General features: G+C 34.4%; 2 protein-coding genes across 2 annotated transcripts; one reads left to right on the top strand and one right to left on the bottom strand.

Annotated features, from left to right (window-relative positions):
* Positions 1–164,635: 164,635 nt before the first annotated feature.
* Positions 164,636–165,049, bottom strand: LOC139849066 (uncharacterized). Its single transcript, XM_071838761.1, has one exon. It carries the CDS (start codon positions 165,047–165,049, stop codon positions 164,636–164,638), a length of 414 nt encoding a protein of 137 aa, XP_071694862.1.
* A 55,062-nt stretch (positions 165,050–220,111) lies between these two features.
* On the top strand, positions 220,112–223,653 carry LOC139848956 (two-component response regulator ARR12-like). The gene is made up of 6 exons (XM_071838656.1): positions 220,112–220,208; positions 222,505–222,654; positions 222,969–223,271; positions 223,406–223,482; positions 223,537–223,566; positions 223,633–223,653. Exons 1-6 carry the CDS (start codon positions 220,112–220,114, stop codon positions 223,651–223,653), a joined length of 678 nt encoding a protein of 225 aa, XP_071694757.1.
* The last annotated feature ends 64,705 nt before the right edge of the window (positions 223,654–288,358 follow it).

Below are 288,358 nucleotides of genomic sequence, written 5' to 3'. Positions count from 1 at the left end.
TGACAATTATCGTTATAAGATGCGGATAAGTATATGATAGGGTTTTAATGAACAAATATAATGATTCTTCGGAGAGACTTAAGTCAATGAGTAATGAAGTTGCTGCTAAGTTTTCTGCTAATGCGATGGGGTGTAAACGGTTCCCCGGTAACGATGACGAAAGGCAAACTTATAAATCAAGGTTATAATAAGGCTAACCCGGATGAAAGTCGAAGTTGGTTTGCTGGAGCTGTGACAAAATTGGCTAATTTGGAAAGAGAGTGCAAAGTTATTTTGGGTAATAATAACACTAAGAAATTAGCATAGCTATGTTTTAAACGTTTTCTCAGTTGCCGAGAGTTTCTCAGGTGGATAGCTATATGCATCAATCTTTTCTTCCATAAATGAAGTGCGGTTAGTTCATCCTCTCGATTGAGGTGTTTTCAAGAATCATGAAAAATTTGAATGCAGATTGTAATCGTCAAGATATAATGAGGTTTAAGATGAAATCAAGTGGCAAGCTTGAAGGATTGTTTAGTTTCATAGGTTATAATCAATATTTTAATTCATTTTAATTGTCCACTGTTGGTAGTCCTCAGTTGATTAGTCCACAGTTAGCTAGGAACAGTTAGCTAGGATTTTGTTAGCGTGGATTCTTAACAAAATTTCTCATAGTTAATTTGTTTGTTTCTAACAAATTTTATTCCGTCAAATGTTTTCTTCGTTATGCCACTTGTTGGATTCTGATAGTTCAAAATCCAAATATGAAATTTGAATGAAAATGGTTATTCTGTGGTGAACGAATTCGTATATCTGTGGATGTAAGTAGGATAGTAAACGACTGCTGAATCAGCTTCGAAAAATATACAGTGTAACTTATTAATGTGAAATTTAAATATTCCTCGGGTATTACCTACCCGTTAAAATATTTTCACAATTATCACTTTGTACGAAAGAAATTTTTTTTTTATTACAATCTTTATGAAAACATATATACATATATATTTTCTTCAGATGTAATCATGGATTCATTGAGTTAATATGATATTAAACTCATTTGGTTTACCGTTAGAACTAGAATACATAATCTCTAAAACATTTAGAGATTACTTAATCGTCATGAAGAATGAAGATAATCGATGTAGAACGATACGTAGAACGATGATTATACTCAAGGTACAGAATGAGATGTTGAGGCATAGATTTTTGATGGTACTGGTGCTGTTACTGATGGTACTGTTGGTGCCGGTGATGTTACTAAAGCTGGTACATTTTGCACCATATTCTCCAAATTTATTTTTCGAGCGCGAAGTTTGTTGACTTCTTCTATTATTCTGGGATGATTGTCGGTAAGAACGAGCGAATGAATAAGACACAGAATTTGAGATAGTATATAATCATGACGAGATACTCTGGAAATGAGAGTGAAAAATGGTGTTTCGGACTAGTTCGCCGGTAAGTGTGTCAGGTTCTTCGCCAAGAGGGGAATGTGCGGGGTGGAAGGGATCACCTTCTTCGCGTCTCCATTGCTTAAGTCGACTACTAACTCATCAGATAAATTAGGGATGAATGATTGGTCGATTCATTTTAGTGACGCATGCTTTTGGAGCTCAGGTGGATATCTATGTTGAAATAGTTGTCGGAATAACTATCGGAATAGTTATCGGAATCTGAGGGACTCGAACTGGTTGAGGGATTCATCTCGTACGATCAGATGAAGGATTTTCAATAAGAAATAGATTATAGGATGTAGATTAGTACCCTGCAATACATAATTTACATATGCATATATAATACTAAAATCCCATAAATTACGGAGGAATCTACGGAAATACGACAGGAAAAGTTTACAGTAACAGGTACGCTAAGATATGGATTAGCAGATACGCTAAGATATGAATTTATCTATACACTGTCTACGCAATAGAGGCAGTAAGACGTGTCTAGACTTTAAGGATGATAAGCAATTAATTTTTGACACTAAATGATAAGCAAAACTTTTGACATGCAGACACGGTCGAAGTCCAGACTCACTAATGCATCCTAACGACTATCAGTTAGACTCACTAATGCAAGACCTGGTTCGCTACGACCACTGCTCTGATACCACATGTCATACCCCGTCCGTAAACCTCCGAACGAATACAATAACATATGGTACCATCGAGATGAACGGACCTCTATATGCCTTGAACGACTCCATGTAATGTCTTTAAAATGAGTAAATGCACAGCGGAAGATTTCTTTCATACCTGAGAATAAACATGCTTTCAAGTGTCAACCAAAAGGTTGGTGAGTTCATAGGTTTATCATAAAACAATAAAATTCATCATTTGGACAGACCACAAGATTTAAATCCTGCATGGTACAAATGGGCCCGAATCCTATACCCACCTGTAATGTACATGCTATATCTTTTAAATACAGTACATCTTTCTCATGTACGAAACCATTTTCATAAATCATAGTAACCGTACACATATTTTGTACACAAAAATAACATACACATAACCTGTGTATAAAATCATTCTCTCGATATATAACATTCACATCAACTGATGGCAATTATCATGTCCACATAATTCAATGGTGGCAATTATCATGTCCATATAATTTAATGGTGGCAATTATCATGTCCACATAATTCAATGGTGGCAATTATCATGTCCACATAATTCAATAATAATCCGCAGAACTTCTGTCTGCATAATAATTCATTCGAGGAATGTTTTGCTTGTGTCTATCTCGTCAAACATTTATAAAAGCATTTCATGTATTTTCAGTTCAAAATATATCTCAAAAGCATTTAATAAAGCAGTTGTAAAAACAGCGCATGTATTCTCAGTCCCAAAAATGTAAAGAGTAAAAGGGAGCAAATGAACTCACCATACTGTATTTTGTAGTAAAAATACATATAATGACATTGAACAACTGAACGATGCAGGGTTGGCCTCGGATTCACGAACCTATAGCATTTATGTATATATTAACACAAATAATTGTAGTCGAACAAATTTATATATTATAGCTTAAATTATATATCTTATATTTTTTTGTTTGGTATATTCATTTAAAATAATTTATATTTAGATAGTTTTATATATATATATTTGATTAGTTTTATGTTGAAAATCAATAATTTTTTTATATGTAAATATTTATATAATTAGTGTTAATACGTTTATTTTATAATTTTATGTAATACTAATATATTATGTATCAAATATATTTTTATGTATCTAATATTTCTTAGATAATAATAATAATAATAATAATAATAATAATAATAATAATAATAATAATAATAATAATAATAATTTAGTAACTACCTCAACGAATAAGTTCCAAAAATAAATGCCCTTGCCGAGCTCGAACCTTTGACCTCTCAATTAAACCAAACACCTCTAACCAGTTGAGCTGATCTATTTTATGTTCTAATTTACCAATCAAAACTTTATAACCCGTTTTTCCTTTTCCCTTCTTCTTCTTCATTAAATTAAACAAAAAAATAAAAAAAACGTCACAGATCAGGATTGAACCTGTGACCTCCTGTTAACCTCACAACACCCCTTAACCATCTGATCCTTCACTTTACCGTTATTACTCATCTCAAAACTTTATTTAACCCAAATCAGGTTTCTTTTTTTTTTTTTTTTGTTTAAGATTAATGGCCCAAAAAAAAAAAACCTAAGTTCATCAACCCAATTAGAAATTGAAGCCCAGCTAGCGACTTGATAGTTCAAGTGTCACGGCCCTATCATCATAATTGAAATTCTCGGCCAAACGACATATTAGTAACTTAATTAAATCCAACACCTTGTCTTGTATATAAATGTCGATTTAATATCCAAACTGGGACCCGACTGTAGCAGTCATACGATCGTCGGTCAAAGAGTGAAAACTCTCGGCCCAAATAAATATTTGATTTGATCATAAAAGGAAGTTTCAAAGTTTTGATAACATGTATCAATTAAACATGAGTGGTGGGGTTGCTTGATTACTTCTTGTTGGCCACAAGAGCAAAAGGAAGAACAAGTAAAAGTTGCCAAATGAAATCCTACGTGCTCGGCCAAAGAAATTTCGTGGCCCCCTTTGTTCGGCAATTACTCAAATCACTCCACTGATTGTTTAACCGAAGTCTATACAGAAGCTTAACACAATTATTTTTGGTGCCCACTTTCTTGCACATGTCACCCTTATTTGTGTAAAATAATCAAGTGAGTTAATGGATAAAAAGGGTGTCGACCATGAATACAAAGTATAAGATAATCACACTAACTTTTACTTTCATGCTTTTGGGTGTCGACATCAGAAAAAAAATAATAAAACACGTAAGTAGTTTACAACCGAAATTAATCTCATCCTCCTTTATATGAGTATGAGGATTAGTGGGATATATGTTGCCTTAAAGGTGTCGGCCAAACATTGAATGTAACATCATCACGGCCCTATTCGAAAAGAAGCATGGCAATCCAATTAAACATTTAATCAAGTCCATAATGACGTCTCACTACCTGATTTGGTTTGTGAAGTAGATAGAAGGGACAACACAACCCGTATATCATGATCAATTCGAGTATCTTTTTCTATCTCCACCTTTTTGACCCAAAACGTATATGCTGGATCTTGTTCTAAGGGAAACGTGGCCAACTTTATCTTTTCATGAGATAAAATTTAAGTGGGCCGTAAATTGATAATGCTTGTCGGCCAACAAAGGAAAAAAATGGAACACATACTAGCAATAGTTTAATGATCAAGCATGCATTAATATAAATCGAATGCATTTGGTGTTTGGGTCCGGTTGTAACAGAAAACTTAATAGCAGGAGCAACAAAACCTGTTGAAGGTTGGTGATGATGTAGCATGGTGGTTGTGGGTTGTTTGGGTCGTTCATGACTGAAAAGAAACGGATTGTATTGTTGGCTTCAAGGTATTCGGTGGTGATGGTTTGATGGGTATGTGTTCTTTTAAGTTTGTTTTTCTTTGTATCAATAAGTGTATATGTAATTGTATAGATAGTGATAGATAGATATTGATGGCTAACAGAAAGTGGATTTCATCCTGTAGATTGGTTGTTTGATTCGTAGTAAATGAAGGGTGTCAACAGCTAATATTCTAGCCAAGAAGAAGAAGACACAATAATATACAGCAGAAAGATATTGGAGTACAATTTTGATTTTTATATCTGACACATTTTGTTTTGTATATCTGAATGGAGATCGAATTGAATATGATATAGTACACTCTTGCAGGAGATAAAGAATTTTGTAAAAGTTGATTGTGATAGGAAACAGAATAAACGAAAGTTGATTGTGATCCCAACAAGTTTTTGTTTTGATACGTAATTAAAGTCGACCCATAACAATATGCAGACAGTAACAAAATTCATGATGTAGAGAATGGAGAAAAAAATAAATAAATAAAGTAAATGGAGAAATAATCGAATTCTGTTATCAGTCACTTTAATTCTTATATTTACTTATTATTAATATTATTAATAGTAATACTAATTAATAATAATTATATAAATATACTACTACTAATAATAATAGCATTAATAATAATATTAATAATAATGATAATATCAAAATAATATTTAATAATAATAAATATAATGATCAAGGTAATACAAATAATAATAATGATATTGGTAAAGATAATAATAGTGATATGAAAATATTGTTAATAACAATAATGACAATAATAATTATAATAATACCATTAGTAATAATTTTATAACAGATTTCATATAACAATCTCATATTATATTTTTAATAAAATTGTTCATACAAATATTCATATTTATAATTATAAATATAACTATAATTAAGCTTGCATTTATATTTAACATATTAATGTTACATTTTTATTAATTATGTAATTTTTATTAATTTTATCTTGATTACATTTATTGAATATTTAATATTTATATATTTTACATATATTACAATATAATTATCTTGTGTTTTATTCTACATATTTGATATTTGATTCTAGAGTTTCAATTATAGTTTAATATTCCTAAGTATTTTATATACCTACATGTACATATATAGATACACATTTATTTACACACAATGTTCGTGAATCGTCGAGCGCAGGCAAAGGTTATTTGATTGTATGAATATAGTTTCAAAAGTTTTGAGACTCAACATTACAGGTTTTTTTTGCTTATCGTGTCGGAATTATATAAAGATTAAAGTTTAAATTTGGTCAGAAATTCCCGGGTCATCACATACCAAATCGAACAACGCCTTTCTAAGATGAAACCTTAAGCATAACCATTTCTCCAATCTCAAATTCTATATCTTTTCTTTTACTATCCGCGTAGCTCTTTTGTCGACTCTGGGCAATTTTCAATCGTTGTTGAATTTAGATGAATTTCTCGGTAGTTTCTTGTATTATCTCCGGACCCGTAATCTGTCTATCCCCCACTTCACTTTAACAAATCAGAGACCTGCACTTTCTACCATAAAGTGCTTCAAACGGTGCCATCTCAATACTTGAATGGTAACTGTTATTGTAGAAAAATTCTGCTAATGGTAGATGTCGATCCCAACTGTTTCCGAAATCGATAACACATGCTCGTAGCATGTCTTCAAGGGTTTGTATCGTCCTTTCACTTTGCCCATCAGTTTTTGAATGATAAGCAGTACTCATGTCTAGACGAGTCCCCAATGCTTGTTGCAGTGTCTGCCAAAACCTTGAAACAAATCTGCCATCCCTATCAGAGATAATAGAGATTGGTATTCCATGTCTGGAGACAACTTCCTTTAAATATAATTGCGCCAACTTCTCCATTTTATCATCTTCTTTCATTGGCAGAAAGTGTGCTGATTTGGTAAGACGATCGACTATTACCCAAATAGTATCATAACAACTTGCAGTCCTTGGCAATTTAGTAATGAAATCCATGGTAATGTTTTCCCATTTCCATTCTGGGATTTCAGGTTGCTGAAGTAGACATGACGGTTTCTGATGTTCAGCTTTGACCTTAGAACACGTCAAACATTCTCTTACGTATTTAGCAATATCAGCTTTCATACCCGGCCACCAAAAATGTTTCTTGAGGTCCTTGTACATCTTTCCCGCTCCGGGATGTATTGAGTATCTGGTTTTATGTGCTTCCCCAAGTACCATTTCTCTCACATCTCCAAACTTTGGTACCCAAATTCTTTCAGCTCTATATCGAGTTCCGTCTTCCCGAATATTAAGGTGTTTCTCCGACCCTTTGGGTATTTCATTTTTTCAAATTCCCTTCTTTTACAACTCCCTGTTGCGCCTCCTTTATTTAAGTAGTAAGGTTAGTACGAATAATTATATTCATAGCTTCTACCCGTATAGGTTCTCTGTCCTTTCTACACAAAGCGTCTGCTACCACATTTGCCTTCCCCGGATGGTAACGAATATCGAAATCCTAATCATTCAATAACTCAATCCACCTACGCTGCCTCATATTTAGTTGTTTCTGATTAAATATGTGTTGGAGACTTTTATGATCGGTATATATATTACTTTTGACCCCATATAACTAGTGTCTCCAAGTCTTTAATGCAAAAACAACCGCGCCCAATTCCAAATCATGTGTCGTATAATTCTGCTCGTGAATCTTCAATTGTCTAGACGCATTAATATGACAACCGAGGCCTTGCTTTGAGGCATCACAATATATCACAAAATCACCATTCCCTTCAGGCAATGACAATATAGGTGCCGTAGTTAACTTTTTCTTCAACAATTGAAATGCTTTTTCTTGTTCATCCTTCCATTCAAATTTCTTCCCTTTATGCGTTAATGTAGTCAAGGGTTTTGCTATTTTGGAAAAATCTTGGATGAATCTTCTGTAGTAACCAGCTAATCCTAAAAATTGGCGTATGTGTTTCGGAGTTTTCAGGGTTTCCCACTTTTCAACGGTTTCAATCTTTGCCGGATCCACCTGAATACCTTCTTTGTTCACTATGTGACCGAGAAATTGAACTTCTTCCAACCAAAATGCACACTTTGAAAACTTAGCGTACAGTTTTTCTTTCCTTAACTACTCTAGCACTTTTCTCAAATGTTCTTCGTGCTCTTGATCATTCTTTGAGTAGATAAGTATGTCATCGATGAAGACAATGACAAACTTGTCAAGATATGGCCCACACACTAGGTTCATGAGGTCCATGAACGCAGCTGGTGCGTTAGTTAAACTAAACGGCATAACCATAAACTCGTAATGCCGTAACGCGTCCTAAAAGCAGTCTTCAGAATATCATCCTCCTTCACCCGTATTTGATGATATTCGGAACGTAAATTAATCTTCGAATAAACTGACGAACCTTGTAATTGATCAAATAAGTCGTCGATTTTCGGTAGTGGGTAACGGTTCTTGATGGTAAGTTTGTTCAACTCTCGGTAGTTGATACACAACCTGAATGTACCATCTTTCTTCTTGACAAACAAAACAGGGGCTCCCCACGGTGACGTGCTTGGTCGAATGAAACCTCGCTCTAAAAGTTCCTGTAATTGGCTCTAGAGTTCCTTCATTTCACTGGGTGCAAGTCTATATGGAGCACGGGCTATTGGTGCAGCTCCTGGTACCAAGTCTATTTGAAATTCAACAGATCGGTGTGGAGGTAGTCCCGGTAATTCTTTCGGAAATTCATCGGGAAATTCTTTTGCGACAGGAACATCATTGATGTTATTTTCTGCGAGTTTGACTTCTTCGATGTGTGCTAGAATGGCATAGCAACCTTTTCTTATTAGTTTTTACGCCTTCAAATTACTAATAAGATTTAACTTCGCGTTGCTCTTTTCTCCGTACACCATTAAGGGTTTTTCTTTTTCTCGTACAATGCGAATCGCATTTTTGTAACATACGATTTCCGCTCTCTCCTTTTCCAACCAGTCCATGCCGATTATTACATCAAAACTTCCTAACTCTACTGGTATCAAATCAATCTTAAACATTTCGCTAACCAGTTTAATTTCTCGATTCTGACATATCTTATCTGCTGTAATTAATTTACCGTTTGCTAATTCGAGTAAAAATTTATTATTCAAAGGCGCCAATGGACAACTTATTTTAGCACAGAAATCCTTACTCATATAGCTTCTATCTGCACCCGAATCAAATAAAACATAAGCAGATGTATTGTCAATAAGAAACGTACCCGTAACAAGCTCCGGGTCTTCCTGCGCTTTAACCGCATTAATGTTGAAGACTCTTCATCGGCCTTGCCCATTATTATCCCCCTGATTTGGACACGCATTTTTGTAATGGTCCTTCTTCCCGCATCCGAAACAGGTAATGTCGGCATAACTTGTTCCGGCATTATTTGTTCCCTTAGCCATTGATCCGTAGATTTCGCACTTTTTCGTACCATGGCCCTTTCTTTTACACTTAGTACACACTGTCGTACAGAGCCCAGTCGGATGGTATCCTTCACACCTCTGACATGGTTTCTGCCTCTTGTTGTTATTGTTGGGATTGTTGTTGTTGCGGTTGTTATTGTTGTTGAAACGGTTGTTGTAGTTGTTATTGTTGTTGGGATAGTTGTTGTAGTTGTTATTGTTGTTGGGATGGTTGTTGTAGTTGTTGTTGGGACGGTTGTTGTTGTGTTTGTTGTTGCGATAATTGGTGCGATTGAAGTTGTGATTGATGTGTTGATTGTTAAAATTGTGACCCTTGTCACTAGTCTCTTCCCACTTTCTTTTGATTTGTTTCGTGTTGGCTTCTTCGGCCACCTGCTCTTTAACTCTTTCCTCAATCTGATTTATGAGTTTATGAGCCATTCGACTCGCCTTTTGTATGGAGGCGGGCTCGTGTAAACTTATATCTTCTTGGATCCTTTCTGGTAACCCTTTTACAAATGCGTCAATTTTCTCCTCTTCATCTTCGAACGCTCTTGGGCACAATAAACACAACTTCGTGAATTGTCGTTCGTATGTGGTAATATCGAATCCTTGTGTTCGTAATCCCTTAAGCTCTACTTTTAGCTTATTGACCTCGCTTCTGGGACGATACTGCTCAGTCATCAGATGTTTGAATGCTGACCACGGTTGTGCGTAAGCAGCATCTTGTCCCACCTGCTCGAGATAGGTGTTCCACCATGTTAACGCAGCACCTGTGAAAGTATGCGTAGCGTACTTTACTTTGTCTTCTTCAGTGCACTTACTTATGGCAAACACCGATTCGACCTTTTTGGTCCACCGTTTTAATCCGATTGGACCCTCGGTTCCATCAAATTCTAGAGGTTTACAGGCAATGAATTCTTTGTAGGAGCATCCTACACAATTTCTTGTGGCGTTATTTGCATTGCTAGATTCAGAGTTATTGTTGTTGTTTTGCATTGCATCCTGTACTGCGGCTACGTTTGCTACAAGGAAAACACGGAAGTTTTCCTCGCTCATGTTCAAATTCTGACGAGTCGTCGGTGCCATTTCCTTCAAAAATAGCCCAAAAGAATTAAGTTAATCATATAGAATATTAAGAGTAGTCAATAGTATTTCGTAGCATAATATGAACTCATTTATAAAAGCTTTTTCTTCATATTAGCGTTTTATAGTTTTAATTCGGGTAGTACCTACCCGTTAAGTTCATACTTAGTAGCTAATATACCATTCAACTACTACAATTCTATATGAAAAACTGATTATAATAATATTTCGCGTTCAAACTTTTATACAATATTTTACAAACTTACAATATCGCTATTATACATATAACATGAAATATAGCACACAATAACTTTGATACAAAATAGTTGTGACAACAATTTCTAGTTTAACGCAAGTCGTTCAGCAAAGGCAATAAAGACACGTAATTCATAGGTCCAGAAACAAGTCATGCATTCTGGTTTTACTAAGACTACTTTCCATCCTTGTTCTGGTGGAACATAACCGTTGTGGCCGTTGACAAGACAGCATGTTGTAACGTCGTCAAAGGGACGAGGGTTTCGTAATGCCCAACAGCCCCGTAATAATCTAAAAACCTTGTTTCTCACCCCAACTACTGAATCCTACACTTGTGGGAAGGTTTTATTTAAAAGTTGAAATCCGATGTTCTTTTTCTCACTTTGGTGAGAAGCGAACATCACTAACCCGTAAGCATAACATGCTTCTTTATGTTGCATGTTAGCATCTCTTTCTAAAGCTCGAAGTCCTATGTTGGGATATGTTGAGTCAAAATAGGTATTAACACGTAGCGTAAAATTGCATTTGAGTTCCCCGTATTTAACGCTTTAAAGAAAACACGGCGTAACTTACGGTCTCTCCAATGTGATATACCCCATCTTTCAAATGAAAGCCTTTTATAAACTAAGACATGCCTAGAACGTTCATCAAATGTTCTACACACGTAAATAATTGTGCCGACGAATTCTGACCGACTTTAGACAAGATTTCATCAATCATGTCCCCGGGTAGGTCTTCTAAAATTTTTGGTTGTCTATCCTTAACATCCATTTTTGGTTTTATACTGTAAAAAATAGACGAGGGTTAGATTCGTAAAAGATAATTATCAAATAATACAAGCAATTTTCACATACAACAAGAAAAGTACAAGCACACTTATTTTACATTTTTACACCTCATGATTACAATTCTTTATTCCGACTCACTAGTTTCTTCTTCTTCGGACCTGTTTCGTTTTGCAAATTTTCTAGGGATATATGATGTTCCTCTAATACGAGCCGTTGTCTTCACAAATGGTTTAGAAAAACCTGGTGGCTTAGAGGTTCCCGGGTTATTGTTACAACTTAAGAAATACGGGTGTTGACGATACATATAAAGTTCATCGGGGTTGGAATCAGGTTTCTCTATTTTGATGCCCTTTCCCTTATTATTTTCTTTTGCTTTTTCAAATTGGGTCGAGGTAATTTCTATAACATCATCGGAATCCTCATCGGGATTCAATTCATCGGAAAATTGGTAATCTTCCCAATATTTAACTTCCTCGGCGGAAACACCATTGACCATTATTAACTTTGGTCCATTGGTTGAGGATTTTATTTTATTTATCTATTTTTCTGTGGTTCCTAATATTTCCTCCTCCGGAACCTCTTCTTCTGGTTCCTCTTCTTCCGGTTCCTCCTCTTCCGGTTCCTCTTCTTCCGGTTCCTCTTCGGGAATTTGTGAATCTTCCCAAAATATATTCGACTCTTCATTATTATTAGATGAGTCGATGGGATTTGTACTAGAGGTATATGATAAGGCTAAAAAGGAACATATATTTCATAGCAATATCCCTCCTAAATAATAGGTTTTCATATGTAATTGTATTATATTTTCATTGTAATTGTTTAAATAAATAAGTGCGAAGACAAAAGGCGAAAACGAAGAATTGAAGACACAAACATCCAAAAAGCTCAAATATACAAGATACAATTCAAAAGGTTCAATTTATTGATGAAAAACGTCTCAAAATGACAAGAGTACAAGTTACAAAACGCAAAGTACAAGATATTAAATTATACGAAAGGACGTTCGAAAATCCGGAACCGGGACCTGAGCCAACTATCAACGCCCGACGCAATGGACCAAAAATTAGGAGTCAACTATGCACAAGAATAAAATATAATATATAAATAATTATATAAATTATTTATATATTATAAATATATATATAATCATGTCGACAAGCTATGAGACAAAGGATCCTGAGCTGGATTTTCAAACTCCACGACTCGCGGAGTTTGAAGGCCAAAAACTCCACGACTCGCGGAGCTGTCAGAAATCAAAATGCCTATAAAAGGCCATGCATTCTGCCGAGTAAAAATATAAATAAATAAATAATAATAATAATACTCCGTAGTATAATAAAAATAAATAAATAAATATATATATATATATATATATATATATATATATATATATATATATATATATATATATATAGTATAGATTAGTGTTATATTAGATTAGTTTGGGTTATGTAAAGGTTATTTTACGGGTTTTTGAAGTCGAAATTCTGTCCGTGTAACACTACGCGATAAATACTCAATGTAAGTTATGTTCTCCTTTTTAAATTAATGTCTCGTACTTAAGTTATTATTATGCTTATTTGAGCCAAAGTAATCATGATGTTGGACTAAATATTAAAGACGGGGTAATTGGGTTTTGTACCATAATTGGGGTTTGGACAAAAGAACGACACTTGTGGAAATTAGACTATGAGCTATTAATGGGCTTTATATTTGTTTAACTAAATGATAGTTTGTTAATTTTAATATATAGATTTACAATAGGACGTCCCTATAAATAACCATATACACTCGATCGGACACGATGGGCGGGGTATTTATATGTACGAATAATCGTTCATTTAACCGGACACGGGAATGGATTAATAGTCTATGGAATTATTAAAACAGGGGTGAAATTATGTACAAGAACACTTGGCATAATTGATAACAAAGTATTAAAACCTTGGGTTACACGCAGTCGATATCCTGGTGTAATTATTAAACAAAGTATTAAAACCTTGTTACAGTTTAAGTCCCCAATTAGTTGGAATATTTAACTTCGGGTATAAGGATAATTTGAAGAGGACACTCGCACTTTATATTTATGACTGATGGACTGTTATGGACAAAAACCAGACGGACATATTAAATAATCCAGGACAAAGGACAATTAACCCATGGGCATAAAACTTAAAATCAACACGTCAAACATCATGGTTACGGAAGCTTAAATAAGCATAATATATTTTATTTCATATTTCCTCGTACTTTTATTTATTGTCATTTTAATTATTGTTATTTAAATATCATCATTTACTATACGCTTCGCTTAAAATATAAATCGACAAACCGGTCATTAAACGGTAAACCCCCTTTTATGTATTATTATATATAATTATATATATTTTGTACAAATATAGTTATTTAAAAATATAGTGTGCAATAAGCCCGCTCCCTGTGGAACGAACCGGACTTACTAAAAACTATACTACTCTACGATTAGGTACACTGCCTATAGTGTTGTAGCAAGGTTTAGGTATATCCCATTTGTAAATAAATAATTAAAACTTGTGTAATTTGTAACGTATTTCGTAGTAAAATATAGTACTATCACGTACCCCCACGCTACCACATCAGTATACATCTATCACACAATATCAAACACGTTAAGAGATTAATATATCACATAATATTTACATGTTAATAATATATAGTTTCCAACAAAAAGTGTTAAGCAATCGTTTTTCAAGTAAACACGATCGAAGTCCAGACTCACTAATGCATCCTAACGAACTTGATAAGACACACTAATACAAATTTCTGGTTCTCTAAGACCAACGCTCGGATACCAACTGAAATGTCCCGTTCATATTGTAGTGACCCGAACTTTTCCACGTTTACATATATTAAATGAAATTGTTATTTACATGATTAAGTGTTTCCAACATGTTAAGCAATCAAACTTGTTAAGACTTGATTAATTGAAATAGGTTTCATATAGTCAATTGACCACCCAAGTTGACCGGTGATTCACGAACGTTAAAACTTGTAAAAACTATATGATGACATATATATGGATATATATATATATAGTTAACATGATATTATGATAAGTAAGTATCTCATTAGGTATTTTAATAATGAGTTATATACATAAAAATGAGACGATTGAATCAATAAACTTGAAAACGATATATATAACGATTATCGTTATAACAATGTTTTACTAATTACATATGAATCATTTTAAGATATTGTTACACTATATATAAACATGATAACGATAAGTAAACATATCATTAAGTATATTAACAATGAACTACATATGTAAAAACAAGACTACTAACTTAATGATTTCGAAACGAGACATATATGTAACGATTATCGTTGTAACAACATTTAACTGTATATATATCATACTAAGATATATTAATATATAATAATATCATGATAATGTAATAATTTAATATCTCATTTGATATAATAAACATTGGGTTAACAACATTTAACATGATCGTTAACTTAAAGGTTTCAAATCAACATTTACATGTAACGACTAACGATGACTTAACGACTCAGTTAAAATGTATATACATGTAGTGTTTTAATATGTATTAATACACTTTTAAAAGACTTCAACACACATATCAAAATAATTCTACTTAACAAAAATGCTTACAATTACATCCTCGTTCAGTTTCATCAACAATTCTACTCGTATGCACCCGTATTCGTACTCGTACAATACACAGATTTTAGATGTATGTACTATTGGTATATACACTCCAATGATTAGCTCTTAGCAGCCCATGTGAGTCACCTAACACATGTGAGAACCATCATTTGGCAACTAGCATGAAATATCTCATAAAATTACAAAAATGTTAGTAATCATTCATGACTTATTTACATGTAAACAAAATTACACATCCTTAATATCTAATCCATATACCAAAGACCAAAAACACCTACAAACACTTTCATTCTTCAATTTTATTCATCTAATTTATCTCTCTCAAGTTCTATCTTCAAGTTCTAAGTGTTCTTCATAAATTCTATAAGTTCTAGTTTCATAAAATCAAGAATACTTCCAAGTTTGCTAGCTTACTTCCAATCTTGTAAAGTGATCATCCAACCTCAAGAAATCTTTCTTATTTACAGTAAGATATCTTTCTAATACAAGGTAATACTCATATTCAAACTTTGATTCAATTTCTATAACTATAACAATCTTATTTCGAGTGGATTGTTTTCGTGTCATGATTCTGCTTCAAGAACTATCAAGCCATCCAAGGATCCTTTGAAGCTAGATCTATTTGTCTCTTTTACAGTAGGTTTATCCACAAAACTTGAGGTAGTAATGATGTTCATAACATCATTCAATTCATACATATAAAGATATCTTATTCGAAGGTTTAAACTTGAAATCACTAGAACATAGTTTAGTTAATTCTAAACTTGTTCGCAAACAAACGTTAATCCTTCTAACTTGACTTTTAAAATTAACTAAACACATGTACTATATCTATATGATATGCTAACTTAATGATCTAAAACCTGAAAACACGAAAAACACCGTAAATCCGGACATACGCCGTGGTAGTAACACCGCGGGTTGTTTTGGGTTTGATAATTAAAAACTATGATAAACTTTGATTTAAAAGTTGTTCTTCTGGAAAATTATTTTTTTATTAACATGAAACTATATCCAAAAATCATGGTTAAACTCAAAGTGGAAGTATGTTTTTCAAAATGGTTATCAAAACGTCGTTCTTTCGACTGAAATGACTACCTCTTACAAAAACGACTTGTAACTTATATTTCCGATTATAAAATATACTTTTTCTGTTTAGATTCATAAAATAGAGTTCAATATGAAACCATATCAATTTGATTCACTCAAAACGGATTTAAAACGAAGAAGCTATGGGTAAAACAAGATTGGATATTTTTTTGATTGCTGTAGCTACGGGAAATATTGTAATAATTCTATATAAATCATATCCTAGCTAAATTATATTGTATTATACATGTATTCTAATATATTATGTGTGACGACCCGGAAATTTCCGATCAAATTTAAATTTATCATTATATGATTCCGACACGATAAGCAAAGTCTGTTAAGTTGAATCTCAAAAATTTTGAATTATATTCATGTAATCAATTACCCTTTAACCATTCCCGATGATTCATGAACAACTGTTTGTAAATAGATATGGGATTTTTATCGAGACTTTTAACCATCACTGTTTAACAACGGAGCACGAAATATTCCGTGTGAAAACTGTCGGTAGATAATATCAAATGCGTGACTGTTTTTCTTTAATTGCACACTTTTTTAACTTTTCATTATATGATCATCATATTGATTATTATATCATTATTATATATATATATATATATATATATATATATATATATATATATATATATGTTCTTGGATTCCAACTTGTTACTGTTGTCCTTTTGACAAACTTGATCACATGCATACACATTTATATATTACGTACATGCATATATATAAATATATATATATATATATATATATATATATATATATATATATATATATATATATATATATATATATATATATATATATATATATATATATATATATATATATATATATATAGATAGCTAGTTAATGGAACCCACTTGTTCGTTTATTACAAAAATATTTAACTTTATATATTACATACATGCATCCACCCTCACCATCTTCATCGCTTACCATCACTTGTATTTCTGTTTTAACTATCAACGAAGACCAACACTTGCCTTTTTTTTTCTTTTCTTTCTTGCCCACGTGACCATACCAACACAACTTTTCTTCTTGTTTATTTTTGCAACCAATTAAAATTTTTTTTAGTGATCATATTAATTTATATATTATAAATTTTTTTATAACTGTATGCAATTTTTTTTGGGTTTACTTAAATGTTTACTTAGACCACATGATATTTTTAAGTGATAGATTATATTAATATGTTACAGAATATATATATTTTTTAAAAAGCTATGTTACGAAGTATATATTATTATGTAGGTGAATGTTTAAATAAAAAGACATACTCCATAATTATTAACGCGGGGGGTAATTTGATGAACTCAATTTAACTTCTAGTTAACTTTTAGCCACTTGCTATGGACTTTTAAACACATCGAGCCAACTAATTAAACTTTATTTCTCAATAATTAGGCCATAAAAACAAAAGTATGGCTTCAAATCCTTTTCTTGGCACGTGAACATCGTTATCTATGTTTTTGTGTTCGGTCGACTGTAGACACTTTAACACTCTATATATATTTTTCACTTTAAATGCTGAGACTCACACTCATACATATGTTATATTCCGTAATATTTTTTTTCGTTGTCTAACATACACATGAAAATATATATCTATATTACTCCATATAAATTCTAGTTAGTAGTAATATATGGAAACAAAGTGATACCGGGGTATTTTAAATCGGGTTTCATATTGATTTAAACTAAGAAAATATTGGGTATTGTTCGTGAATCCAAGGCCAACCATACAATCATCTACTATCATTACGTCTACGCATTTTGCCTACAATATTGAATCTCAATTTGAACCGTGAGTTTATAGATCTCTTTTTAAATACTTTAAATATTTTTAGGCCGAGAATACATGTACTTTATTTTATACGCAATGGACACAAGTACATACTTAATTCTACACTGAGTTAAACCAAAAATCCCTAGCTTTGGTAATTAGTAGCTGCCAGTACATAGGATGTGGACTGGTGGGCGCAAATAATTGTATATGGATCCATAGGGCTTGACATCCCCGTCCGAGCTAGTAGCGCTAGCCTTTTAACGGACGTATGTTATTTGAGTTTATGACACGTTGGTTTGCGTGTATTAAAACAACAAGGGTTATTATTATTATAACGTTAAAGTTTAGTTACCAGGGTGCTCTCTTACGTAGAATCTATTGACAAAATTTTGATAAACATTTCGGATGAAACAACTGAAATCTTGTGGTCCACCTTTATATACAGATTATGCGCAATATTAAAACTATGAACTCACCAACCTTTGTGTTGACACTTTCAAGCATGTTTATTCTCAGGTCCCTAGAAGTCTTCCACTGTTTGCTTATACGTTATATAAGCTATGTGCATGGAGTCATACATGCTTTATTCGAGAAAACTTTGCATTCACAAAATCATCACCATGTATCTTATTTTGACTGCATTTTCAACGAATGTATTGTTAAAAACTATTATTTACGGTGATTGTCTATATGTAGAAATCATCAGATGCCGAGAACCTTGGAATTTGATATTCATTTATGGTGTACCTTTTTAAAAGAATGCAATGTTTACAAAACGTATCATGTAGAGGTCAGTACCTCACTATGGAATCGATGAATGATGTAATCGTCCAAATGAATTTGGACGGGTATCACAGTTGGCATCAGAGCTTGAGGTCATAGGGAACCAGAATTTGCATTAGTGTGTTTAACTGGTAATTGTTAGGATGCATTAGTGAGTCTGGACTATGACCGTATTTGTTTTTACCAAGTTTTGCTTATCATTTCTTGTCGAAAATTACCTGCTTATCATTCTTAAGTCTAGACGCATTTTCCTGCATTTATTGCATGGATAGTGTACAGATGAATTCATATCTTAGCATATCTGTTACTGTAAACTTTGCCTGACATCTTCCGAAAATTCCTCCTTGATTTATGGGATTTTGGTATTATATATACATATGTAAATTATGTGTTGAAGAATACCAATCTAAATCATATAATCTATTTCATATCAAAAATCATTTCCCTGAGTATACAAGATGGATCCCGCATCTAGCTCAAATTCCTCGGATTCCGACAGCTATTCCGATATGAAATTCGATCTGAGCTCCGATGGCAGCATAACCGGAATGAACCAACCAATTAGTCATCATCTTTTCTGGATGAATTGGCGATGGGTTCTGTAACGACCCGCACTTTTTCGATCGTTCTATACTTATAAGATTAATATTTACATAAATTAAACCTTACCAACATGATAAGCAATCCAAATTGTTGAGACTTATGTTTTCGAAAAGAGATTTACACAACGTTTGACCGTCTAGTTTGACCGATGATATCACGAACTATACAATATATGATAATTATACGTTTGTGTATATATATGTATATATACATATTTAACATGATTAATGAATGTTTTAATATCTCATTTTGTATTAATAACAATAAGTTATAAGTATATTTTGAAACTACTAACTTAAGTTTTCAAAACGATAACCATACGTAACGTTATTTGACATAAATACTTATAACCTATAATGTTTATACATATATCGTATATGTAATGTATTTAATCACTTTTAAGGACTTAAATACATAAAATCATATAAGTGTATTCACAAAAGATAGCTATATTTGAATCCTCATTCCATTTTTCACAAAATTTCTATACGTATATCTAGAGTACATGTACTCGTATCATACCTAGCTTCTATACGTATTTACTATTGGTATATACACATCAAATCACCACCAACCAGCCCTTGTTCAATGCCTTATGTATAAGGTAATTGCTTTTGTATGATTGTTTGACAAATACACAAGATTACAAGCTAAAAATTTTGTCTTCATACCCCCCTTTGTCACGTTTTTAAAGGGTCTTCATGGATCCTCATTTTGATTCATTTTAACTTCAATTATCTTAGCTAAAACACACACTCTTTCTTAACCTTTAAACTCCATAATCATTCAGCAAGAAACCATGAAGATCTAGCCATAGAAACAAGCCTTAAACACCATAAGAAAACCTTTACAAAAACACTTCAAGAATCCTTTCCAAGAACACAAACTTACTTCCAATCTTTCATCCAATTCCATCACCCTTTTGGTTCTAGGTTTTTACTCCTCTTTTACAGCAACCTTGTCCAAGGAACTTGAGGTAGTAACTATGTTCATAACCTTATTCGATTCATATATATATAGCTATCTTATTTTGTGGTATAAAATTTTAACAACAAGAACATAGTTTGAATGTTTTCAAACTTGTTTGCAAACTAAATAGATCCTTCTAACTTAACTTTTAAAATACTTCAAGACCTGTAATATATCTTAAATATATGCTAATTTAACAAGGTTTAACTTGGTTTTTCAAAGAACACCTTAAAAACTGTTTTTACGACGTCGGAGTGTAACCGGGGGCTGTTTTGGGTTGGATAATTAAAAACCATCTTAAACTTTGAATTGGAGGTTTATTTTCTGGAAAAATGATTTTTACTATGAATATGTTAACACATAAAAATTTTATGATTTAACTCAAAGTATAAGTATTTTTAGAAAAATAATCATTTAAGGTTGTTTACATGATGGAAAATGATTAACTTCATAAGTTTCACCAAAGTTTGACCTATGACCTATGATTTCGAATACAAACTAAGGTATTTACAGTTCAAATTCTTAAAGAGGGACTCGATCCAAGGAAGTGGCAAGTTGAACCAACGAAAACGGAGTTGTAACGAAGAAACTATGACCAAAACGAAATCGGATATCCAAGACTAATTTAGCTACGTGATTAATTGGAAAAAAATTAAATAAATCACATCTTTCTAAAATAACATGATATTTTATATATATGTACTCATAATTTAATTTTATATGGTTCAGGATCACCCGTAAACAATACGAGAAGATTAATCATAAGATCCCATGATTGTACGCAACACGTCATTTGACAACACCGGTACTTTATGTACGCAACACGTCATTTGACAACACCGGTACCGTGGGTCAAGATTAATCTCGACCAATACATATACGATGGGGTTTTTATTTATTTCATTGGGGGTTTATTAATCACCTAAAAATGAACCATTAAAATTGAATTACTAACATCAGACTGCTAACTACGGACTAAGGAATTATTAAAAGTATTAAAAGTATAATATGTATATATATGTGGCGATTGTTTAAAAATGAAAATATATTGATATATTATATATGGATAGGTTCGTGATATCAATCGGAGACCGAGTCGAAATTTCATATCTTCAAGACAACAGTGAGTATATAGTCCCACTTTTAAACTCTAAATATTTCGGGATGAGAATACATGTATTTTATGTTTTACGATATGGACACAAGTAATTGAAAAATATATTCTACGTTGAGTTGTACCACTGGCATACTTCCCTGTAGCTTGGTAACTATTATTTACAGCGGTATTGTAAACGCGAATCCTGTTGATAGATCTATCGGGCCTGACAACCCCAACCGGACTGGACGACCAGTATTCAACGGTTGCACAGTACTTCGTTTCGTGACTACACTTGGTACGGTGTAGTAAGATTTCATAATAAAGGGCATATGCGACGTGATTAAATGTTAAGTATGGTTATCAAGTGCTCAACCACTTAGAATATTTTTATTAAAATGTTTATATATGAAATCTTGTGGTCTTTATATTTATATCGCTGCCGGCATTAAACCTATATCTCACCAACTTTATGTTGACGTTTTAAACATGTCTATTCTCAGGTGATAATTAGAAGCTTCCGCTGCAACATGTTGAATTTAAGCAAGATCTTGAGTATGCATATTTGTGTCAAAAATAAAACTGCATATCCGAGGAATTGTAATGTAAAATATGCTAGAAATCGTATTGTTATCATCACATGTAAAGTTTGTAAGTCTAAGATTATCGCTAAATGATAATCATCTTTTTATTGTCTAAAGCTTGTATTAAAATAAGAGTTATGGTTTGTAATGTAAAATAAATGCAGTTGTTCTTTTAAAAATGTCGCATATAGAGGTCAATACCTCGCAATGAAATCATACGTTATCTAACTCGTTCTTATGGTTAAGGATGGGTTATGACATGTGGTATCAGAGCGGTGGTCTTAGCGAACCAGGTTTGCATTAGTGTGTCTAACCGAGAAGTCGTTAGGATACATTAGTAAGTCTGGACTTTGACCGGGTCTGATTTTAAAAACCATTGCTTATCATTGTTGGTTAAAATTTATATGTAAATATTATGTAGTACTAATGGGTTAGTTGTTGTGTGATAGATGTCGGGCTCAAAACTTATTATCACATTCAGCGACTCCGAATCAGAATCTTCAGATGGTGTTTCAGTCATTAACCTATCCGATGACGAAAATAATATCTTTGGGGAAGACTCACAAATTCCGGATGAACCAACTATAAAGAACCCGGAAAGTGAACCCGAGGAGGAAAGTGAACCCGAGGAGGAAAGTGAACCCGAGGAGGAAAGTGAACCCGAGGAGGAAAGTGAACCCGAGGAAGAAATACAGGAAATTACAAAAGACAAGTTCGAACTAGGAAAGAAACGAAAGGCTAATGAATTAGAAAATTTAAATCTTGAGTTTAATAAGAATGATGTGGCACCAACTCCACTAGACACTACCACCCCTATTCCCGCTATTCCTATTCGTTCTATCCCGGCATCCAGTTCTTCAGTCCCACAGCCAAAATATAGGCAGACAGCCAGGATAAGCGTTAAGCGATTCTTTGAACCTAAACGTCCTAGAAAATAGACCAAACGATGCGCTGCCGTATTAAACCATGGGATCATATAATGTTTTGTATAATATTATTAGTGTGGTTTGCTTAATGTTCGATGTAAGATAAGCATATGTAAAATAGTGAAGTGTGAAATGCAATAATTTTCCATGGTTAAGTATTATTTAGATGGTAGTAATTGATTCTGTACTAAGCTATTAAGTATGGACATTAACGGGTAGGTACTACCCTAGATATAATTATAAAACGCTAATAAGAAGAAAAGGCTTTTATAATAATACCTGGTTCATATTATTAATAAGCTATAATGTACTGTAAATATACACTACATCTATAATATTCCATGTGAATAATTATTTTCTTTTCATTCTTATAGAAGAATATGGCGCGATTGAACCGAATGACGGAACAAGAAATCCAGGAACTCATCAATCAGCGAGTGAACGACAGAATGTTATGGGTCGAGGCTGCAAGAGGTGCTGCAGTTAACCCAAATCCTCGTGTGGGGTGCACTTACAAAACTTTTCAAGCTTGCAAGCCCTCATCATTCAGTAGAACAGAAGGACCGATCGGTTTAACCCGGTGGATAGAAAAGATGGAGACTGTGTTTAAAATAAGTGGTTGTGTTGAAAAGGACATGACCAAGTATGCATCGTCCACTTTACAAGATAGTGCACTCACGTGGTGGAAAAATTATGTGAAGGCTGTAGGAGGAGATGTAGCTTATGATACTCCTTGGGAAGAATTCAAAACAATGTTAATCAACGAGTATTGTCCAAGGAACGAGGTTAGGAAGTTGGAAGATGAATTACGAAGTCTGAAGGTTATTGGTACTGAAATCACCAACTACAATCAGCGATTCATGGAATTAGTTTTGCTATGTCCTGAATTGGTTCCAACCGAAGAACGGAAAATTGAAATGTACAAAGATGGTTTGCCCAAAAAGGTCAAGGCAAATGTTACAGCATCGAAACCTAAGATAATTCATGAAGCTATAACCATGGCAAACGAGCTAATGGATCAGGTCATCATGGATAAGAAAGTATCCAATACTGATGTCAAAAATAAAACTGCATATCCGAGGAATTGTAATGTAAAATATGCTAGAAATCGTATTATTATCATCACATGTAAAGTTTGTAAGTCTAAGATTATCGCTAAACGATAATCATCTTTTTATTGTCTAAAGCTTGTATTAAAATAAGAGTTATGGTTTGTAATGTAAAATAAATGCAGTTGTTCTTTTAAAAATGTCGCATATAGAGGTCAATACCTCGCAATGAAATCATACGTTATCTAACTCGTTCTTATGGTTAAGGATGGGTTATGACAGGTTCGTAGTCGACTTGATCAATGGAGACAAGAAGAAGGTGATCCCTTTCATCCACCAAATTGCCCTATTGGCGAAGAACCCGAAGCGCTTACCGGCGAACCAGTCCGAAACACCATTTTCTCTCTTATTTCCAGGATATCTCGCCACGATTATATAATATCTAGAATTCTAGATCTTATTCGTCCCCTTGTTCCAACCGCCAATCATCCCTGAGTAATGGAAGAAGTCAACGAGCTTCGCGCTAGAGTGGTGGCTTTGGAGAATATGATGCAGAACTTACAAGCATCACAAGACCCACAAACACCAACTGCACCACCCACATCAACACCAATAGTATCATTACCACCATCAACAACGTCCGCATCACATGCCTCAACATCACAATATGTACCTCGAGCATCAATGTCATACGCACCGTAGATACCAAGGAGTACCAACAACAATAAACGATGAAGTCTTGATTCATAATTTCATTGGAGAAATATTCTACGGTGATTATGTAATATCTAAAGTTTTAGAGATTATTCATTTCTAACCGAAAATCAAATGAGTTTAATAGTATATTAACTCATTAAATCAGTATTACATTCGAAGAAAATATACATACATATATTTTCATAAAGACTGTAATAAAAATTCTTTTGTACAAAATATTACTTGTGAAATTTTGTAACGAGTAGGTAATACCCGGGAAAGATATAAGTTCACAATTGATATGTTACGCTGTACATTTTCAATTTTGATTCAAAAATCATTAACGGTACTCACTACCTTCACAACGATATACATTCCTTCATAGAAATCTGAGCAACCATACTCATTCAAATCCAATTACATATTCTGATTTTAACAGATCAGAATCCAAGTCGAGATATAACCGATATTCACTCTTAGATTTTTACATCTTTCAAAGCTATACTTTGACTTCAAAACTGTGTTAGAACAATCACTTCTATTCACAAAACCCAGAAAAAAAATATTCGTATCGTTCAAAACTCTAGAACATCATATATTGATGATTACAATCTACGTTCAAACCCTTCATGATTCTTGAGAATCCCTCAATTAAGAAACATCGAGCTGATGATCCAACCACACATTATCTGCGAAAAGAAAGATTTGTGCATATAGTTACGCACCTGAAAATTCTCGAAACCTAAGTAAAGATTTAACATAAAATATGTGATTGATTGGCATTGTTTCTACCGAAAATAACCTTGCAATTCCTTTTCAAGGTATCCAGTGTTATCACCCTTGCAACCAGTCAATTTCAACCTTTCAGATTTGTAACATTTACATGCGTTCTTGTTATCGGGGAACCTTTTATGTTCCACCATATTAACAGTAAAAGTACCAACAACTTCAGTAACCATTGACTTAAGCCTCTCCGAAAGTCACTATATTTATTCATTGAAACCTTATCATGTACTCATCCGCATCTTGTAACGGTATTTACCATACCAAAAGGCTTGAATCATTATTCTCTAACTCCATGCTTGATTTTAAAACCCATGAAAACTCGCTCCTACCATTTTCATGGCGTCTCGATTTTATTATTTTTTATTTATTTATTTATCTCTATTTATTTAAATTATTTACTTTTTTTTCCTACTTCTTTTTGGGCCGGAGGTCCTTTTGGAAGCAATCTCTTTATCCGTCGAACAGATAGAGGGAGGACTTTGTCTACTCTTGTGAGTGTTTCACTCGAGGTTGAGAAATGATTTCTCTTTTTTTCTAGGATAGAGGAAGGGTTGTCTGCACCTCACCTCCCCCATATCTCACGCATGTGAGATTGGGCATGTTGTTGTTGTATACATATAACGTCTATCTCCTAGACTTACATAATTCGAATGTGAAGTTTCTGAAAAACACCCAAACTGCGAACTAGTTCTCCGAATTTTGGAAAAATGCTGATGAAGCAGCAAAAACTGTAAACGACCTTAACAGTTGAAAGTTTGATGATAAAGAGTAGTGTGTTGAAAAAGCTCAGAAAATAAGAAAATTTGGTACTGAAAAGCGAATTGAGCAAACTAAGAAGGAGGCTGTGGATAAATCACAAAGACTAAACCTGCCTTCAAAGAATCTAAATGATTCAGTGTCTGCTGAAGTCTTTAGCGAACACCTTACTCCTTATTCTAAACCTTCACAGACAAATTTTCTTCATCATCCTTTGATATTAGAAATTCTAAGATATCATCGTATCTTTCATTATAAATATCCTCGATATTTCTGAAGATATTTTCTTAGTTATTCTTATCTGAAATCATTTATCTCTTCACGTTATCTGTATTACATCATAAAGAAAACTGTTTAGTTTCTATATTCTGTAAACCTTTGAGTTTAAACTATGAATGTTTTTGAAGTAATGTTGAGGACTGAAGCATGAGTTAGTATAATATAATGACACATGATTAACATGATTATATTACAGTAAGTCATGCTGAGTTTCTAAATGGAACGTGATGATTCACAGACCATAACGTCATCATGTGCCATGTTACATGACTCTTACATTCTACCTAATCTCCGAACATATCAAGAACATATCTTCCTGATAGTTCTATCTTTCTCTTGAATTATGGTAATTTAACCAATCAAGATCATGCTATTATAATTTCTCTCATAGAACATTAGTCATGATCATTCGAAACTTCATACCTACGAATTCTGGACCATTACTTGTTGTGCTTAATAGAAAGAAAAGAAAACAAAAGCATGAAGCTCCGAAATAAAAATGGGAGTATAAATCGTAGCAAATAGGAAAGAGCATTAACTGTGGATGTCAATGATTATAAAAGACAGAAACAGGGACTTCGAAATATAAGGAAAGATATAAAATCCAACAACAACTCAGAAATTACAAACCGTGTATATCAATGCATATAGCAATATAAAGACACGGAAGAACTAAAAACACTATAAAACCAAGAGTATAGTTGAAGTAAATAGATTCCTCCGACGGCAGATGAAAAAGAAGAATGACAGATATGAAAGTTAGGAGTATATCAAGAACCAGAACTGGATGGAGCATATTGACGAATATTTTAAAGTATGAATTGAGGGATAAAGAATAGAATGTATGAGCTGTGGAAATAGGGAAACGAAGAGGGTGGATTTATAGTGAAGTATCAGACAGAGCAATTGAGACATATTATCGCATTTTACCAAAGAGGATCCTAATTTCCTTAATTACCGGAGAATCAAATCTTTAGATTTCAAAGATTATCTTTAAATTCCTTGAAATCCGAAAATCAACCGTGACTACGTCAAAAGTTAAGACGGATCTTTATTTCTCATTTCACTCTTTTGTGATAACTTCATTAGTACTCCTTGCATGATTGAATTGTTTTATCTATATTACTCAATAGTGAAAAAACTCTACTTTTCAACTCGTATTCGTCATGAAAACATTCTTATTGTCAACTATGACGATCTCTGTCAAATTTCGGGATGAAATTTCTTTAACGGGTGGGTACTGTGACGACCCGGAAATTTCCGATCAAATTTAAACTTAATCATTATATGATTCCGACACGATAAGCAAAGTCTGTTAAGTTGAATCTCAAAAATTTTGAATTATATTCATGTAATCAATTACCCTTTGACCATTCCTGATGATTCATGAACAACTGTTTGTAAATAGATATGGGATTTTTATCGAGACTTTTAACCATCACTGTTTAACAACGGAGCACGAAATATTCTTTGTGAAAACTGTCGGTAGATAATATCAAATGTGTGACTGTTTTTCTTTAATTGCACACGTTTTTAACTTTTCATTATATGATTATCATATTGATTATTATATCATTATTATTTATATATATATATATATATATATATATATATATATATATATGTTCTTGGATTCCAACTTGTTACTGTTGTCCTTTTGACAAACTTGATCACATGCATACACATTTATATATTACGTACATGCATATATATAAAATATATATATATATATATATATATATATATATATATATATATATATATATATATATATATATATATATATATATATAGATAGCTAGTTAATGGAACCCACTTGTTTGTTTATTACAAAAATATTTAACTTTATATATTACATACATGCATCCACCCTCACCATCTTCATCGCTTACCATCACTTGTATTTCTGTTTTAACTATCAACGAAGACCAACACTTGCCTTTTTTTTCTTTTCTTTCTTGCCCACGTGACCATACCAACACAACTTTTCTTCTTGTTTATTTTTGCAACCAATCAAATTTTTTTTTAGTGATCATATTAATTTATATATTATAATTTTTTTTATAACTGTATGCAATTTCTTTTGGGTTTACTTAAATGTTTACTTAGACCACATGATATTTTTAAGTGATAGATTATATTAATATGTTACAGAATATATATATTTTTTAAAAAGCTATGTTACGAAGTATATATTATTATGTAGGTGAATGTTTAAATAAAAAGACATACTCCATAATTATTAACGCGGGGGGTAATTTGATCAACTCATTTTAACTTCTAGTTAACTTTTAGCCACTTGCTATGGACTTTTAAACACATCGAGCCAGCTAATTAAACTTTATTTCTCAATAATTAGGCCATAAAGACAAAAGTATGGCTTCAAATCCTTTTCTTGGCACGTGAACATCATTATCTATGTTTTTGTGTTCGGTCGACTGTAGACACTTTAACACTCTATATATATTTTTCACTTTAAATGCTGAGACTCACACTCATACATATGTTATATTCCGTAATATTTTTTTTCGTTGTCTAACATACACATGAAAATATATATCTATATTACTCCATATAAATTCTATTTAGTAGTAATATATGGAAACAAAGTGATACCGGGGTATTTTAAATCGGGTTTCATATTGATTTAAACTAAGAAAATATTGGGTATTGTTCATGAATCCAAGGCCAACCATACAATCATCTACTATCATTACGTCTACGCATTTTTCCTACAATATTGAATCTCAATTTGAACCATGAGTTTATAGATCTCTTTTTAAATATTTTAAATATTTTTGGGCTGAGAATACATGTACTTTATTTTATATGCAATGGACACAAGTACATACTTAATTCTACACTGAGTTAAATCGAAAATCCCTAGCTTTGGTAATTAGTAGCTGCCAGTACATAGGATGTGGACTGGTGGGCGCAAATAATTGTATATGGATCCATAGGGCTTGACATCCCCGTCCGAGCTTGTAGCGCTAGCCTTTTAACGGACGTATGTTATTTGAGTTTATGACACGTTGGTTTGCGTGTATTAAAACAACAAGGGTTATTATTATTATAACGTTAAGGTTTAGTTACCAGGGTGCTCTCTTACGTAGAATCTATTGACAAAATTTTGATAAACATTTCGGATGAAACAACTGAAATCTTGTGGTCCACCTTTATATACAGATTATGCGCAATATTAAAACTATGAACTCACCAACCTTTGTGTTGACACTTTCAAGCATGTTTATTCTCAGGTCCCTAGAAGTCTTCCACTGTTTGCTTATACGTTATATAAGCTATGTGCATGGAGTCAAACATGCTTTATTCGAGAAAACTTTGCATTCACAAAATCATCACCATGTATCTTATTTTGACTGCATTTTCAACGAATATATTGTTAAAAACTATTATTTACGGTGATTGTCTATATGTAGAAATCATCAGATGCCGAGAACCTTGGAATTTGATATTCATTTATGGTGTACCTTTTTAAAAGAATACAATGTTTACAAAACGTATCATGTAGAGGTCAGTAACTCACTATGGAATCGATGAATGTTGTATTCGTCCAAATGAATTTGGACGGGTCATCACATTATGTAATCTTGGGATACCATAGACACGTATGCAAATGTTTTGACATATCATATCGACCCATGTATATATATTATTTGAAACAACCATAGACACTCTATATGCAGTAATGTTGGAGTCAGCTATACAGGGTTGAGGTTGATTCCAAAAATACATATACTTTGAGTTGTGATCTTGCCTGAGACGTGTATACACTGGGTCGTGGATTGATTCAAGATAATATATATCGATTTATTTCTGTACATCTAACTGTGGACAACTAGTTGTAGGTTACTAACGTTGACAGCTGACTTAATAAATTTAAAACAGTAAAACGTATTAAAAATGTTGTAAATATATTTTGAACATACTTTGATATATATGTACATATTTGTTATAGGTTCGTGAATCGACCAGTGGCCAAGTCTTACTTCCCGACGAAGTAAAAATCTGTGAAAGTGAGTTATAGTCCCACTTTTAAAATCTAATATTTTGGGATGAGAATACATGTAGTTTTATAAATATTTTACGAAATAGACACAAGTAAATGAAACTACATTATATAGGTGAATGATCGAAACCGAATATGCCCCTTTTGCTTGGTAGCCTAAGAATTAGTAAACCGATCTACTAATTGACGCGAATCCTAAAGATAGATCTATTGGGCCTAACGAACCCCATCCAAAGTACCGGATGCTTTAGTACTTCGAATTCGTTTGTATCATGTCCGAAGGATTTCCCGAAATGATAGGGGATATTCTTATATGCATCTTATTAATGTCGGTTACCAGGTGTTCATCATATGAATGATTTTTATCTCTATGCATGGGATGTATACTGAAATATGAAATCTTGTGGTCTATTATTATGATTTGATAATACATAGGTTAAACCTATAACTCACCAACATTTTTGTTGACGTTTTAAGCATGTTTATTCTCAGGTGATTATTAAGAGCTTTCGCTGTTGCATACTAAAATAAGGACAAGATTTGGAGTCCATGCTTGTATGATATTATGTAAAAACTGCATTCAAGAAACTTATTTTTGATGTAATATATTCTTATTGTAAACCATTATGTAATGGTCGTGTGTAAACGGTATATTTTAGATTATCATTATTTGATAATCTACGTAATTCTTTTTAAACCTTTATTGATAAAATAAAGGTTATGATTATTTTAAAAATGAATGCAGTCTTTGAAAAATGTCTCATATAGAGGTCAAAACCTCGTGACGAAATCAATTAATATGGAACGTTTATAATCAATATGAACGGGACATTTCAGTTGGTATCCGAGCGTTGGTCTTAGAGAACCAGAAAATCGCATTAGTGTGTCTTACCGAGTTTGTTAGGACGCATTAGTGAGTCTGGACTTCGACCGTGTTTTTCTTCAAAAACGATTGCTTAACATTTTTGTTGGAAACTATATATTATTAACATGTAAATATTATGTGATATATTAATCTCTTAACGTGTTTGATATTGTGTGATAGATATCTACCTCTAGTACAAATCCCATTGATTCACCTAATAATAATGAAGAGTCGAATATATTTTGGGAAGATTCACAAATTCCCGAAGAGGAACCGGGAGAGGAGGAACCAGAAGAGGAGGAACCGGAAGAAGAGGAACCAGAAGAGGAGGAATCGGAAGAGGAGGAACCAGAAGAAGAGGTTCCAGAGGAAGAAATATTGATACCTATAGTAAATCGATTAAATAAAAGAAAATCCTCAACCAACGGACCAAAGTTAATAATGGTCAATGGTGTTTCCGTCGAGGAAGCAAAATATTAGGAAGATTACCAATTTTTCGATGAATCGGATCCCGATGAGGATTCCGATGATGTTATAGAAATTACCTCGACCCAATTTAATAAAGCGAAAGAAAATAATAAGGGAAAAGGTATAAAAATAGAGAAACCCGATTCCAACCCCGATGAACTTTATATGTATCGACAACATACGTATTTCCTAAAATGTAACAATGACCCGGGAACCTCTAAACCACCAGGTTTTTCTAAACCATTATGGAAAACGACGGCTCGTATTAGAGGAACACCATATATTCCTAGAAAATTAGGAAAACGAACAAAGACCGAAGAAGAAGAAACCAGTGATTCAGATTAGAGGGTTGTAATCATGTTGTGTATTATATGTATTGTAGTGTGCTTGTATTTTTATGTTCTATGTAAAAATTGCTTGTATTGTTTGTTAATTATCTTTTACGAATCTAATCCTTGTCTATTTTACAGTATAAAAACAAAATGGACGTTAAGGGTAGACAACTGAATATTTTAGAAGACCTACCAGAGGATATGATTGAGAAAATCTTGTCTAGAGTCGGTCAGAATTCATCAGCACATTTAGTTATGGCGAAATTAACTTGTCAAATATTTGAAAGACTTTCCAGAAATGCCTTAGTTTATAAAAGGCTTTTCTTTGATAGGTGGGGTATATCACATTAGGGAGACTGTAAGTTACGCCGTGTTTTCTTTAAAGCATTAAATGCGGGGAACCCAAATGCAATTTTACGCTACGGGTTAAGAACTTATTTTGACTCAACATATCCCAACATAGGATTTCATGAATTAGAAAGAGCTTCTAACATGTAACATAAAGAAGCATGTTATGCTTACGGGTTAGTGTGTTCGCTTCTTACCAATGTGAGAAAAAGAACATCGGATTGCAGCTTTTAAATAAGACCTTCCCACAAGTGACGGATTCAGTAGTTGGGGGAGAAACAAGGTTTTTAGATTATTACGGGGCTGTTGGACATTACGAAATCCTCGACCTTTTGACGACATTACAACATGCTGCCTAGCCAATGGTCATAACGGTTATTTTCCACAAGACCAAGGATGGGAAATCGTCTTAGTAAAACCAGAATGCATGACTTGTTTTTGGACTTATGAATTACGTGTCTTTATTTCCTTTGCTGAACAACTTGCGTATTAACTAGATTTATCTTCAAAACTGTCCTGTATCATAGTGTACTATATTTCATGTTATATGTAATATAGCGAAGTTGTAAGTTTGAAAAATATTTGTATGTGATATATTATTATAATCAGTTTGTCATATGGAATTGTAGTAGTTGAATTGTATATTAGCTACTAAGCATGAACTTAACGGGTAGGTAGTACCCGAATTTAAACTTATAAAACGCTAATATGAAGAAAAAGCTTTTATAAATGAGTTCATATTATGCTACAAAATACTATTGACTACTCTTAATATTCTGTATGATTAACTAGATTCAGTTGGCTATTTTGAAGGAAATGGCACCGACTACTCGACACACCATGAATATGAGCGAAGAGGAATTTCGTACCTTTCTTGCTGCAAACATAGCCGTAGTACAGGCTGCGCTACATACCAACAATAACTCTGAATCTAGCAATGCAGCTAACGGTGCAAGAAATCGTGTAGGATGCTCCTACAAAGAATTCACTGCCTGCAAACCTTTGGAATTTGATGGAACCGAAGGACCAATTGGATTGAAGAGGTGGACCGAGAAAGTCGAATCGGTGTTTGCCATAAGTAAGTGTACTGAAGAGGACAAAGTTAAGTACGCTACGCATACCTTCACAGGTACAGCGTTAACGTGGTGGAACACCTATCTTGAACAGGTAGGACAAAATGCTGCTTACGCACTACCGTGGTCGGCATTCAAGCAATTGATGAACGAGCAGTACCGTCCTAGAAACGAAGTCAATAAACTCAAGGCAGAACTTAGAGAGTTACGAACACAAGGGTTCGACGTTACCACATATGAACAACGATTTACCGAGTTGTGCCTATTGTGTCCGGGAGCATTCGAAGATGAAGAAGAGAAGATCGACGCATTTGTAAAAGGGTTACCAGTAAGGATTCAAGAAGATGTGAGTTCACACGAGCCCGCTTCTATACAGAAGGCAAGTCGAATGGCTCATAAACTCATAAATCAGATTGAGGGAAGAATTAAAGAGCAGACGGCCGAAGAAGCCAACACGAAACAACTCAAGAGAAAATAGGAGGAAAACGGTGACAAGAGTCACCAGTACAACAACAACAACAATTACAACCACAATCGCAACAACCGTCCCAACAACCGCAACAACAACCGCAATCCTAACAATAACTACAACAAACATCCCAACAACAACAACAACTACAACAACCGTTTCAACAACAATAACAATCCCAACAACAACCTCAATAACAACAACGGCAACAAAAACCAAAAACAGCCATGTCATAGGTGTGAAGAAAATCATCAGGGGTTTTGCACGACATTTTACAACAGGTGTAAAATAAATGGTCATAGCGCGACAAAGTGTGAGGTCTACGGACCAAAGTTTAATAGAACTAAAGGAACAAATAATGTCGGAACAAGTAATGCCGAAACGAATAGTGTCGGAGCAAGTAATACCAACGCTGTTTGTTAAAAATGTGGAAAACCGGGCCACATTATTAGAAATTGCCCGAATCAGGGAAACACTAATGGGCAGGGTCGTGGAAGAGTTTTCAATATTAATGCGGCAGAAGCACAGGAAGACCCGGAGCTTGTTACGGGTACATTTCTTATTGACGATAAATCTGCTTATGTATTATTTGATTCGGGTGCGGATAGAAGCTATATGAGTAGAGAATTTTGTGCTAAATTAAGTTGCCCATTGACACCTTTGGATAATAAATTTTTACTCGAATTAGCAAACGGTAAATTAATTTCAGCAGATAATATATGTCGGGAGAGAGAAATTAAACTGGGGGATGAAACGTTTAAAATTGATTTAATACCAGTCGAGTTAGGGAGTTTTGATGGAATAATTGGCATGGACTGGTTGAAAAAGGTGAGAGCAGAGGTCGTTTGTTACAAAAATGCGATTCGCATTATGCGTGAAAAAGGAAAACCTTTAATGGTGTACGGAGAAAAGAACAACGCGAAATTAAATCTTATTAGTAGTTTGAAGGCGCAAAAACTAATAAGAAATGTTGTTACGTCATTCTAGCACACATCGAGGAAGTTAAACCTGAAGAAAAGAACATCAGTGATGTTCCCGTCGCAAAAGAATTTCCCAATGTATTTCCGTAAGAATTACCGAGATTACCCCCACATCGATCTGTTGAATTTCAAATAGACCTTGTACCAGGAGCTGCACCAATAGCTCGTGCTCCATACTGTAACGACCCGGATTTTTTCGCTAATATATTGAAGATTAATATTTACATAATAAATGTTTCCAACATATTAAGCAATCAAACTCATTAAGAATTGGTTATTTGCAATGAATTTTATACAAACGTTTGGCCACCCAGTTTGTCTGACGATTTACGAACGTCATAAATTGAAATAATTATATAATGATGTATATATATATATATATATATATATATATATATATATATATATATATATATATATATATATATATATATACTTATGATTTGTTAAAATGATATTTAAGTATCTCATTATATATAATAACAATTGGTTATATACATAAAATGAGATTACTAACTTAAAGACTTCAAGACTATATACATATATATAACGATTAACGTTGTAATAACTTCTAAATTAAAATGTATGTATATGTATTGTATTAATATATATTAATACACTTTTGAAAGACTTAATAATATATATCAATATATTTATACTCAATAAAGATAGCTATACCCATTTTCTCATTCAATTTTATCAAGAATCCTATTCGTATTCATACGGTATTTATACCCGTATCATACCCAGCTTCTATACGTATTTACTATGAGTATATACATACCAAATCATTGATCTTAGCAGCCCTCAATCAGTTTTGAGACATGTATAAACATGATGTAGACTTGTGGGAACCATGGCTTGGAAACTAGTATGACTAAATGCATAAAATTACAAACCATGGAGTCATGTTGTTGCCCCCATTTTGATGCCAACATGTAGGATAAATAACCATATATTTCATTCCAATTAACTACATCATTTTACTCTCTAAACACATACTCAAACACTCTCTCAAACCTCCATTCAATTCAGCAAGTATTGGTCTCATAATCCAAGTTATAATCATCATAACAAAGCTTGATCAAGAACACTTCAAGAATTCCAAGCCATCAAGGGTATCTTTGAACTCAAGATATTCTCCTTATTTCTCCAGCAACTTTACTCATTTGATTTGAGGTAGTAACCTTATTCATAATCTTATTCGATTCATATTCATATAGCTATCTTATTTTGAGTTAAAACTAATAACAACAAGAACATAGTTTAGATTATTTATAAACTTGTTGCAAATAAACTTAATCCTTCTAACTTGACTTTTAAAACACTTTAACACATGTATTATAACAGTATGTCAAGCTAACATAAGGATATAAAACTTGTAAACACGAAGAACACCTTAAAATCGAATATACGCCGTCTTAGTCGAACGGGGGCTGTTTTGGGTTTGATTTTAAAAACCTATCTTAAACTTTGAATTAAAAGATTTCCTTTGGTGAAAAATCTTAATTTATATGGATATGAAATATATCCAAAATCCATGGTTAAACTCTAATTGGAAGTATGTTTTTCAAAAGAGTCATCAAGATGTTGTTCTTACGACGGATATGACTATCTTCTTGTATTTGACACCTAAGCTGTATTTTCGACTATAAACATATACTTTTTCGGTTTAGATTAATAAATAATGGTTCGATACAAAACCATGGCAAGTCGGATCACTCAAAACGGATTTGTAACGAAGAAATTATGGGTAAAACAAAATTGGATATTTTTGTTTGTTTTTAGCTACGGTTTTGATTAATAAAAATGGATGCTAACCTTATCCTAGCTAACTTACCTTGTATCCTACATGTATTTATACATGTCTTGTTCCCGAACTTATGGAAATACAATTTATAATAGTCGTGATTAAGTTCTACGACAATATATTATAGTCTTAATAAAGATCGTAAGGCACCATATATATATATATATATATATATATATATATATATATATATATATATATATATATATATATATATATATATATATGACTTGATCACCGTGGATTCGTATACAAAGTTTTGACATATCATTTTGACTTCTTCTATATATATTATTGAAACGAACTATTAGACACCATTGGCAGTAATCTCGAGTTAGCTGTGGGTCGAAGTGGATTCCAAAATATTATATACTTTGAGTTGTGATCGAGCCTGAGACATGTATACAATGGGTCGCGGATTACTTCAGACAATATACATATTATGTGTCTTATTATATTAAGATAATGTATTATAGTGTTAGTGAATTCTAACACAATATACGAATTTATATTTATATATATATTTATACTGTTGGACTATTGGACTATTGGACTACGAACGTTAGACTACTAACAATGGACAATTAAAATTATCACAAGTATCATAAGTATGGAATATTAATTATATATATATATATATATATATATATATATATATATATATATATCTTGACACAAGAATATTATTATTAGGTTCGTGAATTTGTCAAAAGGCCAAGTCTTATCACCATCTATTCGGAAATCATCACAAGTGAATTATAGTCCCATTTTTACTATCTAAATTATTTTGGGATGAGAATACATGCAAAATTTATAAATGTTTTACAAAATAAGCACAAGTTCATGGAACTACATTCTACGATTGTTTTGTTATACCGGATATCTGTACTTATAATTACTTGTCATACGTTTGAATAGTGGAATGTATGATGCCAGATATCTTAAGCGCTCTATGTTAAGGTCGGTTACCAGGCGACTCATCGTATGAATGATTTTTGCAGTTGTAATGATCCTGCGCATTTAATTAAATGAAATCTCGTGGCTTATTAAATGTTATGATTATTATATAGAAATTAAACTATGACTCACCAACATTTTGTTGACGTTTTAAGCATGTTTATTCTCAGGTGAATATTAAAAACGCTTCCGCTGTCGTATGCCAACCCAAGGTCAAGATTTAGAGTCGGCATAATTGTTTATATTGTTTAAACTTGCATTCGGAGTATTTGTTGTAATATATTTGATCATATTGTAATGGGTTGTGTAAAAACTTATTTATTTGAGGAGATTGTCTTTGATAGACAATCTAAATTATGTCATTAAGACCTTTATTCAATAATAAAGGTTATGGTTGTTTTTTTAAAAATGAATGCAAGATTTGAAAAACGTCTCATATAGAGGTCAAAACCTCGCAAAGAAACCAATTAATATGAAACGTTTATAATTAATATGAACGGGGCATTTCAGTTGGTATCCGAGCGTTGGTCTTAGAGAATCAAAAAATTTTTCATTAGTGTGTCTAACTAATTTTTGATGCATTAGTGAGTCTGGACTTCGACCGTAATTGTTTTAAAAATGATTGCTTAATATAATTGTTGGAAACAGAAGATTATTAACATATAAATATTATAAGATATATCATTCTCTTAACGTGCCTGCTATTATGTGATAGATGACTTCATCCAATCATATAAGCATCTCTAGTGATTCAGATTTCATTTACTTTTCAAGTGATTCGGAGGCTGAGTCAAAGCATACGACTTATGAACCAACAGAAAAGTTAACTTTTGGTGCTACCATTAAAGTGGAAAATTGTTGGGAAAATTGGGAAGATTCACAATTGCTAGAAGAGGTTCTGGAAGAGGATCTAGAAGAAGATCCAGAGGAGGAACCCGAAGAAAAGGATCCTGAAGAAGTTGTGGAAATTACCGAACCACAACGTGATTTGGAAAAATCTTTGGCTGTTATACCCGATCCCAAACCCGATGAACCTATTATGACCCAAAATGTTTGTGATCATCCACCTGAACCACCTAAGAGACCAGTTTATAAAATGACCGCTCGTATAACGACTGTTGGTTTTGCTCCCAAACAATTAGCCGAAAGAACCAATTGGGAGGAATTGGAAAAAGAACTATCCAAACGAAAATCCAAACGTTTGGCTAGAAAGGAACAACGTTAACATCTAAGAAATCTCGCCATTTTGAACCATCGGCAGCTATCCTGTATTCCATGCATTGTATAATATGTATTATATTGTGTGTTTAAGTTTGTAAGAAAATCCGCAATGTAATTTTCCTTATGATTGTATAATAATAAGAATAAGCATGTAAGGTTTATTATTATTACAACTTATTATTACGTAGTAACGTAATAACTTACCATAGTTTTTCATATTAGAATTTTAGTAGTTAATTTGTGTGTTAGCTGCTAAGTATGAACATTATTATAGTTATAAAACGCTAATATGAAGAAAAGGCTTTTATAATAATAAGTTCATATTAAGCTACAAAATACTTTTTGGCTACTTCTAAAAATTCTATATGATTAACTCATTCGGCTATTTTTGAAGGAAATGGCTCCTCCAGCTACTAGACAACAACAATTGAACACAGAAGAACTTCAAGCTTTCGCTGCAAATATGGCTGCAGTGGTGAATGCAATGAACAACAATAACCAATCGGGTTCCAGCAGTGGAGGAAACAATGGCAATCGGGTAGGATGTTCCTACAAAGCTTTTATGGCTTGCAAACCCAATGAGTTTGAAGGAACTGAAGGACCCGTTGGACTAAAGCGGTGGACAGAGAAGGTTGAAGCCGTGTTCGCAATCAGCAACTGCGCAGAAGAGGATAAAGTTAAGTATGCCACACATACTTTCAGGGGTACTGCTTTGACATGGTGGAATACCTACATGGATTACGTAGGACAGAATACCGCCTACGCACTTCAATGGTCCGCTTTCAAGCACATGATGACGGAAGAGTACCGCCCCAGAACCGAAATCAACAAGCTCAAGGAAGAGCTTAAAGCATTGACAACCCAAGGGTTAGACGTCATTACCTACGAGCGACGTTTCAACGAACTGGTTTTAATGTGTCCTGGAGTATTTGAGGATGAAGAGGCAAAAATTGAAGCGTTCATAAAAGGGTTGCCGGAACGAATCCAAGAGCATGTAGGTGCTAACGACCCTGCAACAATGCAGAAAGCGAGTCGTATAGCCCACAAATTGATAGGCTAAATTACAGGAAGGATAAAGAAAGAGGCGGCCGAGGAGGCCATAATGAAATAGGGGAAAAGAAAGTGGGAGGAAAGCGGTGATCAGGGTCACCAGTACAACAACAACAATCAAAACAACGATTACAACAACAATCGCAACCACCCCAACAACAACAATAATCGCAACAACAACCGCAACAATAACCGCAACAACCATCCCAATAATAATAACAACAACAACAATCCCAATCACAACAATAACAACAACAAACGTCTCAACAACAATAACCCTAACAACAACAACAATGACAACAAAAAGCAAAGGACTATATGCCCAAGGTGTGATACGTTTCATCCGGAATGATTTTGTAGAGAATTATGTACCAAGTACAATAGGAATGGCCATATTGCGGCAAAATGTGAAGTCTACGGACCAAATAGAAACAGAGGAGCAAATAATGCCGAAACAAATAATAACGGCATTGTTTGCTATGGATGTAGAAAACCGGGCCATACCATAAACCAGTGCCGGAATGGAAATAGGCAAGGCCGTGGGAGAGCATTCAACATTAATGGGGAGAAAGCACAGGAAGACCCGGAACTTGTTACGGGTACATTTCTTATCAACAATACACCTGCTTATGTTTTATTTGATTCGGGTGCCGATAGAAGTTATATGAGTAGAGCATTTTGTGCCAAATTAAATTGCCCGTTAACGCCTTTGGATAAAAAGTGTATAGTTGAAGTAGCAAACGGTAAACTAATTAAGGTTGATAAAATTTGCCGAAATCAAAAAATTAGTTTAGTTAGCAAAACGTTTGAAATTGATTTAATGACGGTGGAATTGGGAAGCTTCGACGTAATTACTGGAATGGACTGGATGTCCAAGGTGAAAGCCGAAGTTGTTTGTCATGAGAAGGCAATTCGCATTCCGAGAGAAAATGGGTTACCCTTAATGGTGTACGGAGAAAAGGGTAATACCAAATTAAATCTTATTAGTAGTTTGAAGGCGCGCAAACTAATAAGAAAAGGTTGCTATGCCATACTAGCACACGTTGAGAAGGTTGAAAAAGAAGAAAAGAAAATCGATGATGTTCCTGTTGCAAGAGAATTTCCTGAGTTGTTTCCGGAAGAATTACCGGGACTACCTCCACACCGATCAGTTGAATTCCAAATAGATCTTGTACCAGGAGCCACACCAATAGCTCGTGCTCCATATAGACTTGCGCCCACCGAAATGAAAGAATTACAAAGTCAGCTACAAGAATTATTAGAATGTAGTTTTATTCGACCGAGTACGTCACCATGGGGAGCTCCAATTTTGTTCGTTAAAAAGAAAGATGGGTCTTTTCGCATGTGTATCGATTACCGTGAGCTGAACAAAGTAACCATCAAAAACTGATACCCTTTACGTCGAATCGACGACCTATTTGATTAACTCCAAGGTTCGAGCGTATACTCCAAAATCGACTTAAGGTCGGGTTATCATCAACTGAGGGTTAAAGATTCCGATATACCAAAAATAGCCTTCAGAACTCATTATGGTCACTACGAATTCATGGTTATGCCATTCGGTTTAACCAATGCACCCGCAGTTTTCATGGATCTCATGCACCGAGTATGTAGTCCATATTTAGATAAGTTTGTTATTGTCTTTATTAATGACATTCTTATCTATTCGAAGAATAACCAAGAACACGAACACCACTTGAGACTTGTGTTAGAGTTGTTAAGAAAAGAACAACTTTATGCAAAATTCTGTAAGTGCGCTTTTTGGTTAAATGAAGTACAATTTCTTGGCCACGTAGTCAGTAGTAATGGAATCAAAGTTGATCCCGTCAAGATTGAAGCCATCAAAAATTGGGAGACCCCAAAAACTCCAACGCAGATACGTCAATTTTTGGGTCTAGTCGGTTATTATAGGAGATTTATTCAAGATTTCTCCCGTGTAGCCAAACCTTTAACTGCCTTGACACATAAGGGGAAAAAGTATGAATGGACTTCTGAACAAGAGGGTGCCTTCCAATTGTTGAAAAAGAAGTTGACTACGGCACCTATTTTATCGTTACCTGATGGAATGGAAGATTTTGTTATTTACTGCGACGCATCAAGAATGGGTTTTGGGTGTGTTCTTATGCAACGGAAGAAGGTGATTGCATATGCTTCTCGACAACTCAAAATTCATGAACAAAACTACACCACACATGATCTGGAATTGGGCACCGTTGTTTTTGCATTAAAGATGTGGAGACATTATCTGTATGAGGTCAAGTTTATCGTATACACCGACCACAAAAGTCTCCAACATATTTTAAATCAAAAGCAACTAAACATGAGGCAGCGTAGATGGGTTGAGCTGCTAAATGATTATGATTGTGAAATCCGTTACCACCCGGGGAAAGCGAATGTGGTAGCCGATGCCTTGAGTCGAAAGGAAAGAGAACTTATTCGAGTAAAAGCTATGAACATGATTATTCATACTAATCTTACTACTCGAATAAAAGAGGCACAACAGGGGGTTTTGAAGGAAGGAATTTTTGGAAAGGAAATACCCAAAGGATTAGAAAAACAGCTTAATATTTGGGAAGACGGAACCAGGTATTAAGCTGAAAGAATTTGGATACCAAAGAATGGGGATTTGAGGAAAGTGGTACTAGATGAAGCACATAAAACCAGATATTCAATACATCCCAGAGCGGGGAAAATGTACCAAGACCTCAAGAGAAACTTTTGGTGGCCAGGAATGAAGGCCGATATAGCCACATATGTAGGAGCATGTTTGACTTGTTCTAAAGTCAAAGCTGAACATCAGAAACCATCGGGTCTACTTCAACAACCTGAAATCCCAGAATGGAAATGGGAAAACATTACCATGGATTTCATTGCTAAGTTACTGAGAACCTCAGGTGGTTATGATATGATTTAGGTAATAGTTGATCGTCTTACTAAGTCAGCACACTTTCTGCCAATAAAAGAAGAGGATGGTATAGAGAAATTAGCACGATTATACCTAAAAGAAGTTGTTTCTAGACATGGTATACCAATCTCTATTATCTCTGATCATGATAGCAGATTTACTTCCAGATTCTGGCAGTCATTACACGAAGCGTTGGGAACTCGTCTAGATTTAAGTACTGCCTATCACCCACAAACTGATGGGCAAAGTGAAAGGATGATTCAGACACTTGAAGACATGTTACGAGCATGTGTTATTTATTTTGGAAGCAGTTGGGATCGACATCTACCGTTAGCTGAGTTTTCCTACAACAACAGCTATCATTCTTGTATTGAGGCGGCACCATTCGAGGCACTTTATGGGAGGAAGTGCAGGTCTCCGATTTGTTGGAGTGATGTGGGGGATAAATAGATTACATGTCCAGAAATTATCCAAGAAACCACCGATAAAATCATTCAGATCCAGCAACGATTGAAAACATCCAGGAGTCGACAAAAGAGCTAAGCGAATGTTAGAAGAAAACCTTTAGAGTTTGAGAAATGTGATATGGTTATGCTTAAGGTATCACCTTGGAAAGGTGTTATTCGTTTTGGAAAGCGGGGGAAATTGAGCCCAAGATACATTGGGCCATTCAAGATTAAAAAAAGCATTGGGCCGGTGGCCTATCGACTTGAGCTACCTCCACAATTAGAAAAGATTCACAACACCTTCCATGTTTCAAACCTGAAGAAATGCCTAGCTACCGAAGATCTAATTATTCCTTTAGACGAGATTAAAATTGACGAGAAACTAAATTTCGTCAAAGAACCCGTCGAAATTATGGATCGTGAGGTCAAACGACTCAAACAAAGTAAGATACCAATCATTAAGGTTCGATGGAATGCTCGTAGAGGACCTGAATTCACTTGGGAACGAGAAGACCAAATAAAGCTGAAGTACCCACATTTGTTTTCCGATATCGCACGTTAACTAGGTAGTATTCTAAATTTCGGGACGAAATTTAATTTAACGGGTGTGTAATGTAACGACCCGGATTTTTTCGCTAATATATTGAAGATTAATATTTACATAATTAATGTTTACAACATATTAAGTAATCAAACTCATTAAGAATTGGTTATTTGCAATGAATTTTATACAAACGTTTGGCCACCCAGTTTGTCTGACGATTCACGAACGTCATAAATTGAAATAATTATATAATGATGTATATTTGGATATATATATATACTTATGATTTGTTAAAATGATATTTAAGTATCTCATTATATATAATAACAATGGGTCATATACATAAAATAAGATTACTAACTTAAGGACTTCAAGACTATATACATATATATAACGATTAACGTTGTAATAACTTCTAAATTAAAATGTATGTATATGTATTGTATTAATATGTATTAATACACTTTTGAAAGACTTAATAATATATATCAATATATTTATACTCAATAAAGATAGCTATACTCATTTTCTCATTCAATTTTATCAAGAATCCTATTCGTATTCATACGGTATTTATACCCGTATCATACCCAGCTTCTATACGTATTTACTATGGGTATATACATATCAAATAATTGATCTTAGCAGCCCTTAATTAGTTGTGAGACATGTATAAACATGATGTAGACTTGTGGGAACCATGGCTTGGAAACTAGTATGACTAAATGCATAAAATTACAAACCATGGAGTCATGTTGTTGCCCCCATTTTGATGCCAACATGTAGGATAAATAACCATCCATTTCATTCCAATTAACTATATCATTTTACTCTCTAAACACATACTCAAACACTCTCTCAAACCTCCATTCAATTCAACATGTATTGGTCTCATAATCCAAGTTATAATCATCATAACAAAGCTTGATCAAGAACACTTCAAGAATTCCAAGCCATCAAGGGTATCTTTGAACTCAAGATATTCCCTTTATTTCTCCAGCAACTTTACTCATTTGATTTGAGGTAGTAACCTTATTCATAATCTTGTTCGATTCGTATTCATATAGCTATCTTATTTTGAGTTATAACTAATAACAACAAGAACATAGTTTAGATTATTTCTAAACTTGTTTGCAAATAAACTTAATCCTTCTAACTTGACTTTTAAAACACTTCAACACATGTATTATGATAGTATGTTAAGCTAACATAAGGATATAAAACTTGTAAACACGAAGAACACCTTAAAATCGAATATACGCCGTCTTAGTCGAACGGGGGCTGTTTTGGGTTTGATTTTAAAAACCTATCTTAAACTTTGAATTAAAAGATTTACTTTGGTGAAAAATCTTATTTTATATGGATATGAAATATATCCAAAATCCATGGTTAAACTCTAATTGGAAGTATGTTTTTCAAAAGAGTCATCAAGATGTTGTTCTTACGACGGATATGACTATCTTCTTGTATTTGACACCTAAGCTATATTTTCAACTACAAACATATAATTTTTCTGTTTAGATTAATAAATAATGGTTCGATACAAAACCATGGCAAGTCGGATCACTCAAAACGGATTTGTAACGAAGAAATTATGGGTAAAACAAAATTGGATATTTTTGTTTGTTTTTAGCTACGGTTTTGATTAATAAAAATGGATGCTAACCTTATCCTAGCTAACTTACCTTGTATCCTACATGTATTTATACATGTCTTGTTCCTGAACTTATGGAAATACAATTTATAATAGTCGTGATTAAGTTCTACGACAATATATTATAGTCTTAATAAAGATCGTAAGGCACTATATATATATATATATATATATATATATATATATATATATATATATATATATATATATATATATGACTTGATCACCGTGAATTCGTATACAAAGTTTTGACATATCATTTTGACTTCTTCTATATATATTATTGAAACGAACTATTAGACACCATTGGCAGTAATCTCGAGTTAGCTGTGGGTCAAAGTGGATTCCAAAATATTATATACTTTGAGTTGTGATCGAGCCTGAGACATGTATACAATGGGTCGCGGATTGCTTCAGACAATATACATATTATGTGTCTTATTATATTAAGACAATGTATTATAGTGTTAGTGAATTCTAACACAATATACGGATTTATATTTATATATATATTTATAATGTTGGACTATTGGACTATTGGACTACGAACGTTAGACTACTAACAATGGACAATTAAAATTATCACAAGTATCATAAGTATGGAATATTAATTATATATATATATATATATATATATATATATATATATATATATATATATATATATATATATATATATATATATATATATATATATATATATCTTGACACAAGAATATTATTATTAGGTTCGTGAATTTGTCAAAAGGCCAAGTCTTATCGCCATCTATTCAAAAATCATCAAAAGTGAGTTATAGTCCCATTTTTACTATCTAAATTATTTTGGGATGAGAATACATGCAAAATTTATAAATGTTTTACAAAATAAGCACAAGTTCATGGAACTACATTCTACGATTGTTTTGTTATACCGGATATCTGTACTTATTATTACTTGTCATACGTTTGAATAGTGGAATGTATGATGCTAGATATCTTAAGCGCTCTATGTTAAGGTCGGTTACCAGGCGACTCATCGTATGAATGATTTTTGCAGTTGTAATGATCCTGCGCATTTAATTAAATGAAATCTTGTAGCTTATTAAATGTTATGATTATTATATAGAAATTAAACCTATGACTCACCAACATTTTGTTGACGTTTTAAGCATGTTTATTCTCAGGTGAATATTAAAAACGCTTCCGCTGTCGTATGCCAACCCAAGGTCAAGATTTGGAGTCGGCATAATTGTTTATATTGTTTAAACTTGCATTCGGAGTATTTGTTGTAATATATTTGATCATATTGTAATGGGTTGTGTAAAAACTTATTTATTTAAGGAGACTGTCTTTGATAGACAATCTAAATTATGTCATTAAGACCTTTATTCAATAATAAAGGTTATGGTTGTTTTTTTTAAAAACGAATGCAAGATTTGAAAAACGTCTCATATAGAGGTCAAAACCTCGCAAAGAAACCAATTAATATGAAATGTTTATAATTAATATGAACGGGGCATTTCACATACAGATTCGCACCCAGCGAAATGAAAGAATTACAAAGTCAGTTACAGGAACTTTTAGAGCATGGTTTCATTCAACCAAGTACATCACCATGGTGAGCTCCTATTCTGTTTGTCAAGAAGAAAGATGGTACATTCAGGTTGTGTATCGACTACCGAGAGTTGAACAAACTTACCATCAAGAACTGCTACCCACTACCGAGAATCGACGACTTATTTGATCAACTATAAGGCTCGTCTATATATTCGAAGATCGATTTACGTTCTGGATATCATCAAATGCGGGTGAAGGAGGATGATATTCCAAAGACTGCTTTTAGGACGCGTTACGGTCATTACGAGTTTATGGTTATAACGTTTGGATTGACTAACGCACCAGCTGTGTTCATGGACCTCATGAACCAAGTGTGTGGGCCATATCTTGACAAGTTTGTCATTGTTTTCATCGATGACATACTTATTTACTCGAAGAATGATCAAGAGCACGAAGACCATTTGAGAAAAGTGCTAGAGTTGCTGAGAAAAGAAAAACTGTACGCTAAGTTTTCAAAGTGTGCATTTTGGTTGGAAGAAGTTCAATTCCTCGGTCACATAGTGAACAAAGAAGGTATTCAGGTGGATCCTGCAAAGATTGAAACCGTTGAAAAGTGGGAAACCCCGAAAACTCCGAAACACATACGCCAGTTTTTAGGACTAGCTTGTTACTACAGAAGGTTCATCCAAGACTTTTCCAGAATAGAAAAACCCTTGACTGCATTAACGCATAAAGGGAAGAAATTTGAATGGAAGGATGAACAAGAGAAAGCATTTCAGTTATTGAAGAAAAAGTTACCTACGGCACCTATATTGTCATTACCTGAAGGGAATGATGATTTTGTGATATATTGTGACGCCTCAAAGCAAGGTCTCGGTTGTGTATTAATGCAACGAATGAAAGTATTTGCTTATGCATCTAGACAATTGAAGATTCACGAACAGAATTATACGACGCATGATTTGGAATTAGGCGCGGTTGTTTTTGCATTAAAAACTTGGAGGCACTACTTATATGGGGTTAAAAGTATTATATATACCGACCATAAAAGTCTTCAATACATATTTAATCAGAAACAACTGAATATGAGGCAGCGTAGGTGGATTGAATTGTTGAATGATTACGACTTTGAGATTCGTTACCACCCGAGGAAGGCAAATGTGGTAGCCGACGCCTTAAGCAGAAAGGACAGAGAACCCGTTCGAGTAAAATTTATGAATATAATGATTCACACTAACCTTACTACTCAAATAAAGGAGGCGCAACAAGGAGTTTTAAAAGAGGGAAATTTAAAGGATGAAATACCCAAAGGATCAGAGAAACATCTTAATATTCAGGAAGATGGAACGCGGTATAGGGCTGAAAGAATTTGGGTACCAAAATTTGGAAATATGAGAGAAATGATACTTAGAGAAGCTCATAAAACCAGATACTCAATACATCCTGGAACGGGGAAGATGTACAAAGATCTCAAGAAATATTTTTGGTGGCCAGGTATGAAATCCGATGTTGCTAAATACATAGGGGAATGTTTGACGTGTTCTAAGGTCAAAGCGGAGCATCAGAAACCATCAGGTCTACTTCAATAACCCGAAATCTCGGAATGGAAATGGGAAAACATTACCATGGATTTCATCACTAAATTGCCAAGGACTGCAAGTGGTTTTGATACTATTTGGGTAATAGTTGATCGTCTCACCAAATCAGAACACTTCCTGCCAATAAGAGAAGATGACAAGATGGAGAAGTTAGCACGACTGTATTTGAAGGAAGTCGTCTCCAGACATGGAATACCAATCTCTATTATCTCTGATAGGGATGGCATATTTATTTCAAGATTCTGGCAGACATTACAGCAAACATTAGGAACTCATCTAGACATGAGTACTACCTATCATCCACAAACTGATAGGCAGAGCGAAAGGACAATACAAACGCTTGAAGACATGCTACGAGCATGTGTTATTGATTTCGGAAACAGTTGGGATCGACATCTACCGTTAGCAGAATTTTCCTACAACAACAGCTACCGTTCAAGCATTGAGATGGCGCTGTTTGAAGCACTTTATGGTAGAAAGTGTAGGTCTCCGATTTGTTGGAGTGAAGTGGGGGATAGACAGATTACGGGTCCGGAGATAATACAAGAAACTACCGAGAAGATCATCCAAATTCAACAACAATTGAAAACCGCCCAAAGTCGACAAAAGAGCTACGCTGACATTAAAAGAAAAGATATAAAATTTGAAATTGGCGAGATGGTCATGCTTAAAGTTTCACCTTGGAAAGGCGTTGTTCGATTTGGTAAACGAGGGAAACTAAATCCAAGGTATATTGGACCATTCAAGATTATTGAACGTGTCGGACCAGTAGCTTAACGACTTGAGTTACCCCAACAACTCGTAGCTGTACATAACACTTTTCACGTCTCGAATTTGAAGAAATGTTTTGCTAAAGAAGATCTCACTATTCCGTTAAACGAAATTCAAATCAACGAAAAACTTCAATTCATTGAAGAACCCGTCGAAATAATGGATCGTGAGGTTAAAAGACTTAAGCAAAACAATATACCAATTGTTAAGATTCGATGGAATGCTCGTAGAGGACCCGAGTTCACCTGGGAACAAGAAGATCAGATGAAGAAGAAATACCCGCACTTATTTCCAGAAGATACGTCAACACCTCCAACTGCTTAAAATTTCGGGACGAAATTTATTTCACGGGTAGGTACTGTAGTGACCCGAACTTTTCCACATTTATATATATTAAATGAAATTGTTATTTACATGATTAAGTGTTTCCAACATGTTAAGCAATCAAACTTGTTAAGACTTGATTAATTGAAATAGGTTTCATATAGTCAATTGACCACCCAAGTTGACCGGTGATTCACGAACGTTGAAACTTGTAAAAACTATATGATGACATATATATGGATATATATATATAGTAAACATGATATTATGATAAGTAAGTATCTCATTAGGTATTTTAACAATGAGTTATATACATAAAAATGAGACTATTGAATCAAGAAACTTGAAAACGATATATATAACGATTATCGTTATAACAATATTTTACTAATTACATATGAATCATTTTAAGATATTGATACACTATATATAAACATGATAATGATAAGTAAACATATCATTAAGTATATTAACAATGAACTACATATGTAAAAACAAGACTACTAACTTAATGATTTCGAAACGAGACATATATGTAACGATTATCGTTGTAACAACATTTAACTGTATATATATCATACTAAGATATATTAATATATCATAATATCATGATAATGTAATAATTTAATATCTCATTAGATATAATAAACATTGGGTTAACAACATTTAACATGATCGTTAACTTAAAGGTTTCAAATCAACATTTACATGTAACGACTAACGATGACTTAACGACTCAGTTAAAATGTATATACATGTAGTGTTTTAATATGTATTCATACACTTTTGAAAGACTTCAAGACACTTATCAAAATACTTCTACTTAACAAAAATGCTTACAATTACATCCTCGTTCAGTTTCATCAACAATTCTACTCGTATGCACCCGTATTCATACTCGTACAATACACAGCTTTTAGATGTATGTACTATTGGTATATACACTCCAATGATCAGCTTTTAGCAGCCCATGTGAGTCACCTAACACATGTGGGAACCATCATTTGGCAACTAGCATGAAATATCTCATAAAATTACAAAAATATTAGTAATCATTCATGACTTATTTACATGTAAACAAAATTACACATACTTTATATCTAATCCATATACCAACGACCAAAAACACCTACAAACACTTTAATTCTTCAATTTTCTTCATCTAATTGATCTCTCTCAAGTTCTATCTTCAAGTTCTAAGTGTTCTTCATAAATTCTATAATTTCCAGCTTCATAAAATCAATAATACTTCCAAGTTTGCTAGCTTACTTCCAATCTTGTAAAGTGATCATCCAACCTCAAGAAATCTTTCTTATTTACAGTAAGATATATTTCTAATACAAGGTAATACTCATATTCAAACTTTGATTCAATTTCTATAACTATAACAATCTTATTTCGAGTGGAAATCTTACTTGAACTTGTTTTCGTGTCATGATTCTGCTTCAAGATGGATAGACAACCCAATATTTTAAGAGACCTACCCGGAGACATGATTGATGAAATCTTGTCTAGAGTCGGTCAGAATTCTTTGGCACAACTATTTAAGGCGAGATCAGTTTGTAAGACATTCGAAGAACGTTCCAAGAATGCCTTGGTTTATAAAAGGCTTTCGTTCGAAAGATGGGGGATATCACATTGGGAAATCCATAAGTTACGATGTGTTTACTTTGACGCATATATTGCGGGGAACCCAAATGCTATTTTACGCAATGGGTTAAGAAATTATTTTGACTCAATATATCCGAATATTGGACTTCGTGATTTAGAAAAAGCGGCTAACATGCAACATAAAGAAGCATGTTATGCTTACGGATTAGTAATGTTCGCTTCTCACCAAAGTGAGAACAAGAACATCGGGCTACAACTATTAAACAAAACGATCCCACAAGTGACGGAGTCGGTAATTGGGGTAAGAAATGAGGTTTTTAGATTGTTACGGGACTGTTGGACATTACGTAACCCTCGTCCCTTTGACGACGTTACAACACGCTGTCTTATCAACGGCCATAACGGTTATGTTCCACAAGACCAAGGATGGGAAGTAATCCTAGTAAAACCAGAATGCATGACTTGTTTCTGGAAGTATGAATTACGTGTCTTTATTGCCTTTGCTGAACGACTTGTGTACTAGCTAGAATTATCTTCACAACCATCTTGTATCAAATTTATTGTGTGCTATATTTTATGCTATATGTAAAATAAGCGGTATTGTAAGTTTGTAAAATATTGTGTAAAAGTTTGAACGCGAAATATTATTATAATCAGTTTTTCATATAGAATTGTAGTAGTTGAATTGTATATTAGCTACTAAGTATGAACTTAACGGGTAGGTACTACCCGAATTTAAACTTATAAAACGCTAATATGAAGAAAAAGCTTTTATAAATGAGTTCATATTATGCTACGAAATACTATTAACTACTCTTAATATTCTGTATGATTAACTTGTTCCATTTGACTATTTTGAAGGAAATGGCACCGACTACTCGACACACCGTGAATATGAATGAAGAGGAATTCCGTACTTTTCTAGCTTCAAACATAGCCGCAGTACAGGCTGCGCTACATACCAACAATAACCTTGGATCTAGCAGTACAGGAAATCGTGTAGGATGCGCCTACAAAGAATTCACTGCCTGCAAACCTTTGGAATTTGATGGAACCGAAGGACCGATCGGATTGAAACGGTGGACCGAGAAGGTCGAATCGGTGTTTGCCATAAGTAAGTGCACTGAAGAGGACAAAGTGGAGTACGCTACGCATACCTTCACAGCTTCTGTGTTAACATGATGGAGTACCTATCTAGAGCAAGTGGGACAAGACGATGCGTACGCACTACCGTGGTCAGCATTCAAGCACTTGATGAACGAGAAGTACCGTCCCAGAACCGATGTCAATAAGCTCAAGACAGAACTTAGAGGGTTACGAACCCAAGGATTTGATATTACCACGTACGAAAGACGATTCACAGAATTGTGCCTATTGTGTCCGGGAGCATTCGAAGATGAGGAAGAGAAGATCGACGCGTTTGTGAAAGGATTACCGGAAAGAATCCAAGAAGATATAAGTTCACACGAGCCCGCCTTCATACAGCAGGCATGTAGAATGGCTCAAAAACTAGTGAACCAGATTGAAGAAAGAATTAAAGAACAGACTGCTGAAGAGGCCAATGTGAAGCAAGTCAAAAGAAAGTGGGAGGAAAACGGTGATAAGAATCACCAATACAACAACAACAGCAATTACAACAATAATCGCAACAATTATCCCAACAATCGCAACATCAATCGCAACTACAACAAACGGCCCAACAACAACAACAACAACAACAACTATAACAATCATCCCAACAACAATAATAACCGCAACAACAACAACAACAATCAGAAGCAGCTATGCCAAAGGTGTGAAAAGTATCACTCGGGGTTCTGCACCAAATTTTGCAACAAGTGTAAAAGAAATGGTCATAGCGCGGCGAAGTGTGAGGTCTACGGACCAGGGGTTAATAGAACGAAAGGAACAAATGGTGTCGGAAGGAGTAATGGCGGAGCAAGTAGTGTCGGAGCAAGTTATTCCAATGTAGTTCGTTATAAATGTGGAAAAACGGGCCACATTATTAGAAATTTCCCGAACCAGGAGAACACGAATGGACAAGGCCGCGGAAGAGTTTTCAATATTAATGCGGCAGAGGCACAGGAAGACCCGGAGCTTGTTACAGGTACGTTTCTTATTGACAATAAATCTGCTTACATTTTATTTGATTCGGGTGGGGATAGAAGCTATATGAGTAGAGATTTTTGTGCTAAATTAAGTTGTCCATTGACGCCTTTGGATAGTAAATTTTTACTCGAATTAGCAAATGGTAAATTAATTTCAGCAGATAATATAAGTCGGAATCGAGAAATTAAACTGGTTAGCGAAACATTTAAGATTGATTTGATACCAGTAGAGTTAGGGAGTTTTGATGTGATAATCGGTATGGACTGGTTGAAAGAAGTGAAAGCAGAGATCGTTTGTTACAAAAATGCAATTCGCATTATACGAGAAAAAGGAAAACCCTTAATGGTGTACGGAGAAAAGGGCAACACGAAGCTACATCTTATTAGTAATTTGAAGGCACAAAAACTAATAAGAAAAGGTTGCTATGCTGTTCTAGCACACGTCGAGAAAGTACAAACTGAAGAAAAGAGCATCAATGATGTTCCCATTGCAAAAGAATTTCCCGATGTATTTCCGAAAGAATTACTGGGATTACCCCCACATCGATCCGTTGAATTTCAAATAGATCTTGTACCAGGAGCTGCACCAATAGCCCGTGCTCCTTACAGACTCGCACCCAGCGAGATGAAAGAACTGCAAAGCCAATTACAAGAACTTTTAGAGCGTGGTTTCATTCAACCAAGCACATCACCGTGGGGAGCTCCTGTTTTGTTTGTCAAGAAGAAAGATGGTACATTCAGGTTGTGTATCGACTACCGAGAGTTGAAAAAACTTACCATCAAGAACCGCTACCCACTACCGAGAATCGACGACTTATTTGATCAACTACAAGGCTCGTCTGTTTATTCAAAGATTGACTTACGTTCTGGGTATCATCAAATGCGGGTGAAAGAAGATGATATTCCAAAGACTGCTTTCAGAACACGTTACGGTCATTACGAGTTTATGGTCATGCCGTTTGGTTTAACTAATGCACCAGCTGTGTTCATGGACCTTATGAACTGAGTGTGTGGACCATACCTTGACAAGTTTTTCATTGTTTTCATTAATGACATACTTATTTACTCAAAGAATGACCAAGAACACGGTGAACATTTGAGAAAGGTGTTAGAAGTATTGAGGAAGGAAGAATTGTACGCTAAGTTTTCAAAGTGTGCATTTTGGTTGGAAGAAGTTCAATTTCTCGGTCACATAGTGAACAAAGAAGGTATTAAGGAGGATCCGGCAAAGATAGAAACTGTTGAAAAGTGGGAAACCCCGAAAACTCCGAAACACATATGCCAGTTTTTAGGACTAGCTGGTTACTACAGAAGGTTCATCCAAGACTTTTCCAGAATAGCAAAACCCTTGACTGCATTAATGCATAAAGGAAAGAAATTTGAATGGAATAATGAACAAGAGAAAGCGTTTAAGTTATTGAAGAAAAAGCTAACTACGGCACCTATATTGTCATTGCCTGAAGGGAATGATGATTTTGTGATTTATTGTGACGCATCAAAGCAAGGTCTCGATTGTGTATTAATGCAACGAACGAAGGTGATTGCTTATGCGTCTAGACAATTGAAGATTCACGAACAAAATTATACGACGCATGATTCGGAATTAGGCGCGGTTGTTTTTGCATTAAAGACTTGGAGGCACTACTTATATGGAGTCAAAAGTATTATATATACCGACCACAAAAGTCTTCAACACATATTTAATCAGAAACAACTGAATATGAGGCAGCGTAGGTGGATTGAATTATTGAATGATTACGACTTTGAGATTCGTTACCACCCGGGGAAGGCAAATGTGGTAGCCGATGCCTTGAGCAGGAAGGATAGAGAACCCATTCGAGTAAAATCTATGAATATAATGATTCATAATAACCTTACTACTCAAATAAAGGAGGCGCAATAAGGAGTTTTAAAAGAGGGAAATTTAAAGGATGAAATACCCAAAGGATCGGAGAAGCATCTTAATATTCGGGAAGACGGAACCCGGTATAGGGCTGAAAGGATTTGGGTACCAAAATTTAGAGATATGAGAGAAATGGTACTTAGAGAAGCTCATAAAACCAGATACTCAATACATCCTGGAACGGGGAAGATGTACAAGGATCTCAAGAAACATTTTTGGTGGCCGGGTATGAAAGCCGATGTTGCTAAATACGTAGGAGAATGTTTGACGTGTTCTAAGGTCAAAGCTGAGCATCAGAAACCATCAGGTCTACTTCAACAACCCGAAATCCCGGAATGGAAATGGGAAAACATTACCATGAATTTCATCACTAAATTGCCAAGGACTGCAAGTGGTTTTGATACTATTTGGGTAATAGTTGATCGTCTCACCAAATTAGCACACTTCCTGCCAATAAGAGAAGATGACAAGATGGAGAAGTTAGCACGACTGTATTTGAAGGAAGTCGTCTCCAGACATGGAATAACAATCTCTATTATCTCTGATAGGGATGGCAGATTTATTTCAAGATTCTGGCAGACATTACAGCAAGCATTAGGAACTCGTCTAGACATGAGTACTGCCTATCATCCACAAACTGATGGGCAGAGTGAAAGGACGATACAAACGCTTGAAGACATGCTACGAGCATGTGTTATTGATTTCGGAAACAGTTTGGATCGACATCTACCGTTAGCAGAATTTTCCTACAACAACAGCTACCATTCAAGCATTGAGATGGCGCCGTTTGAAGCACTTTATGGTAGAAAGTGCAGGTCTCCGATTTTTTGGAGTGAAGTGGGGGATAGACAGATTACGGGTCCGGAGATTATACAAGAAACTACCGAGAAGATCATCCAAATTCAACAACGGTTGAAAACCGCCCAAAGTCGACAAAAGAGCTACGCTGACATTAAAAGAAAAGATATAGAATTTGAAATTGGAGAGATGGTCATGCTTAAAGTTGCACCTTGGAAAGGCGTTGTTCGATTTGGTAAATGAGGGAAATTAAATCCAAGGAATATTGGACCATTCAAGATTATTGATCGTGTCGGACCAGTAGCTTACCGACTTGAGTTACCTCAACAACTCACGGCTGTACATAACACTTTCCACGTCTCGAATTTGAAGAAATGTTTTGCTAAAGAAGATCTCACTATTCCGTTAGATGAAATCCAAATCAACGAAAAACTTCAATTCATCGAAGAACCCGTCGAAATAATGGATCGTGAGGTTAAAAGACTTAAGCAAAACAAGATACCAATTGTTAAGGTTCGATGGAATGCTTGTAGAGGACCTGAGTTCACCTGGGAGCGTGAAGATCAGATGAAGAAGAAATACTCGCATCTATTTCCAGAAGATTCGTCAACACCTTCAACAGCTTAAAATTTCGGGACGAAATTTATTTAACGGGTAGGTACTGTAGTGACCCGAACTTTTTCATGTTTATATATATTAATTTAGATTGATATTTACATGATTAAATGTTTCCAACATGTTAAGCAATCAAACTTGTTAAGACTTGATTAATTGAAATATGTTTCATATAGACAATTGACCACCCAAGTTGACAAGTGATTCACGAACGTTAAAACTTGTAAAAACTATATGATGACATATATATGGATATATATATATATAGTTAACATGATACTATGATAAGTAAACATATCATTAAGTATATTAACAATGAACTACATATGTAAAAACAAGACTACTAACTTAATGATTTTTAAACGAGACATATATGTAACGATTATCGTTGTAAAGACATTTAATGTATATATATATATATATATCATATTAAGAGATATTCATACATGATAATATCATGATAATATAATAATTTAAAATCTCATTTGATATTATAAACATTGGGTTAACAACATTTGACAAGATCGTTAACCTAAAGGTTTCAAAACAACACTTACATGTAACGACTAACGATGACTTAACGACTCAGTTAAAATGTATATACATGTAGTGTTTTAATATGTATTTATACACTTTTGAAAGACTTCAATACACTTATCAAAATACTTCTACATAACAAAAATGCTTACAATTACATCCTCATTCAGTTTCATCAACAATTCTACTCGTATGCACCCGTATTCGTACTCGTACAATACACAGCTTTTAGATGTATGTACTATTGGTATATACACTCCAATGATCAGCTCTTAGCAGCCCATGTGAGTCACCTAACACATGTGGGAACCATCATTTGGCAAGTAGCATAAAATATCTCATAAAATTACAAAAATATGAGTAATCATTCATGACTTATTTACATGAAAACAAAATTACATATCCTTTATATCTAATCCATACACCAACGACCAAAAACACCTACAAACACTTTCATTCTTCAATTTTCTTCATCTAATTGATCTCTCTCAAGTTCTATCTTCAAGTTCTAAGTGTTCTTCATATATTCTACAAGTTCTAGTTACATAAAATCAAGAATACTTTCAAGTTTGCTAGCTCACTTCCAATCTTGTAAGGTGATCATCCAACCTCAAGAAATCTTTGTTTCTTACAGTAGGTTATCATTCTAATACAAGGTAATAATCATATTCAAACTTTGGTTCAATTTCTATAACTATAACAATCTTATTTCAAGTGATGATCTTACTTGAACTTGTTTTCGTGTCATGATTCCTGAAATGTCCCGTTCTTATTGATTAAAAACGTTCCATATTAATTGATTTCGTTGCGAGATTTTGACCTCTATATGAGACGTTTTTCAAAGACTGCATTCATTTTAAAACAAACCATAACCTTTATTTCATCAATAAAGGTTTAAAAAGCTTTACGTAGATTATCAAATAATGATAATCTAAAATATCCCGTTTACACACGACCATTACATAATGGTTTACAATACAAATTTGTTACAACAAAATAAGTTTCTTGAATGCAGTTTTTACACAATATCATACAAGCATGGACTCCAAATCTCGTCCTTATTTAAGTATGCGACAGCGGAAGCTCTTAATAATCACCTGAGAATAAACATGCTTAAAACGTCAACAAAAATGTTGGTGAGTTATAGGTTTAACCTATATATATCAAATCATAATAATAGACCACAAGATTTCATATTTCAATACACATCCCATACATAGAGATAAAAATCATTCATATGGTGAACACCTGGTAACCGACATTAACAAGATGCATATATAAGAATATCCCCATCATTCCGGGACACACTTCGGATATGATATAAATTTCGAAGTACTAAAGCATCCGGTACTTTGGATGGGGTTTGTTAAGCCCAATAGATCTATCTTTAGGATTCGCGTCAATTAGGGTGTCTGTTCCCTAATTCTTAGATTACCAGACTTAAATAAAAGGGGCATATTCGATTTCGATAATTCAACCATAGAATGTAGTTTCACGTACTTGTGTCTATTTTGTAAATCATTTATAAAACCTGCATGTATTCTCATCCCAAAAATATTAGATTTTAAAAGTGGGACTATAACTCACTTTCACAGATTTTTACTTCGTCGGGAAGTAAGACTTGGCCACTGGTTGATTCACGAACCTATAACAATATATACATATATATCAAAGTATGTTCAAAATATATTTACAACACTTTTAATATATTTTGATGTTTTAAGTTTATTAAGTCAGCTGTCCTCGTTAGTAACCTACAACTAGTTGTCCACAGTTAGATGTACAGAAATAAATCGATAAATATTATCTTGAATCAATGCACGACCCAGTGTATACGTATCTCAGTATTGATCACAACTCAAACTATATATATTTTGGAATCAACCTCAACCCTGTATAGCTAACTCCAACATTCACATATAGAGTGTCTATGGTTGTTCCGAAATATATATAGATGTGTCGACATGATAGGTCGAAACATTGTATATGTGTCTATGGTATCTCAAGATTACATAATATACAATACAAGTTGATTAAGTTATGGTTGGAATAGATTTGTTACCAATTTTCACGTAGCTAAAATGAGAAAAATTATCCAATCTTGTTTTACCCATAACTTCTTCATTTTAAATCCGTTTTGAGTGAATCAAATTGCTATGGTTTCATATTGAACTCTATTTTATGAATCTAAACAGAAAAGTATAGGTTTATAGTCGGAAAAATAAGTTACAAGTCATTTTTGTAAAGGTAGTCATTTCAGTCGAAAGAACGACGTCTAGATGACCATTTTAGAAAACATACTTCCACTTTGAGTTTAACCATAATTTTTGGATATAGTTTCATGTTCATAATAAAAATCATTTTTTCAGAATAACAACTTTTAAATCAAAGTTTATCATAGTTTTTAATTAACTAACCCAAAACAGCCCGCGGTGTTACTACGACGGCGTAAATCCGATTTTACGGTGTTTTTCGTGTTTCCAGGTTTTAAATCATTAAGTTAGCATATCATATAGATATAGAACATGTGTTTAGTTGATTTTAAAAGTCAAGTTAGAAGGATTAACTTTTGTTTGCGAACAAGTTTAGAATTAACTAAACTATGTTCTAGTGATTACAAGTTTAAACCTTCGAATAAGATAGCTTTATATGTATTAATCGAATGATGTTATGAACATCATTACTACCTTAAGTTCCTTGGATAAACATACTGGAAAAGAGAAAAATGGATCTAGCTTCAACGGATCCTTGGATGGCTCGAAGTTCTTGAAGCAGAATCATGACACGAAAACAAGTTCAAGTAAGATCATCACTTGAAATAAGATTGTTATAGTTATAGAAATTGAACCAAAGTTTGAATATGATTATTACCTTGTATTAGAATGATAACCTACTGTAAGAAACAAAGATTTCTTGAGGTTGGATGATCACCTTACAAGATTGGAAGTGAGCCAGCAAACTTGAAAGTATTCTTGATTTTATGTAACTAGAACTTGTAGAATATATGAAGAACACTTAGAACTTGAAGATAGAACTTGAGAGAGATCAATTAGATGAAGAAAATTGAAGAATGAAAGTGTTTTTAGGTGTTTTTGGTCGTTGGTGTATGAATTAGATATAAAGGATATGTAATTTTGTTTTCATGTAAATAAGTCATGAATGATTACTCATATTTTTGTAATTTTATGAGATATTTCATGCTAGTTGCCAAATGATGGTTCCCACATGTGTTAGGTGACTCACATGGACTGCTAAGAGCTGATCATTGGAGTGTATATACCAATAGTACATACATCTAAAAGCTGTGTATTGTACTAGTACGAATACGGGTGCATACGAGTAGAATTGTTGATGAAACTGAACGAGGATGTAATTGTAAGCATTTTTGTTAAGTAGAAGTATTTTGATAAGTGTATTGAAGTCTTTCAAAAGTGTATAAATACATATTAAAACACTACATGTATATACATTTTAACTGAGTCGTTAAGTCATCGTTAGTCGTTACATGTAAGTGTTGTTTTGAAACCTTTAGGTTAACGATCTTGTTAAATGTTGTTAACCCAATGTTTATAATATCAAATGAGATTTTAAATTATTATATTATCATGATATTATCATGTATGCATATCTCTTAATATGATATATATACTTTAAATGTCTTTACAACGATAATCGTTACATATATGTCTCGTTTAAAAATCATTAAGTTAGTAGTCTTGTTTTTACATATGTAGTTCATTGTTAATATACTTAATGATATGTTTACTTATCATAGTATCATGTTAACTATATATATATATATCCATATATATGTCATCATATAGTTTTTACAAGTTTTAATGTTCGTGAATCACCGGTTAACTTGGGTGGTCAATTGTCTATATGAAACATATTTCAATTAATCAAGTCTTAACAAATTTGATTGCTTAACTTGTTGGAAACATTTAATCATGTAAATATCAATCTCAATTAATATATATATAAACATGAAAAAGTTCGGGTCACTACAGTACCTACCCGTTAAATAAATTTCGTCCCGAAATTTTAAGCTGTTGAAGGTGTTGATGAATCTTCTGGGAATAGATGCGGGTATTTCTTCTTCATCTGATCTTCACGCTCCCAGGTGAACTCGGGTCCTCTACAAGCATTCCATCGAACCTTAACAATTGGTATCTTGTTTTGCTTAAGTCTTTTAACCTCACGATCCATTATTTCAACGGGTTCTTCGATGAATTGAAGTTTTTCGTTGATTTGGATTTCATCTAACGGAATAGTGAGATCTTCTTTAGCAAAACATTTCTTCAAATTCGAGACGTGGAAAGTGTTATGTACAGCCGCGAGTTGTTGAGGTAACTCAAGTCGGTAAGCTACTGGTCCGACACGATCAATAATCTTGAATGGTCCAATATACCTTGGATTTAATTTCCCTCGTTTACCAAATCGAACAACGCCTTTCCAAGGTGCAACTTTAAGCATGACCATCTCTCCAATTTCAAATTCTATATCTTTTCTTTTAATGTCAGCGTAGCTCTTTTGTCGACTTTGGGCGGTTTTCAACCGTTGTTGAATTTGGATGATCTTCTCGGTAGTTTCTTGTATAATCTCCGGACCCATAATCTGTCTATCCCCCACTTCACTCCAACAAATTGGAGACCTGCACTTTCTACCATAAAGTGCTTCAAACGGCGCCATCTCAATGCTTGAATGGTAGCTATTATTGTAGGAAAATTCTGCTAATGGTAGATGTCGATCCCAACTGTTTCCGAAATCAATAACACATGCTCGTAGCATGTCTTCAAGCGTTTGTATCGTCCTTTCGCTCTGCCCATCAGTTTGTGGATGATAGGCAGTACTCATGTGTAGACGAGTTCCTAATGCTTGCTGTAATGTCTGCCAGAATCTTGAAATAAATCTGCCATCCCTATCAGAGATAATAGAGATTGGTATTCCATGTCTGGAGACGACTTCCTTCAAATACAGTCGTGCTAACTTCTCCATCTTGTCATCTTCTCTTATTGGCAGGAAGTGTGCTGATTTGGTGAGACGATCAACTATTACCCAAATAGTATCAAAACCACTTGCGGTCCTTGGCAATTTAGTGATGAAATCCATGGTAATGTTTTCCCATTTCCATTCCGGGATTTCGGGTTGTTGAAGTAGACCCGATGGTTTCTGATGCTCAGCTTTGACCTTAGAACACGTCAAACATTCTCCTACATATTTAGCAACATCGGCTTTCATACCTGGCCACCAAAAATGTTTCTTGAGATCCTTGTACATCTTCCCCGTTCCAGGATGTATTGAGTATCTGGTTTTATGAGCTTCTCTAAGTACCATTTCTCTCATATCTCCAAATTTTGGTACCCAAATCCTTTCAGCCCTATACCGGGTTCCGTCTTCCAGAATATTAAGATGCTTCTCCGATCCCTTGGGTATTTCATCCTTTAAATTTTCCTCTTTTAAAACTCCTTGGTGCACCTCCTTTATTTGAGTAGTAAGGTTATTATGAATCATTATATTCATAGATTTTACTCGAATGGGTTCTCTGTCCTTCCTGCTCAAGGCATCGGCTACCACATTTGCCTTCCCCGGGTGGTAACGATTCTCAAAGTCGTAATCATTCAACAATTCAATCCACCTGCGCTGCCTTATATTCAGTTGTTTCTGATTAAATATGTGTTGAAGACTTTTGTGGTCGGTATATAAAATACTTTTGACCCCATATAAGTAGTGCCTCCAAGTCTTTAATGCAAAAACAACCGCGCCTAATTCCAAATCATGCGTCGTATAGTTTTGTTCGTGAATCTTCAATTGTCTAGACGCATAAGAAATCACCTTCGTTCGTTGCATTAATACACAACCGAGACCTTGCTTTGATGCGTCACAATAAATCACAAAATCATCATTCCCTTCAGGCAATGACAATATAGGTGCCGTAGTTAGCTTTTTCTTCAATAACTGAAACGCTTTCTCTTGTTCATCATTCCATTCAAATTTCTTCCCTTTATGCGTTAATGCAGTCAAGGGTTTTGCTATTCTGGAAAAGTCTTGGATGAACCTTCTGTAGTAACCAGCTAGTCCTAAAAACTGGCGTATGTGTTTCGGAGTTTTCGGGGTTTCCCACTTTTCAACAGTTTCTATCTTTGATGGATCCACCTTAATACCTTCTTTGTTCACTATGTGACCGAGGAATTGAACTTCTTCCAACCAAAATGCACACTTTGAAAACTTAGCATACAATTCTTCCTTCCTCAATACTTCTAACACCTTTCTCGAATGTTCACTGTGTTCTTGGTCATTCTTTGAATAAATAAGTATGTCATCAATGAAAACAATGACAAACTTGTCAAGGTATGGTCCACACACTCGGTTCATAAGGTCCATGAACACAGCTGGTGCATTAGTTAAACCAAACGGCATGACCATAAACTCGTAATGACCGTAACGTGTTCTGAAAGCAGTCTTTGGAATATCATCTTCTTTCACCCGCATTTGATGATACCCGGAACGTAAGTCAATCTTTGAATAAACAGACGAGCCTTGTAGTTGATCAAATAAGTCGTCGATTCTCGGTAGTGGGTAGCGGTTCTTGATGGTAAGTTTGTTCAACTCTCGGTAGTCGATACACAACCTGAATGTACCATCTTTCTTCTTGACAAACAAAACAGGAGCTCCCCACGGTGATGTGCTTGGTCGAATGAAACCACGCTCTAAAAGTTCTTGTAATTGGCTTTGCAGTTCTTTCATCTCGCTGGGTGCGAGTCTGTAAGGAGCACGAGCTATTGGTGCAGCTCCTGGTACAAGATCTATTTGAAATTCAACGGATCGATGTGGGGGTAATCCCGGTAATTCTTTCGGAAATACATCGGGAAATTCTTTTGCGATGGGAACATCATTGATGCTCTTTTCTTCAGTTTGTACTTTCTCGACATGTGCTAGAACAGCATAGCAACCTTTTCTTATTAATTTTTGTGCCTTCAAATTACTAATAAGATGTAGCTTCGTGTTGCCCTTTTCTCCGTACACCATTAAGGGTTTTCCTTTTTCTCGTATAATGCGAATTGCATTTTTGTAACAAACGATCTCTGCTTTCACTTCTTTCAACCAGTCCATCCCGATTATCACATCAAAACTCCCTAACTCTACTGGTATCAAATCAATCTTAAATGTTTCGCTAACCAGTTTAATTTCTCGATTCCGACATATATTATCTGCTGAAATTAATTTACCATTTGCTAATTCGAGTAAAAATTTACTATCCAAAGGCGTCAATGGACAACTTAATTTAGCACAAAAATCTCTACTCATATAGCTTCTATCCGCACCCGAATCAAATAAAACGTAAGCAGATTTATTGTCAATAAGAAACGTACCCGTAACAAGCTCCGGGTCTTCCTGTGCCTCTGCCGCATTAATATTGAAAACTCTTCCGCGGCCTTGTCCATTCGTGTTCTCCTGGTTCGGGAAATTTCTAATAATGTGGCCCGGGTTTCCACATTTATAACAAACTACATTGGCATAAATTGCTCCGACACTACTTGCTCCGCCATTACTCGTTCCGACACCATTTGTTCCTTTCGTTATATTAACCCCTGGTCCGTAGACCTCACACTTCGCCGCGCTATGACCATTTCTTTTACACTTGTTGCAAAATTTGGTGCAGAACCCCGAGTGATACTTTTCACACCTTTGGCATAGCTGCTTCTGATTGTTGTTGTTGTTGCGGTTATTATTGTTGTTGGGATGATTGTTGTAGTTGCTGTTGTTGTTGTTGTTGTTGTTGTTGTTGGGCCGTTTGTTGTAGTTGCGATTGATGTTGCGATTGTTGGGATAATTGTTGCGATTATTGTTGTAATTGCTGTTGTTGTTGTATTGGTGATTCTTATCACCGTTTTCTTCCCACTTTCTTTTGACTTGCTTCACATTGGCCTCTTCAGCAGTCTGTTCTTTAATTCTTTCTTCAATCTGGTTCACTAGTTTGTGAGCCATTCTACATGCCTGTTGTATGGAGGCGGGCTCGTGTGAACTTATATCTTCTTGGATTCTTTCCGGTAATCCTTTCACAAATGCGTCGATCTTCTCTTCTTCATCTTCGAATGCTCCCGGACACAATAGGCACAATTCTGTGAATCGTCTTTCGTACGTGGTAATATCAAATCCTTGGGTTCGTAACCCTCTAAGTTCTGTCTTGAGCTTATTGACCTCGGTTCTGGGACGGTACTTCTCGTTCATCTAGTGCTTGAATGCTGACCACGGTAGTGCGTACGCATCGTCTTGTCCCACTTGCTCTAGATAGGTATTCCACCATGTTAACGCAGAACCTGTGAAGGTATGCGTAGCGTACTTCACTTTGTCCTCTTCAGTACACTTACTTATGGCAAACACCGATTCGACCTTCTCGGTCCACCGTTTCAATCCGATCGGTCCTTCGGTTCCATCAAATTCCAAAGGTTTGCACGCAGTGAATTCTTTGTAGGTGCATCCTACACGATTTCCTGTACTACTAGATCCAAGGTTATTGTTGGTATGTAGCGCAGCCTGTACTGCGGCTATGTTTGAAGCTAGAAAAGTACGGAATTCCTCTTCATTCATATTCACGGTGTGTCGAGTAGTCGGTGCCATTTCCTTCAAAATAGTCAAATGGAACAAGTTAATCATACAGAATATTAAGAGTAGTTAATAGTATTTCGTAGCATAATATGAACTCATTTATAAAAGCTTTTTCTTCATATTAGCATTTTATAAGTTTAAATTCGGGTAGTACCTACCCGTTAAGTTCATACTTAGTAGCTAATATACAATTCAACTACTACAATTCTATATGAAAAACTGATTATGATAATATTTCGCGTTCAAACTTTACACAATATTTTACAAACTTACAATACCGCTTATTTTACATATAGCATGAAATATAGCACGCAATAAATTTGATACAAGATGGTTGTGAAGATAATTCTAGCTAGTACACAAGTCGTTCAGCAAAGGCAATAAAGACACGTAATTCATACGTCCAGAAACAAGTCATGCATTCTGGTTTTACTAGGATTACTTCCCATCCTTGGTCTTGTGGAACATAACCGTTATGGCCGTTGATAAGACAGCGTATTGTAACGTCGTCAAAGGGACGAGGGTTACGTAATGTCCAACAGTCTCGTAACAATCTAAAAACCTCATTTCTTACCCCAATTACTGACTCTGTCACTTGTGGGAACGTTTTGTTTAATAGTTGTAGCCCGATGTTCTTGTTCTCACTTTTGTGAGAAGCGAACATTACTAATCCGTAAGCATAACATGCTTCTTTATGTTGCATGTTAGCCGCTTTTTCTAAATCACGAAGTCCAATATTCGGATATATTGAGTCAAAATAATTTCTTAACCCATTGCGTAAAATAGCATTTGGGTTCCCCGCAATATATGCGTAAAAGTAAACACATCGTAACTTATGGATTTTCCAATGTGATATCCCCCATCTTTCGAACGAAAGCCTTTTATAAACCAAGGCATTCTTGGAACGTTCTTCGAATGTCTTACAAACTGATCTCGCCTTAAATAGTTGTGCCGAAGAATTCTGACCGACTCTAGACAAGATTTCATCAATCATGTCTCCGGGTAGGTCTCTTAAAATATTGGGTTGTCTATCCATTTTGTGTTTTTGTACTGTAAAATAGACAAGAGTTAGATTCATAAAAAAAATACTTATTAATACAAGCAATTTTTACATATATCATAAAGCATAAGCACACTATATTACTTATATTACACCACACGAATACAACTATCTTATTCCGACTCGCTTGTTTCTTCTTCTTCGATTTTGGTTCGTTTTGCCAAGTTTCTAGGGATATATGATGTTCCCCTAATACGATCCGTCGTTATCCACATTGGTTTAGAAAAACCTGGTGGTTTAGAGGTTCCCGGGTCATTGTTACAACTTAAGGACTTCGGGGGTTGACGATACATATAAAGTTCATCAGGGTTGGAATTAGATTTCTCTATTTTTATGCCCTTTCCCTTATTATTTTCTTTTGCCTTTTTAAATTCAGTTGGGGTAATTTCTATAACATCATCGGAATTCTCGTCGGAATCCGATTCATCGGAGAATTGGTAATCCTCCCAATATTTTGCTTCCTTGGCGGAAACACCATTGACCATAATTAACCTTGGTCGGTTGGTTGAGGATTTTCTTTTACTTAACCGTTTTATTATTTCCCCCACCGGTTCTACTTCTTCATCCGGTTCCGATTCTTCTTCCGGTTCCGATTCTTCTTCTGGTTCCGACTCTTCTTCCGGTTCCTCTTCGGGAACTTGTGAATCAGTCCACGAATCATTCCAATTTACATTCGACTCTTCATTATTATTAGGTGAGTCAATGGGACTTGTTCTAGAGGTAGACATCTATCACATAATATCAAACGCGTTAAGAGATTAATATATCACATAATATTCACATGTTAAAAATATATAGTTTCCAACAAAATTTGTTAAGCAATCATTTTTCAAGTAAACACGGTCGAAGTCCAGACTCACTAATGCATCCTAACAAACTCGATAAGACACACTAATGCAAATTTTCTGGTTCTCTAAGACCAACGCTCTGATACCAACTGAAATGTCCCGTTCTTATTGATTAAAAACGTTCCATATTAATTGATTTCGTTGCGAGGTTTTGACCTCTATATGAGACGTTTTTCAAAGACTGCATTCATTTTAAAACAAACCATAACCTTTATTTCATCAATAAAGGTTTAAAAAGCTTTACGTAGATTATCAAATAATGATAATCTAAAATATCCCGTTTACACACGACCATTACATAATGGTTTACAATACAAATTTGTTACAACAAAATAAGTTTCTTGAATGCAGTTTTTACACAATATCATACAAGCATGGACTCCAAATCTCGTCCTTATTTAAGTATGCGACAGCGGAAGCTCTTAATAATCACCTGAGAATAAACATGCTTAAAACGTCAACAAAAATGTTGGTGAGTTATAGGTTTAACCTATATATATCAAATCATAATAATAGACCACAAGATTTCATATTTCAATACACATCCCATACATAGAGATAAAAATCATTCATATGGTGAACACCTGGTAACCGACATTAACAAGATGCATATATAAGAATATCCCCATCATTCCGGGACACCCTTCGGATATGATATAAATTTTGAAGTACTAAAGCATCCGGTACTTTGGATGGGGTTTGTTAAGCCCAATAGATCTATCTTTAGGATTCGCATCAATTAGGGTGTCTGTTCCCTAATTCTTAGATTACCAGACTTAAATAAAAGGGGCATATTCGATTTCGATAATTCAACCATAGAATGTAGTTTCACGTACTTGTGTCTATTTTGTAAATCATTTATAAAACCTGCATGTATTCTCATCCCAAAAATATTAGATTTTAAAAGTGGGACTATAACTCACTTTCACAGATTTTTACTTCGTCGGGAAGTAAGACTTGGCCACTGGTTGATTCACGAACCTATAACAATATATACATATATATCAAAGTATGTTCAAAATATATTTACAACACTTTTAATATATTTTGATGTTTTAAGTTTATTAAGTCAGCTGTCCTCGTTAGTAACCTACAACTAGTTGTCCACAGTTAGATGTACAGAAATAAATCGATAAATATTATCTTGAATCAATGCACGACCCAGTGTATACGTATCTCAGTATTGATCACAACTCAAACTATATATATTTTGGAATCAACCTCAACCCTGTATAGCTAACTCCAACATTCACATATAGAGTGTCTATGGTTGTTCCGAAATATATATAGATGTGTCGACATGATAGGTCGAAACATTGTATACGTGTCTATGGTATCTCAAGATTACATAATATACAATACAAGTTGATTAAGTTATGGTTGGAATAGATTTGTTACCAATTTTCACGTAGCTAAAATGAGAAAAATTATCCAATCTTGTTTTACCCATAACTTCTTCATTTTAAATTCGTTTTGAGTGAATCAAATTGCTATGGTTTCATATTGAACTCTATTTTATGAATCTAAACAGAAAAGTATAGGTTTATAGTCGGAAAAATAAGTTACAAGTCATTTTTGTAAAGGTAGTCATTTCAGTCGAAAGAACGACGTCTAGATGACCATTTTAGAAAACATACTTCCACTTTGAGTTTAACTATAATTTTTGGATATAGTTTCATGTTCATAATAAAAATCATTTTTTCAGAATAACAACTTTTAAATCAAAGTTTATCATAGTTTTTAATTAACTAACCCAAAACAGCCCGCGGTGTTACTACGACGGCGTAAATCCGATTTTACGGTGTTTTTCGTGTTTCCAGGTTTTAAATCATTAAGTTAGCATATCATATAGATATAGAACATGTGTTTAGTTGATTTTAAAAGTCAAGTTAGAAGGATTAACTTTTGTTTGCGAACAAGTTTAGAATTAACTAAACTATGTTCTAGTGATTACAAGTTTAAACCTTCGAATAAGATAGCTTTATATGTATGAATCGAATGATGTTATGAACATCATTACTACCTTAAGTTCCTTGGATAAACCTACTGAAAAAGAGAAAAATGGATCTAGCTTCAACGGATCCTTGGATGGCTCGAAGTTCTTGAAGCAGAATCATGACACGAAAACAAGTTCAAGTAAGATCATCACTTGAAATAAGATTGTTATAGTTATAGAAATTGAACCAAAGTTTGAATATGATTATTACCTTGTATTAGAATGATAACCTACTGTAAGAAACAAAGATTTCTTGAGGTTGGATGATCACCTTACAAGATTGGAAGTGAGCTAGCAAACTTGAAAGTATTCTTGATTTTATGTAACTAGAACTTGTAGAATATATGAAGAACACTTAGAACTTGAAGATAGAACTTGAGAGAGATCAATTAGATGAAGAAAATTGAAGAATGAAAGTGTTTGTAGGTGTTTTTGGTCGTTGGTGTATGAATTAGATATAAAGGATATGTAATTTTGTTTTCATGTAAATAAGTCATGAATGATTACTCATATTTTTATAATTTTATGAGATATTTCATGCTAGTTGCCAAATGATGGTTCCCACATGTGTTAGGTGACTCACATGGGCTGCTAAGAGCTGATCATTGGAGTGTATATACCAATAGTACATACATCTAAAAGCTGTGTATTGTACGAGTACGAATACGGGTGCATACGAGTAGAATTGTTGATGAAACTGAACGAGGATGTAATTGTAAGCATTTTTGTTAAGTAGAAGTATTTTGATAAGTGTATTGAAGTCTTTCAAAAGTGTATAAATACATATTAAAACACTACATGTATATACATTTTAACTGAGTCGTTAAGTCATCGTTAGTCGTTACATGTAAGTGTTGTTTTGAAACCTTTAGGTTAACGATCTTGTTAAATGTTGTTAACCCAATGTTTATAATATCAAATGAGATTTTAAATTATTATATTATCATGATATTATCATGTATGAATATCTCTTAATATGATATATATACATTAAATGTCTTTACAACGATAATCGTTACATATATGTCTCGTTTAAAAATCATTAAGTTAGTAGTCTTGTTTTTACATATGTAGTTCATTGTTAATATACTTAATGATATGTTTACTTATCATAGTATCATGTTAACTATATATATATCCATATATATGTCATCATATAGTTTTTACAAGTTTTAATGTTCGTGAATCACCGGTTAACTTGGGTGGTCAATTGTCTATATGAAACATATTTCAATTAATCAAGTCTTAACAAATTTGATTGCTTAACTTGTTGGAAACATTTAATCATGTAAATATCAATCTCAATTAATATATATAAACATGAAAAAGTTCGGGTCACTACAATTCTGCTTCAAGAACTTCGAGCCATCCAAGGATCCGTTGAAGCTAGATCCATTTTTCTATTTTCCAGTAGGTTTATCCAAGGAACTTAAGGTAGTAATGATGTTCATAACATCATTCAATTCATACATATAAAGCTATCTTATTCGAAGGTTTAAACTTGTAATCACTAGAACATAGTTTAGTTAATTCTAAACTTGTTCGCAAACAAAAGTTAATCCTTCTAACTTGACTTTTAAAATCAACTAAACACATTTTCTATATCTATATGATATGCTAACTTAATGATTTAAAACCTGAAAACACGAAAAACACCGTAAAACCGGATTTACGCCGTCGTAGTAACACCGCGGGCTGTTTTAGGTTAGTTAATTAAAAACTATGATAAACTTTGATTTAAAAGTTGTTATTCTGGGAAAAAGATTTTTATTATGAACATGAAACTATATCCAAAAATCATGGTTAAACTCAAAGTGGAAGTATGTTTTCTAAAATGGTCATCTAGACGTCGTTCTTTCGACTGAAATGACTACCTTTACAAAAACGACTTGTAACTTATTTTTCTGACTATAAACCTATACTTTTTCTGTTTAGATTCATAAAATAAAGTTCAATATGAAACCATAGCAATTTGATTCACTCAAAACGGATTTAAAATGAAGAAGTTATGGGTAAAACAAGATTGGATAATTTTTCTCATTTTAGCTACGTGAAAATTGGTAACAAATCTATTCCAACCATAACTTAATCAACTTGTATTGTATATTATGTAATCTTGAGATACCATAGACACGTATACAATGTTTTGACCTATCATGTCGACACATCTATATATATTTCGGAACAACCATAGACACTCTATATGTAAATGTTGGAGTTAGCTATACAGGGTTGAGGTTGATTCCAAAATATATATAGTTTGAGTTGTGATCAATACTGAGATACGTATACACTGGGTCGTGGATTGATTCAAGATAATATTTATCGATTTATTTCTATACATATAACTGTAGACAACTAGTTGTAGGTTACTAACGAGGACAGCTGACTTAATAAACTTAAAACATCAAAATATATTAAAAGTGTTGTAAATATATTTTGAACATACTTTGATATATATGTATATATTGTTATAGGTTCGTGAATCAACCAGTGGCCAAGTCTTACTTCCCGACGAAGTAAAAATCTGTGAAAGTGAGTTATAGTCCCACTTTTAAAATCTAATATTTTTGGGATGAGAATACATGCAGGTTTTATAAATGATTTACAAAATAGACACAAGTACGTGAAACTACATTCTATGGTTGAATTATCGAAATCGAATATGCCCCTTTTTATTAAGTCTGGTAATCTAAGAATTAGGGAATAGACACCCTAATTGACGCGAATCCTAAAGATATATCTATTGGGCCTAACAAACCCCATCCAAAGTACCGGATGCTTTAGTACTTCAAAATTTATATCATATCCGAAGGGTGTCCCGGAATGATGGGGATATTCTTATATATGCATCTTGTTAATGTCGGTTACCAGGTGTTCACCATATGAATGATTTTTATCTCTATGTATGGGATGTGTATTGAAATATGAAATCTTGTGGTCTATTATTATGATTTGATATATATAGGTTAAACCTATAACTCACCAACATTTTTGTTGACGTTTTAAGCATGTTTATTCTCAGGTGATTATTAAGAGCTTCCGCTGTCGCATACTTAAATAAGGACGAGATTTGGAGTCCATGCTTGTATGATATTGTGTAAAAACTGCATTCAAGAAACTTATTTTGTTGTAACATATTTGTATTGTAAAACATTATGTAATGGTCGTGTGTAAATAGAATATTTTAGATTATCATTATTTGATAATCTACGTAAAGCTTTTCAAACCTTTATTGATAAAATAAAGGTTATGGTTTGTTTTAAAATGAATGCAGTCTTTGAAAAACGTCTCATATAGAGGTCAAAACCTCGCAACGAAATCAATTAATATGGAACATTTTTAATCAATAAGAACGGGACATTTCAAACTAGGCGGTCTTAGGGTGCATTAGAGTCTAGTCTACAGCCCGACCCTTTTGCTATAGCATTATTATGTATTTCGTTTCGTATAAGTTATATCATAAGCATTTATATCTTTTGGTATGTGTTTTGCGGTTTTACCGTTTGCAGATGTTGACTTCGAGCGATAACTACGTTGCTGCTCCTGCTCCTCCGGCTGCTGTCAGACGTCGTGCTGGTCAACCTTTGATCGACGATCCTGTTCACTACTACTTTTCCACCCTTACTCACATGAACAGGGCTTACAATGAAGTGACGCATATTAATACTCTTAGTGATTGTATGCGTACTTTGCCACATAACGAGATGATGGACCAGATTCGAGCTAGTATGGATTCGTTTGTTAGCTTCAAGAACAATGTTGGGTTCAAGAATCGTAAGCGTATTCGTGAAGTTGACGCTAAGTTCGAGGCTCTCGAGAGCACAGTTCGTGGTTTGAAGGCAGAGTTGGAAGAAGTGAAAGGAAAGTTGCGGAAGTATGAGACTCCTGCTGAGACTCATGCCGGCCCAGCTTATCACACCCGCTCTAAGTAGATGTGATATGATGATTCATGATTGATTATTTATTTCATAAGACTTAATGTCCTTTTATACATACATTTTTGGATTATGTACGGCGTTTTGCCGAGGATTTTATTAAGGTTTTGTTATGGGATGTTTTTCATTATGTATGGATGGTTATTTTTATGACATCTATTATCACTATCACATTTTATTTCTGATGTTGTGACTCTTGGCATGTTATATTATGCGTAATGTAGATCATGTATGTTAGGTGCTATGTATGTTGTATGATGTTATCATAAAATATGTATGCATGTGGTGGTTATTTCTATAACAATCATAACTGTCATGTTATTACTCATAGTGGTTACTGACTATTATTTTAATGGTTAATCTCTTCGTGTTCGATCTATTCCTTTATAACACTGGTATTATTCTTAGTACTAACGGTTGTGTTATTTTGTTTTGAAGATCATGCCTCCTAGAGAGTCCAACGAAGCCCGTATCCAACATCTTATTACCGAAGGGATAGCTGCTGCTATTGCAGCAAATGCTAATGCTAATGCTAATGCTAATGCGAACAACAATTAGGTGGGATGCTCCCACAAAACGTTAATGGCAAGTCACCCACAGGAATTCAGTGGTACAGAAGGACCCATAGGACTTACCCGCTGGTTCGAGAAAATCGAGTCTATTTTCAGGGTTAGCCGAGTCCGAGAGGAGGACAAGGTTAGTTTTGCTAGCTGCACTTTGAAGGATAGTGCATTGACCTGGTGGAACAACTTGGTTAATAGTTTGGGAAATGATGTGGCTTATGGCTTAACTTGGAATAATTTCAAGGAAAGAATGATCACTCGATACCGACCTAGGGGTGAGCTTAAGAAGTTAGAGGTTGAACTTAAAAACTTGAAAATGAAGGGCACCGAATTAGATGCCTACGAGCAGAGATTCTTTGAGTTGACTTTGTTGTGTCCTAATGTTTATGCCAATGAGAATCTTAAAATTGAAGCTTACATTGATGGGCTATCCGAGAAAATTGAGCATGGGGTTGAATCTAGTGAGCCCCAGACTATTGAGGCCGCGATGTCTATGGCTCATAAGTTGAATGATAAGATCTTGAAAAGAAGCAAGGCTGCTGTAACCGAACCCAGTGAAGAGACTGTTAAGAAAGCTGATAATGGGAAGAGAAAGTGGGATAATAACCGCAATCAAAGCCAAGGTTAGCAGAAAAAGCAGGATACTTCTGGTTCAAATAACCGCAGTCAGCGTGTGTGTCCATGTTGTTACAAGGCTCATGATGGTTTCTGTACCGTGACTTGCAAGAGGTGTTCCAAACAGGGACACATTGCTAAGGATTGTACGGTGCTTCTGCCGGGTTCTGCTACTCCTACTGCAGGTGGTAATAATGGTAATAATGCTGGTAATTGAGGTGGGAATGGTAATGGTAATGGTAATGGAAAGCTGAATAATGGTGGTAATCCGAGAGTTTGTTACGAGTGTGGGAATCCGGGGCATTTCCGTGATGCCTGTCCCAACAAGAAGACTGCAGAGACTGCACGAGGAAGAGCGTTCAACATTAACACTAGGGATGCTGAGAAAGATCCTAAACTTGTTACTGGTACGTTCTCGGTCAACGATTTATCAGTTTATGTACTATTTGATTCAGGGGCTGATTTGAGTTTTGTGTCGAGTAAATTAAGTCCAAAAATCAATACACCGTTAACTCCTTTAGACAATACTTATGTTGTTGAAATAGCTAATGGTAAAGTGCTCACTGCTAAGACTGTGTATCGTAAGTGTAACATTAATCTGGCGGGTAGAGATTTTGAGATAGATTTGGTACCGATTGAACTTGGTAGTTTTGACATTATCATTGGGATGGATTGGTTATCTGCGAATCGTGCTGAGATTGTGTGTTATGATAAAGCTATTCGTATTACTAATGTGGTTGGAGAGCCGCTGATGGTTTTTGGAGATAAGAAATGCCGACAATTAAATCTTATTAGCTGTTTGAAAGTTCTTAAACATCTTCGCAAAGGATGTCATGCTATTCTAGCCCATGTTGTTGATTCCGATAAAGAAACGAAGAGCGTTGGAGATGTTCATATTGTTAGAGATTTTCCTGAGGTATTTCCCGAAGATTTACCTGGCCTTCCGCCGCAACGCGCGGTAGAATTTCAAATTGATCTCGTTCCCGGTGCTGCTCCTGTAGCACGTGCTCCTTATCGTCTTGCGCCTTCTGAACTTCAAGAATTGTCAAGTCAACTAGTAAGTTGTTAGACAAGGGTTTCATTCGTCCTAGTTCGTCCCCTTGGGGAGCTCCTTTTCTGTTTGTTAAGAAGAAGGATGGTTCTTTTCGTTTGTGCATTGATTATCGTGAGTTGAACAAGCTTACTATTAAAAACCGTTATCCCTTTCCGAGAATTGATGATCTGTTCGATCAGCTCCAGGGTTCATCTGTTTATTCAAAAATCAATCTTAGTTCCGGCTATCATCAGTTACGTGTTAAAGAATCTGATGTTTCGAAAACTGCTTTTCGCACCCGTTACGGTCACTTTGAGTTTCTTGTTATGCCGTTCGGATTGACAAATGCACCTGCTGTGTTCATGGACCTCATGAATCGTGTCTATAGAACCTATCTGGACAAGTTTGTTATTGTGTTCATCGACGACATCCTTATTTATTCGAAGAATGATGAAGAGCACGAAGAACATTTGAAGTTAGTGCTTGATCTGTTGAGAAAAAAAGAGTTGTACGCTAAGTTCTCTAAGTGTGCATTCTGGTTATGAGAAGTTCAATTCCTTGGACATATTGTTAGTAAGCAAGGGATTCAAGTTGATCCTGCTAAGATTGAGGCGATTGAAAAGTGGGAAACTTCGAAAACTCCTACTCAGATTCGTCAGTTCCTAGGATTAGCAGGTTACTATAGAAGGTTCATTCAAGATTTCTCTCATATTGCAAAACCTCTGACTACTTTAACGCATAAAGGGAAGAAGTACGAGTGGAAGGATGAACAAGAGACTGCTTTTCAGACTTTAAAGAAGAAGTTGACTACCGCTCCGATATTGTCACTACCTAAGGGTAATGATGATTTTGTTGTTTATTGTGATGCTTCGCGTCAAGGCTTTGGTTGTGTTTTGATGCAACGAATGAAAGTTATTGCGTACGCATCACGTCAGTTGAAGATTCACGAGCAGAACTATACAACTCATGATTTAGAGTTGGGGTCGTTGTTTTTGCGCTTAAGATTTGGTGACATTATTTGTATGGGGTCAAGAGTACTGTGTACACAGATCACAAAAGTCTTCAACATATCCTCGATCAGAAACAGTTGAACATGAGACAACGAAGATGGATTAAGACGTTGAATGATTACGATTGTGAACTATTATATCATCCGGGTAAGGCCAATGTTGTGGCGGATGCTTGAGTCATAAAGAAAGGGCTGAACCTCGCAGGTTTAGAGCCTTGAATATGACAATTAGAACAAACCTCGCAAGGCAGATTCTTGAGGCACAACAAGAAGCCTTAAAGGAAGAGAATTTTGTGAAGGAGAACGTAAGAGGAATGGCTAAGAAATTTGAGATTCGAGCAGATGGTACTAGGTACTTTGCAGGACGACTTTGGGTTCTGAAGTTTGGTGAACTGCGACAACTTGTTTTGGATGAGGCTCATAACTCTAGGTACTCTATTCATCCTGGTTCAGGAAAGATGTATCATGATCTTAAAGAGCTGTATTGGTGGCCTAATTTGAAAGGTGATGTGGCTACGTATGTGGCAAAGTGTTTGACCTGTGCTAAGGTTAAAGCTGAACATCAAAAACCGTCTGGACTGTTGGTGCAACCTGAGATTCCTGAGTGGAAGTGGGAAGGAATTACGATGGATTTTATTACTAAGTTACCTAGAGTTGCGGGTGGCTATGACACTATTTGGGTGATTGTAGATCGACTCACTAAGTCGGCTCACTTTTTGCCGATTAGGGAAACAGACTCAATGGAGAAGCTTACACGTTTGTACTTGAAGGAGATTGTTTCTAGGCATGGTGTTCCTGTATCCATTATTTCAGACCGAGACAGTCGATTTGTATCGAGGTTTTGGCGATCCTTACAGGAAGCCTTGGGAACTAGGTTGGACATGAGCACCGCTTATCATCCTCAAACAGATGGTCAGAGTGAAAGGACCATCCAGACTCTAGAAGATATGTTACGAGCGTGTGTTATCGATTTTGGTAATGGGTGGGATAAATATTTGCCGCTAGCTGAGTTTTCTTATAACAACAGTTATCACGCAAGTATTCAAGCCGCACCGTTTGAAGCTCTGTACGGTAGGAAGTGTAGGTCTCCTGTCTGTTGGAATGAGGTTGGGGATGCTCAACTTACAGGTCCAGAAATTATTCACGAGACTACCAAGAAGATTGTACAGATTAAGGAAAGGTTGAGAACCACTAGAAGTCAGTAAAAGAGTTATGCCGATAGGGGAAGGAAAGATGTGGAATTCCAAGTTGGAGATCGTGTTATGTTAAAGATTTCACCTTGGAAGGGTGTGATCCGTTTTGGTAAAAGGGGAAAGTTAAGTCCTCATTTTGTTAGACCGTTTGAGATTGTTGAGAGAGTTGGACCGGCGGCTTATCGTTTAAAGTTGCCACAAGAACTCAGTGCTGTTCACGATGTTTTTCATGTATCGAATTTAAAGAAGTGTTTGGCCGAGGCCGATAAAACTATTCCTTTGGAAGAACTTCATGTTGATAAGCAACTTCATTTTATTGAGGAACCCATTGAAATTATAGACCGAGAAGTTAAGACTCTTAAGTAGAGCCGAATTCCTATTGTCCGGGTTAGATGGAACGCCAGACGCGGTCCCGAGTTCACTTGGGAGCGTGAAAATCAGATGAAGTAGAAGTACCCGCATTTGTTCCCAGATGCTGAGTCAACCCCTGCACCTGCTTAAATTTCGGGACGAAATTTCCGTAACGGGAAGTTACTGTCACGACCCTACTTTTTCCGTTATCTTTTATCGTTAATTATTTAACGACCGTTAACTGTTAATTGTGCTACGTCATTTCTATGGCCTATATTGTTAAATTAATAATAATATATTAATTATTGTGTGTTATGTGAATATTTGTATTCATATTTTGAGATATACGTTTCTACGTGTCACGGATTTCTATCCGGCGAATCTTTTCGATTTTCAAACCAACGGTCGCGTTTTTGGGATATTTAAATCCTAATTATTTTAAATATGATATTTTAAAGTCATATACTTTATATGTAGTATTTATATTTATTTTTCGTCGCGCGTTTGTTATCTCTCCGAATTTTAAATCGCGTAAGCGTGTTTTCGCGTTTCGGGTTTCGTTCGGGCTTCCGGGCCACAAGGGATTTCACTTTTATCAAGTTGGCCACCATGGGGCCCACCCCATCCATTTTCGGCCGAATAGGGGAGGGAGGGAGTATTACTCCCTTGCTTTCTTTTTTGTTATTATTTTTCATTCCACCTAAATTTCTAAAAACCTAATACTTGTATTTTGTCTCTTCTCCTCCCTTTTTGCTCCCTTTACCATCGCCTACCACCCACAACAACATCATCACCATCATTCAATCTTGCTTGGATCATCATTTGGTTTGCATAATCGTGTTCTACTCGTCATCCTCTACGCGTTAACATCCGTTGATTCTTGATTAGGGTATAAACCCTAACTCTAGAACTTTTGATTTTTAATTATATTTCTGTATTTTGATTATATATTAATAGTATGATGATTACTTGTTGTTGTAATGGTGTTTGTATGCATAGAATTACTCATAAACACATGTTTTCGGTTTGATAAAATTGGGACAGCAGCTATTTCGTGTATTTCTGATATTGTGACTGTTATAAAAGTTAATATAAAGTATCTATATGAGTTCCTCTCATCAAGACATTAATTTTAGACTCCGGATTCATGTCGTTTCGATTCCCGGAGCCCTAAATATGATCAAAATGGTATTTTGTTAAGATTGAATTGTGATATTGGTATGAACCAGGTTTGGTCCGACTTTGTAACCATATTTTTTGACTTTAGAGTGTGTTAGTGTGTTAGGACTGATGGTGGGACGAACTTTCATGTTCGGGTCATCTCAATCCGAGCCACGAATCACCCGTTACGTCTAAAACACGATTTTGATTGAATTGAAGTTCCAAGTAGTGTATTGGCTGTACATCACGACTTGTGGGCTGTTCTTGGTGTGTTCTTGAGTGTACCAAAGTGTCGGGTGGTTTGATTAGGCGGAGATATATGTAAGGCTCGCTAAAAACCGACATCCGGGGCTCAAGATGCGACCCGATGAACTTTTGATTTAAAACTTGTGACTAATTAATAAACTTATGATATAAATAATGGGTTTCATTATCATTTAATTACTTATGATAAAAAAAGTAATTATTATTATTTAAGACTTATGATATATATTTATTATATCATTTAATTAATACTTATGATTTAATTAACATTTGATTAAACTCATGATTAATGATACTTTTATTATTAATGGAAATTACTTACGATAAGTATTAAACTTATATTATGAGATTACTATTATAAGACTTATAATAAGGATTAATTAATTATTTAATTATTATAAGGCTTAGTTATTATTTAATTATAATTTAATTATTAAATACTTATGATTTAATAATTATAATTAGAAACTTATGATATGATTAATAATTCATTATTAATTAATAATACTTATGATATGATTTAAAATTTATTATTAATTAATAATACTTATATTATGACTAATATTTAATTAATTAATTAAATACTTATGTTATATTAAATATATCATTTAAACTTATATTAACTTTAATAATTCATTTTAATTTAATTAAACTTATGTTATGACATAATTAGACATATTTAACTTTAGCCAACGTTATAACTTACATTATTATTATAACTTACACTTTTAAAATTTACGTTGACTAAGTTTGACCAAGGTTGACTTTTGAGTTGACTTTCGGTTGACTTTGACTTTCAGTTGACTTTTGTTGACTTTCTAATTAAGGAAACTTTCCTAACTTATAAACTTTCCTAAAATAGCAACTTTCTAAATTTGGAAACTTTCCAAAAATAGAAACTTTCCAAAAATAGAAACTTTCCAAAAATAGAAACTTTCTAAAAATAGAAAGTGTGTGTCCGTAAGCTGTTCCAATCAAACCAATGCATATTGAGTATTGTTCTATGACTACTTGCAACATGTACAATAGCTATTATACTAAGAATTGACCTAAGTTAGTTATTTATATCAACCTGCTTTATTTATAGGTCGGCATTGTGATCATTCCTGATCATTGTACTCATTTGCTGTTCGCTTAATTGTGTTGGTTACTTCGTTACTATTAAGGTGAGTTATAGTCCCGTTTTTACATACTTTTCAAAGTATATTTTTGGGATGTGATTACATGCATTTTATTTCACGTTTAGACACAAGTGACAATTAAATTTAAATTATTCATTGTGAGTTGGACAAAAATATTCCCTAGTCTGGTAACTGTAATCATTGGTTTCTATCGGTGAACGCGAATCCTACAGATAGATCTATCGGGTTTGACAACCCCATTTCGAGCTAGTCGCGCTAGCAATTTATAATCGGAATATTTAGTACTTCGTATTTTGTTGTAGATACACTGTCCAGTGTATATTTTTATTATGTTTGGCAAGGGTAAATAAAGGGTTAAGTGGTTACCAGGTGGCTCATTGATAATGGAATAATGTTTAATGTTTTCTAACATTTTTAAATCTTGTGGTATAAAGTTTATTTAATTATTTAAACCTATAATTCACTCAATCTTTGTGTTGACAGTTTACTCGCATGTTTTCATAGGTACTTGAGTTTATGTGATGCTTCCGCTGTGTTTAGAAGAGTCTGCATGCATTTGGGCAGATTTTTATGAAACAATTTATGAAACTTGGCTTGCATTCGGTTTTTGAATAATTAATACTTGTGGGTTGTTGACAATGTTTTGTGTCAGCTTTGGATTATTAATATGTTGGGTTACTTTTAAACTACATATTTTGGTATGCTTTCCTTTTTGGGAAACTTTTGAAATAAAAGAATGCAATGTCGTTTGTTAAATTCATTTAAGTGCGATCAAGCTGTGGGACCAAGTGACGGAGCTGTTAAGTGTATTAACGGGGCCATCACAACGGCTGATGAAGCTAACTCGTACGTGTGATGGATGAATCGTACGGGTGAGTCAACAGCAGGGATATATAAAGTCTTATGTTCTTCATTTTAGGTTAAGCCTCTCATTTGTTACACACACTCAGATCTGGTGAGCTCCTCCGATTCTCTCTCAGTCCAAATCACCCAGGTGGTGAATAATAGCTCTAGGTGTTGATCTATTCACACTTGATTTAGTTGTGGTTTAACTAAATTAATCCAAAAAAACTTAACCTATTCACTAGAGGGTTTGATTCACTTATTCTGCCATTGTGTGAGTTAAATCTGTTGATTTCTTAGTTTCTAGTCATGTTTCATCACCTTCTATTCTTTTCCCCCGCAACTCATATTTTAAAGTATTCATCAATATGTTCCATCCAGTTCTGATTCTCGATATACTTCTAACTTTCATATCGGTCATTCTTCTTTTTCATCTACCGCCGGAAGAATCTATTTACTTCTACTATACTCTTGGGTTTATAGTGTTTCTAGTTCTCCCGTGTCTTTATATTGCTATATGTATCGATATATATGGTTTATAATTTCTGGTTTATCGTTGGGCTTTATACCTTCCCTTATATTTCAAAGTCTCTACTTCTGTCTTCTATAATCATTGTCATTCACAGTTAATGCTCTCTTTTATTTGCTGCAATTTATACTCCAATTTCTATTTCGGAGTTTTGTCCTTTCGTATCTTCTTCTTGCGATTAAGCACCACTTGTAATGGTCCAGAATTCACAAATATGAATTTCGGAATGAACATTGTTAATGTTCTAGGAAGGAAATTGTGATGGCACGATCTTGACTTGCCGAATTACCAGAATACCTTGGAAAAGGCCGAATCATCAAGAAATATTTTCTTGATATTTTATAGGTTAAATAGAATACAAGAGTCGTATAACATGGTACATGATGATGTTATGATCTGTGAATCATCACGTTCCATTTAGAAACTCAGCATGAATTACTGTAATATAATCACGTTGATCAAGTGTCATTATATTATACTAATTCATGCTTCAGTTCCCAACACTACTTCAAAACATTCTTACTTTAAACTCGAAGGTTTCAAAATTTAGAAACTAAAATAGTTTCCTTTATGATGTAATACAGATAACGCGAGAGGATAAATGATTTCAGATAAGAATAATTATGGAAATATTTTCAGAAGTATGGAGGATATTTATAATGAAAGATATGATGATATCTTAGAATTTCTAATATCAGAGGATGATGAAGGGTATTGTTCACAAGGGTTTAGAGTCAGGAGTAAGGTATTCGATAATGACTTCAGCAGATACTGAATCATTTGGATCCTTTGAAGGCAGGTTTAGCCTTTGTGATTTGTCCACAGCCTCCTTCATGCTTTGCTCAATCCGTTTTCTAGTTCCAACTCTTTTCTTTTTCTGAGTTCTGCCAACACACTACTCTTTATTATCAAACTTTTTACTGTTAAGGTCATTTTATAGTTTTTGCTGCTTCATCAACAATTTCAAGAACTATTCCGCAGTTTAGGGTGTTTTTCAAAAACTTCACATTCAAGTATGTAAGTCCAGGAGATAGACGTTATATATACACATATAACTGTTGGCGTGGACATGCTGCGAGATTTTAAAATACTGATTGTTAATTCCAGATGATTCGTATGGCAATTCTCGTTACAAGATCCGAATGAGTAAATGATGGGGTTTTGATAAATATAATGATTTTTTTTTGGAAAATCTCAGATCATTACAGTTGCTGATAATTTTACAGCTAATGTGGTGAGATATGAAAGGTTCCCCGGTAAAAATGGCGAAAGGGCAACATATTTATCAAGATTATGATAAGGCTACTCCGAATGAAAAATCGAAGTTGTCTTGCTGGAGCTGTGATAGAATTTGCTACTTTGAAAAAGGAATTGCAAAGTTATTTTTGCTAATAAATGCCAAAGGATCTGACACAGATATGTGTTGAATTATGACGTTGGTTTCGAGAGCTTTTTAAGTACATAACTGTGGGTAATATGTGGTTGGATCATCATCTCGATTGCTCATTATTTGAAGTGTCTTTAGAAATTTTCGAAGGGTTTGAACACAGGTTGTAATCGTTAATATACATTTGATGTTCTAACACAGTTTTGAAGTCAAAGTATACAGCTTCGAAAGATGTAGGAATCTAAAAGTGATGGTACCGGTTATATCTCGAATTGAATTCTGAGGTTTCAAAATCAGAATTTGTAATTGGGTTTGAATGGTTGTTTTGATTTCTATGAGAGAAGATATGTTATTGTGAAAGTAGGAAGTATAGTTGATAATTTGCTTAATCAGATTCGAAGAATGTAACATATTAATTATGAGTGTATATATATATATATATCTCGGGTATTACCTACCCGTTAAAAAAAATTCACAATTAATATTTTGTACAAAAGAATTTTATTACAGTCTTTATGAAAATATATATGTATATATTCTCTTCAGATGTAACATAGATTTTATTGAGTTAATACTAAATTAAAATCATTCGATTTATGGTTGGAACTAGAATTGAATAATCCCTTGAAGGCTTTAGAGATTACATAAGTATTTCTTCAATAATATTGAAATTATGAATCAATACTTCGTTATTAGTTGAGGTGTGATGTTGGTTTTTGTTAAATGCTTGTGAACTTCGCAAAGTACGAATGATATTATCTGAAAAGTTTCGGTTACATCAATGATGAAAGTGTAATATCAAATCTATACTTGATTTATTAGGAATTGGAATTTGTTGAATTGAGACAGAGATTGTAGTTAACGATGGTTAAGTTGCGGGAGAATGACGTAAATTATTGCATATTTGTAATATGAATTAACCGAGTAGTTAAGATTCACACACAATAGCTTAGCACGGAAAGATTTATTTTTTATTTCAATATATATATATATATATATATATATATATATATATATATATATATATATATATATATATATATATATATATATATAAAATATACATATAATTTCTTCAGAGGGAATGAGTTAATTCTTCATAACTCGTTGATACAATATACGCGTTATTGATTCGTAATGATATCCACAGTTATTCTTAAACTGACGGAGTTTGTGATGTTATAGGTGTTGTTGATTCTGATGTTGACTGTACTGACGATGCTGGTGACGCTGGCGGTACTGCTGATGTTGTGGGTAAAACAAGTTTAGCTTGTTAATCACACACCATTTTTTCAGGGTTTCTACTCTTCCTTCTATCATTTTGGTTCGCTTAACTGATTTATGGTTAGGGCTAGATTAAATAATCTCTAAGACTTTAGAGATTACATAATCGCCGCGGAATGTTTCTCCAATGAAGTTATAAGTTAATACTTCGTCAGTTATTGTTGTTGGTACTCCTTGGTATCTATGGTGCATATGACGTTGGTGCTCGTGGGACAGATTGTGAAGTTGAGGTTTACGACGCGGTTGTGGTTGGAGGTGGTAATCGTACTGTTGGCATTGATGATGGTGGTACTGATTATGCTGCTGGTGCTGCTGCTGGTGTTTGTAATCTTTGCACCATATTCTCTAAAGCCACTACCCGAGCGCGAAGCTCGTTGACTTCTTCTATTACACTGGGGTGATTGTCAGTTCAGACGAGCGGATAAATAAAATCTAGAATTTGATGTAGTATGTAATCGTGATGAGATACCCTGGAAATGAGAGAGAAAATGGTGTCTCGAACAGGTTCGCCGGTAAGTGCTTCAGGTTCATCACCAAGAGGGCAATGTGGTGGATGGAAGGGATCACCTTCTTCTTGTCTCCAATGATTGAGGAGGCTATGAACCCATCCCCAATTCATCTAGAATAGATGATGGCTGATTGGTTGATCCATTCTGGTCATACTGCTTTCGGAGCTTAAGTGGGATTCATTTCGGAATCCAAGTGACTTGAACTGATGATGAATTCCATTTAGTACGATTAGATAGAGGATTTTTCGATATGAAATAATTTTCTAGCTATCGTATGGTATTCTATTTACATATAATATCTATATATATAGATCAAAAGATTTCGTAGATTACGGAGGAATTTGCGGGATATGTCAGGCAAAGTTTAAAGTAACAGATACGATAAGATATGATTTAGCAGATACGCTAAGATATGAATTTTGTCTATACACCACTCATGCAATTAATGTAGCAAGACATGTCTAGACTAATAATGATAAGCAGGTAATTTCCTAAGGATGATAAGCAGATGATTTCTGACTAGAAATGATAAGCAAAACTTTTGACATGCAGACACGGTCGAAGTCCAGACTTACTAATGCATCTTAAAGACTTATCAGTTAGACACACTAATGCAAACCTGGTTCGCTAAGACCACCGCTCTGATACCAACTGAAAGGATCCGTTCATATACATTATAAACGATTCACAATAGTTGATTACATCGCGAGGTATTTGACCTCTATATGATACATTTTACAAACATTGCATTTGTTTTTAAAAGACAAACTTTCTTTACATCGAAAATTGACAGGCATGCATACCATTTCATAATTGTAGTGACCCGAACTTTTCTGAACCTTTCTATGATTATATGTTTAATGAAAACTATATTTACACGATTAAATGTTTCCAACATGTTAAGCAATCAAACTTGTTAAGACTTGGTTAATTGAAACGGAAATTTTGTAAACGTCTGATTAACAGTTTGACCAATGATTCACGAACGCTATAAGTTGTATATGACATGATGATACATAAATGAATAAATATATACGTTTAACATGATATAATAATCATCAAGTATCTCATTACAAATAGTAACAATAAGTTATATACTTAAAAAGGAGACTATTGACGTATGAAACTCGAAACGATACATATAACGATTATCGTTGTAACCACGTCTTACTAAATATATATGAAGCATATTAATACATTGTTATATTATATATAACATGATAATATGATATTAAATATATCATTAAGTGTATTAACAATGAACTACATAAGTAAAAACAAGACTACTAACTTAAGGATTTCGAAACGAGACATATATGTAACGATTATCGTTGTAACGACATTTAAATGTATATATCATATTAAGATATATTAATATATCATAATATCATGATAATATAATAATTTAAAATCTCATTTGATATTATAAACTTTGGGTTAACAACATTTAACAAGATCGTTAACCTAAAGGTCTCAAAACAACACTTACATGTAACGGCTAACGATGACTTAACGACTCAGTTAAAATGTATATACATGTAGTGTTTTAATATGTATTCATACACTTTTTAAAGACTTCAAGACACTTATCAAAATACTTCTACTTAACAAAAATGCTTACAATTACATCCTCGTTCAGTTTCATCAACAATTCTACTCGTATGCACCCGTATTCGTACTCGTACAATACACAGCTTTTAGATGTATGTACTATTGGTATATACACTCCAATGATCAGCTCTTAGCAGCTCATGTGAGTCACATAATACATGCGGGAACCATCATTTGGCAACTAGCATGAAATATCTCATAAAATTACAAAAATATGAGTAATCATTCATGACTTATTTACATGAAAACAAAATTACATATCCTTTATATCTAATCCATACACCAACGACCAAAAAGACCTACAAACACTTTCATTCTTCAATTTTATTTATCTAATTGATCTCTCTCAAGTTCTAACTTCAAGTTCTAAGTGTTCTTCATAAATTCTACAAGTTCTAGTTACATAAAATCAAGAATACTTTCAAGTTTGCTAGCTCACTTCCAATCTTGTAAGGTGATCATCCAACCTCAAGAAATCTTTGTTTCTTACAGTAGGTTATCATTCTAATACAAGATAATAATCATATTCAAACTTTGGTTCAATTTCTATAACTATAACAATCTTATTTCAAGTGATGATCTTACTTGAACTTGTTTTCGTGTCATGATTCTGCTTCAAGAACTTCGAGCCATCCAAGGATCCGTTGAAGCTAGATCCATTTTTCTCTTTTCCAGTAGGTTTATCCAAGGAACTTAAGGTAGTAATGATATTCATAACATCATTCGATTCATACATAAAAAGCTATCTTATTCGAAGGTTTAAACTTGTAATCACTAGAACATAGTTTAGTTAATTCTAAACTTGTTCGCAAACAAAAGTTAATCCTTCTAACTTGACTTTTAAAATCAACTAAACACATGTTCTATATCTATATGATATGCTAACTTAATGATTTAAAACCTGGAAACACGAAAAACACCGTAAAATCGGATTTACGCCGTCGTAGTTACAACCGGGGGCTGTTTTGGTTTGGATAATTAAAAACTATGAAAAACTTTGATTTAAAAGCTATACTTATGGAAAAATGATTTTTATTATGAACATGAAACCATATCCAAAAATCATGGTTAAACTCAAAGTGAAAGTATGTTTTTCAAAACAGTCATCAAGATGTTGTTCTTTCGACGGAAATGACTACCTCTTTCAAAAATGACTTGTAACTTGTATTTCTGACTATAAACCTATACCTTTTCTATTTAGTTTCATAAATTCAAGTTCAATACAAAACCGTGGCCACTTAAATCACTCAAAACGGATTAGAAAGGAAGAAATGGCGAGCAAAACAAAATTGGTAAAAACTACTCATTTTAGCTACGTGAAAATTGGTAACAAATCTATTCCAACCATAACTTAATCAACTTGTATTGTATATTATGTAATCTTGAGATACCATAGACACGTATACAATGTTTCGACCTATCATGTCGACACATCTATATATATTTCGGAACAACCATAGACACTCTATATGTGAATGTTGGAGTTAGCTATACAGGGTTGAGGTTGATTCCAAAATATATATAGTTTGAGTTATGATCAAAACTGAGATATGTATACACTGGTTCGTGGATTGATTCAAGATAATATATATCTATTTATTTCTGTACATCTAACTGTGGATAACTAGTTGTAGGTTACTAACGAGGACAGCTGACTTAATAAACTTAAAACATCAAAATGTATTAAAAGTGTTGTAAATATATTTTGAACATACTTTGATATATATGTACATATTTGTTATAGGTTCGTGAATCGACCAGTGGCCAAGTCTTACTTTCCGACGAAGTAAAAAATCTGTGAAAGTGAGTTATAGTCTCACTTTTAAAATCTAATATTTTTGGGATGAGAATACATGCAGGTTTTATAAATGATTTACAAAATAGACACAAGTACGTGAAACTACATTCTATGATTGAATTATCAAAATCGAATATGCCCCTTTTTATTAAGTCTGGTAATCTAAGAATTAGGGAACAGACACCCTAATTGACGCGAATCCTAAAGATAGATCTATTGGGCCTAACAAACCTCATCCAAAGTACCGGATGCTTTAGTACTTCGAAATTTATATCATATCCGAAGGGTGTCCCGGAATGATGAGGATATTCTTAAATATGCATCTTGTTAATGTCGGTTACCAGGTGTTCACCATATGAATGATTTTTATCTCTATGTATGGGATGTGTAATGAAATATGAAATCTTGTGGTCTATTATTATGATTTGATAATATATAGGTTAAACCTATAACTCACCAACATTTTTGTTGACGTTTTAAGCATGTTTATTCTCAGGTGATTATTAAGAGCTTCCGCTGTGGCATACTTAAATAAGGACGAGATTTGGAGTCCATGCTTGTATGATATTGTATAAAAACTGCATGCAAGAAACTTATTTCGTTATTACATATTTGTATTGTAAACCATTATGTAATGGTCGCGTGTAAACAGGATATTTTAGATTATCATTATTTGATAATCTACGTAAAGCTTTTTAAACCTTTATAGATGAAATAAAGGTTATGGTTTGTTTTAAAATGAATGCAGTCTTTGAAAAACGTCTCATATAGAGGTCAAAACCTCGCAACGAAATCAATTAATATGGAACATTTTTAATCAATAAGAACGGGACATTTCAGTTGGTATACGAGCGTTGGTCTTAGAGAACCAGAAAATTTTCATTAGTGTGTCTTATCGAGTTTTTTAGGATGCATTAGTGAGTCTGGACTTCGACCGTGTTTTCTTTAAAAATGATTGCTTAACATTTTTGTTGGAAACTATATATTTTTAACATGTGAATATTATGTGATATATTAATCTCTTAACGTGTTTGATATTATGTGATAGATGTCTACCTCTAGAACAAGTCCCATTGACTCACCTAATAATAATGAAGAGTCAAATGTAAATTGGAATGATTCGTGGACTGATTCACAAGTTCCCGAAGAGGAACCGGAAGAAGAGTCGGAACCGGAAGAAGAATCGAAACCGGAAGAAGAATCGGAACCGGAAGAAGAAATAGAACCAGTGGGGGAAATAATAAAAAGGTTAAGTAGAAGAAAATCCTCAACCAACCGACCAAAGTTAATTATGGTCAATGGTGTTTCCGCCAAGGAAGCAAAGTATTGGGAGGATTACCAATTATCCAATGAATCGGATCCCGACAAGGATTCCGATGATGTTATAGAAATTACCCCAACACAATTTAATAAGGCAAAAGAGAACAATAAGGGAAAGGGCATAAAATAGAGAAATTTGATTCCAAACACGATGAACTTTATATGTATCGTCAACACCCGTATTTCTTAAGTTGTGACAATAACCCGGGAACCTCTAAACCACCAGGTTTTTCTAAACCAATGTGGAAAACGACGGCTCGTATTAGGGGAACATCATATATTCCTAGAAACTTGGCAAAACGAACCAAAACCGAAGAAGAAGAAACGAGCGAGTCGGAATAAGATAGTTGTATCCGTATGGTGTAATATATGTAATATAGTGTGCTTATGCTTTATGATATATGTAAAAATTGCTTGTATTAATAAGTATTTTTTTATGAATCTAACTCTTGTCTATTTTACAGTATAAAAACACAAAATGGATAGACAACCCAATATTTTAAGAGACCTACCCGGAGACATGATTGATGAAATCTTGTCTAGAGTCGGTCAGAATTCCTCGGCACAACTATTTAAGGCGAGATCAGTTTGTAAGACATTCGAAGAACGTTCCAAGAATGCCTTGGTTTATAAAAGGCTTTCGTTCGAAAGATGGGGGATATCACATTGGGAAATCCATAAGTTAAGATGTGTTTACTTTGACGCATATATTGCGGGGAACCCAAATGCTATTTTACGCAACGGGTTAAGAAATTATTTTGACTCAATATATCTGAATATAGGACTTCGTGATTTAGAAAAAGCGGCTAACATGCAACATAAAGAAGCATGTTATGCTTACGGGTTAGTAATGTTCGCTTCTCACCAAAGTGAGAACAAGAACATCGGGCTACAACTATTAAACAAAACGTTCCCACAAGTGACGGACTCAGTAGTTGGGGTGAGAAACAAAGTTTTTAGATTGTTACGGGACTGTTGGACATTACGTAACCCTCGTCCCTTTGACGACGTTACAACACGCTGTCTTATCAACGACCATAACGGTTATGCTCCACAAGACCAAGGATGGGAAGTGGTATTAGTAAAACCAGAATGCATGACTTGTTTCTGGACGTATGAATTACGTGTCTTTATTGCCTTTGCTGAACGCCTTATTTATTAACTAGAATATCTTCGCAACTACTTTGTATCAAAGTTTTATGTGCTATATTTCATGCTATATGTAAAAAAAAAAAAAAAGCGGTATTGTAAGTTTGCAAGTTATTGTATAAAGGTTTGAATATGATATATTTTTTTTTTTTGTGATTAGTTTTTCATATAGAATTGTAATAGTTGAAATGGTATGTTAGCTACTAAGTATGAACTTAACGGGTAGGTACTACCCGAATTAAAGAGTATAAAACGCTAATATGAAGAAAGAGCTTTTATAAATAAGTTCATATTACGCTACGAAATACTATTGACTACTCTTGATATTCTATATGATTAACTCGTTTCATTTGACTATTTTGAAGGAAATGGCACCGACTACTCGACACACCTTGAATATGAGTGAAGAGGAATTTCGTGCCTTTCTTACTTCAAACATAGCCGCAGTACAGGTTGCGCTACATACCAACAATAACCTTGGATCTAGCAGTACAGGAAATCGTGTAGGATGCACCTACAAAGAATTCACTGCCTGCAAACCTTTGGAATTTGATGGAACCGAAGGACCGATCGGATTGAAACGGTGGACCGATAAGGACGAATCAGTGTTTGCCATAAGTAAGTGTACTGAAGAGGACAAAGTGAAGTACGCTACGCATACCTTCACAGGTTCTGCGTTAACATGGTGGAATACCTATCTAGAGCAAGTGGGACAAGATGATGCGTACGCACTACCGTGGTCAGCATTCAAGCACTTGATGAACGAGAAGTACTGTCCCAGAACTGAGGTTAATAAGCTCAAGACAGAACTTAGAGGGTTACGAACCCAAGGATTTGATATTACCACGTACGAAAGACGATTCACAGAATTATTCCTATTGTGTCCGGGAGCGTTCGAAGATGAGGAAGAGAAGATCGACGCGTTTGTGAAAGGATTACCGGAAAGAATCCAAGAAGATATAAGTTCACACGAGCCCGCCTCCATACAACAGGCATGTAGAATGGCTCACAAACTAGTGAACCAGATTGAGGAAAGAATTAAAGAACAGGCGGCTGAAGAGGCCAATGTGAAGCACGTCAAAAGAAAATGGGAGGAAAATGGTGATAAGAATCACCAATACAACAACAACAGCAATTACAACAATAATCGCAACAACTATCCCAACAATCGCAACATCAATCGCAACTACAACAAACGGCCCAACAACAACAACAACAACAACAACAACAACAACAACAACGACGACAACAACAACAACAACAACAACAACAACAACAACAACAACAACAACAACAACAACAACAACAACAACTACTACTACTACAACAACAATCATCCCAACAACAATAACAACCGCAACAACAACAATAATCAGAAGCAGCTATGCCAAAGGTGTGAAAAGTATCACTCGGGGTTCTGCACCAAATTTTGCAACAAGTGTAAAAGAAATGGTCATAGCGCGGAAAAGTGTGAGGTCTACGGACCAGGGGTTAACAGAACGAAAGGAACAAATGGTGTCGGAACGAGTAATGGTGGAGCAAGTAGTGTCGGAGCAAGTTATGGCAATGTAGTTTGTTATAAATGTGGAAAACCGGGCCACATTATTAGAAATTGCCCAAACCAGGAGAACACGAATGGACAAGGCCGCGGAAGAGTTTTCAATATTAATGCGGCAGAGGCACAGGAAGACCCGGAGCTTGTTACGGGTACGTTTCTTATTGACAATAAATCTGCTTACGTTTTATTTGATTCGGGTGCGGATAGAAGCTATATGAGTAGAGATTTTTGTGCTAAATTAAGTTGTCCATTGACGCCGTTGGATAGTAAATTTTTACTCGAATTAGCAAACGGTAAATTAATTTCAGCAGATTATATATGCCGGAATCGAGAAATTAAACTGGGTAGCGAAATATTTAAGATTGATTTGATACCAGTAGAGTTAAGGAGTTTTGATGTAATAGTTGGCATGGACTGGCTGAAGAAGGTGAAAGCAGAGATCGTATGTTATAAAAATGCAATTCGCATTGTACGAGAAGAAGGAGAACCCTTAATGGTGTACGGAGAAAAGGGCAACACGAAGCTACATCTTATTAGTAATTTGAAGGCACAAAAACTAATAAGAAAAGGTTGCTATGCTGTTCTAGCACACGTCAAGAAAGTACAAACTGAAGAAAAGAGCATCAATGATGTTCCCGTCGCAAAAGAATTTCCCGATGTATTTCCGAAAGAATTACCGGGACTACCTCCACATCGATCTGTTGAATTTCAAATAGATCTTGTACCAGGAGCTGCACCAATAGCTCGTGATCCTTATAGACTCGCACCCAGCGAGATGAAAGAACTGCAAAGCCAACTGCAAGAACTATTAGAACGTGGTTTCATTCAACCAAGCACATCACCATGGGGAGCTCCTGTTTTGTTTGTTAAGAAGAAAGATGGTACATTTAGGTTGTGTATTGACTACAGAGAGTTGAACAAACTTACCATCAAAAACCGTTATCCACTGCCGAGAATTGACGACTTATTTGATCAACTACAAGGCTCGTCGGTTTATTCGAAGATCGATTTACGTTCTGGATATCATCAAATGCGAGTAAAGGAGGATGATATTCCAAAAACTGCTTTTAGGACGCGTTATGGTCATTACGAGTTTATGGTTATGCCGTTTGGATTGACTAACGCACCAGCTGTGTTCATGGACCTTATGAATCGAGTGTGTGGGCCATATCTTGACAAGTTTGTCATTGTTTTCATCGATGACATACTTATTTACTCAAAGAATGATCAAGAGCACGAAGAACATTTGAGAAAAGTGTTAGAAGTATTGAGGAAAGAAAAACTGTACGCTAAGTTTTTCAAAGTGTGCATTTTGGTTGGAAGAAGTTCAATTCCTCGGTCACATAGTGAACAAATAAGGTATCCAGGTGGACCCGGCAAAGATCGAAACCGTTGAAAAGTGGGAAACCCCAAAAATTCTGAAGCATATACGTCAATTTTTAGGATTGGCTGGTTACTACAAAAGATTCATCCAAGATTTCTCCAAAATAGCAAAACCCTTGACTGCATTAACGCATAAAGGGAAGAAATTTGAATGGAAGGATGAACAAGAAAAGGCGTTTCAGTTATTGAAGAAAAAGCTAACTACGGCACCTATATTGTCATTGCCTGAAGGGAATGATGATTTTGTGATTTATTGTGACGCCTCAAAGCAAGGTCTCGGTTGTGTATTAATGCAACGAACGAAGGTAATTGCTTATGCGTCTAGACAATTGAAGATTCACGAGCAAAATTATACGACGCATGATTTGGAATTAGGCGCGGTTGTTTTTGCATTAAAGACTTGGAGGCACTACTTATATAGGGTCAAAAGTATTATATATACCGACCACAAAAGTCTTCAAAACATATTTAATCAGAAACAACTGAACATGAGGCAGCGTAGGTGGATTGAATTGTTGAATGATTACGACTTTAAGATTTGTTACCACCCGGGGAAGGCAAATGTGGTAGCCGACGCCTTGAGTAGAAAGGACAGAGAACTCATTCGAGTAAAATCTATGAATATAATATTTCACAATAACCTTACTACTCAAATAAAGGAGGCGCAACAAGGAGTTTTAAAAGAGGAAAATTTAAAGAATGAAATACCCAAAGGATCGGAGAAGCATCTTAATATTCGGGAAGATGGAACCCGGTATAGGGCTGAAAGGATTTGGGTACCAAAATTTGGAGATATGAGAGAAATGGTACTTAGAGAAGCTCATAAAACCAGATACTCAATACATCCTGGAACGGGGAAGATGTACAAGGATCTCAAGAAACATTTTTGGTGGCCAGGTATGATAGCCGACGTTGCTAAATACGTAGGGGAATGTTTGACGTATTCTAAGGTCAAAGCAGAGCATCAGAAACCATCAGGTCTACTTCAACAACCCGAAATCCCGGAATGGAAATGGGAAAACATTACCATGGATTTCATCACTAAATTGCCAAGGACTGCAAGTGGTTTTGATACTATTTGGGTAATAGTTGATCGTCTCACCAAATCAGCACACTTCCTGCCAATAAGAGAAGATGACAAGATGGAGAAGTTAGCACGACTGTATTTGAAGGAAGTCATCTCCAGACATGGAATACCAATCTCTATTATCTCTGATAGGGATGGCAGATTTATTTCAAGATTCTGGCAGACATTACAGCAAGCATTAGGAACTCGTCTAGACATGAGTACTGCCTATCATCCACAAACTGATGGGCAGTGTGAAAGGACGATACAAACGCTTGAAGACATGCTACGAGCATGTGTTATTGATTTCAGAAACAGTTGGGATCGACATCTACCGTTAGCAGAATTTTCCTACAATAATAGCTACCATTCAAGCATTGAGATGGCTCCGTTTGAAGCACTTTATGGTAGAAAGTGTAGGTCTCCGATTTGTTGGAGTGAAGTGGGGGATAGACAGATTACGGGTCCGGAGATAATACAAGAAACTACTGAGAAGATCATCCAAATTCAACAACGGTTGAAAACCGCCCAAAGTCGACAAAAGAGCTACGCCGACATTAAAAGAAAAGATATAGAAATTGAAATTGGAGAGATGGTCATGCTTAAGGTTGCACCTTGGAAAGGTGTTGTTCGATTTGGTAAACGAGGGAAATTAAATCCAAGGTATATTGGACCATTCAAGATTATTGATCGTGTCGAACCAGTAGCTTACCGACTTGAGCTACCTCAACAACTCGCGGTTGTACATAACACTTTCCACGTCTCAAATTTGAAGAAATGTTTTGCTAAAGAAGATCTCACTATTCCGTTGGACGAAATCCAAATCAATGAAAAACTTCAATTCATTGAAGAACCCGTTGAAATAATGGATCGTGAGGTTAAGAGACTTAAACAAAACAAGATACCGATTGTTAAGGTTTGATGGAATGCTCGTAGAGGACCCGAATTCACCTGGGAATGAGAAGATCAGATGAAGAAGAAGTACCCGCACTTATTTCTAGAAGATGAGCCAACACCTCCAATCGCTTAAAATTTCGGGACGAAATTTATTTAACGCGTAGGTACTGTAGTGACCCGAACTTTTCCGAACCTTTCTATGATTATATGTTTAATGAAAACTATATTTACATGATTAAATGTTTCCAACATGTTAAGCAATCAAACTTGTTAAGACTTGGTTAATTGAAACGGAAATTTTGTAAACGTCTGATTACCCAGTTTGACCAATGATTCACGAACGCTATAAATTGTATATGACATGATGATACATAAATGAATAAATATATATGTTTAACATGATATAATGATCATCAAGTATCTCATTAAAAATAGTAACAATAAGTTATATACTTAAAAAGGAGACTATTGACGTATGAAACTCGAAACGATACATATAACGATTATCGTTATAACCACGTCTTACTAAATATATATGAAGCACATTAATACATTGTTATATTATATATAAAATGATAATATGATATTAAATATATCATTAAGTGTATTAACAATGAACTACATAAGTAAAAACAAGACTACTAACTTAAGGATTTCGAAACGAGACATATATGTAACGATTATCGTTGTAACGACATTTAAATGTATATATCATATTAAGATATATTAATATATAATAATATCATGATAATATAATAATTTAAAATCTCATTTGATATTATAAACTTTGGGTTAACAACATTTAACAAGATCGTTAACCTAAAGGTCTCAAAACAACACTTACATGTAACGACTAACGATGACTTAACGACTCAGTTAAAATGTATATACATGTAGTGTTTTAATATGTATTCATACACTTTTTAAAGACTTCAAGACACTTATCAAAATACTTCTACTTAACAAAAATGCTTACAATTACATCCTCGTTCAGTTTCATCAACAATTCTACTCGTATGCACCCGTATTCGTACTCGTACAATACACAGCTTTTAGATGTATGTACTATTGGTATATACACTCCAATGATCAGCTCTTAGCAGCCCATGTGAGTCACCTAACACATGTGGGAACTATCATTTGGCAACTAGCATGAAATATCTCATAAAATTACAAAAATATGAGTAATCATTCATGACTTATTTACATGAAAACAAAATTACATATCCTTTATATCTAATCCATACACCAATGACCAAAAACACCTAAAAATACTTTCATTCTTCAATTTTATTTATCTAATTGATCTCTCTCAAGTTCTAACTTCAAGTTCTAAGTGTTCTTCATAAATTCTACAAGTTCTAGTTACATAAAATCAAGAATACTTTCAAGTTTGCTAGCTCACTTCCAATCTTGTAAGGTGATCATCCAACCTCAAGAAATCTTTGTTTCTTACAGTAGGTTATCATTCTAATACAAGGTAATAATCATATTCAAACTTTGGTTCAATTTCTATAACTATAACAATCTTATTTCAAGTGATGATCTTACTTGAACTTGTTTTCGTGTCATGATTCTGCTTCAAGAACTTCGAGCCATCCAAGGATCCGTTGAAGCTAGATCCATTTTTCTATTTTCCAGTAGGTTTATCCAAGGAACTTAAGGTAGTGATGATGTTCATAACATCATTCGATTCATACATAAAAAGCTATCATATTCGAAGTGGTAAACTAGTAATCGCTAGAACATAGTTTAGTTAATTCTAAACTTGTTCGCAAATAAAGTTAATCCTTCTAACTACACTTTTAAAATCAACTATACACATGATCTATATCTATATTATATGCTAACTTAATGATTTAAAACCCGGAAACACGATAAACACCATAAAACCGGATTTACGCCGTCGTAGTTACAACCGGGGGCTGTTTTGGTTTGGATAATTAAAAACTATGAAAAACTTTGATTTAAAAGCTATACTTCTGGAAAAATGATTTTTATTATGAACATGAAACCATATCCAAAAATCATGGTTAAACTCAAAGTGAAAGTATGTTTTTCAAAACAGTCATCAAGATGTCGTTCTTTCAACGGAAATGACTACCTCTTTCAAAAATGACTTGTAACTTGTATTTCTGACTATAAGCCTATACCTTTTCTGTTTAGTTTCATAAATTCAAGTTCAATACGAAACCGTGGCCACTTAAATCACTCAAAACGGATTAGAAATGAAGAAATGGCGAGCAAAACAAAATTGGTAAAAACTACTCATTTTAGCTACGTGAAAATTGGTAACAAATCTATTCCAACCATAACTTAATCAACTTGTATTGTATATTATGTAATCTTGAGATACCATAGACACGTATACAATGTTTCGACCTATCGTGTCGACACATCTATATATATTTCGGAACAACCATAGACACTCTATATGTGAATGTTGGAGTTAGCTATACAGGGTTGAGGTTGATTCCAAAATATATATAGTTTGAGTTGTGATCAATACTGAGATATGTATACACTGGGTCGTGGATTGATTCAAGATAATATATATCGATTTATTTCTGTACATCTAACTGTGGACAACTAGTTGTAGGTTACTAACGAGGACAGCTGACTTAATAAACTTAAAACATCAAAATGTATTAAAAGTGTTGTAAATATATTTTGAACATACTTTGATATATATGTACATATTTGTTATAGGTTCGTGAATCGACCAGTGGCCAAGTCTTACTTCCCGACGAAGTAAAAAATCTGTGAAAGTGAGTTATAGTCCCACTTTTAAAATCTAATATTTTTGGGATGAGAATACATGCACGTTTTATAAATGATTTACAAAATAGACACAAGTACGTGAAACTACATTCTATGGTTGAATTATCGAAATTGAATATGCCCCTTTTTATTAAGTCTGGTAATCTAAGAATTAGGGAATAGATACCCTAATTGACGCGAATCCTAAAGATAGATCTATTGGGCCTAACAAACCCCATCCAAAGTACCGGATGCTTTAGTACTTCGAAATTTATATCATATCCGAAGGGTGTCCCGGAATGATGGGGATATTCTTAAATATGCATCTTGTTAATGTCGGTTACCAGGTGTTCACCATATGAATGATTTTTATCTCTATGTATGGGATGTGTAATGAAATATGAAATCTTGTGGTCTATTATTATGATTTGATAATATATAGGTTAAACCTATAACTCACCAACATTTTTGTTGACGTTTTAAGCATGTTTATTCTCAGGTGATTATTAAGAGCTTCCGCTGTCGCATACTTAAATAAGGACGAGATTTGGAGTCCATGCTTGTATGATATTGTATAAAAACTGCATGCAAGAAACTTATTTCGTTGTTACATATTTGTATTGTAAACCATTATGTAATGGTCGCGTGTAAACATGATATTTTAGATTATCATTATTTGATAATCTACGTAAAGCTTTTTAAACCTTTATTGATGAAATAAAGGTTATGGTTTGTTTTAAAATGAATGCAGTCTTTGAAAAACGTCTCATATAGAGGTCAAAACCTCGCAACGAAATCAATTAATATGGAATGTTTTTAATCAATAAGAACGGGACATTTCAATAATATCCACTATCCAACTATAAATTGATTTAATAATAATAATCTTCAATGAACTCAATGACTTGAATGCAACGTTCTTCGAAATATGCCATGAAAGACTCCAATTAATATCTTTAAAATGAGCAAATGCACAGCGGAAGATTTCTTTAACACCTGAGAATAAACATGCTTCAAAGTGTCAACCAAAAGGTTGGTGAGTTCATTAGTTTAACATAAACATTCATTTCCATTATTTTAATAGACCACAAGAATTTCATTTCCAGTTCTCATAAATATACGTCCCATGCATAGAGACAAAAATCATTCATATGGATTGAACACCTGGTAACCGACATTAACAAGATGCATATAAGAATATCCCCATCATTCTGGGACATCCATCGGACATGATATAAAAACTCGAAGTACTAAAGCATCCGCTACAACGGATGGGGTTCGTTAGGCCCAATAGATCTATCTTTAGAATTCGCGTCAATTAGTAGACTGGTTTACTAATTCTTAGGTTACCAAGCAAAAGGGGCATATTCGGCTTCGATCATTCAACCATATAATGTAGTTTCGATTACTCGTGTCTATTTCGTAAAACATTTATAAAAGCAGCGCATGTATTCTCAGTCCCAAAAATATATATTGCAAAAGCATTTAAAAAGGGAGCAAATGAAACTCACCATACTATATTTCGTAGTAAAAATACATATAACTTCATTGAACAAGTGCAAGGTTGGCCTCGGATTCACGAACCTAAATTAATTATATTTATATATATATGTTGGTCAAAATTTTTCTACCAATTTAAGTCAGGTCATAGTGTACCATAATCCTAATGCTCGAGACTAATATGCAATAGTCAATTTGACCCAAAATGATTTCCAAAATCCATACATGATTAACATATAACTTGAATATCGTCGTTTTATATTTTTAAATATTTTTAAAAGATTTTAATAGAGTAAATAATATAATTCATTTATTATTAAAATTTATATAATAAAAATATACTTTTATATATCTTAAGTAATAAAATTTATAAAGTTCATTTAATATAATATGATAGATAGTATTAACGTAATTATATTACACTTAGTAAAATATCTTTGTATTACATATTTATTAGATAAAAATAACATTGATAATAATAATAAGCAAAACTTGTATTATTTTGAAATAATAATTTTTATTATTCTATTAATAAAAATATCAATATTTATATTTACTAAAAGTGATATTATGAATAAACGATAATTCTAATTATGATAACTTTAATATTTACGATACTTTTTAATATTATCTTTAAAATAATAATTCTATTTAAAATGATAATAATAATGGTATTTTATAATAACAATGACATTTCTATTAAAATGATAATTTTTGTTAAAATGATAATTTTTGTTAAAATGATAGTTTTAATACTAACGATACTTTTACTTATTATTTCCTAATCGTTTCATTTAATAGTTTTTAATTATCTTTTATATCGTGTTCATAATAATGATAATAATAGTAATCAAAATGATTAGGTGTTACAAATATTTATTTTAATTACACTAATATTAATAATGATAGTTACTATAATATTATTAACGATAATACTAATAATTATCTTAATGATAATATAATAATAATAATAATAATAATAATAATAATAATAATAATAATAATAATAATAATAATAACAATAACAATAACCATTTTTAAATAATGATATATATATATATATATATATATATATATATATATATATATATATATATATATTAATAATGATAATAATAATAATAATAATAATAATAATAATAATAATAATAATAATAATAATAATAATAATAATAATAATAATAATAATAATAATAATAATACTAATAATAATAATAATAATACTAATTATAACTTTAACGATAATAACGATAGTAATAATAAAAAAATAACAATTTTTAATGATAAATCCCTTTTATTGATAAAGATAATAATAATGATAATAATAAGATAAAACTAGAACGACGATAAAAATGACGATAGTAATAATAATCATTTTAACAATAATACTAAAATTCAGTTGACTATAATTTCTAATCTGTTCATCGAAACCATTCGATATCTAAATGAAAAGTTCTTAATTTTTCGCTAGCTTTCCAACGACATGCATATCTTATACCTTATCTCAACCGTATATGTAACTAATTCAAGATTCAACATAACCTATCTAAGGGAAATATCAAAAATACAAGCATGCATAATCCTATATTCTCGAGCACTAGTCAGGGATACACTATTAGTATGTAAAAATTAATTTACGAGTGCTTACGTATCAATATTGAGATTCAATATTGCAGGAAAGGTATGTAAACACAACGGAGACGATAAATACCCAATTGACCTCACGAGCATACCCATGATCCATACCCATAACCTCCATAGCTATAACCCATAATTTCCTTAGTCATATCCCACTCATAAAAACTCATTTTTAAAATAACTCGCGCGTACCCTTGTCGTAGTATTTTATGTATACTACTAATAATATTACTAATACTACTAATAATAATATTTGGATTAATAATAATAATCTTTACTAATAATAATAATAATAAATATAATATATAGAGAGAGTATCGAGAGAGATGGATGGATATTGGAGCTCGCAGAACCAGAATTCGATTACTTATGGAATTTGAACCTCACCTACTCCCCATGCGATCGTATGGGGATTGAGCCTTAAGGCCATGCGATCGCATGGTGGCTCCATCCAGCTGATACGCACGATTCAACCTTGCCGACACTCCTTTCCTTTACATATACTACGTAATAGGTTTATTTATATATTAATTAATATATAATATATTTAATCTTTAGAATTAATTAAATATTATATTATATTTACATTAATGATAAAAATATAATTTTTACAAAAATGACTCGTACGTTGTCACTCGATTCATGTACCACTTTCGGTTTTTTGAGCGCACATTCGTATGATTAGAAAACTAGCCTTTTACGTTACGCGACGTGTACCTTTATAAATAAATTAACTTACTCATCAATAAATTACCTTATAAAAATGTAACTTTATAAAATTGAGCGTTGTGGTCATTTGCTTCTACAAATCAGTGGCACGTTGTTTGTCAAAATATTTTATTGAGTGTTAATGCCTTTAGTTGATCCCTCTTACAACAGTAGTTACCACTCGTGAGATAGTTCAAGTCCGAGAAGGGCTCAAGACGGCCCGTAATCGCCAAAAGGACTATGCCGATGTTAGGCGTAAACATTCCGAATTCCAAGTCAGTAACCGTGTAATATTGAGAGAAAAAAACCGCACCTTGGAAAGGTGTAATCCGTTTCGGGAAATCGAGGAAAGTTATATCCGCAATATTGATTATTTTGAAATCTTGGGGCGTATTGGAACCGCTTCCTACAGTTTAGAACTTCTGACTCAATTAAGTTTCCGTTTACCCTACGTTCCATGTAACAAACTTAGAGAAGTGTCCTGTGGAACAGGAACGTGCTACTCTTCTAGATAAACTTACTATCGATGACAAACTCCTCTTCGTAGAAAGACCGGTTGAAATTGTGGATCGTAAAACCAAGCCTTAATACAATGTAAAACCCCGACTATCCAGATTCGTCGAAATGCCCAAGGACGTATCTTCACTTATTCGTCGATTAGACAACACAAGGTCCCGAGTAAGAGACATCGACTATTACTTCCAACTAAATTTCGGGACGAAATTTCTTTTAAGGTGTGGGTAATGTAACATCCCGCATTTTTCCGTTAAATTATTTTAACGCCCGTATTTTTATTTTAATAATATCCTTCGTATCTAGATTCGTATGCTCTGTTAGTTAACATTCTTAATATTTTCGTTATCGGATTATAACATCTCCCGTTGATACGCGTTTTAAATTAACTCGTTTAGGTAATTCACGCACTCGAATGAAACTTAAGGGACCAAACTCGCCAAGGGCCCAAACCTTTGACTAGGTCAAAGGGTCAACCCTTCACTCCCATCCATTCATTTCTCCTCTTTCTCTTTTTACTACTTCAACTTTCTCTCAAACATTCAATCCAAAGAATCATCATCCAAACCCAATTTAGCAAGTGTTTTACAAAATAAATTACATATTTGGAATCCTCTCTTCATCCTCTACAACTTGATACCAATTTCATCTCATTTGGGTAACTTTCTAAAATCACTAGATTTTGTGTTCTTGATGTTTTTAACTTATAAAAGTGTTAATTAGTGTCTATGGCTCAAGTCTAACATGAATATATGATTTGTATGCTCGATCTTGTTGTTTTGAAGTAACTAGCATGAACTTGAATTTTGGTGTGTTGTCTTGAGATTTAGTTGCTTGAAAGTTGTTAGATGTTAAAAGTTCATGTTTTAATTGTGTTACTAGTATCACTAGCTTCAATTTGATGTGTAGGTTGCTTTAGAAAACTTCATAAACTTGATTATTGATTTTGGTGATGATGGTTAGGGTTTGATAGAACTAAATGTGAACATTTGATACATTGAATGCCATGAATTGTTGTTGGTAAGTGTTTGGTTGAATTGTATGCTTGATTACCTTCGAAACAGCATATCATACATGTAAATTGGTTGCCCGAATCATGAAATGAGATTTATGAACTTGGATACAATTAAGGATTAGCATTTAATGCGATTTTGGTTGTTGTAAGTGGTAGATTAATTGATGAAATATGCTTAGTTGTTTTCCTCGTCAAAATACCTTTCCGATGATATAAGATACATGTTTTGGTTGTTTGCGGGTCATAAATTGGGATTGTTTGAGTTTTGGTTCGTGCATTTATGTGTTGCAGCAAAACAGGAACTGGATACTGATCTGGATGCCGTCCAGACTCTTGGACGCCGTCCAGTCCTTCAATGTTGGACGCCGTCCAGCAAATCTGGATGCCGTCCAGATGCACTGCCAGGGACTGTTTTGGTTTGCCTTTTTACGAAAAATGTTTGCTATACTACGTACCTCCAATTCACATGTAACTTGTTCTAACATGCTCATATATGATTAAAAATCTCAGAAAAATAGTTCGAGACCCGACCCGAACGTGTTGACTTTTTCGTTGACTTTGACCCGACCCAAATTGACTTTTAATCAAACTTAACCAAATGTTTATGCAATCTTTCTAACATGCTTTTATTCTTGTATCTTGTATGAAACGTGACAACTTGACTCACATGCTATAGTAATCGAGTCGTAACGAGCCATAGGACTAATTGAACACTTTGACCGACCGTGTTTACCGATATTGATACAAGTCTATTTGTTTAGGTCAAGACTAGCGTTCATTCTTGCACACGTTTACTTGCTGAAGTACTTTTATACGCTTACACTCAAGGTGAGATCATAGTCCCACTTTTACTCTTTTGAACTTACATTTGGGATGAGAAAACATAAACGTTTCTTTTTACTAAGTGAACACAAGTACATGAAAACAAACATTCTACATACAAGTTTAAAACAAAATCCTCAATTCGATTATCATTAGTTACACTTACCGGGTGTAAGTGAGAACTTATGTTGTATGGATCCATATGGGTTTGACAAACCCTCATTCAGACGGTTCGCTACCGTCTACGAATGAAATTTATTTTCGAGAAACAGTGTATGTTCTAACACTATTGTGATGGGGTTCTATGGATGGAAAGTTAAGCCTTGATAATTGGGTGCTCGTGATAACAATTTTTGGAATGGTTAACTATTACTTCGATGTTATAAATCTTGTGATTCAACTTACTTATTTACTACCTACTTACTTAAACCTATGATTTCACCAACGTTTTCGTTGACAGATTTCTATATTTTTCTTAGGTCTTTGAACGATATGTGATACATGCTTCCACCCTTTATTTTGACACTTGCATTGGATGTCGAGTATATGCGCATACATGGAGCGTCTTTTGACTTTATTTAAAACTGTGTCGCATAGGTTTCAATTGTACTTATAACTTTGTAACGTAACTTTTGGTTGAACAAATCTTGTAAACTTGGGAACAATCTTTACTTTTGAAATGAATGCGACATATTTTTGGTCAAACGTTATTATAAAGACTTATGACCACGTAACGGGACCTAAGTAGTCGGCGCCGTCAATGATGATTTTGTCGGGTCACTACACTATCTATGCAATCAATGCAGTAAGACGCGTCTGGACTTAAGAATGATAGGTAAGTAATTTCTGACAAGAAATGATAAGCAAAACTCGATAAAAACAGATACGGTAATAGTCCAGACTCACTAATGCATCTTAACAATTACCAGTTAAATACACTAATGCAAATTCTGGTTCTCTATGACCTCAAGCTCTGATACCAACTGTGATGACCCGTCCAAATCCATATTGACGAATACATCATTCATCGATTTCTTTGCGAGGTATTTGACCTCTATATAATACGTTTTGTAAACATTGCATTCTTTTGAAAAGGCACACCATAAATGAATAATTAAATCCAAGGTTTTCGACATCTGATGATTTCTACATATAGACATGTAAGACCCAAATATTTATTGTACATAATGTATTTATGGTGTACGATGCGTATACGAAGTGTACGAAGCAGAAACGTGTTGCTTGCTCGAACGTCGAAGAAAACTGGACGTTGTTTGAGGTACAAAGTGTGTACGTATCTTTTCAACCCCAAATAAAGTTTGAGTTGATGTTTCAAAGCCTTACCATTGGAAAGAATATCTTATTACATTTCCAACGATATTTGATTCATCGAAAACGGAGCTACGGTCAAAAAGTTATGGCCAAAACAAGTTTCTGAAATCTGACCTGCAGGGTGGAGCGGCGCCCCACCATTTGGCGCGGCGCGCCGATTGGGTCTGATGCGTTTTTTTCAGCATTTTAAGTGTCTAAATGAAGGGTATTATGGTACTTTCGCATATGGACGGATTGGGGCCATAAAAACTGATCAAATCTGATCCAAGTCTCCTTATTTCATTTTATTTTCCATTTAATTCTCCATTTCTCTCCAAAATCTAAAAACACTCAAGATTCAAGTGAAGATTTGAGGCTCGAGGCTTGTGATTCGATCTTAGGAGCAAGGAGAAAGGTTGCTCTCCTCGTTCTTGGCTACACGGGAGTACAAACGGTAAGTGTTAACTCTAAAATCCGTTTTTGGTTGATTTCTCATATGATTTAGGGTTTAATTGGTGCTAGTAATCTTGTTAATTAGTTTAAAGAACCCTACTAGTCATGAACATGAAGGTTTAAACTAGTGATGGTGGAATTGGTTGTTTATCTTGAGATTAGGGTTTGTTAATGTGATTAGTTGATTAAAGAACCTAATTAGAGTGTTTAATTCATCTAATGAATTATGATTGAAAGGATTTGATGAAAGAACTCTTGAATTGGAAAGTTTGACTAGTTTAGGTCATAAAATGGGTTTTTGAGTAAACGACCCTATAAATGGCGTTTAATGGCTAAAAGAGTTAAGATTAGCTATTTCGGGAACGCGGGAAGTGATTTCATGAGTTTTGGACTTGTGAGTATCGTTTTATGCATATTAGGGTGTAAAACACACTTTAGGACCAAATGGGCGGGTCATGTGTTTAAATGAGTGATCGAATGACCAAACCATGTTCAAATGATGTTGTTGAGGCATAATCACAAGTCATTTGTGATTATGAAGGTTTTCGAGCGAAAAATGGTCTTTGGTCAAAGTTGGTCAATAGGATGTTCTAGAAGAACATAAGTGTTGTTTGAGTCGGATAAGCATTTCGTGTAGCTTATTTGCATTGAAACTTTGCGTAGGTGATTTCCGTGAAGTCGGTGGAAGAAGTAAGATCGCGGATACGTTCTTCAAGTGTTCAAGGTGAGTGGAATATTTATACGCTTATGTATATAATTTGGTTGCTTGCGTGCGGTGTGGTAAGTGACATCCGTAGGACTCCCTTTTTGGGGACCACAATTGGGTTGGAAAATATAGTGAGTGATATCCGCGTGGATAGCTCTTCGTTGACTATATTTGCTTGGCGTATGTGGCGAGTTATAAACGTTTGACCTATCGCTCTTTGTCGGCCACGTGTGCATGTGTATGTTTAGATATGTGGTGAGTGATTAATGTTTGACCTATCGCTCTTCGTCGGCCACATATGTGTGTTGGGGTAAGTGGTGAGTGTTATCCGTTTCGGGATCCGCTCTTCGTTGGCCACTTATCGTGGGATGGTAAGCAGTTCCGCTTTTCGTCGGCCATCCTTGTGATTGAGGTAAGTGTTAACGTTTCGGTTGCACTTTTCGTCGGCCTCATGGTGCGTAGTGGTGAGTAGTTAACGATTTTGACCTACTACTCTTCGTCGGCCACTTACGCGTGCGATGGGTGGTGAGTAGTTAACGATTTTGACCTACTACTCTTCGTCGGCCACCATCGAGTCGAATGTCGACATTGGGTATATTGGGATGTGTAATTTTATTAGCATTGTACGTATTCGTTTTTGGCATGTATTATTGTTGAGATCTCTATGCTAATGATGTTGACTTGTTGTACGTACGATTAATCGTTTATTTGTTATTGCGGTTTGCTAATGTTATTGTGTTGTTGTGTAGGTGTATGCAAGTAATTGGATTATGTATGTATGCGTATAAGTATTGCATTCACTAAGCATTAGCTTACCCTCTCGTTGTTTACATTTTTAGGTTCGAAGGCGGACGTGGCAAGGGTATGCTCGGGATTAGATGATTTTCCCATTTTGATGCTTGCTTGGATTCGACCTAGGATTGGGTAGTTTATCCCCAACATCATGCTCGTAGTTTGTTGGAACTTAAACTCATTGGGTCGAAGTTGTATTTTGTATTAAAAGGGGTATTTGGGCATATGTGGGCCCCGCGATGTAAAGCTCGTTTTAATTAATTAATCATGTTAGTTTTACTTATATTAATGTGTTGTAAAAAGCGTTTCGTCTGAAAGTGTCGGGAACGAGTCTATCTTTTTCGCATTTAAAAAGCCCGGGGACAGGCCGTTTTGGCGCGGCGCGCCAGATAGGGGGCGCGGCGCGCGGGGTCACTGTACAGCAAATTTTTTTTTGTTTGTATTTTCACGGGGTTTGGTCGAGGGTTGGTTTGGGTTGTTACAAGTGGTATCAGAGCATGGTCTAAGGGATTTAGGTGACTTGAGATAGGCGCCTAGACTTAGACTTTTGTGTGTACTTTTATGCGGGACTTGTAGGATTACGGGTCGGTTCGGGTTTCTAGTTAGTGCCTTTGAGAATAGGTGCTTTAACTACGTGTTGATTATGTGTTACTAATCATGTTGTGTTGTGTTGAACATCTAGCGAGATGATTGTTGTATTCATGAGTTCGGCATGGCATGTGAGCGTAATAATGCTTCGCGACCATTATTACGGTTGCAAGCCAAGTCATGCAAGTGATGTACAACAAGTATTGGACTAGATGGGATGCACGAACGTTGGCATACTTATGTGATGTGATTATTGTTCGTGGCGGTGTATGTGATTTACTTGTGTTGCGTTCCTAACCAAGTTCATTTCTTAGAATGAAGACGAGGAACGGACATGATAATGGTGATCAAAGCGACCACTCCGAGTTCACGGCTAAGGTTGAGGCCATCATTAAACGTTATAAAGTGGAGTTTCTCGAGGATGTTAGAAAGGTGTTCCAGGAATCGGTTGATGGGCAAGTAACCGAACTAATCGACGAACGAGTGGATGCCGCGATCGAAAAGGCATTCGAGGCTAGAAACATTTACCCTCGTGGTGAAGGGAGCGATGGTAACGGTGGACATGGAAGGCGGGACTTCCATTACAAGAACTTTAAGGATGCTCAACCTCCTATGTTTAATGGGGTGAGGGATCCGTTGAAGAGTACATGTTGGGTTTCCGATATCGAGGGGGCTTTTCGTACTAGTGAATGTCCTCCCGAGAAGAAAACGAGGTACGGGTCTAGCATGTTACGTGAAGAAGCCAAGTTGTGGTGGGATGACAAGATTCAATTGTATGGCGAGGAACAATGTATGAGCTTGTGATGTTATGCGAGGTGTATATAAAATAGTTATTAATTTTTTGCAGGAAACACTATTAAATACGATACAATTTTACACAAGATATTTATTTATTTATAGAATGGATATACTTAAACCTTGCTACAACACTTATAGGCAGTGTACCTAATCGTACAGTAGTGTAGTTTTTAGTAAGTCCGGTTCGTTCCACAGGGAAATCTTTAAACAAAGCTCAACGCTATATTAGTTTACTTTTATAAAAATACAAATATATATATAAGTAATATTATTATTATAAAGGGGGGTTTTTACCGTTTAATGACCGGTTTGTCGATTTTAAGACTTTAGTCGCAGTTAAAACCTAATGTAAAATATAAAATAAATACAAGACTTAAATTAAAGCGTAAAGTAAATAACGATAATGAAATTGCGAATAATAAAAGTGCGATAAAATAAAATTGCGATAATTAAAAAGTACGATAATTAAAAGTGCGATTAAATAACAATAAATAAAAGTGCGATAATTAGAAGTGCAATTAAATATAAAATAAAGGAAATTAAATATGAAATAAAAGAATTATGCTTATTTAAACTTCCGTAATCATGATGTTTGACGTGTTGATTTTAGTTTTATGCCCATGGGTTAATTGTCCTTTGTCCTGGATTATTTAATATGTCCGTCTGGTTTTTGTCCATAACAGTCCATCAGTCATAAATATAAAGTGCGAGTGTCCTCGTCAAATTATTATTATACCCGAAGTTAAATATTCCAACTAATTGGGGATTCGAATTGTAACAAGGTTTTAATACTTTGTTTAATGAATACACCAGGTTATCGACTGCGTGTAAACCAAGGTTTTACTACTTTGTTAACAATTACACCAATTACCCTTGAATGTAATTTCACCCCTGTTTTAATTATTCTAGTGGCTATTAATCCATTCCCGTGTCCGGTTAAATGAACGATTATTCGTACATATAAATACCCCGCCCATCGTGTCCGATCGAGTGTATATGGTAATTTATAGGGACGCCCAATTGTAAATCTTTATATTAACATTAACAAACTTTCATTTAGTTAAACAAATATAAAGCCCATTAATAGCCCATAGTCTAATTTCCACAAGTGTCGTTCTTTTGTCCAAACCCCAATTATGGTACAAAGCCCAATTACCCAATTTTAGTAATTAGCCCAACATCATGATTACTTCGTTTTAAATAAGCATAATAATAACTTAGCTACGAGACATTAATGTAAAAAGGTTGAACATAACTTACAATGATTAAAAATAGCGTAGCGTTACACGGACAGAATTTCGACTTACACCCTTACAACATTCGCTAACATACCCTTATTATTAGAATTAAAATTAAAATTAAAATATAAATTATATATATATATATAAATTTTACGTATGATAAGAGAAGAAAAAGATGATGAAAAATGATCAGAATTCGGTTTGCTTTATAGGCAGAGTTGATTTTTGGGGCTCCGCGACTCGCGGCAAAATCCTCTTCAAACTCCGCGAGTCGCGGAGAATGAATTTACAGCTCACACCCTTGGAGTCTTTCTCTGCCGACGGTTTTTATTATATATATAATATATATATAATTAATATAATTAATTATATATTATATTATATTTATATACATAGTTAACTTGTAATTTTTAGTCCGTTGCGTCGAGCGTTAAGAGTTGACTCTGGTCCCGGTTCCGGATTTTCGAACGTCCTTGCGTACAATTTTATATTTTGTACTTTGCGTTTTGAATCTTGTACTCTTGTAATTTCGAGACGTTTCTTATCAATAATTGGAACCTCTTTGATTGTTTTTTGTACTTTTGAGCTTTTTGGTCGTTTGCGTCTTCAATTCGTCGAATCTGTCTTTTGTCTTCACCTTTTATTATTTAAACGAATATCACTTGTAAATAGAACAATTGCAACTAAAAGCTTGTCTTTCTTGAGGAATAATGCTATGAAATATATGTTCGTTTTTAGCATTATCAAATATTCCCACACTTGAGCGTTGCTTGTTCTCAAGCAATATCGTCTTGAAATACTAGAATCACTTCTTTATTCTTCACACTTTGTACATCAGTGATTTCTATACGGCGGTATAAACAATGGTAGTAACGATATGGTTTACAGTCCCACATGACTATAAAAATTTAGATCCATTAAGGAAATTGGATCTTTATGAAAACATTTGATCTTTTGAAAATTAAATCTAGTTTTTACCCTAGATAAGTTTTCCGGGATAACCCTTTATCGCTGTTTGCAAAATATTTCTGTGGGTTTGGTGGGTTTCAGATTTGAAAATTTTAGCTCAAAACTTATGGTTTTGTGTCACCCACTTGCTAACCTTGTATTTGGAAAGCAACACGTCCAGTTTACTTGTCCCGTATATTACCTTTCGGCAAACTACCGTCCGGTTGTAAAGGAAAGCGTTGAACAAGCAACTGTTAAGGCAATGTCCCCTGACATGCTTTTAATTATGGTTTATAACGTGTCAGACGCAATTACTATCCTTGGTAGGAGCAATAGTAAAGCTCACCCTTATAATTTTTCGGTATGGCACAAGGTCCTGTCTTTGACCACTATGCAACCACCGTTCTTACGGTTGACACCCGATTTAGTTCAGGTGACCTAATGAATTCCAGGTGAATTCCTAGGATTTTACGTTCAATGGTAATGAACGCATTGAAAATAGGGTTTTCAGAAAACAAATCGGTTTGTAATTTTGATCAAAATATTTTCTCGTTCAAGCTCGAGTTTAGATATCATTGAATCCCATGAGTTTGAATTCTCAATCTTTAAGGTCAATCTCTAGGATTGAGTAATATCAGTCTTAAAAGCCGATTTTTAATCTTTAAGGAGATTATCCTTTCTGGGGATCTGATTCATTAGTCTTATCCAGCTAATTTGCATGGTGCCCCCCATTGTACAAGATAAATCCTTCTCATGGTTAGGATAAATCTGACCACATGGCGACCCTGTTTAATGCTGAGGTCCGTGGATTTCCTGCTGATTTTAGTGATGACTTTTCTAGATTTTTCGTCAACCTACAGCTGGTCTGGACGACAACTTCATGACCTAAATCAAGAAGCGCGTTTCTTTTTCGGAAGACTTTACTTCCTTTTAATGATGGAATTGATTCATCATGTAGATCCATCTCTTCTTTTCTTTCATCGGGTAAAACAGTTTAGTTTAGTCCAAAGCAAAAGTATTTTCAGTTATTTGTTACAGATATATGTGACATATGTTTAAAATAACTTGGTAAATTTTCCCACACTTGGCTTTTTATTTTTCTTTTTATCGTCCTCTATTCCATTTTAAATGAATTTTGACATTTTAGTTTGTTTCTTAATTTATGTCCTTTCCGAGGTTACAATAATTTCGGTGTTAAAACCTAGTTTTATCGTTCATAAATATGTATAAACATGATTTTGAATTCATTTAATTGAAAATTTTGAAAAATTTTACTAGAATTGGGTAGTCAGTATATAAGACTAGGGCTGTTCTTTTTTATCAGAGAGCACTAGATTCTAATACAACTACTGCTTTACTAGTATTTTTAATGGTAACCAAGTGTATAAAGTAAAAAATTTTAAAATCCGAAAGAATTTAACCCCTTCCCACACTTAAGATCTTGCAATGCCCTCATTTGCAAGAAATCAGTAACAATTTAAATTATTGAGGGTGATTTGTGTGAAAATGATTAAATTTTACCAAAGTTTCCAAATATATTGGCGTTTGTTTGCTGAATGATAAATGGTGCACATCATTTGTTCATTCCGTCTTGTTGTTATTTCACATATATTTTGCATCTTGTCGTCAAAATTAGTTGCTTTTGCTGAACTTAATGCTAGTCTTTGAAAATGCGTTGTTTTACCCTGTTGTGTACATAAGATAAACTGCAAACATATATACATATTTTTGAAGTTTGGTATATTACCCCACATTCAAAAATTATTAAAATCTAAGAATAAAAGTTAGACAATTATAAAAATGATTACAATATTAACAAAAGTATTAAACGTATCAATAATTACAAATTACAAAATAAAAAAAATAAAATAAAAAAAAATAATAAGTATACTAAGGATGATATTGGTACCAATAGGGGTTCCAGGCATAACCATAAGTGCTATAGAATGCTTCGGCAGGGTCATACGTAGGATATGGTGGCTGCATCTCTATAGACCAAGGAGGGAAGATGGGTTTCGGTGTAGGAATATAGTTTCTACCTATATGTTGGCAATGAGCTATGATTTGGTTCTGATGAACTTTCCAATCTTCAAATGCTCTCTGTCTAGCATTTTCGTATTCCTGAGAAGCTATAAACCTATGCATTTCTTGCATCTCATTCCCCCCTCCTACATTACCTTGTTGTTGGTTTCTCTCCACCTGTGGATGTCTACCATGGTATCGTACTGCGGCGTTATTTCGCCTCTTCAAAACTTTCGCACCATGGTATACATTTAAACCTATAGTATCGCGGGGTTCCGGCTCTTCTAGTAATAATCCCCCCCGACTTATATCCACACCGAGATATTCACCAATTAAAGTAATAAAAATACCACCTCCTATTATGCTATGTGGTCGCATCCCCCGAACCATAGCTGATAAATAATAACCCACACAATATGGTATACTTACAGCGCTTTGTGTTCTCGAATACACATATGGTAAAACAAATCCTGTTCATTTACTTTTTCCTTGTTTTTACCCCTTTGTGTAATCGAATTAGCTAAAAACCTATGTATCACTCTTAATTCGGCTCTATCTATATCCAAATAAGAGTAATTTCCCCCTTTGAAATGGTGATGGCTTGTCATTTGACTCCACACACCGTGTGTATCAAAATTTTCATCTATCTTTCTACCGTTTAGTATCAATCCTCTACAATCGGCAGACGCTAACTCCTCAGGCGTATATATACGTAAAGCCTGAGCCATGTCCAGTAAAGACATGTGGCGCATCGAACCGCCTAACAAAAATCTAATAAAAGAACGATCGGTTAAACTAGCTACCCGATCATTCAACTCTATACTACATAACAATTCTTCACACCATACTTTATATACAGGTCTACGTATGGTGAATAAACATACCCAGTCATTAAAAGAAGAATTACCATACCTCTGTACAAGTAATTCCCTAATTGGCCCGGCCAATTCTACAGCTTCTAAGGGTCCCCATTCTATGACCCTCGGTACCTCAACAACCTTAGAATGAAGAGTATGCAAACCCCTTTGATATTTTGGATAATCTATCCAAAGTCTGTCAAATCTCAGGTTCGGGTGCAACTCTTCCAAGTGCATATCAGAAAAGGTCATAACTGGATGAGGTATATCCTGCTTGTAGTAGTTATCCACCTCCAGTTGTTCCAAATTCTCAGCAGGAGCATTGCGGGCTTGGGATGAAGATTCACCCCTTTCATTCTGCAAAACACATCAAACACAATTTTTGTGCATCCAAATATGCATTAGTGTCAGCAAAATCATCAATCAAAATAATTACAATGACATTATCAATTTATATCAAACTTAAGCTCATTTTCACATTTTTATCAAATCTACACTTTTTCAAATAAGCATATACGAAAATGTTCGCCAAGTTCATAAGCATTCAACTCAAATAACATGTCAAAATAATCATTACTAGCAATTAAACAAGTCTCAAATGGCATTATCTTTCAAAAATCAAGTTCATGAATTTTAGACTTGAAAAAGTCCACTTTAATTCTCAAAATCATGTTTAGGCTCAAAGTTTGGATCATTTAACTACCTAGACATGTTACACTACTCAATTTAGCAACAATTCATGACAAAAATCGGCCATAACCTGTTTATATCAAAAAGCCCCAAATTTGCTCAAGAACACAAACCCTAGATTATTCAAAATTTGAAGTTTAAGGCTTCTAATCATGTTAAATAGCATCAATCTAGGTTATACAAGCATAATACATAAACAATTTAAGTCTAATTACACTAAAAATCATCAAAATCAAATTGGGGACAAAATTGCTCAAGAACATCAAATTTCGAATTAAATGGTGTTTAGGTGTAGAAATTTACCGTTTTTCTTGAGTAATTCTTAGATAGCATCCTTCTCAACATGATTTTAGCAAAAGATTTGGTGATTAACGGTTAAAAATTGGGATTTTTGGAGTGTTTTTGGGTGGTTTTTCGGGGTTATGTTCGCAGTATTTTTGGGTGTGGAGTGTGAAACTGAGCTGTTGCAGCTCTTATTTTTTTTTCTGTAATCCGGTCCTCCCGCGAGTCGCGGGGATTTACCCTCCAAACTCCGCGACTCGCGGAGTTGTTTTTTTTTTTTTTTTTTTTATAATCATTAACTTTTGAAAACAATTAAGAAATTAATTTTAAAATTTTGTTTCCCTTATTATTTAGGACGAGGTCGTTTCGGATCGATGTCCTAGTCCGTCTCTCGACAAAATTTTAAAATTTGTCTTTTTGTAGCGATTGTTTTAAAAGCTAAGATTTTTGGGTTTTTTAATGTTTTTGGCATACTTTAAATTAATAAGATTAAAAATAATGATAATAAAAGTTCTCGTCCCTCCCTTGGGTAAAGCAATTTCGGTTCAAAGACCTAGTCTTCAACTTACGACGAATTTTAAAAATCATATTCTTAACTTAATGAGATAAAGTAAATTTTTGTTTTTAAATTCACACAACTTAAATATAAAATTCAAAATTAAAAATTAAAAATTAAAAATTCACACCAAACTTAAAATTTGAAATGCATAAAATTAAAAATTCATATTTTAAAAATTAAAAATTCACACCAAACTTAATTTAAAAATTCATATTATAAATTCATACCAAACTTATATTAATTTTTCAAATATTTACAATTTTAAATATATTGTTTTTACAAAGTTTACAATATTAATTTAAGATTTATATATTAATTTTAAAAACATGGTAAAAATAAAATTAAAAATCTTTTTGTCTTTTTATCCCACTTTAATCAATCAAATATTATCAAAAATATGCGCCCCTCTTTTCGGTAAAGTAATTTCGGTTCCAAGACCTAATTTAACTCATGACGAATTTTTGAAATATTTTGGGTTGATTGATTAAAGATATTTATACCTTAAGAATAAACGTTAAATTTCGCAGTGATGTAATAAATTTTTGAATGATATCAATAATTTCGGTCGCCAAACCTAATTTTATTTAATACCAATTTAATACTTTTTAACGAACAAATTAGCGTTTATTATCAAAAGGTTAAAAAAAAAAAAAAAATTAAAAACTGTACAGACATACCTGTGAAATAGATTTCTTAGTTATATGATCTATCCCATTCATAAGATAGTCGGTTTAATTGGTTTTCCATGGCTACATAGGCGTAACCTCGAGCATTCAGTGTCTTTTCTTCTAAACATATGAACGGTCCGTCTCTGCATAAAGTAACAAATTCGGTATTTGAATAGGTTTGATTATTTGAACATTTACCTCCATGTGACCATTTTCCGCATTTGTGACATCGTTCTAGGTGTCGTGCTCTTCTTTTCGCTGCGGATTTTGATTTTCCTTTACCAAATTGTAACTTATTATCTTCGCATCTGGATTCTTTTCTAACTCCGTCCATTCTTTCTCTGATCACTGATACTATTTCACTCGGGAGTATGTCATTATTACGCTTAGTGATCAAAGCGTATAGCATTAGACCATGGTTTAGTTCACAGGCAGTCTTCATTTTGTAAAAACCTAAAAAAAATAAAAATTCAGAATGGGGGGAGAAGACTAGTTCTTTAGGGTCTGCTAGGGAAAGACCATTCGGGTTCCATTTTCGAGAACTACACGAAAACAGACAATCTAACTCTAACAGAAATACATATTATCCTTTAAAGACTTGATTCTCCCCACACTTAGTTAGCTGTGGTGTCGAAATTGTGATTAACTTCATTGTCGAATTCCATCGGACTATCTATGTAGTGTTTAACTCTGTGACCATTAACTTTAAATTCAATCCCATTTGAATTTATTAATTCTATCGTTCCGTATGGGAAAACTCTTTTGACTATGAATGGTCCAGACCATCTTGATTTCAATTTTCCAGGAAATAGCTTGAATCGTGAATTGAAAAGAAGAACTCTGTCTCCTTCTTTAAATTCTTTTGAACTTCTGATTCTTTTATCATGCCATTTCTTCGTTCTTTCTTTATAGATTAACGAATTTTCGTATGCTTCATGTCTTAATTCTTCTAATTCGTTTAGTTGACTTAATCGTAGACGTCCGGCTTCATGTAAATCAAGATTACATGTCTTCAAAGCCCAAAATGCTTTGTGTTCAATTTCTACTGGAAGATGACATGCTTTTCCATAAACAAGTCTAAAAGGTGTGGTTCCAATTGGAGTTTTGTAGGCTGTTCTAAAAGCCCAGAGTGCATCCTCCAATTTAATGGACCATTCCTTCGGATTTGATCCTACGGTTTTCTCTAGAATACGTTTTAAAGCTCGGTTGGTATTTTCAACTTGTCCACTTGTTTGTGGATGATATGCGGTGGAGATTTTATGAGTTACTCCATATCTTTTAAGAACTTTCTCAAGTTGATTATTACAGAAATGAGTACCCCGATCACTTATTAAAGCTTTCGGTGTTCCAAACCTTGCAAAAAGACGTTTTAAAAAGTTGACTACAACTCGTGCATCGTTAGTTGGGAGAGCTTGTGCTTCCGCCCATTTAGATACATAATCAATGGCTATGAGTATATATAGATTATTATGAGATTTTGGAAATGGACCCATAAAGTCAATACCCCAAATGTCAAATACTTCACATACTTGGATGACATTTTGTGGCATTTCATCACGTTGACTTATTTTTCCGGCCCTTTGACATGCATCACAGGATTTGCAAAGAAGGTGTGCGTCTTTGTAAATTGTAGGCCAATAGAATCCAGCTTCATAAACTTTTGTTGCTGTTAGTTGAGGCCCATAATGCCCTCCTGTTGGTCCTGTGTGACAATGGTTTAAAATTTTACTAGCTTCATCTCCAAATACACATCGGCGTATTATTCCATCGGGACAACTTTTAAACAGATGTGGATCTTCCCAGAAATAGTGTTTTATATCACTGAAGAATTTCTTTCGTCTTTGGTACGATAATCCTTTTTCAAGGAATCCACAAACTAAGTAGTTTGCATAGTCTGCAAACCATGGGATTTCTTTATAATCTATCTTCAATAGATATTCATCAGGAAAGTTGTCTTGTATGGCCGATTCATTTAGAACTTCTAATTCGGGATTTTCAAGACGAGAAAGATGATCAGCGGCGAGATTTTCTGCTCCTCTTTTATCTCGGATTTCAATATCAAACTCTTGTAAGAGTAAGATCCAACGGATTAATCTTGGTTTAGCATCTTGTTTTGAAAATAGGTATCTAAGAGCAGAATGGTCGGTATAGACCACCGTTTTTGCTAGAACGAGATATGATCGAAATTTGTCAAAAGCAAAGACAATAGCAAGGAGTTCTTTTTCAGTAGTTGTATAGTTCGTTTGTGCTCCTTGTAATGTCTTACTAGCATAATATATAGGTTGAAATCGTTTTTCAATCCTTTGTCCTAAAACGGCTCCCATTGCAAAATCACTTGCATCGCACATTAGTTCAAATGGTAGATTCCAATTTGGTGTTATGTGCATTAGTGAGTTTTTCTTTAAGAATATTAAAAGATTTGATACACTCATCTGAAAAGATGAATGGCGCATCCTTTTCTAGGAGTTTATTCATAGGAGTGGCAATTTTAGAAAAATCTTTTATGAAACGTCGGTAAAAACCGGCATGCCCTAGAAAACTCCTAACTCCTCTAACATTGGTGGGATGTGGAAGTTTAGCAATTACATCTACTTTAGCTCTATCCACTTCAATTCCTTCTTTTGAAATTTTATGTCCAAGAACGATGCCTTCTTTAACCATGAAATGGCATTTCTCCCAATTAAGTACTAGATTTGATTGTTCGCATCTAATTAGCATTCGTTCTAGATTAACTAGACATGATTTAAATGTATCACCGAAGACTGAAAAGTCATCCATGAATACTTCCATGCATTCTTCTATCATATCGTGAAAAATCGCCATCATACACCTTTGAAAGGTTGCAGGGGCGTTGCAAAGTCCAAATGGCATGCGTTTGTAAGCAAAAGTACTATAAGGGCACGTGAATGTGGTTTTCTCTTGGTCCTCGGGTGCTATTGGAATTTGAAAATATCCAGAAAATCCATCTAGAAAACAATAGTAACTATTTCCGGCTAATCTTTCCAACATTTGATCTATGAAAGGTAAGGGAAAGTGATCTTTTCTGGTGGCGTCATTTAATTTTCTATAATCAATACATACACGCCATCCTGTTACAGTCCTAGTAGGAATAAGCTCATTTTTCTCATTTGTAATGACAGTCATGCCACCCTTCTTAGGTACGCATTGAACTGGGCTTACCCATGGACTATCAGAGATTGGATAAATCAAACCTGCATCTAGCAGTTTAATAATCTCTTTCTTAACTACATCTTGCATATTAGGATTTAGTCTTCGTTGGCGTTGCACATACGTTTTATGACCTTCTTCCATAAGGATTTTATGTGTGCAATACGAAGGACTTATTCCTTTAATATCATGAATCTTCCATGCAATGGCTGGTTTATGATCTTTCAACACAGAAATGAGTTGTGATTTCTCATTTTCAGTAAGAGAAGACGATATTATTACAGGTAATTCAGATTCACCATGTAAATAAGCGTATTCCAAATGGTTTGGAAGTGGCTTTAACTCTAATTTCGGAGGTTCTTCTATCGATGATTTATATCGATATCTGTCTTCTTCTTTTAGCATTTGAATTTCTTTTGTTGTTGGTTCATATCCATTAGCTATAAGTGTAGCTAACATTTCAGCTTCATCAATTGGTTCATTACCTTCTCCTAAAGAACATTCTCCTGTTCCTTGTAATTCTGGAAATTCTTCTAATAATTTTGCATGTGCATCTATAGTTTGAATATAATAACATGTATCATCTGCAGATTGTGGTTGTTGCATTGCTCTATCAACTGAAAAGGTAACACTCTCATCCTCTATACTTAGGGTCAGTTTCTTACCGAACACGTCTATCATTGCTTTAGCCGTGTTTAAGAATGGTCTTCCTAATATGAGAGTAACTTGAGAATCTTCTTCCATGTCCAAAACAACAAAATCTACTGGAAATACTAAAGTACCAACTTTAACTAGCATGTTCTCCATTATCCCTCTAGGATATTTTATTGATCTATCGGCTAGTTGTATGCTTATTCTGGTTGGTTTCAATTCTCCAAGGTCTAGTTTAGCGTATAGTGAATACGGCATTAGATTTATACTAGCACCTAAGTCTGCCAATGCTTCTATTGAACTAAGACTACCCAGAAAACATGAAATTGTGAAACTTCCTGGATCAGATAATTTTTCTGGTATCTTATTCAACAGCACTGCTGAACAATTAGCATTCATAGTAACAGCCGAGAGTTCTTCCATTTTCTTTCTATTTGAGATTAGATCTTTCAAGAATTTAGCATATCTTGGCATTCCTGAAATCACATCAATGAAAGGAAGATTTACATTTATCTGTTTAAACATATCCAAAAATTTGGATTGCTCGGCTTCAAGTTTTTCTTTCTTCATTTTACTCGGGTAAGGAAGTGGTGGTTGGTATGGTTTAACATAAGGTTTATCCTTAACTGTGTTATCTTCATTAACTTTTTCAACTACCGGTTCTTTTTCCTTATCTTGATCAGGTTGTGGTTCTTGTGGAGTAGGAATAGCTTTATCAGAAGTTACAGGTATTTCAGGTGGTTTAAGTGTTGTACCACTTCTTGTGGTAATAGCTTTAGCTGTTTCATTCCTGGGGTTAGCATTTGTATCACTAGGTAGACTTCCCGGTTTTCTTTCACCTATTAACCTTGCTAGGTTACTTACTTCTTGTTCCAGATTTTGAATAGAAGCTTGTTGATTTCTAAATGCTTGAGCATTTTGTTCATTGGTTTGTTTTTGAGATGTGAAAAACTGCATTTGAGTTTCAACTAGCTTCGTCATCATATCTTCTAAATTTGGCTTTTTATCATCGGTTTGTTGTGGTGGTTTGTTTTGAAAATTAGGTCTTTGCTGATTGTAAGTATTATTGGATACTTGTTGATTGCTAGGACCTTGTTGGTTGTTGTATGGAATATTTCGGTTATAATTCTGGTTTTGATTGTAAATCGGTCTTGGCGGTTGATAATTATTCTGATAATTATTTCCAGGCCTTTGGTTTATGTATGAAATATTCTCTCTTTGTTCCATTGTTAATTCAATACTGAGACAATCTTTTGTCAAATGTGGTCCTCCACACTGCTCACAACTAATTCGTATTGAGTGAATATCTTTAGTCATCTTTTCCATTCGTCTCTCCACAGCATCTATCTTTGCGGAAATGGAATCTAAGTCATGGCTAGAATCGGCTCTAGCTGCTTTAGATGATCTAATGATATCTTTTTCTTGGTGCCACTCATGTGAGTGGGAAGCAGTGTTATCAATAATTTTGTAAGCATCAGTTTCAGTTTTCTTCATAATAGAACCACCAGCTGCTATATCTATGTCTTTTCTTGTAGTGATGTCGCATCCTTGGTAGAATATTTGTACTATTTGACAGGTGTCTAAACCATGTTGCGGACATCCTCTTAATAACTTTCCATATCTTGTCCACACCTCATATAGAGTTTCATTTGGTTTCTGTGTGAACGTAACAATTTCTGCTTGAAGTCTTACGGCTTTAGATGCAGGAAAGAATTGTTTAAGAAATTTGTCAACTAAAACGTCCCATGTATCAATCGCCCCTTCAGGTAACGATTCCAACCAATCTTTGGCTTCTCCCTTTAAAGTCCAGGGAAATAACATGAGATATATCTGTTCATCCTCTACTTCTCGGATTTTAAATAGTGTGCAGATCCTATTAAAGGTACGTAGATGTTCATTTGGATCTTCCTTCGGCGCACCACTAAATTGGCATTGATTAGTCACCATGTGTAAAATTTGTCCTTTGATTTCATAATCTGGCGCATTAATGTCTGGATGAGTAATTGCGTGACCTTGGCCAGTGCGTTTAGCTCTCATTCGGTCTTCCATACTTAAAGGTTCCAGATTCTCCATAATTGAATTTGTTGAATCGGTATCACTAGATGATTCTGATTTAATGGTTCGTTCCTCAACAATCTCTGTTTGAATGATTGGTGGCTCCGGAGGAAAGTTTAATGGTTCAGGATCTACGAACCGTTCCTGAATATTCTCCGGATTCTCAATTGTGAGGTCGGGTTCAAAAAATGGATTATCGGAAATTTGAACTGAAGTACTTGGTCGACTGGATGACGATTCTAAAGAAAAATCAACGGCGGTTATATTTGCTAAATGACTTGATCTAGTTACAGGTGGTGAACGTACAAAAGGTGATGAACGTCTTGCTCGGTGCATTCACTGAATATCCTATTAGTTTTTAAAAGGAAAGAAAAATTATAATAAGTTATCCAATCAATAGACTTTTCTGATTTTGTCCACGTTTCGAATAGCCAAAAGATGCAGCAGAGGGGCAGGATTCGTTTGGTCTCAATATAATTGAGGACTGTTTGGCTCCAATAACCCGGTCCACGTACAAATCCAACTATTACTACGAACCAGAAAATTTTGATGTCTATTAATTTAACCACTTAAAATAAATTTTCGTAATTTTAAGAAATTTAGATAAGAAGTAGAAAAAATTCTAAGTTCTAAAAACTAGAATGGCGAGAAATAAGAGAGAAAAAGAGTTCGTCGCAAAAGGTCGAAAAAGAAAAATGGTTGAAAAATAAAAGGTGACGAAAAAAAAATAAAAGAAACTTATAAAACTTAAAAATACTAACCTAACCTTATTACTACAACTAACTTAAAATTATAATCGCAAATTGAGATTACTAATTGGAATGATAATTGATACATAGTAAAAGGTCGTCTAAAAATATTAAAGCTTACAAGAAAAACTAAATCCCAAATAAAAGAAACTAAAACTTAAAAAGGCGTCGCAAAATTTTAAAGTACCTAAATCTTAGTCTAAAGAAAAAGCACTTAAGGAATTCTACGGCAAAGCCTAAAAATCTAGGAGTAAAAATGACTATAGCAAAAACTAAGTTTAAAACTAAATATGAGCTAAAAATACAAAAGTTATGCTACAACGATTAAAAAGGGACAAAATATAAAAATATATAAAAAGTTGTAAAAAGTACAATTTTTATAAAAATATTATTTTTATATTATTTATTTTATAAAACTATTAATTTTATAATTTAATTAAACTTATTAATACTAAATAAAACAAATTAAATAAAAAGTAAATCTTAAAAATAAAACTAATAATAATAATTATTATTATTAGGGTTAAATAATAATAATAATTAATTAAAATCCGTAATTAATGCTGAATTAGGGCTTCTGTCCGTGTGTCAGGTACCCTCCGCGAGTCGCGGTAATTATTGCATCAAACCCCGCGAGTCGCGGGGTTCAAAAATTCAGATGACAGCTTTAAATTCGACGCGTTTTTTCTTTATTTATTTATTTTTTTTTTATTTTCTGTTTTTAATTTTTTTTCTATAAATAAAAGATAGTTAATAAAACTTATATTTTTATAAACTAAAATAAAAATAAAGAAACTTATCAAACTTAAATATTTAACAAAATCTTAAAAATGCTTATATTTTTGTTTTTTCTTTTTATATTTTCGAATATTTAAAACGTATTTTTACAAAAACGAATTTTAATAAAAGTAAACAAAAAATCTTTTTTTTTTATTATATTAGCGTTGCACTTCCGGCTTTTAAGATAGATCCCCGGCAGCGGCGCCAAAAATACTTGATGTTATGCGAGGTGTATATAAAATAGTTATTAATTTTTTGCAGGAAACACTATTAAATACGATACAATTTTACACAAGATATTTATTTATTTATAGAATGGATATACTTAAACCTTGCTACAACACTTATAGGCAGTGTACCTAATCGTACAGTAGTGTAGTTTTTAGTAAGTCCGGTTCGTTCCACAGGGAAATCTTTAAACAAAGCTCAACGCTATATTAGTTTACTTTTATAAAAATACAAATATATATATAAGTAATATTATTATTATAAAGGGGGGTTTTTACCGTTTAATGACCGGTTTGTCGATTTTAAGACTTTAGTCGCAGTTAAAACCTAATGTAAAATATAAAATAAATACAAGACTTAAATTAAAGCGTAAAGTAAATAACAATAATGAAATTGCGAATAATAAAAGTGCGATAAAATAAAATTGCGATAATTAAAAAGTACGATAATTAAAATTGCGATTAAATAACAATAAATAAAAGTGCGATAATTAGAAGTGCAATTAAATATAAAATAAAGGAAATTAAATATGAAATAAAAGAATTATGCTTATTTAAACTTCCGTAATCATGATGTTTGACGTGTTGATTTTAGTTTTATGCCCATGGGTTAATTGTCCTTTGTCCTGGATTATTTAATATGTCCGTCTGGTTTTTGTCCATAACAGTCCATCAGTCATAAATATAAAGTGCGAGTGTCCTCGTCAAATTATTATTATACCCGAAGTTAAATATTCCAACTAATTGGGGATTCGAATTGTAACAAGGTTTTAATACTTTGTTTAATGAATACACCAGGTTATCGACTGCGTGTAAACCAAGGTTTTACTACTTTGTTAACAATTACACCAATTACCCTTGAATGTAATTTCACCCCTGTTTTAATTATTCTAGTGGCTATTAATCCATTCCCGTGTCCGGTTAAATGAACGATTATTCGTACATATAAATACCCCGCCCATCGTGTCCGATCGAGTGTATATGGTAATTTATAGGGACGCCCAATTGTAAATCTTTATATTAACATTAACAAACTTTCATTTAGTTAAACAAATATAAAGCCCATTAATAGCCCATATTCTAATTTCCACAAGTGTCGTTCTTTTGTCCAAACCCCAATTATGGTACAAAGCCCAATTACCCAATTTTAGTAATTAGCCCAACATCATGATTACTTCGTTTTAAATAAGCATAATAATAACTTAGCTACGAGACATTAATGTAAAAAGGTTGAACATAACTTACAATGATTAAAAATAGCGTAGCGTTACACGGACAGAATTTCGACTTACACCCTTACAACATTCGCTAACATACCCTTATTATTAGAATTAAAATTAAAATTAAAATATAAATTATATATATATATATAAATTTTACGTATGATAAGAGAAGAAAAAGATGATGAAAAATGATCAGAATTCGGTTTGCTTTATAGGCAGAGTTGATTTTTAGGGCTCCGCGACTCGCGGCAAAATCCTCTTCAAACTCCGCGAGTCGCGGAGAATGAATTTACAGCTCACACCCTTGGAGTCTTTCTCTGCCGACGGTTTTTATTATATATATAATATATATATAATTAATATAATTAATTATATATTATATTATATTTATATACATAGTTAACTTGTAATTTTTAGTCCGTTGCGTCGAGCGTTAAGAGTTGACTCTGGTCCCGGTTCCGGATTTTCGAACGTCCTTGCGTACAATTTTATATTTTGTACTTTGCGTTTTGAATCTTGTACTCTTGTAATTTCGAGACGTTTCTTATCAATAATTGGAACCTCTTTGATTGTCTTTTGTACTTTTGAGCTTTTTGGTCGTTTGCGTCTTCAATTCGTCGAATCTGTCTTTTGTCTTCACCTTTTATTATTTAAACGAATATCACTTGTAAATAGAACAATTGCAACTAAAAGCTTGTCTTTCTTGAGGAATAATGCTATGAAATATATGTTCGTTTTTAGCATTATCAGCTTGTCATGGGATGAGTTCAAAGAGGAGTTCTTTAACGAGTACCGAACTTCTTCCGACCTTGATAAAATCCGGGACGAGTTACACAATTTGCGACAAGGTTCGATGGACTTGGTTACTCTCAAGTCTACCTTCTTGGCAAAGACTCGTTTTTGTCCGGAGTATGTTGGTGACGATCACAAGTTGATGAAAGATTTTTACCGTACGATGAATGATGAATTGAAGGGTAAAATTAGTCGGGGAATGGCTAAGTCTTTTGAGGAGCTATTCGAATTGGCTCGGGGTTTCGAACAGGAGGTGTCGAAGCCAAGTGTGTCTGATGTTAGTAAACGGAAGTCCGAGACTACGATGCATTCGAACAAGAAAAGTAAGAGTATTTCCGAGGGCCGCGGGAGCATGAAAAGGAGTGGCACCGGTGGTTTTGTGCCCACGTGTTATAATTGTGGCGAACGAGGTCATTTTTCGCGTGAATGTACGAATGCGAAGTCTAACAAGGTTACGTGTTTTAATTGTCGAAAGGAGGGACACCGAAAGTCGGCGTGTCCGGATTTGGTTGGTAATGCATGAACCTGACGACGATGTTCAGGTACCTTTCGATTATCTTATTGAAACGTACTTATGACTTTGTTTAAATGCATTTTGTGTTAGTGCATAGTGTGATGAGGGGCAGCGTTCCTTATGGAAGTACCCTATGACGATGGTCGGATTGACGAGCTAAGGGCGTAAGACTTGGTGATTCCAAGCATTCCTTAGTGTTGGGCGAAAGATTTTACCAAGCCATGAGAACGGGCTTTGGTGTTGTTTTGGTAGCGCGTAGTCGCTTTTGTGTCGTAATTGATGAAACATAAGTTTCGTCGGGTACGGATGACTTAAGGTCACTTTAGTGTTGTGATGGGTGACATCGGATGAATGGAACCCTCGAGGTTGAGTTTTTCGGTCTCGATGAATGTTGATAGTGGAGTCTATGTGACGCGATGTCAGGTGCCTCTTTCATACCTGCAAGCGTAACATTCGACTCCGACGGTATTGTGGTTACATTGTACTTAGGGTACCGGAGAGAAACCCTTAGGTACATGAGTGACTAGGTGGAACTTTAACAAGTTGTGGCAATCGTGGGATTGCAAGAATGAAGTTGGGTAATTTGTGATGAACTCTTCGTTCGAAGTGTTTAAGGGTATGTTAAGATCCTTAGTATGCTCAAGGTTGGAGCAAGATATGGTGATGGGTCGTGTGAACCCAATTGTTGGTAAAGTCTACCTTTGGTAGCATTGTACGGTTGTGCAAGATGCAGTTATGGAACGTAGTTCCAAGTGGGGGAGTTACACTCCCGCACGAGGAGGTTTTGGTGTGAAAATTTCGGATAATGCTCATGATTAGATCCGGAGTTGGTGTCGAGGCCTAGATTGGTCGATTTGTGGTGGAATACAATTTTGGTTGAATTGTATTTATTGATTTGGATGTGAATTACTACTCGAGGTGGTAATGTGGGAAATCTCGTTGAGAGATAATGGACGTGTTTGACGAGCAAGGAAATCCCCGGTTAAGAAGTGTGCGTGTCGAATTCTCTTCTAGAGGATTATTGTTTTGTGCCTATGTGCGCTATAGGTAGTTCTTGCTCGATTGTGTTAAGCAATGTTCGCGGGTGTGGACATTTCGTGTGCGGAAATTCCAGACGGTATGGAATGATTCTAATTATGCGCATATACTTAGTTTGTTTGTATGTATTGTGGTAAGTGTTATCCATTGTGAGGATTCACTTTTCGTTGGCCACGGTTTGAGTGTGATAAGTAGTAAGTGTTATCCGTTAGGATTCGCTTTTCGTTGGCTACTTATTGGTGTGTGGCATGCGTTTTCCGTTAGGAATCGCTTTTGTTTAGCCATATGTGAGGAGAGGTAAGTGTGATCCGTAAGAATGCGCTTTTTGTCGGCCTCTTGTTGCGTAGTGGTAAGTGGTTAATGTTTGATCTACCGCTTTTCGTCGGCCACGTACGCGTGAGGATATGGGGCAAGTGGTATCCAATCGTGAGGATTCACTTTTCGTTGGCTCCATTGTATTGATTGTTGGCCATATTATTGGTGTGTTGTTATTTTAGCGATGTACATGATAAGGGTACGCTAAAGGGGTTACTAACTTGATACGAGGTATGGAACGTTAGCTTACTTATGTCATGCGGTCGAGGAATGAGTTTGTCCCAGTTTGGGGATGAAGCGAGACTTAGTACTCGGTTTGGTAGAATTGGTGAATCACGGAGGATGATTCTAAACAGAAAGGTAACTTTGTGTAAGGTCGCCTAAAGGATTTGTATGAAATCTTCGAATTTGGGGGAAATGTTGTGGACATCGAGTTTGGACGTATGTCGAAGGACCATGGATTTTGGTACTTGCTAATTTAAGTGACAAGGATCACGAGGACGTGATCGATTCTAAGTGGGGGAGAGTTGTAAGACCCAAATATTTATTGTACATAATGTATTTATGGTGTACGATGCGTATACGAAGTGTACGAAGCAGGTACGTGTTGCTTGCTCGAACGTCGAAGAAAACTGGACGTTGTTTGAGGTACAAAGTGTGTACGTATCTTTTCAACCCCAAATAAAGTTTGAGTTGATGTTTCAAAGCCTTACCATTGGAAAGAATATCTTATTACGTTTCCAACGATATTTGATTCATCGAAAACGGAGCTACGGTCAAAAAGTTATGGCCAAAACAAGTTTCTGAAATCTGACCTGCAGGGTGGAGCGGCGCCCCACCATTTGGCGCGGCGCGCCGATTGGGTCTGATGCGTTTTTTTCAGCATTTTAAGTGTCTAAATGAAGGGTATTATGGTACTTTCGCATATGGACGGATTGGGGCCATAAAAACTGATCAAATCTGATCCAAGTCTCCTTATTTCATTTTATTTTCCATTTAATTCTCCATTTCTCTCCAAAATCTAAAAACACTCAAGATTCAAGTGAAGATTTGAGGCTCGAGGCTTGTGATTCGATCTTAGGAGCAAGGAGAAAGGTTGCTCTCCTCGTTCTTGGCTACACGGGAGTACAAACGGTAAGTGTTAACTCTAAAATCCGTTTTTGGTTGATTTCTCATATGATTTAGGGTTTAATTGGTGCTAGTAATCTTGTTAATTAGTTTAAAGAACCCTACTAGTCATGAACATGAAGGTTTAAACTAGTGATGGTGGAATTGGTTGTTTATCTTGAGATTAGGGTTTGTTAATGTGATTAGTTGATTAAAGAACCTAATTAGAGTATTTAATTCATCTAATGAATTATGATTGAAAGGATTTGATGAAAGAACTCTTGAATTGGAAAGTTTGACTAGTTTAGGTCATAAAATGGGTTTTTGAGTAAACGACCCTATAAATGGCGTTTAATGGCTAAAAGAGTTAAGATTAGCTATTTCGGGAACGCGGGAAGTGATTTCATGAGTTTTGGACTTGTGAGTATCGTTTTATGCATATTAGGGTGTAAAACACACTTTAGGACCAAATGGGCGGGTCATGTGTTTAAATGAGTGATCGAATGACCAAACCATGTTCAAATGATGTTGTTGAGGCATAATCACAAGTCATTTGTGATTATGAAGGTTTTCGAGCGAAAAATGGTCTTTGGTCAAAGTTGGTCAATAGGATGTTCTAGAAGAACATAAGTGTTGTTTGAGTCGGATAAGCATTTCGTGTAGCTTATTTACATTGAAACTTTGCGTAGGTGATTTGCGTGAAGTCGGTGGAAGAAGTAAGATCGCGGATACGTTCTTCAAGTGTTCAAGGTGAGTGGAATATTTATACGCTTATGTATATAATTTGGTTGCTTGCGTGCGGTGTGGTAAGTGACATCCGTTAGGACTCACTTTTCGGGGACCACAATTGGGCTGGAAAATATAGTGAGTGATATCCGCGTGGATAGCTCTTCGTTGACTATATTTGTTTGGCGTATGTGGCGAGTGATAAACGTTTGACCTATCGCTCTTTGTCGGCCACGTGTGCATGTGTATGTTTAGATATGTGGTGAGTGATTAATGTTTGACCTATCGCTCTTCGTCAGCCACATATGTGTGTTGGGGTAAGTGGTGAGTGTTATCCGTTTCGGGATCCGCTCTTCGTTGGCCACTTATCGTGGGATGGTAAGCGGTTCCGCTTTTCGTCGGCCATCCTTGTGATTGAGGTAAGTGTTAACGTTTCGGTTGCACTTTTCGTCGGCCTCATGGTGCGTAGTGGTGAGTAGTTAATGATTTTGACCTACTACTCTTCGTCGGCCACTTACGCGTGCGATGGGTGGTGAGTAGTTAACGATTTTGACCTACTACTCTTCGTCGGCCACCATCGAGTCGAATGTCGACATTGGGTATATTGGGATGTGTAATTTTATTAGCATTGTACGTATTCGTTTTTGGCATGTATTATTGTTGAGATCTCTATGCTAATGATGTTGACTTGTTGTACGTACGATTAATCGTTTATTTGTTATTGCGGTTTGCTAATGTTATTGTGTTGTTGTGTAGGTGTATGCAAGTAATTGGATTATGTATGTATGCGTATAAGTATTGCATTCACTAAGCATTAGCTTACCCTCTCGTTGTTTACATTTTTAGGTTCGAAGGCGGACGTGGCAAGGGTATGCTCGGGATTAGATGATTTTCCCATTTTGATGCTTGCTTGGATTCGACCTAGGATTGGGTAGTTTATCCCCAACATCATGCTCGTAGTTTGTTGGAACTTAAACTCATTGGGTTGAAGTTGTATTTTGTATTAAAAGGGGTATTTGGGCATATATGGGCCCCGCGATGTAAAGCTCGTTTTAATTAATTAATCATGTTAGTTTTACTTATATTAATGTGTTGTAAAAAGCGTTTCGTCTGAAAGTGTCGGGAACGAGTCTATCTTTTTCGCATTTAAAAAGCCCGGGGACAGGCCGTTTTGGCGCGGCGCGCCAGATAGGGGGCGCGGCGCGCGGGGTCACTGTACAGCAAATTTTTTTTTGTTTGTATTTTCACGGGGTTTGGTCGAGGGTTGGTTTGGGTTGTTACAAGACAATCACCATAAATAATGGTTTACAAAAATACTTCCGTTGACAATGTAGTCAAAATAGATACATGGTGATAATTTTGTGAATGCAACGTTTTCTCGAATAAAGCATGTATGACTCCATGCACATCTAACATATAAGAAAACAGCTGAAGACTTCTAGGGAACCTGAGAATAAACATGCTTACAAATGTCAACACAAAGGTTGGTGAGTTCATAGTTTTAATGTTTCGCATAAACTGTATATAAAGGTGGATCACAAGATTTCAGTTGTTTCATCCAGAAACGTTTATCAAAATATTCTACAAGATTGAGCACCCTGGTAACTAAGCTTTAACGTCTATATAATAAGTACCCCTGTTTTAACATACATGCAACCAACATGTATAATACACGCAATCCAACGTGTACTAAACTCAAATAGCATACGTCCGCTTTATAGTTCAGGCTAGGGTCTCTATACCTGGAACAGACGGGGATGTCAAGCCCTATGGATCCATATATAACTACTCACGCCCACCAGTTCTTATAACCGGCAGTTACTAGTTACCAAAGCTAAGGGATTTTTGGTTCAAACTCGGTGTAGAATTTAGTATGTACTTGTATCCATTGTGTTTAAAATAAAGTGTATGCATTTTCAGTCCAAAAATATATATTGCTAAAGCAATTAAAAAGAGAGCAAATGAAACTCACCTTAGCAGCACATAAAGTCGTTCACCGAAATGTGACCGAAACTCGAAATACCAAATAACTTTAGATCTCAACCTAGAGAACATATGTTGGTCAATAAATGTCTATCAAGCTAGGTCAGGTCATAATGTATCACAATCCTAATGCTCGAGATCGACATACAAAAGTTATCAAAAGTCATTTCAAAAAGTCAATTTTGACATTTGTTCAACAAAACGAGACGTGCCTTATATAAGAATTCATTTACGCGGCTGGTAATATTTAAAAATCCAATTTATCAATCTTATAAATAAGTTATTTAAATATTAATTTCAGATTCAAAAGCAATTCCAATTAACATTAATCATAATTCAGTTGTGCATATCTTTTTATTCGTTCATCGAAATTACGCGATTTTTAAATGAAAAGTTATTGATTTTTCGCCAGCTTTCTAAAAACATGCATATCATATACTTTTTATTAGTAGTATATGTATTAAATTCGTGATTCATCAAAAACTATCTAACGACAAAATTTAGCATACAAGCATGCATAAACATATATACTCGAGCACTAGACATGGATACACTATTAATATATAAAAGATAAGATATGAATGCTCACGTATCAATAATGTGATTCAATATTGCAGGAAAGTACGTAGACACAACAGAGATGATAAACACTAGGTTTGACTTGCGAACAATACCCATGAACATTACCCATAACCTCCATAGCTATAACCCATAGTTTCCTTAGCTCTATCCATCTCGAAAACCCATTTTGAAAGTGACACGCTCATGACCTCGTCGTAGTATTTTATGTATAATACTAATAATATTAATACTAATAATAATACCCATATTTTATGTATAATACCCATAGTTTCCTTAGCTATATCCATCCGGGTCGTCACAGTACCTACCCGTTAAAGAAATTTCGTCCTGAAATTTGATCGAGGTCGTCATGGCTAACAATAAGAATGTTTTCATGACGAATATGAGTTGAAAATTAGAGTTTTATTACCATTGAGTAATATAGATAAACAATTCGAATATGTGAAGAGTACGAGTGAAGCTGTCACAAAAGTTTGAGATAGAGATTTAACTTTTGACGTAGTCACGGTGGATTTTCGGATTTCAAGGAATCTAAAGATAATCCTTGAAATCTATAAAAGATTTGATTCTCCGGTAACCAAGGAAATTATGATCCTCTTTGATTAAATGCGGTAATCTGCCTCGATTGCTATGTCTGGTATTTTGCTATTAATTGACCTCTTCCGTTCCATTATTTTCTCCACCTCTATACTTTCTTCCTTAATTCATACTTTCAAAAGATTGTGAAAATGCTTAATCCAGTTCTAATTCTTGATATTTTCTTGGCTATTGTATCCTTCATTCTTCTGTTTCATCTGCCACCGGAGGAATTTATTTTCTTCTACTATTACCTTGGGGTTATAGTGTTTTTAATTCTCCTGTGTCTTTACGTTGCAATACGCATTGATATACACGGTTTGTAATTTATGTGTTGTTGTCAGGCTTTATATTTTCTCTTATATTTAGGAGTTCCATGCTTTTGTTTCTTCTTCCCGACTTCAAGTCAAGCGAATAATGGTCCAGAATTCGTAGGTATGGAGTTTCGAATGATCATAATATACAAAGTAGAAAAGAAAGGTAATAGCACGATTTGATTTGTCAAATTACCAGAATATCCGGAAAAGACCGAATCATCAAGAAAAATATTTTCTTGATATGTTTAGAGGTTAAAAAGAATGAAAAAGTTATGTAACATGGTTCATGATGAGGGTATGATCTATAAACCTTTATCACGTTCCATTAGAAACTCAACATGACTTACTGTACTATAATCTCGTTGATCAAGTGTCATTATATTATACTAACTCATGTTTCAATTCCCAACACTACTTCAAAACATTCATATTTTAAACTCGAAAGTTTACAGAATATAGAAACTAAACAGTTTCCTTTATGATGTAATACAGATAACGCAAGAAGATAAATGATTTCAAATAAGGATAGTTATGAAAATATCTTCAGAAATATCGAGGATATTTATAATGAAAGATACGATGATATCTTAGAATTTCTAATATCGAAAGGTGATGAAGAATATTTGTCTGCAAAGGTTTAGAGTCAGAAGTAAGATATTCGTTAATGACTTCAGCAGACACTGAATCATTTGGATTCTTTGAAGGCATATTTAGTCTTTGTGATTTGTCTACAGCCTCCTTCATGGTTTGCTCAATTCGTTTTCCAGTTCCAAACCTTCTCTTTTTCTAAGCTTTGCCAATGCACTATTCTTTATCATCAAACTTTTGGCTGTTAAGGTCGTTTACAGTTTTTGCTGCTTCATCAACATTTTTCAAAATTTCGAGAACTGATTCGTAGGCTGGGCGCTTTTCAGAATTTCATAATGGAAGATCATAATTCTAAAAGATAATTGTTATATGCATGCATATAACTGTTGGTGTAGAAACACTGCGAGATTCAAAATACTGATTGCTAATTCCCTGTAGTTGGTATGGCAATTATTGTTACAAGATGTGGATGAGTACATGATAGAGTTTCAATGAGTATAATGATTTTTCGGAAGGTCAAAGATAAATGAAGTTGTTGGTAAGTTTACTGCTAATGTGGCTAGATATAAAAGGTTCCCCTGTAACAATGATGAAGGGGTAATCGTTATAATAAGGCTTATTCAAATGAAAAATTGAAGTTGATTTGCTGGAGGTGTGACAAAACTGGCTACTTTGAAAAGGAATTGCAAAATTATTTTCGGTAATAATAATGTCAAAGGATCTAGCACAGTTTTGAATTCAAAGTATGGTTTTGTAAGATGTGAAAATCTAATAGTGATATCTTCTGTTAAATCTTGACTCGGATTCTGATCTGTCAAAAATCAGAATGTGTAATCGAATTTGTCTGAAAATAGTTGTTATGATTCTTATGGAAGAATGTATATCGCTGTGAATGTAGTGAGTATAGTTAATGATTCTTGAATCAAAATTGAAGAATGTACAGTGTAACATATTAATTGTGAACTTATATATTTCCCGGATATTACCTACCCGTTAAAAAATTTCACAAGTAATATTTTGTACAGAAGAATTTTACTACAGTCTTTATGAAAATATATATGTATATTTTCTTCGGATATAATACAGATTTAATGAGTTAATATACTATTAAACTCATTTAATTTTCGGCTGGAACTAGAAATAAATAATCTCTAAAACATTAAAGATTACATAATTTTCGCGGAGTGTTTCACTAATGTAATCGATACTTCATTATCTATTCTTATTGATATTCCTCGGTGAAGGATGTTGGTGCTCGTGGAATTCTTATGAACTTCATAAGATATAAATGATGTTTTCTAGAAAGTTTCGAGTACATCGAAGATAAAAGTGTAAAATCAAACATGTAGTAGATTAATACACTAGGTTTATTATGAAATGGAATTAATTGAGTTGAAACAGAGATTGTAGTAACGATGGTTAAGTCGTTAACGAAGGATGTACATCATAGCATATTACTAATATGAATTAACTGAGTAGTACCTACCAGTTAAGATTCACACGTAATTGCTTAGTACGAAAAGATTTATTTTGATTTCAAAATTCATATATATATATATATATATATATATATATATATATATATATATATATATATATATATATATATATATATATATATATATATATATATATATACATATAATTTCTTCAGGGGAAATGAGTTAATACTTCATAACTCATTGATACAATATACGCGTTGTTGATTTGTTGATGATGTTGGTGATTATGGAATTTGCAGAACTTGTAGTCCTACAGGTTTTCCCGGTGTTGGTGATTCTGATGGTACTGTTGATGCTGCTGGTAAAATAAGTCTAGCTTGTAAATTGTGCACCATTCCGGTCAGGGTTTCTACTCTTCCTTCTATCGTTTCGGTCCACTCATCTGATTTACAGTTACGGCTGGAATAGATAATCTCTAAGACTTTAGAGATTACATAATCGCCGCTGAATATTTCTCCAATGAAGTTATGAATCAATACTTCATCAGTTATTGTTGTTGGTACTCCTTGGTATCTATGGTGAGTATGACGTTGATGCTCGTGGAACAAATTGTGATGTTGAGGTGTGGGATGCGGAGGTTGTTGGTGGTGGTGGTAATGGTACTGTTGGTGTTGTTGATGGTGGTACTGTTGATGCCGGTGATGCTGTTGGTGCTTGTAACCCTTGCACCATATTCTCTAAAGCTATTACCCGAGCGCGAAGCTCGTTGACTTCTTCTATTACACCGGGATGATTGTCGGTTCGGAAGAGCGAACGAATAAGATCTAGAATTTGAGATACTATATAATCATGACGATATACTCTGGAAATGAGAGAGAAAATGGTATTACGAACAGGTTCGCCGGTAAGTGCTTCAGGTTCCTCGCCAAGAGAGGAATGTGGTGGATGGAAGGGATCACCTTCTTCTTGTCTCCAATGATTAAGTAGGCTACGAACCCATCCCTAATTCATCCAGAATAGATGATGGCTAATCGGTTGATCCATTCCGGTCACACTGCTTTCGGAGCTCGAGTGGAAATCCATATCGGAATAGCTGTCGGAATTTAAGGAATTTGAACTAGATACAGGATCCATTTTGTGTAATCGAGGAAAAGATTTTTGGAATAAAATAGATTATAGAACTAATTTGGTATTTCTCAAAACATAGTTTACATATGTATTTATAATACCAGAATCCCATAAATTAAGGAGTATTTTACGGAAGATGTCAGGCAAAGTTTACTGTAATAGATATGCCAAGATATGAATTTTGTATATACACTATCTATGCAATCAATGCAGTAAGACGTGTCTAGACTTAAGAATGATAAGCAAGTAATTTCTGACAAGAAATGATAAGCAAAACTCGGTAAAAACAGATACGGTCATAGTCCAGACTCACTAATGCATCCTAACAATTACCAGTTAAACACACCAATGCAAATTCTGGTTCCCTATGACCTCAAGCTCTGATACCAACTGTGAAGACCCGTCCAAATCCATATGGACGAATACATCATTCATCAATTTCTTTGCGAGGTTTTGACCTCTATATGATACGTTTTGTAAACATTGCATTCTTTTGAAAAGGCACACCGTAAATGAATAATTAAATCCAAGGTTTTCGACATCTGATGATTTCTACATATAGACAATCACCATAAATAATGGTTTACAATAATACTTCCGTTGACAATGTAGTCAAAATAGATACATGGTGATGATTTTGTGAATGCAACATTTTCTCGAATTAAGCATGTATGACTCCATGCACATAGCTTGTCTAACATATAAGCAAACAGCGGAAGACTTCTAGGGAACCTGAGAATAAACATGCTTACAAGTGTCAACACAAAGGTTTATGAGTTCATAGTTTTAATGTTTCGCATAAACTGTATATAAAGGTGGATCACAAGATTTCAGTTGTTTCATCCAGAAACGTTTATCAAAATATTCTACAAGATTGAGCACCCTGGTAGCTAAGCTTTAACGTCTATATATTAAGTACCCCTGTTTTAACATACATGCAACCAACATGTACAATACACACAACAACGTGTACTAAACTCAAATAGCATACGTCTGTTTTATACTTCAGGCTAGGGTTTCTATACCTGGAACAGAAGGGGATGTCAAGCCCTATGGATCCATATATAACTACTCGCGCCCACCAGTTCTTATAACCGGCAGTTACTAGTTACCAAAGCTAAGGGATTTTTGGTTCAAACTCGGTGTAGAATTTAGTATGTACTTGTATCCATTGCGTTTAAAATAAAGTGCATGTATTCTCAGCCCAAAAATATAGATTGCAAAAGCAATTAAAAAGGGTGCAAATGAAACTCACCTTAGCAGCACATAAAGTCGTTCACCGAAATGTGACCGAAACTCGGAATACCAAATAACCGTAGATCTCAACCTAGAGAACATATGTTGGTCAATAAATGTCTATCAAGCTAGGTCAGGTCATAATGTATCACAATCCTAATGCTCGAGATCGACATAAAAAAGTTATCAAAAGTCATTTCAAAAAGTCAATTTTGACAATTGTTCAACAAAACGAGACGTGCCTTATATAAGAATTCATTTACGCGGCTGGTAATATTTAAAATCCAATTTATCAATCTTATAAACAAGTTGTTTAAATATTAATTGCAGATTCAAAAGCAATTCCAATTAACGTTAATTATAATTCAGTTGTCCATATCTTTTAATTCGTTCATCGAAATTACACGATTTCTAAATGAAAAGTTATTGATTTTTCGCCAGCTTTCCAATAACATGCATATTATATACTTTTTATTAGTAGTATATGTATTAAATTCGTGATTCATCATAAACTATCTAACGACAAAATTTAGCATACAAGCATGCATAAAAATATATACTCGAGCACTAGACATGGATACACTATTAATATATAAAAGATATGATATGAATGCTTACGTATCAATATTGTGATTCAATATTGCAGGAAAGTACGTAGACGCAACAGAGATGATAAACACTAGGTTTAACTTGCGAACAATACCCATGAACATTACCCATAACCTCCATAGCTATAACCCATAGTTTCCTTAGCTCTATCCAGCTCGAAAACCCATTTTGAAAGTGACACGTTCATGACCTCGTCGTATTATTTTATGTATAATACTAATAATATTAATACTAATAATAATATTAGGATAAATAATAATAATAATAATAATAATTAATAATAATAATAATAATAATAATAATAATAATAATAATAATAATAATATAAATAATAAAATGAATACATACGGAGTAATATATTGATTAGAGATATTGTGGATGGATCAAGCAGAAAAATGTTCGAGCTATTTATAGGCATTCTGAAATTGGTCCCCATGCGATCGCATGGAGTTTTAGTTCAATTTTCATGTGATCGCATGGACAGGCTGTCCAGATCTGGAACCCACAGCTCCGCGATCGCTGTGTTTTTGTGTGTGGGGGCTCCGCGATCGCGGAGGTCCCCTTTCCAGCTCATGATCATTTTGGCTTTTTCTTTGTCGACATATTTTTATATAATATATATAATATATTTAATTTATATAATTATTTATATATTATATTATATTCTCGTGCATAGTTAACTTTTAATTTTGGTTCTGATATCTTGTACGTTTAAGTTCGACTTATGTCCCGATTCCGGTTTTCCAAAGGTCCTTTCGTACACTGAAAAAACTTGTACTTTACGCTTCGCGACTCGTACCTTTGTCAAAATATAGACTTAAATTATCCATAAACTATACCACTCGAAATATAATCTATACATTTGAGTGTTTTGGTCATTTACTTCTATAAATCATCGTCTTGTTATTTACTAATATAATAGTATTATCAAACGTTTTATAACCAAGTTAATATATATTTTCAATATTTATAAACACGTTGTAAAATACACATCGCAAGTTATTAATACAATTAATATTCCAACTTATCATATATATTCAAATAGATATTTAAACCAATAAGTTTAATGTACGGTATCATACAATTAATACCTTGTTACGCTTTCAAGTTATAGTATATATATGTGTGACAACCCGGAAATTTTTGACCAAATTTAAACTTCATATTTATATTATTCCGACACGATAAGCAAAGTTTGTTAAGTTGAATTTCAAAAATCTTAAACGGTGTTCATATATTCATTTAACATTGACCAAACCCAGACGATTCACGAACCAATATATGTAACTTGTTTTGTGCATGAATGTATATATATATATATATATATATATATATATATATATATATATATATATATATATATATATATATATTATAACTAGAAAATGTTAATAAATTTTTAGGGTATATGTCACCGTACATTAAACATCTTGGTTTGAATACCTATTGGATATATTTACTTACGATGTTAAAAGATAATTCCAAATGATTGATTTATCAGATACATTAAATTATGATTACAAGTCTCTATTATGAGGTCCACTATGATTTAAGAAATCTATTCTTTTTAACGGTATTCAGAATAAATGGTAAAGTGACTTACAAGTAAGAACAAAGTGTCAAATAACGAAAGTTAGTCAAACGTTAGTTTAAATAACCTAAGTTTGGAAAACTAAATGTTATAATATTTTAAGTACAAAGTTTATATTTCTAAATGAGAATATATATATCTCGCACAATGGTAAGATATAATATTTATTTAGTTATAGAACGTGTTGATTTAAAATAATACTTTTATATATATAACGAGACGATGATTTATAGAAGCAAATGACCATAACACTCAAATATATAAGTTACATTTATGATAAGATAATTTATTGATGTATGAGTCTAATTTTTGATAATGGTACACATCACTAAACGTAAAGTGCTAGTTTCTTAAGCGTACGAAAGGTCATTCGAGAAATCGGAACCAGGACATGAGTCGAGTGACAACGTACAAGTCATTGGAACTAATTTTACGTGTCAACTACGCACATAAATATAATATAATATTTATATAATTATAAAGATTTAATATATATATATATATATATATATAATATAAATGTGTCGGTAGAAGAATTCAATCGAGTGTGAGCTGGAACCAGACCTCATGCGATCGCATGAGGCCTCCCTCACAACCCCATGCGATCGCATGGGGAGTAGGTGAGGTTTACATACTATAAAATGCACAATTTCTGGTTCGTCTAATTCACAAACATTCGATTTTCCTCTAATCCTCATATTACTCCAACTTATTTTATTTTATTAATTGTTATTATTAATTTTATTACTATTATTATTAGTAGTATTAAGAGGTGTTATTACTAGTATTATTATTACATAAAATACTACGACAAGGGTACGTTCATGTGATTTCAAAATGAGTTTTCGAAAGGGTTAAAGCTAAGGATATTATGGGTTATAACAATGGAGGTTATGGGTATGGTTCGGGGGTATGCTCGTGAGGTTAAACTAGTGTTTATCATCTCCGTTGTGTCTACGTACTTTCCTGCAATATTGAATCTCAATATTGATACGTGAGCACTCATAACTTAACTTTTATATATTAATAGTGTATCCCTGACTAGTGCTCGAGTAGATATGATTATGCATGCATGTATGTTTAATATTGTCGTTAGATAGATTATGTTGAATCCTAAATTAGATACATATGCTACTGAGATAGGGTATATGATATGCATGTCGTTGGAAAGCTAGCGAAAAATTAAGAACTTTTCATTTAGATATCGAATGGTTTCAATGAACGGATTAGAAATTATAGTCAACTGAATTTTAGTATTATTATTAAAATGATTATTATTACTATCGTCGTTATTATCGCCGTTAATATTATTATTATTATCTAATAATAATAATAATTATTATTATTATTATTATTAATATTAATATTATCATTATTAATATATGTATCTTTATTTAAAAAAATCATTATTGTTATTATTGTTATTATCATCAAAATTTATTATTAATATTATCATCATTATTATTATAATTACTAGTATTATTATTAATATTATATTATAATACCTATTAGTATCATTATTGTTAAAACTAATATTATTATTATCTAATTATTATGAGTACGATTATTATCATTATTATGAAAGCGATATAAAAGAGGATTAAAAACTATTAAGCAAATCGATTAGGAAACAATTAGTATATGTATCATGATGAAATAAAAATATTGAAAGTTATTGATTTAGATATCGTTTTTATCATTATTATTATGAAAAGTATTATTAATATTAAAACTATAATTTGTACAAAAATTATTATTTATAGGAATATCATTGTTAATATAAAATATCATTATTATTATCATTTTAGTATTATTGTTAATAAAAATTATCATTTTATCATAATATCATTTTTAGTAAATATAAATATTGTTATTATTATTAGTAGAATAATAATAATTATTATTACAAAATAATACAACTCTTACTTATTATTGTTATTATCGATATTATTTTATCAAATAAATATATGATACAAAGATATTTTACTACATGTAATATAATTACATTAATAACACCTATCATTATATATTTATGATATTAAATGAACTTAAAAATTTTTATTACTTAAGATATATAAAAGTATATTTTTATTATATAAATTTTAATATAAAAATTTATTTATTAATAAATGAATTATATTATTTACTCTAATAAAATCTGTTAAAAATATTAAATATAAAACGACTATATTTAATTTATATAATAATCATGTATAAATTTTGGAAGTCATTTAGGATCAAGTTGACTTTGTTGACTTTTGCATATTAGTCTCGAGTATTAGGATTGTGATACACTATGATCTGACCTAGATGGTTATACAGATTTTGACCAACATATAAATATAATTAATATAGGTTCGTGAATCCGAGGCCAACCTTGCACTTGTTCAATGCCGTCATATGTATTTTTACTACAAAATACAGTATTGTGAGTTTCGTTTGCTCCCTTTTTAAATGCTTTTGCAATATATATTTTTGGGACTGAGAATACATGCGCTGCTTTTATAACTGTTTTACGAAATAGACACAAGTAATCGAAACTACATTCTATGGTTGGACTATCGAAATTGAATATCACCCTTTTAGCTTGGTAGCCTAAGAATTAGGGAACAGACCCCCTAATTGACGCGAATCCTGAAGATAGATCTATGGGCCTAACAAACCCCATCCAGGTTATGGATGCTTTAGTACTTCAATTTTATACAGATGAGTGTACCTGTATATTTGGGGATATTCTATATCCATTTGTTAATGTCGGTTACCAGGTGTTCACCATATGAATGAATTTTATACAGATGAGTGTTCCTGTATTATAATTTTTTTTGCAGATGAGTGTTCCTGCAGTTAACTATAAAAATTAAATCTTGTGGTCTATTAAAATTATGGAAATGATTATTATCATAAACTAATGAACTCACCAACCTTTTGGTTGACACTTGAAAGCATGTTTATTCTCAGGTATTAAAGAAATCTTCCGCTGTGCATTTGCTCATTTTAAAGATATTACTTGGAGTTATTCATGGCATATTTCGAAAGACGTTGTATTCAAGTCATTGAGTTCAATAAAGATTATTATTAAATAAATGACAGATTAAGTCATTTATAGTTTGGATATTATGAAATGGTATGCATGTTTGTCAACTTACGATGAAATGAAAGTTTGTCTTTTCAAAACGAATGCAATGTTTGTAAAATGTATCATATAGAGGTCAAATACCTCGCAATGTAATCATATGTTATTGTATTCGTCCTTATGGATTAGGACGGGTCGCTTCAATATGTATCTATTTACATATAATTGTTCGCGAATCGTCGAGAACAAACGAAGGGTAATTGAATAGTTTAAAATTTTGAGATTCAACCTTACAGACTTTGCTTATCGTGTCAGAAACATTAATCGTTTAAAGATTAAGTTTGAATTTGGTCAGAAATTTTTGGGTCGTCACAAAAACAATTACGCAAGGTTAGTTCACATAAACCTAGGCACTAACCAATCCCGGTCCGACCCGTCTCCTACAAGTCCCGCATAATGCGCATACACAAATCAAGTCTAAGTCTAGGAACCTATCTCAAGTCGCCTAAATCCCTTAGACCATGCTCTGATACCACTTGTAATGACCCAACCTGTTAAACATTGCAAAACATTTTTTTTTTAAAGTGGACATGCCAAGCCTGTTAAGCAATTACCGCGGCGTGGTTCATCTGGCCGCGGCGCGGCCCACAACAAAAACTGAAGGTCAGGGACCATCAAAAAGCTGATACCAAAGTGCGTTCAAACTCGCGGCGCGGCCCAAAGGGGTCGCGACGCGGCACAACCCTGGATCTGATTCTGACTTGTACAAAAATTATACAACACCAATTTCGAAGTAATCGACAACCATCAACACAAAGGCTTTCTGCCGCGTAAGTAAATAAAGTGTACATGTTTTAGCAACCACAATTTGAGTATTTGACCACCGAGCTCCATAAGCTCATTTACACATCAAAAGTATAAGTTTTGACCCACAAGTTTAAATACCAAACAAAAACTCGAGCATGGTGTTTGGGGTTAAACTACCCAAACCTAGGTCGAACTTCAAAAGCAATACGCTAGCATAATCATTAAGGAGTCCGCTAATCCAAGCAAATACCCTTGCCTTTATCCACGCCGGAGCCTAAAAAGGTAAACAACGAGAGGGTAATCATAACACTTAGTGAATGCAATAATTATACACATACATATATAATATACCTACTTGCAAACACTTACACATTACCGCATACACGCTAGCAAACTAATAGCATATCATCGCAACTATAACGCTAAGTTCCCAAAACCACGAGCTAGCACAATTATTAGTATATAATCCAAACAATATAATATGCTATATCACTACACAAAACCATGGTTAACCAATCATTCAAGGAGATGGTGCTTGCTAAAGACCATCGAAGTTCACAACATCCATTAGTGTACTTAACACCGCGTATCACTAACCCCCCGGGTGGTGTCTTAACACCGCGACTAACCCACCCTCTATTTCAATGTGGTGTCTTAACACCGCGACTAACCCACTTGTCATTAAATCCCGGAGTGGTGTCTTAACACCACGACTAACCCACTCGTTACGTATTATGTGGTGTCTTAACACCGCGACTACCCCACATTTCATTAATTTTCAGAGTGGTGTCTTAACACTGCGACTAACCAACTCGTACGTATTATGTGGTGTCTTAACACCGCGACTACCCCACATTTCACGCCACACAAATAAATACATTATATACATTAATGCATAATTATTCCACTCACCTTAACGCCTTTTGGTGAAAGATACTCAAGCTCGCAACCTTCAATGTAACGTACCTATTACATTATGCATATAATCAATCACACAATCAAGTTGGTCAACCAACTCACTCACCATCCTAGTGTCATTTTGACCCATAGTGCAATTTCGACCCATTTGCACTCTTAAACATAATATTAGGTCAACTTCGCCAAAACCTTAACACTAGCCATCTAGGGTCTTAAAATACTTATTAACACAAGGTTATCATATTTTCACCCTCATTAGACAACTTAAGTCACCCAAGACTCATTTGACCCATTTCAAGGTTAACACACCCATTTGGGTCACCAACACACCCAAATAACACCCACTTACTTAATATCTGGGTGTTCTAGTAAATTTACTAACCAATTAAGACTCATAACACCAATTATCACTTTAAAACCCTAGGTTAGTTCTTCTTGAGTCTCCATGACTAAATCTTACCTAAAAAAACCCCCAAAATCACCAACAATGGGTTTTATGTTTATCATTTACCCAAACCATAACCCTTAAATAAATCAAAGTAAGGAAAATCAAGGTTTGGACATACCACCACTATCAAAATGTAGCTAGTGACTAGATGAACAACTTTAATACACGAGCTTTGACCCTAATCAAGCTTCTTCCTCCTTAATTTGAGCTTTCTCTCTCTCAAAGTGTTTCTCACTCTAAAATTGAATTGGAAGAGATAAGGTGGGTGAAAGGGGAGTAAATGACCCTCCTAAACTGATCTTGTGGCCTTAATTTCATCCTCCAAGTGAAAAATACCAAAATGCCCCTCTTTATAATTAAATAAAGCAAAAGAATCACCATCTGACGCTGGCCGCGCCGCTGCGTCATGCTGAAACTGATACCGGCAGCTTTTTATATTCACAAATATGTACCCTACGGACTTGGGTCTTACATTAACCATTCGTGTCATACTTTTAGTGTTACTGTATAGTTCCTGTATGCATAAAATTAGTCATGTTTGTAGACTGGTTAGCTCTACGTGTTTGTGTAGTTTAGGCTTGCTTGATCGAGTTCTTGTAATAGGTATTTGACCCTGCTTTGTAATCTTTTTTGGTTTTTAATAAAATTTTTGGTTTTTCAAAAACAAAAAAAGGTTTCTTGTGTCCTTTTATTTAGGGAATCTCTATGTCTATTTATATTTTCTTTAAACTATGTATTATTTTAGATACAATTATACAACATTAACCCCTTAGAGCAGTGGGAGTGGAAGGATGTCACCACCCCGTCCTCAATATGTCACTTGGTGACACCACTCCTCACTCAAGTCCCCCATGTCCGTTTACCCCAAGTCAGTCGCATATGCGACGGATGTTACCCCCTTTTTATTTTTGCTTTTTGTTTTTCAAAGGAATAAATTATTAAATATAATAAAATATTATTTTAACACACTAACTGACATAGGTCACCACTCTCCACTTTTTCTGACTCAGCAAGTCAAAGCCTGACATGTCAAGTGACCTGGGTCACCACTCCCAGTGCTCTTATAACTAAAGGAGGTGCCAAACTATGTCGTTTGGGCCTCCTTTAGTTTTTCAAACGACACCACCACCCCAAGTTACAAAAACTACCCCTCAAATATGTTTAATTTACAATTTTTTCGGGGTATAAAACGTAAATTTATTATTTTATTAAAAAAACTTAAACAAACTTCACTCAAATTTTTAACGGGTAGTATCTTTCCGCTCGCCGCGCGTTAAATTTTTTCAACACCACCGTTCAACTCGAAATAATTTTACGAACAAAATGTAACTAGCTACGTTCGAAACGGACACCTTCTAAAAAATGCTGAACACACCGACATCTAAAACGGGGCTTAACAAACGGTCTGTTTTTCGCTTCTGTAAATACATAATGCTACGTTAACTATGAGTACACAACCCGAAAGGCTCAGCCGCAACGAGCGGGCCGATCCGGATCTCGTTATTCAATATTATTGAAGGCAGAGTTTAAAAAAGATATGATGTATATAATCATACCTCTATTGCGAGAGTGGTATATATAATAAAAAATTCAAACGAGAACCACAAAAAGGCAAGAACTGCGAGAACTTTTAAATTAAAAATATTTTCACATGCGAGTAAATTGAATCACCCATAAATATTGATCGAGAGTAAAATGCACATATAATGATAAAGGTTTGAAAAAAATTGTATTTTACATATATAATCAAATATATAGTTTCTCGTTTACAATTGCATATTTATATTTGAACATGTGAACATGTGAACATTTTAAATTTAAATTATTAACAATTTAACATGTAATATTTGGATAAACTATCAAAAATGTTTATCCGACAAGTGATATTAGATTTTGAATTTAAAGTACGGAATTGCTTATAAATTACAAGATCGACTATCTTCATCAGATGATAATTTTGAACAACCATTTATTAGTTTCACCAGCTCTTCAAATTCATTGAACGATCGGCCATGAAAGGTGTTGTGTTGGAGGTTTTATTGAAATTTCGTGTAGGGTAAAATAATCGATAGCCGGATGAATCACTGAATCGTGGTATCACTTTTCGAAAGTAATTATTTGACCCTTATTGCCTGGGTTACACGAATATCACTTTGGGATAAGACAGAGATTAGTTCTTGTTATTGGCAGTAAACAAGAACTCTTTTGCATAAGAGTATTAAGGTATTTTTGTATCTATTTTTTCTCATGAATGATAGTCCTTATTTATAGGCACCCAAAAACAAGTATTATTCCACGATAGAGATGTTTCACTAACTAATTTCCTTTTCAAATCTAAAACAAATCCTTTTCATAAAGTTGTTTGTTTTATTTCCAACAACCAAATCAATGAAATCAATTAAATCCTTTTCATAAAATTCAATTTCCTTTTCAAATCTAAAACAAATCCTTTTCATAAAGTTGTTTGTTTTATTTCCAACAACCAAATCAAGGAAATCGATTAAATCCTTTTCATAAAGTTGTTTGTTTTATTTCCACGACGGAGATGTTTCACCTAGTGCAGGAATAATACTTCCGTAATCACTCAAATTTGTGATAATGGAAAACCACTTTCGGGTCCGGGTAATCTATCACTTAATGGGTGTACACTCCGTACCTCCTAACCCATTTACAAGTGTAGATTAAATCCCTCAATTACACTAAATTTCTAACAATCCTCCCCAATTTAGTGCAATTCGTTTCATGAGAATTAAACAAATTAAAACAAAAACTCATGCATAAATGAAAATATCTTGAAGATTGAATTTTCACCTTAGTACATTACGCATTCCAAATATTCGAGAATCAGGGTGTTCTAAGAATTGAACCCTTCAACCCATTTGAATAACTGAAAATAATATACACTTAAGTTTTCAAATACTCTAAAGCTATTCTGACACTTTACAAGCCATGTGTCCATATCCTTTCATGAATGTATCCAAAGCTAAAAGTCCAAGCTTTGTTGAAGCGGCAAAACTTCACATTCACATAGGTAGTTCACTTCAGTCATGCACCTACTCATGCACTTTTTCAAATGAACTGTTAAGAAGCTAGACTTCAACCTCACCTTCAGCAGGTCCGAGTACATACCTTACCTTGGGATGATATAAAATTTATGTACTCCAAATTTCTAAGTATAAGCCTTCCGCATTGAATTCAACTTCTAATTTTCATTGGAAGGGAATTGGGTATCTTATAATTAGACATTTATGTGGACTTTAAACCCATCCCCACAGCAGACTTGTCAACCAAGTCTCTTGCCAATCCCTTCGTCAAGTGATCAGCTAAATTCTGTTGTGACCTCACGAACACTATAGAAATCACCCAATTCATGATGCGTTCATGAATCATGCTATGTCTGACACCTAAGTGTCTAGACTTTCCATTGTACATCTGGCTATAAGCCTTTTCCAATGTCGCAGCACTATCACAATGGATAGACATGGGTGCTATAGGTTTAGGCCATAATGGTATCTCATGGATCAAGTTTCTAAGCCATTCTGCTTCTTTACCAGTAGCAGCTAAAGCAACAAACTCAGATTCCATCGTTGAGTTGGTAATACATGTCTGCTTCTTAGAAGCCCATGAAATAGCACCTCCCCCAAGCAAGAACACCCAACCACTCGTTGAAGAATGATCTTCAATATTGGTTATCCAACTCGCATCAGAATATCCTTCTATTACTGAAGGAAACCCATTATAAGATAAACTATAGTCCATAGTTTTCTTCAAGTACTTCAGTACCCGCCTAATTGCTTGCCAGTGATGAGTACTAGGATTACTAGTATATCTACTCAGTTTTCCCACAGCAAAAGCAATATCCGGCCTTGTACAAGTCATGGCATACATCAAACATCCAATCACCTGAGAATACTCAACTTGTGATACAGCTTCACCTTGATTAAGCATAAGCTTCTCACTTGGATCAACAGGGGTACTCACAGGAGTACATTCAAAGCAATTGAACTTTTTCAACACCTTCTCAACATAATGAGATTGATAAATCGAAATTCCTTTGCTTTCACGTTTGATCCTAATGCCAAGGATAACGTCAGCCTCCCCCATATCTTTCATGGAGAATTTTTATGACAAAAATTCTTTTGTTAAATCAACCTGACTTTGGTCAGTCCCAAAGATTAATATGTCATCAACATATAGACAAATTATAACTCCTTTACCAGAATTATCAAATTTGCTATATACACATTTATCTGCTTGGTTTAATTTAAAACCACTAGATAAAACCACTTCATCAAATTTCTGATGCCATTGCTTAGGTGCTTGTTTCAAACCATATAAGGACTTCACAAGTTTGCACACCTTGCCTTCATTACCTGGCATGACAAATCCATGAGGTTGGTTCATATAAACCTCCTCATCCAATTCACCATTCAAGAATGCTGTCTTCACATCCATCTGGTGAATAACCAGATTGTGAATTGTAGCCAAAGCAATCAACATTCTAATGGTAGTGATACGTGCCACAGGAGCATAAGTATCAAAATAGTCAATTCCAGACTTTTGTCTAAAGCCTTGAATGACTAACCTTGCCTTGAACTTTTCAATAGTTCCATCTACCTTCATCTTCTTTTTGAAGATCCATTTTCAACCCAAAGGTTTACAACCAGGAGGTAGATCAGCTAACACCCAAGTGTTATTGCCCATGATAGAATCCATCTCATCATTAATTGCCTCTTTCCAGAATACAACATCCTGAGACCTCATTGCTTCATCATATGTTTTAGGATCATCATCAACATTGAAACAATACGAATATTGGGTAGAAACATCATCCCTAGAACCTTCAATTAAGTATAACTGAAAATCAGGTCCAAATGATTTAGGTTTCCCTTTTATTTTGCTTTTTTGAATCTCAAGTGACTGATCAACAGCCTTTTCAGAGACTTCGTCATTACAATCCTTATTGATTCCATTGTTACTTGGAATCATATCCTTTGGTCTAGGTATAGATGAAAATCGATTTTCATCAAAGATTGCATCCCCTGATTCAATCACAGAATTAATTGAGACAAACTCATTAGGCTCTATAACATAGAACCTATACGCCTTGGAATGTTCAACATATCCAATAAATATGCAATCTATACCTCTTTCACCCAAACTTTTCTTATTGGGATCAGGCAGTCTTACAACAGCCCTACAACCCCATACCCGAAGATAGTTCAACTTAGGTTTTCTTTTATTCCAAAGTTCATAAGGTGTAATCTTATTCCTTTTGTTAGGAACTCTATTAAGCAAATAACAAGCTGTTAATATAGCTTCACCCCAAAATCCCTTACTTAAACCCGAATAGGATAACATGGAATTAACCATCTCTTTGAGGACCCTATTCTTCCTCTCAGATATACCATTTTGTTGTGGAGTATAAGGAGCTGTGGTCTCATGGATAATACCAACGGATTGAAAATACAATTGGTCAATGTATTCACCTCCCCTATCCGTTTTAAGTCTTTTAATCAATGCCTTTTGTTGTAATTCTACTTCAGTTTTAAATATTTTAAATTTATCTAATGCTTCATTCTTAGTATGTAACAAATAAACATAGCAAAACCTAGAAGCATCATCAATAAAAGTCACAAAATATTTTTTGTTCCCTAAAGTAGGAGTTGCATGCAAATCACATAAATCACTATGTATTAATTCCAAAATCTCAGTATCACGATGTATATTTTGAAAAGGTTTCTTAGTGATCTTTGTCAACATACACGTTTTACACTTTTCATTGTTCATATCAAAGGCTGGCATTAATCCATCTTTAGACATATCTTACATTCTTTTAAAGTGTACATGTCCTAGTTTAGCATGCCAAAGAATATAATTATTTATGCTAGTAGTAGACATACAAGCAATATCAACACTTACATGTTCAATGTTTAGTCTAAACATTCCATTACTCAAATAACCAAATCCAACAAATAAACCATTTTTAGATAGAACAAACTTGTCAGATTCAATAACTTGCTTGTAACCACAATTATTCAACATACTACTTGAAACCAAATTTTTCCTAATTTGTGGTACATGCAAAACATTAAACAAAGAAACAATCTTTCCAGAACTAAAACTTAAATCCACACAACCAAGTCCATAAATAGAGGCTGTTGACTCATTTCCCATATGAAGAATTAATCCATCAGTCACCGACTCGTAAGTCTTGAACCAACATCTATCCTTACATACATGAATAGTAGCTCCAGAGTCAACCCACCACGCAACATCATCATCCTGCACAAAACAAATCTCAGATATATACGAAACATAAAAAATTTAGCCGAATTATTAAATATATTCTGACCATTTGGGGCTTGGTTGTTCGAACCATTGCCCGAACCATTTGTGCTAGATCCCTTAGCATTGTTAGTGCCAAAAATAACCTTGCAATCCCTCTTCAAGTGTCCAGATTTACCACACTTCCAACAAGTCTATTTAGACTTCTTATTAGGATCAACTTTGTTATTACCTTGATGTTTACGTTTTCCCTTTTTGTCATTATTACTAGTGAACTTTTTATGTTCCACCATATTGACAACAGACGTACCAGCAACTTCGTTGCTCTTTGGCTTGTCATTATCCTGCAACCTGATGGATTCCTCAATACGCAGATGACTACCCAACTCAACAAGAGTTAACTCCTCCTTCTTATGTTTCAAAGAATGTTTAAATTCTTTCCAAGATGGAGGTAGTTTATCAATTATGCTTGAGACTTGAATAGACTCATCCATGTTCATCTTATGTTGTGTGAATTGACCAAGTATACGAATGAGCTCATTGTATTATTCCAAGACCGGTCTAGGATCGACCATCTTGTAATTATTAAAATTACTCACAAGGAACTTTTTACTAGAAGCATCCTCAGACATATACTTGGTTTCTAAACAGTCCCATAGTTCTTTAGCAGATTCAACATTTAGGTAAATATCAAAAAGGGAATCAGCCATACCATTGAGGATTAAACCTCTAGCGATGTAGTCATCGTTCTCCCACTTGAACCTTTTCCGAATTTGTTCAACAGTGGCATCATCACCATGAACTTCAGGAATTGGTGTGCTGAGTACGTACACCACACTCATGCTGCTCAGAAAGAAGTGCATCTTCTTTTGCCATCTCCTAAAATCAATTCCCTCAAACTTATCAAGTTTAGAGAAATTCGCCGTCATGTGTTTCATCGTAGCCGCCATCGATTATAACAAATAATTACTTTCGATTGTTGGAGGTTTTATTGAAATTTCGTGTAGGGTAAAATAATCGATAGCCGGATAAATCACTGAATTGTGGTATCACTTTCCGAAAGTAATTATTCGACCCTTATTGCCTGGGTTACACGAATATCACTTTGGGATAAGACAGAGATTAGTTCTTGTTATTGGCAGTAAACAAGAACTCTTTTGCATAAGAGTATTAAGGTGTTTTTGTATCTATTTTTTCTCATGAATGATAGTTCTTATTTATAGGCACCCAAAAACAAGTATTATTCCACGATGGAGATTTTTCACTAACTAATTTCCTTTTCAAATCTAAAACAAATCCTTTTCATAAAGTTGTTTGTTTTATTTCCAACAACCAAATCAAGGAAATCGATTAAATCATTTTCATAAAATTCAATTTCCTTTTCAAATCTAAAACAAATCCTTTTTATAAAGTTGTTTGTTTTATTTCCAACAACCAAATCAAGGAAATCGATTAAATCCTTTTCATAAAGTTGTTTGTTTTATTTCCACGATGGAGATGTTTCACCTAGTGCAGGAATAATACTTCCGTAATCACTCAAATTTGTGATAATGGAAAACCACTTTCGGGTCCGGGTAATCTATCATTTAATGGGTGTACACTCTGTACCTCCTAACCCATTTACAAGTGTAGATTAAATCCCCAATTACACTAAATTTCCAACATGTTGCACCAAGCCCATGACCCAGTTACTTCGTTTTATGTAATAGGTAACCTTGTTGCAACAATTTCATTTTTTAAAGACTCCATGGCACATATATATGGTAGTTGAGTTTTTAAAGTGGTATTGGGTATCCACACATCATGCCAAAATGATGTATTAGAACCATTCCCTATTTTTGAGTGAAAGATGACAAGAATGGCACACAAGTTTTTTTTATATTTAATCGAAATTTTATGATGTTGCACCAATTCGATGGTGGCCAGTCACATTGGTGTCTGCTTTATCAACCAAACCACCATCATCACTATATATATCGAGCCGGTCACCATTGACCAAAGGGAGTTCTTTTCTAAATCGCCACCACCACTTGGCCAACAAACTAAAATTCTTTGCTTGGATACTATCAATACCCAAGCCTCCAAAGGACTTCTCCGCCAACGCTCTGCTCCATTTAACCCACCAAATTGAATTCTTGTCTAATGTATTCCATAAGAAATCTCTTCTTAATGTTTCAAGTTTATCAATCACACTTATTTGGGCTTTATAAAGTGACATGAAATATAAGAGAAGACTCCCCAAGACCGCAATAGTGTGTGTTAGTCCAGCGTCAATAGATAGTTGTTTGGCTTTCCATAAAATGAGTTTAATCGAGAATTTGCAACTCACCTCAGTCCATGCGCCTAAACTTGTCATTTGTTTTCCAACTGAAATCCCAAGATACATAAATGGAAGGGATCCATGAGTGCAGTTAACAGTTTGAGCCAGTTGCAAAACATCCTGATATGGGATATTAAGGCAAAAAAGTTACATTCTGAGAGGTTGATACTTAATCCTAAAGCATCACCAAAACATGATACACTAGTAATGAGATTTGAGAAATTTGAATTCGACCATCCCCCGAAGAAAAGTGCGCCATTTGCATATTGCAGGTGGGTCACATGAACTCTTTTTACGCCTACTGTTACTCCTTTATTAATGCCTAACGAGGATGCATCTTTCAAAGCAATATTCAAAGCTTCACCCAGAATTTTGAATAAAAAGAGAGACAAAGAATCTCATTGTCTCAATCCTTTTTTCAACGAAAATTCCTTTGTAGGACTTCCTCTTATTAAGAGCGAAGTTCTTCCCGAAACTAAACACCCATTTATCCATCCTCGCAATTTATCCGAAAAATTCATTTGATGCATAACTTAGTCAAGGAAATTCCAGTTGACGTAATCAAATGCTTTTTCGAAATCTATCTTGAAAATAAGGAGTTTGCGTTTATCTTTAATAATAATAATAATTATTATTATTATTATTGTAATCATTATTTATTATAAATTTTTATAATTTATAATATAATGATAATTGAATGAAATGAATGAATGTTAACAAAGTCGGTATACATTAAAATATACCGTTCTAATTTAATAACCTATTTTAAACTTTTGTAGAATAAATTGTTAGTCTCAAAGAATTATAAACTGTTTAAACGGGTCTATAAAAAGGGGTGTTGGGGGTGTCACAAATCTAAGCATTGAAGAAGCTTTTCAGGGTAATATCTCGGGTCAACTCTCAAGTCTCGGTATAAAGTTATGGCAATCGGTGGACCATGTTGAGAAAAGCGACACTGAATTATAGCAAACCGCTAGTAATATTTGAAATAAAGACAATAAATGAACACCAAGATTTAACGTGGAAAGCCCCAATAGGGTAAAAACCACGGGCAAGGAAAGAAACGTTTCACTAATAAGAATAATAGGAATTACACTTCTCTCTAATTACAAGGATAAGCACCAATCTTTATATCTCCTGTGATTAGGAGATTAACACTCACTAACTCTCTATAGACTCTTTTAGTATACAAGAACACTTGTGATTTGGGATGTATAATTGAGCATGTATGATGCTCTATTTATATTACTTAGAAATGGAAGAAGTAGTATGCAAATTGACAACTATGTGCTAGTTGTAGACAACTTGACAACTATATGCTAGTTGTAAATAACTTGACAACTATATGCTAGTTGTAAATAAGTTGTCAACTATATGGTAGTTGTGTTCAAATTGACTTTGCCATGCCACCTTCTAGATTATTACTTCAACAATCTCCCACTTGAAGATTTGATTGAAGCTCAATCAATCTTCACACGTTAATCCTTCCTTGCCAATGATGTTGCTTACGTTTCTGCTAGGCTGCATGAGGAACGACACCAAATAAACTTGTCACAGTTGATCGACTTTGTTAGAAAATCAGCCACATTGTTGTCAGTATGAATTTTCTGCACATCCACGATTCCTTCTTCCACTTTCTGACGAATGAAGTGATATTAAACTCGTATATGCTTTGTCTTTGAATGAAATGTTGGATTCCTTGCAAGATGCAAGGCACTCTGGTTGTCATAAAATAGAGTGATATTCTCTTGTTTGTATCCGAGTTCCTCCAACAACATCTTTAACCATACTGCCTCTTTAGCAGCATGAGTAGCTGCTACATATTATGCCTCTATTGTTGACGTGACCACAACTGACTGCAGTTTTGAAACCCAGCTTACTGTTCCACCACAAAGTGTGAAAACATATGCAGTGGTAGATTTACTGCTATCAATATCTCCTGCATAATCTGAATCAACATACCCTTTGACAATAAATTCTCGTTCCCCGTAACATAATGCAACATCTAAGGTTCCCTTATGTATCTTAGGATCCTCTTAACCGCATCCCAATGCTCTCTACCAGGATTCGCCATGTACCAACTAACTACTCCCATTGCATGTGCAATGTCTGGTCTTGTACATATCATTGCGAACATTAAACTTCCCACTGGTGATGCATACGGTACTCGAGACATCTATTTCCTCTCGTCTTCACTGCTAGGACTCATAACGGAGGATAACTTGAGATTAGTAGGAAGCGGGGTTGAGATTGGCTTACTATCTTGCATATTGAAGCGCTGCAAGATTTTACTCAAGTAATTCTTTTGAGAAAGCCAAATCTTCCTATTATATATGTCTCGGTGAATTTGCATCCCTAGAATCTTGTTTGCGGCACCCAAGTCTTTCATTTCAAACTCCCTAGCCAACTGAGCCTTCAACTTATTGATACGATCTTTGTTAGGGCCTGCAACTAACATGTCGTCTACATATAACAGCAAAATGACAAAATCATTGTCCCCAAACCTCTTGAAATATGCACAAGGGTCTGAATAAATTCTGCTATATTCAAGGCTCATTATGAAAGAATCAAATCTCTTGTACCAACATCTCGGCGCCTGTTTAAGACCATACAGAGATTTCTTTAACCTGCAAATCAAGTTCTCTTGTAGTTCAAAACCTTCTGGTTGAAGCATATAAATTTCTTCGTCAAGGTTTCCATGAAGAAATGCAGTTTTCACATCTAGCTGCTCTAGATGCAAATCAAATGTAGCACACATTGCTAGAACTACTCGAACTGTTGTAAGTCAAACTACGGGGGCGAATATTTTATTAAAGTCTATTCCTTCTTTCTGAGCATATCCTTTGACCACCAGTCTTGCACGATACTGCTCCACTTGATCATCGCCATTTCGCTTGATCTTATACACCCATTTGTTTCTAATAGGTTTTCTACCTTCCGGTAATGGCACAAGTTCCCATGTTTTATTTTTATGAAGAGCTTCAATTTCTTCCTGCATAGCTGCCATCTATTGAGATGCATCTGAATGATTCAGTGCCTCGCGAAGAGTTACTGGCTCTCCTTCCTCTGTTAGAAAACAATATGCAACATTGGTTTCCATAATATAATCTGAGTGCCACCCTGGACGTTTCCTTTCCCGATTAGAAATACGAGTCGCTGGAGCTTCATCAACGACTACTTGATTTTCAACGTGCTTTGATACTGCTTCAGAAGAATTTCTATGAAATTCATTTACCACATGTATCGGTGTAGTTTCTTTTGAAGTGCTAACATCTTCAAAATCTTTGTCTTCTGTAAAGACAACATTTCGGCTGACGATTACTTTGTGGGCAGTGGGGTCCCACAAGCGATACCCCTTGTAACGCCAGGCAAATTTTTTTTTTTTTTTTTTAAATCACAGCGGAAGTCTTAATTTAACAAACACCACGTTATTTACAAAACACGTAATTAAATAATTTATCACAAACATTATAAATAAATATAGTTTTCCTTTTACATTATAACACATCAGAGTACTCCGAGTCAAACACGTCTTCAGCCCAATTCCCAATCCCAACAGTACTTAAACCTGCAGGGGTGTAAATGTGGGGGTTAGCGCACCGCTAAGTGAGTGGAATCTATCTAACAGGATAAGCTTAAGCATCACACAAGCTTTACTCTAAATATCACCACCACATGCTAACCACCACTAGCATACAAATACAACAATATGAGGATCGGCGGCTTGTACGAGCACACGACTCCTAGCTGATTGGGCTAGAGTCTACAGATAGTCCTCGCTACTCAATTCACAGTATAGTCATCCTGACGCAGGGGGTGCGTCGTTCACACTATACTCACAATCAGTAGCCTATGGACTCAACCTCCCTAGGCACGGTTGACCTCATACGGACTCTAACCTCCCTAGGCACGGTCACGAGTTCCCAGTGTCCCCAGGCCCGACTGGTGTCAATCACATAGTGCACGTAGAAACACATACATCAACAAGCATACTATATCCATCTAGCATGGCAATCACTAATATCACATGATAATTATATTACACTAAACTTGGTAAAAGAGTTAAACACAGTAGCATGATACGCTACTCAAACTCTATCTGGAGATAGACCCACTCACTGATCACCAGCTAAACTCGGTAGTCTAATATCACCGGGTCTTCTCCTCGTCTGAACCACCTGAGAATAAACACTGAACAAGTTAGTAAATCGCACCACCATTACTAACTATATGATATTCAATATATATATATATATATATATATATATACGTACTTACAATACACTATATATTTCCAATATTTATAAAATAATATAAACGGGTCATTGTGACAATTATGACCCAATTGAATCATAATTTACCACCTTTAACCAAATAAGTCCAAACGGGTCAACGGGGTCAAAATGATCGGTTCACACATATTTGCATACACATATACTCTCTTGTATATATATACATATATATACTCGCATATATATATATATATATATATATATATATATATATATATATATATATATATATATATATATATATATATATATATATATATATATTCTCTATATGTATATACTTTTACACACACACACACACACACACATATATATATATATATACACACACACATATATAATCCATCCAAATAGGTCAAAGTCCAAATGGGCGAACGATTCAATATCAACACCCCTAAACGGGTCAATAACTGAACGGTCAGGAAATATAACTTACTACCTTCCCAAACGGGTCACGAACAAACGGGTCACGAGTGAACACGTATACGCACCCTAATTAATTATGTCATATATCAACCAAATAAATCATGCAATTTATATAAACGAACGGTCCAAACTAAATAAATTATGCAATTTATATAAACGGACCACGAGTTATCTCATAAATCATAAGTACAGGCCACGGGTTTCGGGTCACGATTAACCGAGCATCCGCACAAAAAGTCCACTTTATAATCTACAACCCAAATGAAATTAATAAAATGGGTCAAAGTCTAAATGAGCAAATAAACACTACTTACAAGAATAGGTCGGGGTCCAAACGAGTAAATAGACACACAAATCACCAAATCATAAGTACGGGCAACGAGTTACGAGCCATGCCAAGTCGCTACACACCACACTAGAGAACATCAGCATAACGACAACATAAGAGGGTTGTGAACAGCAGTTTACAGCAGCTCCAGCTGCAAAATTGCAGCAGAAACAACCTCGCGCAGTAGCAAAAACAGTAGCAGCAGTGTACCTGCTGTCCCTTTCGGTTTCACTCACAATAATCGAGTTTCGGGCAATATTTTGACCAAGTTAAGGGTTCACAAAGGTGCGCAAACACACAACAACAATTATCTAGCATTCCAAAAGCAACATAACACATATACCATTGTTACCCAAATTAAACTAACTAATGGGTCATGATCTTAAAATAGAGAAACCGAATTAAACATAATTAATACAAACGTGTCGAGGTTAAAACAATCAAACAAAACCATCCCATGCACCAAAAAAACGACAAACACCGCCACCGGCTGCCAACCGCCACCACCGGCCGCCAGCTACAGCTGCAGTAGCGGCGGCAGCTGCCTAGAAACAGCAACAGCAGCAGCTACGCTGCTGTCCACCATGGTGTACCCCCAAAAGCAAGTTGTTTCTTGCAATTTTTAGCCAAATACGAGTCCACAATTGTGTACTAACATGTACACATTCACAAACAAGCATAAATCAAACAATTTCATCATGTAATCAAAGATTTAAGCATAATTTACAACCTTTTATAAAACTAGTCATAAATCCTAAATTAATAAAGAAGAATCATGAAAAGAGGACAAACCTTGATAGAATTCAATTAATAATATACAAGAACTATTTTAGGGCTTGAATTCCAACATCATCTTCATCAATTAAAAAGTAAGGGTTTAATGGTGGTGGTTGTGAATTCGTGACAGAGGGAACGAGAGGGAGAGGTAGGAGAACCACCACTTAAAGCTTGCAATCTTACTTCATCATCCTTATCAATTTGGAAGATTAAAGTTCATCTATGTGTGTGTAGTGTTTGATCGATATAAACAAAAGGATGGAACCAAAAACCACGTACAGTAAATAAAACAAGGGGAGGGGCGGTTTCTTTTGGGCTCTTAAATGGGATTAAATCTCATTCCGGATAAAACACGGGTATTTATCTGTTTACTGAAACGCAATGTACCTCGTTCGGTAGCTCAAACGAAGTCTAAATTTAATAAACAAATATGTTCTGTGACTCTGGTCACAAAACGAACCCACTAGACTAATAATTAATTAAAAACACTCAACAAATAATTAACTCATTAAAAAGCACCTTAAAACGCAAAACGAACAAAAAGACAAAAAGGTAAATTCCAACTAGGCCCGTCTTCTGGATGTTACACCCCTTAACTCCGTCAGCATATCCCAAGAACAAACACTTTCTGGACTTCGGATCCAACTTTGTCGTTTCTTGAGAGTTGTACATTGCGTACACAGGACTTCCGAATACATGAAGGTCTGAATAATCAACCGGTTTTCCAGTCCACATCTCCATTGGTGATTTCAACTCAATCGCAATTGACGGTGACCGATTTATCACATAACAGGCAGTACTGACTGCTTCTGCCCAGAATGATTTCCCCAAGCCTGCAGTTGCCAACATCGCCCTTGTTCTATCTAACAAGGTTCTGTTCATCCGCTCTGCCACTCCATTATGTTGAGGAGTGTATGCCATAGTGAATTGTCTTTTGATGCCTTCTTGTTTGCAGAATTTATCAAATTCATCACCAGTGTATTCTCCTCCATTATCTGTCCTCAAACACTTGATCTTTTTACCAGATTCAAGTTCAACCCGCGCTTTGTAAACTTTGAAAACTTCAAACACATCTGCTTTCCTCTTGATTGGGTACACCCAACATCTCCTAGTGTAATCATCAATAAATGATACAAAATACTTTGCTCCTCCTAGGGATTGAACTGGTGCTTGCCACACATCAGAGTGAACCAATTCTAGAACCAATTTACTTCTAGAAGTTGATGTGTTAAACTTCAGGCGATGCTGCTTGCTGATTACACAATGCTCACAGAAAGGTAGCGATACCTTTGTAAGACCATGAATAAGATTTCTTTCAATAAGAATCTTCATATCTTGTTCAGACATATGTCCAAGCTTTTGATGCCATGTTATAGCAACCTTATCACTTGAACTATTCGAAGCAATGGATGCTTCCGCTTCCCGTATCGTCTCGCCTTTCAGAATGTATAAATTAGCACTCACCTTTTCTCCTTTCATAAGTACAACTGCGTCTTTTATGATTTTCATGATTTTGTCTTGTATCTCCATCTTACAACCACGATCATCCAATTGTCCTAAAGACAATAAGTTCTTCTTCAAACCCTCCACGTGTTGTACACCTTGAATAGTATGAACTGTACCATCATGCATCTTCAGAACAATATCTCCAATCCCAATGATCTTTAGTTTGTGATCACTGCAACTGTATACAGATCCTCCTGAGATACGTTCATATTGTTTGAACCATTCTCTTCTAGGGGTCATGTGAAAAGTAGCTCCTGAATCAAATAACCAGACATCAAAAAATGTCTTTCTGCCTTCATTTGCTACCACTGCTTCACTAACTAAAGCAGTCTCATCTTCTGAAATGCTTGAAATATTTCCTTGAGGATTAGAGTTATTTAAACTCCGACAATCCTTCTTCAGATGACCTTTCTTGCCACAATTGTAGCATGTATAGGTCTTCTTCTTTCTAGACTTCGGTTTACCATGATTGTGACTCCCACTTGGGCCACGTTCCGTTGATTTCCCTCCTGAAACCACCAAGGCCTCCACTTGTCGTGAACCGGCCTGTCTGTCTTCCTTATTATTGCGCCGATTTTCTTCTTCTAGAACAGCAGCTGCAACATCATCATAGACTAAATATTTCGTGAGAATATTATTGGTTAGGTTGATAATGAGTTGATCATACGAGTCAGGTAGACTCTGAAGTAGAATTTCAGCACGTTCTTGTAACTCTATATTGCAACTCAATGAAGCGAGTTGAGAAAATAGAGTATTTAAGCTATTAATGTGCTCATTCACTGAAGTTGATTCACTCATGCGTAAAGCATATAGTTTCCTTTTTAGGAATATCTTGTTGTGGAGTGATTTGGTCTCTTACAATTTTACGAGGTGATCTCAAATCTCTTTCGCCGTCTTCTTTTCATCAATGCTAGACAAAACGCCATCTGCTAGTGCCAGATGAAGATTTGCGATAGCCTGACCGTCCATCTCTTCCCATTTTTCATCAGTCTCGGATGACCGTCCACTGATTGCCGCCAAACACTTATCCTTTCTCAGGATAGCTTTCATCTTTAATTTCCATAACGAGAAATTACTCCCGCTAAACTTTTCAATTTCAAATTTCGTAGACATTGCTATAATTACAATCTTCTTTTCGACAACATTATTTTTCTAGAAATAGTACTTGAAAACTTATATCGAGTGAAAATAATCTTACTTAGATAAGTAGATTAATACACACTAGATATAAGAACCTAGCTCTTGATACCACTTGTTGAGAAAAGCGACACTGAATTATAGCAAACCGCTAGTAATATTTGAAATAAAGACAATAAAGGAACACCAAGATTTAACGTGGAAAACCCCAATAGGGTAAAAACCACGGGCAAGGAAAGAAACGTTTCACTAATAAGAATAATGGAATTACACTTCTCTCTAATTACAAGGATAATCACCAATCTTTATATCTCCTGTGATTAGGAGATTAACACTCACTAACTCTCTATAGACTCTTTTGGTATACAAGAACACTTGTGATTTGGGATGTATAATTGAGCATGTATGATGCTCTATTTATACTACTTAGAAATGGAAGAAGTAGTATGCAAATTGACAACTATGTGCTAGTTGTAGACAACTTGACAACTATATGCTAGTTGTAAACAACTTGACAACTATATGCTAGTTGTAAACAAGTTGTCAACTATATGGTAGTTGTGTTCAAATTGACTTTGTCATGCCACCTTCTAGATTATTACTTCAACAGACCAAACGCCCTTCTAGAGATTCAACTGAAGTCGTACAAATGGATTTCGAAACGGTAAAAAAAGAAAAGAATAGATTGGATTGATTGGCTTACAAATCCTAGTTCGTGCGGTTCGTGAAGTCTTTTTCATTTATTTACTTGATTTAGTCGTTGTAATATTTGTAGTATTCTTAGTTCAATTCTTGTTCCTGTAATCTTGTAATGGCCTAGTTGCCGTCACCGCAACTTGGCCCATATTGTCGTGGTGTTGTCTCATGTTGTATGGGGTGCTCCATGGTTTCTCGTGTTTATTATATATTTGCTTTCCGAAAAAAAAGGTAGATAAATATAAATTTTTGTTATTTAACAATGTAATAATTTCAAGTGCCATATCGAATATAGTTTATAAGTGTGTCGAAGTTTAATTTTTACTGTCGTATACAACCACGTTTAAAAACTCTAAATATATGTATTTAAAGTATTAAAACTTGTTTATTGTATACAGTTAACTTACAACTACATGTATAAAACTAATAGAACATACGTCAATTTATTTATATAATAAATAAGATTTTTTTTACGGCCAAAAAATGATATAATAAAAAAAGAAAAACGCTCCCTAGCAAGGTGCTAAAGGAGAAATTACAAAGGCATAACATGCCAATAGTTCCAATTAGAAACTAAATGATCTCTATGTTTTAACCAACGAAAAGCTAGTAATCTAATTAAATCGAAAAGACTACTACTAATACAAAATGAATCATTAAAAACGATGTCGTTCCAAAACCTCTAGATCGCCCAAAGAAGAGTGACAACGATAGCTATGATGCGGTTCTTACTAATCAACGATAAACTTACACCTTCGATCCAATCAAAGAACGTATCCCAAGACGAAAAAACAAGCATATCACAATTGAGCCATACTCTGACTTTACGCCATAGATCCGAGCAACAACGCAACCAAAAAATAAGTGTTCTCGGGATTCAACTCCATTATTACAAACAGGACAAACAATAGAGTTTAATTCGATACCTCTAGCCGACATATTCCACCGCACAGGTAGCGAGTCCAACCTTAATCTCCAAAGAAAAATAGTCAATTTCCTAGGAATAAATTTGTACCAAATAGTAGAAATCGTACCACTAGGAAGAATGGTGCTATCGATTGTTTTTCTCGTATCTTTAACCGGGAATAGACCGGACGAATTAAGTGAAAATTCCCAACGATTATCACGATCGGATAAATGAACGTCCTGTAATTCGTGCATCAGAGAGCTAAGAGATTCCTCGTTACGACTCCCTAAATTTTCACGCGACCAAATCCAATGCCAATTACCATTATAAAACTTCTCCGGAATCGTGTCATTTTATAAAGTGACATTTATTGAAATAAGATAAAATACACAAGCTTAAAACTTTGATAAATACCAGAATTTTTCTAACGATTTTCCTTGAGGGTCTCCTTAAGGTGAATAAAGTATATGTTACTATAAAGTGACATTTATTGAATTTAGCAACACTTTGATCTTAGAGCACAAGTTGTCCGTATCCTTGCACCAATGTTATATTTCAGTGTCAATAATGGACCTTGAAATTGACTAAGGTTGAGGTGTCTACAGTGTCCATTTTAGTGTTCATTTTTTTAATTGTGTTTTAATATTTTATTTAGTTTTTTAAAAATATTTTAATAATAATAATATATAAAACAAACATATTTCATTAATTAAAAAAAGCACATTCCTAAAAGAATATATGAATTAGGATTTGTTTGAGTTGAGATTCATGTATAGGATTTGTAGAAATAGAATAAGAAGATATGAATTAGAAATGAAATGAAGTTGTAATTGTGTATAGAATGAAAAAATATGTAAAATAGATGTATGTATATATAGGAATAAAATGAAATTGAGGGAAAAAGAAAAAGAAAAAGAAAAAGGAAATGACGGTTGAAACGTCTAGAAAATTTAAAAACAAAGGACCAACGGCTAGTTTTCTCCACCATCTATCGCTCGACTTTGACCACCGACGCCAAGATCGACGTCGGTCTGGTGTCGACCGACGGTCGATCTCGCCGTCGATTTAGGGGGGGCTGCGAAATTGATTTGCAGACACCGTGTGCTCTTAAAAACAATCTTAATAGATGTCACTGAAAAAATTATACTTCATAAATACTATAGAAGGATTTAACAGTACTATTGAGGCATTGTCTAAGTAGGATATGAGGGGGCGAAATGTTTTTCCTCAACGAGTAGGTGAAGGGTCGGGATTTAATTGGTATTGCCAGCAATTAGGTTCTTGGAAGGGGTTTTCCCAACCTTCAACCATATTGTTATGGTTGATGCGATTTGGATTTCATCCTAATGAGTGTGTAGGTGACATATGATCGCGAAGGTAGTTGAATCCCCTCTGAGTGCGATATTGTCGTTAAGAAAAAGAAGGATTTACGATTGGATGCGTCCAAAAAATGTGTAAAGTTCAATACATCGAATTTTAATTTTTCTAAGACATTTAATGGCTATAAAATTAATAAACTTTATTAGCTTATGACAAAATATGTAAGCATTATTTATAAGTGTTCTCAAAATGCCTCTATTTGCAACACATCCTTGTCATCTTCTATTTTCTTTGTGGGATTGTGAGTGTCAGTGTTTAAAATGTTTAGTAATTTTGATCCGTTTCAAAGTTCTCAAAACATAAGTAGGTATGAGTTTCGTAATTCACTTTATCCAATTAAAGTTCTACTTGTCGATCACAACAAGAAGTATGTTTCTTATGTTGCAAAAGTGCTACGTTTTTGTTCATTTGAAGGTATATAATCAAAATTCATAAAGTCTTTTATATACATTACATTTACTCTATATTTTTTCTTTTTCATATGAATCTTTTTTTGTTAGATATTGTTGTTACTTTTTAAATATGTAATTTTACATATTTCGTTACATTATGTCACTCTTTGTAGTGTTTTTTAGGTTTAAATATTCTTTTAGATATGAAACAAAGTAAATTTGTCTCATTTTTTTATTTTTTTTTTAGAAATCATATAAAGTGAGTGTTAACAAATTCGTAACATGATTAGTTTTTTGTAACATGTTCTCAAAGATGAGTCTCTTTTAGGTAATAACTACGGGCCATATGTCAATTTTCAACATTTTGATATATTTTCTAATTTTGTTGAATAGATCTTAGAACATTTTCGTTATTAATTTGTATTTTTTGTTTTACTTTGTTCTAAACAAATATAAATATAAAATATATAAATATAAATCTAAACATAAATATATATATATATATATATATATATATATATATATATATATATAAACATAAATATAAATATAAATGTAAACATAAATATAAATATAAATGTAAATGTAAATATAAATATATATATAAGTATATATATATATATATATATATATATATATATATATATATATATATATATATATATATATATATATATATATTATATATATAAATATTTCACTATATTATATTTATGGCATTCCTTTAAGTATATTTTATTTTAAATCTATATTCAATGCTGGGGTTGAAAAGAAATATACTTTTATTGCTAAACAATATGTTATAAATTTGCAATGTTTTTAAAATTTTAACATTTTTAAAAAAGTTAAAAAATTAGACTACATCAAACAATTTCTTTTATCAAAAAATACTGTTGCATTGATTAAGCTATCTCATACAGATATATGGCTAAAGTTAGAAGAAAAAAAATCTTAAACAAAAGTAAAAATAATGAGTCTCTTGTAAGCGAATGTATGAAAGAAATAAAATGTAAACATCTATAGCCCTAACTTTTAATAAAGAAGAAACTGTTTTTTAAAATGATAATTGACGATCGAATAAATAAGTAACTTATACCCAATAATTACATTTTATTATGAATTAATAATAATAATAATAATAATAATAATAATATTATTATTATTATTATTATTATTATTATTATTATTATTATTATTATTATTATTATTATTATTATTATTATTATTATATATCGTACTTATCTTCGTGACCCAGTAGTACACGCTATTACCTTGAGTATTAAGGGGGTTGAGGCTGTGAGTTCGAAAGCGTCTCTTAAAAGGTCCCCATTGCGGGTTTTATCAATCCATATTCAGGAATTCGGCCCGATTCACATGCCCGTATGGATTGATGGAATTGGTTCGTGATATGCGGTTCTGGTTTTCGCCCAAAAAATGCGCGTGCGCGTGAAAAATTATCGGGTGGTTGGTTTGTATCTCCGCTAGTGATTTTAAATCTAGCCTTTCAAAAAAATTATTATTTATTTGATTTTGATTTTGATTTTAATTTTGATTACTATTAAATTTAAATGTTATATGATATGAATATATATTTACGCTGATATATGTATTATATTAAGACACTTATAATAGCTGTAAATAAATAAATTAATAATAATGAACATAGATGTAATTTCTCCTATCCTCTTTTTTAGTGTATAAAAATCAGAATTTATGTAAATTATAATTATTTTATATTAGTGTAAACAATAAATACACAATAATAATTATTATTATTATCATCATTACATGCTAGTACAAGTGACAATGATAATATACTTAATTACAAAACACTATAAAATTTAAAAATGATATGGATTAATCAAATGAAAACTGATAATAAGTATATAAACAAAGGATTCTAACCATAACTCTGAAGGTTTTACTAAAAAAATTTTAATGCATAATTATTTGTATATTAAATTAGTTGATGGGGTGATTTTTAAAAGCCAACGAGTAGTTTGTAATGTACAATAATTAATTTATGTCTTAATTTTGAAGTATAGAGCTAAAAGTTGTAGATAGAAAAACTAATACAAAAATCCCAAAATAATATAATTGGTTCATATATTAATTCAAAACATCACGTGCATATCATTTTATTAATATTTTTCAAGTGTGAATTTTTTTTTTAATATATAGGATGAATCAATAAAATAACAACCACTAAAAGCAATTCTTATATTTACTGTGATTTTCAGTTGCAACTGTAAATAATGCACTCCGTAAGATGCAAGATTTATGATGGCTATATTGGATTTGTTTTTATATGTAACACACTTTTTGATTATTCTAAAAATAGCAAAAGTGCTCTAAAGTCAAACATATAAAAGTTAAAACCGTTACATCTAAAAAGTAATCCCAATTCCCAATTTTAACATTAAATATTTGGTGGTGATATTTCACCATATTTTTTTAATAAAACCACTACATATATTATCAAAAAATTGTACAACACAATTATTTAATGCATATATTGATATGTGGTAGATTTATCAAAAAAGTATCGTGTATTTATTTTATTATTACCATTATATGATACAACCATTAATATGAATTATTTACACAAGTGAAGTTGCAATATGCTTTATAAGATTCAACATTTAAAAAATAAATTAAGAGAATAAATTCAAATGTGGATAAGTTACTAAAATCTTTTATGCTTCTAAATGTGATTAATTTTTAAATGTTCTAAATGTATATAAATTTGAAGTCTCAAATGTGACTTTTCTCCTACTATTAATTATCAGTGACTTATATAGTGCATATGTAAAATACTCTCACTTTTTTATAGCCATTCAAAATTTTAATTTACTAGTTGATTCTTTATTAATATATTATTTTTTATCACTAGGGTACAAGGTTAGAATATGTAACATGTGACACAAATTTCTAATTAATTTGCGTTTGCATTAATTAAAAAACTCTCTATATTTGTTAAACTCATAAAAGCACGTCTCACAATGTATTGATATAATTTAATATTATATTAATAACGCAAACTTACCATTAATAAATATCAATTTAAAATTATATAAAAAAAGTTGATATTAAAGTAAAATACTTATGTTTGTAATTAATTAAATAAAGTTATTTACTCAAAAAATTAATTAAATACTACGTAATATTTATGAACTTAAATATGGTATAATTAAACGTAGACTTAACATTCTCCTAATTAAAAAAATGATAAAAGTAGCCCTAATTTAATTAGGTTTGTTACGTTTAGGTAAAAAAAAACTCGCCTCCTTGAATAACGTGAAAGGGGAGAACGTTATATGTGTACCTTTCTAAGCTCAATAGTTTGCAAAGTTGTATGCATCGATATAATATTTGAAAATGTGTTATACATAGATACAAAATTTGAAAGTTCATACGTATACACTGAGTAAATAACCATTTAGGCTTGCCTGAGTGGTCACCGAGTTGCCCAATGAAGCACATCACCCATGTTCAATTCCTGGCTATGTCAAATTGTTCAAAAAGGGAGTGTGACTAGAGGGTGCCCATAATGCGCAATTCACCCGGTACCAGGTCTCGCGCTCGGGTGGCTTGATTACCCGAGGTTTTACCTTCTATGGGGGTGCTCGTTCATAGAAGGGTTTCCTTGCTTACCCAAAAAAAGAGTAAATTAATGCTTGATTAGTGTAGTGTTGGAAACTAATTTTTCATTACTTTTGCTTTTGTTAGTTACATGGGCCGAGGATTCTGTCAAAGCATTAGATGCACTATCACAAAAACCGAATGGATTTAACCTTGTTATGATTTCTGATAACATGTTTGATGTGGATGTTCATACATTTCTTAAAGTATCAAGAAACACAAATGTATTATTGATTGGTGAGTTCTAAATATCACATTCTTATAAATACTTCAATTCCTAAAGTGTATTCTTTTATCTTAATATAATTTTGTTACTTGAAATTTCATTTTCGTCATACTTTTCAAAATCTAGTGATCACTGATCAAGATGACAACGCATTCCTGCGCGAAACTTTTAAGAGTGGTGCGTTTCATGTCCTCAAGAGGCCTATAACGACCCACACAATAAGGATCGTTCGTCAAGGTATCATAAGGGAGTTCATGAAGAAGAACGGCCTTAAAAGTATGAATGATCATAAGACTTCTGGTAGGAAAAGAAAAAATCGTTCGTACGATGATGAAGATTATTCAGGTTCTAGTTATGTTCATGCCATGAATAAGAAGACATGTGTGCAATGGACGAATTGGCTCCATTTGAAGTTTCTTATCGCTATTCATCAGATCGATAAAGCTAAACAAAGTATAACATATATACTCTTTAATTTACTAACACTCTTATTTCAAATGGATCACATAAATGGTTGAAATTAGTTTGAACATTGTTGTTTCTTACTATTCTACATTACTAATAGTTTTGTGCTTCCAATACTAGAACGCATTCCAACTAGGATACGCGATCTTATGGGCGTACCAGGTCTAACAAGGATGCAGGTTGCAAGTCATCTGCAGGTTAGTTTTATGGATTCATATTTACATAAACTTGTTAGTACTGTAGAATAATAAAAACCCCGTAGAGCCCTAGCTAAACTTTAACGGACCCAAGCTCACAATGAAACTTAGGGCTATCTAATCTGTGTAATCTTAAGTGAAGGTAAATGTAGTTTTTTTTTTTTTAGTTTTTCATGTTAATTTTAAGCTGTTACTTAACTTGCTAGTTAAAGATTTATATGCTTCCCAACCTTTACTCAACTAAACATTAAGTTAATTTATTTAGCAATTTCATTGTTCATCTAAGTTTTTAGCACAATTCATCATGGTGTTGTGACAATTTTGTAAACATGCCCAACCCAGATTGACCTTTGGGGGGGGGGGGGGGGGGGGGGGGGGGGGGGGGGGGGGGCTGGCTTCTCCCGGATCCATTTAGGATTCAAACTCGGTCCGCCTGCCCCTCGGGATGGTTAAAGGATCAGGTTCCTGTAATGCGATTCGGGTTTCCTCCCGAACGCCCGCGTGTGTGTGTGTGTGTGTGTGTATGTGTGGGGGGGGGGGGGGGGGGGGGGGGGGGGGGGGGCTGGCTTCTCCCGGATCCATTTAGGATTCAAACTCGGTCCGCCTGCCCCTCGGGATGGTTAAAGGATCAGGTTCCTGTAATGCGATTCGGGTTTCCTCCCGAACGCCCGCGTGTGTGTGTGTGCGCGCAAATGAGGAGTGTCGTTGAAATAAATGATACACTGATGCAAAGGCTTGTCGTTCAAAAAAAACATAACTAGTTTAATTTTGCTTATCATAATTAGTTATGTTATGTTATGTTATGTAATTTCATGGTTCTCGTCCTATTTAACATATGCATTATCATGTACCAGAAATGGCGCAAGGATAACAAGAACTCCAATCTAGGAGGTCACAGTGGTGAAGCTGAAAGCAGTGCCCGTGTCAGATTGAATTCGCCGATCAATGGATGGCAATCAGAACCGACGAGGAACCAAACTTACCGCACTTCTTCATTCGTGAACATGTTGCACCAGAACAACAATGTGCAAACAATGGAGTACACTCCAATCCCATTTGGTTTTGGCCCAACTCAGAATGAAGGTTTTGGTAACAGGGTTAGTAATAATAACTATTTTCATCAAGGTTCAAATTATCATGCTTTCACATCATTTGAAGGACCAGATTCTGATGAATCTCTTGATTATCTGAATGATTTTGATGGTGATTGGCCAAACAGTATCTAAGTATTTGGGACTAGCTAGTCTTAATTGGATGCAATCAAGTCAGAAGGAATAAGGTTAGTTTTGATACTAACACTTTATATAAGTATCATTATTTTATGTTTTAATCATAAATTTTATGGTACTAAAATGATGTTTTGCTTTATTCAGTTAGATAATCAGGGTTCTTTGTTTGACAGGAAGCTATTAGGAGCACCATATAATGGATATGGAGTTACTTTGGAAGCACCATATATATGTAGCAACTCTTTTTTTTTTTATTTTTTTTTTATTTTTTTTTGTGATGATAAGGTGTTTTGTATGATTTTCATGACTGATCGGAATGTTTTATTTGTTTGTACTGAAGTTTAAATGTTGGATTTTGATGCTTTTGAGTATTTTGATTTTGACTTATATGTGTCTTTTTTGTTATCTATTTAATATTAATACCGGTTATGAACGAAACCGACCCAGAAACAAAACCGGTTCTGACAGAAACAGGATCCGGTTCTTGGATCCGAATCGGTCCCAACGGCTAGCACATATATGTGGTTATAACCCATACCTTCATAACACACGGGTATTTACCAGTTTTCATATATCTTACGTCCTTTGTTAGGCGGCCCTAACGGAGTCCAAATATAACAAACAAACATGTTATGTGACCCCTATCATAAACCGGTCTTAACCAAATAGTCAGATAATTATAAACATATAATTAAAATAAAAAACATATAATAACACAATTATAAACTTAGAGGTAAAATGGTCATCTTACATCTAACCACGGGATCTGTCTGTTACATACAATCATGCTTCAGGAACGCTCCACGAACTAAGATCTAAGGGTTCGAGTCCCAACTGTTAGGGATTCGGTAGGCCCTAACAAGACCGGTGATTCATGCAAACCACCAAACCCACAAACGACAAACGATTAATAAAGCTAGAACGATAAATAAAAACGATAAACGACACAGGGTATTTAACGTGGTTATATCCCAACTCCAAAATACGGAGAAGGATTTACTCCACGGGCGCAAACCAGAGATTTTCTACTATTAATTTTGTGCACACATTACAATGAGGCTAGGGGTTACAATTTATAGGAAGAGTTAAACTTGTCCACCAAGTTAAACTTGTCCTTCAAGCAAAAGACATTTCATAAATATCTATTACTTACTCCATACTCCATTCCTACTAGAAGATTTAATTAAGACAACAAGATCTCTACGACTTGTTCACCAAGTCAAGCTCCCTACGACTTGTTCACCAAGTCAAGCTCCCTACGACTTGTTCCTTTGATCAAATTCTTCACACATTCAACAATCTCCCACTTGAAGACTTTGAGCAAACTCTTCACTACTCAACAATCTCCCACTTGAAGATTTTGAACAAACTCGAACATCAATCTCCATTCCTGACCAAGAACGTCAAACCACCATTATACCGCCAAACTCCATTTGGGACACACACACTCATCACATACATAGAATGAGTAGACTTTCGATACAAGGTCTTCAACACTACTTGTCGGAACTAGAAACCAATAACCGCCTCACCTGTCAATGTTGTTCAAACACCTATAGCAACTCCCGATCTCCTCTCAGCTACAACTTTTGATACCGCTAGAATCAAACATCCGGGTCACGCCGCTCTTCCACACCAGAGGGGAGGAAGTCTTTCGACATCAAAACCGCTAAGCTTCAACCCTATCTCCAGTTACTAACATGGGCCATCTCGGTTTCTTGCACCACCATCTTCTTACACAAGAAGATCAATTGAAGTAAGCAACTCTTCAATTATAGGATTCTTCACGAGACTACACCGCCTCACCGATCACTCTAGACATGTCCAATCCAGAACCCACATGTCAATGATCACCCTCGTACAGGATTTCATCGTCTATCTATGACTTTCCTTCCCAGCAATCAGAAAATCCAACAGACGCCCTCGTAGACTCTTCATCAAGGCTCAAGTGAGAACGCAGTCACAACCTCGAAGTCTACTACCTTTTCAACTTTTCGCTTTCTCGCTGGTACACTTACCTCCTCATAGCTATGAATTTCACAAACCCCATCTTCTCATCCCAAGCACACTCCCACTGTACGAGTAAGAAATAAAATCGCGGCTACTCGAGAAGAAACTGGTTCGTTCCACCAGTCAGTTGCAAATCTCTTTGCCATTCGAGGGTATACTTGCAGCATTCAAGTACCCCTAGAATCATACGCACTAATCATGTGAATACGATAGACCCACGTTGCATAAACGTCTCCATAACTCCCAGTAGTCGTCAAACTCCACTAGCTCAGTACTTCCGTCGGTTACCAAACTCCCATCGAATTCCCGACACCCTCTAGAAAGCTCAAGTTCCAGGACTTACAAGATTATCCACTTCTACCATCACCTAAAGATTTCTAATTGGTCACCTCGAAGAAAACCGCTCGCTTTGTTGAACAAACCATCAACCAAACCCGAGCCACATTCGAACACGTCCTTTCCGACAACTTCAAACCAATTTTTTCAGTGAGAGAAGCTCTAACCCTGCCCACATACTCCAAAATACTATGGAATATTCGACCAAGTACATTGGTCAAACCGTTCAGTAATCTGATGTTGGACTTTGGTTTGAATTCCAACAAACCTCCCCTCAAACCCAAGTTCAACTCGATATCCCTCCAATGATAGTCAAGATCCAACCTTCTTTAGTACCTGTCGCAACCTCGGAACACAACTTGAATGGGACCACATCAAGTCTACTTACGGTACAAGGCTCTAACATCAACTCGTCCACTGAGGGTGCACAACCGCGTGTGCCAACCAAGGGGTTAAGCCAACCGTTGACATGCTGCAAATGTCACGTTGCGCTATCCACACATCCAGACTACAACCTTCGAGTATCCAACCTTCTGATAACTCCTACTTTCGATTTGTCCCAATGTTTGCTACCTTACCGCCAAAACTAGAGAGAAACCACTAAGCACACATATGTTTCTTCCCCATATCCGATGTATGACTTTGGTTTGCATCATAACAAACCTCCTCTCAAGCCCAAATCCATATGGGCCTCCCTTTCAACGATAGTTCAGACCCAACCTTTACTGCCGCCGAACGGAACTCTCAAATTGTCTGTGTGCGGACCAGTAAGATTTCGGTACAAGACTTCATGATCAACCCAACGTTACTAAAGGAACGCACGCACGCTGAGAGGTGCGCCCACAACGCCATCCATCACATCCAGAATATATTTTGGCTCCCGTAACAAAGCTACATCTCTGAAAAATCACAGCCTTTATCGCCCGAAGATTCGCAAAACAAATCGTCTCGCCACTCGCAACATCAAAACCGGAACTTTCTCCATAAAACTGCCGCAACTTTAAAAAATCGTATATCAAGATCCAACGGTCCGATCATCACCAAAATTTTATCACTTTTACATCAGTAACTCTGGAACCTACAGTCCAAGTTTCACGTCGATCCAATGGTAGACGAACCCTCTAGGAATTTTCTCTTACAGCAGCTCCAAACACGAAGGACTGCAACTTCGAAAAATCATAACTCAAGATCTAACGGTCCGATCACTGACTAATTTTGACCACAACTAGATCTACGAGTCTAACATCTAAAGTAAATTTTTGAAGGCGATCTGACGGTTAACGAACCCGTGGTAATTTTTCTCCTCTAACAGCTCTGAAACAAAATAGGTTAAACCTGAACGGCAGCAGCTTCGAAAAATTATATCTCGAGATCTAACGGTTCGATATTCCTCAGATTTATACAGCTACTAGATCAGTGACTCCAGCACCTTTGGTAAAAATTTCAAGCCGATCCAACGGTTAACGAACCTGCAGTAATTTTTCTCCTCCAGCTGCGCAGCAGAATCTGAATTTTGAAAAGTTCATCATTCCCTCGAACGGGACCGCAAGGAATGATAACTTAGATCCGATACCCGAATCTTCCCGAAAATCTCTTCTTTATCTTCAGCAACAAATCTTCGATATCTCGTTGCAAAACACACAACCCTGTCGTTTAATCTAACCTTGATGAACACCCGAATCATCAAACATATCGAATATCTTGCTTTCAAATCGCCATCGTGCCAGTCTTCGAACCTTGAAGCTCTGATACCATTTGTTAGGAATTCGGTAGGCCCTAACAAGACCGGTGATTCATGCAAACCACCAAACCCATAAACGAAAAACGATTAATAAAGCTAGAACGATAAATAAAAACAATAAACGACACAGGGTATTTAACGTGGTTATATCCCAACTCCAAAACACGGAGAAGAGTTTACTCCACGGGCGCAAACCAGAGATTTTCTACTATTAATTTTGTGCACACATTACAATGAGGCTAGGGGTTACAATTTATATGAAGAGTTAAACTTGTCCACCAAGTTAAACTTGTCCTTCAAGCAAAAGACATTCCATAAATATCTATTACTTGCTCCATACTCCATTCCTACTAGAAGATTTAATTAAGACAACAAGATCTCTACGACTTGTTCACCAAGTCAAGCTCCCTACAACTTGTTTACCAAGTCAAGCTCCCTACGACTTGTTCACCAAGTCAAGCTCCCTACGACTTGTTCACCAAGTCAAGCTCTCTTCGACTTGTTCCTTTGATCAAATTTTTCACACCTTCAACACCAACCGATCTTACTTGTTTAGTCTAGCATATGAATATTTTGACCATCAATTTTATATTATGACAATGTCTATAATTCAATTTTCTGTATTATTTTATACATGTACGAAACGCCCTCTATTAACTTTTTATATATCATATTCGTATAATTTTTTATAAATCATATGATTATGAAACAATACGGGTTTTTTCATAACCAAATCTTCGGGAACCGAAGCGACATTATATGGTCCGATCATCGATCCGACTTTTTGCTATAAATTGAGACCCCAAACCGAATCGAACCTACTTAGTTTGGTCCGGTCCCGTAACATGCACAACCCTCCTAGCTTCTATAATTCATCTTGAACCTACACGATTTGATTCAACGTTTAGAAGAGTGTTAAATTGGTATTGCCGTCTACCGTGACGTCTGCAATACATAGTTATAATATTACCTAGTACTTTTCCTAGAAATTAATGGTCATAAATACGATAATCTTTATTGGTCCGCGAGAAAAAAACATATAAATGAGTGTTAATCATTCTCGCAACCTATTTTTCATTGCAATAATCCTTGCTCCCTTATCTAATACGAACTTTTCTTTTGTCGTGTCTCAAATGTTTCGGCAAATTCAATTTTTTCAAAATGTTGAAAACCCTAGGAAGGGGTGGGTTACAAATAAAACTTGTACCATTAATGTTTTGGTTGTCGATCGGAAGGACTACCATGTTTATGATGTGGATGTGCTACGTTCTTGTTCATTTGAAGGTAAACATTCCACCTATCTTTAAGACAGCTTTTAATAACATGACATGCTTGTTTGAGTTATTTTTACAAGATCTGTCATTTTTATAGTAAATTTATATGTTGTTTATATTTAATCACCTTCCGTATTTGTTAAATGACATTTAACTACATTGATTTATACTCCGTAGTTTTTCTATCAATTACTCATTATTATTATTGTTATTATGATGATTATTATTGAACTAAAGAAAATTTTTGATGATGTTTTTACATCTTTTCGATTGTTTTGAATATCGATTTTAACTCACTACACACCTTGTCATGTAAGGATGAATCCCATTTATTAATCCCAATAACTACATACCTTAAATTTACTTTATTCGTTTTTGTGGATAATAAATACACATAAATACAAACAAAATTGAACCATTCTAGAATTCTTTTTAATTAAGTTCACCAGATTTCCTTTAATTATAAATCTAAAATTTAATACTAGAAAAAAGTATACAAGAAAAGAAAATAAGAAAAACATAAGTTTTATGTTTATTACGTTTGAGGTTTAAGATTAATACATATAAAAAAATATGAAATCTTAGTATATTCTTTTGAAATAAAGCATTATAAATTTTAGAAAAAATGATAATCATATCCTAAAGACTATGATTAAGCATTAACTGCAAAATGAATATTTTCCATATATAACTACATATTTTAATAAACAAATGAATTTAAGTATGAAAAATACATTATATTAGAGAAAATTAAGACTTTGAAATAAACGTTTAAACGTAGCCATTAGAACTACGTTTAACATTCTCTTAAACTTTAGTTACCACATATTTTTTAACTTTCGAATTTAATTGACAAGTGAACATGAATCTCACAATACTCATTTCCACTTAATTTATTTTCATTGAATAAAAATACAAACTTAAAAAAATACAATTATTACATCTTACCTTTTGTAATATTTTAGTTTTATCTTAACTTTTTATTCATATTCTATAAAATAAATATAATTAATAAATTATATTATATCCGCTCTTCTAAAATAACTTTAATTAAATAGATTATATTATATTCTCTCTTCTCTATCACATAATTTATAAAATACTTTCATATTTTTTTCCTCATATTATAATATATATATATATATATATATATATATATATATATATATATATATATATTGTAGCGACCCGACCAAATCGTCATTGACGGCGCCGTCTACTTAGGTCCCGTTACGTGGTCATAAGTCTTTAAGACAAAGTTTGACCAAAATATGTCGCCTTCATTTCAAAATAAAGATTGTTCCCAAAGTTTACAAGAATTGTTCAACCAATAGTTAAGTTACAACGTTATAATACGAATGAAATCTAGGCGACACGGTTTAAAGTAAAGTCAAAAGACGCTCCATGAAATGCACATATACTCGACATCCAATGCAAGTATCAAATAATGAGCGGAAGCATGTATCATGTATCGTTCAAGGACCTGAGAAAAACATAGAAATCTGTCAACGAAAACGTTGGTGAAATCATAGGTTTAAGTAAGTAAGTACAAGTGAACCACAAGATTTGCATCAATGAAATAATAGTAATACATTCCAAAAGTTTGTTTCACGAGCACCCAATTATCAATGCTTAACATTTCCTTCCATTGAACCCCATCACTTAGTGCTAGAACATACACTGTTTCTCGAAAATATATTTCATTCGTAAACGGTAGCGAACCGTTTGAATGAGGGTTTGTCAAACCCATATGGATCCATACAACATAAGTTCTCGCTTACACCCGGCAAGTGTAACTAATGATAATCGAATTGAGGATTTTGTTCTAAACTCGTATGTAGAATGTTTGTTTTCCTGTACTTGTGTTCACTTAGTAAAAGAAATGTTTATGTTTTCTCATCCCAAATGTAAGTTCAAAAAGAGTAAAAGTGGGACTATGATCTCACCTTGAGTGCACGAGTAGTAAAGTACTTCAACAAGTAAACGTGTGCAAAGAACAATGCTAGTCTTGACCTAAACAATAGGTTGTATCAATAACGGTAAACACGATAGGTCAAAGATGTTCAATTAGTCCTATGGCTCAATACGACTCGATTAATATAGTATGTGAAGCAAATTGTCATGTTTCATGCAAGGTACAAGTATAAAAACATGTTAGAACGATTGCACAAATATTTGGTTAAGTTTGATTAAAAGTCAAACTTTGGTCGGTCAAAGTCAACGAAAGTCAACACGTTCGGGTCGGGTTCCGAACTATTTTTCTGAGGTTTTTAATCATATATGAACACGTTAGAACAAGTTTCATGTGAATCGGAGGTCCGTAGTATGCCAAACATTTTCCTAAATTTGACAAAGTAGGTCAGAATCTGACCAAGGCTTATGTCGCGCCGCGGCAAGGAGTGTCGCGCCGCGACATAACACATGGTCTGGTGTCAGGTCGTTTTCAAGGTTCAAGTCTTGGTCAAAACTTCAAACAAACGCAAAACGCAAACCGCAAACAATTAGAAGACGTATCTTATACCGTTGGAAAGGTAATTTGACGAGGAAAACAACTAAACACAATTCATCAACCAAACTTTCACTTACAACAACCAAAAACCGTAATTAAACGTTCATAATCAAAGTTCAAGTTCCAAAAAACGCATTTTATGATTCGGGCAACCAATTTACATGAATGATATGCCGTTTCGAAGGTAATCAAGCATACAATCCAACTAAACACTTACCAATAATAATCCATGGCATTCAATGCATCAAAAGTCCATTTCAAGTTCATCAAACCCTAACCCAAATTCACTAAAATCAATAATCAAGTTCATGAAGTTTTTCTAAGGCAACCTACACATCAAATTGAAGCTAGTGATGCTAGTAACACAATTAAAACATCAACTTTTAACATCTAACAACATATGATCATCCAAAATTCAAGAATAACACACCAAAATTCAAGTTCATGCTAGTTACACTAAAACAACGAGATCGAGCATATAAATCATATATTCATGTTAGACTTGAGCCATAGACACTAATTAACACTTTTATAAGTTAAAAACATCAAGAACACAAAATCTAGTGATTTTAGAAAGTTACCCAAACGAGATGAAGTTGGTACCAAAATGAAGAGGATGAAGAGAGGATCACGAATATGTAATTTATTTGGTTGCTAGCTCCTTAATCCGGATTTAGATGATGAATGAATGAATTTGGATAATTGGGTGTGTGTTCTTGCTAGAGAGAAAGAGAGAGAGATGGAGGTGGAAATGAATGGGTGAAAGGGGTTGACCCTTTGACCTAGTCAAGGGTTTGATCCCTTGTCAAGTTTAGTCCCTCAACTTTCGCTCGGGTGCGGGAATTACCTAAACGAGATAATTTGAAACGCGTATCAACGGGAGATGTTATAAACATATAACGGACTTTATATTAGTATAACGGAAAAGTAAACGGAAAAAGGCGGGATGTTACATTACCTACTCCTTAAAAGAAATTTCGTCCCGAAATTTAAGTAGGCGTAGTAGTCGTTGTTTCTTCCTCGAGATCTTGCGTTTCCGAATTCACGAATAGATGAGGATACTTCCTTTGCATTTGATCTTGTCTTTCCCAAGTAAACTCGGGTCCTCTTTTGGCGTTCCAACGGACTTTAACAATCGGGATTCGACTTTGTTTCAATGTCTTGACGGAGGTGTCCACAATTTCAACCGGTTCCTCCACAAAATGAAGTTTGTCATCAATAGTAAGTTCTTCGAGAGGGATGACGATATCGGGTTCGGCAAGACACTTTTTCAAGTTAGATACATGGAAGGTAGGATGAACGGAGTTCAATTGAGGCGGAAGATCTAAACGATAAGCAACGGTTCCAATACGCTCCAAGATTTCGAAAGGACCAATATACCGCGGATTTAGCTTCCCGCGTTTCCCAAAACGGATTACACCCTTCCAAGGTGCGACTTTTAACATTACTCGGTCACCGACTTGAAATTCAAGATCGTTGCGTCGTTTGTCGGTATAGCTCTTTTGACGACTTCGGGCCGTCCTAAGCCTATCTCGGATTTGAACGATTTTCTCGGTGGTTTCGTGAATGAGTTCGGGTCCGGTGATTTGCACGTCGCCTACCTCGGCCCAACAAAGAGGTGAACGACATTTGCGGCCATATAGCGCTTCAAAAGGTGCGGCTTTAATACTCGCGTGATAACTATTGTTGTAAGAGAACTCGGCGAGAGGTAAGTGCTTGTCCCAAGCTTTTCCGAAATCAACCACGCAAGCTCGTAACATGTCCTCTAAGGTTTGAATTGTACGTTCGCTTTGTCCATCGGTTTGAGGATGATATGCGGTGCTCATGTCTAAACGTGTTCCCAACGCTTCTTGCAATGTACGCCAAAATCTAGAAACAAAACGGCCATCTCGGTCGGAAATAATCGATAAAGGTACACCGTGTCGGGCTACGATCTCCTTAATGTAAAGTTGTGCAAGTTTCTCCATTTTGTCCGTTTCTTTCATGGCCAGGAAGTGTGCGGATTTGGTGAGACGGTCAACAATAACCCAAATGGTATCATAACCGCCCGTCGTTTTTGGTAGCTTGGTGATAAAATCCATCGTTATCCTTTCCCACTTCCATTGCGGGATCTCGGGTTGTTGAAGTAGTCCGGACGGTCTCTGGTGTTCGGCTTTGACTTTGGAACATGTCAAACACTTGGAAACATAAGTAGCTACGTCCCTTTTGATGTTCGGCCACCAATATAGCTGTTTAAGGTCGTGGTACATCTTATTGGCACCGGGGTGAATCGAGTATCGTGACTTATGGGCTTCATCTAAAATAAGGCTTCGTAGGTCCCCATAACTAGGCACCCAAATCCTTCCGGCGAAATATCGGAGTCCGGTTTCTTTAACTTCGAATCGAGAGGTGAGGACGTTCAAGTGTTCGAGAGAGATGTTTTCATCCTTGAGAGCCTCATCTTGGGCTACCCGAATTTGGCTATTAAGGTTTGTGTGGATGGTGATGTTTAAGGCTCGGACACGAAGAGGCACCACTCTTTCTTTTCGACTTAAGGCATCGGCTACTACATTTGCCTTCCCGGGATGGTAACGAAGCTCGCAATCGTAATCGTTTAAGGTTTCAATCCACCTTCGTTGTCTCATGTTTAGTTGCTTTTGGTCGAAAATGTGTTGGAGGCTTTTGTGGTCGGTAAAGATAGTACTCTTGGTTCCATAAAGATAGTGTCTCCACATTTTAAGTGCAAAGACAACGGCTCCGAGTTCGAGATCATGTGTCGTATAGTTCCGTTCATGAATTTTGAGTTGTCGAGAAGCATAAGCAATGACTTTCGTTCGTTGCATCAATACACACCCAAAACCATGTTTTGAGGCATCGCAATATACAACAAAGTCATCATTGCCTTCGGGAAGTGACAAGATAGGAGCGGTGGTTAGCTTTGTTTTCAAGATTTGGAATGCGGATTCATGTTCGGTCGCCCAAATGAATTTCTTTCCCTTGTGAGTCAATGCGGTTAGAGGACGTGCAACCAAAGAGAAATTTTCGATGAATCTACGATAGTACCCGGCGAGACCCAAAAATTGACGAATGTGAGTAGGAGTAGTAGGAGTCTCCCATTTGCTAATGGCTTCGATTTTCGTTGGATCGACTTTAATACCTTGGTCACTTACAACATGACCAAGAAATTGAACTTCCTTTAACCAAAATTCACACTTGGAGAATTTGGCATAGAGTTGTTCTTGTCTTAAAAGTTCAAGCACAAGTCGGAGATGTTGTTCGTGCTCTTCTTCATTTTTAGAATAAATCAATATGTCATCGATGAATACAATAACGAATTTATCGAGATACGGTTTGCACACGCGGTTCATAAGATCCATGAACACCGCCGGTGCGTTAGTGAGACCAAATGGCATGACAAGGAATTCATAACTACCATAACGAGTTCGGAAAGCGGTTTTGGAGACATCTTCCCCCTTAACCCTCAATTGATGATAACCCGAGCGGAGATCGATTTTCGAATATACACAAGACCCTTGTAGTTGATCAAAGAGGTCATCGATGCGAGGAAGAGGATATCGGTTCTTAACCGTCAATTTATTTAGTTCACGATAATCAATGCACATTCGTAGGGATCCGTCTTTCTTTTTAACAAACAAAATCGGAGCGCCCCAAGGTGAATGGCTAGGTTGGATAAAACCACGATCAAGTAGTTCTTGGATTTGACTTTGCAATTCTTGCATTTCGGATGGGGCGAGTCTATATGGTGCACGTGCTACGGGTGCGGCTCCCGGAATAAGATCGATTTTGAATTCAACCGGTCGATGAGGTGGAAGACCCGGCAATTCGTCGGGAAATATATCGGAAAAGTCACTAACAATTGGCACATCATCGATATGCTTCTCATCGGACTCGACTTTCTTAACGTGAGCAAGGATCGCAAAACAACCCTTACGGAGTAGTTTTCTAACTTTAACACACGAAACGAGGTTGAGTCCGGTGCAACTCTTATCGCCATAGACGATCAAAGGTTCACCATTCTCGATAGGAATTCGGATTGCGTTAAGATCACAAAGAATGTGAGATTTCGTTTTGACTAACCAATTCATACCGATTATTACATCAAAGCTTCCTAGTTCCATGGGTATCAAGTCAATTTCAAATTCCCTACCCAAAATGTTTAACGTACACCCCCGGTAATATGTGTCGGCACTTAATAGTTTTCCGTTAGCCACTTCAATGGTATAAGTGGTATCTAATGGAAGAGGTGGAGTGCTAAAAGAATGAGTCAAAGTCTTGGATACAAAGCATTTATCGGCACCCGAATCGAATAAGCAAGAGACATAAGAATTGTTGAGAAGAAACGTACCCGTGACTAGTTCAGTGTCATCCCGGGCTTCCTCGGTGTTTATGTTGAAAGCTCGGCCGCGCGTATTGGGGTTATCTTTCCTCTTCGGGCATGCATTTCTATAATGGCCCGTTTGGCCACATTCATAACAAGTGCCCGTCTTTGGTGCATTGGGCCATTTTCGAGCGACGGGAGTGGCACTTTTACAATCGTTGGCCTTATGACCAATTCCTTGGCACCGGTGGCAAATTAACTTACTACATTCGCCAAAGTGATGTTTGTTGCATTTGTTGCAAAGAGGTAGGTTCCCGGCATAACCTTTCTTGCCGTCGGAAGTGAAAGATTTCTTGGCAAAGTTGTTGTTGCTTGATTGGGAGGGTTCCCACTTTCTTTTGTTGCCGCCCGATTTATCCTCGGCCTTAGGTGCCGGAACTACGATTTCGTCAACCGTTTCAATTAGTTGGCGAGCCATGTTCATAGCGGCTTGATGAGTAGTGGGTTTGGATGACATCACCCCTTGTTTGATGCTTTTTGGAAGACCGAGCATGTAGAGCTCAATCCTTTGAGATTCGGGGTTAACAAGATTAGGACACATCAAGGATAGTTCGGCGAAGCGTTGATTATAAGCTTTAAGATCGTTTCCGACCGCTTTCAAAGCTCTTAGTTCTTCCTCAAGCTTTCGGGTTTCTTCGCGCGGAAAATATTCAACAATCATCTTTTCCTTTAGATCGGCCCAAGAGAGGGCATGAGCTTCATCGGTACCCACCGATTGAACATAGGTGTTCCACCATGTTAGAGCAATTCCGGAGAAAGTGTGAGTGGAGTATTTGACCTTGTCTTGGTCCCGACAACCGCTTATGCTAAAGACGGCTTCCGTTTGCTCAAACCATCGGGTGAGCACGACCGGTCCCCCGGTTCCATCAAAAGTGTGAGGTTTGCACCCCATGAAAGCTTTGTAGGAGCACCCTTCGCTAGAGTTACCGGCTCCTTGGTTGTTGTTGTTGTTGTGGTTGTTATTATTATTGTTGTTGGATGAGTGACCGGCCATGGCCGCATCTACGGCGGTAGCTATCATCCGTTCGAGAGCTTGTTCGGGAGTTTCATTGCGGCGTACACGACGAGGAGCCATTGTTCCTTCAAGACACAAGAATATCATTGATTAGTATTCTCAATAATACTAACCGTGATATAGAATAAAGATAAAGAGAAGTTTTTTTTTTTTTTTTTTTTTTTTTTTTTTTTTTTTCGACTCGCCTTAAATTCTTTATGCCATAATGTCGGAATGTTCATATGAGTCACCGTAATATAATCCCGGAAATTATATTACCCTGATTCATATGTGCATTCGACATTATTCTATAAAGTCAAGGTGGCGTGTCAATCAAATTAAACAACGTGAGATTAAGATGAACTAAGAGTAGATATGAGTAGAAGCGTTCGAGTATAAATGCACAAGTAGTCAAGTAATTCCTACTTCAAGTCTATATGCCGGTTGTAGTCTAGACTCACCAATGTACCCTATGACTCGAGGTTGACACTAATGAACTCTAAATCCCTACAACCAACGCTCTGATACCATCTGTAGCGACCCGACCAAATCGTCATTGACGGCGCCGTCTACTTAGGTCCCGTTACGTGGTCATAAGTCTTTAAGACAAAGTTTGACCAAAATATGTCGCCTTCATTTCAAAATAAAGATTGTTCCCAAAGTTTACAAGAATTGTTCAACCAATAGTTAAGTTACAACGTTATAATACGAATGAAATCTAGGCGACACGGTTTAAAGTAAAGTCAAAAGACGCTCCATGAAATGCACATATACTCGACATCCAATGCAAGTATCAAATAATGAGCGGAAGCATGTATCATGTATCGTTCAAGGACCTGAGAAAAACATAGAAATCTGTCAACGAAAACGTTGGTGAAATCATAGGTTTAAGTAAGTAAGTACAAGTGAACCACAAGATTTGCATCAATGAAATAATAGTAATACATTCCAAAAGTTTGTTTCACGAGCACCCAATTATCAATGCTTAACATTTCCTTCCATTGAACCCCATCACTTAGTGCTAGAACATACACTGTTTCTCGAAAATATATTTCATTCGTAAACGGTAGCGAACCGTTTGAATGAGGGTTTGTCAAACCCATATGGATCCATACAACATAAGTTCTCGCTTACACCCGGCAAGTGTAACTAATGATAATCGAATTGAGGATTTTGTTCTAAACTCGTATGTAGAATGTTTGTTTTCCTGTACTTGTGTTCACTTAGTAAAAGAAATGTTTATGTTTTCTCATCCCAAATGTAAGTTCAAAAAGAGTAAAAGTGGGACTATGATCTCACCTTGAGTGCACGAGTAGTAAAGTACTTCAACAAGTAAACGTGTGCAAAGAACAATGCTAGTCTTGACCTAAACAATAGGTTGTATCAATAACGGTAAACACGATAGGTCAAAGATGTTCAATTAGTCCTATGGCTCAATACGACTCGATTAATATAGTATGTGAAGCAAATTGTCATGTTTCATGCAAGGTACAAGTATAAAAACATGTTAGAACGATTGCACAAATATTTGGTTAAGTTTGATTAAAAGTCAAACTTTGGTCGGTCAAAGTCAACGAAAGTCAACACGTTCGGGTCGGGTTCCGAACTATTTTTCTGAGGTTTTTAATCATATATGAACACGTTAGAACAAGTTTCATGTGAATCGGAGGTCCGTAGTATGCCAAACATTTTCCTAAATTTGACAAAGTAGGTCAGAATCTGACCAAGGCTTATGTCGCGCCGCGGCAAGGAGTGTCGCGCCGCGACATAACACATGGTCTGGTGTCAGGTCGTTTTCAAGGTTCAAGTCTTGGTCAAAACTTCAAACAAACGCAAAACGCAAACCGCAAACAATTAGAAGACGTATCTTATACCGTTGGAAAGGTAATTTGACGAGGAAAACAACTAAACACAATTCATCAACCAAACTTCCACTTACAACAACCAAAAACCGTAATTAAACGTTCATAATCAAAGTTCAAGTTCCAAAAAACGCATTTTATGATTCGGGCAACCAATTTACATGAATGATATGCCGTTTCGAAGGTAATCAAGCATACAATCCAACTAAACACTTACCAATAATAATCCATGGCATTCAATGCATCAAAAGTCCATTTCAAGTTCATCAAACCCTAACCCAAATTCACTAAAATCAATAATCAAGTTCATGAAGTTTTTCTAAGGCAACCTACACATCAAATTGAAGCTAGTGATGCTAGTAACACAATTAAAACATCAACTTTTAACATCTAACAACATATGATCATCCAAAATTCAAGAATAACACACCAAAATTCAAGTTCATGCTAGTTACACTAAAACAACGAGATCGAGCATATAAATCATATATTCATGTTAGACTTGAGCCATAGACACTAATTAACACTTTTATAAGTTAAAAACATCAAGAACACAAAATCTAGTGATTTTAGAAAGTTACCCAAACGAGATGAAGTTGGTACCAAAATGAAGAGGATGAAGAGAGGATCACGAATATGTAATTTATTTGGTTGCTAGCTCCTTAATCCGGATTTAGATGATGAATGAATGAATTTGGATAATTGGGTGTGTGTTCTTGCTAGAGAGAAAGAGAGAGAGATGGAGGTGGAAATGAATGGGTGAAAGGGGTTGACCCTTTGACCTAGTCAAGGGTTTGATCCCTTGTCAAGTTTAGTCCCTCAACTTTCGCTCGGGTGCGGGAATTACCTAAACGAGATAATTTGAAACGCGTATCAACGGGAGATGTTATAAACATATAACGGACTTTATATTAGTATAACGGAAAAGTAAACGGAAAAAGGCGGGATGTTACATATATATATATATATATATATATATATATATATATATATATATATATATATATATATATATATATATATATATATATATATATATATATATATATATATATATATATATATATATATATATATATATATGGTCATCATCAAGAGGGAAGCACTTTTTTGGGGGGAAGTAATTTTTTTTTGGTTTTTTCGAATTTTTTTCAGACATCAAAATTAGGTAAAAATATGAACATTTAAAAAAGACACTTTGTGACGAATATTATTATTTTGGCGGTAAATCGCTCGAAGAAAAAAATGAAAACATTCAATGCATTGAATGTTTTGATTCCGAGTTTATTTGCATCGTTTTGTTTTCATCTTGATTGAAGTGTTTTTTTTAAAATTTAGCCCGATTTAAAGTTTAGGGTTTAGTGTTTTGGGTTTAATCCCTAAACCATATACCATAAACCCTAAACTCTAAACCGTTCGTGTTAAAATATTCAATCGAAACCCTAATTTCTAAACCCTAAACCCTAATTTCTAAACCCAAAACCCTAATTTCTAAACCCTGCTGCATCGGCATAGTCGAAACGAAAGATGATCGCAACGGGTGGTTTAGTCCCCCTCGGGTGATCCCAATCGCTGTTCAAAAAAAAAAAATAGCTAAACCCTAATTTTTAACCCCCTAATTTCTAACCCTTAAAAAAAATTCAGAATCAAAACATTCAATGCATTGAATGTTTTCATTTTTTTGAGCGTTTTACCGCCAAAATAATAACATTCATCACAAAATGTCTTTTTAAATGTTCATATTTTCATGTGATTTTGATGCTTGAAAAAAAAAAGAATTCGAAAAAAATGAAAAAAATTACTTCCCCCCAAAAAAAGTGCTTCCCTCTTGATTTTATATATATATATATATATATATATATATATATATATATATATATATATATATATATATATATATATTTATTTATTTATTTATTTTATTTATTTATTTATTTATTTTATCTCTTCTATGAGGGCATTATTTTGTTCTTATCTCACATTTAATTTTATTTTCTTACCTCACTTTTTTAAAAGGAAAACAAATGTATATATAACTTTTTATGGATGAAAAATATTCATAGTAAAAAGTTCTTCGTAATCAATTCCCGCGTTTGAAAAAAACTTTGAGAATAATTTATAATTTCTTTTGTTGATATTTCTCTGAAAATGATGATGCTTGCAAAGCTGGTTAGTTACATTTCAATTTTATTGTTGTTATTTCTACACTCTAAATTATATTCATATTATTATATTCATATTTATTTCAATTCCTATTTATAAATCATTCAAATATAGTTTATACTCACATCGTCGTGAATCGTATTTCCTCCTAACGTGTGTGTGGGTATCATATGACTGCGAATGTGGTTAGGTCCTCTCTGGGTGATTCTGATATCGACGTTAAAAAAAATTAATGGAGCGATGATCCGTATACCACTAGTATTTATCTTTACACCATTAAATTTGTTCTAAATGTTATACTTTACAATACTGTAAAACACGTCTAGTAATGTAAGGATGAATATCCATTAATTAATCCGAATAACTACACACCTTAAATTTACGTTATTCTTTTTTGTGGATGATAAATACACATAAATACAAAAAAAAAAAAAAAAAAAAAAAATTTGAACAATTCTTAAATTCTTTTTAATTAAGTTCATCAGATTCCCTTTTATTATAAATCTAAATTTAATGCTAGAAAAAAGTACACTGAAATAAATTTAGGAAAAACTTAAGTTTATTATTTGCTTTAATCTAACAAAATACCCGGTATAACCAGATTTCAAAATCATCATTAACTCAAACTGACCGCAATCTTATTCCAAAATATTTTTCTTTTAGTCATATAATATTGTGAAAATAACTGTAAATTTGCTTTGTGTTAAGTTTGTGAGTTTAGTATTTTCAATAATATTATTACAAAGTATATATCTCTCTAAGTTGTTTTTAGTTTTTGGTTACAACAACTTTAAATGAAAGGACCCGTTCATATACATTATAAACGATTCACAATAGTTGATTACATCGCGAGGTATTTGACCTCTATATGATACATTTTACAAACATTGCATTCATTTTTAAAAGACAAACTTTCTTTACAACAAAAGTTGATGGCATGCACACCATTTCATAATACATCCAACTATAATTGGCTTAATAATAATCTTGATGAACTCAATGACTCGAATGCAACGTCTTTCAAAATATGCCATGAATGACTTCAAGTAATATCCTTAAAATGAGCTAATGCACAGCGGAAGATTTCTTTAATACCTGAGAATAAACATGCTTTAAAGTGTCAACCAAAAGGTTGGTGAGTTCATAGGTTTATCATAACAATCATTTCAATTTCAATATATTAATAGACCACAAGATTTCCGTTTATAAATATATGTACACTCGCAAGTGTATAAAAGTATTCTATAAGTTGTAGGCACCCGGTAACAAGCCTTAACGTTCATGTTTTACCCTCTGAAGTACACCAGATCAGGTGTGTTTAAAATAACCTCGAAGTACTAAAGCATCCCATAGTCAGGATGGGGTTTGTCAGGCCCAATAGATCTATCTTTAGGATTCGCGCCTACCGTACATAGACAAGTAGTTTAATGTTACCAAGCTAATGGTATATTTCTGGTTTAAACCCACATAGAATTAGTTTTAGTACTTGTGCCTATTTCGTAAAACATTTATAAATCAGCGCATGTATTCTCAGCCCAAAAATATATATAAAAAGGGAGCAAATGAAACTCACAATACTGTATTTCGTAGTAAAAATACATATAACGTCATTTAACAAGTGCAAGGTTGGACTTGGATTCACGAACGTATCAATATTGAGATTCAATATTGCAGGAAAGTACGTAGACGCAACGGAGATGATAAACACTAGATTGACCTCACGAGCATACTCATGAACCATACCCATCACCTCCATAGCTATAACCCATAATTTCCTTAGCTTCGACTCATTCAAAAAAACTATTTTGAAATCACTCGGACAGCACTCCGTCGTAATATTTTATGTATACTAATAATATCTTGAAATAATACAAAGAAAATATATATATGTAATTCGATTGATAGAGTTTAGAGAAATATATTTTTAAGTTTCTATGAAATAATGAAACCTATTGAATTCTATTTATAACAGATTTTTGAATTATTAAAGTGAATTATTAAAGTATGAATTATTAAAATGAATTATTAAAGTATGAATTATTAAAGTATGAATTATTAAAGTGAATTATTAAAGTATGAATTATTAAAGTGAATTATTAAAGTATGAATTATTAAAGTGAATTATTAAAGTATGAATTATTAAAGTAAATTATTAAAGTGAATTATTAAAGTGAATTATTAAAGTGAATTATTAAAGTGAATTATTAAAGTATGAATTATTAAAGTGAATTATTAAAGTGAATTATTAAAGTATGAATTATTAAAGTTAAAGTAAAATAAAAGTAAAGTAAAGGTAAAGTTAAAGTATAGTAAAAGTATAAAACTATATACGTATAATACGCGTATAAGTATATATAATATTAATTTAAATCGTTATATATATTTAATAAAATAAAATATAAATATCGTTATCTTTATCATACTGGTTAAGTAATGAGTTGTCAAAAGTGGTTCTAGATATTTATAAAAGATATATACGTTTTAATAATAAAGTTCTTTTTAAACTGAAAACGTTTTTTGTACTTTTGAAACTAAATTAATAGAATATTATGGAAACCAATTCTCCACTAACTTTTGTCTAACTTTCGTAAATGACACTTTTTGTTTTTATTTATAAATAGCTTTACAAATTATTCTGAATATCGTTAAGAGGAATAGATTTTCTCAAATCATAGTGGACCTCTCAACAGAGACTTGTAATCATAATTCAATGTTTCTGATAATTCAATCATTTAATATATTTTTTAATTTCATCGAAAATCATATTGAAACAAATACGTTCGTGTAAGGTATTATACGTTTAATACTTTATTAATATTCTCAAGTTATAATATATATATACATATACATATCTATTTATATATAACGGTTCGTGAATCGTCGGAATTTGGTCGAGGTTATAATGAATGTATGAACACAGTTTAAAATTCTTGAGATTTAACTTAACAAACTTTGCTTATCGTGTCGGAATAATATAAAGATTAAAGTTTAAATTTGGTCGGAAATTTCCGGGTCGTCAAAGTACCTACCCGTTAAAGAAATTTCGTCCCCGAAATTTGATAGAGGTCGTCATGACTAATAATGAGAATGTTATTATAACGATTATAGAGTTTTATCATGTTCAAGAAGAATGGATAAAATAATTCGATTAATCAAAATGTGTGAGTGAAGTTATCGTAAATGAATGAAATAAAATAATAGTGATTCGTCGTATCTTTTGACGTCATCACGATTGATCTCCGAAAAGAAAATCTTTGTAATCTATATTGGATTTGATTATTCGGCGATTAAGGAAATTATGATCCTCTTCGAATTAATGCGATAATCCATTTTGATTTCTCTGTCGGATATTTCACTATAAATCCACCTCATTTGTTTTCTTACAACTCACACCTTCTCAACTCATATTTTAAAGTATTTGTCAATATGCTTCATCCAGTGTTGATTCTTGATATACTCCTCACTTCCATATCTGTCGTTCTTCTTTTTCATCTACCTCCAGAAGAATCTATTTACTTCTACTATACTCTTGGTTTTATAGTGTTTTTAGTTCTCCCGTGTCTTTATATTGCTATATGCATTGATATATACGGTTTGTGATTTCTGGATTGTTGTTGGGTTTTATATCTTCCCTTATATTTCAAAGTCATTGCTTCTTCTATAATCATTGTCATCCCCAATTAATGCTCTCTTTTATTTGCTGCGATTTATACCCCAATTTCTATTTCGGAGTTTTGTCCTTTCGTTTCTTCTTCTTGCGATTAAGCACCGCTTGTAATGGTCCAGAATTCGCATATATGAATTTCGGAATGAACATTGTTAATGTTCTAAGAAGGAAATTGTAATGGCACGATCTTGACTTGTCAAATTACTAGAATACCACGAAAAAGGCCGAATCATCAAGAAATATTTTCTTGATATTTTAGAGGTTAAAGAGAATACAAGAGTCGTGTAACATAGCACATGATGACGTTATGATCTGTGAATCATCACGTTCCATTTAGAAACTCAGCATGACTTACTGTAATATAATCACGTTGATCAAGTGCCTTTATATTATACTAGTTCATGCTTCAGTTCACAACACTACTTCAAAAATATTCCTATTTTAAATTCGAAAGTTTCAGAATTTAGAAACTAAAATAGTTTCTTTTATGATGTAATACAGACAGCACGAAGAGGTAAATGATTTCAGATAAGAATAATTATGGAAATATCTTCAGAAATATGGAGGATATTTATAATGAAAGATACGATGATATCTTAAAATTTCTAATATCAGAGGATGATGAAGAATATTGTCCGTAAGGGTTTAGAGTCAGGAGCAAGGTATTCGATAATGACTTCAGCAGACACGGAATCATTTGGATTCTTTGAAGGTAGATTTCGTCTTTGTGATTTATTCACAGCCTTCTTCATGGTTTGCTCAATCCGTATTTTTCAGTACCAAATATTCTCTTTTTCTGAGCTTTGCCAACACACTACTCTTTATCATCAAACTTTTTACTGTTAAGGTCGTTTATAGTTTTTGCTGCTTCATTAGTATTTCGAGAACTAGTTCGCAGTTTAGGGTGTTTTTCAGAAACTTCACATTCAAAGTATATAAGTCCAGAAGATAGACACATATAATTGTTGGCGTAGACATGCTGCGAGATTTCAAAATACTGATTGCTAATTTCCGATGATTCGTATGGCAATTCTCGTTACAAGATGCAGATGAGTAAATGATGGGGTTTTGATAAATATAAAGATTTTTCTGAAAGTCAAAGATCAATGAAGTTATTAATAAGTTTACTGCTAATGTGGCGAGATATGAAAGGTTTCCCGGTAATATTGATGAAGAGGTAATCATTATAATAAGGCTTATTCGATTGAACAATTGAAGTTGGTTTGCTGGAGCTGTGACAAAATCGTCTATTTTTAGAAGGGATTGAAAAGTTATTTTAGCTAGTAAATGCCAAAAGGTCTGACATGGATACATGTTAAATTATGACTTTGATTTCAAGAGTTTTTCAGGTACGTAACTGTGGATAACATGTGGTTGGATCATCATCTCGATTGTTCATTATTTGAAGTGTCTTCAGGTATTTCAAAGGGCTTGAACACAAATTATAATCGTTAATATACATACGATGTTCTAACACAGTTTTGAAGTTAAAGTATAGCTTTGAAAGATGTAAGAATCTAAGAGTGATGATACCGGTTATAACTTGAATTGAATTCGGCGATTTCAAAATCAGAATATGTAATTAGATTTTTGAATGAGTATGGTTGTTTTGATTTCTATAAAAGAATGTATATTGTTGTGAAAGTAGGGAGTATAATGGATGATTTGCTGAATCAGATTCGAAGAATGTAACATATTAATTGTGAATTTATATATCTCTCGGGTATTACCTACCCGTTAAAAAAAATTGTCAAAATTAATATTTTGTACAAAAAATTTTTATTACAGTCTTTATGGAAATATATGTGTATATTTCTTCAGATGTAATATTGATTTAATGAGTTAATATTAAATTAAACTCACTTAATTTATGGTTAAGGCTAGGATAGATAATTTCTAAACTTTAGAAATTACATAAACGTCATAGAATGTTTTTTCAATGAAGTTATGAATCAATACTTCATCGTTGTGGTATTCCTTAGTATCTACAGAGCGTATGACGTCGATGCTTATGGGACAGATTGTGAAGATGAGGTTTGCGATGCGGTTGTTGTTGGTGGTGGTAATGGTACTGTTGATGTTGTTGATGGTAGTACTGGTTATGTTGTTGGTGCTGCTGCTGGTGTTTGTAACCTTTGCACCATATTCTCCAAAGCCACTACCCGAGCGCGAAGCTCGTTGACTTCTTCTATTACACCGAGGTGATTGTCGGTTCAGACGAGCGGATAAATAAGATCTAGAATTTGGTGTAGTATATAATCATGACGAGATAATCTGGAAATGAGAGAGAAAATGGTGTTTCGAATAGGTTCGCCGGTAAGTGCTTCAGGTTCTTCGCCAAGAGGGCAATGTGGTGGATGGAAGGGATCACCTTCTTCTTGTCTCCAATGATTAAGGAGGCTACGAACCCATCCCCAATTCATCCAGAATAGATGATGACTAATTGGTTGATCCATTCCGGTCACACTGCTTTCGGAACTTGAGTGGGATTCCATTTCGGAATCCGAGGGACTTGAACTAATGACGAATTCCATTTCGTACGATTGAATAAAGAATTTTTCGATATGAAATGATTTTCCGGCTATCAGGTGGTATTCTAATTATATAGAGCAAAAGGTTTCGTAGATTACGGAGGAATTTACGGAATATGTCAGGAAAAGTTTACAGTAACAGATACGCTAAGATATGAATTAGCAGATACGCTAAGATATGAATTTTGTCTATACACTATTCATGCAATCAATGCAATAAGATGTGTCTAGACTAAGAATGATAAGCAGATAATTTTCGACAAAAATGATGAGCAAAACTTTTGACATGCAGACACGGTCGAAGTCCAGACTCACTAATGCATCCTAACGACTATCAGTTAGACACACTAATGCAGACCTGGTTCGCTAAGACCACCGCTCTGATACCAACTGAAAGTTGGGGATGCATCCCACTCAGTGCCTTCCCATCTAACCGCCTGGTGACCACTGAGCGTACCTCAGACACTGATTTTACGGCCCGCCTCTCGGCAACGTACAGCCAACCCTAATAGGGACCGCGAGGAGTAAGAGCCAATGCTTCGTCACAGGTAACACTGTGAGAACCCCCTCTACGATTAACCCGCTAATAAACGGCATTAAACCAGCTCTGATACCAACTGAAAGGACCCATTCATATACATTATAAACGATTCACAATAGTTGATTACATCGCGAGGTATTTGACCTCTATATGATACATTTTACAAACATTGCATTCATTTTTAAAAGACAAACTTTCTTTACAACAAAAGTTGACGGCATGCACACCATTTCATAATACATCCAACTATAATTGGCTTAATAATAATCTTGATGAACTCAATGACTCGAATGCAACGTCTTTCAAAATATGCCATGAATGACTCCAAGTAATATCCTTAAAATGAGCTAATGCACAGCGGAAGATTTCTTTAATACCTGAGAATAAACATGCTTTAAAGTGTCAACCAAAAGGTTGGTGAGTTCATAGGTTTATCATAACAATCATTTCAATATATTAATAGACCACAAGATTTCCGTTTATAAATATATGTACACTCGCAAGTGTATAAAAGTATTCTATAAGTTGTAGGCACCCGGTAACAAGCCTTAACGTTCATGTTTTACCCTCTGAAGTACACCAGATCAGGTGTGTTTAAAATAACCTCGAAGTACTAAAGCATCCCATAGTCAGGATGGGGTTTGTCAGGCCCAATAGATCTATCTTTAGGATTCGCGCCTACCGTACATAGACAAGTAGTTTAATGTTACCAAGCTAAGGGTATATTTCTGGTTTAAACCCACATAGAATTAGTTTTAGTACTTGTGCCTATTTCGTAAAACATTTATAAATCAGCGTATGTATTCTCAGCCCAAAAATATATATAAAAAGGGAGCAAATGAAACTCACAATACTGTATTTCGTAGTAAAAATACATATAACGTCATTTAACAAGTGCAAGGTTGGACTTGGATTCACGAACGTATCAATATTGAGATTCAATATTGCAGGAAAGTACGTAGACGCAACGGAGATGATAAACACTAGATTGACCTCACGAGCATACTCATGAACCATACTCATCACCTCCATAGCTATAACCCATAATTTCCTTAGCTTCGACTCATTCAAAAAAACTATTTTGAAATCACTCGGACAGCACTCCGTCGTAATATTTTATGTATACTAATAATATCTTGAAATAATACAAAGAAAATATATATATGTAATTCGATTGAGAGAGTTTAGAGAAATATATTTTTAAGTTTCTATGAAATAATGAAACCTATTGAATTCTATTTATAACAGATTTTTGAATTATTAAAGTGAATTATTAAAGTATGAATTATTAAAATGAATTATTAAAGTATGAATTATTAAAGTATGAATTATTAAAGTGAATTATTAAAGTATGAATTATTAAAGTGAATTATTAAAGTATGAATTATTAAAGTGAATTATTAAAGTATGAATTATTAAAGTGAATTATTAAAGTGAATTATTAAAGTATGAATTATTAAAGTGAATTATTAAAGTAAATTATTAAAGTATGAATTATTAAAGTTAAAGTAAAATAAAAGTAAAGTAAAGGTAAAGTTAAAGTATAGTAAAAGTATAAAACTATATACGTATAATACGCGTATAAGTATATATAATATTAATTTAAATCGTTATATATATTTAAAAAAATAAAATATAAATATCGTTATCTTTATCATACTGGTTAAGTAATGAGTTGTCAAAAGTGGTTCTAGATATTTATAAAAGATATATACGTTTTAATAATAAAGTTCTTTTTAAACTAAAAACGTTTTTTGTACTTTTGAAACTAAATTAATAGAATATTATGGAAACCAATTCTCCACTAACTTTTGTCTAACTTTCGTAAATGACACTTTTTGTTTTTATTTATAAATAGCTTTACAAATTATTCTGAATATCGTTAAGAGGAATAGATTTTCTCAAATCATAGTGGACCTCTCAACAGAGACTTGTAATCATAATTCAATGTTTCTGATAATTCAATCATTTAATATATTTTTTAATTTCATCGAAAATCATATTGAAACAAATACGTTCGTGTAAGGTATTATACGTTTAATACTTTATTAATATTCTCAAGTTATAATATATATATACATATACATATCTATTTATATATAACGGTTCGTGAATCGTCGGAATTTGGTCGAGGTTATAATGAATGTATGAACACAGTTTAAAATTCTTGAGATTTAACTTAACAAACTTTGCTTATCGTGTCGGAATAATATAAAGATTAAAGTTTAAATTTGGTCAGAAATTTCCGGGTCGTCAAATTAAATCTTCCGTGTTTGAGGTTTAAGATTAATACATATAAAAAATATGAAATATTAGTATGTTCTTTTGAAATAAAGCATTATAAATTTTAGAAAAATGATAATCATATTCCTAAGGACTATGATTAAGCATTAACTGCAAAATGAATATGTTCAATATATAACAAAATATTTTAATGAACAAATGAACCTATGAATTTATATGAAAAATAAATTATATTAGAGGAAATTAAGACTTTGAAATTAATGTTTAAACGTAGCCGTTAAGATTACGTTTAACACTCTCCTAGATTTTAATTACCACATATTTCTTAACTTTCGAATTTAATTGACAAGTGAACATGAATCTCACAATACTCATTTATACTTAATTTGTTTTCATTGAGTATAAATACTCACTTAACAAAATACGATTATTACATCTTACCTTTTGTAATACTTTAGTTTTATTCTTAACCTTTTATTCATATTTTATAAAATAAATCTACTTAATAGATTATATTATAATCTCTCTTCTAAAATAACTTTAATTAATTATATTATATTATTTTCTTTCTTCTCTATCACATGTTTCACACATAATTTATAAAATACTTTCATGTTTTTTCTCATATATATATATATATATATATATATATATATATATATATATATATATATATATATATATATATATATATATATATATATATATATATATATTATTTTTGTCTCTTCTATGAGGGCATTTTTATTTTCTTATCACACATTAAATTTTATTTTCTTACCTCACTTTTTAAAAGAACGGGAAAAGATGTATATATAACTTTTAATGGTTGAAAAACATTCATAGTAAAAAGTTCATCATAATCAATTTCTGCACGTAAAAAAAAACTTTGAAAATGATTTATAATTCCTTTAGTTGATATTTATCTGAAAACGTTGATGCTTGCAAAGCTATTTAGTTACATTTCAATTTTATTGTTGTTATTTCTACACTCTAAATTATATTCCTATTTATTTCAATTTCAATATATGTTGTTTTGCAAATTCAAGTAGAGTATACTCACATTTACCTATACAGATAGTCTATATAAAGATTTATCTATTTATAGACCTTACGCTTGTGGATAAAAAAAAAATTAAGAATCATGGGAAGGTTATTTATTGACAATTAAACACTTCATTATTAAATTTTTACAATTAATCCATAATTTTATTTTTACTATTATATCAACAACAACAACAATAACAATAAAACTCAATCTCACATATGTGGGGTATGATAGAGGTGAAACGTAGACAATCCACCCTCTAATCTAGAATAAAGAGAAGTCATCTCTCCATCCCGAGTGAAATACTTCAAGAGTGAGGAAAGTCCTCCATCTATATATTCTACGGATAAAGCATTTGCTTCCAAAGGACCTCCGCTTAACTCCTCTGGTTGACTATTATATATATATATATATATATATATATATATATATATATATATATATATATATATATATATATATATATATATATATATATATATATATATATTTATATAAAAGGTTTTTGTCACATGTCCCCATTAGACTAATCTGTGATTACATGGATTTTCATAATTAATTTTTTTAATTATATATATATATATATATATATATATATATATATATATATATATATATATATATATATATATATATATATATATATATATATATATATATTACTCCATAAATACGAAGGAGTATATCAAAATAAAATGGTGTTGAGATACGTGTGCGAGATTTTATCCGTTAAAAAATAATCAATATCTATATTTTAACTATTTTAGTTGTTAATATTGTATATTAAATATTAATATTTAATTTAATATAATAACATGAGACATATATATGTTTTATACAAGAGTTATTATATATTGATAATATAGAACAAATATAAGTAAGACTTTCTTAACGTGTTTTCATGTTACACGTTTCATGACAAATTTTTAATGGTCTCATATTGTATCTAAATATTACGTAGTATATAGTTTACTTATAATTAAAAAGATAGTAATGGTGAGAAAAAAAAAATTATAGATGTTAAGTTATTAACACCACCCAAAACCACTATTAAAATTTGTCAAAACCACACTCTTAAACTCAAAAGAATAGTTGTTTGAAAAAATTAATTAATTTTGCACGATTATTTTACCCACTCGTTCAACACACGAACTCTAACATTTTATTTATTTTCGCTATTTACATACTTGAATAATGATATAATCTATTACGATTTTTGCACGGCTTTTTACATACCCGTACAACACACGGGCTTTATAATCTAAGAGAGTGTGTGTGTGTGTATATATATATATATATATATATATATATTATATTAATACGAACTATTTAGAGTTTAGGGTTTAGGGGTTAAGGTTTAGGGTTTACGGAGTAAACCCGAAAACCTTAAACTCTAAACTCTAAATCGGGCTAAATCCTAAAAAAAAAAAAAAAAAAAACCTCAAAAAAAACTCAAAACACGTTAACATACATCACATGCATTTTAAGCTCCTGTTAAAAAAAAAAAAATTATGAATCTACACAATGTCAGTTAATCACGGAATTTTTTTTTTTTTAAATTGAAGCTCTAATGTAAAAGATATAAAAATCTCATTTTACTTATCCCCTTATCCAAAAAATACCACTTATCCCTTGATCTTCCCCATATATATATATATATATATATATATATATATATATATATATATATATATATATATATATATATATATATATATCGGGTTCGATCACGAAATACCTTCAACATTGTACGTTTATCTTTACTAATTATAATCTTGATGATTTGTTGTGTACTCCAAAAGCAGGTGACCACCTGTGAATGTGCACTTTCCAATAGTTAACATCTCAAGGATGTAGACATTCACGTATAACCAGTGTTGTAAATCTTCCGAGATCTCCTCGAGATCTCCCGAGATCTCCCCGAGATCTCCCTCGAGATCTCGTTTTTAGAAGGTAACCGAGACGAGATGTTCATCTCCCGAGATTTCTCGGTCAACGGTGTCAAACTTAGTCAAAGCTACGATTTCTCGGATTTTCTTACTAATTTGTAATATTTTCTTGTAAAATTCGTAAAAACGGATATAAATATGCTCATTTCTCGGATATTTTTATAAAATCTCGTAAAAACGGATATAAATATACATATTTTTATGTTTTTATGTATATTTTTATTAAAAAAACTATAAAGTCAACGTAAGTCAACGTCCGAGATCGCCCCGAGATTATTCCGAGATGTCGAGATCTCCCTAAAAAGTCCAAACGAGATCTCCCCGAGATCCGAGTTCTCCAACCTTGCGTATAACACATCACTGAAATCAGACGTGCCCGAATATCGTTCCAAGCTGGGGACATAAGTCGACATCTACAAGGAGAACTAGTTGGAACCACAACGGACGCATCACAAAAATCCGGTACGGCTCCACATTTGAAATCCGGTACGACAGTGATGACAAGTTCGTTACGTTACCAATGTAGGATCAAAGCGGCATCAACATAGGACCGTTACGGCATACGTTTTATGTCCGTTATATACGGCACCAGGATAAGACCTTAATGGCACCATATTTGAAGATCGTGGAGGAAACGCTAAGCCTGTTACGGCAATAAAATAAGTCCGTTACGGCGCTATACTTGAAATACGTTGTTGAGGTGATGATAAGACCGTGACGGCACCAATAAGTCCGTAACGTAGCTGTTTTTTGAAGAACGCTATGGACTAATAATTCTGTAATGGCATCAAGATAAGTCCGTTACGGCATTACTTTTGAAGTCATATATGGTTCTAAATCCATGATGGCACCGAGGTTAGCCCATTATGGCGTACATTTGAGTGCCGCTAACTATAGTGGTGGGGAGGTTGATCCGCTACGGAAGTAGCTACCGGATTGTTACGGCATCATTTTCCCCGCTAAGGGTATGGTGCTATAGTAATTCCGTTGCTGCACTAAGTCCGTTGCGGCACTAAGTCCGTTAAAAGGCATGGATTCAATTCCGTCATGGCACTACATGATTTGAAGTCCATTACGTAGACAATTTTAAAAACGAATAAATCCGCTGCGCGGTCATTCGTTCCGTTATGACGACAAAATAATTCCGTTACGAGGACAATTGAAGTACGCTACGGCAGCGATGACAACTCCGGTCCGGCACCAAAATAAGTCCGTCCTGGCACCACTTTTTGAGTTCCCTATGGATATGATAGGTCCGTTACTGCGTTACGACACCATAACTGAGATCCGCTATGAGGGAGACCTCAGTCCGTTACGGATCACATATAAACGTAACGCCATCACATTTGAAGACCGGTATGGAGGCAAAGTCCGTTGCGACGTGATGCCGTTACACGATGTTGAAGTGATTAAGCCATGAACATTACGAATGTGATGCCGTTTCGGATGAGATAATATTCAGTAATGCGATGTCGTAACAGAGTGATGTCGTTTCAGATGTGATAACGTTATGAAAGTGATACGGTACGTCGATCCATACCGTTCCGGATGAGACAGTGAAGAGTTATCAAGTGATGAATGCTTAATTCATTCTAGACACGTACAGTTCAATCATACGGTAAAGTATAAATGAACTATGAATCAAGAAAAGGGATTTAGATTCTTGAAATAAATGAGAAAGAAGGTGGCGCAATTTGTTAGAGGGACACTCGTCGAGACTCGAGAGTTACGTGGCCACGTGGTTACATTATGCGTTTTACATATTTCAGTTGCGCTTGTAGTGATGCACGTGGTACAAACGTACCGTTTAATTTTGATGGTTCAATTTTTATTATCATGAATAACATTATATTTAGTGTGTTATTTGTCTCCAGAAAAAGCACACATCTTCAATATGGGGGAGCGCATCCCTACGAGACACAATGTTCTTGCCACATGACACTATGTGCCACCGATGCGTAAATGTGATGTGACACCATCATTACGCCACCGATATCGAATAGGGGCATTTGTGGAATCACTCCATTATGGGCTCCTACTGCCATCTCACATTCTAAGTTTATGGATGTTTAGTGTAAGTCCATGGCATGGCGTTAGGTGTGACACCGCCATCGCTCGACGACGTCATTCGTAAGTCCATGGTTGTGTTACATAAATCCATGACATCGCATCGCGTGTCATGCCACCGTCGGATCATGGCATCATTTGGGGAGTCCTTGGGATTTTAGTGCAAGCCCATGGCATATATTTGAAGTACATTACTGATGTATAACTAAATATGTTACGATACCAAAATAAGACCGTAGCGGAACCACATTGGAAGTTTGTTGTGTAGGTAAAGTACAAATCCCTAGCTATTTAGTGTAAGCCCATTACGTGACGCCATAGGTAAGAGCCACTTCGCGCAGGCGAGTAAGAGCTCACGTGACGTCATCTGGTAAAAGCCACGTCGCGCCTCCGAGTAAGAGCTACATTACGCCATCGGTTAAGAGCCACGTCGCGTCGTCGGGTAAGTGTTCACGTGACGCCATCTGGTAAGAGCTATGATATGCCACTGAGTAAGAGCTCATGTGACGTCATCAAGTGAGAGCCACGTTGTGCCTCTGAGTACTAGCTCACGTGATGTCATTGGATAAGAGCTACATCGCCCCTCCGGGTAATGGATCATGAGTCTTGATCCGGGATTAAAGCTGACAGGCACGATATATAAGTTCAATATGATACTTTTCATAGTATCACATCGAACTTGGGGGCTGAGATGCTATACGGTGCTATAGTCCATATTTCAGTACGCTTTTGCAAGATGTATTCATGTCGTCATTATAACCAGCGTGTGAAATCACGTTTGTTCCTTCAGGGTGATTTACTTGGGCGTAATAATCATGTTAGCCGGGTAAAGGATGTTTGTAAATTCATGCTAATTTGTGGTCTTTATGTAGTGGTTGAAACATTGCTGTGCCACTTAGATACGTCTGACGGAATACTTGTGTTACGAGCTTGGCACGCAACCAACCTGAAGATGTATTTACTTTAACGAACTGACAAGTTCTCATTTTGTTTGGCTGATCACCAAACTTTGTGTGCGCGTTGCGCATCAGACTTGTCTTCATGGTTGCTTATTAATTTAAACACATTTCGTTTCCCAATTTTAACGAACTTGTTATGTAACTGTCTATGGCAGCACTTCGGTGTTTTGTAAGAATGTAATAATGTAAGTTCATTCATATGTTACACATGCCTTGAACAAAGAATATTCTAGCTTTCGAACGGCATGAACGGCGCTTCGCGTTGAAACGTACACGAAGTGACACCGTAACGGGATGCCTTCGGGTTCCGTACCCCTCGTGCTAATCCCAACATGGTCTAGATACATGCATGTCATGACAATGATTATACAAGTTAACTTGATAACGCTATGCATCCGTGACGATGGGTAGAGTCCTTACAGTACATCTGTATGTTGTTACAGTTGTTAGCAACAAGGCCCCTAGAGAAGACAACCGAGATAGTTGCACTTAGACGATTGAACTCGTCCTTAGCCTTTTGAGAAAATACAAGCTCGCGATTGTTGTTTCTTTTGTTTTGATAGAGGTTTCAAACGCTATTTGTCGTACTTTCATTATTTTAACTCGTTACAGATTCATCATCGATTGAGATGATATCTTTTGGGGTTATTTAGAATGATATGTGAAAAAGTTCAACATGACGCGTGTTAGTCCATCATATTGAACTTGGGGGACTTGACGACATCTATTGCGCAAGACGCTTGTTGCGGTTTACGCTTCAGACTCAATTTGCTATTTGGCTCGTTGCAAGCTCGTCATCAGTGATGACATATGTTGGAGGTACTTGGCCCATTAGTTCCTTGTGGTTGTCGCGGGGACGATATGATTGAATAAGTTCGACACGACACGTATGAGCTTGTAATATCGAACTTGGGGGACTTAATGACGTGTGTATTATTAATACCCACGGGCATCTCATTGGGCTATGCTAATAGGTCACTCTTGATGGGCCTCCATATAATTAGTCCATGAAGTACTCATGGTGAGTTATCTATTATTGGGCTATACTACCCCTAATGGATTTGGCCCACACCTTACTATATAAAGAATGCTAGTAGGAGGATTCTAGCAGATTCATTCATTCTACACACACACAACATGAGATGGAGAAACTCCTTCTCCTCTCATCAACATTCATGGAGGCTCGACAAAAGTCAACCACCAACACCACCATCAACCCCTCTTTACCACCCTCGATGAGAACTATCTCGACGGGTTACTACGGCCACCCAGAGCGTAAAGAGGCGGTTCCCACACAAGTTGCACTCAGGTCAGTTTTGGCTTGATCACATGGCTACAAATTATATATGTTAACTATATATGATGACTCGTTTGGCATCTTTAGTATTAGATGAATACTATAAAATAGAATTAGAACGAGTTAAGACACTTAATTTGGTACTATTCAAAAAAAATAGTGGTCAATGGAATCGATAATATATATGGAAACTACGTTACATCATTTCTAATAATTATCATAATATGTACAAAAATAATCAATCATATATGTAAAATTTTATTTTTATCAAGTTTTTCAGTTACAGGTTGTATTTTAACAATTTCTAATTCTATTGCCATACAAAATCATTATAATATATACTGATGACGTAGGTTTTTACTCATTTAGGACCTACGATTGACTTGGCCCACGAATCATCTAAACCTTAATTCTCATCTATAAATGTGATGACCCGTCCAAATCCATTTGGACGAATACATCATTCTTCGATTTCACAGTAAGGTACTGACCTCTACATGATACGTTTTGTAAACATTGCATTCTTTTGAAAAGACACATCATAATTGATTATCAAATTCCAAGGTTTTTGACTTTCGATGATTTCTACATATAGACAATCACCGTAATTAATAGTTTACAATACTACATCCGTTGATAATGCAGTCAAAATAAGATACATGGTGATGATTTTGTGAGTGCAACGTTTTCACGAATAAAGCATGTATGACTCCATGCACATAGCTTGTATCACATATAAGCAAACAGCGGAAGACTTCTAGGAACCTGAGAATAAACGTGCTTAAAAGTGTCAACATAAAAGTTGGTGAGTTCGTAATTTTAATGATGCGCATAATGTGTATATAAAGGTGGATCATAAGATTTCAGTTGTTTCATCCAGAAACGTTTATCAAAATATTCTACAAGATTGAGCACCCTGGTAACTAAACTTTAACGTCTATATAATAAGTACCCCTTTTTAACATAGATGCAACCAACATGTACAATACACGCAAACCAACGTGTACTAAACTTAAATAGCATACGTCTGTTTTATAGTTCAGGCTAGGGTTTCTATACCTGGAACAGACGGGAATGTCAAGCCCTATGGATCCATATACAACTACTCACGCCCACCAGTTCTTATAACTGGCAGTTACTAGTTACCAAAGCTAAGAGATTTTCGGTTCAAACTCGGTGTAGAATTTAGTATGTAATTGTATCCATTGCGTTTAAAATAAAGTGCATGTATTCTTAGCCGAAAAATATAGATTGCAAAAGCAATTAAAAATGGAGCAAATGAAACTCACCTTAGCAGCACATAAGGTCATTCACCGAAATGTGACCGAAACTCGGAATGCAAAATAACCGTAGATCTCAACCTAGAGAACATATATTGGTCAATACTTGTCTAAAAACTAGGTTAGGTTATAGTGTATCACAATCCTAATGCTCGAGACCAACATGCAAAAATTAACAAAATTCATCTCAAAAAGTCAACTTTGACAATTGTTTAACAAAACGAGACGTGTTTTATATAAGAATTCATTTACTCGACTAGTAGTATCCAAAAATCCAATTTATTAATCTTATAAACAAGGTGGTTAAATATTAATTTGCAGATTCAAAAGCAATTTCAAATAACGTCAATCATAATTGGGTTGACCATAACATTTAATTCGTTCATCGAAATCACGCGAATTCTAAATGAAAAGTTATTAATTTTTTTCCAGCTTTCGAATAACATACATATCATATAGCTTATATCAGTAGTATACGTATTAAATTCATGATTCATCATAAAACTATCTAACGATGAAATTTAGCATACAAGCATGCATAAACATATATACTCGAGCACTAGATATGGATACACTATTAATATATAAAAGGTAAAATATGAATGCTCACATATCAATATTGTGATTTAATATTGCAGGAAAGTACGTAGACGCAATGGAAATGATAAATGCTAGGTTGACCTTTGGCTCATGATCATAACCCCCAAGTAATACCCATAACCTCTATAGCTATAACTCATGATTTCCTTAGCTCTATCCCACTCGAAAAGCTTGTTTTGAAATCGTTTGGGCATAACCTCGTTGTAATATTTTATGTATAATAATAATAATAACACTTCTAATGATAATAATAAGATTAATAATAATAATAATATTAATCTTAATAATAATAATAATAATAATAATAATAATAATAATAATAATATAAATATAAATATATTTACAGAAGAAAGAAAGAAAAATAAGAATGAAAGAGGTGTACTGAACTCGTCCGAATTCGTGACTATTTATAGCATTTGGCCAGAATTTTGGGGCCATGCGATCGCATGGCTTTCCAGGCCATTTCCCATGCGATCGCATGGGGTGGTCTGCCAGCTCATTTGTGTTTTGTTTTCTTGTTTGTCGACATATTATTATATATATATATAATTTATATTAATTATAAATATATTATATTATATTCATGTGCATAGTTTACTTGTAATTTTAGGTCCGTTGACTCGTACGTTGATACTCGGTTTATGTCTCGGTTCTGAATTTTCGGACGTTAATTCGAATGCTTTAATAACTTGCATTCTACGTTTCGTGACTCGTACCTTTGTCAATATATAGACTTACATTATCAATAACTATATTACCCGAAGTGTATCTTGTACGTTCGAGTGTTTTGGTCATTTGCGTCTATAAATTAACGTCTTAATATATAATAATATTATTTTAAATCAAAACATTTTAGATCTAAGTTAATATTATATTTTATAACATTTGTAAAATATACATACATTTTCATTTTGAAATAGTATTTTATTGTAGCAAAATGATTTTTACTGTAGCAAATAGTGGTTTTCGAAAACACTGTAGCTTTTCGGGTACTGTTGCAATTCAAAAATACTGTAGCAAATTAGTGTTTTACTTGTTCATCTTAAACATTTTAGTTAACTTATCTAAATATCAATCGAATCAATAAACGAATGTTACTATCGTTTACTAAAAAATATGTATATATCTTTATTTAATATACATAAATCAGTTTTTAAATACACATTGCAAGTTATTTATAATTAACTTTAATAATTAATATTTCAACTTATTGTATATATATATATTTATATATATCTATTTACAAATAGATGTTCGTAAAAAGTCGGTCAATAGTCAAAGGTTAACTGAATATATAACATTAGTTCAAAAATTTTGAGAATCAGTATTACAGACTTTGCTTATCTTGTCGAAATCATATAAATATTAAGTTTTAAATTTGGTCGGAAATTTTCGGGTCGTCACAGTACCTACCCATTAAAGAAATTTCGTCCTGAAATTTGATAGAGATTGTCATGGCTAACAATAAAAATGTTTTCATGACGAATACGAGAAGATGAATAGAGTTTCATCATTATTGACTAATATAGATAAAACGATTCGATTATGTGAAGCGTACGAGTGAAGCTGTCACAAAAGGTTGAGATAAAGATTTAACTTTTGACGTAGTCACGGTGGATTTCCGAATTTCAAGGAATCTAAAGATAATCCTTGAAATCTATAAAAGATTTGATTCTCCGGTAATCAAGGAAATTATGATCCTCTTTGATTAATTGCGGTAATCTGCCTCGATTGCTATGTATGATATTTTGCTATAAATCAACCTCTTCCGTTCCATTATTTTCATTACTCCTACATCTTCTTCCTCATTTTATACCTCCCAATAGGTTGTGAAAATGTTAAATCCAGTCCTGATTCTTGATATTTTCCTGGCTATCGTATCCTTCGTTCTTCTTTTTCATCTGCCACCAGAGGAAGTTATTTTCTTCTACTATTACCTTGGGGTTATAATGTTTTTATTTCTCCTGTATCTTTACGTTGCAATACGTTTTGATATACACGGTTTGTAATTTATGTGCTGTTGTCAGGCTTTATATTTTCCCTTATATTTAGGAGTTCTATGCTTTTGTTTTTCCTTCCCGACTTCAAGTCAAGCGAATAATGGTCCAGAATTCGTAGGTATGGAGTTTCGAATGATCATAATATACAAAGTAGAAAGGAAAGGTAATTGCATGATTTGATTTGTCAAATTACCAGAATATCCGGAAAAGAACGAATCATCAAGAAAAATATATTCTTGATAGTTTAGAGGTTAAATAGAATGAAAGAGGTATGTAACATGGCTCATGATGAGGGTATGATCTGTGAACCTTTATCACGTTCCATTAGAAACTCAGCATGACTTATTGTAATATAATCACGTTGATCAAGTGTCATTATATTATACTAACTCATGCTTCAATTCTCAAAACTACTTCAAAACATTCATATTTTAAACTCGAAGGTTTACAGAATATAGAAACTAAACAGTTTCCTTTATGATGTAATACAGATAACGCAAGAAGATAAATGATTTCAGATAAGGATAGTTATGAAAATATCTTCAGAAATATCGAGGATATTTATAATGAAAGATACGATGATATCTTAGAATGTCTAATATCGAAAGGTGATGAAGAATATTTGTCCGCAAAGGTTTAGAGTCAGGAGCAAGATATTCGTTAATGACTTCAGCAGACACTAAATCATTTGGATTCTTTGAACGCGGGTTTAGTCTTTGTGATTTATCCACAGCCTCCTTCATGGTTTGCTCAATCCGTTTTCCAGTTCCAAACCTTCTATTTTTCTGAGCTTTGCCAACACACTATTCTTTACTATCAAACTTTGGCTGTTAAGGTCGTTTACAGTTTTTGCTGCTTCATCAACATTTTTCAAAATTTCGAGAACTGATACGAAGGCTGGGCGCTTTTCAGAATTTCATAATGGAAGATCATAATTCTAAGAGATAATTGTTATATGTATGCATATAACTGTTGATGTAAAAACACTGCGAGATTCAAAATACTGATTGCTAATTCCCTGTAGTTGGTATGCCAATTATTGTTACAAGATGTAGATGAGTACATGATAGAGTTTTAATGAGTATAATGATTTTTCGGAAGGTCAAAGATCAATGAAGTTGTTGGTAAGTTTTACTGCTAATGTGGCGAGATATAAAAGGTTCCCTTGTAACATTGATGAAGGGGTAATCGTTATAATAATGCTTATTCGAATGAAAAATTGAAGTTGATTTGCTGGAGGTATGACAAAACTGGCTACTTTGAAAAGGATTGCAAAGTTATTTTCGGTAATAATAATGTCAAAGGATCTAGCACATTTTTGAATTCAAAGTATGGTTTTGTAAGATGTGAAAATCTAATAGTGATATCTTATGTTAAATCTTGACTCGGATTCTGATTTGTCAAAAATCAGATGGTGTAATCGAATTTGTATGAAAATGGTTGTTATGATTCTTATGGAAGAATATATATCGTTGTGAATGTAGTGAGTATAGTTAATGATTCTTGAATCAAAATTGAAGAATGTACAGTGTAACATATTTATTGTGAACTTATATATTTCCCGGGTATTACCTACCCGTTAAAAATTTCACAAGTAATATTTTGTACAGAAGAATTTTACTATAGTCTTTATGAAAATATATATGTATATTTTCTTCGGATGTAATACAGATTTAATGAGTTAATATACTATTAAACTCATTTGATTTTAGGCTGGAACTAGAGATAAATAATCTCTAAAACATTAAAGATTACATAATCTTCGCGGAGTATTTCACTAATGTAATCGATACTTCATTATCTATTCTTATTGATACTCCTCGGTGAAGGATGTTGGTGCTCGTGGAATTCTTATGAACTTCGTAAGATATAAATGATGTTTTCTAGAAAGTTTCGAGTACATTGAAGATAAAAGTGTAAAATCAAACATGTAGTTGATTAATACACTAGGTTTATTATGAAATGGAATTCATTGAGTTGAAACAGATATTGTAGTTAATGATGGTTAAGTCGTTAACGAAGGATGTACATCATAGCATATTAGTGATATGAATTAACCGAGTAGTACTTACCCCCAAAAATTTCATACGTAATAGCTTAGTACGGGAAGATATATTATGATTTCCAAAATTTATATATATAAGATATACATATAAATTCTTCAGAGGGAATGAGTTAATATTTCATAACTCGTTGATATAATATACTCGTTGTTGCTTGTGGTGTCGATACTGTTGATGGTTATAGAGCTGATGTAGCTTGTGGTGCTACAGGTGTTGCTGGTGTTGGTGATACTGATGGTGATGCTGGTGGTACTACCGGTGGCGCTTGTATAACAAGTCTAACTTGTAAATCACGCACCATTCTTGTCAGGGTTTCTACTCTTCCTTCTATCATTTCGGTCCACTCATCTGGTTTACGGTTAGAACTAGAATAAGTAATCTTGAAAACTGTAAGAAACTACATATTCTCTGCAGAATATTTCATCAAGGAAGTGATGAGTTAATACTTCATCGTTTGTTGTTGTTGGTATTCCTTGGTATCTACGGTGCGTATGACGTTGATGCTCGAGGTACAGATTGTGATGCTGAGGTGTGGGATGCGGAGGTTGTTGTTGGTGGTGGTAATGGTACTGTTGGTGTTGATGATGGTGGTACTGCTGATGCCGGTGATGCTGCCGATGTTTGTAACCTTTGCACCATATTTTCCAAAGCCACTATCCGAGTGCGAAGCTCGTTGACTTCTTCTATTACAACGGGGTGATTGTCGGTTCAGACGAGCGGATGAATAAGATCTATAATTTGAGATAGAATATAATCATGACGAGATACTCTGGAAATGAGAGAGAAAATAGTGTTTTGGACTGGTTCGCCGGTAAGTGCTTCAGATTCTTCGCCCAGAGGGAAATGTGGTGGATGGAAGGGATCACCTTCTTCTGTGTCTCCAATGATTAAGTAGGCTACGAACCCATCCCCAATTCATCCAGAATAGATGATGGCTAATTGGTTGATCCATTCCGGTCACACTGCTTTCGGAGCTTGAGTGAAAATCCATATCGGAATAGTTGTCGGAATCTAAGGAATTTGAATTAGATACAGGATCTATCTTGTATAATCAGGGAAATGATTTTTGATGTGAAATAGATTATAGGACTTAGATTTGGTATTCTTCAATACATGATTTACATATGTATATATAATACCAATATCCCATAAATTACGGAAGAATCTTCGGAAGATGTCAGACAAAGTGTAAAGTAACAGATATGCTAAGATATGAATTCGTCTGTACACTATCTATGCAATAAATGCAGGAAAACGTGTCTAGACTTAAGAATGATAACCAAGTAATTTCTGACAAGAAATGATAAGCAAAACTCGATAAAAACAGATACGGTCATAGTCCAGACTCACTAACGCATCCTAACAATTACCAGTTAAACACACTAATGCAAATTCTGGTTCCCTATGACCTCAAGCTCTCTTAACAACTGTGATAACCCGTCCAAATCTATTTGGACGAATACATCATTCTTCGATTTCACAGTGAGGTACTGACCTCTACATGATACGTTTTGTAAACATTGCATTCTTTTGAAAAGGCACATCATAATTGATTATCAAATTCCAAGGTTTTTGACGTTTGATGATTTCTACATATAGACAATCACCGTAATTAATAGTTTACAATACTACATCCGTTGATAATGCAGTCAAAATAAGATACATGGTGATGATTTTGTGAATGCGACGTTTTCTCAAATAAAGAATGTATAACTCCATGCACATAGCTTGTATCACATATAAGCAAACAGCGGAAGAATTCTAGGAACCTGAGAATAAACATGTTTAAAATTGTCAACACAAAAGTTGGTGAGTTCATAGTTTTAATGTTTCGCATAATCTGTATATAAAGGTGGATCACAAGATTTCAGTTGTTTCATCCAGAAACGTTTATCAAAATATTCTACAAGATTGAGCACCCTGGTAACTAAACTTTAACGTCTATATAATAAGTACCCCTGTTTTAACATAGATGCAACCAACATGTACAATACACGCAAACCAACGTGTACTAAACTCAAATAACAGACGTCTGTTTTATAGTTCAGGCTAGGGTTTCTATACCTGGAACAGACGGGGATGTCAAGCCCTATGGATCCATATACAACTACTCGCGCCCACCAGTTCTTATAACCGGCAGTTACTAGTTACCAAAGCTAAGAGATTTTCGGTTCAAACTCGGTGTAGAATTTAGTATGTACTTGTATCCATTGCGTTTAAAATAAAGTGCATGTATTCTCAGCCCAAAAATATAGATTGCAAAAGCAATTGAAAAGGGAGCAAATAAAACTCACCTTAGCAGCACATAAAGTCGTTCACCGAAATGTGACCGAAACTCAGAATGCAAAATAACCGTAGATCTCATCCTAGAGAACATATGTTGGTCAATACATGTCTAACAAACTAGGTCAGGTCATAGTGTATCACAATCCTAATGCTCGAGACCGACATGCAAAAGTTAACAAAATTCATCTCAAAAAGTCAACTTTGACAATAGTTTAACAAAACGAGACGTGTTTTATATAAGAATTCATTTACTCGACTAGTAGTATCCAAAAATCCAATTTATTAATCTTATAAACAAGTTGGTTAAATATTAATTTGCAGATTCAAAAGCAATTTCAAATAACGTCAATCATAATTCGGTTGACTATAACTTTTAATTCGTTCATCGAAATCACGCGAATTCTAAATGAAAAGTTATAGATTTTTCGCCAGCTTTCCAATAACATACATATCATATACCTTATATCCGTATTATACGTATTAAATTCGTGATTCATCAAAAAACTATCTAACGACGAAATTTAGCATACAAGCATGCATAAACATATGTACTCGAGCACTAGATATGGATACACTATTAATATATAAAAGGTAAAATGTGAATGCTCACGTATCAATATTGTGATTCAATATTGCAGGAAAGTACGTAGACGCAACGGAAATGATAAATGCTAAGTTGACCTTTGACTCATGATCATAACCCCCAAGTAATACCCATAACCTCCATAGCTATAACTCATGATTTTCTTAGCTCTATCCCACTCGAAAAGCTTGTTTTGAAATCGTTTGGGCATAACCTCGTCGTAATATTTTATGTATAATAATAATAATAACACTTCTAGTGATAATAATAAGATTAATAATAATAATATTAATCTTAATAATAATAATAATAATAATAATAATAATAATAATAATAATAATAATATAAATATAAATATAAATATATTTACAGAAGAAAGAAAGAAAAATAAGAATGAAAGAGGTGTACTGAACTCGTCCGAATTCGTGACTATTTATAGCACTTGGCCAGAATTTTGAGGCCATGCGATCGCATGGCTTTCCAGGCCATTTCCCATGTGATCGCATGGGGTGGTCTGCCAGCTCATTTGTGTTTTGTTTTCTTGTTTGTCGACATATTATTATTATATATATAATATATATATATATATATATAATTTATATTAATTATATATATATTATATTATATTCATGTGCATAGTTGACTTGTAATTTTAGGTCCGTTGACTCGTACGTTGATACTCGGTTTATGTCTCGGTTTTGAATTTTCGGACGTTAATTCGTATGCTTTAATAACTTGCATTCTACGTTTCGTGACTCGTATCTTTGTCAATATATAGACTTACATTACCAATAACTATATTACCCGAAGTGTATCTTGTACGTTCGAGTGTTTTGGTCATTTGCGTCTATAAATTAACGTCTTAATATATAATAATATTATTTTAAATCAAAATGTTTTATATCTAAGTTAATATTATATTTTATAACATTAGTAAAATATACATACATTTTCATTTTGAAATAGTATTTTATTGTAGCAAAATGATTTTTACTGTAGCAAATAGTGGTTTTCGAAAACACTGTAGCTTTTCGGGTACTGTTACAATTCAAAAATAATGTAGCAAATTAGTGTTTTACTTGTTCATCTTAAACGTTTTAGTTAACTTATCTAAATATCAATCGAATCAATAAACGAATGTTACTATCGTTTACTAAAAAATATGTATATATCTTTATTTAATATACATAAATCAGTTTTTAAATACACATTGCAAGTTATTTATAATTAATTTTAATAATTAATGTTTCAACTTATTGTATATATATATATAGTGGTAGGATCAAGAGGGAAGTAACCAATCGGGGGGAAGCAAAAACTTTTTTTTCGTTTTTTGAAAAAACTTTGTTCACGAACATTATAGATGAGATGAAAATATGAACATTTAGTAGAGACACTTTGTGATAAATATTTTTATTTTGGCGAGAAAACGCTCGAAGAAGTAATATATAACAATTATCGTGTTTTTTGAACGTATGTTGATGTTTTAGCTATTGGGGTTTAGAAATTAGGGTTTAGATATTAGGGTTTATAGGGTTTAGATATTAGGGTTTATAGGGTTTAGATATTAGGGTTTAGAAATTTAGGGTTTAGGGTTTAGATTTAGGGTTTAGATTTAGGATTTAGATTGAGTTTTTAACATGAACGGTTTAGAGTTTAGGGTTTAGGGTTTAGTGTTTTGGGTTTATGGAATAAACCCAAAACACCAAAACACCAAAACCTAAACCCTAAACTCTAAATCGGGCTAAATTTTACTTCACAAAACATGAAGAAGAAAAACGTTCATATTCTTCACGAACAATATTATCTTGAATGTTATTTTTGTCGATCGTTTTCCCGCCTAAATAATAACATTCATCACGAAGTGTCTCTTCTAAATGTTCATATTTTCGTGTGATCTTGATGCTGGAAAAAAAAATTCCAAAAAAGCGAAAAAAAAAAAATTTGCTTCCCCCCGCTTCCCCCCGATTGGTTACTTCCCCATTGATCCTGCCCCTATATATATATATATATATATATATATATATATATATATATATATATATATATATATATATATATATATATATATATATATATATATATATATATATAGATGTTCGTAAAAAGTCGGTCAATAGTCAAAGGTTAACTGAATATATAACATTAGTTTAAAAATTTTTAGAATCAATATTACAGACTTTGCTTATCTTGTCGAAATCATATAAAGATTAAGTTTTAAATTTGGTCGGAAATTTCCGGGTCCTCACAATAAATATGGGCAAAACCTACATCAAGTCCACACTCCCTCAATCTCCAGCTTTGCATACGACTCTTGCTCTTACTAAATGCCTCTCTACGGCAGCTATGATCTCTTACGATCTAGGGTTTTTACCTACGAATCTCGTAGGGTTTTCTCCCTTTCGCCGTCGATCGATTCCAACCGTTGCGTGGACGGGAAATTCGTTAGCCACCCTTCCGAGATCATCATCTCAGGTACGGGTTATCTGCAGCATAATGAGAATTTCGATACGATACTTGACAAAAATATCATACCGAACTTGGGGAACTTGGTGACATACGATTTTACCCTTTTAGGGCCTACGATTGACTTGACCCACAAGTCATCTAAACCCCAATTCCCGTCTATAAATATGAGGACAAACCTACATCAAGTTCACACTCTTTCAATTTCCTTCTTTGCATTCGGCTCTTGCTCTTACTAAATGCCTCTTTATGGCAGCTATGATCTCTTACGATCTAGGGTGTTTAGCTACGGATCTCGTGGGGTTTTCTCCCTTTCGCCGTCGATAGGTTTCGACTATCGACAGGCCGACAATTTGTTAGTCACCCTTCCGAGATCATCATCTCGGGTACGGGTTATCACGGTTCCCGGACCGAAGATTAACAATGTTGACGTCTAAAAAAACCCCTCTCATATTGTTGTTTGTGAATATGTTTTTTCTGGAAAAATATGTGCATGAACATATACTAAATTATATCGATAATATACCCCGTTAGGTTATAACCCCGGATATGATTTTTTTTTTCTTTCATTTATTTTCCTTTTTTTATTTAAATATACTCAACCTGATTGGGTTTACATGTTTTACTTCATTTTTTTTAAGGCTCATCATATAGTCATAAATCAAAAGTAAAAAATACGAGAAATCAAAGAACATAAAAACATTATCAAATACTTTATTTCAATCTATATATTTGTTTCAACTTTATTAATAACCTTTATAAGAGTATATATTTATATCTTTTACTTTTCATTAAATACCAGTTTTTTTTACTAATTATCGATATGCGAATTTTAATTGTAAAACTATGGAGTGAATAATTTTCTAGCAGCAACACACAGCCTAGATTCCGCTCGTTCCTCTACTATTTCTACTATTAGATATTAAACTATTAAACTGTAATTATTATTATTTCATGATGTATATGGGTGAATGTGAGATACATAAAAATCAATTTTGTATCTTAAAATCCTGGCAAATTTAGTCAAATTTTTACTTTCTGGTTCTAAATTAATAGTTATGTTTTGACTTTTTAGAGTCTTTATTTTCCAACTTTGACCTTGAATAACTTTTTTTTTTTTGTGTCATAATATATTTGATAAAAACTATATCAATTGAAAAAACATTAAAAAGATAATTTATTCATAAAAATTTCATCAAATATTATATAATACAAAAAAGTTATTTAGATTCAAAGTTTGAAAGTTTGATAACTCGCTGATCATTCTCATTGATTTCAATTGAGTTATATACTATCATACATGACTTATTCTCCAAGCCTATATCCTAACAACTATCCCATTATTTGTGGGATAATTCTACAATACAATATATATTCCATAAATATCCATATACGCTATACAAATATAAACTACCGAATATAGTCTAAATATATAACGGTTATTACTCCCCTTCAGTCGAAGCTTTAGGAGAACTAATGCCAAGACTGGATCTAAATTCTTCAAACAAAATGCGAGGCAAGCCTTTCGTGAATATATCTGCGATTTGATAACGGGTTGGTACATGAAGGATACGAACTTGACCCTTGGCTACTTTCTCTCTCACAAAATGAATGTCAAGTTCAATGTGTTTTGCGCGTTGGTGTTGAACGGGATTCCCGGATAGATATATAGCGCTAATATTATCACAAAACACCAAAGTAGCTTTAGAAATTGGACAACGTAACTCAAGAAGAAGATTGCGGAGCCAACATGATTCGGCTACAACATTTGCCACTCCTCTATATTCTGCTTCCGCACTAGACCTGGATACGGTAGCTTGTCGCTTAGAGGACCAAGAGATTAAATTATCACCAAAATATACACAGTAACCTGAAGTTGATCGTCTAGTGTCGGGGCAACCACCCCAATCCGCATCCGTGAAAGCAACTAAATCCGTAGACCTGGACTTGTGAATATGTAATCCAAGAGATGGGGTACCTTGCAAGTAGCGCAAGATGCGCTTAAGAGCCAACATGTGAATATCCTTAGGATCATGCATATGCAAACACACCTGTTGTACATCATAAGATATATCCGGGCGTGTAAACGTTAAGTATTGTAAGGCACCTGCTAAACTGCGGTATTTAGTTGGGTTCGAATATTGCTGACCAGAATGCGAGCTTACTTTCCCATTCGTATCGACAGGAGTGGCAACAGAATTGCACTCCTTTAAACCTGCGCGTGCAATTATTTCTTTCGTATAAGCATGTTGGTTCAGAAATATACCTTGGGATGAACGTGTAACCGAGATTCCCAAAAAAGAATATAAGGGACCTAAGTCTTTCATAGAAAACTCATGTGACAATAGAAGAATTAGTCGTTTGCGCAACGAATCATTAGAAGTGGCAAGAACTATATCATCAACATATAAAAGAAGATAGGCGATCTCGTGACCGTGATGATAAATAAAAAGTGAATGGTCGCATTTGCTATGTACAAACCCAATAGTAGATGCAAATTTCGCAAATCTTTGATACCAAGCACGCGGTGCTTGTTTCAAACCATAAAGTGAACGTTTTAAGAGGCACACATGGTCCGGATAATTAGTGTCACGAAAAACCATAGGTTGATGCATGTAAACGGTTTCGTTTAAATTACCATGTAAGAAAGCGTATTTAACATCAAGTTGATGTATTTGCCAAGACTTAGATACCGCAATACTTAGAACCATACGAATAGTTGCCGGTTTTACAACCGGACTAAACGTCTCGTGACAATCAATGCCTAATTGTTGTGAACGTCCGTCACCGACTAACCGTGCTTTGTAACGTTCAAAAGATCCATCAGATTTCATTTTGTGTCGGTAAATCCACATAGATCGTATAACTTGCATGTTAGGTAAACGAGGAACAAGAACCCATGTATTATTATCCATTAGAGCCTTATATTCGTCGGCCATGGCCTGTTTCCAGTTAGGGTCGGCTAGAGCATCACGTGGATTAGATGGAATAGGAGAAAGAGTGGTGGTAGCCGAAAGGTTAAAGGGAATTTTGGGTTTGACGATGCCCGACATACTTCGAGTGTGTATAGTGCGAGTAGGTGGAGATGGGGGAGTCGAAGATGACTGGGAAGAATTTATAGATGAAGATAATTGATCAGTGGAAGAATTTATAGAATTTGCAGATGGGGATAATTGATCAGTGGAAGTAATCAATGGATTAGAAGAATTGGTGGACTGAGATAGATTATTTGGTGGAATAGTGGTATTATTTGGTGGACTATTATTTGGTGCACTGATGGTATTATTTGGTGTACTAGTAGATGTAGTAGTAATGGGATCAGAATTATTATTATGAGAGATTGGGCCAGGAGATGTTGGAGAATTATTATTAGTGTTATTTGTGGTTGGCGCATGATGTGATGGACTATAGAGAGACGCATAGATGAAAGGGTGAGTATCTTCTGTTAAGAACTTATATGACTCGGGTGTTGGAGGTTTGGAGTTTAATAATATATATTGATATATTAATATTAACTCTATCTTGAAGAAGTCACGTGGCTAGAAATTCAAAAGCCACTAGAAGGATAAGAAATACGAGATCAAAAAGTGAACACGTCTAGATGTTTTTTTTTTTTTTTTAAGATCAAAGTAGGTAAGGAGAGTAATATTGATTAACCTTAAGAGAAAACAAGCTTGAGATCTGAGAATTGAGGCAGCGACCCCTGCTAGGGTTGTGATGTCTTGGAGAAGATGAGGTAAAGCGGGACAAATTTGAGGAAAGAAAATCACACAAATTAATTTGGCTCTGATACCATGAAAGTTTGATAACTCGTTGATCATTCTCATTGATTTCAATTGAGTTATATACTATCATACATGACTTATTCTCCAAGCCTATATCCTAACAACTATCCCATTATTTGTGGGATAATTCTACAATACAATATATATTCCATAAATATCCATATACGCTATACAAATATAAACTACCGAATATAGTCTAAATATATAACGGTTATTAGTTGATAAATAAAGACTCTGAAAAGTCAAAACATGACTATTAATTTGGAACGGAGGTAAATTTAGTAAAAAAACAACAACAAACCAAATCCCACATGCGTGGGGTATCGGGGAGGTGGTACGTACACAATCCTTTCTCTTCTTTAAATAAAGAAAGGTTATTTCTTCACCCCGAGTGAAACACTCCAAAAGTAGAGAAAGTTCTCTTTCTCTTTCTGTTCGACGGATAAAGAGATTGCTTACAAAAGCACCTCCGGCTAAAAGTAGGAAATATATACATACATACATACATACATACATACATATAATACACGGAAAATAAAATAAGATAAAAGTGAGTAAAAGATAAATAAAAAATATATAAAAGGAGACGACATGAAAATGGTAGAATCAAGTTTCCGTGGGTTTTAAAGCATGACGGAGTTCAATTTGGGCAATAAACTGCAGTCAAGTCGCCCACAAATCGACACTTGCTCGACTCACTTAATAGAGTCGTATATATATATATATATATATATATATATATATATATATATATATATATATATATATAAACGTACCTTAGAGTGCTATGCGGAACTCAATTCACGTTAAAAAATGCTAACAACCATACAAATCTTTATACATAAACCCACATACATACATACATACATACATACATACATACATACATACATACATACATACATACATACATACATACATAGATCCGTACCTAGACATACATGGAACATACCTAGGTACCTACATACACGCATACACACATACACAAATACAAACATACATACATACATACCTACATACATACATACACACCTACATACATACATACATAATACATACATATAACTTCATAAGTAATGAAAGGCTCGTGTAAGCTCGAGAACGTATACGAGCTCGACCAAAGAAACTCGAGTTCGATCCCGTTTATTAAATAATCTTCAAAATATGTTTAAGCTCTGGGTCGAACTCATATATGCTTGACTCGAATCGAGCATTTATCAAAAGTAAGACTCGAATAGCTCGACTCATTTTCAACACTACATGTAATTGATTTGCATCTAGTCATTAAGTGAAAAAAAGACAAACCAATAGTTAATCTGTAATTAAATCTCCATACTTTTAAATGTAATTTACACTGTGATATACTCAGATCATTTATCATTATTTGGTTAATTAGGTATCAGTAAGCTTTATTACTTCTCACTTACATGTTTAGACTTTAAAGTATTTATAAATGTGGCATATAGTTACAAAATCATATATTTCTTGCAGCAATGGTAATGGATAAATACTAAGGTCTCTAATTTCTTTTTTTGGTGTTGTTAGTTACATATGTAGATGATTCTCTTGAGGCTATAAAAGTTGTAGCACAAAAAGCAGACAAATTCGACTTCATTTTGATCGATAAAGATGTTTCTGAAGTGGATGTTCTTAAATTTCTCCGAATAACAAGGAACTTGAATATACCATCAATCGGTGAGCTTTAAATCACATTCTAGTAGCATTTGAAATCGTTTTTACAACTTAATGAATTGATTTCTTGTATTATAGTTTATATCACGCTTCCTAATTTTTTCATCTCCCGTAGTTGCATAACCCGCCCCCAACTACTGCTCTGAAGGAAACCCGGACCAATCCGAGGGCATGGCCAGTAAAACCCCCCCTCCCCGCTGCCCCCGCACTAAGCGAAAGGTGACCTGGGTGGATACTTCAGGTCAGGGATAACATTGAGTGCAATGTTATCACGCTTCCTAATTACTCATTAATCTTTAATTTGTTCTAAATTCTAGTTATGTCAGAGCAAGATGACGATGCATTAGAATCCGAAGCTATTAAGAATGGTGCTATTCGTACTATTAAGAGGCCACTTACTATTAAAGTAGTGAATTGTATTCGCCATCAGTTCATCATGGAAAGGATGTATAAGCATTCTGGGAGTAAAAGGAAATTTGAATCATTTGATGAAGGTAACAATATTGGAAACGGAAATCATAATTTTAATGACATGAATATAAGTAAGAAGACGTACGTGCAGTGGACCGAAGAACTTCATCAGAAATTTCTTAATGCTGTTCATCAGATTGGGAAAGAAAGTATAAATTCATCTTTATAACTTTTTTATTTCAGATGAATATTTGTTATGTGTGATACATAAATACTTGCAGTTTGAAAATAACTTTTTTTCTTCTTCTTCAGTATGGCTAAATTCTTTGTGTTTTGGTATTAGGTTGCTATCCAAGACAGATACTTGATCATATGGGTGTCCCTGGTCTCACGAGAGCGCAAGTTGCAAGTCATCTTCAAGTTAGTTTTTTGACATCTTTATTCACATTTTGAATATTATACTGTCTCAAGCAGGGGCGATGCAGGCCTCAAGGGGTGAGTCCTGTGAGCCCGCGTCCCCACTATTGTACTGTGAAATCTTTTATAAAATGTACTCTTCAAATTATATAGGATACTGCTAAAGTTAACTAAAAGACCCTATATATTTTTAAAATTTATGGTTTTTTGGAGGTAAACAACCAATAGTACCCTTAACTTTGAAAAAAGAAATTGAGACCCTATTGAGTTATTATTCTAGATTCACCAGTGTCTCAAGTAGTACTTGAACTCACATTCTCTTGATTTTCATTTCTATACTGTTAGACCAAAGACACTTTGCATTAGTCGCGCTTAACCTTCTTTTTATATGATATCAGTATTGCCGCAAAAAATGGAAGTCAAGTGCAAATCAAGCGACACCAACATCATCGACGAATCATACATTGATTAGTAGTAATGAGATAAGGTATGGGTGGATGCAGTTAATGCTAAAAAATGAAAACGAAAGCGATACTTATCTAGGCATGTATGAAGGCATCAACTCAATTAATGAAACTTACGAAAGTTCCTCACTGATGAGCATATCTAACAAGATGAGCTCTAGACCACTAATACAATTCACCCCTAATTTATTCGAAAGCGGTTTAGGCTCAAACGAGGATGAAGGATGCAGTAGTGGAATTACTAAGATCACTACTAGTTTCTTTGGTCAAAATATACCTGTCGCACGCCATGTTGGAGAATGTTCAAATCCTTGTAAGTCTATATCAGGTCAAAGTCAAGATTCGGGTGATGAGTTCCCCGAAATTCTAAGGGATTTGGATGGTAATGGCCCAAACGATATCTAGAACTTATTCTAAGGTATGTTTTTAGATAAAAATTAGTATAAATTTGCCTAAATCACCAGCTTAATTAAAGTCTTTTTTGTGTTATATATGTGGAGTTGCATAATCTAGTTGCTTTTTATGCCAGGGTACTACAGAGAGGAACAGAACATCAAAAGATCAATAAAGTCAAGAAATTCCAATTTTAATTTGTTTCATGTTAAAGACATTTTCTCTAATTTGGATTGTTGAGTTTGAGTATGCATCGATATGCTATGTTTTCATATACTAGCATAGTAGCATATAACAATGCGTTTTGAATCATTTTCTGTTTTTATTACTTTGAACTGAAGTTGAATGTTATTGCTATGGAGTTTTAAAGTTATTAAAACCTTTTATATTTGATTTATTGTCTATTTACATATGTTTTTATTTATTAATGTTGTTCATATGGTGAGAGATATATAGTCACGCTGTTGATCTTGATGCAAAGTCGATCACATAAGTAGTCGATTAGTGTTCTATTCTTTAAACTTCTCATTTTTACAATATTTTTTAGATAAACCATTAGTGTCAACATGTTTATGCCTAAATTTTTTGTGCATGTCTCTGAATAGAGTTTTTCGAATGGAAATGGGTGGCCTAGTCACACTACTGGGCCACTCAGCCGAATAGGGTAAAGTGGGCCGGATAGATCATCGGTGGATCAAGTAGTCGAACACTAATGTAGTCCACTTCAAATCCAACTCCAACATATATGGGCCAGTAAAAGAACTCGCTATTTGGGCCATAAGCGATTTCTTAAATTCCCATTCACTTTTTAATAAATAAAATATTCATGTCTAAATTTCTTAAAGATAATCCTTAGGTTTATCTTTAGAAAAATAATTTTAGAAAAATTTGTGGAAAAAACGATAGTACATTTTGTTGGTTAATGGTAGTTATTTACAGGAAGTGAGTAGTCATTTCAATAACACAAATAAAATATGCATATCTAAATCTCTTAAGATAATCCGTAGGGTAGTCATTAAGTAAGGGGCGTTACCTAGTTATATCCGGAGGGGGTGCCCGCCCCGTCTAGATTAAAAAAAAAATACAATAAATTTTTTTTTTATGAAAAAATAAGATTTTTTTTATTGTTTACCCATCTGTCACTGGTTTTGCCTCATCTATGGTTGACTTCAAATTCTTCCATTGCATTATGTAAAAACTTGTGCAAATGATAATAGTGTTGGGAAATTACGGCCTCACTAATTCCCAACAAACGCCCAATGAAAAACAGTAAAGAAATAAGAACAATACACAACACAAGATTTAACGTGGAAACTCCAAAACATGAGAAAAACCACCGGTCCCCAAAGAGAGAAATACACTATATCACAAATTGTTACAATGATATAGACGACTCTCTTAAGCCAACTACACTCTCCAAAATATTTAACTAATACAACTCTCAAACATGGGTAAGAAAGAAAGAAATAATCAAATACTTAAAGTGTATTGATTGGTGCAATTTGGAATTAAGACTTAACTCCTCTTTTATAACCAAGCAAGTCCCCTCCAACTTTTTCCTCCCACCTATGTGGGATAACATCCATTCACAAATACAAAGCAACCATACCCATTTCTTCTAACCAAAACTATATCCAATAAATCTCCACCTTTTGGATAGAAGAAGATAACCATGCTTCCATATTGCAAGGATAACCGATATAGATGCTTCCTCGACGATAACTTCAAGATCCTCATCTTCATGCCATTGACATTATCTCCCAAGAGACAAAACTTGCATCTTCATCGAACATTGTCAAGACCCGACAATCATTGTCTTCACAGACAATCATAACTCTTAACAGAATTATCATACCCCACCATAAAGAGTATCACACTTAGAATTTCACATTCTAAACATTTCACCTCGGCACATGTTGTATAACCAGTTGAACAGTTATGGTGCAACTTCCTGTTTGGCTTTCCCTGGAAGTTTCATTAGCTACAACATCAGTTTTCACCACACAACCTGCACCAATGCCAAACCAGTGCCCATGTGCAATTGTGGAACCGCTAACGAACATCCCTTTCCGTGGTGGCGTGGACACACCATGAGGATGACGTGACTTCAGAGGAATTCGTCACTCTCCGTAACGACGGAGATAATGTTAGCATCTTTGGAGCCATTTGCCGGATTAGCTCCACCTGGACAATTAACCCTTACATGCCCAGTCTTTCCGCACTTCCAGCATACCAGATTCTTCCCAGAGTTTCTCTTTCGCCTATCCGAACACAACACTATCGTATCTCCTGATGACGAGACCCCGTTACCTTCCAGTCTTTTCTCCTCGGATAGGAGCTTGCTAGTAACGTCTTCAAACTTCAGAGTTTTCTTCCCATACATCAAAATAGGTTTCATGTGTTCATAAGACGATGATAAAGATAATATCAACTGTAGTGACCCGAACTTTTCCATGTTTATATATATATTAAATGAAATTGTTATTTACATGATTAAGTGTTTCCAACATGTTAAGCAATCAAACTTGTTAAGACTTGATTAATTGAAATAGGTTTCATATAGACAATTGACCACCCAAGTTGACCGGTGATTCACGAACGTTAAAACTTGTAAAAACTATATGATGACATATATATAGATATATATATAGTTAACATGATATTATGATAAGTAAACATATCATTAAGTATATTAACAATGAACTACATATGTAAAAACAAGACTACTAACTTAATGATTTTGAAACGAGATATATATGTAACGATTATCGTTGTAACGACATTTAATGTATATATATCATATTAAGAGATATTCATACATCATAATATCATGATAATATAATAATTTAAAATTTAATTTGATATTATAAATATTGGGTTAACAACATTTAACAAGATCGTTAACCTAAAGGTTTCAAAACAACACTTACATGTAACGACTAACGATGACTTAACGACTCAGTTAAAATGTATATACATGTAGTGTTTTAATATGTATTCATACAATTTTGAAAGACTTCAAGACACTTATCAAAATACTTCTACTTAACAAAAATGCTTACAATTACATCCTCGTTCAGTTTCATCAACAATTCTACTCGTATGCACCCGTATTCGTACTCGTACAATACACAGCTTTTAGATGTATGTACTATTGGTATATACACTCCAATGATTAGCTCTTAGCAGCCCATGTGAGTCACCTAACACATGTGGGAACCATCATTTGGCAACTAGCATGAAATATCTCATAAAATTACAAAAATATGAGTAATCATTCATGACTTATTTACATGAAAACAAAATTACATATCTTTTATATCTAATCCATACACCAACGACCAAAAACACCTACAAACACTTTCATTCTTCAATTTTCTTCATCTAATTGATCTCTCTCAAGTTCTATCTTCAAGTTCTAAGTGTTCTTCATAAATTCTACAAGTTCTAGTTTCATAAAATCAAGAATACTTCCAAGTTTGCTAGCTTACTTCCAATCTTGTAGAGTGATCATCCAACCTCAAGAAATCTTTCTTATTTACAGTAAGATATATTTCTAATACAAGGTAACACTCATATTCAAACTTTGATTCAATTTCTATAACTATAACAATCTTATTTCGAGTGGAAATCTTACTTGAACTTGTTTTCGTGTCATGATTCTACTTCAAGAACTTTCAAGCCATCCAAGATCCTTTGAAGCTAGATCCATTTGTCTCTTTTCCAGTAGGTTTATCCACAAAACTTTAGGTAGTAATGATGTTCATAACATCATTCGATTCATACATATAAAGCTATCTTATTCGAAGGTTTAAACTTGAAATCACTAGAACATAGTTTAGTTAATTCTAAACTTGTTCGTAAACAAAAGTTAATCCTTCTAACTTGACTTTTAAAATCAACTAAACACATGTTCTATATCTATATGATATGCTAACTTAATGATTTAAAACTTGAAAACACGAAAAACACCGTAAAACCGGACATACGCCGTCGTAGTAACACCTCGGGCTGTTTTGGGTTTGATAATTAAAAACTATGATAAACTTTGATTTAAAAGTTGTTCTTCTGGGAAAATGATTTTTCTTATGAACATGAAACTATATCCAAAAATCATGGTTAAACTCAAAGTGGAAGTATGTTTTTCAAAATGGTCATCAAGACGTCGTTCTTTCGACTGAAATGACTACCTCTTACAAAAACGACTTGTAACTTATATTTCCGACCATAAACCTATACTTTTTCTATTTAGATTCATAAAATAGAGTTCAATATGAAACCATAGCAATTTAATTCACTCAAAAGGATTTAAAATGAAGAAGTTATAGGTAAAACAAGATTGGATATTTTTTTATTTTTGTAGCTACGGGAAATATTAACAATTCTATACAAATCATATCCTAGCTAACTTATATTGTATTATACATATATTCTAATATATTATGTAATCTTGAGATACCATAGACACGTATACAAATGTTTTGACATATCATATCGACCCATGTATGTATATTATTTGGAACAACCATAGACACTCTATATGCAGTAATGTTGGAGTTAGCTATACAGGGTTGAGGTTGATTTTAAAAATATATATACTTTGAGTTGTGATCTAGCCTGATACGTGTATACACTGGGTCGTGGATTGATTCAAGATAATATATATCGATTTATTTCTGTACATCTAACTGTGGACAACTAGTTGTAGGTTACTAACGAGGACAGCTGACTTAATAAACTTAAAACATCAAAATGTATTAAAAGTGTTGTAAATATATTTTGAACATACTTTGATATATATGTACATATTTGTTATAGGTTCGTGAATCGACCAGTGGCCAATTCTTACTTCCCGACGAAGTAAAAATCTGTGAAAGTGAGTTATAGTCCCACTTTTAAAATCTAATATTTTGGCATGAGAATACATGCAGTTTTATAAATGTTTTACGAAATAGACACAAGTAATTGAAACTATATTATATGGGTGAATGATCGAAGCCGAATATGCCCCTTTTGCTTGGTAGCCTAAGAATTAATAATCCGGTCTACTAATTGACGCGAATCCTAAAGATAGATCTATTGGGCCTAACGAACCCCATCCAAAGTACCGGATGCTTTAGTACTTCGAATTCATTTTTATCATGTCCGAAGGATTTCCCAGAGTGATAGGGGATATTCTTATATGCATCTTGTTAATGTCGGTTACCAGGTGTTCACCATATAAATGAATTTTATCTCTATGTATGGGATGTATATTGAAATATGAAATCTTCAGGTCTATTATTATGATTTGATAATATATAGCTTAAACCTATAACTCACCAACTTTTTTGTTGACGTTTTAAGTATGTTTATTCTCAGGTGATTATTAAGAGCTTCCGCTGTTGCATACTAAAATAAGGACAAGATTTGGAGTCCATGCTTGTATGATATTATGTAAAAACTGCATTCAAGAAACTTATTTTTGATGTAATATATTCTTATTGTAAACCATTATGTAATGGTCGTGTGTAAACGGTATATTTTAGATTATCATTATTTGATAATCTACGTAATGCTTTTTAAACCTTTATCGATAAAATAAAGGTTATGGTTGTTTTAAAAATGAATGCAGTCTTTGAAAAACGTCTCATATATAGGTCAAAACCTCGCGACGAAATCAATTAATATGGAACGTTTATAATCAATATGAACGGGACATTTCAGTTGGTATCAGAGCGTTTGTAAAGACCCGTCCTTATCCACCCGGACGAAGTCATCACCATTTGGTCCCATTGCGATGATCGACTCCAAGTAATATCCTTAAAATGAGCTAATGCACAACGGAAGATTTTATGCAAACCTGAGAATAAACATGCTTTAAAACATCAACATAAAGTTGGTGAGATATAGGTTTAAGTACTAGCAGCGTTGTAAATATAGACCACAAGATTTCATATTCATAAACGTTTTAATAAAAATATTCTAAGTGGTTGAGCACCTGGTAACTATACTTAATATTTAATCAACGTCGCATATTCCCTTTACTATGAAATCTCACTACACCGTAACAAGTGTGGTCACCAAAACGAAGTACTGTGCAACCGTTGAATGCTGGTCGTCCAACCCGGTTGGGGTTGTCAGGCCCGATAGATCTATCAACAGGATTCACGTTTACAATACCCATGTAAATAGTAGTTACCAAGCTACAGGGAAATATGCCAGTGGTACAACTCAACGTAGAATATATTTTTAATCACTTGTGTCCATAAAGTAAATCATAAAATGCATGTATTCTCATCCCGAAATATTTAGAGTTTAAAAGTGGGACTATATACTCACCATACTGTATTTTGTAGTAAAAATACATATAACATCATTGAACAAATGTAGGGTTGGCCTCGGATTCACGAACCTATATCATTTACATATATTAATACCTATAATAGTAATCAAACAAGTTTATATATTAATAGTGACTTAACTGTTATTTTAATTATGTTTTTCATTAGTAATCTAATTATTTACATTTATTAATATTTATTATAAAAGTATTATTATAGTTATGTTATATGTAGTAAATATGATTTTATATAATTAATAGTTATTTGATAAAATAATTTTGATAAATAATGAAGAGTTGTTTTACTTTACAATAATAATAACAATATTGATACTAGTATTAATAATAACAATGATAATATAAAATAATAATAATATTGTTGTCAAAATAATAATGATGATAATAATAATAATAACTTTGATAAAAATGATAATTTTTCTAATAGTGATAATAATAGTACTTTTAATAAAACTGATATTTTTAATAAAAATAATAATAATAGTAATTTTTAATACTAACAATACTAATAATGATAATATTTATACTAATACACATGTTAATAATAATAGTAATAACTCTAGTGTATATATATATATATATATATATATATATATATATATATATATATATATATATATATATATATATATATAATACTTAGGTTAATAATAATAATCCTAATAACTAATAAATGTACCAATAATAATAACAATTAGAAATCTACCTCATTAAATCTGTCTTTAAAAAAAAACATCCCGGACAAGACTCGAACCCGGGACCTCTCGGTTAACCAAGACACAGCACTCCATACCATCCAGCTACGTTTGTTTTTCTGATAATATTACCCATTGAAATAAAGATAACCCGCATTACCATGTTCCTTCCTTCCTTCTTCTTTATATAATTCAATCGACCAGGTAACCCAAATCAATCCTAATTACTAGCTATTAGTATAGATTTAGTTATATAATTTGAAACAGAAACACTGAAAGTAGGGCTGAATCCAGATAACAGAAAAAAATTAAAATAAAATAAAACAAATACAGCGGTTTAAATAAAATATGAACTCAAACCTCAAAATTCGACTTTTAGGATGTTTTATACCACGAATCCAACATGAAAACGATGTTAAATCCTCATTAGAAACTTTCCCAACCCTTAATTGATCCTTAAACCTCGAATTTAATTCAAATTTTGCGATGAACTAAAAGTTTGACTTTTATGTAAAATAACTTTGACTGTAAAATTCGAATCTATTATATATAATTGGTAATTCAAACTTTGTAGATAATTTAGGTTCAATATTCCTAACATATCTGCACTATTACATTTTGAAGATTTAATTGAATTCGAGGTATTGCTAAAAAGTTATAACGGGCAGAAAACGAGTTATGTTCTTGCATTTTTTTCTGTTTGAGATTCAATTAAATAAAACTGTAAATGATCTTGCGAAATTGATAAGGATAGTGGTGTGTTGATACATCAATGATTCTGTCAATTATATATACAGAATGTGGTACTTGATTTTCTCAATCAGACAATATAGAACAGGAAGTTATATAAAAATACAAATAAATCAATTTCAGTTTTCTCTGATTTGTACTGATGATTACGATAGGAAATATAAATTTAACACAGTATGACAATGATTTAAAAACTAACTTTGGATCTTATAAATATAAATACATATTTATCTATATTCATATATGTATTTTACTGTATGTATGTATAAATATATATATATATATATATATATATATATATATATATATATATATATATATATATATATATATATATATATATATATATACATATATATATGTGTGTGTGTGTGTAATTATATTTCTTGTTTATATATTTGTATTTACATGTTAAATTCCTAATTTTTATAATTAACTAGTACTATTATATTAATATTATTAATAATGCAAATAATAATAATAATAATATTATTATTAATAAAGAGACTAGTAATTATAAATAATAATAATATTATTACTTGCAATAAAAATGACAATAATAGTCTTATTAGTTATAATAATATTAAATTTATAAATGATAATAATAGTAATAATATCCATAATATATTAATTTATATATATATATATATATCAAATTTTTGTATATATATATTTTAAAAAAAATATTCATATTAATAATACAAATAATAATATTATTATTAACAATAATGTTAATATAACAATTATATTCAAACTTGTACTTTAATATAATACAGTTGATTAATTAGATTATATATCTTATGACAACATTTATTAGATATTGAATATTTTATATATATATATATATATATATATATATATATATATATATATATATATATATATATATATATATATATATATATATATATATATATATATATATATATATATATATATATATATATATATATATTACAATATGGTACCAATTATTAATAGGAATCATATATATTTTCATATAGTTTTATCATAATGTCATATACATGTTTTATTATATGATATTTTATTTTACATTTTTAGTTCTAGCAATTAAACAGTATATCAATATTCCAGTCATTATATATACATATATATATATATATATATATATATATATATATATATATATATATATCCATATACACATTCATTTAAGATTAATTGTTCGTGAATCGTCGAGTATGGTCAAAGGTTAATTGAATATATGAAACAGTTCACAATTTTTGGGAGTCAGCCTAACGAACTTTGCTTATCGTGTTAAAGATATTAAATCGTATCGAGAGTTTGGTTTAAAATTAGTCGAAATTTTCCGGGTCGTGACAGTACCTACCCGTTAAAGAAATTTCGTCCCGAAATTTGATCGAGGTCGTCATGGTTAATAATAAAAATGTTTTCATGACGAATATGAGTTGATGAATAGAGTTTTATCATTATTGATTAATAAAGATAAAATGATTCGATCATGTGAAGCGTACGAGTGAAGCTATCACAAATGAGTGAAATGAGAAAATAAAGATTCGTCTTGACTTTTGACATAGTCATGGTTGATTTTCGGAATTCATAGAATTTAAAGAAATCTTCATAATAAGATTTGATGTTTTCGGCGATTTAGGAAATCAGGATCTTCTTTGATTAATTGCAATAATCTGTTCTGATTTCTCTGTCAGATATTTCACTATAAATCCACCCCTTCCTTTCCTTATATCTTCCATGTCTCACATCTTCTACTCTTCCTCCTCAATTCATACTTTACAACATTCGTCAATATGCTCCATCCCGTTTTGATCCTTGATATGCTTCTAACCTTCATATTTATCATTCTTCTTTTTCATCTACCACCGGAGGATTTTATTTACTTATACTATTATCTTGGGGTTATAGTGTTATTAATTTTCCCGTGCCTTTACGTGGCAATACGTATTGATATGAACGATTTGTAGTTTCTGAGTAGTTGTTGGGTTTTGTATCTTCCCTTATATTCCGATGTCCCTACTTCTGTCTTCTATAATCATTGTCATCTACAGTTAATGCTCTTCTTCTATTTGCTGCGATTTATACTCCAATTTCTAGTATGGAGTTTTCATTCTTTCATTTCCTCTTCCCGTCCTCGAGTCAAGCGAGTAATGGTCCGGAATTCGTAGTTATGAAATTCGGAATGAACATAGCTAATGCTCTAAGAAAGAAATGGTAATGGTACGATTTTGATTTGTCAAATTACTAGATTATCCTGGAAAAGACCGAATCATCAAGAAATATTTTCTTGATATTTTTAGAAATTAAATAGAATGTAAGAGTCGTGTAACATGGCACATGATGATGGTACTGAGAATCATCACGTTCCATTAGAAACTCAGCATGAATTACTGTAATATAATCACGTTGATCAAGTGTCATTATATTATACTAACTCATGCTTCAGTTCCCAACACTACTTCAAAAGCATTCAAAATTTAAGTTCGAATTTTTCAGAATTTAGAAACTAAAATAGTTCCCTTTTATGATATATCACAAATAGCGCGGAGAGATAATTAATATCGGATGAGAATATTTATGAAGATATCTTCAGAAATATTGAGGATATTTATAATGAATTATACGATAATATCTTAGAATTTCTAATATCGATGGATGATAAAGATTATTGTCCGTAAGGGTTTAGAGTAAGGAGCAAGATATTCACTAAAGACTTCAGCAGGCATTGAATCATTTGGATTCTTTGAAGTCAAACTTATTCTTTGTGATTTGTCCACGGCTTCCTTCATAGTTTCGCATAATCCGCTTTTCAGTACTAAATTTTTCTATTGAGCGTTTCCAACACTCCATTCTTTATTATCGACTTTTGGCCATTAAGACCATCTACAACATGCTGCTTCATCAGCATTTTCAAAGTTAACGGATCTGGGTCATCGGTTATCAAACCGAGGTGGTTTCAGGAGAATTGTGTTTTTAGATGATTAAACGCTGATGGTAATATGGTGGAATATAAAAGGTTTTCTGGTAACAATGAATGAACACGCATATATATCAAGGTTATAATAAGGTGGATTTAAATGAAAAGTCGAAGTTGTCTTGCTGGAGCTGTGACAAAATTTGGCTACTTTCAAAAGGGATTGTAAAGTCGTTTTTAGTAATAACAACGCCAAAAGAGCTAGCACAGATATGTGTTAAACATTTACTCAGGTTTCGAGTGTTTTTGAGTGCATAACTATATGCATCAATCTTTTCTTCCGTAGATGAAGTGCGGCTGGTTCATCCTCTCGATTGAGGTGTTTTCAAGAATCATGAAAGATTTGAACATGGATTGAAATCGTCAAGATTCAAATGAGGTTTAAGATGAAATCAAGTAGCAAACTTGAAGGGATGTTTAGTTTCATATGTTATAATCAATATTTTAATTCATTTTTAATTGTCCAATGTTTGTAGTCCGCAGTTGATAGTCCACAGTTAGCAGTTCAATAATTCATATATATAGTTTATAATATTCGAATTAATTAATATGTATCGTGACCCGTGTACCGGTCTCAGACTCGATCACAACTCAAACTATATATATATTTTGGAATCAACCTCAACCCTGTATAGCTAACTCCAACATTTGCATATAGAGTGCCTATGGTTGTTCCGAAATATATATATAGATGGGTCGATATGATATGACAAAACCTTGTATACATGTCTCGATATTTAAAGTGCGTAAAATAAATAACAGAAATTAAATGACGATAAATAAAATTGCGAGAATGTAAATTGCGATAATTAAATTGTGATAAATAAAATGTAATCAGTTAGCTAGGAACAATTAGCTAGGAACAGTTAGCGTGGATTCTTAACAAAATTTCTCATAGTTAATTTGTTTGTTTCTAACAAATTTTATTTTGTCAAATGTTTTCTTCATTATGCCACTATTTGGATTCTGATAAATCAAAATCCAAATATGAAATTGGATGAAAATGGTTATTCTGTGGTGAATGAATATGTATGTCTGTGGATGTAAGTAGAATAGTAAATGATCATTGAATAAGATTAAGAGAATGTACAGTGTAACTTATTAATGTGGAATCTAAATATTCCTCGGGTATTACCTACCCGTTTAAATATTTTCACCATTAACAGTTTGTACAAAAGAATTTTTAATTACAATCTTTATGAAAATATATATACATATATATTTTCTTCAGATGTAATCATGGATTTAATGAGTCAATATGATGTTAAACTCATTTGATTTATCGTTAGAACAAGAATATATAATCTCTAAAATATTAGAGATTACATAATCATCATGAAGAACGAAGATAATTGTTGTAGAACAATACGTAGAAAGATGATTATACTCGAGGTACAGAATGAGATGTTGAGGCATGGTTTGTTGAAACTTGGGTTGTTGGTGGTACTGATGTTGCTGGTGCTGTTGTTGAAGCTGATAGATTTTGCACCACGTTTTCCAAATTGATTATTCGAGCGCCAATTTTGTTGACTTCTTCAATTACTCCGGGATGATTGTCGGCAAGAACGAGCGAATGAATAGGACCCAGCATTTGAGATAGTATATAATCATGACGAGATACTCTGAAAATGAGAGTGAAAATGGTGTTTCGGACAAGTTCGTCGGTAAGTGCTTCAGGTTCTTCACCAAGAGGTGAATTCGGTTGGTGGAAAAGATCGCCTTTTTCGCGTCTCCATTGATTAAGTCGACTACGAACTCATCAGATGAATTGGGGATGGATGATTGATTGATTCATTCTGGTGACGCTGCTTTCGGAGCTTAAGTGAGACTTCATATCGGAATCCGAGGGATTTGAACTAGTGGTGAGTTTCATTTGATACGGTTAGATAAAGGGCTTTCGATATGTAATGATCTTCGAATATCGGATGATATTCTAATTACATAGAATATCTATGTATAGTACAGAAGATCCCGTAGATTACGAAGGGATTTAAGGAAACGTGTCAGATAAAGTATACAGTAACAGAGATGCTAAGATATGAATTAGCAGATACGCTAAGATATGAATTTATCTGTACACTATCTATCAAATAAGTGCAGGAAGTCGTGTCTAGACTTAGGAATGATAAGCAGGTAATTTTCCACTAGGAATGATAAACAATACTTATAATATGCAGCTAAGGTCGAAGTCCAGACTTGCTAATGCATCCTAACAACTATCAGTTAAACACACTAATGCAAGACCTGGTTCGCTAGGACCAACGCTCTGATACCAACTGTAAAGACCCGTCCTTATCCACCCGGAAGAAGTCATCACCATTTGGTCCCATTGCGATGATCGACTCCAAGTAATATCCTTAAAATGAGCTAATGCACAACGGAAGATTTCATGAAAACCTGAGAATAAACATGCTTTAAAACGTCAACATAAAGTTGGTGAGATATAGGTTTAAGTACTAGCAGCGTTGTAAATATAGACCACAAGATTTCATATTCATAAACGTTTTAATAAAAATATTCTAAGTGGTTGAGCACCTGGTAACTATACTTAACATTTAATCAACGTCGCTTATTCCCTTTACTATGAAATCTCACTACACCGTACCAAGTGTGGTCACCAAAACAAAGTACTGTGCAACCGTTGAATGCTGGTCGTCCAGCCCGGTTGGGGTTGTCAGGTCCGATAGATCTATCAACAGGATTCGCGTTTACAATACCCATGTAAATAGTAGTTACCAAGATACAGGGAAATATGCCAGTGGTACAACTCAACGTAGAATATATTTTTAATCACTTGTGTCCATAAAGTAAATCATAAAATGCATGTATTCTCATCCCGAAATATTTAGAGTTTAAAAGTGGGACTATATACTCACCATACTGTATTTTGTAGTAAAAATACATATAACATCATTGAACAAATGTAGGGTTGGCCTCGGATTCACGAACCTATATCATTTACATATATTAATACCTATAATAGTAATCGAACAAGTTTATATATTAATAGTGACTTAACTGTTATTTTAATTATGTTTTTCATTAGTAATCTAATTATTTACATTTATTAATATTTATTATAAAAGTATTATTATAGTTCTGTTATATGTAGTAAATATGATTTTATATAATTAATAGTTATTTGATAAAATAATTTTGATAAATAATGAAGAGTTGTTTTACTTTACAATAATAATAACAATATTGATACTAGTATTAATAATAATAATGATAATATAAAATAATAATAATATTGTCGTCAAAATAATAATGATGATAATAATAATAATAATAACTTTGATAAAAATGATAATTTTTCTAATAGTGATAATAATAGTACTTTTAATAAAACTGATATTTTTAATAAAAATAATAATAATAGTAATTTTTAATACTAACAATACTAATAATGATAATATTTATACTAATACACATGTTAATAATAATAGTAATAACTCTAGTATTTATATATATATATATATATATATATATATATATATATATATATATATATATATATATATATATATATATATATATATATATATATATATATATATATATATATAATACTTAGGTTAATAATAATAATCCTAATAACTAATAAATGTACCAATAATAATAACAATTAGAAATCTACCTCATTAAAATTGTCTTTAAAAAAAACGTCCCGGACAAGACTCGAACCCGGGACCTCTCGGTTAACCAAGACACAGCACTCCATACCATCCAGCTACGTTTGTTTTTCTGATAATATTACCCATTGAAATAAAGATAACCCTTATTACCATGTTCCTTCCTTCCTTCTTCTTTATATAATTCAATCGACCAGGTAACCCAAATCAATCCTAATTACTAGCTATTAGTATAGATTTAGTTATATAATTTGAAACAGAAACACTGAAAGTAGGGCTGAATCCAGATAACAGAAAAAAATTAAAATAAAATAAAACAAATACAGCGGTTTAAATAAAATATGAACTCAAACCTCAAAATTTGACTTTTAGGATGTTTTATACCACGAATCCAACATGAAAACGATGTTAAATCCTCATTAGAAACTTTCCCCACCCTTAATTGATCCTTAAACCTAGAATTTAATTCAAATTTTGCGATGAACTAAAAGTTTGACTTTTATGTAAAATAACTTTGACTGTAAAATTCGAATCTATTATATATAATTGGTAATTCAAACTTTGCAGATAATTTAGGTTCAATATTCCTAACATATCTGCACTATAACATTTTGAAGATTTAATTGAATTTGAGGTATTGCTAAAAAGTTATAACGGGCAGAAAACGAGTTATGTTCTTGCATTTTTTTCTGTTTGAGATTCAATTAAATAAAACTGTAAATGATCTTGCGAAATTGATAAGGATAGTGGTGTGTCGATACATCAATGATTCTGTCAATTATATATACAGAATGTGGTACTTGATTTTCTCAATCAGACAATTTAGAACAGAAAGTTATATAAAAATACAAATAAATCAATTTCAGTTTTCTCTGATTTGTACTGATGATTACGATAGGAAATATAAATTTAACACAGTATGACAATGATTTAAAAACTAACTTTAGATCTTATAAATATAAATACATATTTATCTATATTCATATATGTATTTTACTGTATTTATGTATAAATATATATATATATATATATATATATATATATATATATATATATATATATATATATATATATATATATATATATATATATATATATATATATATGTGTGTGTGTGTGTAATTATATTTATTGTTTATATATTTGTATTTACATGTTAAATTCCTAATTTTTATAATTAACTAGTATTATTATATTAATATTATTAATAATGCAAATAATAATAATAATAATATTATTAATAAAGAGACTAGTAATTATAAATAATAATAATATTATTACTTGCAATAAAAATGACAATAATAGTCTTATTAGTTATAATAATATTAAATTTATAAATGATAATAATAGTAATAATATCCATAATATATTAATTTATATATATATATCAAATTTTTGATTATATATATTTTAAAAAAATATTCATATTAATAATACAAATAATAATATTATTATTAACAATAATGTTAATATAACAATTATATTCAAACTTGTACTTTAATATAATACAGTTGATTAATTAGATTATATATCTTATGACAACATTTATTAGATATTGAATATTATATATATATATATATATATATATATATATATATATATATATATATATATATATATATATATATATATATATATATATATATATATATATATATATATATATATATATATTACAATATGGTACCAATTATTAATAGGAATCATATATATATTCATATAGTTTTATCATAATGTCATATACATGTTTTATTATATCATATTTTAATTTACATTTTTAGTTCTAGCAATTAAACAGTATATCAATATTCCAGTCATTATATATATATATATATATATATATATATATATATATATATACACACACACACATACACACACATTTATTTAAGATTAATTGTTCGTGAATTGTCGAGTATGGTCAAAGGTTAATTGAATATATGAAACAGTTCACAATTTTTGGGACTCAGCCTAACGGACTTTGCTTATCGTGTTAAAGATATTAAATCGTATCGAGAGTTTGGTTTAAAATTAGTCGAAATTTTCGTCGTGACAGCGTTGGTCTTAGAGAACCAGAAAATTTGCATTAGTGTGTCTTATCGAGTTTGTTAGGATGCATTAGTGAGTCTGGACTTCGACCGTATTTTCTTTAAAAATGATTGCTTAACATTTTTGTTGGAAACTATATATTATTAACATGTAAATATTATGTGATATATTAATCTCTTAACATATTTGATATTGTGTGATATATGTCTACCTCTAGCACAAATCTCATTGACTCACCTAATAATAACGAAGAGTCGAATATATATTGGCAAGATTCACAAGTTCCCGAAGAACCGGAAGAAGAGGAAACTGAACCGGAAGAAGAGGAACCGGAAGAAGAGGAACCAGAAGAAGAGGAACCAGAAGAAGAAGAGGTTCCGAAGGGGGGAATAGTAGGAACCACAGAAAACCGGTCAAATAAAAGAAAATCCTCAACCAATGAACCAAAGTTAATAATGGTCAATGGTGTTTCCGCTAAGGAAGCAAAATATTGGGAAAATTACCAATTTTCCGATGAATCGGATCCTGATGAGGATTCTGATGATGTTATAGAAATTACCCAGACCCAATTTAATGAGGCAAAAGAAAATAATAAGGGAAAAGGCATCAAAATAGAGAAATCTGATTCCGACCCCGATGAACTTTATATGTACCGTCAACACCCGTATTTTCAATATCGTGACAATAACCCGGAAACCTCTAAACCACCAGGTTTTTCTAAACCAATGTGGAAAACGACGACTCGTATTAGAGGAACATCATATATCCCTAGAAGATTAGGAAAAAGAACCAAGTCCGAAGAAGAAGAAACCAGTGATTCAGATTAAAGAGGTGTGAGCATGTTGTGTAACAAATGTATTGTAGTGTGCTTGTACTTTTATGTTCTATGTAAAAATTGCTTGTATTGTTTGTTATTACGAATCTAATCCTTGTCTATTTTACAGTATAAAAACAAAATGGACGTTAAGGGTAGACAACCGAATATTTTAGAAGACCTACCAGAGGATATAATTGAGGAAATCTTGTCTAGAGTCGGTCAGAATTCATCAGCACATTTAGTTATGGCGAAATTAACTTGTCAAACATTTGAAAGACTTTCCGAAAATGCCTTAATTTATAAAAGGCTTTCCTTTGATAGGTGGGGTATATCACATTGGGGAGACCGTAAGTTACGCCGTGTTTTCTTTAAAGCATTAAATGCGGGGAACCCAAATGCAATTTTACGCTACGGGTTAAGAACCTATTTTGACTCAACATATCCCAACATAGGATTTCGTGAATTAGAAAGAGCTTCTAACATGCAACATAAAGAAGCATGTTATGCTTACGGGTTAGTGATGTTCGCTTCTTACCAAAGTGAGAAAAAGAATATCGGATTGCAACTTTTAAATAAAACCTTCCCACAAGTGACGGATTCAGTAGTTGGGGTGAGAAACAAGGTTTTTAGATTATTACGGGGCTGTTGGACATTACGAAACCCTCGTCCTTTTGACGACATTACAACATGCTGCCTAGCCAATGGTCATAACGGTTATTTTCCACAAGACCAAGGATGGGAAGTCATCTTAGTAAAACCAGAATGCATGACTTGTTTCTGGACTTATGAATTACGTGTCTTTATTTCCTTTGCTGAACAACTTGCGTATTAACTAGATTTATCTTCAAAACTGTCCTGTATCATAGTGTACTATATTTCATGTTATATGTAAAATAGCGAAGTTGTAAGTTTGAAGAATATTTGTATGTGATATATTATTATAATCAGTTTTTAATATGGAATTGTAGTAGTTGAATTGTATATTAGCTAATAAGTATGAACTTAACAGGTATGTAGTACCCGAATTTAAACTTATAAAACGCTAATATGAAGAAAAAGCTTTTATAAATGAGTTCATATTATGCTACGAAATACTATTGACTACTCTTAATATTCTGTATGATTAACTCGATTCAGTTGTCTATTTTGAAGGAAATGGCACCGACTACTCGACACACCATGAATATGAACGAAGAGGAATTTCGTACCTTTCTTGTTGCAAACATAGCCGCAGTACAGGCTGCGCTACATACCAACAGTAACGCTGAATCTAGCAATGCAGCTAACGGCGCAAGAAATCGTGTAGGATGCACCTACAAAGAATTCACTGCCAGCAAACCTTTGGAATTTGATGGAACCGAAGGACCAATTGGATTGAAACGGTGGACCGAGAAAGTCGGTGTTTGCCATAAGTAAGTGTACTGAAGAGGACAAAGTTAAGTACGCTACGCATACCTTCACAGGTACTGCGTTAACGTGGTGGAACACCTATCTTGAACAGGTAGGACAAAATGCTGCTTACGCACTACCGTGGTCGGCATTCAAGCAATTGATGAACGAGCAGTACCGTCCTAGAAACGAAGTCAATAAACTCAAGGCAGAACTTAGAGAGTTACGAACACAAGGGTTCGACGTTACCACATATGAACGACGATTCACAGAGTTGTGCCTATTGTGCCCGGAAGCATTCGAAGATGAAGAAGAGAAGATTGACGCATTTGTAAAAGGGTTACCAGTAAGGATTCAAGAAGATGTAAGTTCACACGAGCCCGCTTCTATACAGAAGGCAAGTCGAATGGCTCATAAACTCATAAATCAGATTGAGGGAAGAATTAAAGAGCAGGGCGAAGAAGCCAACACGAAACAACTCAAGAGGAAGTGGGAGAAAAACGGTGACAAGAGTCACCCGTACAACAACAATAACAGTTACAACCACAATCGCAACAACTATCCCAACAACCGCAACAACAATCGCAACAATAACCGCAATCCTAACAATAACTACAAAAAACATCCCAACAACAACAACAACAACAACTACAACAACCGTTTCAACAATAATAACAATCCCAACAACAACCTCAATAACAACAACGGCAACAAAAACCAAAAACAGCCATGTCATAGGTGTGAAGAAAATCACCAGGGGTTTTGCACGATATTTTGCAACAGGTGTAAAAGAAATGGTCATAACGTGACAAAGTGTGAGGTCTACGGACCAAAGTTTAACAGAACTAAGGGAGCAAATAATGCCGGAACAAGTAATGCCGAAACGAATAGTGTCGGAGCAAGTAATACCAATGCTGTTTGTTATAAATGTGGAAAACTGGGCCACATTATTAGAAATTGCCCGAATCAGGGGAATACTAATGGGCAGGGCCGTGGAAGAGTTTTCAATATTAATGCGGCAGAAGCACAGGAAGACCCAGAGCTTGTTACGGGTACGTTTCTTATTGACGATAAATCTGCTTATGTTTTATTTGATTCGGGTACGGATAGAAGCTATATGAGTAGAGAATTTTGTGCTAAATTAAGTTGCCTATTGACGCCTTTGGATAGTAAATTTTTACTCGAATTAGCAAATGGTAAATTAATTTCAGCAGATAATATATGTCGGAATCGAGAAATTAAACTGGTTAGCGAAACATTTAAGATTGACTTGATACCAGTAGAGTTAGGGAGTTTTGATGTGATAATCGGTATGGACTGGTTGAAAGAAGTGAAAGCAGAGATCGTTTGTTACAAAAATGCAATTCTCATTATACGAGAAAAAGGAAAACCCTTAATGGTGTACGGAGAAAAGAGCAACGCAAAGTTAAATCGTATTAGTAACCTGAAGGCACAAAAACTAATAAGAAAAGGTTGCTATGCTGTGCTAGCACACGTCGAGAAAGTCAATTCCGAAGAAAAGAACATCAATGATATTCCCGTCGCAAAAGAATTTCCCGATGTATTTCCGAAAGAATTACCGGGACTACCTCCACACCGATCCGTTGAATTTCAAATAGACCTTGTACCGGGAGCTGCACCAATAGCTCGTGCTCCATACAGACTCGCACCTAGCGAAATGAAGGAACTTCAGAGCCAATTACAAGAACTTTTAGAGCGTGGTTTCATTCGACCAAGCACATCACCGTGGGGAGCTCCTGTTTTGTTTGTCAAGAAGAAAGATGGTACATTCAGGTTGTGTATCGACTACCGAGAGTTGAACAAACTTACCATCAAGAACCGCTACCCAATACCAAGAATCGACGACTTATTTGATCAACTACAAGGCTCGTATGTTTATTCGAAGATCGATTTACGTTCTGGATATCATCAAATGCGGGTGAAGGAGGATGATATTCCAAAGACTGCTTTTAGAACGCGTTATGGTCATTACGAGTTTATGGTTATGCCATTTGGATTGACTAATGCACCAGCTGTGTTCATGGACCTCATGAACCGAGTGTGTGGGCCATATCTTGACAAGTTTGTCATTGTTTTCATCGATGACATAATTATTTACTCGAAGAATGATCAAGAGCACGAAGAACACTTGAGAAAAGTGCTAGAGTTGTTAAGGAAAGAAAAACTATACGCTAAGTTTTCAAAGTGTGCATTTTGGTTGGAAGAAGTTCAATTCCTCGGTCACATAGTGAACAAAGAAGGTATTCAGGTGGATCCAGCAAAGATTGAAACAGTTGAAAAGTGGGAAACCCCGAAAACTCCGAAACACATACGCCAGTTTTTAATACTAGCTGGTTACTACAGAAGGTTCAACCAAGACTTTTCCAGAATAGCAAAACCCTTGACTGCATTAACGTATAAAGGGAAGAAATTTGAATGGAAGGATGAACAAGAGAAAGCGTTTCAGTTATTGAAGAAAAAGTTAACTACGGCACCTATATTGTCATTACCTGAAGGGAATGATGATTTTGTGATATATTGTAACGCCTCAAAGCAAGGTCTCGGCTGTGTATTAATGCAACGAACGAAAGTAATTGTTTATGCGTCTAGACAATTGAAGATTCACGAACAAAATTATACGACGCATGATTTGGAATTAGGCGCGGTTGTTTTTGCATTAAAGACTTGGAGGCACTACTTATATGGGGTCTAAAGTATTATATATACCGACCACAAAAGTCTTCAACACATATTTAATCAGAAACAACTGAATATGAGGCAGCGTAGGTGGATTGAATTGTTGAATGATAACGACTTTGAGATTCGTTACCACCCGGGGAAGGCAAATGTGGTAGCCGGCGCCTTGAGCAGGAAGGACAGAGAACCCATTCGAGTAAAATCTATGAATATAATGATTCACAATAACCTTACTACTCAAATAAAGGAGGCGCAACAAGGAGTTTTAAAAGAGGGAAATTTAAAGGATGAAATACCCAAAGGATCGGAGAAGCATCTTAATATTCGGGAAGACGGAACCCGGTATAGGGCTGAAAGGATTTGGGTACCAAAATTTGGAGATATGAGAGAAATGGTACTTAGAGAAGCTCATAAAACCAGATACTCAATACATCCTGGAACGGGGAAGATGTATAAGGATCTCAAGAAACATTTTTGGTGGCCGGGTATGAAAGCCGATGTTGCTAAATACGTAGGAGAATGTTTGATGTGTTCTAAGGTCAAAGCTGAGCATCAGAAACTGTAACACCGGCAAAATTTTTTTTTTTTTTTTAAAACACAGCGGAAGACTTTATTAACAAACACACTATAAGTCGCGTCATTACTTAATCTGAGTAATTAATTTTAAGTTTACACAACGGTGTTACGTTATTACAAAACATGATTTAAACAAAAGTTCACATCAGAGTAGGGTTGTCAAAGATGTCTTCTGCATCAGCACCCATCCCGACTAGCAGTACCTAAACCTGCAAGGGGTAATTATGTGGGGGATTAGCGCACCGCTAAGTGAATGGAATCTATCTAACAGATATAGCTTAAGTCACACACAAGCTATATACTAACAACAACACATGCTAACTACCAACTAGCATACAATAAGACAATACGAGGATCGGCGGCTTGTACGAGCACACGACTCCTAGCTGATCGGACTTGAGTCTACCGATAGTCCCTGCTACTCAATTCACAGTATAGTTATCCAGATGCAGGGGATGCATCGTTCACACTATACTCTACAATCAGTAGCCTATGGAGCCAACCTCCCCTAAGCACGGTTGACCTCATACGGACTATAACCTCTCCTAGGCACGGTCTCGAGTCCCCAGTCTCCCTAAGCCCGACTGGTGCCATTCACACAGTGTACACATAAATCACATACAACATCAGACATACTATATTATTCTAACATAGCAATTCCTACACTATGCATGGTAAAAGAGTCAACCACAGTAGCATGATATGCTACTTAAACTTTATTCGTAGATAGACCCACTCACCAATTACCAGCAACTGCTCATTTATTATTTCTGAGCTTCCTCCTTGTCCTTATAACCTGAGAACAACACAAACAAAGTTAATAAACATATCCAATAAATAATATAATCATTTCATATGATTAACTAGGTCATAACACCATATATTCATAATTTTATGAGTCTACATCATAACTCCACTCAATAATGGCATACAAGTGCGTGCAAAACACGACATACACACTAAAACTTCTTTTCCAGCCCAAAAACAGTTTGATCTAGTTTCTTAAAAGTTCACCATTGAAAAGTATTCTTTATTACGATATAGTTTATTCATTAAAAATAGAGTTACGTTTTGAAAGTTACGCCCGTTTCAATTTCACAAAGTTCCTCCCAGATACATGGCTTACATACCCGGCTCAACATTCTTGGAAAACAATTGAATCGAGGGTCCGGAGGAGAATTGGCCAAGCGAATGGCTTTTACTCAACCTCAATTAATTCAGTTAGGACCTCCCTTTATGTCATTTCTTTCCTTGGCAGATAGAATTGACAAGATTACCGCTACTCCTTGCTTGAAGGCATTCGCCACGGCTGCCCTCCATCCCCTTGCTTCACGTGCGTGCCCTTCTTATCACTAATGATTGACTTATGTCAAGGGCTGGTAAGTCTAACGGGGTCCTCAAATGAAACTTGTACGCAGCACTTGTACGGAGGTGCATGCACAAAGGTTTGGCCTTGGATCGCGAAGACCCGAACCTTACCTGCTCCTTCTTCCACTGAGAACTCTACTTTTCTTCCTGCCTCCGGATTTCTCGCGTCGTTTTCTGTCGTCGTGGTTGACGGGGAAGAAAGAAATGAATGAATGTTCTTTTGCTCTGAGACATCTTGAAAAGGGAAATCCAATATCAAAAGAGGGAATGAAGGGATAGGAATAGGAATTATAGTACCATTAGAAGAAGGGGCACCTGTGGGAACATCTCTACTGACGAACCATTACTGTAGCAATAGTGGCACTGTAGCAACTCAGTACTGTAGCAAATAGTGGCACTGTAGCAACACGTACTGTAGCAAATAGTGACACTGTAGCAACTCGGTACTGTAGCAAATATTAACAATGTAGCAACTCTGTACTGTAGCAAATACTGTAGCAAAATACTGTAGTAAAATACTGTAGCAACTGGTTTCGAACACATTCGCTGATTTCGTGATTTTTTTCCCCAAAAACTCGATTTTTGAGCGATTTTGATCAAATTTTAAGTACAAGAAAGTTACTAAACATATATACAACCTATTTCTAACATCAATTGATGTTTTTAAACATCAAACAACTAGATTTGAGCTAATATCTATCAAAAACCCATTTTACACCCCAAACCCAATTTCTAAGAATTAACACACGAATTTAAGAAAACAAACCTGGATAAATGATCACAAAGATGATATGAATCAATCCTTAAAGCCTCTTGATTCAATTTCTAGCTTAGATCAATTAGGGTTTGTGAAGGTGTAGAGTTTAGGTACGTTCTTATTTTTGGGAAATTAGGTGAAATGGATGGAAACATCCAGATATTACACTCTTATGTGTTAAAAATTAATACCCCATCACACACGGGTATTTACCAGTTATCTAAAATCTTTTGCACAAGATTAGGTAGCCCAAACGAGGTCCAAATAAAATAAATAAACCTGTTCTGGGACCCTTGTCACAAATTGATCACAACACAATTATAATAAAACACTAATAAAATAATTAAAATAAAAGCACTTAAGACTAAGCACAAACCCTAAGGGCAAAATAGACAACTTACAACTAGCCCGGGTTTCAGTCTGTTACAAATCCACCCCCCTTAAGAAGATTCCGTCCTCGAAATCTGGTCTTGGTCAAACAAACTAGGGTAGCGTTTTCTCATCAACTCTTCCGTTTCCCACGTAAGATTAGATCCCAAACTGTGTTTCCACTCAACCAACACCATCGGAATCTCTTTCTTTCTCAGCTTAGTCACCTTTTGGTCAACCACACGGACCGGCTCTTCCACCAATTTCTTATTCAAATCGACCCTTAAATCTTCTAAAGGAAGAAGTTGTGTTTCATCGTCGACTTTACACTTACGAAGATAACACACGTTGAATGTATTATGAATACCAGCTAACTCTGACGGAAGATCTAACACCACAGTCTGATCATTCAACACTTCACTGATCGGAAACGGACCAATAAATCTCGGTGCTAACTTACCACATTTACCGAATCTGATAACCCCTTTCCACGGCGAAACTTTCAGATACACTCGTTCACTCACATTAAAGGTTACTGGACGTCTACGTGGATCAGCATACATTTTTTGCCTATCTCTAGCGGCTCTTAACTTTTCTCTCGCAATTGCAACTTTTTCGGCTGTCATTTGAACAATTTCGGGACCTGCAAACTGTTTCTCCCCGGCTTCTAACCAACAAGTCGGAGTTCTGCAACGATGACCGGATAACATTTCATAGGGCGGCATCCCTATACTCGAATGATATGAATTATTATACGCGAATTCGACCAACGGAAAATGTGTATTGTAGTGACCCGAACTTTTCCATATTTATATATATATTAAATGAAATTGTTATTTACATGATTAAGTGTTTCCAACATGTTAAGCAATCAAACTTGTTAAGACTTGATTAATTGAAATATGTTTCATATAGACAATTGACCACCCAATTTACCGGTGATTCACGAACGTTAAAATTGTAAAAACTATACGATGACATATATATGGTTATATATATAGTTAACATGATTTTATTATAAGTATGTATCTCATTAGGTATTTTAACAATGAGTTATATACATAAAAATGAGACTATTAATCTAAGAAACTCGAAAACGATATATATAACGATTATCGTTATAACAACGTCTTACTAGGTACATATGAATCATATTAAGATATTGATACACTTGGTTAATTATGTTAAATGATAAGTAAATATATTATTAAGTGTATTAACAATGAAATACATATGTAAAAATAAGACTACTAACTTAATGATTTCGAAACGAGACATATATGTAACGATTATCGTTGTAACGACATTTAACTGTATATATATCATACTAAGATATATTATATATCATAATATCATGATAATATAACAATTTAACATCTCATTTATTATAATAAACAATGGGTTAACAACATTCAACAAGATCGTTAACCTAAAGGTTTCAAAACAACGTTTACATGTAACGACTAACGATGACTTAACAACTCAGTTAAAATGTATATACATGTAGTGTTTTAATATGTATTCATACACTTTTGAAAGACTTTAAGACACTTATCAAAATACTTCTACTTAACAAAAATGCTTACAATTACATCCTCGTTCAGTTTCATCAACAATTCTACTCGTATGCACCCGTATTCGTACTCGTACAATACACAGCTTTTAGATGTATGTACTATTGGTATATACACTCCAATGATCAGCTCTTAGCAGCCCATGCGAGTCACCTAACACATGTGGGAACCATCATTTGGCAACTAGCATGAAATATCTCATAAAATTACAAAAATATGAGTAATCATTCATGACTTATTTACATGAAAACAAAATTACATATCCTTTATATCTAATCCATACACCAACGACCAAAAACACCTACAAACACTTTCATTCTTCAATTTTCTTCATCTAATTGATCTCTCTCAAGTTCTATCTTCAAGTTCTAAGTGTTCTTCATAAATTCCAAAAGTTCTAGTTTCATAAAATCAAGAATACTTCCAAGATTGCAAGTTTACTTCCAAGTTTTCTAAATCCATTCCAAGTAATCATCTAAGATCAAGAAACCTTTGTTAATTACAGTAGGTTATCTTTCTAATACAAGGTAATAATCATATTCAAACTTTAATTCAATTTCTATAACTATAACAATCTTATTTCGAGTGGAAATCTTACTTGAAATTGTTTTCGTGTCATGATTCCGCTTCAAGAACTTTCAAGCCATCCAAGGATCCTTTGAAGCTAGATCTATTTTTCTCATTTCCAGTAGGTTTATCCAAGGAACTTGAGGTAGTAATGATGTTCATAACATCATTCGATTCATACATATAAAGCTATCTTATTCGAAGGTTTAAACTTGTAATCACTAGAACATAGTTTAGTTAATTCTAAACTTGTTCGCAAATAAAAGTTAATCCTTATAACTTGACTTTTAAAATCAACTAAACACATGTTCTATATCTATATGATATGCTAACTTAATGATTTAAAACCTGGAAACACGAAAAACACCGTAAAATCGGATTTACGCCGTCGTAGTAACACCGCGGGCTGTTTTGGGTTAGTTAATTAAAAACTATGATAAACTTTGATTTAAAAGTTGTTATTCTGGTAAAATGATTTTTATTATGAACATGAAACTATATCCAAAAATTATGGTTAAACTCAAAGTGGAAGTATGTTTTCTAAAATGGTCATCTAGACGTCGTTCTTTCGACTGAAATGACTACCTTTACAAAAACGACTTGTAACTTATTTTTCTGGCTATAAACCTATACTTTTTCTATTTGGATTCATAAAATAGAGTTCAATATGAAACCATAGCAATTTGATTCACTCAAAACGGATTTAAAATGAAGAAGTTATGGGTAAAACAAGATTGGATAATTTTTCTCATTTTAGCTACGTGAAAATTGGTAACAAATCTATTCCAACCATAACTTAATCAACTTGTATTGTATATTATGTAATCTTGAGATACCGTAGACACGTATACAATGTTTCGACCTATCATGTCGACACATCTATATATATTTCGGAACAACCATAGACACTCTATATGTGAATGTTGGAGTTAGCTATACAGGGTTGAGGTTGATTCCAAAATATATATAGTTTGAGTTGTGATCAATACTGAGATACGTATACACTGGGTCGTGGATTGATTCAAGATAATATTTATCGATTTATTTCTGTACATCTAACTGTGGACAACTAGTTGTAGGTTACTAACGAGGACAGCTGACTTAATAAACTTAAAACATCAAAATATATTAAAAGTGTTGTAAATATATTTTGAACATACTTTGATATATATGTATATATTGTTATAGGTTCGTGAATCAACCAGTGGCCAAGTCTTACTTCCCGACGAAGTAAAAATCTGTGAAAGTGAGTTATAGTCCCACTTTTAAAATCTAATATTTTTGGGATGAGAATACATGCATGTTTTATAAATGATTTACAAAATAGACACAAGTACGTGAAACTACATTCTATGGTTAAATTATCGAAATCGAATATGCCCCTTTTTATTAAGTCTGGTAATCTAAGAATTAGGGAACAGACACCCTAATTGACGCGAATCCTAAAGATAGATCTATTGGGCCTAACAAACCCCATCCAAAGTACCGGATGCTTTAGTACTTCGAAATTTATATCATATCCGAAGGGTGTCCCGGAATGATGGGGATATTCTTATATATGCATCTTGTTAATGTCGGTTACCAGGTGTTCACCATATGAATGATTTTTATCTCTATGTATGGGATGTGTATTAAAATATGAAATCTTGTGGTCTATTGTTACGATTTGATATATATAGGTTAAACCTATAACTCACCAACATTTTTGTTGACGTTTAAAGCATGTTTATTCTCAGGTGAATACTAAGAGCTTCCGCTGTTGCATACTAAAATAAGGACAAGATTTGGAGTCCATGTTTGTATGATATTGTGTAAAAACTGCATTCAAGAAACTGATTTCGATGTAACATATTTGTATTGTAAACCATTATGTAATGGTCGTGTGTAAACAGGATATTTTAGATTATCATTATTTGATAATCTACGTAAAGCTTTTTAAACCTTTATTTATGAAATAAAGGTTATGGTTTGTTTTAAAAATGAATGCAGTCTTTGAAAAACGTCTCATATAGAGGTCAAAACCTCGCAACGAAATCAATTAATATGGAACGTTTTTAATCAATAAGAACGGGACATTTCAGTTGGTATCCGAGCGTTGGTCTTAGAGAACCAGGAAATTTGCATTAGTGTGTCTTATCGAGTTTGTTAGGATGCATTAGTGAGTCTGGACTTCGACCGTGTTTTCTTTAAAAATGATTGCTTAACATTTTTGTTGGAAACTATATATTATTAACATGTATATATTATGTGATATATTAATCTCTTAACATGTTTGATATTGTGTGATAGATGTCTACCTCTAGCACAAATCCCATTGACTCACCTAATAATAATAAAGAGTCGAATATATATTGGACTGATTCACAAGTTCCCGAAGAGGAACCGGAAGAAGAATCAGAACCGGAAGAAGAATCAGAACCGGAAGAGGAGGAACCGGAGGAGGAAATAGAACCGGTGGGGGAAATAATAAAATGGTTAAGTAAAAGAAAATCCTCAACCAACCGACTAAGGTTAATGATGGTCAATGGTGTTTCCGCCAAGGAAGCAAAATATTGGGAGGATTACCAATTCTCCGATGAATCGGATTCCGACGAGAATTCCGATGATGTTATAGAAATTACCCCAACTGAATTTAAAAAGGCAAAAGAAAATAATAAGGGAAAGGGCATAAAAATAGAGAAATCTAATACCAACCTCGATGAACTTTATATGTATCGTCAACCCCCGAAGTCCTTAAGTTGTAACAATGACCCGGGAACCTCTAAACCACCAGGTTTTTCTAAACCGTTATGGAAAACGACAGCTAGTATTAGGGGAACATCATATATCCCTAGAAACTTGGTAAAACGAACCAAAACTGAAGAAGAAGAAGAAACGAGCGAGTCGGAATAAGATAGTTGTATTCGTGTGGTGTAATATATGTAATATAGTGTGCTTATGCTTTATGATATATGTAAAAATTGCTTGTATTAATAAGTATTTTTTTTATGAATCTAACTCTTGTCTATTTTACAGTTTAAAAACACAAAATGGATAGACAACCCAATATTTTAAGAGACCTACCCGGAGACATGATTGATGAAATCTTGTCTAGAGTCGGTCAGAATTCCTCGGCACAACTATTTAAGGCGAGATCAGTTTGTAAGACATTCGAAGAACGTTCCAAGAAAGCCTTGGTTTATAAAAGGCTTTCGTTTGAAAGATGGGGGATATCACATTGGGAAATCCATAAGTTACGATGTGTTTACTTTGACGCATATATTGCGGGGAACCCAAATGCTATTTTACGCAACGGGTTAAGAAATTATTTTGACTCAATATATCCAAATATAGGACTTCGTGATTTAGAAAAAGCGGCTAACATGCAACATAAAGAAGCATGTTATGCTTACGGGTTAGTAATGTTCGCTTATCACCAAAGTGAGAAAAAGAACATCGGGCTACAACTATTAAACAAAACGTTCCCACAAGTGACAGAGTCGGTAATTGGGGTAAGAAATGAGGTTTTTAGATTGTTACGGGATTGTTGGACATTACGTAACCCTCGTCCCTTTGACGACGTTACAACACGCTGTCTTATCAACGGCCATAACAGTTATGTTCCACAAGACCAAGGATGAGAAGTAGTCCTAGTAAAACCAGAATGCATGACTTGTTTCTGGACGTATGAATTACGTGTCTTTTTTGCCTTTGCTGAACGACTTGTGTACTAGCTAGAATTATCTTCACAACTATCTTGTATCAAAGTTATTGTGTGCTATATTTCATGCTTTATGTAAAATAAGCGGTATTGTAAGTTTGTAAAATATTGTATAAAAGTTTGAATGCGAAATATTATTATAATCAGTTTTTCATATAGAATTGTAGTAGTTGAATTGTATATTAGCTACTAAGTATGAACTTAACGGGTAGGTACTACCCGAATTTAAACTTATAAAACGCTAATATGAAGAAAAAGCTTTTATAAATGAGTTCATATTATGCTACGAAATACTATTAACTACTCTTAATATTCTGTATAATTAACTTGTTTCATTTGACTATTTTGAAGGAAATGGCACCGACTACTCGACACACCGTGAATATGAATGAAGAGGAATTCTGTACTTTTCTAGCTTCAAACATAGCCGCAGTACAGGCTGCGCTACATACCAACAATAACCTTGGATCTAGCAGTACAGGAAATCGTGTAGGATGCACCTACAAAGAATTCACTGCCTGCAAACCTTTGGAATTTGATGGAACCGAAGGACCGATCGGATTGAAACGGTGGACCGAGAAGGTCGAATCGGTGTTTGCCATAAGTAAGTGTACTGAAGTGGACAAAGTGAAGTACGCTACGCATACCTTCACAGGTTCTGCGTTAACATGGTGGAATACCTATCTAGAGCAAGTGGGACAAGATGATGCGTACGCACTACCATGGTCAGCATTCAAGCACTTGATGAACGAGAAGTACCGTCCCAGAACCGAGGTCAATAAGCTCAAGACAGAACTTAGAGGGTTACGAACCCAAGGATTTGATATTACCGTGTACGAAAGATGATTCACAGAATTGTGCCTATTGTGTCCGGGAGCGTTCGAAGATGAGGAAGAGAAGATCGACGCGTTTGTGAAAGGATTACCGGAAAGAATCCAAGAAGATATAAGTTCACACGAGCCCGCCTCCATACAACAGGCATGTAGAATGGCTCACAAACTAGTGAACCAGATTGAGGAAAGAATTAAAGAACAGACAGCTGAAGAGGCCAATGTGAAGCAAGTCAAAAGAAAGTGGGAGGAAAACGGTGAAAAGAATCACCAATACAACAACAACAGCAATTACAATAATAATCGCAACAATTATCCCAACAATCGCAACATCAATCGCAACTACAACAAACGGCCCAACAACAACAACAACAACAACAACAACAACAACAACAACAACAACAACTACAACAATCATTCCAACAACAATAACAACCGCAACAACAACAATCAGAAGCAGCTATGCCAAAGGTGTGAAAAGTATCACTCGGAGTTCTGCACCAAATTTTGCAACAAGTGTAAAAGAAATGGTCATAGCACGTCGAAGTGTGAGGTCTACGGACCAGGGGTTAACAGAACGAAAGGAACAAATGGTTTCGGAACGAGTAATGGCGGAGCAAGTAGTGTCGGAGCAAGTTATGCCAATGTAGTTTGTTATAAATGTGGAAAACCGGGCCACATTATTAGAAATTGCCCGAACCAGGAGAACACGAATGGACAAGGCCGCGGAAGAGTTTTCAATATTAATGCGGCAGAGGTACAGGAAGACCCAGAGCTTGTTACGGGTACGTTTCTTATTGACAATAAATCTGCTTACGTTTTATTTGATTTGGGTGCGGATAGAAGCTATATGAGTAGAGATTTTTGTGCTAAATTAAGTTGTCCATTGACGCAGTTGGATAGTAAATTTTTACTTGAATTAGCAAACGGTAAATTAATTTCAGCAGATAATATATGCCGGAATCGAGAAATTAAACTGGGTAGCGAAATATTTAAGATTGATTTGATACCAGTAGAGTTAGGGAGTTTTGATGTAATAGTTGGCATGGACTGGCTGAAGAAGGTGAAAGCAGAGATCGTATGTTATAAAAATGCAATTCGCATTGTACGAGAAGAAGGAGAACCCTTAATGGTGTACGGAGAAAAGGGCAACATGAAGCTACATCTTATTAGTAATTTGAAGGCACAAAAACTAATAAGAAAAGGTTGCTATGCTGTTCTAGCACACGTCGAGAAAGTACAAACTGAAGAAAAGAGCAACAATGATGTTCCCGTCGCAAAAGAATTTCCCGATGTATTTCCGAAAGAATTACCGGGACTACCTCCACATCGATCTGTTGAATTTCAAATAGATCTTGTACCAGGAGCTGCACCAATAGCTCGTGCTCCTTATAGACTCGCACCCAGCGAGATGAAAGAACTGCAAAGCCAACTGCAAGAACTATTAGAACGTGGTTTCATTCGACCAAGCACATCACCATGGGGAGCTCCTGTTTTGTTTGTCAAGAAGAAGGATGGTACATTTAGGTTGTGTATTGACTACAGAGAGTTGAACAAACTTACCATCAAAAACCATTATCCACTGCCGAGAATTGACGACTTATTGATCAACTACAAGGCTCGTCGGTTTATTCGAAGATCGATTTACGTTCTGGATATCATCAAATGCGAGTAAAGGAGGATGATATTCTAAAAACTGCTTTTAGGACGCTTTATGGTCATTACGAGTTTATGGTTATGCCGTTTGGATTGACTAACGCACCAGCTGTGTTCATGGACCTTATGAACTGAGTGTGTGGGCCATATCTTGACAAGTTTGTCATTGTTTTCATCGATGACATACTTATTTACTCAAAGAATAATCAAGAGCACGAAGAACATTTGAGAAAAGTGCTAGAAGTATTGAGGAAAGAAAAACTGTACGCTAAGTTTTCAAAGTGTGCATTTTGGTTGGAAGAAGTTCAATTCCTCGGTCACATAGTGAACAAAGAAGGTATCCAGGTAGACCTGGCAAAGATCGAAACCGTTGAAAAGTGGGAAACCCCAAAAACTCCGAAGCATATACGTCAGTTTTTAGGATTGGCTGGTTACTACAGAAGATTCTTCCAAGATTTCTCCAAAATAGCAAAACCCTTGACTGCATTAACGCATAAAGGGAAGAAATTTGAATGGAAGGATGAACAAGAGAAGGCGTTTCAATTATTGAAGAAAAAGCTAACTACGTCACCTATATTGTCATTGCCTGAAGGGAATGATGATTTTGTGATTTATTGTGACGCATCAAAGCAAGGTCTCGGTTGTGTATTAATGCAACAGACGAAGGTGTTTGCTTATGCGTCTAGACAATTGAAGATTCACGAGCAAAATTATACGACGCATGATTTGGAATTAGGCGCGGTTGTTTTTGCATTAAAGCCTTGGAGGCACTACTTATATGGGGTCAAAAGTATTATATATACCGACCACAAAAGTCTTCAACACATATTTAATCAGAAACAACTGAATATGAGGCAGCGTAGGTGGATTGAATTGTTGAATGATTACGACTTTGAGATTCGTTACCACCCGGGGAAGGCAAATGTAGTAGCCGATGCCTTGAGCAGAAAGGACAGAGAACCCATTCGAGTAAAATCTATGAATATAATGATTCACACTAACCTTACTACTCAAATAAAGGAGGCGCAACAAGGAGTTTTAAAAGAGGGAAATTTAAAGGATGAAATACCCAAAGGATCGGAGAAGCATCTTAATATTCGGGAAGACAGAACCCGGTATAGGGATGAAAGAATTTGGGTACCAAAATTTGGAGATATGAGAGAAATGGTACTTAGAGAAGCTCATAAAACCAGATACTCAATACATCCTGGAACGGGGAAGATGTACAAGGATCTTAAGAAACATTTTTGGTGGCCAGGTATGAAAGCCGATATTGCTAAATATGTAGGAGAATTTTGACGTGTTCTAAGGTCAAAGCTGAACATCAAAAACCATCAGGTCTACTACAACAACCTGAAATCCCAGAATGGAAATGGGAAAACATTACCATGGATTTCATTACTAAATTGCCAAGGACTACAAGTGGTTATGATACTATTTGGGTAATAGTTGATCGTCTCACCAAGTCAGCACACTTCCTGCCAATAAGAGAAGATGACAAGATGGAGAAGTTAGCACGATTGTATTTGAAGGAAGTCGTCTCCAGACATGGAATACCAATCTCTATTATCTCTGATAGGGATGGCAGATTTATTTCAAGATTTTGGCAGACATTACAGCAAGCATTGGGAACTCGTCTAGACATGAGTACTGCCTATCATCCACAAACTAATGGGCAGAGCGAAAGGACGATACAAACGCTTGAATACATGCTACGAGCTTGTGTTATTGATTTCGGAAACAGTTGGGATCGACATCTACCGTTAGCAGAATTTTCCTACAACAACAGCTACCATTCAAGCATTGAGATGGCGCCATTTGAAGCACTTTATGGTAGAAAGTGCAGGTCTCCGATTTGTTGGAGTGAAGTGGGGGATAGAAAGATTACGGGTCCGGAGATAATACAAGAAACTACCGAGAAAATCATCCAAATTCAACAAAGATTGAAAACCGCCCAGAGTCGACAAAGAGCTACGCGGACAGTAAAAGAAAAGATATAGAGTTTGAAATTGGAGAAATGGTCATGCTTAAGGTTTCACCTTGGAAAGGCATTGTTCGATTTGGTAAACGGGGGAAACTAAATCCAAGGTACATTGGACCATTCAAGATTATAGATCGTGTCGGACCAGTAGCTTACCAACTGGAGCTACCTCAACAACTCGCGGCTGTACATAACACTTTCCACGTCTCAAATTTGAAGAAATGTTTTGCTAAAGAAGATCTCACTATTCCGTTGGACAAAATCCAAATCAATGAAAAACTTCAATTCATTGAAGAACCCGTCGAAATAATGGATCGTGAGGTTAAGAGACTTAAACAAAACAAGATACCGATTGTTAAGGTTCGATGGAATGCTCGTAGAGGACCCGAGTTCACCTGGGAGCGTAAAGATCAGATGAAGAAGAAATACCCGCATTTATTTCCAGAAGATACGTCAACACCTCCAACTTCTTAAAATTTCGGGACGAAATTTATTTAACTGGTAGGTACTGTAGTGACCCGAACTTTTCCATGTTTATATATATATTAAATGAAATTGTTATTTACATGATTAAGTGTTTTCAACATGTTAAGCAATCAAACTTGTTAAGACTTGATTAATTGAAATAGGTTTCATATAGACAATTGACCACCCAAGTTGACCGGTGATTCACGAACGTTAAAATTGTAAAAACTATACGATGACATATATATGGTTATATATATAGTTAACATGATTTTATTATAAGTATGTATCTCATTAGGTATTTTAACAATGAGTTATATACATAAAAATGAGACTATTAATCTAAGAAACTCGAAAACGATATATATAACGATTATCGTTATAACAACGTCTTACTAGGTACATATGAATCATATTAAGATATTGATACACTTGGTTAATTATGTTAAATGATAAGTAAATATATTATTAAGTGTATTAACAATGAAATACATATGTAAAAATAAGACTACTAAATTAATGATTTCGAAACGAGACATATATGTAACGATTATCGTTGTAACGACATTTAACTGTATATATATCATACTAAGATATATTATATATCATAATATCATGATAATATAACAATTTAACATCTCATTTATTATAATAAACAATGGGTTAACAACATTCAACAAGATCGTTAACCTAAAGGTTTCAAAACAACGTTTACATGTAACGACTAACGATGACTTAACAACTCAGTTAAAATGTATATACATGTAGTGTTTTAATATGTATTCATACACTTTTGAAAGACTTTAAGACACTTATCAAAATACTTCTACTTAACAAAAATGCTTACAATTACATCCTCGTTCAGTTTCATCAACAATTCTACTCGTATGCAACCGTATTCGTACTCGTACAATACACAGCTTTTAGATGTATGTACTATTGGTATATACACTCCAATGATCAGCCCTTAGCAGCCCATGTGAGTCACCTAACACATGTGGGAACCATCATTTGGCAACTAGCATGAAATATCTCATAAAATTACAAAAATATGAGTAATCATTCATGACTTATTTACATGAAAACAAAATTACATATCCTTTATATCTAATCCATACACCAACGACCAAAAACACCTACAAACACTTTCATTCTTCAATTTTCTTCATCTAATTGATCTCTCTCAAGTTCTATCTTCAAGTTCTAAGTGTTCTTCATAAATTCCAAAAGTTCTAGTTTCATAAAATCAAGAATACTTCCAAGATTGCAAGTTTACTTCCAAGTTTTCTAAATCCATTCCAAGTAATCATCCAAGATCAAGAAACCTTTGTTACTTACAGTAAGTTATCTTTCTAATACAAGGTAATAATCATATTCAAACTTTAATTCAATTTCTATAACTATAACAATCTTATTTCGAGTGGAAATCTTACTTGAAATTATTTTCGTGTCATGATTCCGCTTCAAGAACTTTCAAGCCATCCAAGGATCCTTTGAAGCTAGATCTATTTTTCTCATTTCCAGTAGGTTTATCCAAGGAACTTGAGGTAGTAATGATGTTCATAACATAATTCGATTCATACATATAAAGCTATCTTATTCGAAGGTTTAAACTTGTAATCACTAGAACATAGTTTAGTTAATTCTAAACTTGTTCGCAAATAAAAGTTAATCCTTATAACTTGACTTTTAAAATCAACTAAACACATGTTCTATATCTATATGATATGCTAACTTAATGATTTAAAACCTGGAAACACGAAAAACACCGTAAAACCGGATTTACGCCGTCGTAGTAACACCGCGGGCTGTTTTGTGTTAGTTAATTAAAAACTATGATAAACTTTGATTTAAAAGTTGTTATTCTGGGAAAATGATTTTTATTATGAACTTGAAACTATATCCAAAAATTATGGTTAAACTCAAAGTGGAAGTATGTTTTCTAAAATGGTCATCTAGACGTCGTTCTTTCGACTGAAATGACTACCTTTACAAAAACGACTTGTAACTTATTTTTCCGACTATAAACCTATACTTTTTCTATTTAGATTCATAAAATAGAGTTCATATGAAACCATAGCAATTTGATTCACTCAAAACGGATTTAAAATGAAGAAGTTATGGGTAAAACAAGATTGGATAATTTTTCTCATTTTAGCTACGTGAAAATTGGTAACAAATCTATTCCAACCATAACTTAATCAACTTGTATTGTATATTATGTAATCTTGAGATACCATAGACACGTATACAATGTTTCGACCTATCATGTCGACACATCTATATATATTTCGGAACAACCATAGACACTCTATATGTGAATGTTGGAGTTAGCTATACAGGGTTGAGGTTGATTCCAAAATATATATAGTTTGAGTTGTGATCAATACTGAGATACGTATACATTGGGTCGTGGATTGATTCAAGATAATATTTATCGATTTATTTCTGTACATCTAACTGTGGACAACTAGTTGTAGGTTACTAACGAGGACAGCTGACTTAATAAACTTAAAACATCAAAATATATTAAAAGTGTTGTAAATATATTTTGAACATACTTTGATATATATGTATATATTGTTATAGGTTCGTGAATCAACCAGTGGCCAAGTCTTACTTCCCGACGAAGTAAAAATCTGTGAAAGTGAGTTATAGTCCCACTTTTAAAATCTAATATTTTTGGGATGAGAATACATGCAGGTTTTATAAATGATTTACAAAATAGATACAAGTACGTGAAACTACATTCTATGGTTGAATTATCGAAATCGAATATGCCCCTTTTTATTAAGTCTGGTAATCTAAGAATTAGGGAACAGACACCCTAATTGACGCGAATCCTAAAGATAGATCTATTGGGCCTAACAAACCCCATCCAAAGTACCGGATGCTTTAGTACTTCGAAATTTATATCATATCCGAAGGGTGTCCCAGAATGATGGGGATATTCTTATATATGCATCTTGTTAATGTCGGTTACCAGGTGTTCACCATATGAATGATTTTTATCTCTATGTATGGGATGTGTATTAAAATATGAAATCTTGTGGTCTATTGTTACGATTTGATATATATAGGTTAAACCTATAACTCACCAACATTTTTGTTGACGTTTAAAGCATGTTTATTCTCAGGTGAATACTAAGAGCTTCCGCTGTTGCATACTAAAATAAGGACAAGATTTGGAGTCCATGTTTGTATGATATTATGTAAAAACTACATTCAAGAAACTGATTTCGATGTAACATATTTGTATTGTAAACCATTATGTAATGGTCGTGTGTAAACAGGATATTTTAGATTATCATTACTTGATAATCTACGTAAAGCTTTTTAAACCTTTATTTATGAAATAAAGGTTATGGTTTGTTTTAAAAATGAATGCAGTCTTTGAAAAACGTCTCATATAGAGGTCAAAACCTCGCAACGAAATCAATTAATATTGAACGTTTTTAATCAATAAGAACGGGACATTTCATGTTTCCCACGAACCACCGTATTCTAACACACAAGCCCTTAACATATCCTCCAAAGTCTGCATCGTTCTTTCACTCTGTCCGTCTGTCGGAGGATGATAAGCTGTACTTAAATTCACACGTGTACCCAGATTCTGTTGAAGACTATTCTAAAAATTTGACACAAATCTGGAATCTCTGTCTGAAACGATCGATAACGGCACACCATGACGACTAACTATTTCTTTCACATACAATTCGGCTAACTCACTTAACGAAGCTGTCTCACGAGTAGCAAGAAAATGAGCACTTTTAGTTAGACAATCCACTATTACCCAAATCATATCATGTCTTTTCTGAGTTCGAGGTAATTTGGTCACAAAATCCATCGTTATATGTTCCCATTTCCACTCTGGAATCTGTAACTGACGTAACGAACCATAAGGTTTCTGATGTTCTGCCTTCACTTGAGCACATATATGACACTTTTTGACATAACGGGCGATATCTGATTTCATTGTTGGCCACCAATACACTGTTTTCAAATCATGATACATCTTATTACTACCCGGATGTATTGTCAATCTGGATTTGTGAGCTTCCGTCATGATTAAATCCCTCAAATCTCCAAGCTTAGGCACCCAAACACGATTGTTTAAGGTCTTTAGTCCACGTGAGTCATCAATTAAGTCCACTTTTTGTTTAGTCATTTGTTCAGATTTAATTTGTGCGTCCTCTAAAGCACAGGCCTGAATGGTTCTTAAGCTGTTAATCAAATCCGAAGTTATATTCAAACGAAGAAATTTCACATTTTCACTTGACTTTTTACGACTTAGCGCATCTGCAACCACATTTGCCTTACCCGGATGGTATTTAATTTCACAATCGTAATCTTTGATCAACTCTTGCCATCGTCTCTGACGCATATTCAATTATTTCTGTGAGAAGATATACTGCAAACTCTTGTGATCTGTACATATAACACAATGGGTTCCATACAAATAGTGTCTCCACAGTTTCAAAGCAAACACTACTGCAGTCATTTCAAGATCATGCACTGGATAATTCTTCTCATGAACTTTCAACTGTCGCGAGGCGTAGGCAATTACTTTATCTCTTTGCATTAATACACAACCCAACCCAGCATATGATGCATCACAATATACCACGAAGTCGTCTGAACCTTCTGGTAATGCTAACACTGGTGCCTGACACAGTAGCTGTTTCAAAATCTGAAAAGTCTTTTCCTGTTCATAAGTCTATCGAAAGGCTACATCTTTACGAGTCAACTTAGTCAACGGACCCGCTATTTTCGAGAAATCCTTGATAAATCTGCGATAATAACCGGCTAATCCCAGAAAACTCTTAATCTCAGTCGGAGTCTTCAGAGAATTCCAATTCATTACCGCTTCTATCTTTGTCGGATCAACTTTTATACCCTCGGCACAAATCACATGACCCAAAAACTGCACTTCACGTAACCAAAATTCACACTTTGAAAATTTTGCAAATAATTGTTCACGTTTCAACATGTTCAAAACCTGTCTCAGATGTTCAGCATGTTCACTTTCGGTCTTTGAATACACTAGTATATCATCTATAAACACAATCACAAACTTATCTAAGAACGGGCGACACACTCTATTCATTAGATCCATGAAGATTGCTGGCGCATTCGTCAACCCAAATGGTATGACAAGAAATTCATAATGACCATACCTTGTTCTGAACGCTGTTTTCGGTATATCTGATTCAGCAACACGAACCTGATGATATCCGGATCGTAAGTCTATCTTAGAAAAGAATTAAGCACCCTGTAACTGATCGAACAAATCGTCTATTCGAGGTAACAGATGCTTATTCTTCACTGTTCTTTTGTTCAATTCACGATAATCAATACACATACGCATTGACCCATCTTTCTTTTTAACAAACAATAGCGGAGCACCCCAGGGTGAAGAACTCGGTCGGATAAACCCACGATCTAATAGTTCTTGAATCTGTGACATCATTTCACAGATTTCATACGGCACTAATCGGTATGGAGCTTTTGTAACTGGAGTTGTTCCAGGAACCAACTCAATCTTATATTCGACTTCCCTTACCGGCGGCAGACCTGGTAACTCATCTGGGAACACTTCGGGAAATTCTGATACTACCGGAATATCGGCCACTGTTTTCTTTTCTTTCTTCACATCAATCACATATGCAAGAAATGATTCACAACCCTTTGCCATCGACTTTTTCGCTTTCATCATGGTTATCAACGGAAAATTATACCCTCCCCGCTCCCCTCGGGCCACAATACGGGTTCCATCGGTCGAACGAAAGGTAATCATTTTCCTATCACACTTAATATTAGCCCTAAGCGAGCTCAACCAATCCATTCCTAGAACTACATCAAAGCTAGGAATAGGTAACACTAAACAAGTCACCGGGAAAGACTTCCCTTCAATCTCTATACAAACCTCAGTCACATACGTTGTGACAGGTGTGGTCTTACCATCTGCTACTTCTACACTAACCGGCTTGGGTAACACAGTAGCTGGTAAATTCAACTTAGCACAGAAATCTAGGGATATAAAACACCTATTAGCACCACAATCAAACAATACGCGAGCATGTATTGAGTTGATTAGAAACATACCGGTGATCACTTCGTCGGTTGCCACAACATTCTCAACCGACATCTGAAAAGCTCTAGCCTCTGCTATTGAAGGGTTCTTCCTCTTCTGCCCACTCGAGGCAGTTGACCCTCCAGCTGATGCTGAACGCGCCCCTGACCCTGCCCCAGAACTACCACTCTTCGACGGATAACTAACTGCACGATGCCCTGGTTTGTGATAAGTCCAACACACACTATTTGGATACGGACATGCTGAAGACTCATGCCCAACAACACCACACTTTAAACATCTTCTTGTAGCCTCAGAACACTGACCACTGTGAGAAGATCGACACGTGTGACACCAATTCCCTTTACCTGATCCAGATCCAGTACTACTCTGACCACTTTTACCTTTCGATTTAAACCCACTAGACTTCTTGGATTTAGATCCTGATTGACCAGATACTTGCACACCTTGTTGTAGCACATTACCAAACATTCTGTTTCTGGCGGCCTGAACATCACTTTCTACCATCTTAGCCATCACAACAGCTTGAGACAACGATGTAGCTGTTCTAAAAAAAGTTCGGTACTCTGGCAGAATAATATTAACAAAATGTTGAATACGAGATGCTTCGTCTGGCACCCATTGTTGTACAAACCTCAGTTTATCCATAAACTTCTCTACTACCTCATCGATCGTCATTTGAGGTGTCATCTTCATTTCAAGAAACTCAGTCTTGATTCAGTTCATATCAAATGGATTACAATACTGTTCACACACCTTCCCATAAAACTGCTCCCATGTGATCATACTCACTTGCTCTTTCGGTATACTGGAAATCAAAGAATCCCACCAAATCATAGCCCTACCTTTCAACAGTCTACTAGCATATGTTACCTTCAACTCGGGTTCACACTGACACGCTTCAAATACTCTTTCAACTTCTCGCTACCAATTGAGAGTTACAGTCGGATCAGTACTTCCAGAGAACTCGGAAGGTTTGCAATCACGATAATTTTTATAAGTACACCTTTTAGATGGTTGCATGTAAGGTTGTTAGAACATTTGCATTTGGTATGGATTCATCATCATGGGATTTTGGTAAGTAAAGGTGTTTTGTGGTGGCATATAATATTGGTTAGGTATTTGATTCTGAAACTGGTTCTGGGGCACATTAGGTATCGTTTGGGATTGCGCGGTTGGGAATCCAGGTGGTGTATCATCATTTCCAGAATGCCTCGCCAATTCAAGCTCATTAATTTTGTCCTCAGCCTCTTTTAGCTTGCTTTCTAACTGAAGGATGTAACTACTCTGATCATCATCCGACTCAACACCCTCTTCTGGTGCTCTGAATGTTCTGGGGTTGGAGGGGCCAGTTGCGTTTCTATCAGCCATACCTGTGCTATAAAACATCTCACACAAAAACTTAGTGGATAACAGTTAGTTCAATCACAACTAACACACGTATATCCTATTTTCCACTTAGCCCTCACTCCCACAGACATGTTTGACTTGCCTCAGGGTTTGGGAACAAAATACACGCACGTATTTGCTGCCAAACTATGCTCTGATACCAACTTGTAACACCGGCAAATTTTTTTTTTTTTTTAAAACACAGCGGAAGACTTTATTAACAAACACACTATAAGTCGCGTCATTACTTAATCTGAGTAATTAAGTTTAAGTTTACACAACGGTGTTACGTTATTACAAAACATGATTTAAACAAAAGTTCACATCAGAGTAAGGTTGTCAAAGATGTCTTCTGCATCAGCACCCATCCCGACTAGCAGTACCTAAACCTACAAGGGGTAATTATGTGGGGGATTAGCGCACCGCTAAGTGAATGGAATCTATCTAACAGATATAGCTTAAGTCACACACAAGCTATATACTAACAAAAACACATGCTAACTACCAACTAGCATACAATAAGACAATACGAGGATCGGCGGCTTGTACGAGCACACGACTCCTAGCTGATCGGATTTGAGTCTACCGATAGTCCCTGCTACTCAATTCACAGTATAGTTATCCAGATGCAGGGGATGCATCGTACACACTATACTCTACAATCAGTAGCCTATGGACCCAACCTCCCCTAAGCACGGTTGACCTCATACGGACTCTAACCTCTCCTAGGCACGGTCTCGAGTCCCCAGTCTCCCTAAGCCCGACTAGTGCCATTCACACAGTGTACACATAAATCACATACAACATCAGACATACTATATTATTCTAACATAGCAATTCCTACACTATGCACGGTAAAAGATTCAACCACAGTAGCATGATATGCTACTTAAACTCTATCCGTAGATAGACCCACTCACCAATTACCAGCAACTGCTCATTTATTATTTCTGAGCTTCCTCCTTGTCCTTATAACCTGAGAACAACACAAACAAAGTTAATAAAGATATCCAATAAATAATATAATCATTTCATACGATTAACTAGGTCATAACACCATATATTCATAATTTTATGAGTCTACATCATAACTCCACTCAATAATGGCATACAAGTGCGTGCAAAACACGACAGTTGCTTATGATCATATAACCAACGAAGCAGTGCTTCAGTGGTACCCGTTGCTTATGATCCCCGGGCCCGCAGTTGTTTACCCCTTACACAAAAATGGGGCGCAGGTTCGAATCTCTCGGCTTGCACGCAATTGTTGGGTATTGGGGGGAGGTATTTTACTGGCATCCGGCTATTACGGGGTTGGCTTGGTGGGTTGCCAAAGGCAACACAGGGTTAAGGTGTCCCTGCCAATCTACACTTTTACACAAAACACGACATATACACTAAAACTCCTTTTTCGGCCCAAAAACAGTTTGATCTAGTTTCTTAAAAGTTCACCATTGAAAAGTATTCTTTATTACGATTCTAACGATAGTTTATTCATCAAAAACGGAGTTACGTTTTGAAAGTTACGCCCGTTTCAATTTCACAAGGTACTGTAGCAAATAGTGGCACTGTAGCAACTCAGTACTGTAGCAAATAGTGATACTGTAGCAACACGGTACTGTAGCAAATAGTGACACTGTAGCTACTCGGTACTGTAGCAAATAGTGACACTGTAGCAACTCGGTACTGTAGCAAATAGTAACACTGTATCAACTCGGTACTGTAGCAAATACTGTATCAACTGGTTTCGAACACATTCGCTGATTTCGTGATTTTTTCCCCAAAAACTCAATTTTTGAGCGATTTTGATCAAATTTTAAGCACAAGAAAGTTACTAAACATATATACAACCTATTTCTAACATCAATTGATGTTTTTAAACATCAAACAACTAGATTTGAGCTAATATCTATCAAAAACCCATTTTACACCCCAAACCCAATTTCTAAGAATTAACACATGAATTTAAGAAAACAAACCTGGATAAATGATCACAAAGATGATATGAATCAATCCTTAAAGCCTCTTGATTCAATTTCTAGCTTAGATCAATTAGGGTTTGTGAAGGTGTAGAGTTTAGGTACGTTCTTATTTTTGAGAAATTAGGTGAAATGGATGGAAACATCCAGATATTACACTCTTATGTGTTAAAAATTAATACCCCATCACACACGGGTATTTACCAGTTATCTAAAATCTTTCGCACAAGATTAGGTAGCCCAAACGAGGTCCAAATAAAATAAACAAACCTGTTCTGGGACCCTTGTCACAAATTGGTCACAACACAATTATAATAAAACACTAATAAAATAATTAAAATAAAAGCACTTAAGACTAAGCACAAACCCTAAGGGTAAAATAGGCAACTTACAACTAGCCCGGGTTTCAGTCTGTTACAGAAACCATCAGGTCTACTTCAACAACCCGAAATCCCGGAATGGAAATGGGAAAACATTACCATGGATTTCATCACTAAATTGCCAAGGACTGCAAGTGGTTTTGATACTATTTGGGTAATAGTTGATCGTCTCACCAAATCAGCACACTTCCTGCCAATAAGAGAAGATGACAAAATGGAGAAGTTAGCACGACTGTATTTGAAGGAAGTCGTCTCCAGACATGGAATACTAATCTTATTATCTCTGATAGGGATGGCAGATTTATTTCAAGATTCTGGCAGACATTACAGCAAGCATTAGGAACTCGTCTAGACATGAGTACTGCATATCATCCACAAACTGATGGGCAGAGCGAAAGGACGATACAAACGCTTGAAGACATGCTACGAGTATGTGCTATTGATTTCGGAAACAGTTGGGATCGACATCTACCGTTAGTAGAATTTTCCTACAACAACAGCTACCATTCAAGCATTGAGATGGCGCCGTTTGAAGCACTTTATGATAGAAAGTGCAGGTCTCCAATTTGTTGGAGTAAAGTGGGGGATAGACAGATTACGGGTCCGGAGATCATACAAGAAACAACCAAGAAGATCATCCAAATTCAACAACGGTTGAAAACCGCCCAAAGTCGACAAAAGAGCTACGCTGACATTAAAAGAAAAGATATAGAATTTGAAATTGGAGAGATGGTCATGCTTAAAGTTGCACCTTGGAAAGGCGTTGTTCGATTTGGTAAACGAGGGAAATTAAATCCATGGTATATTGGACCATTCAAGATTATTGATCGTGTCGGACCAGTAGCTTACCGACTTGAGTTACCTCAACAACTCGCGGCTGTACATAACACTTTCCACGTCTCGAATTTGAAGAAATGTTTTGCTAAAGAAGATCTCACTATTCCGTTAGATGAAATCCAAATCAACGAAAAACTTCAATTCATCGAAGAACCCGTCGAAATAATGGATCGTGAGGTTAAAAGACTTAAGCAAAACAAGATACCAATTGTTAAGGTTCGATGGAATGCTCGTAGAGGACCCGAGTTCACCTGGGAACGAGAAGATCAGATGAAGAAGAAATACTCGCATTTATTTCCAGAAGATACGTCACCACCTCCAACCGCTTAAAATTTCGGGACAAAATTTATTTAACGGGTAGGTACTGTAGTGACCCGAACTTTTCCATGTTTATATATATATTAAATGAAATTGTTATTTACATGATTAAGTATTTCCAACATGTTAAGCAATCAAACTTGTTAAGACTTGATTAATTGAAATATGTTTCATATAGACAATTGATCACCCAAGTTGACCGGTGATTCACGAACGTTAAAACTTGTAAAAACTATATGATGACATATATATATGGATATATATATAGTTAACATGATATTATGATAAGTAAACATATCATTAAGTATATTAACAATAAACTACATATGTAAAAACAAGACTACTAACTTAATGATTTTGAAACGAGACACATATGTAACGATTATCGTTGTAACGACATTTAATGTATATATATCATATTAAGAGATATTCATACATCATAATATCATGATAATATAATAATTTAAAATCTCATTTGATATTATAAACATTGGGTTAACAACATTTAACAAGATCGTTAACCTAAAGGTTTCAAAACAACACTTACATGTAATGACTAACGATGACTTAACGACTCAGTTAAAATGTATATACATGTAGTGTTTTAATATGTATTCATACACTTTTGAAAGACTTCAATAAACTTATCAAAATACTTCTACTTAACAAAAATACTTACAATTACATCCTCGTTCAGTTTCATCAACAATTCTACTCGTATGCACCCGTATCCGTACTCGTACAATACACAGCTTTTAGATGTATGTACTATTGGTATATACACTCCAATGATCAGCTCTTAGCAGCCCATGTGTGTCACCTAACACATGTGGGAACCATCATTTGGCAACTAGCATGAAATATCTCATAAAATTACAAAAATATGAGTAATCATTCATGACTTATTTACATGAAAACAAAATTACATATCCTTTATATCTAATCCATACACCAACGACCAAAAATACCTACAAACACTTTCATTCTTCAATTTTCTTCATCTAATTGATCTCTCTCAAGTTCTATCTTCAAGTTCTAAGTGTTCTTCATAAATTCTACAAGTTCTAATTTCATAAAATCAAGAATACTTCCAAGTTTGCTAGCTTACTTCCAATCTTGTAGAGTGATCATCCAACCTCAAGAAATCTTTCTTATTTACAGTAATATATCTTTCTAATACAAGGTAATACTCATATTCAAACTTTGATTCAATTTCTATAACTATAACAATCTTATTTCGAGTGGAAATCTTACTTGAACTTATTTTCGTGTCATGATTCTACTTCAAGAACTTCCAAGCCATCCAAGATCCTTTAAAGCTAGATCCATTTGTCTCTTTTCCAGTAGGTTTATCCACAAAACTTGAGGTAGTAATGATGTTCATTACATCATTTGATTCATACATATAAAGCTATCTTATTCGAAGGTTTAAACTTGAAATCACTAGAACATAGTTTAGTTAATTCTAAACTTGTTCGCAAACAAAAGTTAATCATTCTAACTTGACTTTTAAAATTAACTAAACACTTGTTCTATATCTATATGATATGCTAACTTAATGATTTAAAACCTGGAAACACGAAAAACACCGTAAAACCGGACATACGCCGTCGTAGTAACACCGCGGGCTGTTTTGGGTTTGATAATTAAAAATTATGATAAACTTTGATATAAAAGTTGTTCTTCTGGGAAAATTATTTTTCTTATGAACATGAAACTATATCCAAAAATCATGGTTAAACTCAAAGTGAAAGTATGTTTTTCAAAATGGTCATCAAGACGTCGTTCTTTCGTCTAAAATGACTACCTCTTACAAAAACGACTTGTAACATATATTTCCGACTATAAACATATAATTTTTCTGTTTATATTCATAAAATAGAGTTCAATATGAAACCATAGCAATTTGATTCACTTAAAACGGATTTAAAATGAAGAAGTTATGGGTAAAACAAGATTGGATATTTTTTAATTTTTGTAGCTACGGGAAATATTAACAATTCTATACAAATCATATCCTAGCTAACTTATATTGTATTATACATATATTCTAATATATTATGTAATCTTGAGATACCATAGACACGTATGCAAATGTTTTGACATATCATATCGACCCATGTATATATATTATTTGGAACAACCATAGACACTCTATATGCAGTAATGTTGGAGTTAGCTATACAGGGTTGAGGTTGATTCGAAAAATATATATACTTTGAGTTGTGATCTAGCCTGAGACGTGTATACACTGGGTCGTGGATTGATTCAAGAAAATATATATCGATTTATTTCTGTACATCTAACTGTGGACAACTAGTTGTAGGTTACTAACGAGGACAGCTGGCTTAATAAACTTAAAACATCAAAATGTATTAAAAGTGTTGTAAATATATTTTGAACATACTTTGATATATATGTACATATTTGTTATAGGTTCGTGAATCGACCAGTGGCCAAGTCTTACTTCCCGATGAAGTAAAAATCTGTGAAAGTGAGTTATAGTCCCACTTTTAAAATCTAATATTTTGGGATGAGAATACATGCAGTTTTATAAATGTTTTACGAAATAGACACAAGTAAAAACTACATTATATGGGTGAATGATCGAAGCCGAATATGCCTCTTTTGCTTGGTAGCCTAAGAATTAGTAAACCGATCTACTAATTGACGCGAATCCTAAAGATAGATCTATTGGGCCTAACGAACCCCATCCAAAGTACCGGATGCTTTAGTACTTCGAATTAGTTTTTATCATGTCCGAAGGATTTCCTGGAATGATAGGGGATATTCTTATATGCATCTTGTTAATGTCGGTTACCAGGTGTTTACCATATGAATGAATTTTATCTCTATGTATGGGATGTATATTGAAATATGAAATCTTGTGGTCTATTATTATGATTTGATAATATATAGGTTAAACCTATAACTCACCAACATTTTTGTTGACGTTTTAAGCATGTTTATTCTCAGGTGATTATAAAGAGCTTCCGCTGTTGCATACTAAAATAAGGACAAGATTTGGAGTCCATGCTTGTATGATATTATGTAAAAACTGCATTCAATAAACTTATTTTTGATGTAATATATTCTTATTGTAAATCATTATTTAATGGTCGTGTGTAAACGGTATATTTTAGATTACCATTATTTGATAATCTACGTAATGCTTTTTAAACCTTTATCGATAAAATAAAGGTTATGGTTGTTTTAAAATGTAACAACCCAACCCGTTAACCAACCAATAACGCAGAAAAGAAAAAAAAAATATTTTGCGGGTACAGCACATGGCGCGGCGCGCCAAATGGCCGCGCGGCGCGCCAAAGTGGTCTGTCCAAAAAGTCATGAAATGCGAAAATGTTTGACCACTTCCCGACGTATTTAGACAAAACGCTTTTAACCATACGTTAATATATGTAGAACTAACACGTTCCATTAATAAAATTAGTTTTACGAAGATCGGGCCCACATTGGCCGTTTTACGACTTTCGTACGAAAATACAAGTTTTCAACCACATGATTTGTAATACAAAATAAAGGTCGAGCATGGCGATTGGGGATACGCTACCCAATCCTAATCAATCCAAAAGCAAGCCTTCTAAAGCAACTACGCGAGTCCACTAGTCCCCACTTACCCGAGCCTCCGCATCCATGCAATCTATAAAAAAGTCAACAACGAGAGGGTAAGCTAACGCTTAGTGAATGATAACATACTACATACATATATATGCATAAAATGGACACGCCACATAAATAAACAAATTCCGCATACCGAAGCATCCAAGCATAAAGGCAAGCTAATCTAAGCATACCGTACGATCACTAAGCAACAAGCTAACAACATCAACAATGAGTAAGTTCACCAACGACAATGTGAACAAATGCCAATAAGCTACACCCGGAGGGTTAGCTACATCATGACGATACAACATTATACGTATACAATATTTAACATGCTAAACAATCACAAACACAATATGGTTAACCATAACGCTATGGTGCTACCGGCTCGTGGTTCACACCATACGTATTTGAGTCATACTCTTTTATAGTGCTACCGGCTCGTGGTTCACACTTCGACGCTACCGGCTCGTGGTTCACGCCTCGTTTTATAGTGCGACCGGCTCGTGGTTCACACTCGATGCTACCGGCTCGTGGTTCACATCTATTTTTATAGTGCTACCGGCTCGTGGTTCACACTCGATGCTACCGGCTCGTGGTTCACATCTATTTTTATAGTGCTACTGGCTCGTGGTTCACACTCGATGCTACCATAACATCCACAAACAAATACGCCATAAACATGAACGCATAATTATTCCACTCACAATATTAACCCTTCGCCATTGGGGTTATATAATCCATATCACCCGCCCATGTGATAACGTACACACAAAGTGTGCACCTCGTCAAAGTGGTCAACCAAAACGCACAACCGTGTCAATTGGACCTATACACAAGTCCAACGATTCCACCTATACGAGAAGCGAGCTCTACAAGCGAGAACCCCTTCACCCGACCCGCACCCATCCTACACATACATATGCATATAGGATATTAACACTCACCTTGTCGCCTTGAAGAATGCCACCGAATAATCCGCAACTCGTCAATGGAAAGTACCTATTCCATTTTCACAAATACATCAACACACTTAGAGTGGATTTACAAACTAACCCAAAACAACACTTAGTGCAATTTCGACCCAAATGCACTTCCAAGCATAACCGTGCCCAAACTAACCAATTATCACTAACACAAGTGAGAATGGTCCTAATATGCCAATTAAACCCAATCATAGGTGTTAAACACCTATCTTGCCCATAATGACACTTAAACCCTAATTTTGACCCAAAGGAGTCAACATCGCGCCATTAGCGAATTTTGACACCAAAACATATTTAACTTGGTTTTATACTTCAACTTAATCCATTTTAAGTTTATAAACCTTATTAAATCGACAATTGGGTCATAATCATCACCAAACCCTAATTTTGACTCTAGTCAAAATTAGTCAACCCAAATTCACCTAAAATGGTTCCAACACTTCCATAATCACTAAACCTAGTGATTAAACTCAAGATTAAAGCCTAATCAAGGCCAAATCATCAACCAACCCAAAACCCGCCAAGTAACAAGAATAACTAGTCACCATAAACCCATTTCATCATCTAAGAGGGTTTCACAACAAATCAAACTCAAACCCTAACTTGAATATCAAATCTAACAAATGTAATTCGGAGTTTGAACTTACCAATACCACCAAAATGATGCCGTTGACGAGATGAACAACTTTAATACTTGAGACTTGACCCGAATCAACTTCTTCTTCTCCAAATGGAGCTTTCTCTCACTTAAAATGGGTTTCTCACTCTAGGGTTTGATGAGAGTGTTTGATGAGTGAAATGTGGTCCAAAATGATCAATGGATCAGTTTTGATGACCCCAAACCGACCCTAAATGAAAAGACCAAAGTACCCTTCATTTAAACCTTTAAAAAAAGCTGAAAATTGCATCAGACGGGTTCGGCGCGCCGCGCCGAAAGGTGGAGCGCCGCTCCAACCTTCAGGTCAGTTTTCAGTTTCTTGTTTTGGCCATAACTTTTTGACCGTAGCTCCGTTTTCGATGAATCAAATATCGTTGGAAACGTGATAAGATTTCCTTTCCAATGGTAAGGCTTTGGAACATCAACACAAACTTTATTTGGGGTTGAAAGGATACGTACACACCTTGTCACTTCAGACAACGTCCAGTTTCCTTCGACGTTCGAGCAAGCAACACGTAAACTTCATACACGCATCGTACACCATAAATACATTATGTACAATAAATATTTGGGTCTTACAACTCTCCCCCACTTAAACTCGATCACGTCCTCGTGATCTTCTCCACTTAACCAATCCGGACCTACTCAACGATCCTCACTCAAGTCCCAATACGAACTTTCCTAGACAATTCTTCCCAATGGATCACTTTTAACAACTAAAGTCGTCAACCATGATTTATCAAAACCACAATCCGAGCACTAAAACCTGCTCAATTTCCCATATCGGTAAAACTCAACCAACCTCGTACCGAGATATAAATTCCTTAGCGTACCTTTACCACGGACAACGCTAAAAGTGACCAAGTCTCAACCTAAAGTCAATAATCCGAACGTTGAAGATCGAACCACATGAATCCTCACGGATTACTCTTACCACTAAACATCCTTTGTAGTGCGCAATACAACCAATACGCCACTATCCTAACATCATAAGCAACGACTAAAACCAAAAGCGCCCAAAACGACTATGGCAACGCTAATCCTAAGGTGCACAAAATCGACTATTGTCACACCCGTAACAACATGTGAGCGAAACACGGCTATCGCCCTACTAATCACACAACATGGTCCTCACGATCCCACCATCGGTGAATAAAACTACCATTAGATCACTCAACACCGGATGAAGTCAGCGGACCCCGAAGGTCATGCTCCACCAATCAAAAATACTATGATGAAGTCAGCGGACCCCGAAGGTCATGCTTCACCAATCACATACGTACTTTTGGCCTCGAACAACGAGTAGTGCAACATCGCACTATGTTACACTATAGTGAACCCTAACGGATACCACTAACCATCCACACAATCGAGCAAGAACCACCTATATCAAATATAGGTACAAAACAATAATTCTCTAAAAGAGAATCCGACACACACATCCCTTAACCGAGGGATTTCACCTTGCTTGCCAAACACGTCCATTATCTCTCAACGAGATTTACCACATTACCACCTTGGTGATAATTCAAATCCAAAATCATAAGTACAATTTAACTGAAATTGTACTCTACCACAATCGACCAAATCTAGGTCCCGACACAAGTTTCGGTTTACTAAAACATTGTCCGAAATCTCACACTAAAACCTCCTCGTACGGGAGTGTAACTCCTCCACTTGGAATTACGTTCCATAACCGCATCTCGTACACCCGTACAATGCTACCAAAGGTAGACTTTACCAATAATTGGGTTCGAACGGCCCATCACCATGTCTTGCTCCAACTTTGAGCATACCAAGGATCCTAACCTATCCTTGAACATTTCGAACGAAAAGTGTACCACAAATTACACGAACTATACACTCGCAATCATCCAATTGCTTTAGTTTGTCGAATTTCACCCGATCACTCATGAACCTAAGGGTTTCACTTCGGTACCCTAAGTACAATGTAACCGCAACACAATCGGAGTCGAACACCACGCTAGTAGGTATAAAAGAGGCACCTAATGTCGCGTCACGTAGGCTCCTTTACCAACATACATCAAGATCAACACTTGATTTCAAGAATTTCAATCCACCCGACGAACCTCGTGGTTCATCAACTTCAACGCAAAAGCGAACACGCGCTTAACGACCGAACACCAAAACCCATTTTCATGGTTTGGTAGAAACATTTTCCAAATACTAAGGGATGCTCGGTTGCACCAAGTCTTACGCCCTTCGCCCGACAATCCAAAGTCACCATAGGGTACTTCCATTAGGAACGTCACCCATATCAATAACATGCACAACACAATTGAGACCTTAAGGGTCTCACTTGAACGAGCTAAACAACCCGATACCAACCAAAATGCCTAAGCACCCAAGGATTCACACCATAGAGTCAAGGCACAACACACCACTTATACGCTCTACTGAGAGCAAACCGGAACCATAAATGTAAACCGTCCCCTCGCTACGAATTATCTCCAACGGAGAATAAAGTTTAGCTAAGACTTACGCACATACCGCATGTTATTACAAACGAACAACCTATAATTTCGTACTAAAAGTACCTGATGTAGCGCTGTTGGGCTTCCGTGCTCCACTTCCCATCATGTATTCGCGCTCTAACCTCCTAACCCGATCGTCATGCGATTCAGAACACTCTGACTTCCGGTGTCCCTCCATCCGGCAAATGAAACACCTGATTGAGCCTAAAGGCACCACCGTACAATCTTGTGCCAAATGACCCCGTTCCCCACACTTAAAGCACGTAAACTTGTAACCCTTCTTACTCTTCTTCTTCACATTCCCGACGCCTTCAGGCGTACTTCGTGCCCTCTTACCATGAGCACCATGTAATCCTAACCTTGTAAGTACATCTTCATCATCACTACCTCGAGGTTTGGGAAACCTTTTTTCAAACTCTTCTTTTACAACTTTAATCGCTTGGTCTCGGACCATTTCCATCATTTGTCCTTCGACCAACTCCTTAGTTACTTCCCTAACTTTGCCGGTGAAAACCGAGACATATTGCTCAAACACGGCCTCAATCTTTAACGTTAAATCATCCTTCCCTTCGTGAATAGGCTCACTCGTTTCACATCCATCTTCCGTTTTCATTCTAAGGGATGCAAACGATTAGATCACGAACGTATAGACCACACGCACAACACCGTCCCATCTTGCTAAACACTCATCGTACATCACTTGTTAGACATGATTTGCACCCGTAATAAGGTTTGCAAGTCCTTATTACGCATACACGCCGTATCAACTTGTTAGTACAACGACCGCCTCGCTTGATGATATAAACAAACACAAACAAAATTCTACGCGATATAGACACACGCGAGAATTATTATCACAACACAAAAGTATATTAATGATACCCACATTACTAATATAAACGTTAGTCCACCTACAAATAAGGCACTAACTATAACCTATTCCGACCCGTAATCCTACAAGTCCCGCAACAAATTAAGCACACACAAAAGTCTAAGTCTAGGTACCTATCTCAAGTCACCTAAATCCCTTAGACCATGCTCTGATACCACTTGTAACAACCCAACCCGTTAACCAACCAATAACGCAGAAAAAAAAAATATTTTGCTGGTACAGCACATGGCGCGGCGCGCCATATGGCTGCGCGGCGCGCCAAAGTGGTCTGTCCAAAAAGTCATGAAATGCGAAAATGTTTGACCACTTCCCGACGTATTTAGACAAAACGCTTTTAACCATACGTTAATATATGTAGAACTAACACGTTCCATTAATAAAATTAGTTTTACGAAGATCGGGCCCACATTGGCCGTTTTACGACTTTCGTACGAAAATACAAGTTTTCAACCACATGATTTGTAATACAAAATAAAGGTCGAGCATGGCGATTGGGGATACGCTACCCAATCCTAATCAATCCAAAAGCAAGCCTTCTAAAGCAACTACGCGAGTCCACTAGTCCCCACTTACCCGAGCCTCCGCATCCATGCAATCTATAAAAAAGTCAACAACGAGAGGGTAAGCTAACGCTTAGTGAATGATAACATACTACATACATATATATGCATAAAATGGACACGCCACATAAATAAACAAATTCCGCATACCGAAGCATCCAAGCATAAAGGCAAGCTAATCTAAGCATACCGTACGATCACTAAGCAACAAGCTAACAACATCAACAATGAGTAAGTTCACCAACGACAATGTGAACAAATGCCAATAAGCTACACCTGGAGGGTTAGCTACATCATGACGATACAACATTATACGTATACAATATTTAGCATGCTAAACAATCACAAACACAATATGGTTAACCATAACGCTATGGTGCTACCGGCTCGTGGTTCACACCATACGTATTTGAGTCATACTCTTTTATAGTGCTACCGGCTCGTGGTTCACACTTCGACGCTACCGGCTCGTGGTTCACGCCTCGTTTTATAGTGCTATCGGCTCGTGGTTCACACTCGATGCTACCGGCTCGTGGTTCACATCTATTTTTATAGTGCTACCGGCTCGTGGTTCACACTCGATGCTACCGGCTCGTGGTTCACATCTATTTTTATAGTGCTACCGGCTCGTGGTTCACACTCGATGCTACCGGCTCGTGGTTCACATCTATTTTTATAGTGCTACCGGCTCGTGGTTCACACTCGATGCTACCATAACATCCACAAACAAATACGCCATAAACATGAACGCATAATTATTCCACTCACAATATTAACCCTTCGTCATTGGGGTTATATAATCCATATCACCCGCCCATGTGATAACGTACACACAAAGTGTGCACCTCGTCAAAGTGGTCAACCAAAACGCACAACCGTGTCAATTGGACCTATACACAAGTCCAACGATTCCACCTATACGAGAAGCGAGCTCTACAAGCGAGAACCCCTTCACCCGACCCGCTCCCATCCTACACATACATATGCATATAGGATATTAACACTCACCTTGTCGCCTTGAAGAATGTCACCGAATAATCCGCAACTCGTCAATGGAAAGTACCTATTCCATTTTCACAAATACATCAACACACTTAGAGTGGATTTACAAACTAACCCAAAACAACACTTAGTGCAATTTCGACCCAAATGCACTTCCAAGCATAACCGTGCCCAAACTAACCAATTATCACTAACACAAGTGAGAATGGTCCTAATATGCTAATTAAACCCAATCATAGGTGTTAAACACCTATCTTGCCCATAATGACACTTAAACCCTAATTTTGACCCAAAGGAGTCAACATCGCGCCATTAGCGAGTTTTGACACCAAAACATATTTAACTTGGTTTTATACTTCAACTTAATCCATTTTAAGTTTATAAACCTTATTAAATCGACAATTGGGTCATAATCATCACCAAACCCTAATTTTGACTCTAGTCAAAGTTAGTCAACCCAAATTCACCTAAAATGGTTCCAACACTTCCATAATCACTAAACCTAGTGATTAAACTCAAGATTAAAGCCTAATCAAGGCCAAATCATCAACCAACCCAAAACCCGCCAAGTGACAAGAATAACTAGTCACCATAAACCCATTTCATCATCTAAGAGGGTTTCACAACAAATCAAACTCAAACCCTAACTTGAATATCAAATCTAACAAATGTAATTCGGAGTTTGAACTTACCAATACCACCAAAATGATGCCGTTGACGAGATGAACAACTTTAATACTTGAGACTTGACCCGAATCAACTTCTTCTTCTCCAAATGGAGCTTTCTCTCACTTAAAATGGGTTTCTCACTATAGGGTTTGATGAGAGTGTTTGATGAGTGAAATGTGGTCCAAAATGATCAATGGATCAGTTTTGAAGACCCCAAACCGACCCTAAATGAAAAGACCAAAGTACCCTTCATTTAAACCTTTAAAAAAGCTGAAAATTGCATCAGACGGGTTCGGCGCGCCGCGCCGAAAGGTGGAGCGCCGCTCCAACCTTCAGGTTAGTTTTCAGTTTCTTGTTTTGGCCATAACTTTTTAACCTTAGCTCCGTTTTCGATGAATCAAATATCGTTGGAAACGTGATAAGATTTCCTTTCCAATGGTAAGGCTTTGGAACATCAACACAAACTTTATTTGGGGTTGAAAGGATACGTACACACCTTGTCACTTCAGACAACGTCCAATTTCCTTCGACGTTCGAGCAAGCAACACGTAAACTTCATACACGCATCGTACACCATAAATACATTATGTACAATAAATATTTGGGTCTTACATAAAAATGAATGCAGTCTTTGAAAAACGTCTCATATAGAGGTCAAAACCTCGCGACGAAATCAATTAATATGGAACGTTTATAATCAGTATGAACGGGACATTTCATCAACCTCAAAGCTTTATCTTCATCATCCGTTTTAACTCCAATAGCCTCCAGTTCTGAAATAATACCGTTAAGAATACTTAGATGATCTGAAATCTTTGAACCCCCATCCATACACAGAGTATGAAATTGTTCTTTAAGACACAACCGATTTGAGATGCCCTTGCCCTGGTACAACTGCTCTAGTTTAACCCAAAGCTCCTTTGCCGTTGATAACCCGTGCACATTTGCAAGCACGTTCTTTGCAAGACACAAACGAATCGCACTTGCTGCCCTCAAATCCATATCATCCCATTCTTCTTCATCGAACTTACTTCTAGAATAACTGCCGGGAACAAAGGTGGGTTTACCTTTCAATGCCTTGTGTAACCTGGACTGAATCAACACATCCTTGACTTGAACCTGCCATAAGCCAAAATTGATCATCCCATCGAATTTCTTTACATCAAACCTCATTGGACTGAACTTCGACATCGTATTCGTATCCTATAAACAACACTTTCTCTGATTTTGCCCACGTTTCGAATAGCCAAAAGATGTAGCAGGTAGCCAGGACCCTTTAAATCGGAAATCCACAACTCGTCACTAACAAATCCAACTATTACTACGAATCAGAAAAAATATTGTCTAACCAGATACCCTATACGATCAATAGAACTCGTTTCTGATGTGGACGATCCACTCCCGTGGCAACCACAGAGCATACTCCGACTCCTATAACCGAGACCCCCGTCAAATCTGACGCTCTGATACCAGTTGTTGGGAAATTACGGCCTCACTAATTCCCAACAAACGCCCAATGAAAAGCAGTAAAGAAATAAGAACAATACACAACACAAGATTTAACGTGGAAACTCCAAAACATGAGAAAAACCACCGGCCCCCAAAGAGAGAAATACACTATATCACAAATTGTTACAATGATATAGACGACTCTCTTAAGCCAACTACACTCTCCAAAATATTTAACTAATACAACTCTCAAACGAGGATAAGAAAGAAAGAAATAATCAAATACTTAAAGTGTATTGATTGGTGCAATTTGGAATTAAGACTTAACTCCTCTTTTATAACCAAGCAAGTCCCCTCCAACTTTTTCTTCCCACCTATGTGGGATAACATCCATTCACAAATACAAAGCAACCATACCATTTCTTCTAACCAAAACTATATCCAACAAATATTACATTTTGTTGGTTAATGTTAGTTATTTATAAGAAGTGAGTAGTTATTTCAATTGTAAAAATAAAATATGTATGTTTAAATCTCTTAAAGATAATTGTCTAAATTTCTTAAAGATAATCTTTAGGGTTGTTATTAAGAAAAAATTTGTGCAAATGACGATACCACATTTTGTTGAATAATGGTATTTATTTATAGGAAGTGAGTAGTTATTTCAATTCTACAAATAAAATATGCATGTCTAAATCTTTTAAAGATAACACTTGAGTTGTCATTGAAAAAGTTCTTTTTTAATTTCTTTTTACTCCTCTTTCTTTTCCTTCGAAATAAAAGAGTTAACGAATCTGTAACCAAAAGTTTCCCACGATAATATTCTCTCTTTTTCTTTAACGGCACGATAATATTTTTTTATGAGTTAACTACACTGATGGTCCCTGTGGTCTTGGTTAAATTACGTCGATAGTCCTTAACTCTTAAAAATTATATGCTTCGTCCCTGTGGTTTTAAGTCCAAACGGAGATGGTCCATGTGGTCTTGGTTAAATTACGTCGCTAGTCCCTAACTCTTGAAATTTATATGCTTTGTCCCTGTGGTTTTAAGTCCAAACGACGGTGGTCCCTGTGGTCTTGGTTAACTTACGTCGCTAGTTAACCCTGTGGTCCCTGTGGTCTTGGTTAACTTGACGACCATTAGTTTTCGATATCTCTAAGTACCGAAATTTAAAATTCATTTTGAATAATGAAATGACAAACTTATTATGGTGTGTGCTGTAACAAATAAATTACAACGCATATCTTACAATTTAGGTTCCCCAAAATTTAAATAGCATAGGCGTTCACAGTAAGTATTGTGAACCGATTATGAGACGATATTTTAAGACACGTATCACATGTGTAAGTAGAGGTGAACATCTGACCCATTGAAGTATTATTGGGCCAATGTGGGATATGTTTCATTTTAAATTTGTTAAGTAAGAAATAAAAAAGTAGCTTAAAAGGAAACGGGTTGAACTGATCTAACGGGCTGAGAGTTTTCTGAAGTGTAGTTCGAGTAAATACAACTTCCTACAGAAGTTTATTCGAATATTTGGATTACTATATATCCAGTATATGTATATGTATAATGTATAGATAGATAGTTGTAAGGTTCGAAACCCATATCAAGACCACCGCCGATTGGAGTTAAAATCACACGGACCAAGTATTTAATTTTTAAGAGTTATAGACTAGCGACGTAATTAACCAAGATCACAGGGACCACCGCCGTTTGGACTTAAAACCACAGGGACGAAGCATATAAATATCAAGAGTTAGGGACTAGCGACGTAATTTAACCAAAACCACATGGACCACCGCCGTTTGGACTTAAAACGACATGGACGAAACATATAATTTTTAAGAGTTAGGGACTAGCGATGTAATTTAACCAAGACCACAGGGACCATCAGTGTAATTAACTCTTTTTTTATTTATGTGATTATATTTCGCATAAAGTGCATCTTTTAGAGAAGTTATAGGCATACAACAAACATGTTTTTGGTATATATATATATATATATATATATATATATATATATATATATATATATATATATATAAGAAGAAGTTTTAAAGTGTGTAAATGAATACTTCATTTGTCTAAACCTCTCATTACAAACAACACAGCTTAATACTAGTTATAGGTGCGGACCAATCAATGAAGCTTTACTATGTGTGCAAATCATGAATGTTTCCATTTGTTTTGTTGAAGATAAGGCTACAATACTCCAAATAGTTAATGTTATACATGTATTTGGTATTTTGGTTGTTTACTTTTACTACTAACAATAAAAGTTCTTTTTGTATACACAACAACGCGTGTTGGTGTGTGTTGGCCCAACACGCCATTAACACACCACTAACAAGGCGTGTTGGTGTGTGTTGGCAGGTGTGCGTGCACCATGCACGGAGAAGCAATGCAGCATGCAAGATTTTTCTTGTTTTTGATTGTTCCATTTTTCTTTTTAATTATATTTTTATTTTTATTCTCTTTTTCACCTAAATTTCAATCAGATTTTAACATATTATTCAACACGTCACTCAACACTCCACCACATTATTTACCAGTTTACTAGCACGCCCATCAAGCACCTCACCCCCACTCAGTAACACGCCAAAACCCCCATCATTGTTAAAAATGGTCTTAGTGACTCATTATATTTTTTGCTTACCAAAGATAATAGCTCCATCGAATTCTAATGTATAAACTCACTTAGATATAGAAAATTGAAACTAAACGGATATATCTTCTGCTATTTTGGTGTAATTAACTCGTTTTATAATTTTTCATGATTTAAATTCACTTTTGTAATTTATTGTATCCAACGAAGCTACATGGACGTATATCCATGATAACCCATATTCCATAATCATTATCATATATTAATATTAATATTAATACGATATTGGGTTTGTTAGGATTAGGAAAAATATGATTTTTCAAACGATCTTAACAATGTCGTTAACGTATATAAATATAAATATATTACTCCGTATTAAATAACCAACACTTCAATTTTGATATTTTGATATTGATATTGATATTGACAATGATACTCTATATACTAAATGTAATGGGAGTTTGTGTAGTTTTAGTTATATTAGAATTTAGTTTTGAGTTTACGTTCACACTAAAAACAGTCCCTTAACTTTACGTATATTTACACAGCGACCCCTCAAGTTTACACTTTCTCAGGGGTTAAAAGTGTAAATATATAATTTAATTAAAATAAAAGAAACTAATTCCACCAGAATTTATAATCGGCCATATCTTCTCGCTCGGTACGAGTTAAATTTTTTCGATACCACCGTTCAATTACGAAAAATCTTACCAACCCAATAGGACTAACTATACGCGAAACGGACAATTTTTTAAAAAAAAAAACGCTAAACACAACGACACCCCGTATCTTCCCGCTCGCCACGAGTTAAATATTTTCGATGGCAGCGTCAGACTCGAAATAATTTTATGAACAAAACGAAACTAACCACGTTCAAAACGGACACTTTTTAAAAAACGCTAAACACAACGACAACCTGTATCTTTCTGCTCGCCGCGAGTTAAATTTTTCCGACAGCACCATTACACTCGAAAAAATTTATTGAACAAAACAAAACTAACTACGTTCGAAACGGATACTTTTTAAAAAAACGTTTAACACAACGACATCTAAAACGACGCTTAACACATGGGTCGTGTTCCCCTCTGTAAATACACAACGCTACGTTAATATATGAATACGCAGCCCGAAAGTCCCCGCCGCAACGCGCGGGCCGGTCCGGACTAGTTTTGATACTATATGAGAGTCATTTTCTGATTTTCAATAGATTTATGCACCTTTGTGTTAGATTTATGATTTTTGTAATGTCATTTGTATTATTTTAGCTGCTATCTTTGTTTCCTCTAGTTCTAGTTGCTTCTCATACCAATCTTAAGGGTGCGTTTGGTATGAGAGATTTGGAGGGATTTTGGGGGATTTGCATTTCAAAACCCTCCAAATCCCATGTTTGGTTTGAGTTTTTCCAAGAAAAAAGGATTTTTAAAACCTCATTTGAGGTATTTACAAATGTTTGATAAACATGAAGGATTTAAAATCGCAAGTTACACGGAAGTTTCACGGCTCAAATATGGACAAAAATACCCTTTTCTTTTATCATCACCATATCTTCTTTTTTCTTCTCCATAACTCTTCCCCAATTATCTCTCTGGTTTCAAACACACAAAACGCTAAACCCGTATGTCTCAAATGTCAAAAAGGGCCTACTGAACATTTGCTACCTAAGGTAATGAATTATTATATCCGTTCAACTTAATTTATATATAGATATGGAAATACAATTTTCTAATCTTCTAATCGTATGAACTTTTGTAGAAGGTTATGAAATTAGATTTGTAGTTTTATTAATTTATTTCTTGATTAATTGATTAATTTGTATCCATAGTCTGTTATATGCGTGTATGATTTCACCCTTCCTAATTTGTGTTTAGGTTTTTGATGTCATATGCATGTAGGAGTAATTTTGTAAGATAAGAACACATTTATCTGTATTTTATAATAGCTAATATCACGATTTTTATTGATTTACTAATTCACAGACTATGGCCCGACTTAGTTTATTAACAAGAAAACGTAGGGTACGAAGAAAGGCATTTTGACACATAATGATGACGTCGGTGGCGTTCTTTGTTATTTCGCTTTGGGTTGTCATAGCTAAACGCATACGAGATAAACGTATCCAGTACTCATCATCAATTATTGACCGTGACTCAATTATGTGTAAGTGACATTCGATCCATAACGCAAATTAGAATGACTCGTATTTGCTTCAAGAAGTTGTGTTACATGCTTGAAACATTTGGAGGATTAAAACCTAGTAAAAATATGAATGTCGATGAACAAGTTGCAATGTTTCTTCACATGATGGCTCATAATGGTAAAAATCGGTGCATGATTAGTCTCTTTCGTCGATCAGGAGAAACAATTAGTAGATATTTTTCTGAAGTTTGCAATGCGGTCATAAGATTGCATCCACGTTTACTTAAGAAACCCGAACCCGTTCCCAATAACTCTACAGATGAAAAGTGGAATGGTTCAAGGTATAATTCTTCTTTATGACTTATTATCACATGTTGGTACTGTAGTGTATATAAATTATCATAAATACACTGTAGTGTATGTAGTGTGTGTTTATATAAGACATGAATGAATGAAACACATGGTGACTTTGTAATTTTCTGTTACAGAATTTCTTAGGAGCTTTAGATGGAACCTATATAGATTGTTTAGTGTCAAGTGAAGACAAGCCTAGATATAGAACAAGAAAGAATAGTATTGCTACAAATGTTTTGAAGATTTCCAGCCTACAATCTAGAAGCCCACCTTCTAGATATTCAAAGTAGGCAACCTTGACAACTCATATGGAAGTAGCAAAGTTGATGACGATGACGGCCGCCAACCTTCTCCGTTCACACCATTCCACCGCCATAGAATTTTTACTATAAATAGAGGTGCAAACCTC

This window comes from Rutidosis leptorrhynchoides, chromosome 1 (assembly GCF_046630445.1).
Source record: "Rutidosis leptorrhynchoides isolate AG116_Rl617_1_P2 chromosome 1, CSIRO_AGI_Rlap_v1, whole genome shotgun sequence".
Taxonomy (NCBI): Eukaryota; Viridiplantae; Streptophyta; class Magnoliopsida; order Asterales; family Asteraceae; genus Rutidosis; species Rutidosis leptorrhynchoides.
Note: the sequence above shows the minus strand (reverse complement) of the source record. Positions and strands in the feature narration are given on the sequence as shown.

Bases quoted from the DNA above. Each gene is read 5' to 3' on its own strand.
- LOC139848956 (XM_071838656.1), top strand. From the start codon at position 220,112: ATGGCCTGTTTCCAGTTAGGGTCGGCTAGAGCATCACGTGGATTAGAT. The intron at 223,483-223,536 runs GTTAGTTTTTTG...TGTCTCAAGCAG, and splicing joins AAGTTGCAAGTCATCTTCAA to GGGCGATGCAGGCCTCAAGG. The intron at 223,567-223,632 runs GTGAGCCCGCGT...CAAATTATATAG, and splicing joins GGCCTCAAGGGGTGAGTCCT to GATACTGCTAAAGTTAACTA.
- LOC139849066 (XM_071838761.1), bottom strand. From the start codon at position 165,049: ATGCACGAATTACAGGACGTTCATTTATCCGATCGTGATAATCGTTGG.